Here is a 288,358-nt window from a genome sequence, read left to right on the forward strand (position 1 = left end):
TTGTTTCTTTGTTGATTTTCTGCTTAGATGATCTGTCCATTGCTGTGAGTGGGGTGTTAAAGTCCCCTACTATTATTGAATTATTATCAATGAGTTCCTTTATGTTTGTTATTGTTTTACATATTTGGCTGCTCCCAAGTTAGGTACATAAATATTTACAATTGTTAGATCTTCTTGTTGGATAGTCTTATTATGATATAGTGTCCTTCTTCATCTCTTGTTACAGTCTTTGGTTTAAAATCTAGTTCATCTGATATATGTATGGCTATTCTGGCTTTCTTTTGACATCTATTAGTATGATAGATGGTCCTCCATCCTCTCACTTTCAATCTACAGGTGTCTTTAGGTCTAAAATGAGTCTCTTGTAGGCACAGACAGTGACTTTCTGTCCAACATATATAACATGTCTTCTAGGGTTTGTCACCAAGATTCAATAGCCATAGGGACTGGAGGACCATAAATATTTAACAATAGGATCTCATGGTGGGAAAAGGGCAGGGAAAAGACCCTGGTTTATAGTATTTATCAATTTCTGTGGTATAAATACTCCCCTGAGGTCCATTTCAAGCTACCATCATGGCATTGCTGAAAGCCAGGTTGAGAGAGACAGGAGCACAGTCAGCTCTGGTGAGCCCCATCAGCCATTCAGCTGCTAGGGAAGCACCAGTGTGAATCATAGGAGCAGCTTTCCTTCCCAGTCAAAGACCACGACACCAAACCCCAAGAAGAAACAGGACCAAAACATTTCCAAACTACAGGCCCAAAGTTTATTTGTTCAATTGACAATATTTCCTCAAAGGAACTAAAATTATGGAGAAATATTAAAGGAAAATAAAATATCCTTCTGACATTTGGCAACACGTACAGTTAACAAATGTAGGACATTTTTCTGTCCAGAAACTGACAGAAAAAATATTACTGGGCAAACTCCAGCAACCATAATTTTTTTAAAAGATTTTTTATTTATTTATTCATGAGAGACAGAGAGAGAGACAGGCAGAGACACAGGCAGAGGGAGATGCAGGCTCCATGCAGGGAGCCTGACACGAGACTCGATCCCGGGTCTCCAGGATCAGGCCCCGGGCTGAAGGTGGCACTAAACCGCTGAGCCACCCAGGCTGCCCAGCCATCATTTTTTTAATAGAATTTTTGTTTGGTTTGTTCAGGTTTGGTTTAAAATAACTTCAAACAGTGTTATAGCACATGAAGTCAGAAAAGAAGGAGAACTTACTGGAAATACCCCAATCTAAGTGAGGCCAGTGTGGAAGGATCCTCTGCCTTATGTGTGTAGTTTTGCTTGAGGAATGAAGGGTCATCAGAAGTTTTGGGAATGACTACCTGGAGTGAGCAGACACAAACACCCACCTTCCTGAGAAACTGCCAAGTCCTTCTGCAAGGACAGTTCTGTGCCATTATTCTGCAAAATCCTCATCAAACAACTTCTTTCCATTCCTCTACTTTAGCTCAGTTGCTTGCCTCTCTCATTTTTATTAGGTTTTCTGAATGCAAACCTGAGATGACTCCCAATGCAAACAGAGAAGCTTCTGTTACAGTCCATTTGAAAAACTGCCCACTGGAATAGAGAAAGAGAAAACACATTTTCGTATTTATCCAAAAGCAATGGAGCCTCAAACAATAAGTTAAGATTATAATATTCTTGAGGGAGACAAAATTCTCAATTCCAATATAAACTGTACAATTGGTTATCTCTATACCATTAAGGAAGTGTCCCAGCCGAATGAACTAAATACACTCCGGATGACCGAGATCCTTTACAGAATAGCAATCAGAACAAAGGCAAAAGAGATAAAAATAGAACACCTCCCCCTGACAGCAACCCCAAGCAGAAAGCTATAAACCTATTAGGAGTGTGGGTTTAACATCTCATCCTCAGGAGTTTATTAATGAAGCCGTGTGACTATGAGAGCCTGGATTTATGAGGCTTCATGACTCCTACCTAGCCACCAAGACTCAGAAAGGTGAACTTTCAGCCACATTATCACTGCAGGTGTGTGCAGGAGTAGGGACCAAACCCTTGTCCTCCTAGCTTCACAATAAATTCTCCTCCTACCAAAGTAGGAGGGTGTGGGGAGGCCACATAACTAAAGCATTCTTTCCACAGCACCTCTTTAAAAAATAAAATTCCCCTTGTGTCTTTGAAAGATACGAGCATTCCATTTTGTGCCCTCTCTAGAAACTTATATGTTGAGTGAACTGCGGTGCACCTGTTCTTTGGGGTAACTGGGAGAAGAGAGGTAGAGGAAGATGCTGCCTTGTGTTCACTAGAAGGCTGAGGCATGAGGGTCCTGGAGTTGACTCTTTCTTCTAACATCTCAGAGTCTGAGATCCTAGGCAAGTTACTTAACCTCTCTGAATCTCAGTCGTCCTCATCTAAAAAATGGGGATGGTAATAATAAGTATCATTGCATGTAATAGGCATCACCCCGTTAAAAGTATTTAGTGAGATAAACCAGGCACGCAATAAAGACTTGGAGGTTGTTGTCAGCTATCATTTCTGCTATTTGTTGATCCTAAAATGCACATTTCCCCACATTTTAACATTTCTTCAGTTCATCTGGCAGTCTACAGCATCCTAGCATTGTGTCAAATTTTAATGGCACATCTTACAATCAATGGAGTCTTGCTTTGATGAAATATGGCATTGTAATTATCAGTACTGTTATCACCAGAGATTTGACCATAAAATAATAATGAGACTGCTTCCACGAGCTGTGGACAATAAGCAGCCTTATTATTTTATAATAGCACGGCAGATTTCCCAGCTAGAAGACTCTCCTGGGGGCCGCTGTACAATGGCTAAGATGGATGAATGTTGCCTTCGAGCAGTAACAGACTTTCAATAGATCTGTCTGACTTTAAGCAAGCCCAAGATATGAAAATCCACATTTCCATTGAAAAACTAATTAGAAGGTAATACCGTAAAATAGAAGTATACTAAAAGCGCCCATTTGGGCAGTGTTTCTCAGCCTTTTTTTCCCAAACCCCCAATGAGCCTTTTAAGACTTTTTTTTTTTTTTTTGAGAGGGAGAGAGAGAGAGAGAGAATGAGAGAACAAGCCAAGGGAGAAGCACACTCCCCACTGAGCAGGGAACCCACAGCGGGACTCGATCCCAGGACGCTGAGATCATAACCTGACCCAAAAGCAGACATTTAACTGACTGAGGTACCTCTTTTAAGTCATATTAAGACATTTTTGTCCATATATCTCCCCCAGTGAAATTTTAATGTTAAGGACACACTGTATATCTATGTATGATTTATATGTATATCCATGCTTTACACATAAAAAGCTATATAAACAATGTATAAAGGAATATGATTTTTATGTTCTCTTGAGTACAATATTGCCCCTTTGAGAATGCATGCTTTAGAGACAGATCTTAAAGGACATTTGAAATTCCATATGATGGGAAATTTTTACTCACACTCAATGTTTCAATGATGTGTCAGCTACAGAAAAGAAGAAACACAAGGTAGCCTGTTTGATAAAATGTCCACAGGGGAGTGTCTGGAGTGTCTACTCCATCTTCATTACAGGCCAATGTCTCTCTAGATGTTTTTCATACCTTGTTACCCAAGCAACACACCAGGCAGGTGGCACACATATGAGCCATATTGACTTGATAATTGAAGAAAACTTGCCTCCAAGTTAAGTAGATTTTTTTTAAATGTGAGTGAGTGTTTATCTTTCCCATGACTAATAGGCATGGATGGTAAGTAGTTGGTTCAAATAACAGTTACTGGAATTATTTCTACAATAGCTCTCAGTATTTTTTTTCCTATCCCACACTGTTATTTCCCTAGTAGCTAAAATCAGCACGCCGGTCAATAATTTTCCTGGATATCTTCTACTGGTTAGCCCCAAGGGCAGGATTCTCTGCATTGCTAATCGCCTTGCCCCTGGGCCAGCTGAAGTTTCCTGAACCCCAGAAGAAGGACACCTGATGTGGCACCAAATAACTACTTTCTGCTTCCCATTTCCTGCTTCTCACTGCCTGTTTCCCACTTCCTGCTTCCTGCCTCCCATTTCCTGCTTCCTGTTTTAGTTTTGGCCCAAAGTCTAAAGCAGCAAGAGTGATGGACTCCTGGCACCTCTGCCTCAGAGTAGATGGGAAACCCAAGCAGAGGCTTGGACAGAAGTTGGACAGGTTCACAAAAATGAGCTCTGCAGAGCTGGAAATCTTTACCCAGAGGGAGGGGAAAATAGAGGCTAAAAGAAGGTCATTTAGGGGAGCTTCAGGTTCTGTGATGACAACAAAGTGAGGGAGCCCATGGGGGAAAGCCAGCAAGGAAGCAGCCAGCTCACAGGACAGAACTCAAGGAAACAGTGAACTCTAGTTCTAGGCCACAGCAGAGGGAGCCCAGCTGCCTAGCCCAGCTTGGGGACACATGTGCCAAAGCCTGGAAGCAGCAGCAATGGACCACAAGTGATCCTGACCCCCATCCAGGGGCCACTCAGGAATAGCCTGGGAGGTTCTTTTGAGGACTGCTCCAACCCAGGGTGAGATTTCAGAGGGACCTGAGGCTGGGCTCTGAGCAGCACCCACACCCTCACACCACTGCCCAGGAGATAGGTTGTTCAGTCTGCTAATGCCTGTTTAAAGAGGCCAAGGCCTTCAACTCCACAAATGAGATTGTTTGTCTAAAATATGGAAGGAAGGAAGGAAGGAAGGAAGGAAGGAAGGAAGGAAGGAAGGAAGGAAGGAAGGAAGGAAATGGAAGGAAGAAGGAGAAGAACCTGTAAGATTTTCCCCCTCAGTTAGAGCTCCATGCTCAATATGAATAGAGTTGGGGTATTCAGTGTGACCATCAGCCCCTTCTCACTGAGCCTCAAGAAAACAAGGACCTGGTAAGAGCCATCTCTCCTCCCAGAGTCTAGGATCCTCTTGCCCCTTGGAACCACAGTGTTTGTTCTGCTACAGATCCCATCCCTGGCTGCCTCTAAGCCTCTCTCAGGGCTCCTCGCTCCCCATGCAGTGGCCTGTTGGAGCCCCTGATCAGTGAGCCAGCTTGGGGGCCCCAGGAATAAGAACTGTAGAGGCTCCAGGAAAATGCATCGTCTTCATTTCTGGGTATAGAGTCCTAGGCGTAGTACCCTTGACCCCAATTTTTCCATCTGACCATAAACCAGTGATGGCACTCTCTTCTTATTTGGATAAGTGGAGGAGACCAGGGATGAGGAGGGCTGGCAGGGGAAAAGAGGGCCTCGCTGAGGAGATGAAGGGCAGAGCGACAAGAAAAAAGACTGCTCTTTAGGTGAACACCAAATGGGCACAGAGTTCTGGCCTACACTATGTGCTTAGCCAGTATTCTGACCCTCTTCACAGAAAGGACAAGCCAGTGTGTCATCGGCTTGATGAGACACTGTACAAGTAGCTGGGAGATTTTCATTCACTGTGAGCATGATAAGCCAATGTGTGAAGCAGGACCATGTCCAAACCCAGTTCCAGTCTACACTCTTGAAGGTGCTCATCAGCAAACTGGAGAGGTCCAAGGAGACACAACCACCATGGTCAGAGGACTCAGGGTGTGTCACCCAGGAAAGAACAAGGGTGTGTGTATACCCTGAAAAAGGCAATACTTAAAAGGGTCTAGAAACCTACAAGCTTCTGACAAACAGGAAGAACACAGTCACTCAGCTCCCCAAAACGGGCAAAGAAATTAGACCAAGAGCACAGGGAAGCAAATACTAGCTAAAAGCAAAGGGATTTGTGCAACAGTTAGACGTCTGACAACTACTATATAGCAGGAAAAAAGCATGGTGTTTGGACTCATTCCTCCTCTGCCATGTACTCGTGGTGAGGCCTTGAGCAAGGTAGCTAGTTTCTGTAAGCCTCGGTTTTATTGTCTCCAAATTGAGAGACATAACAATGTCTTCAAAGTTTGCTGTGAAGGTTAAAATTAAATAGTACATATAAAACAGCACAGACAGTAAAGTACCCCAAAACATTAGCTCTGATCATTTTAGCATCCTGGACATAGTCCATATGACATAGTCATCTATTATGTAAAGGGGTGCTGTTATGAGTCAAGTTGTGTCTCCTTGAAAAGGCATGTTGGAGCCTCCACTATCTCAGGGTAGGATTTTATTTGGAGACAGGGTCTTTACAGAAGTAATCCAGTTAAACTAAGGTCATAAGGGTGGGCCCCAATCCAATAAACTTATTGGACATGGACACACATTAATGGAAGATGGGCATGCAGAGCAGAGCGCAGGGAGAAGATGGCCTTTGACCTGCCAAGAAGAGCAGCCTAGAGCAGACTCTCCCTTCCAGCCACAGAAGGGACCGACCCTGCTGACAGCTTAATCTTGGACTTCTTGTCTCCAGAACTGGGAGACAATAAATTTCCATGGTTTAAGTCTGTAGTTCTTTGTTATGGGGCCCCAGCAAACTGAAACAGGTCCCCACTCATCAAACATGGGGGTTAAGGGTGGACATGACTGGATTACCATCTAATAAGTACAGACTCCTGGGCACCCCCACCGGATACTCTGATTCAATTCAGTCGAGCCAGGACCTCAAATCTGTATTTTGCAAAACAGCCCCCAAGGTGTAGCAAGTGGATGCTTGTTTAGAGCCTCTGGCTGGACAAGCTTCAAAGTATTCTTCAGCTCTGTTTGCCATCCACGTGAAGCAAAACATGAGAAGGAAAGATGTGCACGCACAGATGTGTATCCATGCCTGTGTCGTTCTAAGCATATGTCCATATTCAGAAAGGATCCTCGTTTCAAGAGTCCACAAATGTAAATGGGAAAAGGTAAAGAATACAAGTCGAATTGATTTGCCTTTGCCCAAATTGGCTTCCACCCAGACCTAAGTGGCCCCGGCAGTCATCCTGCCCCCACTGCCCTCATGACTCCAGCTGACAGCCTCCGAGCAACCCCCGGAGCAGCTGTCACCCGAGTGGCCACGGAGGCCCCAGGGCAGCAGGCCAAGAGGAGCAGCTGGGGGCTCGCCTCGAAGGCTCCCCCACCAGAGCCCTGGGCTTCTGGGGGGCTCCGGAGCACCAGGGCTGCCCCACAGCACGCATATAGATCAAAGTGCGGATTCTTACCATGTCCAGACTTGTACTTGTGATATGCCATAGTCCAATTTATAGAGAACCAGCAGCTCAATACAAAGTGAGCATTTTCTGGCATCGGGTTTTATGTAAATATTGGCCAGTTTGGATATCTTGATATCATTTTCCCACATGAGCTATGGTATCAGGTCTGTGCATAAAAATAGGTGGAGGGTAGCCCAGGTGGCTCAGCGGTTTAGCACCACCTTCAGCCCCGGGCCTGATCCTGGAGACCCTGGATAGAGGCCCACGTCTGGCTCCCTGCATGGAGCCTGCTTCTCCCTCTGCCTGTGTCTCTGCCTCTCTCTCTCTCTCCCTCTCTCTCTCTGTTTCTCTTATGAATAAATAAAATCTTAAAAAAAAAAATAGGTGGAGATCCACCTGCCACGTCCAGCCTGGCCCCAGAGCTGTAGGCTAACCTATGTGAGGACACAGGCTAATATGCGGGGACATCTGAGCTCGTGTAAGATAACAGTACTCTTGGAAAGAGCACGAATTTACCTGTTGTACTGTACGGCTGGAGGATTTTCTGGGATGTGTCCTGCATGACCCACCACCCCCACCAGCATGTATGCAGGCAGCCTAAAGAATGTTGTTTGTGAGATTCGCACTGCATAAGTGACCTTGGGAGCCAGTTAATTGACGTTAGCGGATCTCCAGGTCAGATTTAGCCCTTCTGGTCTGGACGCCAAGAGCTGTAAATCTCACCTCGATCCCCTCGGGCCCCAGGCTGGGTTGGCATCTCAGGGTGGAATCCAGGAGAAGAGGCAAACACACCTAGCCCAGGCTCCTTGAAGATGGAAAGACATGATAACATAGAAACGGAGCTCGCTCCAAACCGCACGTAGGCAAACAGGTTAACTTCAGACTCTCATTTGCCCTATTAAAAAAGATCCATATGGAGATAGTCAGTTGGAAGGGCCACCTGAGGGGAGGGCACTCCCCCCAGACCTCTCAATGGAGACTCCAGCTGGCCTGTCTCCACAGGGTTGCCCCAGCTGATGAGGTTGGATGCCATCAGCACCTGGTCTGCTGGAACGCAGGCTTATTCTCCTTTACTGCTTGCCCTCATCTATGTGGAAAAGATTTCCCTTTTCTTCTGTTTCTAGATTAGATTTTTATAATATCAATAAAGTGTTTTCCCCCTTCAAAACTGTATGACTGCCATGAATCTTTTCTTCTGTGTAATATCATCTAATTTCTTTTTTTTTTTTTTTAGAGATTTTAGTTATTTATTCATGAGAGACAGGGAGAGAGGCAGAGACACAGGCAGAGGGAGAAGCAGGCTCCCTGCAGGGAGTCTGATGCAGGGCTTGATTCCAGGACCCCGGGATCATGCCCTGAGCTGGAGGCAGACGCTCAACCACTGAGCCACTCAAGTGCCCCAATATCTTCTAATTTCATTTAACTTAAATAAAGCAGACTGAAAAAGTTTTATCAGCCTGAAAGTTATATCATCCCCTAATTCAGCTCCGGTTTTTTTCCCCTGTGTAATAGTTACCTATAGCTGCATAACAAATTACCTCCAAATTTAGTGGCTTAAATCAAAAAACATTTATTATCTCACCAACTCTGTGGGTAGGAATCCAAGGTGGCTCAGCTTAGTGTCTGAGGCTCAGAGTCTCTCAGGAGGTTACAGACAAACTGTTGGACAGGGCTGGGTCTCATCTGAGGTGGGGGCCATAAATTAGCTTCCAGTTTACTCATGTGGTTGTTGACAGGGCCCAGTCTTTTGCCCATGGGGCTCCTCACAGGACTGCTTCACAGGTTGGCTTTCTCAAGGTAACTAAACTAGGGAAGCAAGAAAGAGACAGGAGTCATGGTTTTTTTATGACTTAATCTCAGGAACAACATCCTTCACTTCCACCATACTCCATCCAGTAGAAGCCAGTCATTAGATCCAGCCCACAGTCAAGGAAAGTGTCTTATACTAGGACATGATAGCAAGGAGGAGGGGATGGGGACCCAATTCTGACTCAAAGAAGAATTTCAACACAGCCCCTCAGATACCTTCTTCCTACACTCTACTGGTAAACTGTTCTTTACAGCTCATTTCATCATATCACAGAGAGGAAAGATGGTGCTCCCTGGAAGGATCTACCTATGTCATGTTTCTATACACATACAAAATAAAGTCTTAAAAATAAATAACGGAAAATCCTAAAGTGCTCCATTATCAAAATATTTACTAAGCAGCAAATCTCTCTGTTTTGACTTCTTTTTCCTGCACTCTATAGGGTTGACAAATTTACTGCAAGGATCAGACAGTAAATATTTTGGGCTTAGAAGGCCTTATGACCTCTGTCACAACCAGTCAACCTTGCCTTCATAGCACAAAGCATATTGGGCAATATGTAAGAAAACAGGCATGGCTGTGTTCCAATAAAACTTTATTTATACAACAGACATCAGGCAAAATTTTACTCACAGCTTGTAGTTCGACAACTGTGCAGTAGGAAATAGCCTGTATTCTATTTGAGAATAAAACAGAAATTATCAATAAAAATACAGTAGAACTATCATGTTACTATTTCTGATAAAAGCATTTAGGTGACACATCAATAAAATGCTTCATCATAAACATATGCAAATAATATTGAGTCCATAGGGACAGTCACTATCCAAGTAGAGAACATATGACCTGTGAACTCTCCTGTCATCTAGTATATTAGAAGCTGTGCAACTGTTGAGTCAATGGGGTGACAGTGGAAGGCCTGAAAGGAACTGAAATGTTTCTTTTGCCATCCTTATGATGAACTTCCACCTAATCACCTAGGATAACACTTCCATTCATTTCCTTTGTTTAATGACACAACAAAAGAACATTGGGCTGACTGTGAAAATCCCATCTGTTGGGAGGATAGAGATAATGTAAATGAAAGGAAAAGCTCATAAAAATAATTTTTTTTATTTTTTTTTTTATTTATGATAGTCACAGAGAGAGAGAGAGAGAGGCAGAGACACAGGCAGAGGGAGAAGCAGGCTCCATGCACCGGGAGCCCGACGTGGGATTCGATCCCGGGTCTCCAGGATTGCGCCCTGGGCCAAAGGCAGGCGCCAAACCGCTGCGCCACCCAGGGATCCCTCATAAAAATAATTTCTGAACCTGAAGTGAAGGTAGAAGAAGAGCCTTCCTCATGACCATTTTTCTAGTCTGAGCATCTGGAAGCCAGAGCCAAACCAGCCATAAGTTCAAGGGAGTTGGATGAAATTTTTTCTCCCATAACTGATCCAAGTTCCTGGAGAAATTCCAATGGGCTTAGCACTCCCAACACTTACCTTCTATTTCATTGTTGTCACTGCATTTCAGAAATCCCAAGCATCTAAACTCGATGTGTCCCAGGTTCAGAGTTTTGTCCTCCTCAGAGGAGGGCAAGAGTGGGCAAGAGTCAGCAGCACCACCAGGTATTCCAGGAAGAAGGGCAGCCATCTGCACACCCTTCTTATGCCTTACACAGCAGTCTGTAAGTCCAACTCATCCGTGGCCCCCTGGGACGGTATGGAGAGTTGTGTGCCATCACCATGCACTGCTATGTATAATTATATGGCATCCTCTCCTCACAGTGATGAAAAATTAATTTAAAGAGATTTAATTTTAAAAGGAACATTGATGTGATGTTCATAAATCAATGAGCTAAATATTAGGTCTCCCAAGTGTTATAAAATCAGTTAATGCTCCTTTGTGCAGTGAACATCACTCTTAATCATCAATGCCATTAGATATGACTTCTCTTAAAATGCCTCAGCCAATGCATCTCAACATGCAATGCTCACTTTCTAAGCAATCGCATGAAAAAATAAAGAGAGATCAGGAATTTGAAAACTACTGCTGGGCTTTGTGTGTTCTTCCCTAACATTATAGGGGAAAATTATATGTTCAGTGATTCTCAAACTTTAGCTCAAATCAGAATCCCCTGGAAGGCTCATGAAAGCACAGATTGCTGGGCCCCACCCAAGTTTCCAATTGAGTAGATTTAGGGTGGGGTGAGAACTTGCCCTTTTTCACAGGGTTTCAGGTGATGCCGATGCTTCTGGAACGGGGACCACAGGTAGGGAACGACTCCTCTAGAGAAAGAGTCTGCCAACTTTCTGAAAGGGCCAAATAATAAATATTTAGGCTTTGCAGACCAGACTATATCTGTTGCAGCTACTCAACTCTGCCACTATAGCAGGAAAACAGCCATAGACAATACACAGATGAATGCAGGGGGTTTGTTTCAGTAAAACTTTATTTACAAAAACAAATGGTGGGCTGGAGTTGGTCTGTTGGCCACAGTTTGCCCATCCCTGCTACAGAGTGTGAAGGACTCCCACCACCAGACCTGCCCTAGCTCCCAAGGCATAAGCAATGCCTGAAAGAGATAAAGGGTATACCAAGACACTCTCTCCCCGCCCCATGTTTCTTCCTAAAGGATCTTACCTGCAGAGGAACAGAGAACCAGGAATGACATGACACCTGAATTTTTGTCTTTTAAAATGTGTTCCAAGGAACTCTATGAACTATTTGTTCAGAAACAACCAAGGATATTAATATGGCAAAACTTCAGAAACAGGCATTGTTCAGCATTTCAGTCTGTTTTAGAGGAGAATATTGGAAGCCAACATCTGTTGCTTATCACTATGCACCATTTCAGTCTCCAATAGACTACAAATGTAAGCTCTAAGAAAGCTGAGACCTTATCTTCAATTTCTAGAAAAGTGCCTGGCCTCGGGTAGGCTCTCAAAAATATTTGTTGAATTAAATAAATCCTATGAGATCAATAAATCCCTTCTTAGTCCTGAGATTTCTAAATCAACCCTCAGAGCCTGGTAGCCAACTGTGCCTCCCTCCTCCTGCCCTGACACCCCTGGAATGCTAGGAACAGGACAGGAACTCCAGGAGGGATATGTCTTCCAGGATCATGAGTAGATGATAAGGACAGGGCTCCTTTCTATCTCTCAGCTACTACAACAGACCCAGTTTGCTACCTAGAGTCTCAAGGAACCCTCGTTTCTCCCACCATCTCAATGAAAGTTGGAGAAGTTGTAATAAACCCCAGGGAGTCTAGGATAAAAGCAGAGAGCCTCGGGAAGTGGATGGAGAGAGCCTGTAGTGAACATTGGGTCTGATGTGATGAGAGATATTTTAGTATCAGAAGTAAACAGCAAGGTGGAATAGGGGAAGGGGTGGCAGATGTAGAGGGAGAAAGGGATGGGGAACAAGACTTCCCACTGTGTAAAGGATCCACTAGAAGCACTATTTTTTTTATGTGCAATTTGTAAGTGTGCAAGAAGGAAACACTAGACCTCAAGGACTGAGAATCTTCTGACAAGCGAGAGAATTTATGTAAGATATATATTCTATATTGGTGAGTCAAACTGATACAAGGCCAGTGAGGTCATTTTGCATTACTACATTTTGCATACTATTAAGTCATTAATAGTAGTTAATACACTATTCTCAGCAAAGGGTAGGTTTAAAATCTGATGCAATTCTTGGTGTTACAGAAGGTATGGGATTAAAGGGCAACAGTCACAATGAATAAACAATGGATAACAGGAGTGTCCCTATCTCTTGACATCAAATCCCAGAAAAACCTGTCAGAGAGGATCAGTAACATTTTATGATAGATAACAGGGCACAGCCAAACTTAATGTTACTTAAGGTCTTTCCAGTCTGAGTAGTCAATTAATAGGGCTCCTCATTTAGCTTGCTGGGCTGGAAATGTTCTATCCCCTTCACCTTATTTATCAACACCCAGAAAGGTCTTGTAAAACATAGACCTGAATTAAAGTAGTTTGAGACCTAAGGATGTTTCATATTCTCTGAATCAGATCTCAAATGGAGATGGAGAATGAAACAATTATAGCTGAGTTTATTAGCCAAGGTCCTCCAGAGAAATAGAATCAATAGTATGTCTCTCTGTCTCTCCATAGATAGATGATAGATGGACAATTAGATAGATGATAGATGATAGATAGATGATAGATAGATAGATAGATAGATAGATACCAACGGAAACAGAAAGACAGTAGGTAAGAGAAATTTATTTTAAGGAATATGACATGTAATTATGGGGGCTGGCAAGTCTAAAATCTGCTGGGTGGGCCAGCAGGCCAGAGACCCAGGAATGAGTTAGAGTTTGAGTTTGAAGGTAATCTGCCAGCAAAATTCTCTCTTCCTCCTGGAAGGTCAACCTTTTTTCCATTAAAGCCTTCCCATAGTTGGATGAGGCCCATCTACATCATGAAGGGTAATCTGATTTACTCAGATTTTACTGAGTTAAATGTTAGTCTCATCTAAAAAACACATTCAGAAAAACATCTAAAATCATGTTTGAGCAAACATCTGAACACTGTGGCCTCGCCAAGTCAACACATAAAATGCATCACCACACGATTTCAACCTCTGGCAGCATCCAGAACAGAACGTCTGGGGGTCTAGGGGTTTCCAGAGCTTCTCTGCTTTGCCTGCCTCCTGACGCCATTGGTGCCCTCTCCTTAATCCCACCAGCTCGGCTGCATCCTGCAGATGTGCCAATAAATATTCAGACTAGGTGTCTCTTTCTGAAAAGAATAAAAGAGAAGAGAGGAAGGGAGAACAGAGGGGAGGAAGGGAGAATAACACCCTTAGGAGAAGCAATAAATAGGCCAAACCCACCCAAGCCCAGTCCAACATGTTATTCTCTGCTATTTGTGGACTTGATGTCACCTCAAGCCTCCACCTTTTCCATGGACCCTGCAAGGAATAGCCTAAGAGTAGCTTTTCTTTACTCAAAACACTCTGTGGTCCTTTGTTAGGAAGACGAAGAGTCATGTTGTAAGTCTCAAGAGACTTACTGAAGCTTGTATATTTTCTTTTATCTTTTCCATGGCCAAAGGCAGTTTATTAATTTACATCAGTATAAAGCTCTGAATGGTGCTCCAGAGTATCCCTCCAAGTCTGAGGGACAGACCTGAGATTTGTTCTTTCCTGGCTTAATTGCAACTCTACTTCACAAGCTCAGACCTTTTCCTAAAAATTGAGCAAGAACAGAGCTGACTTTTTTGCAAACCTAGTGAGAACCAAGATGCCTGCTGAAATCATTATTTACAGTCTCCTCTGGGCTGCAAAGTCACATACTGATACTTCAGCCCAAATGAAAGAATTAATCAATTTTGTTAAATCACTTCACTGAGAAGAAAGATGGTTTAAAAAGAAACCCAGGTAATTTCAGCAGGGAAAATAGGCTTTAAGTTTAAGTTAGGGAAATTATCTGCCATCTTTAACCTCAGAATAGTGAGAGAATGAGAGAGAATAAGACTCAATCCATCTCACTAGTGAGAGAAAAAGAGGGAAACAGAGAGAGAGAAGTGCCCAAAGGTATCGTCTAGAATCATGGCTTGTATCTGCTTATGGATACATGCTCATTCACTGAAGGTCATAATGCAAATAATTTGGCCCCCATTCATTCTGATTCCTAATAAAGAGCTGAAATTACCAATAAATTAACTTAAATCTATAAAATAACTATACTTAATATCCTTTCTATCTGCAAGGTAATCCAGGTTAACATAACCTACAATAAATCATAATATTGATAGAATGTGCCCTTGAAATTATGTGATGAAAATAGCACTTCACTTCTATGTCTTCCTTTTTTTTAAGATTTTATTTATTTATTCATGAGAGACACAGAGAGAGAGGTAGAGACACAGGCAGAGGGAGAAGCAGGCTCCATGCAGGAAGCCCGATGTGGGACTCGATCCCAGGTCTCCAGGATCAGGCCCTGGGCTGAAGGCAGTGCTAAACCGATGAGCCACCCGGGCTGCCCACTTCTATGTCTTCTTTCCACAAGCCCATAACCCCTATCTATCAATGAGGGAAACATTAGACAAACATAAACTGAGGGACATGTACTAAATAAAGTAGTTAAAAAGAATCCTTATCTATTTTTTGTCTGGAAGCCAGATGTCCTACATGGTGGACTCCAAATACTGACAGCATTATTGAGAAGTGATGACATGCTTTGTCCTTCTGATGCTGCTCTATTATTTAAGTTTTCTAAAGTCCATTTTATTTTTAAAATACGTTCATAAAAAGTGCTTCTTACATGAAAGTAGCCCAAACATCTACTGTGTAGTAGTCAAAACATCTGTGCCTATTGAGAGAAGGCATAATACACAACTTTGGAAGGGAAAGAAATGGCCAGCAGCTTCTTTTCTGAGACCTTTTGCCATCTCTCATTTAATCAGTGAATTGTTTTTTCTATTTGTGTGAGAAATGCCATTCGAATTTTGACAGGGATTGCACTGAATCTGTAGATAGCTTTGGGTGGTGGGGACATTTCAATTGTATTAATTCTTCCAATCCATGAATATGGGCTATGATTTCATTTGTTTTTGCCTTTAATTTCTCTATCAAAGTCTTGTAGTTTTCATTGTACAGATCTTTTGCTTCTTTTGTTTGACTTATTCCTAAGTCTTTTATTGTTTCTGATGCTGTTGTGAATGGGATGGTTCATGATGGCATTGTGTTATGTGAGAAAAGTCAGACAGAGAAAGACAAGTACTGTATGATATCATTTCAATGTGGAATCCTAAAAGACAGAATCATAAAACCAGACAGTAGATTGGTGGTTACTAAGAGCTGGGGGTTGGAGGAACTGGGGAGATGTTTAAGAGAATAAACTTGCAACTAGTAGAAAAGTAAGTTCTGGAGATCTAATGCATAACACAGTGATGACAGTCAATAATACCACACTCTAAATTTCCAAGTTGCAAAGAAACTAGGCCTTAATTGTTCCCACCACACAGAAAAATAACAATTATGTGAGCTGATAGAGATGTTAGCTCATGCTAAGGCAGTAATCATTCTGCAATACATAAGGGCGTCAAATCAACATTGTACTCGTACAATGTTATATGCCTCCGTTTTTTAAAAAGCTTGTAAAAACAGCTTTTTTGAAAATTGGCATCAGTAAGACTATCAAAACTCTCAGATTGCTCAAAACTGCTTTTTTGAAGGCAAGCAGCACAGCAGGAGGGCTTTGTCAATCTGGAAACAGCTGTGGTAAAAGAAGGAAGCCCAGAAAGTGGAGGCTACAGCTGTCATCCAGGAAGACAACCCGACGGCACCCTCTCATCAGACCTGACTGGCCCATGGCCCAGCACCTGGGAATCAGCCCCGAAGAGGGAGCCTCTGAGTGTCCACCTGCTGACCTGGACCACCACTGGGGGATGCCAGATGGCATTGCAGCCCAAGCCTATTGTAAGGCTGACATCCCCACTAATGACAGTGTGGTGGTTGTTTTTTGAACCCAAATTTTTAAAAATTCTTAATCTTAAATCAATATGTGTCTAAAGAATGATCTCAAAATAGCAGTCTTCAAAATGTGGTCGAGGGACTTCTGGGTTCCCTCTAGAGGGTCTGTGAGGTCAAAACTACTTTTCTTATGATACTTAAATGCTTTTTGCTTTTTTCCACTTTCATTCCCTCTTGAGTGTACAAGAGGGTGTTCCAGAGGCTGTAAGATGTGATACTGTAGGAGACAAACACAAGAAGCAGAGGTGAGAATCCCCTTATCTTCTCTTCAGCCAGACCTTAATCCAGAACCTCCTGGTCCTCCATCACCTTTCCATACTCATGCCAGACCGGACAAATCACTGTTTTGGACTCATGGACCCCTGCCTCCCCCCTCCAAGCTTCTCCTCTGCTATTCCTCCAGGTGCTATGTCCTCCTTCTGCCTCCCGTCGACCACGAGGGCATGCTGCTCCACCTGTAAAACTTGATTCCATGTCCCTTATCCCCTGAAACCCGTTCATTGTCACCATTCCTACCCATTCTCAAACCAGTGGGAACCTCTTATTGTGTCAGAATATCCATCATGTTCTGTCTTGTGTATTACATACAAGAGACACAATTGTCCTGTCTGGTACACACGTACGTATCTTGAATATTCATCATGTTCCGTCGTGTTTACTTTCCTGTTTCTCTAAAATCTCTAACAAGTAGTATGCTTTTGTAATTGTATTTCACTCCTTAAAGTTAACCAAGCATCCTCAATATGCCATCACATACACCTCTTGTAAACATTCTAGAGGGGTGCATTATGACTCCCATTTTTAAGGGGAGGAAGAGGATGGTACTTCCCCAATGTCACACACCCACGTGATCAGCCTGGGTCTCCAACCAGACCAGCACTCTCTCATTTGTAGATTCTCCTGCCCAGACTGATCCCACGTTGGGAAATGTGAGCACGGGCTCACGGCTGAAAGGCTGAAGGAGCCCTTCTACATCCTGTCTTTCACTTAAACCTTCTAAAAATGACATACACACCCCTGAAGAAAGTTTCAAATTTTTTTAATAGGAAAAGGGTAAAATAATGTCCTATAACCACCGAATCCTGGATAGATTAAAAAAAAAAAAAGCTAAGCAAAATATGTTGTTCTTCAATTTCAGAAAGCCTCCTTATTCTTGATGCCTTTGTCATGTTTATTTTTTATACTTATAGCAACTCATATACCCTTGTAAGAATTTTATATAAGGAGATAAATGCTAAGACTAATATTGAATAACTATTTGAATCCCTGAGCAAGATTTGTATTATCGCCTCCACTATGGAACTATAATTGGAGTATGTGGAAGTAGCTTTGCACAAGGTCAAATAACAACTCCGTGAAACAGCCAGAAACAATACTATCCCTGCCCCCACCCCCATTTCTCTCTGCTGAAACACACTTTTCATAAACAACCTCCACAGCATTTGCAGTTTCGTGGGGGATCAGCGTTCGTGGCTGTAGCCCACTCATCTTTTTTGCAGTTTCTATTTCTCACTTCCAAATACAGATAAGAAGAATGTGTTGCCAAGATTCAGGCTGGTTATTTTTTCCTCAAATATCCTTAGCTAAAGGGGAGCTTCCTATGAGACTAAAATTGACCTCCATGTCCTTTATTAGCTGTTGAATTACTTTTGAAAAATGCCCTAAAGTGCTTCTCGATTACCCTGTGACTGACTGACAGGTTGAAGCCCAGTAAAATCCCAAAGGATTCCGCGCACGCTCGTGTGTATGTGTGTGTGTGTGTGTGTGTGTGTGTGTGTAGACATGCAATATTCTTTTATTTTATTTGACTCTAGGATATGCACATTCTCTTCACGTACTGTGCAAGTTTGTGTGGATGTCACTTAAATTATCATTAAATTAATATAATTTAAAACCTCTATAATATAAGAAGAAATATCTTGGATGTTACAAAGTCAAGAATGCTGCTCTTCCTTTCTGCACAATATCAAGAATGGAAGAGAAATTCTGTGGAGTGAGTCAGAATATAAAAATTCTCATCCGTCAGACAAACAGCACAAGAAGACAGAATGTATGGGCCAGTCTGGAATAAGGAAACAACGTTCATCAAACTGATTGAGAGGTGGAGCTATTTCAACACACCGTAGGACAATTCACGTATTTCACGTATTGAGTGCTAATGAAAACTCTCTTCGTAGCAGGAGCACTACGCTCTCCAATATGTTGCGGTTGACAGAGCAGGACGGTGGCAAGCACAGGGTTCTCTCGGGCCTTCCCATACCAGCCACCTGCCCATCCCTGTGCTTGGCCTTTCACGGGCTGGGTTTCTCCTTCAATGAGGACAGAGAAGCCCTTGGGTCTCAGGATCTTGTGGACAGTTAACGTGACGACGCAGAGGGACCCCACTTGCGCCAGGCGGCACTTAATCCTGAACTCACATCGGCCCTGGCGGGGGTTAGTGGTCACATCTCTGATGTACCGTGCAGATAAGGAAACAGGCTTAGAGAGTGTCAGTGATGTAGCTCACGGTACAACATACACACGTGGAGGAGGGAATCTGCACTTTCTCTCCTCTTCCAATACTTTTTCTGGTGCTTACAGCATTCACATTCAGAAGGCTCTTACATTCAGCACCATTTTTTCCAGCACCATTTGGGATTGGACAAGTCTACTTAGAGAAGAAGGAGAAACAGCTCACAAAAACTCTATTTAGAAGGCAGCCTACGGTGGGAGAAAAATGGGATTGGGGCTGCAGAAAGCCAGCTTCTGCTCCCAGCATGCACTCGAGAGTTGTGTCCCAATCCTTTCTTCTCCATTTTGCTTACTTTTCTTTTTCTTGGTTAAATAAATGAAAGTGACTTTCTCTCAGAATTATAGTGAGCTTCAAATAAGACTAGTCACTCAGCAATTCTAATAATATCTGGGAGTGCATGGCCACATGGAAACCTTCCAATAGGCGGTGCCTGGCATTTATTTTCAGCATCTGGGACTGATGAGGCTGGACACACCCTCGCATACACATACACACGCACATAAAACCACACGCACTTACACACATGCATACACAAACATGCACAGTAGAAGTAAATGTTAGAAAGGGTAAGTGGTTATCTGCATTGATGGTACCTACATATTAGGTATATTTTCATTCTCTGTGTAGTCTTTACTTGCTGCTCTTCATTTAGGTAACAGTTCTGAGAAATTAAATGTATCCATCCATGCTCTGGAGTTATGGGGAAGAATATCCACTGAATGCTTTTTAATGCACCCACTTTGGTTTTGGATGCTGCACATGCAGTGGGCAAAATGAACAAGGTCTATCCCTTCGTAGGACTAACATTCAACCAATGTTATAGTCAGAGGAGACAGACAGTTAACATTCTGGAAGATGGATGAGGAATTTTGGATGAGGATGAAGTGCTGTGAACACAAAGGGTTAAGAGTCAAGTACCTGGGCTGGATTCTTCAGATCCGGTGGACAAGTGAGGCCCTATGGAAAAGCTGATTCTGGATCAGGAGTTAGTCATGCAGGAATCTGGGAGAGCTGGTTCCAGGTGGAGAGAACAGCTAATGGTAAAGCCCAAAGGAAAGAACTGGTTTGTCACACTACAGGAGTATCAGCAAGGCCAGAGTGATCAGAGGGGCTATGAGAGGTGAGCTTCTAGAGGCAGGCATGGCCCCCATCATGTAGGGCCTGCGAGGTCATGTGTGTTGGGGGTTGCATTTGGCTGGATATAAAGACACCAACCCCGGGCACTTGATCTAATAGGGGTTTGTTTTCCACACAACAAGATAGTCTGGAAGTGGGGTCCATTGCTCTGCAGAGCCTCCATAGAACCTCAAATCCCACATGCCTCTGATCTTTATGCCACCCTTAACATATGGCATGCATACCTTTTATTGCCTCGTGGTTGCAATGATTGCTTTGCCTTCCACCTTCTGTCTAAATTCAAGGCAGCATGAATAATGAAGTCAACAAGAGGAAGGGAAGTCTTCATATCAAGCATGCAAAAAAATTTTTAAGATTTGATTTATTTATTTAATTTGAGAGCGGGGGGGCGGGCAGAGGGAGAGAGATAATCTCAACCAGGAGCCTGAAATGGGGTTCAATCCCATGACCCTGAGATCATGACCTGAGCCAAAATCAAGAGTCAGATACCCAACTAACTGAGCCACCCAGGCACCCCTCAATCATGCAAAATTTTGCCAGAAAGCTCCCAACAAACTCTCACTTACATTCTAGTGGCAGAACCTGCCCCACCCTTGGGTGCAAGGGAGGCTGGGAAACACAGGTAGTCTTTCTCAAGCCAAGTTGTTTACACAACCACATCTTCTTCAGTAGCAATGCTATTGATTAGACAGGTACCCCACACTGTAGTTTGGATGCTATTCTAGGTGAGAGGGTACTACAGGGTAGGTAGATTAATCAGAATTCTGCTTTGAACATGCAAAACTAGACATGACTATTACACCACAGGGTTCCAATCAGTGTAGTCCCAGAATAGGCCTTAGGAAAAGATATGGATCCTCTGAGGCCTCAGGGCAGCCCAGTGGGACCACCAACGCCCTTGGGTAGCTTGACTCCCTCCTCAGAAGCCTCCTTCTTTTACCCTAGGACTCCCTAGGAATGCCACATGTCACAGGATAGAAAATATCATCACTTTTAACATGCAATTTTAGCTACCACTGAAGGCAAAAATGCTGCCAATTAAACTATAACAATGTTTTCTAACCTGGAAATTTTATTTTATACTTCTTAGAAATGGTTTAGACTTATTAAGACATGAGTTTTTAACAATATATCACTCACACACATACATAAAAAGGAAAATATTCATACAATTAATTGGTTAGGTATCCTTAAAGGTTCTTTCCATTCAGAATCCAAATTAATAGTGTCTATAGATTTTCTCACTGTTCCATTAAGTGTGTTAGTGATGCAGCATCTCTTACCAAGAGTGCTTGGCTAACTCTGGAAAACTGTGTGGAGGTTCCTCAAAGAGTTAAAAATAGACCTGCCCTACGACCCAGCAATTGCACTGTTAGGGATTTACCCCAAAGATTCAGATGCAATGAAACTCCGGGACACCTGCACCCCGATGTTTCTAGCAGCCATGTCCACAATAGCCAAACTGTGGAAGGAGCCTCGGTGCCCATCGAAAGATGAATAGATAAAGAAGATGTGGTTTATGTATACAATGGAATATTACTCAGCCATTAGAAACGACAAATACCCACCATTTGCTTCAACGTGGATGGAACTGGAGGGTATCATGCTGAGTGAAGTAAGTCAATCAGAGAAGGACAAACAGTGTATGTTCTCATTCATTTGGGGAATATGAATAATAGTGAAAGGGAATATAAGGGAAGGGAGAAGAAATGTGTGGGAAATATCAGAAAGGGACACAGAACATAAAGACTTCTAACTCTGGGAAATGAACTAGGGGTGGTGGAGGGGGAGGAGGGCGGGGGTTGGGGGTGAATGGGTGACGGGCACTGAGGGGGACACTTGACGGGATGAGCACTGGGTGTTATTCTGTATGTTGGTAAATTGAACACCAATAAAAATTAATTTATTAAAAAAAAAGAGTGCTTGGCTATTTATTTTGGATTTTCTTATAAGCTGCTGACACCTGTCTCCAAGTTTTGATGTGAAAGAATGTAAGGGAATGACAACTGTATCATGACCACCATCTGGCCAACAGCTATCTTGCTATTAATGCTGTTGAAAAATGGGGGAGAAAGCCCTGGATCAATGGGTAGAACGTGCATTTCTACGTGTGCTGTGCTGCAGAGTTGGGCAGTACTGCATTAGACATCTAGAGGTCAAGGAGGCAGTCTGAAGCTTAGTGGAGGGCCAGGGGTAGAGAAATGGGTTTGCAGATTTGGTATCCGTAAGCATATGGATGACAGTCATACCCATGGGCCTGCATGTGACCACTGAAGCCAAGTCCAGATAGAGAAGAAGGCTGGTGTTGAGCCTCAGAATACTCAAATGTCTGTAAATATAGAAGAGGAGCCAACTACACCTAACAGAGTTAGCAGCCAAGCACCCAGCCAGAGCACTGAATGTCAAGGCAGTGAAGCTAAGGATGGGGATGGTCCGCTGGGTCAAGTGCTACTGAAAGATCAAGTGAGATCAAAGTGGAAGAGTGACCCCTGGACCGGGCAGCATGGAGGTCATAAGTAACCTTGGAAAAGAACCTTCCCTGTTTGGGGGCAGCCTCTGTGCTGCTGGAGAACCACTAGACGGACTGGACTGGGCTGAGGGATAAGGGAGGGTGAGGTGTTCAACCCCTTTGATCACGTGCATCGTCAAAGGTCGATGCACAGCCAAGGGACGCGGCACTACGTCCTTTACCGGAGGCCCTGGGCATCCGTGAACGCTAACTCGGCAAGGCGGGATGGATGGTGCACAAGGGGGACACCTGCACTGGACACTGCAACTGCAAAGCGCTTGAGAAGGCGGGAAGGCTGCGAACCGGGGCACGAGCGTGCAGCATCCTCTGCGGACAGATGGTCGCCACAAGAAGACAGCACACGGGGGCGGGGCACAGACCAAGAGCCCAGGTCCCTGACCTCGCAGGGCTTTCTCGTGGGGGGGCGGGGGCACTGCCATCTGCAGCGTCTTTTGACGAATCCCTGCCATCCTCGGGCTCCTGGTCGGTCCCACCTGGGGTCTCACTTCCGCACGCGATCAGTCGCTCCACGCGGGAGCCGCAGGAGGGCACGTGCCAGCCGGGCCGGTCCCCCCGGGGCGCGCCGCCGTCACCGTCCACCTGACGGCCGGGCTGAGGGCTGAGCGCGGCCGGGTCGGCGCCACCCTCCGGCTGGGCCCTTCCAGCCCCCGCCGGCAGCAGCAGCAGCCGCAGCAGCCGCAGCAGCCGCAGCAGCCCCGCCTCCCTCCTCCTCCCGCACCCCCGGCCACGGCCTCCAACGTGGCGCTGCCGACTGCGCATGCTCAGCCCACGGCGCGCGCGGGGCCGGGGGGCGGGGCCGCGCGCAGTGACGACAACGCGCAGCCGCGGGAGGCCAGGACGCGCCACGTCAGCGCGAGCGGCCGCGCCCCCTCCCGGCGGCCGCCGCCCCCGCCTCCCCGCGCGGCCCCGCCGGCCCCCGCGCGCTCCCGCTCCCGCTCCGGCTCCGGCTCCGGCTCCCGCTCGCGCGCACCTCCCGCCGGCCCGCGAGCCCGCTCTCGTCGCCGTCGCCGTCGCCGTCCCCGCCCGTCGGATACGCGGTCTCATCATGTCTTCGCCTCCCGAGGGGAAGCAGGAGACGAAAGCCGGACACCCGCCCGCCGGTACTGACTCGTTCCCACTGTCTGTGCCCCCCGCGGGGCGCGGAGGGGCGCGGGGGCGGGGGCGGGCGCGGGGGCGGGGGCGGGGGCGGGGGGCGGGAAGGGGCGCGGGGGCCTGCGACGACCTCGGCCGCGCCGCGCGGACCCGGGCCGGCAGGGGCTGGCGCAGCCGCAGGACCCGACTGAAGTCGCCTGCGTGCGCGGCGTCTCCGCAAAGTCCGCGCCCAGGACCTAACTTAGAATGTGCGGGTGTCTTAGGAGAACAAGCAGCCAGGACGGTCACAGTCCGTGTTTCTGGTGTCGTGCTGATGACTGATTGTAGCCTGACAGCATTTCCTATCCACAGAAGAACCAAAGGAGCGGAAATGATTTTTATCATTAATCACTCAGTATGGCTCTCTCCCCTCGCCCAACTTTCTCTCTCATCCGACTTTTTCGTAAGTGCTTTTTTTCCCCTGTGGGCTTTTTTTTTTTTTTTTTCTCTTTCCTTCAAATCCCAAACTTCTGAGCCAAGGAAGTTAAATCGAGAAAAGAGTCATCTTTCTTAAAAAAAAAAAAAGAAAATAATAATAATAATAATAATAATAATGCGCTTTATATTCCTGCTGCCTCCTTCCTGAGCACAGTTCCCGTCTGTTGCTTCGACTCTGGCCCGCCCGGCCGAGGTCTGTTTCTCTTCTGCCTTACAGTGACAGTCGATCCATACGGAAGGACCCTGGGAGGCACAGAGGCTGCCCGCTGCAGAAATCAAGTCACAGCGGCGTGTGGGCTTCTTTCGGGGTCCTCATTGCACGAGTTAATGTTAGAGTCAGTCTGCCAGGAGCAGAAGCCTTATGGAACCATGGCTGCTTCTGGTGGCCCGTGTGCCCAGGCTTGTGGGAGAGCCCTGTGACCTGCCGTCCCCACTCTAGGGCTCTAATTCTCTCCCTCGACGGGAGAGAAAACAGCAGTTTTTAAGTAAGCTTCATTCCAGAGTAGGTAGTATTTTGCTCTAGTGAAAGATGCTCTCAACAACAAGGAAACTAATTGGCGCCAGGAAAGAGTGAGTAATGGCTAAGTGGTGTGTGAGGCATAAAGAGGCTTGGGATCTCAGAAGATAGCTCCACCATAAGGGAAAATATGCTTTGGGGCCCTTTGCAAAATTGCATTAGTTCCCAAAAAGAGAGAGGGAGTACCTCAAAGGGATTGCTTTGAAAGGTAACTCTGACCTTTAGTTGCTCCTGCTATAGATCACATCCAGCTGCCCGCTGACCTGGGCAGTTGCTCAGGAAAGGACAACTCCAGTGGCGCTCACGGCCTTGGACTACATGGCAGCAGTCGGTCCACGACTCCCCCTGGCCCCTGGCCCCGGCTACTGAGTGGCCTTGAAGTGTATCTGTTGGAGTGATGCCAAATCAAAGTAGCCCTAATTAAATTGCCTGGAAAGACATGTCCGTACCGAGATTTTTAATTTTTTTTTCGTTTTATTTATTTATGATAGGCACACAGTGAGAGAGAGAGGCAGAGACACAGGCAGAGGGAGAAGCAGGCTCCATACACTGGGAGCCCGACGTGGGACTCGATCCCGGGTCTCCAGGATCGCGCCCTGGGCCAAAGGCAGGCGCTAAACCGCTGCGCCACCCAGGGATTCCCCCGTACTGAGATTTTTAAGATCAGAGACTCGACTATGCATATTAACTTCCCAGGCGTCATAAAGGACTCTGATTTTCTTTGAATTGTAAATATCTAGGATTTGTGAATTACAAATTAAATAGTTTTTTGATACCTTGAGGAGCAAGGAAGCAACTTACCTGTGCTGGTGAGCAGTGAGCTTGAATTCTAGGTGTTGAGGCCCATCACTTCCCTGGGGCTCAGTTTTCCTGTTCTTTCAAATGGGAGGTTTGGGCTTGCTGATCTTCCTCAGGGAAAGGTCCAGGACAGGGCCACCTTTGCTGCTGTCCCTCTTCAGTTCGTTTTTTCCATCTGTCAGGACTAGAGCCAGAGGGCACTTGATCCCACAGGTAAGCCCTTCAGTGAGTTCAGGACAGGTCCTTTGGGGCCCCAGTCAAGCAAGAGCTATGTAGGGATATGTCACTGTTATTCTGCATTTTCTAAGACTAGACACACATGGCCAGAGGTGGAGGAAGGGCCTGGCATCCTGGCCCAGGGGTACAGGTTAGAAAGCTGCTTAAAGTATTTCGCTTCCCAGCAGTACCCCTCCGTGCACTCCCCAGTATTATAGAGGTCCCTGCAGGAAAGCTCAGAGAGCTGGTGCTTACTCCGGCATGGCCAGAGAGTAGGCAGTTCTGCAAAGTAGATCATATTAAAAAATAAGCCAAAAAAAACCACCCACTATAATAAAGAATAATCATCAAAGGTGGCCAAGAGCACAGTTCATAAATCAAAATAACAGCCTTAAAACTTCAGGAACCCTTTCATTAAGTGCTTAAGTTGGGTAACAAAGACTCGTGCTTAAATCCTCAATCGGAAACAATAAAATTCTCTCCTATAACTATCTTCATGTTCTTTTGTGTTTTCTCATTATTGCTTTCTGAGCCAGGTACCCTTCTGTGCGTTCCCATGGCATCCCGTTTCCTTATTATCACACTTAACCTCCACTTATCTGCCTCTCTTCTCCTTGCTTCTGCGCTGAGTCTTTTTTTTTTTTCTTTGAGAGAAAGAGCACAAACAGGGGAGACGTAGAGGGAGAAGCAGACTTCCTGCTGAACAGGGAGCCCGATGTGGGGCTCGATCCCCGGACCCCAGGATCCTAACCTGAGCCAAAGGCAGATGCTTAACCGACTGAGCTACCCAGGTTGCCCCAGTCTTCTTATTTATTTATTTGTGTTTGTTTGTCTGAAAGTGGGAGAGTCAGCGCATGTGGGTCTGATGGTGGGGTGGTAGGAGCAGAAGGAAGGGACAAGTAGATGGTGCTCATTGTGGAGTCCAACATAGGGCTCCATCTCACCACCCTGAGATCATGACCTGAGCCAAAACCAAGAGTCAGACGCTCAAACAACTGAGCCACCCAGGTGCCTTATTTCTGGGCTGAGTCTTCATGACCGTTATCCCCAGTGGCTGACACAATGTCCTGCACAAAATAATAATAGCTCCTGAGTGAGCTTCCCCAAGCCTCTTAAAACCTCTCACATCCCCCAGAGCATGCAGGACCTGCAGTGTCCCTCTCCGTCTGAGCCCTGCATCTTAGCAGTGGAAATAGTAACTGCCGTGTGCTGAGTGTTACAGTGTGCCCGTGTTTCCCTCTACCCTTATAAATTCATGGCCGATTAACAAGGGAAAAGCAAATAGAAGTTCAGTAACACGTGTGCCTCCTGTATTGGTGGGAGAGACGGAGGAAAATTGAGTAACTCCCTGACGTGGCTTGAGCCACCAGCTTGAGCTAAAGACACTGGAGGCCCTGCCTCACCCTGCAGGGCACTGTCATCCAGGCCCTCTGTAAAAGTAATGAAGTCTTAATGATTTGAGACTTCTCCATTTCTCTCAGCTACAAAGTATCTGCGGAGAAATGGGTTGAAACAGCATGTTTTATGAGCATTATTGGAAATACAAATTAGCAAAGTTAGAATTAGCGAGCCAGGTTCTGTTCCATCAAATAGCAGGACCAGTACGCCACGGCAGCAAGGAGAACTAATTATGAGCCACACTATTACTCATCTCTGCCTGTCTTTGGGAGTTGGTGGCAGTGATGTGGATAAAATCTCTCTGTTAAATACATTTTGCTGGCCCCGTTCCCCTCCATTTCCCAGGGTAGCCAAAACCATATGTCAGTAAAGTTCTCATAAATCTAATATGTGGTAACTTTGAGCGTTACTAATTTTACATATGGTTTTCTTTGAAAAGTAGACTTCCCATCCCTTCTCAAATTGAGTCAAATGGAAATATAAACACGATTGTATTTTTCTAAAGTGAAACGGAAAATAGAGTCCTTTTTTTAGTAACTTCAAGATAATTCAGTTCTCTGTTACGTTAGTCATTCAAATATGAGTTAAGGATGCATTAAAAGGTTGTGGGTAATAATTCTCCCTAAATTGTCTCCTGCAGGAAGCTTTCCAGATTACCTAGGCCACTCTCTTGCCTGCAGTGGACAACTAGTGTGTCTTTTTATTGTGTTAACCATACAGTTACAGATTTGCTAAGCACACCTCCAGTGCCCTCAACCTAATCACTGATTAATGCTTGAAGAATACAGGAAAGGGGTCTGCTTTTGCTCCCAACATGCCAAGAAAAAAGAGAAAAAAAGACACTTCAAGTCACTCATTTTTTTCAAAAACTCCCAGTGAGGGTAGAACGCAGCATTTCTGAAATACGGTTTAGATTTCCCTCCATTGTTCCATACTTGGTTTCATTCTCTTGTGTGTGCTCTTTCCATTCTACACAATGCCCATGCATTCTTACGTGGTTTGGGGGATGCATTCCCCTTCCCAACTTCAGAAATCTTTTCATTTATATAGGGAATACTCACTGTTGTATCAAGGTCTGTATCAGTTACAGTTACATCAAAAGGATTAAGTATTAGTTACAGTAACATTAATGAGTCCAATAGGGCTCACTGATGTCACAGACAACCCAGAATCTCAGCAGCTGGGCTGAACAAATCAAGGTTTGTTTCCCTTCCAGGTAGCCATCCTACAAGGCTCCCCCATCACATGGCCTGTGTAGATCATGGTGTGAGGGCTTATGGTGACACCTGTGACTTACATGTGTCACTACATCACTTTCCTATGGCTGCTGTTAGTAAAGCATAATAAACTTAGAGCCTTAAAATAACACTTCACTGTTTCATCATTTGGAAGGGGAGAAGTCTAAGATGGGTCTTACCAGGCTGAAATCAAAGTGTCTGCAAGGCTGGTTTCTTCTGGGAGCATTCTGGGGAGAGTCCTTTTTTTTTTTTTTTTTTTTTTTTCCGTTTCCAGAATAATCTTTTTTTTTTTTTTTAAGATTTTTATTTATTTATTCATGAGAAACACAGACGGGGGAGAGACATAGGCATAGGGAGAAGCAGGCTCCCTGCAGGGAGCCTGATGAGGGACTCCATCCCAGGACCCTGGGATCATGCCCTGAGCCAAAGGCAGACCCTCAACCGTGAAACCACCCAGGTGCCCCTAGAATAATCTTATTTTAAGGTCAGCTGAATAGCAACCTTAACTCCCCCTTGCCAGGTAATATAAGACATTCATAGGTTCCGGAGACTAGGGCGCGGACATCTTTGTTGGGGTGTGGGGATGGATGATGCTGCCTACTTAGTCTCTATTCCCCATACTTAGCCAAGCCCCAGGTAAATGGCCCCAACCCAACTGCAGGGGAGGCTAGGATTGGGAGTGGTGGACACTCAGATTTTTCTGCTGTGCCTCTGGGCATGGATCCTACTTCTCCCCGTACTTTCTGAAACTGGCTTCCCTAAACTGAAGCATCCCCACCCGGCTGCCCACACCCCCTTCTCAGCTTTGGCCCAGTCTGTCCAGCATGTTCGCTCTCCTGGCCTGGTCACCCAGCACTTGGTTATTTGGGTCACAGCCCAGTCACAGAACGGACACTGTGGAAGGCAGGCCAGCCTGTGCAGCTCAGACCCAGAGCCCCATGGCCCCAGCCACCACACCATGTCCCTGAACGTCAAGTCCACCTGTGGAAAGCCACTGGATTGTCCTGGGGAGCTTAAGGGCCTTCCCACCTCAGTCCACAGTTCTAAGTACAGAAGAGCCATTTGCCTTCGTTCTTCCTCAGCTTCTTGATAAAACCATCAGGGGCACAAATTCAGGAATTGATCAGGGGCTCATTTTTTACTCCCCAACTGCCCGTGGACTTGGAAGCCCCTGTCACAACTGCACACATCTTGGGGGCAGGTGCTCCTCGGGGGTAGGTCAGCTGGTGGTGCCTCTCCTGCTTTCATCCCCTGTGTCCCCCATAATCCAACCCCACCTCAGACCCATGAGCCCCCAGGAACTCAAGTGTCTTTACCTGCCAGCCGGTTCTCCCTCCCTGCTCCTGGAGAGCTGTGTCTCCTAGCTACCATGGGCTGTGCTTCTTAGCCCTGACCCCCCAGGCCCCAGGGCAGGGGGCAGGCTCCCCCTTCCACCTCGCTCTCCTGCTCTGCCTGAGATGATTGGGTTGACTCCTAACCTACAGCTCTGGTTGGCTTCTGGTTTGGTCTCTTTTGTTCTCTACCTGAACAGTTTGTGGACCCCTGCATCGCTTTTTCAGTGGCTTAGCTTTCCTGCCAGTAACCTTTCAGCCATTCTTCTCGGGTAAGAACAAAGGTGGCATACACTTGCCAGTCGTGTTGGGGCACCCGAGTCGCTGCTTCGGGACAGTTGTGCTAGACGGGCTGAGTCGCAAACAGCCCTCGGGGAGAGCCTTCTCACCCCTGCCCAGCTTGCAGCTCTGGATCGTGCTAGCCTGCTACTGAGCCCGGACAGAGAACAGCCAGGCACCCTGACACCCCAGGGGATGCCCCAACCACAGGTGACATCACTTGCCTCCTCAATACTACTTACCCGGCGCAGTCTGACCACGGAGGACGCTTCCTCCCTTCCCTCTACCCCCCAGGCAGGAAGTGCTCTGCAAAGAGCTTTGAATGTCAAACTCTTTTTCTTCCCTCCCATGGATGGCATGGGTGGTGTAGTAACCAGAGCCTGCCCTAGGTGGTCACTTTGTGTCTCTCCGAGGGGCTACTGATGCTCTGTTTCCTGGAAGGTCCAAGTAAAGACAGGCCTGCAGGAGGTGATTAAGGGGACGGGCTGCCAGGGTCAGATCCAGCTCCCGGCCCACTGGCTTCCCCCTCTTCACCCCTCAGGATCCACTCCATAGAGCTACTGTAAAGTAGGATATCTTGTGGCCAGTGATGAGAAAGGTGCCTGTATATAGTGATGGTGAAGAAGAGCAAAGTTGAAGAATTACGCAGGATCTGTCTCCAGAAGCTTGCATACTTAGATAGTCCTAGGGATGACGACAGTCCTAGGGATGGGGAGCTGACCACATCAGTGGAGCACTGCAGTAGACAGCACTTTACAGGTGTCTCACTCCCCTCATTCCCTTAAGTCTGAACTGTCCTGAGAGACATCACAGCACCAAGGACACAGACTAAGGAGGTCTAAGTAGTAGATGCTAATTGTTAACATCCATCGAAGAAGAGTAGCTAACAGTTCAGCATTTGCCAGGCCCTGTGGCAGGTGTTTCACACATTCTTTTAGTCCTCAGCGAACCCCACCTGGGGAGAGCACTGTCACCCCCTCACAGAGGAAGCACCTCGAGGCACAGAGAGTCCCAGCAACTTGCCTAGACATACACACACATACGAACACACACACACACACACACACACACACACACACACACACACACACGCTCACACAGGTGGGCGGAGCTAGGATTTGCACCCAAGGATTTGTCTCCAGGGTCCACGGCCCCATTGTCTGCACAGCACTTCTGCTAAGCAAGATTTGGTATTCTTTTCAGTTTGAAGCTCTCCTTTGAGTAACAACCACTACACCAAAAGTCTGAGTTTTTTCCAATGTCTCATAAAAAACTTCCATTTGCAAAGAATTCTGCAGAGATTTCTGCCAAAATAATTCTGCCTTTGTATTTTCACAAATGAGGAGTTCTAGTGACAGTGGTAAAACAATCACCGTAAATATGTGCCATCATACATTTTGGCAGTATTGCAAGTTCAAATGAACCTGTCTCAGTGTTGAGTTATTACTATTATTGCCACTTTTTATTACTGCATTAATCACCACACACACTGTGAGGGATTGATGAAGTTAATTGTTTTTATAAACTGAATTAAATGAAGTGCTAATGGGAGGTGACTGAGCCCTGATATGTGTACTTCAACAGAGCAGTGGCCAGGCTTCAGCTTGACCATTTCAAATGACACCTTGACCATCATCGTTGGTTTTCTTTGTAGTTAGCTGCACAGTCCTTTTTCCTTCAGTCCCTTTGTAGAACATATCTATTGAGTTACAGTTTTAAGGTTGTATGTCTGCCAAGCTAAGATGATTCAGACATCATTTTTTAAATGGGTATTAGTCTGCTTGGACTGCTGTAACAAAATCGCACAACCCAGGGAGGCCTAAGCTACAGGAATTTATGTTCTTGCAGTTCTGGAGGCTAGAGGTCTAAGATCAGGGTGCCTACAGGCCTGGTTTCTCCTAAGGCTTCTCTCAGCTTACAGACGGCCACTGCTTTGTTGTGCCCTCATGTGACCTCTCTGTGGCCCCATCCCTTGTGTCTCCTCCTCTCCTTAGAAGGACACCCATCCTATTGGATCAGGATACCTGAACAGCCTCATTTTAACTTCATCCCGTCTTTAAAGGCCCTGTCTGCAAATACAGTCACATTCTGAGGTTATGGGGGCCAGGGCTTCAACCTGTGAGCTCAGGAAATACAACTTGGCCCATCCCAGCATCTTTAACCAATTTCTAATGAGCGTGAACTAAGGGAAAGCTAGATGGGGAGGAAATGAATTTAAAAGAAAAACAAAAACATGTTAGGGGAACAATTCTTCCAGCCTTTTCCTTTGGCCAAAAACATAACTCTCCAATCTTACATTTCAATAGAGTAGAAAATTATCTGAACATATTACAGAATTTGATTTCCATTTCTATTTCTTAAGGTTGGACAGACTACCCAACGTGGAATATCTTGATAAGTCACCTGCAATGGTGTTTCTGTTTTCTTTCTTTTTAAAAAAATCTGAGCACAAAGCAAGGGAAATCCCTCAGAACCACACCCGAAAAAGAAAATGAAATTCAGAACAGTTAGCATGAGTCTTGAGCCCACGTGAGGCAGAAGGTGACCTGCTTTGCCTTAAAGACACTAGCATTTGGGTTAGGGTTCACCCCACTGGCCTCATTTAACCCAAAACCCCAACATACAGGCTCAGAGGCCAAACCCGTGGAGCAAGGGTAGAGCGATGTGCCCAGCCACACAGTGGGATGACAAGAAACTGATCTCTTTCAACTTGGGCAGAGGGAGAAAAAAATCTCCCTAAGAATTTATAAATGCAGACGTGGGCTATGAGTTCAAATTTATACTGTTCGGCAATTCCTGTTCTAAGAAATTGGACGTAAAAAGGATTTCCAGGTGCCTGTATTCCTGGTTTGACAGAAGTGTGTACAGCATCTTTCCAAAGGGAGGCAGCCTACACCCCAGGCCCCAGAGGATCCCCACAGACAGAACCTTACCGAAGAAAAGCTCATAATCTCCAATCACCGGAACGAGAGGGAGACTTGGCAGATAGAAACAAACATCAGGATTAGACTCCCAAGGCCCTCGGATCATAAAATAATTGAATGTACAATTACAAAATAAGTATGCCTAAAGTGATTACATATAGAAAAGAATTAGAAACATGAGGAATGACTAAGACCCTATCAAATAAAGACTGGGTGAATTTGGGGGTGGAAATAAAAGCTCTACAGGTGGAAAATTAAAATGATTGAAATAAAAATCAATGGATGGGATAAAAAAAAAAGCAGATATTTGAAAGAATTACCAAACAGGATTATATTTCCTTCTTTTCAAAGCAGAACTTCCCCTTGAAAAGAATTAGTGGTGGCAGTAGATGCATGGATATACAGAGTCCTTTATCTTATCTGGCCTCTGCTTTCCATTTTTCCAGCAGACTGCTGCTGGGGACTGGTGGCCATGAAGCCAGAACTGTCAGCTTCCTAAAGCCCCACAAACTTTCCCTGGGAAATTGAAAACTAATAACCTCGAAGTGTGTGAGCCTGAGGGTGTTTTTCACGTTCTCCTTCCTCTCGCATCCTAAGGAGACTTGTCCTGGACTTTTCTTAATTCATTGGGATCCAATCAAATTCGTCACGCCAGCGAACATGACCTGACAAGTTGACTGTCTGTGTGATCAGAGCTGTGCCATGGCACCTGGGTGGTAGCTGACCTGAGGAGGGGGAATGTGGCACTGAGAGCCCCACGCCACAAACCTGGGAGCCGGTGACCACAGTTCACGTGGCTCTGCTTTCTTTCAGTACTCACCTGTGCCAGGAAGCTGCCAGCACCTCTGTCTTCGTCCCGTTCCGGGCTGCTGTAACAGAGTACCACAGACTGGTGGCTTATAAATGACAGAAATTGGTCACAGTTCTGGAGGCTGGAAATCCAAGATCAAGGCACCAGCAGACGGGCCCCTAGTGAGGGCTCCCTGCCTGGTTCATAGACAGCCATCTTTTCACTGTCTCCTCACATGGGGGAGAGGACAAGGCACCTCTGGGGGGCTGGGGCTGGGCCTGAGGAAGGGTCTCTTTTACAAGGGCCCAAATCCCATTCAGGAGGACTCTAACCTCATGACCTCATCACCTTCCAAAGGCCCCATCTCCAAATACCATCATAAAGGGGAAAGGTTTCAGCAGCTTCTCTTATTTAAAGATCTTAGGATGCAGCTCTTACCCCTTTCTGCAGATGAAGCAGCAAGGCTTAGAGTGGCTAAATAGTCCAAAACCCTGTAGCTCAGGATGTGCAGTAGCTTGCTGACCCCAATGCCCGTGACAGCACATGAGGCTGGCTCTTTGGATATAAGGCCAGCATTTCTAAACTCTATTCTGTGGACCACTATAGGCCTAAAGGATGATAACCAGCATTCCTGGGATGGGGGGGCAGTTCTGGGAGCAAATAAATTTGAGAAAGATGGTACACTCTATACGCCCTCCTAGAGCTTACAAAGCATGCTAGAGGCCAAGAAAATCTCTTGAGGAAACGCATTTAGTTTGTTCAACCTGGCATTTCCCACACTAACAGATCATAGAATCCCCATTTTGGAGGGTTTTTTGGTTTGTTTTCTTACAAAGCAGTATTAATGTATTCACCATTGAGGAAACACAAATCAAATGACAATAAAATAGCATTTCACTTCTACTACAATGGCTGTACTTTAAAAGTTAAACATATATTCTTTTTTTTAATTTTTATTTATTTATTTATGATAGTCACAGAGAGAGAGAGAGAGGCAGAGACACAGGCAGAGGGAGAAGCAGGCTCCATGCACCGGGAGCCCAACGTGGGATTTGATCCCGGGTCTCCAGGATCGCGCCCTGGGCCAAAGGCAGGTGCCAAACCGCTGCGCCACCCAGGGATCCCTAAAAGTTAAACAATAGCAAGCATTGACAAGCATGTGGAGAAATTGGAATGCTCGGACTGGTTGGAATGTAAAATGGTGCCGTGGCTTTGGTAATGCCATTTGGCAGCTCCTCAAAAGGATATACACAGAGTTATTGTGTAGGTGTACACTCAAGGAAAAGAGGGCATACGTCCATGTATCCACACAAAAATGTGTACCAGGTTGTTTACAGTGGCATGATTCATAATACTCAAAAAGTGAGAAAAAGCTATGTGTCCATCCATAAATGAAGGGATAAATAAAATGAGGTCTGTCTGTGCTGTAGAATGTCATTCAGCCATAAAAAGGAATGAAGGACTGCCACAGGCTGCCACATGGGTAGACCTTGGAAACTTCACCCTGAGTGAAAGAAGCTGGTCAAGTACACAGAACAAGCAAACCGGAAGGAGTGGTTGCTGTGAGCTGGGGGTGGGGAGATTGGGGGGCAACCATTAATAGGGATGGGGTTTTGGTTTGGGGTAATGGCAGTGTGCACAGATTGACTGTGGTGATGCTTGTACAACTCTGAGTACATTCAAAACCATTGCAATTGGAACACCTGGCTGGCTCAGTGGTTGAGCATCTGCCTTCAGCCCAGGGCGTGACACTAGGGCTCTGGGATCAAGTCCCGCGTTGGGCTCCCTGCATGGAGCCTGCTTCTCCCTCTGCCTGTGTCTCTGCCTCTCTGTGTGTGTGTCTCTCATGAATAAATAAATACAATCTTAAAAAAAAACATTGTATGTGAATTACATGTCAACAAGACCATTTTTAGAAGTTAACGTGTGCTAGTACTGAAGCTTCACAACACATTTTGGGAAAGGCTGCCACAGACATGACTGGCTGCCGCCAGTGTGGGCTCTGTGACTGTTCCGTGTCACCCAGGGCTGGATAGACCCATCAAAAGTATCATCAGTGTTTGAGCAAATGTCACAGAACAGGAATTAGGTGCGACCCTGTTGCATCAAGAGCATGCACAGAAGCTAAAGCAAGCAGCCACTCTCTCCCCGTGGGTGATACTCTGCTTGTACCTCTGCTCTTACGAAGTCCCTGTAAGAAACCAACAGAGCAAGCGAGAGCCTTGGAAGGTTTCTAAGTGGGTCTGGAGCGAGAGATGGTGTTGCCTGGCACGGCGTGCTGAATGTCCCACCAGGGCACCAGCCGCTGTGGCTAATCCATGTGGCCACCGGGTGATGTGGCCCACCTGGTGGCTGTGGGGCAGCCGAAAGCTTCGTGTGGGTTCCCCTGGGCCCTTCCACTGCCAGGCTGATCACTCCCCACTTTGTTCTCATTTTAGTGAAAGCTGGCGGGATGCGCATCGTGCAGAAACACCCGCATTCGGGAGACACCAAAGAAGAGAGAGACAAGGACGACCAGGAATGGGAAAGCCCCAGGTGAGAATGCTGGCAACTCTCGCGGTTGGCAGACGACCATTACTCAGTCAAACATGAACGTTTGTTCTCCGCTCTGCACTCCTGATAAGCCCTCGCCATGGGGCCGCCCCGCACGGTGTTTTTTTCCGCTCGTGATCAGTGAGGCTCTGTCCCCAGACGGGAGGGACATCTGGAGTTCGCCTGTCCCAACTCGGTCTTACCATATGCTGTCAATCCATGTGCACTGCCCTCGACTTTCATGACCATATTGACATCATCTTGAGTCCTTCGAAAATGCCATTCTAGATCAATCTCTGGGGTGGGCCTGACATCTGTGCAGCCAAGATAGTGATCTACGATTTAAAACCATCCGTGAACATCTGGACTTTCCCATTCTGCAGCCAAATCTAAACCAGCAAGGTCCCATCCTTCTGAATGCCCAGGGGTCCTTAAATGACATCTCTGCCCCCAGCTCCCCAGGTCCCCAACGGCTCCTTTGTCTGTGGTGTCCCCAGCTCTGTTTACTACCTGTTTTCCTCAGAGTTTCTCACGTTGGGTTGGGCTCCAGAACCTCCATACAAACCCGTTTCCTTCTACTCTGTCATGCTTAAACCTGTGCCACAAATGCATACACCTCTGTCTGAGCCTGTCCACATGGAAGAAAGTACACACTGAGCTTTCTGCCTCACGCCCCGTCCCCAGAGAGGGTCTCCACCAGAGCGGAAGCCCAGTGTGGGAAGGGTGTGGGAAATCGCTAGCCTGTGTTTCTGTGGACAAGGTGCATGATTTTGTTTCAGCCCAATAGTCCTGAGTAGTAAGTGGCATCCTCCTCAATTTTTACATGGGAAACGAGTCCTTAGAGGCTTTGCACCTGCTCATGCCATACATCTTGTAGGTTAATGGATCAGGAATTTAAAACTGGTCGAAGAGGGTCCCAAAGGCCCAGGCTTCCAAAAGAGTAGCTCCCGAGAGCATACATCCCCCCTAAAGGACGTGCGTGTTCTTGGTAACCCCACATGTCCCTGTGCATATGTGCCATACTGAGTCTTTTCTGCAGAACCTTGTAGGGTATAAGTTACAGTGCAATCACCTGAGAGGCAAACAAAATTGGGGACAAAGTTTCTGAGTGATTATTGCCCATTTAAAATCATGAAATCAAAAATAAATAAATAAATAAATAATAAATAAAAATGAAATCATGAGATCAGGAATATGGAGGTTCAGCCTAAGTTCTGTTTTTGTTCTTTTGTTTTTTAAAGAAGGCAGCAGTTTAAAGAAAATTCTAGAATTACCTTTCTCACTGGTTGTTTTCACAAGGCTGTGTTTGGAACATAACTCTCCTAGAAGTCCACAGTCCTGTGTCTGAAAACCTTGGGGGGCCCAGTTTATTTCAGAATGGAGACATTTTGGGGGTTTTATGAGAATAAAACAGCACACATTCCATACAGCACTCGAGCATCATATCCTAATCTGTATATGATTTTCACACCAAGGGAGATAAGCTCTTTAAATTTACAGGCCTAGGTCACTTCAGGTTGACTTTTGCCTCCATGCAGGTTATAAGGAAACTTACAGTTTTTAGAAAATTCTGGAACTTAGTATCAAATACAAGAGTGTGTGGGCCTGTGTCATTCCTTCCACTGGGGAACCTGGGAGGTCTCATCTTCAGATCCAGTTGTTCCATAGGGAGAAAGAGGATGAGAGAGGGAAAGCCTTGCCTAGGGAGGTAAGGGAGCACTCTTCTGTGTAAGTATAAGTGGAATAAGGTACAAATAGCTATTTCCCTGTGAAACACAGTGTCAGTATGGTGAGAGCAGATAATTTATTAGCCTGTTTAGAAATAAAGACAAAACAGCCCACTCGTTTTCTTTCTATTGATTTTTTTTCATGAGGCGAAATACAGCATTTATTGAAGATGTGCAATTTAAATAAATATGCCAGAGGATGAATGATTGCGAGACAAAGGAGCAAGCACCCTAGTACTCTAGATTTTAGCATCTTACTCATCTCAAAGATTTGTTCTCTGAGGAACTAAGAATTTTGAAGCAGGCTGACTGCAGAGTAGGGTTTGTATAACACATGAGCACAGTTTTCTTTTTTTCCCTGCAGCCAAATTGCTATAATGTGTTCCTTATGAGTGTGTTAGCTCCTGTCCTCTTGACTTCAGCTTTGCTCTTGACCACTGTGGGTTAAACCACTTGACACACTATTGACAGATGGGGTAGGCCTCTGAAGACTCTGAAGCTGTTGACAAATACTGCTAGCACGTCTCCCCCCAAAGCTCTACACCAGGCCTGGTACTCTGTGTAAGACATTACTCCTACCCCTCGTCCTTCTGGTAGGCTGACTGAGTAATCCTAACTAATTGTTCTCGCCAATGTTCTAGAGTGCAGTACATGTGGCCCTGTGCTCAGAGCTCTGTCCATATTAATTCCTTGGATCCTTGTACCTCCATTTATTGTCCTCCCTATTTCAGAATTGGTTATTGATTATTATCCCCATTCCAGATTACTGCTCCCTCTTCAACAGCTCAGAAAGGTTAAGTCACTTTTCCAAGGTCACATAGCAAATGAGTGGTAGAGCCAGCATGCCAGCAGAGCCCAGAGTCCTCACTATTAGCCCCGACACTGTGCTTACCGATGGAGTACTTATTTTGTACTGGGCATTCACATCATGTTTAAAGCTCACACCACCTCTAGGTTGGTGTTACTGTGCCCATTATAGAGATGAAGAAACCAAAGCTTAGGGAGGTTTTCTGGCCCAAAGATATGTAGCCTGCTGGTGGCCAGACCAGGATTCAGCCCTGATTCTGTCTTGACTTGGACACTCCTCTTGTCTCTAATATGCTACAGAAACCCCCAAAGTGACACACAATACGCAGAATATATTGACAGGCATAGAATGTAAATCCAGGTCTCTCTACCAAATAAACTTGTTGATTATGGATTGCCCATACCCTTTTCCATATTCCTAAAGTCTGTGAACCCACCCATGCAGCTTTGCTGTCAATAGATGGTATGATTATCAGATCATATTATAAGGTTTCAGAGGACTGTGCTGTCTTTACATATAAAAAGACCTGTTTATTTGCAGAATCTGTCAAACATTTAATTATTCTCTTGGAAATGTCATGGCATGTGACTTCAACATCCACATTACCCTAATCCGAAAGTTTTATTATTTTTCATGTTTTGATCCAAGTGTTCTCTGGATATGAAAATAAGGGAAGAGTCTCAGATGCCAAATTCCTCCTTAGATCTGCATTTGCAAAACTCTGCCTTCCTTCCCAGATTTTTATAACTGTCTTTACGTTTACTGACTCCTCTCTAGTGGCTTCCTTCCTCATTAATCTGAAAATCAAATACTGATTACAGAGAAAATGAACAACTGGAGCATTATTATATAACAAAACAAAAGAACACAACTTTTACTTGGAATTACTTTTTTCTTGCAAATATTTATGCTACTTAATTTTCCAGAGATTTACAAATAATTTCCCATGCTGCCCAGTTGTTTTGAGCTGCTACATATTTAAAAGGAGAAAGAAAAAGAAGTAGAAGAAATTTGAAAATATTACCCAAGAATTCCTGTCAAGCTGAGCACTAGTTCCCTGTGGCTCTTCATCTCCAAGAAGAGGAATAGGCTTCAGCTACTAGATGCCAACTCAGAACCGAGCCAATTAAGGAAAGCCATGGTTTTCCTCAAAGCCTTGTGTCAAGTGTATTGAGATGAAGTGCTCACTCTTGTTACATGAAGGAGAAATTGCAAACACAAGTGGACTTGGGAAGCCAGTAGGATTCATGAAGAAAACAGGTTAGTGTGGAAAATGCACTGAGGTCCCACCTATTTAAAAGGCTACGTGACAGGAAGGGTAAACTAGAAATGCAATGGTTGGGGTGTGGGCTGGGAGTGGTGGGGAAGCAGTGGAAGGAAGAGGGAGATAGGGATGGAGGGCCCAGGATTTAGAGCAAGCAACCCTTCTTGAGCATGGCTGTCTTTGCAGCTCTGGCTTAGAACCTCACATAGCCAAAAGATAAGCAACCAATTCAAATTATCCAGCATGTGGGAGAGATCCAAAATGGAATCCAAACAGTAACAGATGAAGGCCTTACTGCCCCACCTTCCACCTCTTCTCCATCTGCATCCCAGAGACAGCATCCCTTCCCCATCACCTTAATTATAATACAAATGATTACTGTAGCCCATTGGAAGGACTGGGGAAGAAAACACCTTACCCAAGTAACTTCGGAAAATACTATATTGACCGGATACTCCAAGGCTAAAGACAAAAAAACACACACAAACAAAACTGTCCAAAAACACTATACTCCAGTTAGTAGATGTGTTTCTTACACGGGTTTGGGTTAGCAATTCTGGGATTGCTTTGTGTGTATACTAGGATTGAACAAATATGTAAATGTGCAGTGGGGAATGAGAGCCCAGTTTCTCGCTATCAGAAGAGAGGTTGCAGCTAGAAAGGAGGAAGGCTGAAACAAGCTTTGCGGTGTTGTATCAGAATTGGAGGTATTTTATGAACTCAGTTTTAAATTATGGATGGATGGATGGTAGGTACACATAGACGCGTACATAGGTGCAGAAATAAAGGCAGATGAGTTGGGCTGGCGCACGTACCTATACTTCCTTGCTGTGTTCTCTGAGAGAGCCTGACCACTCATGAGGACTGACACCCGTGTAACCATGAGCATCCCTGGGGCGCAGATCTTTGTTTCTAAACACTTTTCTCCCCTTGAGGGAACCAGGGATCCTTGGAGAGGTGGTAAATTCCAGAGCAGGGCAGGAAAAGTTTGGAGTGCCAGACGTGAGGAAGTGTGCTCTAAAGGATGGGCCTGTCAGAACGACAAAGGAGCCAACCTGAAGAAGCTCCTAATGGCCAAAACTGGAGCAACTTGCAACAAAAGTATAGTATTGGATTATAACCCATAGAATAAAATAAACATCTATGAGTGCATCCTGATAGAAGTAATTGGATATATGAATGAGGAGAAGGGACAGCTCTTTACAGAAGAATTTTAATTAATAATTGTATAAAAGAGGGAAACAGAGAGGTGTCCGGGTGCCTCAGTCGGTTTAGGGTCGGCCTTCGGTTCAAGTTGTGATCGAGCCCCATGTTGGGCTCCCTGCTCAGCAGGAAGTCTGCTTCTCCCTTTGCCCTTTCCCCTCCCTCTACTCATTCTACTTCTCACTCTCTCTCTCTCTCTCTCTCAAGTAAAATCTTTAAAAAAGAGAGATGGGGCACCTGGATGGTTCAGTGGTTGAGCATCTGCCTTCAGCTCAGGTCATGATCCCACGGTCCTGGGATCGAGACCCACATTGGACTCCCTGTGAGGAGCCTGCTTCTCCCTCTGCCTGTGTCTCTGCCTCTCTCTATGTCTCTCAAATAAATAAGTAAAATCTTAAAAGAGAGAGAGAGAGAGAGAGAGAAATAGAATATCACCAATAGGCAAACAGCTCAGTAACTGTTACAGACAAGATCCACTGATAGATACCATAAAGAGTGAGTGAGTCTAGGAGAAACAGCATTTGCATTGTCTCCAAGCATCTCCACCAGTGAATGTATCAATTACAAAACATGTCCTCCATGAAAAGGACACTTGTTTGCAGTATAAAAGTTGAAATAAGAAAGCAGAGCACTATCTTGATCAACCTCATATGGGAACCTGCACATCGGTGACCAATTTTTCACTGCTCTGTCCATGTCTGTGGGCCACCACGGGAGTGCAGTGGGTCCCTGTTTCTCATCAGGATTCCACCTGCCACTGTTAGCATTCACCAATAACCCTTGCCTAAAACAGCTACTACTGTAAGGATGCCATGTTACTACAGGGCCGCCGTAACAAATACCACAAACTGAGTGGCTCGAATAACTCAAATGTAGCACCTCACAATTCTGGAGGTTGGAAGTTCAAGATCAAATATCACCAAGGTTGGTTCCCTCTGAAACTGTGAAGGAAGATTATGTTCCATGCTCCATCCTGGCTTCTGGTAGTTTGCTGGCGATCTTAGGCGTTCCTTGGCTAGTAGGTGCCCTACCTCAATGGTGCTTTCCCTGTGTCCGTCATCTTCCCCCTGTGTGTGTCCATCTCTGTGTCCAAGATTCCTGATGTCTGTCATTGATAAAGGGCCCATCCTAATGGCTTCATTTTAACTCAATTACTTCTATAAAGACCCTATTTAGTAGAAAGGTCAATTGTGAGGTACCGAGGGGGTTAGGATTTTACTTATCCTTTTTGGGAGAAACCAATTCAGTCCCTAACAGATGCCAGATGGCAATCTGTGGCCATTTTAATGGGTCTCTCATTTGAAGTGAATTTTTAAGAAATAAAAATTTAAAACTCTGAAGTTAAGAGATGGCACAGCCTACGTACCTGGGAATTTTTTTCTAAGCCATTATCTGTACACTTGAACTTTAGTTTCACCGTGTGATGAACCAATTTCAACATCATCCTCACTTTCCAATATCATCTTTTCTATCCAGACTAGTTGCCAGCTGCCTTTTAGAAGAGATGTATCTTTTTCCCTGAGATATGTGGGGCTGGGGTGCTGAGTACCCACCAGCTATACAGATGCCTGTTCTGTTGCGGGTGCCCCATGTTGCTGGGTGGGGGTCATGACGGGCAGCCACAGCTGGCTCGGGAGCTGGGATGCAGCAGCCACAGACCCCTGCCTTGAGCTAAAGGCAAAGTGTTGATGTGGTGGGACATGAAATGACATGCAATATTCATGGGACGGGGCTAAGTGGTTGTCACCTGCTTATGGCCTGAGATGCCTCCTTCAGGGAGAAGCAGTCCTGAAGGCACCATGAGAGCCTAGAATAGAAAGCCTGAGAGGCACAATGTCACAGTGAATAGCCCTGCCACCTTGGTAAGGAAAATGGGGGAGACTCTAGATACCGTTGGTCATCTCTCACTGTCAGGTTTGCCCACATGAGACTCGTAGATTGATGTTCTCGTTCTGTAGGCAGCACGGGGCACTGATGAACGGTCTGTATACCAGCAAGGAAATGATGACAGTAATTGTTCTGCCCGTGGCAGCTTGGGCAGCAGAAAGCTAACAGCACGGGGGCGGGTCCCCACATTCCTGCGTGGTTCCCCGAGTCAGCTGGTAGCATGTAAGGTGGCATCCATGAGAGGCTGTTGGCGGGGCAGGGTCTGTCTGCGTTCACAGAGTCCACTGCTGTCCTGATGGCAGCCCCTCTTCCCTCCCTCCGGAAGACTCTGATGAGCCCACTCTCACAACCCCCAGGTTGGAGCAGACAGGACCTGTGTGCACCGGCCGCCGCCCATAAGAAGCAGGTGTTCGCTTCTTAGGACTGCCACAGCTATGTTCCACAAACTGAGTGCTTTAAACAACAGGAACATTCTCTCACCATTGGAGAGGCCAGAAGTTGGAGATGCAGGTGTCAACAGGGCCATGCCCCCTCTGAAGCTCTAGGAAAGGATGTATTCCAGACCTTTCTCCCAGCACCTGGTAGGTCCTTAGCTGCTGACAGCATGACTGTGATCTTTAGGTAGCCTTCCCTAGCTTCCAGGTCAGCATGCACCGTTGCTCAAGTTGAGCACTGCAGCAATATGCCTGCCCGCCTGGGTAGATGCTCTGTACCAGGGATGCGGGCCACAAACTTTGATCACACAACCCATCAGTTTAAAAACTGTTTTGTACCTGCATCCCCTGTAGGTGTATATTCATTTTTTAATTCTACAGGGGTACTATGTTACTGTTATATAAGCTCTAAACTGGATCCAAAGTGGATATTCATGTATTAGATAAAGATAAGATAAGCAGTATTTCCAGTGTCTCGCTCATCATTGTGACTTTGTGTTAGCATTAGCTAATATCTCAAGGTCCAAATACCCTTGACGTGAGCTTTCTCATTAATGATTCAGGATGTAAATCTAAATTTCTAATGGCCTTCTTGGTGATGTCGGGTTTTGTGGGGGAGGGCAGCATCTTGTCACATCTGATTAGGTGGTTGGTGTTTGTAATGTGGCTCACAAGACACACTTGGAGGAGAGGTGTGAGCTCTTCTCTGTGATTGCTGTTCACTTGGGCTTGTGTGGGTAGGAGCTTCAGCCTCTGGAGTTCTTCCGTGGGGATCTTTTTAAACCGTCATGTTAAGTCCATTTCATAAAAGTTAGTTAAATGCATTCCTAATACATTTGAGCACAGTTCTGGGTGTGTGGATATATCAAGGATGAGACTAGAGAATTGAATTTGTTACCCCCGTTAACTGGTGTCACGTATATTGGAAGACACCAGAAGCAGCTGAAGAGGCTCAGGGCACATTGGAGGTGACCCTGCTCCTTTCCCCGGAGCCCTGAGGACCACGAGGCCCCGTGACACATGATCTGCTTGCAGACAAACGGAAGAGCCACGTAGTAAAGAGTGGCAGAGCTTAATTCATTTCATTTGGGGTTTTTTCCAGAAAAAAGTAAACATAAATAGAATAGATGTGCATGTTTGTCTCATTTTCCTGATAACACAGAGGCCCCATTAAGCACCAAGCACGGCCTTTGTCACTAGTTATGAGGGGTGGCTCCATTACCAGTTTTCCTTTTATGTCTAGTATAAATTAAACATTTCCTCCAAAACCTGTGGCTTCGTGTATGTTAAGGAGATTGATAGGAAGGCAGCTATGGACATTAAGAAGCTTTTCCCAGAATCGCCCGACAAACGCAGAGCGTGATGTGTGTGACCCAGACTGTGTCCTAGAACTCACGGGCATTAGCATCGCCAGGAACTCAGTCTCTGAGTCCTCTTTTCACGTAGATAGGCACCAGCGGAACACTTGAGTCTGTTGGGTAGTGAATCAAAGGCTCGCTGCTCCGCCGAGAGATGGAGCATATGGGCACCCATATGTCACGGGAGCTTGGCTGCACCCCTTCAGTTTGGGGATGGGAAGGAAAGTGCTGAAGGCCTGCTTTCCTCCAGTGCCGGCCTGGTGCTGCTGGTCATTGGCTTGTAGGCAGTGCTTGCACAGCGTCTGGCTCTCTAACGGATGCAGAAACCAGGTGTGATGGATTAGCTTGTGAGCGCCCCGTTCCGGCTCCCTCTCCCTCCACAGGCCTCCAGCCTCCTTATAAGACTGTCACGCTCCCCTCCATGCTGGGAGAGCTCTTTTTATCAGATGGAAGGAAGCAAGCAAGGAAATGGAGCTATCAATTTTCCCCTCCAGACACTGCTGTGTGCATCTGCAGTGGAATCAGCCTCGTGGAACGGATGACTCTTTTGTTTTTATGGTGTTACTCAAAGGGTTGAACTATTTATCAGGAGTGTTTTCTTATTACATAAACATACAAACTGAATTTAAATCAACTCTCCAGTGCTTGGATTTTATAGAATGAAATATGTAATAATAACTTCATGGAATAATGCTACATATAAGAATAACTACATAGAAACAAGAGCACTTTATTGAGTTTATTACATTACAATTATCATGCCTAAAATTTTTAAACATTCTACTTAAATAAACTCTGTTGACTTCAACTGTCTCAAATCCATAGCACTCAGAAAATACTTTGGTGAATCAGTAACAAACAGCTTAGACTTTGATTCTTGAAAAGCAAAATAGTTAATTAACTTTATTAACTCGACTACTTCTTATTTCCCAACTAGAGAAAGAGGTCAATGAGTAAGGTTAGTGTGGAGGAATAAAATTCTTTATTCTTACAGGCATCTTCTGTTGGCCCCTTAGCTCTCTCTAGGAAGGATATTTACTTTGGTTTTGGGCTGTATACAGTCTCGAAGGCAGGGCTGCAGGCATTAATATAAAATGAATGTGGACTAGAGGCATTGGGGATGGTGTTATAACTAAGAAATTCTCATAGAATCATCAGATTTAGAGCTGGACATGACCTGATAGGAGTCTCTTTTTAGGAGAAAGAAGAGCTTTGCCTGAAGGCCTCTAACAAACTCATTGACCAGAACTGGGTCACACTCCTCTCCCTAACTCATTGCTGAGATGGTCTCAAGATGGAGAGTTTGTGGCAGTGTGGATTTTGAGAAGACAAGTACCCTAGGTCATGTGGGCCAGGCAGAGGCCAGTCCAGGAAGTCCCCCAGAGCCACAGGACAAGCAAGTGCCCCAGGTCTACAGAGAAGAGGCAGGAAGTCAAGGGAGGCCAGCAGAGGCTGAGGTTCTGACCTCAGCCTAGAGCCTGGAGAAGAAGGTTCAGAGACCACAGCATAGGCGGCAGTGTCCTAGGCCAACAAGGCTGGTGGAGGTCAGAGCCTAGGCCCAGGGTCCAAGTGAGAACTAGCACTTGGCCAGTCCAAGGGCTGTCATATAACCCCCTCTTAAAGCCACACTCAGTCCCCAGAACTTGTCTTTGAACTTGGAAGTTGGCACAAGTAGTGGCCATACACACTGAAAATAAAACCTGAGGCGTTTGTAAGACCAAATCTTAAAGGTTATCCCTATAGGCACCATCAGAACTAACCAAAGGTCATTGGTTAAGTTCCTGGAATTGCACTGTCCCCCATTCTTCTTGTAGATTTTTATGAGACAGAGTTTTTGTGCCCCACTGATTTCTGAAAACAGTGGCCATGATTTCCCAGTGCATACCCATGCAAGTAGTCCACTTTCCTGTGGGGGACCATTCATTTATTCACTCGATATCTGTGCTACTGTGTGCCAGGTGCCCAGGTGCCCTTCCAGGTTTTCTGAGTGTAATGACAATGGGATCTAGAGCATCTTCGGACAGTCTAACTAAATTTAGAGAAGTAATTGCTGTTTTCTTTTTTGGAGGGTGTTGTGGGGGGTAGAAAATGAAAGGAAGGACAGCTAAGATGACAGAGTAGAAATATGAAGTTCTGATGTGGGCGCCTACTTTCCAAGATGGCAGTTGAGTATAAAGTTTAAGTTTGGTTCTAGAAGTACTAATTCATTCCATTTATTTAACAAAATCCCTTCCTCCAAAATAGCTTGACCTCTGCAGCAGAGGTTAGCTTTCAACACACATGGATTCAGTAGGAAGTAGACTTGATGAAATGGTTCTGAGCTTCGAAACCTACCTCCTATGCAGGGAAAGGATGGTTGCTCTCCTGCAATGTTGGATAAGTTCTGCAGGTTGACAGAAAAACTAGGACAATTAACAACATGAATGTTGTTAATTAACATACTGTTCAGTTCACATGGAAGAGTTGCTATGCTTTGAGCCTAGAAGCACATACAGAAATGTGATAGGCAGAAATGTGGGGAATCTGGAGAGTGGTGTAAATGAGCATTTTGAAAAAAGTAAAGGAAGCGATGATATTACTGATGCTGGAAGGAGGGCTGGGCTGGCTCTCCACACACACACACACACACACACACACACACATCCTGCCTCTTCATCTCTGCATCATTTCCCTCTCTTCACTCACTTTGGCGTAAGGGCTCCGTATAGAGGTGCATCTGTCCAAGCTGGCTTCAAGGTGTGCTGTGGTGCACTTGTCCTGTGCTATGGACCATGCCCCAAACTCCTGTCTTTGGGCAAGATGTGTTCCTCCTGAATTGCCACTACCTTGAACGTAGGACTGTGGTGATAATACCCATTCACCTGGACTTAGCTGACAGGTCAGGTTTCTAAAAAACATTCCTAGATCAGTAAGATTATACATCAGTATCACTATTTTAATTTCTTCACCCCAGAATCTACCACTCTGTACATCATCTCTTTGTATCTCATTTCCCCCGAAGCTCTGAAAAATAAGACAAAACAAATAGAGCATTAGTTCACCAAAGCTTTTCATTGTCTTTTTTGCCTATCCCTTGGGATAAGTCTAAATTATTCCCCCAGCATTTTAAGTGTGTGGGAGGGAGAGATTTCTGGACTCCTATTCCGTCGCATTGGTCTGTGTAATGTTTTATGTCAGTGCCATACTGTTTTGATTACAGCAGCTTGTAATATAGTTTGAAATCAGGAAGTGTGTCAGACTTGATCTGATTTCACTGATCATCCCTTGATCAGAAATGATGTCTCCAGCTTTGCTCTTCTTTCTTGGGATTACTTTGGCTATTGGGGGTCTTTGTGGGTCCATACTAAATTTAGGATTATTTTTCTATTTCTGTGAAAATTGTCATTGGAATTTTGATAAGGATGGCATTGAATCTGTGGACTGCTCTGAGTCATTTGGACATTTTAACAGTATTAATTCTTCTAATCCATGAACACAGACTATCTTTCCATTTATTTGCATCTTCTTTAATTTCTTTCATCAACTTTTTATAGTTTTCATTGTATAGATCTTTTAACTCCTTGGTTAAATTTATCCCTCAGTATTGTATTATTTTTGATACTATTGGAAATGGGATTTTTTTTAATTTCTTTTTCAGCTAGATTGTTCGTATCATATCGATGTCTATGTACTGATTTTCTATCCTGCAATTTTACTGAATTTGTTTATTAGTTCTAATAGTTTTTGGTGGAGCCTCTAGGATTTCCTACAATCATATTATCTATAAATAGTTTTACTTCTTCCTTTGTGGCTTATATGCCTGTTATTTCGGTTTCATGACTAATTGCTCTGGCTAGGACTTCCAGTACTGTTGAATAGGCGTTTTGAGAGTGGACATCCTTGTCTTGCTTCTGATCTTAGTGAGAAAGCTTTGAATCTTTCATCATTGAGCATTTTGTTAGGTGTAAAGTTGTCCCAGAGGTCTGTGTCTTATGCATGTGTGTGCATGCTCATACATGCACGTGCATGTGTGCACACACACACACATACACACACACTGTGGCAGGCTAACTGATTAACTGACAGGTAAGATAAAACCTCTCACCCTTCACAATTCCTGATTTATCAGGGGGATGGAAGGAAGAAGCATGTAAAGTGATGTGATTGCCCAGTGGTGCTCAGCTAAGCAGCAGTGGCAGAGGCTGAGTAGCAATCAGCAGAATCCTGGTCTCCTAAGTCCCCAGCCAACACCTTTCCCGTCCCATAGCCTGAGTGACCAAGGAGTGAGCAGAGCCTCCCAAATTCCCAGTGTGCTTGCAAATCACCTGGGAAGGCAGACTCTGCATCAGCACGTCTGGGGTGGGGTTTGAGATTCCATTTCTTGCAGGCTCCCAGAGAATGTGGTGCTGCTTGTTCTTATCACACTTTGAGTCATGAGACTCCATGCCTGGCTCTGTAATGCTAATAAAGTCTATATGCTTTTCAGAAATGTGTAAACACTCTATAAAATGTTATATGAATAATTTACCCTTTAGCTATTATAAATAATTATAGCTTCCTAATTGACCATTGTATTTATAAGTACCCTAGAGAGAAGAAGGGAGGCAGTATAAGGGAGAACTACCTATAGGACTTTTTTATGGGACTTTAATCCATTTGGAAAGTGTCTGTCATTCCGCCCGTTGAGTTTATGGTCTGTCTCATCCTAATTGGGCCTTGGGAAATAAGAAATTCAGAAGATGGCCCCCACTACCAAACAAGCACTTCAGCATTATTCATAAAGTCTAACAGCCAAATCACAACAAATACAAGCCTCTGTGAGACCAGGCGCCATATATACTTACTTTTACTTTGTCCTCACCGCCTACAAAGGGAGACAGTGGCCCCTCATTTTATGGATGAGGAGATTTGCTGAGAGACTGATGACATGCCTGAGATTATTCTAAGAGGAACTGAGACAAGGATGATTTGAATCCAGATCTCTGATTCCAAAGACTTGCCACTCTGCTGCCCACTGCTTATATTCTGGCAACCAGCCCTCTTTTTCCAAAAAGTTTGGGAGAAATTATTGAAAAGAAATCCTAAAATTTTACTTTGGATTTTAAAGTTCAGAGATGTATTTGTAGCACTAAAGACCATATTGCTAGATACTGGTTTCCATCCAAGCTCCTTTAAGATGGAAGAGTTTCTGTCATTTTTTTTTTCTACCCCAATTGTCAACTCAAGCTTTGCACTCATACAAGTTCAGTGCTGGAGTGGGCCCAGCTCCCTTGAGGGCGTCCCCCACACCCTCGGCCTGCATCATGGTGGCTACTGCTCCAATAGGTGCTGAGATCTCTGTGTCAGGAGCCATCCACCTTGGAACCTCCCAGCCCAGTGTGGGGGAAGCGCAGAGGATGAAGACTGGGTCCTTCTTGATTTCAGAATCCATAGATTGGAGATTCCTAAGGTCAGCAAAGACAGGAAATCAGACCAGAAAAGTACAAATAAGAGGAAGTTGGTATCAACGTAAAACTGATGACTCACAGATAGGTTCACTATGACTTTAAGTGGAAAAACAAAATAAAAAAGTCTTCAATGGGAAGGGTGGTGCCACATGGGCTGAAAACAAATACTGCTGAAGAATGAAAGAGTCTGTTTCTATTTTGCCAGAGGTCCCAAATATGATTATTGATAGAAACGAATGCACACCCTTTCCAGCTCTGGCCAGGCTAAGCCTGTGAGGTGGATTTCCTTGAGAAATGCCTGTGTTGCCTCTGTTGGATCAGGGGGAGCCTGAAGCCGAGAGACGAGGGGGAAGGAGGCCCAGGGCAGCAAGTCTCCATTGCCCCTGCAGCATCTTCTGGGCATTCAGAATTCAAGATTCTGTGCCAGTACATCTGTGGTCCCTGGATGGGAGGTATCAGAAACCCAATCCTGGGGGCGAGCACAGGGGCTCCTCCCTCTGAGTCACTGAGCCGACATCGCTTACGGGACAACAGAACAGAAAGAGAAATGTTTCCACTTGAAGCTTGGGTTTGATCCAACTCAGACTGGGCTTTTTATCTGATGGTTTTTTATCTGTTGGTCTTCATAGCTTTCTTTTTTAACCCTAGGCCATATTTATGACTATGAAACCAAGCAGTTTAGGGACATGGAGTTCTTAGGTTCAGACTTCCATGGTCTGGGCATGAAGCAGCTTTGCCTGGAAAAGTCTCATGCTGGGGATGGAACCAGGGCTTCCTGAGTCCTGGCCTGTGGCTCCTGGGTGGTCCCAGGTATGACACTAACCTTCGGGGCCTGCCTCTTCGTCTGTAGCAGGATATTTATGTAGATAAACATTTCTCTAATGGGACATAATGAGGAAAAATGAATTTCTGTAGGCTTTGAAAATAACAAAAAGCACATGTGAATTAATAACAGTTATGCACTTATGAAGTTTCTATGACGTGGCTGGGACTTCGCTGGACTCTGGAGGAGATGAGAAAGCAAAAGTCAGTCCTCGAGGAATGGCGGGGGGAGAATGTGTCCTCAGTGAGGCCATCTGCATTCCACTGGGGGTAGAGTAGATCCTGGGTAGGTAATGAGTCATTTCAGACTAAAATAAGATTAAAGGTGCTGTACCTGTAAATCTTTTTAAAGTTTTTACTAGGAATTATTGTATGACATTTTTAAGGCAACACAAGGAAATGGACTGCCTGAGTGCTACAGTTCATCAAACAAATCTCTTGGGTTTTCTTTTGTGTTCTACGGTTGTTTTCTGCACCCAAACAATGCATCATTTGTATTTCAGTATTTGTTTCAATAATCTTCTAAATGAACACTGTGAAAATGCACTCATCCGAGATAACACACAGTCCCGACTAACATGCAGAGCAAGAGGGATGAGTCTCCTTTTCATATATCCTTGGGAGCTGTGGCGACTGACACTGAAGGTGTCACAGTATAATGAGGATGAAGATAATGGCATATAATAAAACATATAGCCAACTCAGACCAAGATTTTTAATGAGGCAGGAGCTTGGTTTCACACATTTATTCTTTAGCTTTAGTATCTGGCCCAGAGCCTGCCATATAATCTCTCCTTGTGAAGTGCTATGTGTTAATTAGGGACTGTACCATGCTGTCTTTTTCTTTACTAAAACTGTTCAAGAACTGCTTTGTTTTATTTCTTGCCTGGGTATTCTTAATGATTATTCCTATATGTACCTCCATTCGTCATTGTTAGTTCTTCCCAAGAGTCCTCGCGTGAGGACAACCCAGAGGAGCCGAGCATCATCTCCAACGTTCTGTGGCCACTGAGCTGTTCTTACGAAACGCTAGGGTGCCGAGGAGGACCCAGTTAGGAGCCCTGGGCTAGGCCAGCTACACCACAGCTAGCTGAGCGAGCTTTGCAACCCAGATTGAATCTTTAGGAGACGAGATACATGCATGTGTAGAAGGGCGATTGAATTCTTTTCCATGGTTTCTAACATTTTTGTCTTCTGTTTTAATCTAATGGGCTATTAATTCTGTATCTCCCCTCTCCTCTCAGCTTAAGAGTTTGTGACCATAATTGCTGTTTTCAAATGACCGAATGTCTGGCTTTCTTTCTCTTGTAAACTGCTTACTCTTTCGAGGGGACCATGGCAACAGAGGCTGGCAAGGCCGCAGGTATGTATGGTGTATCTGTCTGTTTCTTTGGCATTGATGTTTTATCAAGGGACATGTCTCTGAAGGATGGCCATGCCTTCTAATGGCCAGGACTTTGCAGCCCCAATGGCCAGAAGCATAAAGATGTGTAAAGAGGATTTTTTGGTACATTGATCACTGAATGTCTTGCCATGCAGCTTCTGTGATGGATACTCGGTTCTGTGGGCTCCTTCCTAACCACAATCTAAAGGGTAGTGGGGAGTGGTAATTGTAAAAGTCGCCATCAGCATTAGCTGTTGGGTGATGGCTGTAAGCAGAGTACTACTGTCAGGGGCTAAGCCTCATCCAGTAGACGTTGACATCTTCCCAGTGGGTCTCCTTAGAGTCAGTGGTGTGTCCCCATGGCACCTGGGCCTGGTGGGGTGTGGCAGACAGCAGCTGCCCCCCCCAAACACACACACACTGCCGCAGCAGGGATCAGGTTGACTGAGCTGCTTGTGGGAGGGATGGAGGAGAAAAAATTTCTTCTTGCTAGCCAGGGACGTACGGACTTCAGAGTTTACTGGGCACAATTGATGTGTTCCTCAAAAGTTCCTCATAAATCACAATTTCTCTTAATTAGATTTTATTTCCCAATTGACATGATTTCAGAGCTTATTCAAGCCTGTTTTCCCCAACTCTCCATTTATGGCCCTAAATTTCTCCTGCTTCCCAACTCCTGTTGTCTCTGAAAACTGTGAACGACCAGTAAGCACTGTGGGACACCACACTTCCTAAAATTGGCCACGGCTGTCAGCCAGAGGGGCACGGTCACTGCGGGGTGGGCGCTGAGTCAAGTAGTATGGAAATTACTGAGAGCGACCCTGGTCGATCCTTGCATCCTCTGCTGGAGAAATTAGAAACAGTATTCACCTTGCTGAATACAGGCATGCTGTATCATCAAGAGGATTCATGTCAGGTCCAATTTGAGATCATCACAGTAATTGTTACATGTGACAAACTGACATGTGAAGTGATAAATACCTCAGTGCAGCCTCCCTGTTAAAATTCCATGGTGAGTTTTCATGGCCAGGGGGCTGGGATGATGGGCAGGGCGGGAGAGCTTCCTTCATACTGCAGCCTGCCCAGCTTCTCGGCATGCCCTGTTTCCCTAGAAACCTTCATTAACCCATTTACTTCCTGACGGTTGTATAAATTCTTACCATTTTTCTTCTGCCCCTCCCCGGATGAACTCTGGGGAATTGCTTTCCAAGGGTACTCCATCTAGAAGTGACCCAGCAGCCCTTTTATAAGCACATGTGCTGTGTTCTCAAGAGCTGAGTGTGAAACAGCCCACAAGTCCAGCAAACAACTGCCTGAATTTCTCAAGGTCAGAAACTGTTGCTGTGGACAACGGTTCGGGCTTTTACCCCAGGCCCCCACGCAGGAGAGTGGGACAGGTGCGGACTCGGCTGCCCAAGCGACACCTGCAGGAATGTGGGGGCGTTAGCAGCGCATGGGCTGGGAAGCTGGCTCTTGATGTATTCAGAGCCACTCCTGTTCCTTCCTGAATGCTCTGTCCTGTTAGACGCAGCAGCATCCCTGTGCGGAGCAAGCCCAGGACACCAGGCAGGCTGCGGTGTCTTCAACTTCTGCAGCATTTGCCACTGAGATGTCCCATCTCTAACAGCAGCTCAGCATCCATGCTTATCATTCCCTTCACTGTGGTTCAGGCTGAGGCTAGATTTCAGGGAGTCCCAGCAGGGGGACCCTGGGCCCCCTAATGGGAGACCCAAGAGACTGCATGTCTGTGCATCTGTTCCTTCATGCTCCAAACCCTTTTGAATTTGCTCCTTTGCATTTTTCCCAATTTTGTTTTTGTTTACTCATATTATGGGTTTCCTTGCCATAAGTAGATTCAGTTATCAAAATATCATCTAAAATTATGATACAGTTATTTCTTTAGAAATCTGATGGCAAGATTTCATGATAGGTCTAATGGCCACTGTCGCTTTGAGGTAGGAACAAATGGAATAGTATCTTACCATACCTGCGGTGACAGTAATGTGACATGAAAGTCACAGGTGCTGCCGACGCCATGGGGGCTCGTTGCCTGAACTCGTAAGGAAGGGAAATGTGAAATGTCAGTTTGGCATTGGTGAGAATGAGGTACAGGGCGAGTGGGTTGGTTTTCCTCTCGCCTGCTTGGTGGATGTGCTGATTTCTATTTCGGCCACTTGGGTTAAGAACCTCATCCTGAGCCTCTTAGAGCCAAGTTTTGTCAACACAGATATGTCTAAACTCATATGTCAGCTTTGCATCAGACGGCTTTCCAGGGATCTGGATGTCGGTGTGATGCTCACAGATCCAAACCCCACCTGTGCCTTCGCTGTGAAAGAACTCACAGCTTCGTTGAAGCGATCCGGCTGCAAGTCTGCATTGCCGCCAGTCCTATGGCCCTCTTTCTTCTCACGCCTAGTGAGAACACGCACGAACAGACCGAGGAAATTTCACGTCCCCTGATGAACGTTCCCTGACGCTCAGCCCTCAGACCTCCGTGCTGGTCTGTTCCCGCCCCACCCTCGCTAGGCTACCCATTGGATGGCTCGCCCAGCTGGGCTGCCTGTTCCGAGCTGCCCACTGGTGACCCGGCCCTGGGTGGCAGCGGGCTTCAGCTCACCTCTGCGGTTGGCTGGAGCACAGGGAGCTCGGGTGGGGACAGAAAATGGGTTTCACTCCCAACCCCAACTTTGTGACCTGCTGCTTGTGTGATTGTGGGGAAAGCACTTAAGTTCTGTTTTGTTTTTTTTTAAGATTTTATTTATTTATTCATGAGAGACATCGGTAGAGGGAGAAGCAGGCTTCCTGCAGGGAGCCCAGTGCAGGACTCAATCCCAGGACCCCGGGGTCACAAACTGAGCCCAAGGCAGACACTCAACCACTGAGCCACCCAGGGGTCCCCAAGCACTTAGATTCTTAGAGCCTGGGCTCCTTTGATATAAAATGGGGATAAAAGTGATGAGCCCTCACAGAGTGAAAAGACACCAACTCTGCATGACACAAGGCACCTTATGAATGATGGCTATTGATTGATCATTCGAAAAGCCAAGGGCTTTTTCAGCCAAGACTTCAAGGCTCATTTATAGACCTGTCGCTTGCCTGGCTCTGGTCGACAGCCCCCAGCAGTCTCGTGGGCCCCACTCTTTGTAGCCTCACCCAGTCTCACTGCATCTGACGCTCCTTGCAGACCTCTCTTCCCACGTGTTTCCCTAAGTCCAGGGAATCCTGAGCCGAGTAGGCCACATCTATGGACTCACCCAAACTGTACTGGTCCTTCAAGAGCCACGCAAGCCCCTTTTCCACAAAGCTCTCCCTCACTGCTGCACCCCCGGGGACTGCCCCCACCTGACTTCTTTGCACCTGAGCCCTGGGTAGCTCTGCAGCAGTCTGCTCAGGCTGACACCGTGTTGCAGGCTCAGGACTCAAACAACAGAAATGGATCATGTCACAGTTCTGGAGGCCCAAGTCTGAGAGGAGGGTATGTGTGGGCAGGGTTGATTTCTCCTGAGGCGCCTCTCCTTGGCTTGTGGATGGCTGGCTTCCCCGTGTCCTCACGTGGTCTTCCTTCCTGTGTGCAGATGTCTGTGTCCAAGTTCCCTCTTCTTATAAAATCGCCAGTCATCGTGGATAAGGACCCACCCTCATGACCTCATTTTAACCAGAGGATCTCCTGAAAGACTCTGTCCCCAAATATGGTCCTACCGTGAGGCCCGGGGGTTCAGACTGGAGGACACCACGCTGTGTACAGTCCCCCTCAGCACGCGGTCACCACCCGCCGAGGCCCCGGCTGCCCTTGCTCTGGGCTGCCCCGAGGCGGTCTTCTCGCTGAGGGAGCAGCGCCCTAGGTCACCCTCACATCCCCATGGTGCTCAAGGCCTCGGCCCGAGGACAGCGGCACGAGGAGGCTGTGAATGGGTACTTCCCCCTAAATCAGGCCCCTGGGTTGATCGGGAAGACAGGGCACGACACTTGCAGGACGGGGCAGAGAAGCCCCATGGCGAAGTGGGAGAGAAGGCGCCGGAGGGCTGCCGAGGATTTTAAATGCTGAAGAGTAAGAAAGAGAGGCCAGCGTAGCTCTCCGAGCTTGAACGGCGCTCAAGAAGGCCAGGCCCACCTCCCAGAGCACCGGCCTCTAAGGAAGAGCAAAGCTTCAGGCCCGGGGCGGAGGCCATGCGGCCAGCCCACTGGGAGCTGCCGGCGTTGTCCGCCACCCGTCCTAGGTCCCCCGCCCTCGCCCTTCTCCTCTGGCGAACGAGCACGTAAGCCTTCGCACTCCCGCATTCCAGAACCTGGAGTGTGTACCCCTGGCAGGGTTTATGTCGTGTTGGACAGTTTCAAATACTTCAAGAGGTGAGGTTTTACATTAACTCATGTTTAAATTAAGGCTCTCAATTGTTATTTTATTAGCTACGTTGCATTTTTCCTCCCTTCCTTCCTCACTGGACATGCTCCCAGGGTCAGCTCATTGGCACTCACAGTTTTTCTGACTGCATCAATGGCGAAGCCCTCCAGCCCTCGCCACCAACCCTGGTTCAGACTGGTATGGCCAGCTGCCACCTGTCTGGGTGTCCAAGACAAACTAAATTCCACGTGCCTCCCCCTTTGCACCTGCTTCTCTTTAGCCCCACCTTGTACCTTAAAGCCCGAGGTGGTGGCTTTCTTGTAGCCATCCCCACCCCCAGCATGAACACACACAGTATGCTATGCACACCTCCAGTCCTCTGCCCACAGCACTCTCCATGCTCATGAGCAAGAGTCTGGATGATTCTAGAGAAAGATCACACAACCTAGCTAACTTGACTCACTCCAGATTTCATGGTGGAGCTCTGTGCAGTTCACTTTCCACTTCCTGAGATGACCATTGTCCTTAGCCCATCTCTGCCCCACAATCACCATCTGAACCCCCAAGAGGATGAGGGCTCCCCGAGAAGATCCAGGCCTGCGCCACCTGTGCGTTCCTCCATCCTGGGCACTGGTGCAGAGGAGCACTCTGGGAACCACCCCTCCGTCTTCAGCAGGCTGACTCCTGCCCACCCTTGCGCCTGGTGTGGGGCGCCCCTGCTCCAACTCCTTAAAGCCACAAAGTGTTGAAGTTGCGTTTTTTAAAATCTCTCCTTTCTCTCCTTAGACTACTCTGTGTGTGCTGGGCTCGGAGTGGGCTGGAGCAAAGCCCTGAGGCAGGCAGTTCCCTGGGAGTGACTCAGCCTGGGACAGGTTGAATGGGTGCAGAAAGGTAGCTGAGTCTGGATTCTAAGCCTGGGGCTAGGCTGAACCTGGGCATTTTCCCCAGGGCCACGCCACAGGCTGAGTGGGAGGGCACCATCTGCCTGTGCCTCTGATGGGCCAGGGGCAGAGCTCTCCAGCTGTGAAGGGCTCCCCATCACCTCCAAAAGACAGTGCACATCCCTCAGTCAGGGTGTCCCCAATGTGATTTCCCTCAGTCATGCTCCCTAGACCTGCACCTCCCACTGCACCTGACCACTAGGTTGTGGTCTTGCCTCCCTCCCCCTTCTCACTCCCAGGAGCATCCCCCCACCACTAGGCTTTAAGACCGGATGTAAAAGTCAGCTTGATTTCACCAAGAACTTTCTGTCACTTGTGACCCCCTTAGCAGACATCTGTGACTCAGCATTCTGTGTCATGGCTGTGAGGACAAGTTTCCCGGGAGCTCTTGGAGCCTTGAACGGAGTTCAGGATGAGGGGTGGAGTTAAACCTGGTTCTGCCAGGGTCATCTGTGGCTTTGGCCAAATAGCTGTGATGTCCTGAGCCTCAGTTTCTCATCTTGGAGATGGGGCAGCAATACCTTGTTCAGGGAATTTTTCAGAAGATTTAATGTCATAGAGGCTGGTTAAGGCTTCCAGGTGGTGCTGGCCAGTAGCAGCACTCAGGAAATAGCAACTTGCTGTGCTCCACCTAAGTCCTTAGGACTGAATTCTTCTAGATGGGCTTGGTGGGGGCAGGGTAGTTTTTTCAATATGTGTGAGAATACAGATTAAAAACTCTTTCCTTGTTTGTCTGGATTGACTCAGCATATGGTAGTTAGTTTTCCTAATTGTTTCTGAAGGTGGAAGTGAGCAAGACTCCGGGGCTGCCCCTCCGCACCTTAGAGCACAGCCTGGTTCTCAGCCTTGAGTCACACCAGCATCTCCTGGGGTGGTGGGGGGGGAGACACAGCTTGCCAGCATGGCCCCCCAAGTTTCTGATTGGGTAGGTCCAGATAGGACCCAGAACATGCATTTCCAACCAACTCCCAGATGAACTGCTGCTGCTGTATAGAGACCACACTTTCAGCCATTGCCCTAAAAAATACAAGCAAAACATCTATACATTGCTTAGAGATGACCACTCTTCTCTTTTGAGAGCCTCCCCTGGGACATGTTACAAGTAGCTAAATGTCCACTTATTTTGCATTCCCCACATTTTCAATGCCAGTGTGAGCTGTGGGAGTGCTCTTCGTGTAGCATTTCTCTCTTTAAAAAAAAAAAAGAGATTTTATTTATTTATTCGAGATAGAGAGCAAAAGAGAAAGCACGATCGGGGTGAGGGACAGAGGGAGAAACAGATTCTCCAGGAGCCTGATGTGGGGCTCAATCCCAGGACCCCAGGATCATGGCCTAAGCCAAAGGCAGATGCATAACCTACTGAGCCACCCAGGGGCCTTTTGTGTAGCATTTCCCACACCCTGCAGTCCATAGAGAAGTCAGACAAGCATCCTCCTGTGATCCCTGGTTGGGAACTTCCATAGATTCCACCTGGACCTATGACCTGGCCAGAGAGAGCCACACGACCCCACGTGCAACCATGTGCACAACGCAGTGGAAAGTCTATGAAGACAGCTGGACAATGGGGTAGGATAGGAAACCTCCCGTGGTGGGATTTCTTCAATACATTACCTATTTACCCCTTCCTCTCCACCAGTACATTCCATTTGGGTCTTGAACCTTGAAAGACAGTTATGCTGTCTTAAGTAAGCTGTTGTGGGATCTCATGAAATTGAGCTTTTGTCACCTGGCTGACGTAATTTGCCTGACTTTTCATAGGAATGTGTGTACACATTCTGAATAGCAAACCTAAGAAAACTAATAAACTCATGTAGTAGAACTTCACTAATCTGTGTTAATTCTAGTGAATGGTAGTGTGATAGACTTTTTTTAATTTCCAAATTATAAAATATTTATTTAAAAAATAGGGTATTGTTACTTTCGTGATCATGCTGTAACTTGGACTCGACTAGTTAATGTTACCAGTAAATTCTCATAGAGGAGACATGATTTAATGCATAAGTAAGACTTATTTGTATTGGATATAACAATTATTTGTGTATAAATTTTCATTGTAGGATGTTTGGGGTTTCTTCCCAATACCTCATTTTCTTAAGGGGTTAATATTCTTCCTACCATCTTGTTTATGTTGCCTGTTTGTCCAGTCTTTCTTCTAATGAACACAAACTTCAAATTAGTGAAACCAACTAAGTAAGGTTTTACTCTATTGGAAAAGCCACTCATGCTAACACACACAAGCAGTGCGCCCCCCACCAGGCCCTGCATGTATGGTCTGAGGACATACGACCGTGGTCAGAGCCTTAGGTGTTTGTCTCTAAACCCTATTCTGTAGCTGACCTGTAGCATTAGCACTAGGCAACTAGGGTTGCCTACATGACCCTACCGTGGCCTTCACACATTGATTATGATTTCAGGGAAAAATGGAAGCATGGGAGGGTTTATCTTTTAATGCATTTGTCAGAGAAAACTGTGTTTTCCAAACTATGGGTTGTGACCCATGGGTGGCTCACAAAGTCAGTTCAGTGGGTGGAGACCAGCATTTTTTTTTTAATGGAATAGGATCAAGCAGGAAATATCAGAGTGTGTTCCAGGCTGTGAGGGTCAGACTGTGTCTTATGTATGTGTGTCTGTCCATGTACCAGGTCACAGCGTTAAAAGACCCAAGTTTTAACTGTGGGTCATGGTCAAGCAATTCCAAATACAGGAAAAGATTAACTGAAGGTGAAACTTGTCCCCCTCGATGTCATACTGGCCCCTGCACCCCACATCCTCTCTGGGCTTTGGCAGTGCCATGCCCCTGTGAAACACCAAGTTTGTACCATCTCTGGCATTCCTTCTCACTGTTGAAGGTTGATTCATGCTTCGGTGTAGTGTCCAGCTCTTAGGACCAGAGAAAACAGAGCCACCCCCAATCCACCCCCACCCCTGACTCATCTAAGTGCTCTTCTTTCAGAGCTCAGCCAAAACATCACACTCTTCCAAACCAACCCCCCTGCTGTTCATACTCCTCTAGCACCTTGTCCTTCACGGTACCAACTCTTTGCCTGAATGTAAATGTAGGCCTTTGATCAGTTTCCCATTCCCTCTTCCACACTGGCCGCCAGCTCCCTCAGACATGGGGATCAGAGGCAGATCACTGCCTTCTCTTTGAAGCCCTCTATGACTTCTCCAAGTAGGTTTTGGACTTAGTCTACCCTTAGTGTCTTGCATTTATGGGAATCCTGATCAGGAAAAGAGAAATCATTTGGCAAAGGTTATATGGTTAAGGGAAGATGGGATGGTTTGCATTGTTCCAGAAGAAGGACCAGAATACTCTATGGGAATTCAAGTTTCCCGGCACACTGACCTCTCAGTGGTTTCCTCCACACTTGTTCTATGACCTACAGTGTAGGATTGATGTGGACACAACTGTGGCCTCTGAGGTGCAATAACATAAATTTTAAATTTGGGTAAGTATTTCATGCCCTAGCTGCCGCTCTCAACCTAGTAAAAGTGTGTGCTTGGTAAAATTCTGTTGTAATTTTGTCTCAAAAACTATTCAAAGAAAAATCTTCATAGAAAAAGTGTTTCTTGTCTGCCTACTCATTGATTAGTAAAGTTAGTCTCAACCAGCCTGTCTCATTTTCCTATAAGCCCAGCAACCTTTGGGTTAATTCACACAATTGTGCCATAACCATAAAAGGCCTTAAAGTGGTTTAAGGTTTGGACTTTAAAGAGCTCCAGCTGCCATTAGGAACCCAGGCTATGAGCTCGGATCCTGGCTCCCCCTCTTCTTCACTGTGTCACCTTAGGCAGCTTACTAACCCTCCCTGTGCCTTGGCTTCCTCACCTGTCAATTGTGAGTAATGGTAGCACTTACCTGAGCAGGCTGTCGTAAAGATTACATGAGTCAAGGTGTCAGCGGTCTATAGTAGTTCCTGGCATAGAATAAGAGAGAAATATTAGCTCTCATTAGTAGTATTCCGTTAAGATTCTTAATCTGTTATTTTACAGTCAAAAACCTAGAACTAAAAGTAATCCTAACACTCTGTAAGTAGATAGAATATTTAAGGCCCAGTATGTTTAGAAGCATGCCTTTGCCTCTCCTCACTGTGTCATGCCTTCCACATAGAAGGTCTGACAGGAGGCAGGTGGTCAGCGTGCTCCCAGGCGCTGCAGCCCAGTTGGGCTTTAGGGCATCTCTCCAGTGTTGCCCTGTTTGATAGAATTGCTGATGCTGAGCTAAGTTCAAACTCCCAATCCAGGGTTTGGAGACTACTGTGGCTACTTTCTCATCCCACCTAACAATGCATGTTTGAGGAGTGCTTTGTTTCTAGGGATCTCACATGATTCCAAGGGCAGTGATTCTCCAAACAAATGTCACTTTGTGAGGGCTCATGAAACTATCTTCCACCAAGGACACTTGGCACAGCTCTCCCACCTGACCAAAGATTTCAGAACTTCTAGAATTTCATAACACATACATATATTAAATAACTGCAGAAGGAAATCAGAGTCCGAAGATATCACTTCACCTTACTTTAAAGTTTGCCCTCGTGAAAAGTTGTACTGAGTCAAAAAGGAAAATTGGAAGAGAGCAGAAAGCATCTTAGACCGAAGTTGTGTTCCTCTTACTTCATTAAAAATGCCCACTGTCCACCAGGTTTTGAACCAACAGTGCATCGGCCCTGGAGGGGACACCCGTGTGCCACCACAAATGACCAGGCACCAGGCGTCAGAGCCAGATACATAGCCCGGCTCTCAGACAGCAGCTGTGCGCGCTTAGGCCCATCCATCAAGCGACCTCGCAGCCCAAGGCCCAGAGGGAGCTGGCGATGGTGGAGAAAGAAAAAGAGGAGGATGGAGAAATGGATTCCTTCAACAGGGTCAGGGTGGGTTATCTTTCAGCCTTTGAGGTAGAACACTTCACAGATGGATACACTGCTCTCAACTCTGCGTAAAGTCATAAATTCAGCAGCAGAATGTGCCTTCAATCGGTGTCCCAGAGTATGTCAATGCTGACGGGAGCTCTGCCCCCAGAGGGTTCCAGATTTGAAAGCATCTGGGAAAAGTGGGTTCAATGAAGTTAATCAGGTTTCCTTACATTGTCACTTGGCCCTAGTATCTGAAGGGCTTTTAAATTCCCAAGAAGAGGATACAGGAACAGCGTGACCAGAACCCAGTTAACCAAGGTCATGCAAATCATGGTGCAGGACTGGAGATGGGCTGGTCGGAGGTGGGGCCACAGTCCTGAGGGTCGTGCCTGAGGCAGGTGGCAGGAGAACAGTTTGCCGGAGAATCTGAGGATCCGGGTTCTCCTCCCAGCCCCCTGACCACGCAGGGACGTGGCCACCTCTGCCACTCTGCCACTCCGCCACTCCTTCATGTAAAAGGAGAACGGTGCTACCCTTGTGCTGCCCCCTGCACACCCTACGGTGATGAGCCCTGGAATGTGGGCCAAACAGGCTCTAAAACCCGCAGATGGCCTGCAGAGGTGGGGGGGGGCGTTAGGGCACCGTTCCGTCCACCAGGACAGGCTCTCTGCTTGTGTTTGTTTGCTTCTGCCTTGCCAAAGGTTTCGCTTACATGCATGAGTCATATTTACTCTGTATAGATAAACATAGAGAGCAGACCACAGCTTCTGCGGGTCCCAGAGTAATGCCTGGGATACTTTTTGCCCCTTGACAGCTATGCTGTCTTGTTTGTTCCAAACCCGTTTTCTTTCTTGGTGCTAGAAGGAGCGGTAGCCAGAGCTGTATAGGAAGCCGTAACTGGAAGGTGCCCAGGTGTCCCCAGGACAAGCGAAATGCACAGCCCAGAGGCCTCAGGAAACTGCAAAGTTTTCATATCTTCATCCTCAAACTCATACAGTGGCAAAAATTCAAGTGATAGGAAGCTATTTATAGTCCTCACTTACCCTACTTGGTATAGTATCCATACATTTTGCTGTAGAAGATGTTAGTGGGTTTAAATGTGGGGTGTTGCCCCAGACCACTCTGGAAGTCTTTCCTATACCTGATCTCTACAATATGTTGTCTTTATAAACTTTGAAAAAAATCTGAATTCTGAAACCTGTCTGGCCCCACGGGTTCCAGGTAAAAGGTCAGGGGCTATCATGGAAACTGAGGCACAAAAGCACATATGAAGATGAATGGCACCCACGCTGGTGGAGGGTTTGAGGAGCAGACTGTGCTGTTGCTGGGTCAAGGTGACAGGGTGCCACACTCAAGCATGCTCATCATTATTGTGGCCCCTGGCAAGATGCCTCCCCCCTCCCTCCTGTTACTTCCCTCTTGAAGCCTTAGACAAGGCAGTGCCTGGCCCTGGACCAGGTGGTGGGGACCCAGCTCTCTCCTCCATCAGGGCTCTTTGAGAGGCCGCCAGGAAGAAGGCTCCCTGGGACCCCCTCACCCAGGCTGTTCAGTAAAGAAGCAGTTGGCACACACCCCAGGAAGCTAGCTACCGCCAGAAGCCATCAGTATTTCACGAGCCTTAGAAATCCTGTTGTACCAGTCCATTATAAATTATTGAATTAACACTGCATATTTATAGCAACATCTTAATAGTTTAATAATTTACTCCTCCCTTATGGATCCTTTGGTATATCTCTTTTAATTGTTGGGGAAAAGAGTCCTTTTAGAGCTGACTTCACTGGGCTCCTCTCTCAGTGATGCTTCCAGAATTCTAAAACAGAATCCAACACAACTGTTCCTAAGCGTAAGGTACCTGACACACAGTAAATTGACCTGTCTACCTGGAAGCCGGTGCTTACCTCCCTTTGCCTGCACCCCAGGGCTGCCACACTGCAGAAACCAGCCAGCCAGTCTCCTGTCAGCCCTGAGAGTCAGGTCACTGACCCTTAGTGTCCTACACTTGGGTTACATAGATTATGAGACAGTAAAGGGACCTAAGCATCATTAATATTGTTTCTAAGGGGGGGTGATCTTTCTAGGTCCAAATAAGTGACTGCTCTGCTTTTGGAGCCCTCTCCTGTGTGAGATGTGAGCTGCGGTCCTAAAGCATGTCATTCCCCACAGAACTCGTCAGTGCTTGGTATTAATAGGACAGGCCATTGTCCTAATGTAAACCTGCGAATTGGGATGGCTGTGGGGAAGGGAAAAGCTTCAAAATGAAGACCTGGGTCCTCCAGGCATTTCAGAATCCAGCTGAAGAAGCAAAGCCTGCTAGACAGTCGTATTACAGGGAAGGATGGGGGCTGTGCATCTTTATCTTCTCCAAGCTCCTGATAAAATGCTTTGGATATTATAGTCCCTTTTGCGTGGAGTTGGGTTTTTGTCGTGGGTGAAGTCACACTTCGTAAAAGAGATGCTGGTTTCTTTCCAAGGCTGGCTGCTATTTTAAAAATATTTATTTATTTACTTATTTGACAGAGCGAGAGCACACAGCAGGGGGAGGGAGAAGGAGAAGCAGACTCCCTGCTGAGCAGGGAGCCCCATGAGGGGCTCGATTCCAGGACCCCGGGATCATGACCTGAGCCCAAGACAGAACTTGACAGCCTGAGCCATCTAGGTGCTCCACGGTTGGCTGCTTTTGAGCCTGGGCCTCCATCTGGTGACCTCCACATTTTGAACCATTCTAGATTTTTAGGGAAGTATGGCAAGAGTCCTGCAAAGAAATTCAGCACTGTTGGCAGCTGCCAAGAATCGCCATATAGAAAGGAGGGAGGGGTATGTTAAAGGTCATAATTCAGACTCTCAAAAACAGTCTTAAGGAGGAACATACCCTTCCTTCTCCTTTTTCTGCCCCTTATCCTTTAAGATTCAACTGATGGTCACATCACCATTCTCAAGTTTGACGTCAGATGATCTGAAGAAGTGCCTCTTGGCCTGAGCTCTTTCTTAATGGGGAGAAAACTGTGGACAAGTTCAAGATCATCAGTCTGGCAGTCACCGGAGGAATAGCCCACTTGCTCAGGAACCCCAGGTTCCCTACCCATCACCAGCTGGCCTGGCGCAGCAGGTTGGTAGGTAACAAACCTGGTCGGATCTCTAATCGCTCCTTTGCAAGCCTTTGATGCTCTCCGCACACAAGGAGTTACGTGCGTTTCCAAGACGTGAGCAACAAACAGCCGCAGTGAATCCCCCACGTTAATTTGCCCTCGCCATCACTACAGACCAAGCTAGTGTGTTTGTGTGGCCTTAACGGAATCTGTTACGGCTCCGTGTGCACCAGACACTGCTGGTGCTACAGAGCACCAAAGCCAACCACCGTCCTCGACCTGGAAGGGGAGCTAGATGTGCGAGAGCCACGCTGCATGGATAAGTGGGAAGCTTTTGTGGGAACACAGCTGGGAGATAACCTGTTTCAGCAGGTGGATCAGGGAAGGCAATGAAACATGATGTGCGAGCAGGCCTTTAGGTGGTGCTTACCAGGTGGCTCGGTGTTAAAGTCCGGCAGAGCAGATGCCAGCATCTCTTCCACACACAGTGAAACTCCCAAAAGTCTCAGGAATGTTGAGGATCATTCTAGAATTCTGTGTCTTAGCTTGTAGTGACCGTGCGACATGTTCAGTATGTTTCTGAGGGTTAAAGGTAGCGCTGCTAGTAGTTACACCAAGACCGAAGCCGAGCAGCCAGCCAGGCCCAGGAGTCAGGGACGCATGAGCATCCCAGGGATAACCAGCTGAGTCTCCCTCCCCTCTACTGGTCAAGGAGAGGCAGCAGGAGGTTAGCTGCCTTTTTTTTTTTTTTTTTCTAGAAGAGGATAGGAAGGCAAACATCATGCCATCTGCCTTTGTATCATTTCTGAAGACTGCATTGCAGAAAATGTTTGTACTTATGTCACCCAAAGTGGTTTAGGACTCTCACAGCCGTCTGCACCATAAAAATGCCGTCTTTTCCTTTCTACTCAGATCAGCACTTTTTTGAGGCAAATGCTGACGAAAAGCAACAAATTACATCTTGAGCTTGAGAAGAACTCCCCTTTAGGGTTCTTTGTACCTGATAGAACTTACTTCTTTCAGATAGGGTTCCACGTTACTGCTCCTCTTCCCTCTGCCTCTGCCCTTGTGAAATAAGCAGAAAGGATGTAAATGATTTTGATGCAAATGATTCTGATCTGGATGCTTCATCCATGTTCATGTAACTCATTTGAAAAACTGCACTTTTGTTTCCTTGAGAAAGCTTCAAGGTGAGTGGATGCTTCGGGTCCCTGCCATGCCCTCACTTGCCCCAGGCAGGCTCCCTGCTCCACATAGGTGTCACCTTTCCTTGGGGTCCTTCCCTCTGATTTCCAGTGTGACAGCTTGATTATCAAATGCTTACCTGAGGCTATGAAACAGTACAAACACAGAGGATTTACACTCTATACTCCAGCAGCCACATAGATTCTGGAATAGTACTGCTTTCAAATATTCTCTCCCGCTGTCCTCACAAAGGATTTCCATTTGCCAGGCAGTATGTTCTGGTTTTGGATAATAAAATGCAAAGCAGTCAGGTTACCTTACCTATAGCATGTGGCCGAGAAAAACAAGGGCCCTGGTTCATTGACAAGTAGGCCAAGTCTGTCTTGAGTTCCAGTCTACCATGGAGAGCCCAGATGCAGTTAGCCTCCAGGAGGGCAGGCCCCCATCTGTGTCTTCAGTACCCAGCCCCATGGCTGGGGCCAGTGGTTGCTCAGAAAATGTTTATTCGATGCAAGGGCCCAGGCACGATGATAGAATGCAGAGATCCACATTGCACAGACCCGCCTTGTCCCTGGTGTCTGCACTGTCTTGGCCTTCAGCTGTGTCATAACTGTGCTCCCCAGCCAGAACCTACTCTTCAACTGAAATGTCCACCTCTCCCAACCCTAACAAAGGACAAAGAGAAAAAGATCCCATCTTCCTTTTCCCAGCCTTGTTTGCCTTACATTCTAGATCATTTACATTTATTATGATTGGCCACTGTTACTGACCTGGAAGTTCTTACACTCCTCTGAACTCTAACCATGCTGTTCCTGTACTTTGCCTCACTCCCCCAGAATAAGTGGCCTTAGGTGTGGATTTATTTGCCCAACCATGGTGGAGGAAGGCAGGCTCTGGTATAAGGCTCTGTTCAGGCATGCCATCTCAAAGGGTGGATTATAAAATATAAGTTCTCCTTTGATTCCCTTACGCTTAGCCCTTACCCCTCAAAGCACATCACATCCAGTCTGCTGAAAGGATAACCAAGGTGTCTCATTGTGGACCTCAGTGTTTGTGGCTGTGGCCACAGGATGGTCTCTCCTTGGTCCCCAGGTCACTACTTGTTCAGTCCTCTCCCCATCTGGCCACATCCACATCATGGTCCTCGAGCACTGCCTTGGGTTGCCAGGAGTCATCCTCCAGACACCAGGATGTGCTTCTCCACTCCTGCTTTTACACTAGGAAAGCTGTTACCCTGCACACCCTTTCCTTCTATAACATGGCCTAGAAAAATCTGCTTCAGTTTACATACTAACCTAATAATGGTTCTCTCCTTGAGTCACACTTTATATGTACTGCATGCCTATCACGTGGAGCTCACTTGATCTTCCCTAAATTCCCATGAACTCCAGAGGGGGTAGTTAGCTCCTTATTTCAGATAAGGAAACTGAGTCTCAAGTGTCTGCTGCCACCTGGCTGTCAGTTTGAATGTGTGTTTTCTGGCTGCTGGCCCAGTTCTCTTTCAGCCCCTTGGAGCTGCCTCACCATCCAGTTATCTGCTTGATTTTTCAATACAAGGCATGTTGAATGCTTCACTGGTGGTGAGAGCAGGTTATCTGGCTGTCTCCATGGAAGGAAAGGAAGCAAAGGCCCAAAGGGAGCATTTGGAAGGTGGAGGTGGTAACGAGAGCTTTGGCCATGGGGTCCCAGGTGGCATGTGTTGGAGGCTTGCTTTGTCTTATGCCCCCGTCCTTCCCTTGGCCACCTGAAGTCCTTACTCACCAAGTTCAGGGAGATTCTCCGATTCCCCACAAGTCCCCAGGAGCAGCCCTAGGGACTTGGTATCCTTGACAGAGGATCAGCCCATGGAAGTTCTTCCTGTCTGTAAGGACAAGGACATGCTCTGTTTTCTTATGGTTGCCACAGACACTGGCCACATTGAAACACGGACAGCCTGTTTCTGGAGAATCACGATGACCTGTTTTCCGCTTGAGCTTCTGGCAGACCTCACAGGAGCATCCTGTTGGGCTCTTGATGACATTCAGGAGGCCCCTGGGTCCAGATCCCTGCTGCTTTTCATCCATACCCAGCCCCTAATGGATGATGAGGGAGCGCCAGGCACTCGTTAGCGGAGAAGAGATGGTAAGGAGGAGCGGGGGCGAGCAGGCCTGTGTCCCTCCAGCTACTGAGCAGCAGGAAGCAGAAACGCACCAGATATAACTCAAACACTGCCTAATTCTGAGGCACGCTTGGTACTCTCTGACATAGAACTGTTGAATGAGAAAACAAGTGATACCAGCAGATAAACCACAATAAACCTTGGGGCCCTAAACATATTCATTTACCCAGGGAGCGACTGGTCGCCAAGACCAGAGCATAATGACAGTTCAATGTCAGGGAGTCCATGAAGACTTCAGTAAGTGCCTGGAGTGCTTTTCTCACAACCGGAAGTGACTTTGTTGTTAGTCTGTACCAGGCCTGTCCCTGTCTGCTCCTGTGCTGTTGGGATGTTCTGGGGGATCTGCTCTAAACAGGGTGGGGTTCTTGGATTGAATTCAAGTCATCCCAACTCTAACGGGTTTGGAAGAGTAAGCCGAATCAGAGATGGGTTTGGGTTCCTGTCCACTTCACTTTGCTCCTCTTTTTCTGTTAAGTCCTGAAAACGCATGGGAGTGTGCTGTGACATGAGGAGGGTCCAAGAGCTAGTGTTTGCTGGCAGGCAGCAGCTGAATTTGCAAATCCGGAGACCTTTGAAGGCAGCAGCTTATCGTGTCCACCAGGCCGGCTGGGCTGGGACTGCTGCTATCAGCTCACCAGATCCCTCCCTGCCAGGAGTTTGGAGGGTGGATTAAGGATATAATTACAGGCGAATCCAGCAACAGAGAAATCCAAAAGCTCTTGTCCATCATGCCATGTACTTGACTTTAACCTAAGCCGTGTTGAGTCCCCCCAGCCATATTTTGACTTTTGCTAGATACAAAGCTCCCATGGCTGAAAGTCTCCTGAGAGCAAGTGAAAGCTGGCATCTCTCCTCTTTTATTGTTGGGTTCTCCACAAAAAAACAAAAACAAACAAAAAATATCTGAGTGCTGGCTGGCCCCATTTCATTTCAGCTACCTGTACATCTGGAGATGGAAGTAGACCCAGGCCAGATGAGTTTTGAGTGTCTGTATTTGATTTAATGTGTACTTCATTCTAATGGAAATTCTGTAAGCAGTTGTCAGATTTTTTTTCTACTTACACAAACTCCCACTTAAAGCTCTAACAGCTCTAGAAAATACATACTTCATACTTTAAACCACAGACACCCTCCTCCCAAACTCATATCATTGTAAACATGACCCATGACCCTAAAATAGCCAACTGGATCTGATTTCAAAATACAGACAATAAATACTTTCCTTTTGGCACCCACCAACTCAGCAGTAACTACTCACTGACATTCTCTATGATTGAACTTCCAAAGTATGACCCCAGGACATGGATGTGTTCAGAATCAAAGATACGATGGTTTTAAGTATAAATGTTACTTACTGAAATGAAGTAGCATTTAAAATTTTTAAGACATATATGGTAGTTACACAAATTGTCTGATAATTAAACAAATTAAGCCAGAGAAAACAGCATTTCTCTGTTATAAAGAGCACAGTGCAGAGTAAGTACTTAGGAACAGGCACTTCCCAGGCGGTACTAGGAGCCTTTCCAACCATTACCAAATATTTCTTGATTTAGCATATTTAGGGGCGGCCCACCTACAGCAAACATCTTCCAACAATGTAGCTTTAGAGCTAACCAACAGGCAAGCTTTTTTCCCCAGCATCTCCTACATTACTACATACGTGGTAAAATACAGGTTTTTTTTTTTAATTGCAAAACTTAGCCCTTGCCTTTAATAATAATCTACATTCTTCCTAAAAGGAGGTATCTTCCCTGGAACATTTAGTGACATCAAGGAAGCAGTCCTCCCCCCATGCTGTTTGAATAATACAGGATGCTGGGAGTTGAGGTGGGCAGGGGCTCAAATTCTTTGGCACTGGAACGTCTTCTCTCCATAAAAACCCTCTAGTCCTACCCCCATGGCACTATATGGGCTCAAAACAAGGAATGAGAAAATAAGGTTCAAAGAAGCTCTAAGAAACACTGGAATTGTTATCACAAAGGGAGGGAGGGAGAGAGAAAAAATAATTTTTAAATTATAATTTAGAAGACAAAAGAGCAACTTGTGGGCTGTCTTTATATAGGAAATTAATTCAGTATCTGTTACCGCTAAGTGCAGTTTTGTCAGTGGAGACAGCATCTAAGCACAGTGGATACGTTATTCCACTTAAACGACCAACTCTTCTATGAAGTAGGTGTTCCCATTAGACAGATGGACACTGAGGCTCAGAGAACCTACTCATCTCCTGTGAGATTTGAAACCAGAGCCATTAGTCTCCAGAGCCCAGGTCCTCAAACACTCCAGTACACCCTTTGCTCTGTGCTGCCGACCTTACCCGAGCTCTCAGCAGAGGCATGGCACAATGAGGCGGGTTTTCTAAACTGTGCAGGTGTCAGGCACCTAGCCTCACCTGCCCACACCCAGCAGGAAGTGTGGTCGGGGTTCCTCTCACCCGATGTGCTCACCCCTCTATTGTGATGAACGCAGAGGTGATCTCTGGCGGGGACGACCCCTGCATATTAAGTCTGTAAGATACTCACTGCACTTCTCTTCCCTGCATCCGGTGAAGAGCGACAAGGAGGTAAGGACAAAGGGAAGAGGACGGGAAGGCCCTAAGTCCCACGAGGAGATCTCCGTACGGAAAGAGCACTAAGCTTAGCTTTCTGGAAATAAGTGTCTAGAGGGAAAGTGACATTTCCAGGCCCTGGTTAAACAGTCAGTAGCTCTCGCCCTGGGTCTTGATGTCTGTGGAGCCCACCGTTCACGTGTAAGCCACGCTTGCCCTGCACACTCGGGACTTGGATGTCAGCCTCCTCTAATGCTGGGGGGTGAAGTGCTGGCATCTGGGTCGGCATGCAGTCGAGCATGTGTGGGTGGGGTGCCAGCTAGCAGAGCCTTTTGAGAAGCCCTCTCACATGGAGACCTGGGCCCCCACTTGTCCCAAGGACGGACTCCGAAGGACAGGCCTGGCGAAGGTTCTGTCCCAAAGTCAGGACACTCGCTCAGGGGTTCTGAACAAGGCAGGAGAGAGCAGGAGAGATTTGTAAGAGATCTTTTTTTAAGATTTTATTTATTCATGAGACTCACAGAGAACAAGGCAGAGACAGAGGCAGAAGGAAAAGGAGATTGGGACTCCATCCCAGGACCCTGGGAAGGCAGACCCTCAACCCCTGAGCCACCCAAGGGTCCCTGCACAGGCCTTTTAAAAAAAAGATTTTACAAAGTCCACTTACCAAATCCAAAAGGAACTGGGCTCCTGGTTATTTTCTCTCAGGTTTAGAATTTTAGCTAAAGCATTGGAATTGTTCTATTTTTACCTTTGTCAGGCTCACAGGACAACTACGTATGCCATAGGGACAGGGGCACACACCTGTCCTTAGGTGCCAGCAGCCCCTGCCTCCCAGGGACATGCAGCCCCCAGCCTTCCTGTGCATAGAGGAGCCTCTCAGGCTTTGAGGCCCCACCGCCAGCAGCTCAAAGGGCCGGCAGCGCCATCTAGTGGGAATATTCTGGGCCCCTGAACAAGTGGGAAGGAAGCAGGTCTGTGAAGGACATAACAAAGAAACGTCTGGGTGCTGTCACGTGGGCTGTTTCCTCTGGTCACCAGCCACGCTAATTACTGTTTTGGTGCCTCGAAAATTAACAACCCAAATAAATTAACACCAAGCCAGAAAGGTATTTCAAGAAAGAAGTGACTAAGAAGGACTTGCTTTCCGTATATTTACTAGGAAATGTATATCCATCAGCCCAGGTGGGGATATATTTTTCTGTAAACTCCATGAAAAAAGTCCACGCCTTTAGAGCAAAGTCCAAAGACAGTAGCAGAATCTGCTTCCAGGTTGCCTGAAGAGCGCTGCCCTTTCACCGGGAGGGCCCGGGGAGACCAGCTGCCTCAGGGGTTCCTCACAGGCTGGGCCACACCCCAGCCACCCCCTCCGCGTTGTGGGAGAAGAGCAAAAGAGGCTCCCCATTGACCTCACTCACTTTACTGACAAAAGCAAATCGAATCACACCCCTTCTCTCTGCTGACTGGTGCCCCAGCACCATGTGCTTCCCGTCATCCCTGTGGGCCTCCGAGTAGACCTCACCTTGTCAGGGTCTGTGTTGACCTCCCCCCCCCCCCCGCAACGAAGGCACCCCGTCCAGTGCACTCTTGGAGTTGTGTCACCCCCTGAGCGGCAGCCATGCTCCCTGGGCCCACGGGGGCTCAGTCAGTGCAACTCCCGGGAGGCAGCCCCTCTGCACGAGGGTGCATGGTGTTTCCATGTGTGGGGCTGCATTTGGAGAACCCCACCTCTTCCCCGTTCTAACCACACATGACACCCTTGAAAGCCTTTGTGGTCTGGGAGCAGCTTGATGCTCCTTGTGAGCAGGCCACAGGTTGAGGCCTCATGGAACTGTTGGCTGCTCACTGAAAAACGAAATCGAGAGTCTGACACAGCCTTCTGGGCCTGAGTGTGTGGGGGAGCACCATCCCCTGACTCACCAGGCAACTCTGACCATCAGGGAGATTTCGGGGGGAAATCCCCATCTGAGCATACACATGCTCTCTTACCAGGAAGGGAGGTAAAATAACCCCCTCCCAGGGCCTGATAGTAGCCTTTTCTGGATGGTGCTGTGCTTCTGCTGACCACTGCCAGTGTCCCAGCCAGGCCTCCTTCCATCCTCGCTTCCTGTACTGTGACAGGCACTGTGGGCAGAGGAGGGGCTGGTGGCCTCAGAACTGAGCACTTGGAACCCCTTACTACTCAGCCTGGTGCCTCAGAGCACACCAGCCTCCGCCATAAGCTCTGGTGGCCCCATCACGGTCCTTGGCTGCCTCATCATTGCCATTCATTTCTTCCTGTCTTGAGTGGACTGAGAAGCTGTCTGAACCGTGTCAAAATAGAAATCAGATAGAGTGAGGGCCAAGTCAAGTCCATGGGTTCTGTGAGGTCTGATTGGTTTATCACAGATTGTTTTGTTCACTTGGGCCACATTTGTGTCCCAGATAAACAGGGTATTTATTATTCCACATGGCTGGGGGATCTGGAGATCAAACAAAACTGAACTAGGTATGAATTGGCAGTGGAAACGAAAAGCAGGGTGCATAAGGGTGGAGACGTGTCATCTCAACACTGACAGTTATGGAGTGTTTGAACAGTGTGTGCATGTACAGTCACCTGAGGAGGTAGGGTCCACTGCCATCCCATTTTACAGAGGAAGAAACTAAGCCTCAGAACCATCAAACACCATCCCCCCAACCCGTCATTGGCAGAGCCAGGGCTCGAACATGGACATCCAGGTTCAGAACCCGGGCTTGGCGGGCCCTTTCTGCCACTTTTCTTCCTGGCCTCCTCCTTGGACCATGTCAGCTGTGTTTTGGCTTGATAGATAGTTTGGAATCTTCACTGGGCTTTGTTTCTGAAGCGCGAGAACCGAGGTGTGCACAAGGGTAGAACCAGTGACCCAGCAAAGAGCAACAAGCTGAGAACTCAGGGGCCCACTCCCTCCTGCTCTGCCTGTGGCACTACCAACAAATTTCAGCCTCTTGCATCCACCATAGCTTCATCCGTAAAATAAAGATGACGCCTGCGGAGGAGAATCATGTGAGCTAATTTACATGGAAGTGCTCTGTACTCTAGTGAAGTGCTAGAGACATAAATGATAGATTTTAAGAAAAAAAATCCATTAGCAGCTCAAAAAGTAAATACTAAGGCAGATTTGAACACATTCTAATCTGTCTGGTTGAATGAGGAATTCTGTGATTACATTTACATTACTTACCTTTAAAATCTACATCTAAATCATAGATAGAAGACACAATCTGAACATAGAGGCCACGAAATGACCCTCTTCTCAGCCCTGAAATGAGGGAATTGGGCTAGTGCCCTGGCCTGCCCTTGTTCCAAGTGAGCTCTGGGCACTTACATCCTGTGCAAACTTCAGGCAATTACTTAACCTCTCTGAGTTCCCATTCCTTCAGTTATAAAGTGGACATGATAGTCCCTACCTCTCAAGTTTGAGAGGGTTGGATACAGTAATTCTGGGTAAAGCGCTTAACTCAGTGCCTAGCCCGTGGTAAGTGGTCAGTAAATAGGAGCTGTTATCACCTGAGATCATTCCTGTCCCTTTAGAAAAATTAAGAAAAAAGCAATCCATTAAAGGCTGCATGACCCCATCTCTGTATAAACACCTCCTTCTGATATTTTCAGAGTGCATTTACATGAAGAGGAGAAAGTATTTGCAGAGGATAACATACTGTATGTCCTTGAACCCAGATCAAAAGCATTCATGTGAAATGCTTCTGTTAAATAGAACTCTCCAGTAATGCCTTTGCTGCCATGTTGACTACTTGCGGTGGGATCAGTGAAGTGACTGGACCCCTAGTCCTACTGATCAGTCTGTGTGTGTGTGTGTGTGTATGTGTGTCCATCCCACAGTGCTCCTACACGGCAACTAGGCAACTCTGATCTGTGTCAGAGCGCTGGGGAAGGCATAGGCCAACCGCACTGACCTCCACCTCGCAATCATAGAAGCCTATTTTTGGAGGAGGGTTGAACAGATCTCCCCTGGAGTTAAGGGAGGAAGAGGAAGGATCCCGTATAACGAGCTTGGAAAGCAGGGTTGGTGCAGGGCAACGGGTACAAACTCGTGCTGACCATGTTGCCTATCAATAACAGTCCTGGGAAGGTTAGCATTTTGGTTCTTGCCATTGAGGCCAGAATCATTTCCCCAGGGTGCACTGCTCCCTGTAGCTTTGAGCAAGAGTAGTCTGCCCTGGACCAGGTCAACATCCTGCAGAGGCCTGGGCTGCTGGGGTCTATGTGGGGTGTAGATGCTGTTCTGGGCAAGACTCTAGAGACTACACTGGAATAGAGGTGGGGGGACCCCAGAAAGGGAAGGAATTTTCAATCATGTCTTGTAACCTGGGAAAGGGGTGTCTCAGCGGGCCTGTGATCCTTGAACATCAAAGGCCTGTCGCACAAGAGAGAAGACGCTTTGTCTTGGGATGGAGCCGCTGGGCAAAATGCCAGGGCTGGGGACAGTGCAGAGGCCATCCCGAGGGCCCTGGAGCTTCTTGTCACAGAGGCCCCAAGACACAGGCCAGAGCACGGTCCATATGGAGGGAAGCTGGACTTGCAGCCCTAAAGCACAGGGCAGCCGAGCTACACCTTGCAGAGCTGGGCAGGAAACGGTGCATCGCCCAGGACTTGTGCTGACTGTCCAGGTTATGAGGTCTTAGGACACAAAAGAAAGAATGTAAAGTAATCTTGATAGCTTTTCTGTTGGCCTAGTTCAGATATGTTGAGTTGAATTAAATACATTGACATTTATTTCAGTAATTGCTGTTTTAGATTTTAGGAGAGTTTTAAACATATGAATTGTTTTCACAGCCCTAGAGACTTTTATTTAAAAATGAGACCAGTGAGGCGCGTGGGCGGCAAGAGTCAGTTGAACGTCCGATTCTTGGTTTTGGCTCAGGTCATGATCTTAGGGTCATGGTTTCGAGTCCTAAATCGGGCTCCATGCTCAGCAGGCCTTTTGCTTGAGATTCTTTCCCTCTGCCTCTACTCCCACACTCTCTTCTTTCTCTGTCTCTGTCTCTAAAATAAATAAATAAATCTTTAAAAAATAAAATAAAGATGAGACCAGCAAACCCGCTCCTGAGGGCCATCTGCATTCCACAGGGTCACTCATTCTCTAAACTTTCCTGGCATTTTATCCTGCCTGTCAGGAATCCCAAGAAGACATAAACCTTGTTCATTAAGGAACCTTGTAAAATAAATAATAAGCAAATGTAGTTCAGGACAGATGACACTGTGACACTGTGATGTGGTCCTGAACAGGTGAGCCCTGGAAACCTCCCTGCTTCAGATATTTGGCAGCTGTTCAGACCAGGTGTGAAGAAGCGGCGGTTCTGCTGATGTGTAAGAAGCCGTTACTGGGGTGCTAATCCCCACTAATTCCGCCTTGCTTGCAGTTCCTTTCAGTTTAGATAAGTGTGGTTTTTAGAAACTGGAAAAGCCTGAGGATGTGGGGAGGGCAGGAATGATATTTTTCACTGTCTCTGTTTCCTGAGAGAAAGTAATGTTGCATCTTCAAAACAACATCTGTCAGAATGATTTTCATCAGATTAAATAAATCCTCAAAGCTGCGATCACAGTTTATAGAATCTTGGAAATGTAGGTTATGCTTTGCATGGAGCCCTAATGGAGTTTAAAATATGTGTGTTTTTGCAAACACAGCTTTGTAAGCAGACTCTTTACCGGGGTTTCTCGTTTGTGAATTTTTGTTGAAGCTACCATATCTCAAGGAGTTTTAGGAAGTGCTTTTATGAGATAAACGTAATAAACAATCATTTACCAGTTTGAGATGCTATTAATTGTAGGTGGAAAAAGACAAGGAGCTGGGTACCCTTTGGCCAAGCCTGATGAAAACCTGCACCGTAACACAGGCTGTACCAAAAAGCTACATGAAAATCCATGTCTCTGTGAGGTGGCACCCAAGAGGTCAGCCTTCTGTCCTCTTGTCACTGGTGGCTGCCATATGTCCTTACAGTTGATTATAGCCCTTTTGGCTTCAGAGGGGAGAAGAACATTTGGGGGGGGGAGATTGATGTCATAAAGACCTTGGATGAATGATCAATGCACATTGATATGTATTATCCCCTGCTGCAAGGAAGCTTATTTTTTTTAAGATTTTATTTATTTATTTGAGAGGAGAGGAAGTGTGCACATGTGTGCCCATGAGCTGGAAGTGTGGAGAGAGGGGCAGAGGGAGAGGAAGAAACAGACTCCCCGCTGAGTAGGGAGCCCAATGAAGGGCTTGATTCCAGAACCCAGGGATCATGACCTGAACTGAAGACAGACACTTAACCGACGGAGCCACCCAGGGGCCCCAAGGAATCTTATTCTTAAAATTAGTAGCTAAGTCTAAACAACAGCTAGGTACCACGTTTCACACATTAAGATGCCTACTACCAAAACAAAACAAAACCAAAAAACCCAGAAAGTAATAGTGATTGGCAATGTGCAGAAATTGGAACTTGTGCTTTGCTGATGAGAATCTTGAATGGTGGAGCTTCCGTGGAAAACCACTTGGTAGTTCCTCAAAGTTGAACACAGAATTATCATAGGATCCAGAAGTTCCACTTGTGAGTGTATACACGAAAGACTTGAAAACAGGGACTCAAACAGATCCTATTACACCAGTGTTCACTGCATCATTAATCAGAGCAGCCAAAAGGTGGAAACAACACAAGTGTCCATCAGTGCTGAATGGATAAACAGAATATGGCCTACCCATATAAAGACATACAATTCAGCCTGAAAAAGAAGGAAATTCTGATATGTGCTACAACCTGGGTGAACCTTAGGCTAAGGGACATAAGCAAGACATAAAAGGACAAATACTGTGTGAATCCACTCATATGCGGTACCCAGAGTGGTTCAGTTCTTAGGACAGAAAGTATAGCAGCAGTTGCCAGGGGCAGGGGATGAGGCTGGATGAGGGGCTTGGGGGAGGGGCCATGGAAGGCGCTGGGCATGGGGCTGGGACTGGGGGTTGCTCTGTAATATTCTCCTAAGGATGCTGAAAAAGCTCTGCAAATGCATGGTCATGATGGCCGCGTAACATTGTGCACGTATTATGCCACTCCATTGTACAGCTGTATAATTAGAAATGGCTAGAATGGTGGGGCTCCTGGGTGGCATAGTCTGTTAGGCTATTGACTCTCAGTTATGGCTCAAGTCATGGTCTCAGAGTCATGAGATCAAGCCCCACATCGGGCTCCGCGCTCAATGCAGAGTCTGCTTGAGATTCTCTCTCCCTCTCCCTCTGCCCCTCCAGCTTGTGCTCTTTCTCTCTAAAATAAGTAAATTTTTAAAATCTTTTAAATAAATAAATAAGGCTAAAATGGTCAATTATTTTTTGAATTAGTTGCTCAGTTAGCTAGGGTTTTAAAGCAAACCTGGCAGGGAGGGGAGAGTGCACTCCAATTTTAAGAACATCCTCTACCTGGAGCTGACAGGAGCTAACACAGACTCAGTTCTCCTCTACAAGCTTGCGCATACCACACAATCCTTGAATGTTTTCTGGTTTTGGCTTTTTTTTAACATTTTTTTCCTCCAAATTTTTATTTAAGTTCCAGTTCACATATAGTGTAACATTGGTTTCAGGTGCAGAATTCAGTGATTCATCACTTACATATAATACCCAGTGCTCATCCCAAGTGCCCTCGTAACCCATCCCCCCAGCAACCCTGTTTGTTCCCTATCATTGAAAGTCTCTTATGGTTTGCTTCTTTCTCTCTCTTCTTTTTTTCCTTTCCCTTACGTTCACCTGTTTTGTTTCCTAAATTCCAGTTATGAGTGAAATCATATGGTATTTGTCTTTCTCTGACTTATTTCACTTAGCATAATACCCTCTAGCTCTATCCACATCATTGTAAATGGCAATATTTAATTCTTTTTTTGTGGCCAAGTAATCTTCTGTTTTGTATATATACCATATTTTCCTTATCCATTCATCAATCAATGGACACTTGGGTTCTCTCCATAGTTCAGCTATTGTTGATAAAACTGCTGCTGTAAACATCGGGGTGCATGAGTAAATTCCTAGTACTGCAATTGCTGGGTCATAGGGTAGCTCTATTTTTAGGTTTTTGAGGAACCTCCACACTGCTTTCCAGAGTGGATGCACCAGCTTGCATTCCCACCAACAGAGTGAGAGGGTTCCCCTTTCTCCACATCCTCACCAACATCTGTTGTCTCCTGTGTTGTTAATTTTAGCCATTCTGAGAGTCATGAGATGCTATCTCATTGTGGTTTTGATTTGTATTTCCCTGCTGATGAGTCATGTTCAGTATCTTTTCATGTGTCTCTTAGCCATCTGGATGTCTTCTTTGGAAAAATGGTTATTTGTGTCTTCTGCCCATTTCTTAACTGGATTATTTGGGTTTGGGATGTTAAGTTTAATAAGTTCTTTTAAATAAGATTTTGGATAATAACCTTTTATCTGATATGTCATTTGCAAATATCTTCTTCCATTCCATAGGCTGCTTTTTAATTGTGTTGATTGTTTCCTTCTCGGTGCAGAAGTTTTTATCTTGATGAAGTCTCAATGGTTCATTTTTGCTTTGGTTTCCCTTGCCCCCATTGATATGTCTAGTAAGAACTTGCGATGGCCAGAGTCAGAGAGGTTGCTGTCTGTGTTCTGCCCTAGGATTTTGATGGTTTCTTGTCTCATGTTTAGGTCCTTCATTAATTTTTAACTTGTTTTGTATATGGTGTAAGAAAGTGGTCCAGTTTCATTCTTCTGCGTGTGTGACTGTCCAGTTTTCCCAGCACCATTTGTTGAAGAGACTGTCTTTTGTCCAATGGATATTCTTTCCTGCTTTGTCAAAGATGAGTTGACCAAATAGTTGTGGCTGTATTTCTTGGTTTCCTATTCTGTTCCATTGATCTATGTGTCTGCTTTTGTGCCAGTGCCATACTGTTTTGATGACTGCAGTTTTGTAATAGAGCTTGAAGTCCAGAATCGTGATGCCTCCAGCTTTGCTTTTGCTTTATCAGGATTGCTTTGCTATTCAGGGTCTTTTGTGGTTCCATACAAATTTTAGGATTATTTGTTCCAGCTCTCTGAGAAATGCTGGTGGTATTTTGATAGGGATTATGTTAAACGTGTAGATTCCTTCAGGTAGTATAGACATTTTGGCATAAGTGTTTGTCCTTCCAGTTCATGAGGATGGAATGTTTTCCCATTTCTTTGTGTCACCTTCAGTTTCTTTCATCAGTGTTCTATAGTTTTCAGAGTACGGATCTTCTACTCCTTTGGTTAGGTTTATTCCTAGGTATCTTACCGTTTTGGAGCAATTATAAGTAGAATCGATTCCTTGATTTCCTTCTCTGCTGCTTCATTCTTGGTATATAGAAATGCAACAGATTTCTATTCATTGACTTTATATTCTGTAACTTTGCTAATTCATGTATTAGTTCTAGCAATTTTTTTGTGGAATCTTTCAAGTTCTCTACATAGAGTATCATGTCATCTACAAATAGTGCAAGTTTGACTTCTTCCTTGCTGATTTGGATACCTTTTATTTATTTTTATTGTCTGATTACTGAGGCTAAGACTTCCAGTACTCTGTTAAATAGTAATGATGACATCTTTGTCTTGTTCCTGACTGTAGAGAAAAAGCTCTCAATTTTTCCCCATTCAGTATGATACTAGTTGTGGATCTTTCATATAGGGCCTTTATGACTTTCAGGTATGTTCCCTCTATCCCTACTTTGTTGAGTTGATAAAAATATCAAGAATGGATATGAAATAAGTCAATCAGAGAAAGACAGTTCTATGATTTCACTCGTGTGGAATTTAAGAAACAAAACAGAAGAGCGTAGGGGAAGGGAAGGAAAAATAATACAAATGAAATCAGAGAGAGAGATAAACCATAAGAGACCCTTAATAGTAGGAAACAAACTGAGGGTTCCTGGAGGCGAGAGGGATGGGGGGATGGAGTAACTGGGTGATAGGCATCAAGGAGGGTGGGTGATGGGCATCAAGGAGGGCAGGTGATGGGATGAGCACTGGGTGTTATATGCAACTGATGAATCACTAAACACTACATTTGAAACTAATATTACATTATATATTAATTCATTGAATTTAAATTTAAGAATAATTTTAAAAAGTTTTTAAATGTTTACATTAAAAAAAGAATGGATGTTGTATTTTGTCAAATGCTCTTTCTGCATCTATTGAGAGGATCGTATGGCTCTTATCCTTTTTTTTATTAATGTGACATATCACATTGATTGATTTGTGGATATTGAACCACCCCAGGAGCCCAGGAATAAACCCCACTTGATTTGAATGTCTTTTAAAAATTAGAAGGTACAATCTTAAAGTAAGAACTCTCCCGAAATGTGTTGGATCTACAGGACTTTTTCTTTCTTGCTTTCAGTGCCATATTTCTTGCCAGCACCAGCAGATGGAGGCACTGAAGAACAGGGATATGGGGTAAAGTCTTTGAGATCCTCGCTGTTGCTTCCATCCCCCGGCGTAATTGGATGGCATATGCACTGTTTTGGTTGGGTCCCAAATGCCTGCTCTGACTTGAAGCCAGCGTACTGTCCCTACTCCTTGACCCAGAATCAGCCCTCTCCTGTGTGCAAAGGGCAACTGTGTCCCTTTGACCAGGGATGAGTTACAAACACCTTTTCTGGAAGCAGGAATGGGGTCTGCTGTGGCCAAGACACAGGGTTAATGTGGCCTCGGTGGCTTTCTGTGCTGCACCCCCTGTCCTTGCACAGATCCCTCAATACCCCAGAGGGCCCACTGTGTTAGAACTGCCCGTGAGGAGTCCAGGTCTGTAACCATCAGTAGATTTATGATATGGATAGGCATTGATAAGGCACTGTGTACTTTTTAAGACAACACCAAAAAGTAAGGTTTGATAAGAGGTTCTTTGAACTTTTAATCCTTAATTATTTAGTATTTATTTATTTTTCAGTATTTAGATTAATATTAAATTTTAATATTTACTTCTATCATTTGTATTATTTACCATTTCTGTATTCCATTTCAAAGAGACCATGAGATATATGTACACCATGCATGTATCTGCAGGATATGCTCCAGGAGCTTTGTCATCTGTTCCCTCTGCTCACCCCTAACCAAGAGGTAGTTCATGAATTCCAGTAGACTGTTTCAGAAATCCCATTTCAAGGCTAAATAGCCACTTTGGACAGAACACACATGCCATAAGACTCCTGGTTTACAGAGCTACCAACCAGCACCCAGATCTCCGCCACCCATCACCCCAACTGTTATCAGAGCATATTTCCTAACTCTGAGCCCTTTTCACTGACACACTTTTCCATTAGGAGCAGAATCCAATGAGCAGTTAAAACCCAACAGCTTAATTAACACATGTCAAAGTGTAGGTGCCTCAGGAAGATGGGGGTCAGCGAGGAGAGTGCCATTTTGCAGCACTATCCTTAGGGAGATCCTTAGGTTCTGCACACAGTCCTTGGGCACCCCTTAGAGAATGAGCTGGACTGGGAAGGAGCACCCTTATCTTGGGGTCCCCTTTAGCTCACAAGGTCTCCATGCTTGTGTGCTGAGGTGTTTGTGAGAGGCTCATCTGGAGGGGAGCCTCTGGGAGTCAGATTCCAGTGGAGGGGATCAGCATTTCTGATGCTGGGGCTGGATCAGGGTTGTTAATGATGTGGGGTAATCTAATCTAATCACCATTTGCACACATTTCCCAAGAGATTCTCAAAGCAGGTCTGGAACTGATGCTCGTGTTCAACGTGGGAGACACCCAGGGTCTAACGTGATGGAAATAGCCAGACTTTGAAGGGTCACCTCTAAAGAAGAGGAGGCCATGACTAAAAGCATGGGTCCCCGTGATGGGACTCCTAGGGTCTAGAGACCCTTCCTCCATGCACAGAAGGGAGTGGGTACTGCCAACAGTCTCCTGATAACCAGATTCCCAGAGTCCGGGGCAGGGGCTGCCATCCAGTGGGAGATGGGTGTTCCAGAGAACAGCAGGAAGGGCACTGGGGACTAAGGGGTTCAGGACACAGGGATCCACAGCAGGCTGGCACTCTGCTACCCCCCACCTGCTGTGGGCCACCTCCTTTCTCCAGAACCAGATGCTGCATCTCCAGGAGTGAAATCTGTGGATATGGCTGTAGTTTTCTTACAGTAGAGGTCTATACATAAATGTGCATTTGTATATTTTATACATAGTAATATAGTAATTTTAACTTTTTTTTGCTTGCCTGCTTTTCAACAATGAATGCTTACGTACATGTATATAGAAAGACAGGGAGGGAAAGAGAACATGTGTATATTATATATATTTATAATGGCTCAAGCTCCCTGAGCCACCTTGTGGGGTTACGTTGGGCAGAGAGCCTCTGAACTGTGTATTTATTCTGACTAGGTTCACTGTGTGGGTGGCTTTCTCATCAAGTGCTTGCTAGGACAGGGTTGTCTTCACTGCCTTTCAGAGCCTTCACTCAGGTTACAAAACCAAAAACAAAGGGGAGATGATCCAAGCAATCCTGCACTCTGGGTACAAAACCATGGCCTTGCCTCCCTGGAAGGTGATGCTACATCATCAGTTGACAGAACAGAGCCATTCCTACTTCAGGCTTTTCCTAGATTTTTAAAGGAACATCCAAAATGTGGAAAAGTTTTGTGGTACCATTTCCATATTTCTTTGTAAAACAAATATGAACGTTAGAATCCGGAACATAGCTCCCAAGATTTGGATGCAGAGCCCTTAGCCATGAATACCCTGGGAGCCCAGCCTGTGGGTGGTCAGGATGTACTTGGATTCCAAACAAATATACTTGAACTGAACTTACTCATCTCTGGCTGAGTATTGATCTTGTAGACGAATCATATTTGTAATAAAAGAAAAAAAACCAACCCAGTTAACCACTCAACAAAAATGAAAATAAAATCAGTCATATAAGAGAGGACATTTCTGTGCTGCTTAGTAAGACTTGAAGTTTCTTAATCTCATGGAGTAACAAATCACTTGGGGGAATTTGGGGTATTTTTGCTAAAGTGTTTGGGATATAAACAGTGAACTTCCTGAGTAGTGGATTCTTGCCTGCAGCAAAACAAAGCTGAGGTGAGTGGTTTTCTTCCCACGATGTGACCAACAGCAGAGCAGAGAGGCAGAGCAGGTGGGAGGCGGGCTGGGCAGCTCGCAGGATGGAGTCCCCGTCTGCCCAGCAAGACTGCCCTTGAGCAAAACTGTCCCTCTCCTGGAGCTCCCCTCTCTTGCTCTCGCCCAGCCTGGCGGGCCCTGTATTCACCTGTTGCTCTGAGGTCGCCTTATCTCTGATGGAGGGGTTTCAGAGGCGTGTGTACCGCGTACTCCCTGCAACTGGGTTCCAGTGTTCTTAAACCATGACACGTGCAGCCATTTTTAAGAATGCACTGGAGAGTGTGCGCTCACACCGGAGAAGGTGCGCTCAGGGGAGAGGGTGGGCTCACACCGGAGAGGGTGTGCTCAGGGGAGAGGGTGCGCCCGCACAGGAGAGGGTGCTCTCACATGGAAGTATGTTCAGCATATCCTAAATGCAGAAAACAGTAGGACTCTTCTGCAAGAATCCCGAAGTTTAACAGGAAAACAAGCGTGTCTATTCATGGACAGAAAGGCTGGACGGATAGCTGTGTGTTAATTGATCATTTCCATGCGGTAGAATGACAACGGCCTTGAACACATTTGCACTTGTCTGCTTTTCAGCGATGGACATGTGTCATCTCCCACCGCCCCAGTAGTGTTGCCAGGTGGGGGAGCTCAATAGGATTTAAGATGTGAGGAAGTGACAATAGCTTCACAAGGACCCTGCATTTTTAATACTTGGGTCTGGTAAGGGCCAGGAGCTTTGCTCTGGGATCTCCCCGCTAGAAGCTGCCAGAGGCCTGGCCGGGCAGAAGAGTCCCTCCTTGGTGGCAGTCTCCAAGGTCAGCCCGGGGTGACCCTGCTTCCTCCTGCCTCGGGAAGCTCCTGTGTCCATAGTCTCAGGAAACAGAAACCACTGGACTGGCCACAACCTCCACTTGAGGAGGATCCTCCCCCGGGCCCAAAACACAGGGAAGGCCCAGGAGGCCCCTGCTGCGTGCTGGTGCCTGCCCCTGCCCGGACTCCCCCGAAGGACCCCAGCAGGGCCCGGGGAGAAATAACTCCGAGGAGGAGGTTCGCTGCTCTGGCCTGTCCCCGTCCCTGGCCATGGCGCTCCCCAACCCACTCCTGCCCCTCTCCGTGACTGTTCCCTGACATCGCTTCCTGCCTGCCCTCTTGTCTTGCAGCCCCCCCAAGCCGACCGTGTTCATCTCAGGAGTGATCGCCCGGGTAAGAGTCGCGCTGTCACCCTTGGACGCAGTCGTACCCTGCCTTTGCCCACTCCATCCGTGTGTCGGGTCTGGGGCCCCTGGGAGTGTTGTGTCTGTGGGGCACGCCCCGGGAGCTGGTGCCGCCTGCCCCTCCCCTTCATCGTGCCCCCCCTTTAGATTCACCCAGGGTTCCGACAGCTGCCCCGGGCCCTGTGTTTCTGGGGGACCTGTGAGCTGAGCATGTTTTTTCATCTTTAAATGGTCAAAAACCCAAAAAGGAATTGAATGCCGGGAGGCATGAGAAGGAGGTGACATTGCTATCCCGGGGTCCACGGAGACAGCCTGGGCAGCACCCGCCCCCCGCCTGCCCCACGGGCTGTGGCTGCTCTCCTGCCCGGGGCCGGGGGCGCGGCCCAGCGAGCCCCGAGGGTGACCGTCTGGCCTGCAGCAGAAAATGGGGGCTGAGCCCTGCACTAAAGTCATGGGGTTTTGACACACCCTTTACCTTTCAAGAACCCCTCTTCTGGTGAGACCCAACTTTTTTTTTTTTTAAGATTTGTTTATTTTAGAGAGAGAGAGAACAAGCAGGAGGGGCAGGGGTGGAGATAGCCCAAGCAGACTCCCCGTGGAGCACGGAGCCTGACTCGGGGCTCGATCACACACCCTGAGATCATGACCTGAGCCAAAACCAGGGTCACATGCTCAGCTGACTGCGTCACCCAACATTTTTTTTAACGACCCACTAGCAACCTGGCATCAGAGGGATGGCCTAGCACCACCACCCACGGTCCTGCGGCTCACCAGCCACGAGCCTGGACACGTGCCGTTGCTCAGAGAAGCTCAGCACAGCGCCCCAGGGCCCCTGGACACACAAGTGGGACACCTACCATGTGAGGGAAAACTAAACGCTGACCCAGGTCCAAAGTCACCCCCTGCCGGTTGGCTCAGCCAGACCACGCTGTGGCTCTGGCCTGCTCGCCGTGGCCTGGGCCCCAGCCACCTCAGCACATGCCCTGTTGGCACAGGAAGGCAAGTCCTCCCTGACAAGTGGCCGGGTACCTTCTTTGAGGCCCAGGGGGGTGAATCCAGCTTCATCTCATGGGCTTCTAGCCCTGCCCCAAGTGTGTCCTCCTCAGCCAGTGCCCCTGTGAAGCGGCTGTGGCAGCAAATCTGAATTTAAGACACTGGCTTTGGTTCTGCGTGGCCCCTAGTTGGAAAGGCCACGAGGATAGTTCTAGCAGAGGAAAGCTATCCAGAGCCAGCTTAGTTCTGAGGGATTCGTATGGTGACCCGAGCTCATGGTGTGGGGGCAGACTCTGAGCATCCCCACCTCCTGGGGCTTGTGGGCCGCAGGACCCCCCTCCGCAGCCCACAGAGCATCAGGACCCCCACAGTCCCAGGAGACATCCCACAACCTGCCAACAGGTTGCCTGTTTTGTCGCCCAACCTGCAGGGAAGCCAGTAGACAGGGCATTGGGGACCCTGCCCTCATGTCACTGGGCTGTACGGGGTTGACGAGCCAGTGCATTCTGTATCTCAACAGGGCGACAAAGACTTCCCACCAGCAGCCGCCCAGGTGGCTCACCAGAAGCCCCACGCCTCCATTGACAAGCATCCTTCGCCGAGAACCCAGCACATCCAGCAGCCTCGCAAGTGAACAGCGAGGACCGGCGCCTCTACCACCAGTGCCTCAATTTCCCCACCTTTCCTATTTCCCCGGCAAAGATTTTCTTCAAGACACTGCTCCACTGGGAAATCTAAGACAAAGTCAAGCGCCCCTTCTTTTGCCTTAAATTTCCATATCTGAAACTAAGAAGGATCTGACCCCCACCTTGTGTCCAGGTGGTCCTGGTTGGTGGCATTTGAGGATCTTTGTATCCCTGCAAGTGCCATAAGCAGAACTCACCAAGGCCTGATGAGTCAAGTGACGTTTCCAGAGCTCAGCTTTACTTCTGTGTCAGCAGTCATCAAAGGCCCTACCTGTGGTCTTAAAAACAAGCGGGCACACATTTGGGAGGACGGGATTAAGGCTGGTGGGAAAGTCACCCATTTCCTGCTTTTTAGTAACAGGACAACACGTCTTAACAGCAGGAGGGCAAGAGGGGCATTGATTACGGAGTGGGTTTCAGGAAGGCAGGGTAGGGAAGGGTTTTGGTGCAAGTGGCACCAGCGTCCCTGAATTCCTCTCCCTGTGTGACGGGGGCTCACTGCCCAGGGAGGCCCAGGTGCTCCTGGGAAAAGCCAAAGAGAAGCTCCCATCTTTAAATTGGCTCTATAATCACAGGAGCCATATTCTGGAAAATTAGAAATCTAGGCAGTCTGCCTGCAGGGAGCTCCTCCAGAAGGACATCTGCCTCCTGAACCAGAGAGCCTCCACCAGGGACACCGGGCAAACCTGCGTTTCTCGTAATCCTCTCTAGAGCTGCTTTGAGTTCTAGACGTGATCAATGACCCGGTGGAGGAACCAGCTTTCCTGGTTCTGGGACACTATAGCAAGCACACTGCATGCATGCAAAGACGGATGAAAACCTGCCCCGTTGTCTCCCCAGAGAAAAGCAGAAACACCACATTCCATTTGAGCTAGAAAACACCTGTCAGTCCAGCTGAATTCCTTCTGCCCAAGCGCAGGTTTGCCTGGGCCCGCGTTCACCGGGGCGCATCCGATTGTCCTCTGCTTTCGGCACGTCCTTCCGGCGTGGAGCTGCCTAGACTGCTCCCTGGCTCATGGCTCTAGAGCGCTTTATTTTTCTGAAAAGCCAACGGGCTGGTGTGCTCAGAGGCTGCAGATGCTCCTGGAGCAGGTACGGCCCCGACGCGCCACGCACCGGCGGTCATACTCGCGGCAGGTGGCAGTGGCGCTTTGAGCGCCATGCACACACCGCCAGCCTCGCTGACGTCCTTATCAGGTCTGCGGCTGCCAACCTGCAAAAGTGACGCAGACCTAATGAGACCCACCTCTCACCCTTCCCCGAGGGAGAAGCAGCACGGCTGCATGTTGCAGAGGCAGTGTTGGGTTTCCCTTCTCACTGATTTGCTGGGGGGCAGGGTCTACCCCTCAAGGCACCTGGTAGACGCTGAGATGTTGGTGTAACATCTCACCAACTCTGGCTTGCAGAGTTGCAGACCTGGGGGGGCAGGGTGGGCAGGGGGCAGCGTGCCCTGGAGCGCAGCGAGCCAGCAGCCACCCCGCTACCTCCTGAACTAGGTCAGGCCTGTGCCACCACCGTACCCTCCGCTACAGAAGTTCAGATGCATCCTTGATACTTTTTAGTTTTGCAGCCTGGAGCGCCATGCTGTTTCCCAAGGTACATTTTCCATGTCCTTCTAGCTGCTTCTGGCATGTATCCCTGGGCCCTAAATCATCACATGCAAAATATTTTCTTGAATGAGTTCATCAGTTGTTAACCTCAAGGATAATAATGATTGTAATAAAGCTCTTGCATTTCCTTCTCATGGTTGTATTTTCTTACATTTCAGACATTTTTCTTGTACATTTTACAGGGGTTCCCAGATGGATTCAGTAGAATCACGAACATGCATGTGTGATGGTTATTTTCACAAATTGTTGCCCAGACACAAAGTTAAACTGTTGGACACCTGACACCTTGAGTCTGATCATCTACTTTAAAATGTCTTAAAATGGAAAAGCTTAATGCCACTGATGAGAACATATTACTTGTGCCTAGCAGCTGGCCCTATGCTACCTAGAGCCTCCAGGACAGACTTAGAAGGAATTAGTAGTAAGCGCAGGGGTGGCTGTGAGCAGCTTTTGATGAAAAAGACATTTGCCTTGATCCAAAGCTCTGCGGGAACCCTATGGGTAGGAGGAGAGATGAGCACAACAGTCAGACCTCGAGATCCAGGCGGAACACAGACTTGGATGGGAGAGTCCTCTGCGGATCCCCCCACACAGGGCCTCCCCGGTCAGCGGAGGACCTGGGTGTCACCTGGGGGCGACAAGCCAGAGTCTGCATCTCCCAACAAGTCTGGCCATTCCTTAGCCCTGGTGTCCCCTCTGGGGCCATTGAGACCTACAAGGGGTCTCACACATTTAGTGTCGCTGGGTGTAGAGTCTGTCTCTAAATAAATGCAGGTGGACAGAAATGCCAAACACATGCCAGCCAGCGTGGAAAAGAACTGCCCCCGATGGCTTTATTAACATTGTTGTCACCTGCATTTTCCCCACATTGTTGCTGTAACAAAGTACCACAAAGTGGCTGGCTTAAAACTATGAAAATATATTATTTCATGGTTCTAGGGTCTAAAAGCTTGGAATCAGGATATCAGCAGGACCCAGCTCCCTAGGAAGGCTCTAGATGATGCTCATGCCCTTCTGATGGCTACCTGCATTCCTGGGTATTTATTGCTGGTTGAAGCATAAGTCCAATCCCTGGGCATTGTCACATGGACATCTTTGTGTGCATCTGTGTCCACATTCCCTTCTTCTAAGGACACTGTCATTGGATTAGTGCTAACCCTAATCCAGTATGACCTCATGTTAAGGAACTAGATCTGCAAAGACCCTATTTCCAAATAAGGCCACGTTCACAGATCCTGGGGATTAGGACTTGACATGTCATTTGAGGAAACAATTCAACCCCGAGTATCCACTGTGCACTGAAAAGCTAGGAATCTCCCTCCCTGCTCATACTGTTTGACTCACTGTTCATTCCACAAAATTGCTTTTCTGAATAAACTTAGCTGTAAGAATGCTTTATCCGCTGCAGGTTACTAGCCGGGGAGCAACCAAAGCGTGCCTGCAGGAGGCAGGGGGAGAAGTGCAGGAGAGGCATGTGCATGCTTGGTGCCTCCAGCCACGGTGTCTGTCTGTCTGCTGGTCCTAGCAGCTTGTGAGGCTGCAGCTCTTGGCTGCACATGTCCTCGTCCAGGGGCGCGTGTTTCTAGATCCCACGTCTTCTCTAGTAAGAGTTTTCCGTTGGTGAGGACCATCCCACTTTACAGATGGGAAGACTGACACACAGTGCCCGGTGGCAAAAGTCGCTGTCAGCAAACATTTGTCTAAAGGAGATAGACAAATAGCCAATGAGCACATGTAAAGATGCTCAGTATCATTAGTCACCAGGGAAATGCAAAGCAAAATCACTTCACACCCACTAAGATGGCTAAAATCCAAAAATCAAATAATAACACGTGTTGGCAAGGATGTGGAGGAACCAGAACCCGCGTGCTGTGCCATCGGGAGCGCAACATGGTTGCAGCCACAGAGAAATGAAAGCACACATCTACACACTCACCCACAAACACTTAGAGCGGCGTTACTCATCACAGCCAACAACATTGCCAACGGTTTAGATGTCCATGGATGGAAGGACAGACCAACAAACCCAAGAGCCTAGCTGGCGGGAGAGGAAGTTTGAGGGAGGGGGTGGCCTTCAGCGCGAGCCAACCAGAGCCCCTTGCACCTGCTCGAGGGGGGCGGGGGGCGGGGGACGGAGAGATGAGCACCGGTGGCCCAGGCGCTGGAGCACGGGGCGGGGGCGGGGGCGGGAAGCTGCCCTGGGTGGGGGGACGGGAGCTCAGGGCAGGATCCGGGCGACCCGGGTCACACCCCAGGACGCCGGCGGCCGCGTGCCGCCCGCGCCGGGTCGGGGCTCGGCCTGCACCAGCCTGACCCCGCCTGCCGTCTGCGGAGCTGGAGCCGGCAGCAAAGAAGACGCGGGGTGCTCGACACTGGGGGCCTGCGAAAGCAAAGAATGGTTGGAAAGAAGGGGCAAGACGCACCGAGGGAGCAGAGAGGTCTCGGGTGGAACTCCCCCGCCCTCTCTTAGGGCTTCGCCAGCCCCGCTGCGGGGAGTCGGGCCGCGGGGTGCGCGGCCACCCTGAGTGCTGGCGCCCTCTCCCAGCCCCGACCTCTCCCAGCCCCGCGGAGCACCCTGCGTCGGGAGACCCGGCCTTGCTGCCGGCGGTGCGGCTACGCAGGGCAAATTCAGTAAGACGCCCCCCGCCGGCCGCCCGGGAGGGCAGACACCGCCCAGGGGCCCTTGGGGTCGCAGGGCCCGAGGAACTCAGGGCAGCCCGGCCCCAGCGGCAGAGGCCCAGGGGCGAGGAGGCGAGGAGATGAGGTGGGCCGGAGGGGGCAGCCTGGAGCTGGGAGCCCGGGGTCAGGCCTTGGACGCGAAGTCCTCGGGAGACACGGAACCGCGGGGCGCCTGGGTGCTGGCGCTTCGGATGGGCACCGGGTGAGTGGAGGCAGAAGCACAAACCCCAGAGGAAGAAGGTGTGTGATGAGGACCAAGGCCGACGAAGGAACCCCCGGGGACCAGAAGCTCCGCTAAGCTGCTGCCCTTTGAAAGGGGAGGGCAGGGCGGCAGGGCTGGGCTGCCCGGGGCAGCTGAGCCTTCCCGGAGGCTGGACCCTGAGCAGACAGGCCCAGACAGGCCCAGACAGGCCCGGGGCGGGGAGGCGGTGACGGACCTGCGGCAGGTGCGGGGCACTGGGGGGGGCACAGCCTGCATCTGCCCAAGCCAGCTCTTCAGAGAGCATCACTGCGCCTCAGCTCTCCACCTGTATGCAGGGAAAGGGGTCTTGCCCGGATGAAAAAAAATCATGGATATTAACTTCCTGGTTAATATAGACACCAGTTTCAAAAGAACAGAGCTCCCAGCACAGGCAGGTGGCTCTGGTAAGGTACAGAGACTTGGGATTGCAGAGAAGGAGGCCTGGATCAGTGCCTGTCCAGGCTGTGCCCAGGAACAACAGCATGGAATTAGAGACGAGGCTGGAGAGGCCCAGCCAGTGATGAGTGGAGCAGGAATGGGCGGATCCTTAGGAAGTTGAGGACCCCAGGGCACCCCTAGGGCAGATGTACCCAGAGGTCAGCAGGCTTGCCTTTGCCCTGGTTCCTGCGTGCTGTGTGCACTGTGCGCTGCCTGGGGATAGACTGAGACCCCGTCTCCAGGCCGGATCAACTGGGAGGCCCACTACTACCCTGGCCTGGTCTGGGGAGACTGGCTCCCCACTCTCAACACATCCTCCCCCTGTGCCATCTGCTCCCTGGGTCCAGGGAGAAAGACAAGGACCATATTACAGCCTCTCCTGGCCCTCAGGTCCACACCTACGACATCCATGCCCACTTCAGGGAACCACCTCGGTTCCATGCTTCCAACCAGGGTCAGCGCCTGGTGGGGCGACACTGGCCGTCCTCGGAGCCCAGAGCAAGTGTGGGCCCTCCTGGGTGCACCCTCCCACTTAGTACCTGCAGGGCCTGGCCAGCTGGCTCTGCTCCTCTGGGCCTCAGCTTTCTCACTGCCAAAAGGAACCTTCCTTAACGTCTCTGGTGGGGCTGTGTGCGTGTCAGAGGCGAGCACTCAGGTGATCTTCATTATCCCCATTACAGTCATGGTTATTCATTTATGACACAAGACCAGAGACACCAGGAGCTTCTATCCATTGAAAGTGAAACCCGGGCAGCGGCAGAGGAACAGAGCAAAGGCGGGGCGGGGGGGGGGGGCGGCCCTGGGGCTTTCAAGCACACTCACACCACGACCTCAAAGGCTGACTCCAGCGCACACAAGCACATGCCCAAGAGTGGACGGTACCGCTCCCCGTCCTTGGTCCTATGCTTCCACCAGCCAGGTATGGGCACAGAGAGCCAGGGTGTGCACGGGAGTGTACAGAGCTCCAGAGGGTGGCAGGCCCATGGCTTCCACAGAACCAGCCAGAAACAGTGGGAAGCTCTGGAGACAGTGAATTGAGCGCCAGCCAGTGGAGGTCACTGCCCGACCCAGGTTGGGGGCATATGCACCACACTCGGGCGCCCCGAGAAAGGGCAGGGTTGGAGGGAGGACCTGGAGGGAGAGGAAAGACATTGCCAGGCACAGCAGGTTTTTAATTAATGAATTCTTTTTAGAACATCTGTCTCCTGCCTTGGTGGCCGGTGGTGTTCTTCTGCTGTCCTGCAGCTTTTTCTAACTTCACAGCTGCCATGCTGGTTAAGTGTTTCTTTTTACAAACCCCAAAGTAAACTTATTTTCCCCAAGACTTGGCATCCTGCTGAGCTCTGCAGTATAAAAACAAAAACAAAACACAACCCTAAATAAATAAATAAATAAATAAATAAATAAATAAATAAATAAAACCCTGGCATTTCGTAACCATCCCAGGTGGTGTCTACAGCCATATGCTCCCAAGGATAGAGAAGGTGAGTGGGTGTGGTCATTAACTGTGAAAGTGGGAGTATTTGAAGTTTCCTCAATATTTGTATTAACCAGGGGCACCCAGGTGGCTCAGCGGTTGAGCATCTGGCTTCGGCCGAGGGCATGTTCCCAGGGTCCTGGGATTGAGTCCCGCATCGGGGCGCCCGCTGGGAGCCTGCTTCTCCCTCTGCCTGTGTCTCTGCCTCTCTCTGTGTGTCTCTCATGAATGAATAAATAAAATCTTAAAAAAAAATAGTTGTATTAGCCAGACTTCTCCAGAGAAACAGAACCGACAGGAGATGATAGTAGATGATGATAGGTATAGATAGATGATCGCTAACTAGAGAAATAGATAAAGAGATTTATTATAAAGAATTGGCTCAAAAAAAAAAAAAAAGAATTGGCTCCCCTGCTTATGGAGGCTGGCAAGTCCAAAATCTGCAGGGTGAGCCAGCAGGTGCGAGACCCAGAGAAGAGCCAATGCAGCTCAAGTCCAAAAGCCGTCTGCTGGCAGAAATCCCTCTTGCTGGGGGAGGTCAGTCTTTTGCTTTGCTCCTTGCAGGCCTTTACATGACTGGAGGAGGCCCACCCACATCATAAAGGGCACCTGCTCCCCTCAAAGTCCACTGATTTAAATGTGAATCTCAACCAAAGCCTCACAAAAACATCCAGGATAATGTTCAACCAAATATCTAGGCCCTGTGGTCCAGCCAAGAGGACACAGAAAATGAAGCATCCTAACCTTTCATCACTGCTCACTTTTCTCAGGTTCTTCAAAGCATCGTGAACCTGTTTTCACTTTGTCCACACTGAAGCATCTGTACACCTTGCAACATTCTGTCAAACATATATGCTCTTCCAAACAGACTTTCTAAAATTCAATTAAGGGCATTCATGACAGGAGAAAATCATCTCTCCCTCACCCTCCCCATTAATCCTAAATATTATTATAAATCTAATTGCCATGCTTTAAAAAAAATCCAATTTGTCGACTGAAAAAGACCCAACATGATCTGATATAATGAACTGATATAATGAGGAAGATTTGGGACTTTACTCAGAAGCCCTGGATGAGTGATTTGATTACCTTTCAGCTCTGTCATTTTGAGGTGCTGCAGGTCACCTAAAAGAGAAAGTCCAACATTTTGTCACACGAGGGCTCAGTTTCCATGCAAATTACCAGAAACCTATTTGTGTTATTCTTTAGAGATGCATGGAGATCATGGAATGTATTTGGAGTACTAATGATGTCTTCATTATCTCTAGGGCAGTGGTTTTCACCTGGGGGCGATTTTACCCCCAGAGAACCTTGGGCAATGTCTGGACACATTTTTAGTTGCCCCAACTGGGGACTGGGAATGGGACAAGAGGTACTAGTGGTAGCATCTAGCGAGTAGAGGCCAGGCATATGACCAAAGGTCCTACAATGCACTGAGAACAGCCCCAACAACAAAGAATTCTCCAGATCCCAAAGTCAACAATACCAAGGTTGAGTAGCCCTAATGGAGTTCCTGTTCTAGAACTCCATGACTGCTAACAATGCAATTACATAACTAAAGGCAAATTTCCCTCATCCCAGAATCTTGAAAAAAATAATAATAAATGTGTTTCAGTGACAAGGGCACATTTGGTGCAAGCAGCTAAAGTAGCTCGAGCTTGTGTATGCATTTCAGTCCTTGGAGCAGCAAATAGCAAATTGCCCTGATGCAGAACTGCTCTTGGATGCAATGGGACATTTTAGATAAAGCCAGCCTTCCCTTCAGGGAGAGCACGCGGTGCTTCTACAGCACGAGCAAACCCCGTGTCTGCCACAGAAGGACTAAAGGCCAGCTGTGACCTCCCGGAGAGGTGGCCACCTCTGACCCACCACTCCACACACAACCTGAGTGACAGACGTGGGACGTTGACATCCTTTCTACCCCTCCGACATGAGGATGTCCAATGAGTTGGCTCGACATTTAGCAGCAGCATGTGCAACTGGACCACATCATCAGGCATCTAGAAAACACATTTCAGAGCATGAGATGGGACAAAAGTCTGTACAAGTCACGTGCTTTATCACAAAATTCTCCACCTTGATGCCAACGATGCCTCGGCCTCTGTACATCACTTGGCTAGAAACTTTCCCAGCTCAGTCACTTCTAGAAACACTACCTGCCAGGGTGTCATCATCAACCGGGGAAGCCCTATGTGACTCACCGGAGTCATCTGGCACAAAGGAGTAGCACTTCCAGTTAGGTTCAGATTCATTCTAATTCTGGTCACTAGATTCACCAAACATCAGAGGCGGTGTCAGGCCAGAGCCAAAAGGCAGTCCACGCGCATGCGGTCCCAGATCTCCCGTGCCCACAACAGCAGAGCGCGGTGGGTGAGGACCATCCTCGCCGTGGGACGGATGCAAGGAGCCCACATCCTGGCACAGGCCACCTCTCAGACTGGTGTAGACTGGGCCTGAGAGAGGAGATGTGTAGTAGAAAAACCTCTGAACAAAAATTACAACCAAAACAAACAAGCAACCTAAGCAACGGGCTTTGGAGTCAGATTTCCTTTAGAGCATGATTGGGAAACCCCCTCAAAGGCATATAATGTCACATCATATACATCTCCCAGCCCTAGGATGACGCTAATCCCATCATGCCAGTGCCATTAAGATAACTAATAAAGTCCTTTATAGGTTTGTTGTTTGACTTTCATAGCCAATGCTTTCTTCCTGCCTTAAAATGAATGTTGTTTCCAACTTAATAGGTTATTTTACTATCCTCATAGAGGCTCTTACCATATTAAAAGGATCCCCCAAAAAAGATTTCCTATGAGGCAACAACAAAACCAAAGGATTATCACTTTACAAGCACAAAGTACTGTGACATCTAAGAAAGAGAAGCAGCATTAGCGTGATAAACAAGTGTTTTCTTTGAAGACAATTAGGTAATCTGAACATAATAGGAAAAGGATCAATGAGCACTTATAAATTAATGCTTTATTTCAACTATATAAACTTAACCAGTTTATATAGATTATTATAAATCTAATTGCCATGCTTTAAAAAAAAATCCAATTACACTATTTTCCACGAATTCCAAAGGCATCCAAGTAGCTATGTTCTCCACCCCACCCTCACCACCAGCATCTTCATCATCACTGCCACCATCTTCCTCCTCCTCACATTTATTGAGTGCTTACTACATGCTAGGCGCTCACAGCAACTCCACCTGGTAGACTTACTTTCACTATTACATACACGCAACAACTGCAGCCCGGTGTGGTAAACAACTTACCCGCATAGCTAGCAAGTGGCAAAGCTAAGATTGGTCTGGCACCAAGCTCTAGGCTTTCCACCGCTAATCATGAAAGAGCAGAACATTCCACTGTCATTTCCACACTCGATTGATCCGTCTGTCAACCCAGACCATCTCCGGGTCCTCTGTCTCTCCACAGAAGAAAGCTCCGATGCTCCTCTGCCAACCAACAGAAGTCCTCCCAGGGGCAGGAGGTCCCAAGAGTTGGAGGAACAGCAAGATCCTCTGGTTGCCAAACATCTAGATTGGAGCCTGAGAGATGCCAAGGTCCTGCTCCCAGGATGGGTAGCCCTAGGAGAAAGATGAACCCCATTTGAAGGCCTTTACTGGGCCAGATCATGAAAAAGAGGAAATCATGAAAGACTAGACTTAAGTCCTACTTCGAAGTCCGGAGATCCAAGTCTAAGTTCTAGACGTTGTCTCCTCCGGCAGTAATGAAACGCTCCTACGCACATGCTGCAAGTGCTCATCTCCAGTGGGGCTGGAGCAGCAAACTGGAAGGGAAAGTTCTGTGAGGAGAGCAAGTCTACAATGGCGAGGATTCCCCAAAATTAGGAGGAGGACAGGGCCTCCTCCTGCTTGTGCCCCAGAAAAGGGTTGAGAGCAGAAAATACAAATAAAACATTGACTTTCTTCGGCTTTGGTGCAGGGATGCCAGTCTCCCCCATGCCTACACCCCTTCCTCTTTGGAATAGAGCCCTATTATCCAGTACAAGCAATGCCCCCACTTCCACGGCTCCATTTTCCAACCTGATGGGTATGTGTGGCTGCAGGACAAAGTTCGTGAATGGGATACAAGTGAGTGTTAACTTAAGGGAGGTGAATCATCCAGAATATTGGCTTCTTGTTGCCCTTTACCCCTTTCTCCTATGTGGAAAGTGGGGTAATGACTTGTACTCCAGCAGCCAGCTTGGATTATGAGGCAACCAGGGGTATGGAGCTCCTGCCAAGGATGACAGAGCAGAGGCAAGAAAGAGCCTGGATCCCTGATGACAGTGGCACCACCATGCCCGCCCCAGCCTGCTGCTCTAGTCTTTGCCTGGAAAAGGACAAACCTTGACGTATTTTTAGCCACTCTTTTTTGGCCATAACAGAAAAGCTTAGAGCACAGACTCTGAAGCTGGACCTTGATTAAATCTCAGCACCTCTACTCACTAGCACTGAGGTCTTACATAGGTCTCTTGACCTCTCTGTATCTGAATTTCCCCACGTGCAAAATGAGGCTAATAATAGTTTCTATGTTACAGGGTCATTATGTGCCTGGCACACAGTAGCAGGTAAGCTTTTGTAGTGATATAAATCATAATGTCAGTGATTATGACAATCACCATGTCATACCAATGACAATGACAATGACTGTTATGAGTTTTCGCTCATATGCAGCTAACCTAATTTTGTTTGATACAAATGCTCGGGCAGCCCCGGTGGCTCAGCGGTTTAGCGCTGCCTTCGGCCCGGGGTGTGATCCTGGAGATCCAGGATCCAGTCCCGCATCGGGCTCCCTGCATGGAGCCTGCTTCTCCCTCTGCCTGTGTCTCTGCCTATCTCTCTCTCTCTCTCTGTCTCTATGAATAAATAAAATCTTAAAAAAAAAAAAAACCTATCTAAAAAAAAAAAAAAAGATACAAATGCTCACAGTGGCCAAGCAAGAGTGGGCTTTCCTTGGAACAAAAGAGGAGACGTGGCTCCTTAACCTCCTTCAGCAGCTACTCCAGGGAGCCATGAGGTCAGAAAATCAAGGCCAGTTTCCAGGAAGCAACCCCGGTAACCCTGGTAAATAACTTGGTCAGCCAACTACCAGGTTCAGTTTTGCTAAATTGGCAGATGAGTTTTAGGCAATAGAGAGGACGTCAAGGTTGTGTGAGGGAAGAAGGGAGGAGACACCATCCAGAGAACATGGGGTAAGGATGAGGTCCCCACGGGAACAGATGCCTAACCAGAGAGAGTTGGTAAGGTTGTCCGGGATGACACTGCATGCAACTGACCCACCCTCCATCTCCTCTGAAACCTACAGTGAGACCTCCAGGCTTCTCATGAGTTCCTATCCTGAGTTCCTAAAGCATCGCTGCCCATAACTTCCTTAAGAAAGCAGCATAATATCTATCTGCTCATAGTAAAGAGAAGGTCACAGTAATTAAGTACTTTGTTGGCCATATTCTCCAATCTCTTGGGCAGTGCCAGGCCCCACCATCCTGAGTTCTAACCCTGGCGTGGGCCAGAGCCAGGACCTCTGGGTGCTGGTGGAGGGATGGCACTCTGAGCATGACAGTGTGACAAGGCTCTCAGCACCTCAGGGAAGGCCCACTTGCCTCTTTGCCTGTTTTTCTAAGTTGTAGGCGGCTGGGTGGTCAGAGGGCAGGTCAACAGCAACCATCCAGTTCAGGCATCCCTGTCCTCCCAGAAGACCTGAGGATGGGCCTCTTAGCCAGGCTCCACTGTGGGCTCTGGGAAGAAAAGATGCACTTCTCCTGGGAGCCACCCTTCTTCCTTTCACCTGTGGTTAGAAAGATCTTGACCCAGATGGTCTGGGATGCTGCTCTTGGCACTGAGGCAAGCACAGATCGTAGACTGCTACACCATGACTGACAGCTCAGCCCTAGGAGCAAGGAGCTGGGACCTCTCCACTTGCTCGGAGGCCCTGCGTGATCCAAGGTAGTTCACCAGAGCAGGGGCTTACACAGGGCCTGGGGCTGAAGAGCTCTGACCAGATTCCGTCTGGGAGAAGACCTCCTAATGGAGCATGTTAGAATTCAGAAGGTCCTTAAAACATGTCTGTCCTCATCCCCACTGTGAGCCATTATTCTGCTGACCTACCTTCCATCCGGAATCACAAGGGCTCTTGAGAGACCTTCCTGATGACTCGGAGGTCATGGAGGCAGAGAAGAGATGGAGAGCCCCTGAGACGGCCAACCAAGGTGGCCAGCACAGCGTCTATGCTCCAAGCAGCCCCCAGGACTCCGTCCAAGACTGGCAACAGGCAGGGTGGGCAGCGTCCGTTCAGAGACTCATTCCTTAAGGAAATGACGAACCCTGCCAGGGTCACAGAGAGAACAGTAGCAAAGCCGGGCCCGGGCCCCTATCTGTCTCCAAAGACCTTCCCCCACACAGCCTAGAATATGTATGTTGTCATCTCGCTTAATTAAGCAAGCCAAGCATCTTCTTCCCTGTATGCTTTGCTGGGAGAGAAGCCAGGCTGAATCCAATAAGCAGGGTATTTTCCACGTTGCTGTTTCTAGCGAGCTGATTTAGCTGGTCTCCACGGCCACTTAATATTGTCTTTGTCAAACAGCAGTCCGCTCAGCAACGTGGCCTAATCGGCAGCATTCCCGAGAGGCATTTGGGTGCCGGACGGCCACCACCGCCCCCTCGCCAGCGGTTAGCAGCTGGGGCAAGTCAGCTCCTGCCGGGCAGATGAGGCAAGGCCAGGCGAGGCAGCTGGCGGCTGCCCCAGGTGTGCGTGGGGCCTCCTCCGCCTTCTCACCTCCAGGACCAGGGCCCAGGCCCTGTGAACGCCCTGCAGAGATGCACACAGAGATGCCGCTCAGAAGACCGCGCTGCCCATTTGGCGAGGGATCCACGGGTGGAGGAGGCTCAAGCTCAGCCCTCAAGCCCAGGACAGGACCACAGAGGGAAGGGAGGCCCTTATGTCCTGCCTCCGTGGGATGGACGGACTTTGGTCTGGGGGACGCCAAGAGCATTGGGAGCAGGTGCCCGCGGTGACCATACTCCCAGGGGCTGGGACAAAAAGGACGAGCAGACCGTGGATGTGGCCTCTGTGCAGCCAAGGAGCTTTCAGAGCCACTGGCGAGTGAGCAGGTGTGCGTGGGAGCTGGTGCGGGGCAGGGCGGGCCTCAGCTCTACTCCCTCCCTGGGAGCCTGGTCTGACGTCAGCAGATGGCCCTGTGACCGCCCCCAGGTTTAGTGCGGACCACAGCAGAGAGAAGCCGAAACAACTTGTAAGTGGCTGCGAGCTCTGTGCCAGTCTTCTTAAAGATCTAGGTACGGGGACCCCGGGGGGCCCAGTGTTGAGCATCTGCCTCCGGCTCAGGGCGTGACCCCGGGGTTCCGGGATCGAGTCCCGCATCGGGCTCCCCGCAGGGAGCCTGCTTCTCCCTCTGCCTGTGTCTCTGCCTCTCTCTGTGTCTCTCATGAACAAATAAAATCTTAAAAAAAAAATCTTGCTACAATTTCTATGTCATATAAACTCTTCATGAAAACCTTACGCAGGGATCCCTGGGTGGCGCAGCGGTTTGGCACCTGCCTTTGGCCCAGGGCGCGATCCTGGAGACCCGGGATCGAATCCCACATCGGGCTCCCGGTGCATAGAGCCTGCTTCTCCCTCTGCCTGTGTCTCTGCCTCTCTCTCTCTCTCTGTGTGTGACTATCATAAATAAAATTTAAAAAAAAAATGAAAACCTTACGCACCAGGAAAATCTCCACTTTAAAAACGAGGGCGCTGAAGCAGGAGCTTAGCTAACGTGCCCAGAGCCCTGCAGCCAGAAGGGGGCAGAGTGGAACCAGGGTCCGTGCTGGCCTGGCTCCTCCGTGCTGCCTCCCAGGGGACCAGGGGCCGGCTGGGACTCTGCCCGCGGCCTACACTCCAGGGCCTTGGTCGGGAGTCAGAAGTCAGCGTCCAGCTCGCCAGTCTGCAGGTGCTGCCGGGGGAACTACCATGGGCCAAGCCCCGTTCCAGATGCTGGAAGATAGTGGGGAGCCACGAAGACGTGGCCCCTCCACCTGTGGCCCCTCCGCCCGTGGCTTCTTGCCTTCAGGGGTAGAGCAAGGAGAAGGGGCTGGTGACACCGGAGGCCAACAAGGTGGAGGAGCCGGAAAGTGAGGGTTAGGAGGGGGTCCCACCGGGGTGCAGTTTGGGGGAGGGCAGCATTCCCAGCCTGGGGTGCGAATTGTGTCCCCCAACAAGATCTGTTGGAATCCTAACCCAGGTGCCTGTGAACTTGCCCTCATTTAGAAATAAGATCATTGCACATATAATTAAGACCAAGTCACACAGGATTGGGATGGGTGCTGATGCAGTGACTCATGGCCGCATGAAAGAGGAACATGTGGACACAGACTCAGACGGAAGCTGGCCGTGGGGTGCTGGAGGCAGAGGCAGGAAGAGGAAGGATCCCCCAGAGGCTGGTGGGGCCCGGCTCTGCTGACTCCTGGCCTCCGCCCCATGAGGAAATACATTTCTGCATTTTGAAGCCATGCAAGTCAGCTGTCATTGTCGCAGCGACCACAGGAAGCTGATACAGGTGGGAGCACCAGGTATTACTGACAATTTCCCAAGTGCTGCTGATGCGGCTGGTCCCAGAACCCCGGGCCCCTGAAGAGCCACTGGTTCATGTGACAGTGGAGGCTAACCCACGGGCCCGGGGAGAACGTGAGTGTTGTTGCAGCATCTCCAGGGTACCTGGCCTGATTGTGGGACTGGGGTGGTCTGGAGAGTTCCAGAGACAGGTGGAGCCTCGGCACCTGCACAGCACTGGGAGGGAAGGTGAGGAAATGCTTTACCCATCGGACCCCAGAGAGGGCATCATGTACTTCAAACAAGGGAGGAGGACGAGACGTGCCCCTGGAGGGGCCATCCCAGTGGGGTTTGGTCAGGAAGGATTGCAAGTCTGCACCTGGCAATGACCGCTCAGGACAGTTAGTAGGTAAAAGCTGGTATCCCCTCCCCAGGAGGCGGCCCACGGACAGGGGGTGATGGGGCGGGGGGATGGCTTGGGCCTCCCAGCCAAGGGACTCCTCTGCCAGGGAGTAAAGACACTTGGCAACCTTTTCCACTGCAAGAGAACTTCCCCATCACACTCTTGAACCCTCCTGTCTGTCCCTGGTGACCCAGAGAGGGGCACCCAGGGCCAGCTTCTCATGTAGGCTCTTGGGACTAATCCTTTTTCAATAAGAGCCAAAGAAAAGTTGAAATCCTACCTTTGCAATTCATTTCTCGATTTTGTTTTTTAAATAATGCTTTTGAAATATCAAAGTGGATTAGGGTTTGATTTGTCTATGTTATTTATTTTTAGCCAGGAAAATTAACATTTTGTTAGGTTTTGTTAGGTTTCTTTAAAGTGAGAGCAATAATGAGCTTGGGCAGGATAACAGGTCTCAAGGCAGGCGGTTAGGCTGGGCAGGGGTGGTCACCCCCCACTCCCCCACCCCTGACCTGGCTGACCCTGATGCAGGGTCAGTGACCTCTGGGAGTGGAGGCTGCTGGCCAGCAGTGATTTATGTGAGCCATTTGCACATCAAAGTTTGTTTTGTCAGCAGACTGGAGGCTTTCAGCCACCTTTCCTGCCCCTGGGTGCAAACCAGCCAGGACATCAAGGGAGATGGCAGGACTGACCCTGGGGAGCCAGCAACCAGGGCTGCACGCAGGCAGAGCCCTGAGGTCCTCCGGAGGCTGATGTTCCCCATCACTTGTGGAGACACTCCTCCTGAGGCCGGCGGACAGGGTGGGCAGCGAGGGAATGCACCTGCCGGAGGCCACCCCCCGCCCCCCGCCCTGCCCCGTACCTTAGCTTCATGGGCGAAAGCTGGAGCTTCACCAGGCTCCAAATAGATGCAGTGAGGGAAATAACGGGGATGAGACCACGTCCCCCCTCATCCTCTCACTTTTCACGTCCTGGTTTTCACTTTTCTTAAGGACTATCCCTTGTATGCATTCCTATTTACTAATATTTCTCCCCAACACATATACACGTTTTTCACAAACAATAAATATGACTATCTCCGATCACGATCATGGTCTAGAAATTTTTATTTAAAATTTGACTTCCTGGGACACCTGGGTGGCTCAGTTGTTGAGGGTCTGCCTTCAAGGGCATGATCCTGGAGTCCCGGGATGGAGTCCCACATCGGGCTCCCTGCATGGAGCCTGCTTCTCCCTCTGCCTGTGTCTCTGCCTCTCTCTCTGGGTCTCTCATGAATAAGTAAATAAAATATTTTTTAAAAATTTGTCTTCCAAAAAAAAATTTTGTCTTCCTATTCAAGGTCCTTCCTTAATAATTGTGATTTTTGGTGGGTAGAATTATGATCATCTAACATGGCAGACTTCAGACTTCCTAAAGGCAGAGCTGAATTTCCCAAATAAATAGGAGCCATTTTCAGTGTCATCAAAAATAGCCGAGGGGCACCTAGCGGGCTCAGTTGGTGGAACATGCGCCACCTGATCGCAGAGCCATGAGTTCGAGCCCCACATTGGGGATAGAGATTATTTAAAATAATAAATAAAAATCTTTTTTAAAAACCCACAAATGTAAATATAAGAAAAATTACGTTTGAGTATATCATAATTTCACATTTTTATACAAGACACCTTAAAGATATGCGATAAAATGGGAGAGAAAACCCCGCAATATGTCTCAAAGAACTATGATCTGAAATTTATAGCAGAATCCTACAAATGGGCAAACCTGACACAAAAACACTAAACTAAAAAACTTATCAAACAGGAGATTAAAATGGTCGAAAGACACACAAAAAGATGCTCCACCTCACCAATAAGTGGAGAAATGAAAATTAAAATGAGACGCAGCTCTCCACCCATCAGTCCGGCGACGGTGAGGAAGCCAGCGGGGCAGCAGGTGCGGCCGCGGGGGGCCAGGGCTCCCTCGGGAGCCTCGGCGGGGAACAGGGCCCTTCTTCACGCTTGTGCACAGCGGTGCAGGGCAGGCCAAGGCCCTCGTACTCCTCGGGGGGGAAGAACCGGGGAACCACGATAACCCAAGACGGGGAAACGCCTCAGACGCCGGGGTGCCTGCACCCAGAACACCGGGGGGGACCCACCTGAACAACGGGGCCCAACGTGCTCTCCCCGAAACAGGAGTGAAAGAGACCGTGCGCACGACGGGACCTCGTCTGTGTCAAACACGAAGGGAAGAAAACACTTAAAACACATTTCGAGAAGGATGCCCCAGGGGAGGGTCAGTCGCTTTTCATCCGAGACTCTTTTACGGCTTTCGGCTTATTTTTCTGTGTTTGTACATCCCTTTTTTAGCCATTAAAAGAATAATTTTTTTTTTGATGAGGTACCTTATATTGGCTAACTGAACTTAAATTTAAAAAAAGAGAAAAAGAAAATTAATTTCAGAGTTCTCTGAAAAGCTTTTCAAGGACATATTTTAAAATAGAGAAATTCCAGAACATTTACATTGTACCAGTGAGGTAAAGACAAAAACAAAACTGGATTTTTGTTTTGACCCATGTTATGTAAATACATGGAAACAAGGCTGCAGGATGCCCACCGCTGATGGGCACCCTGAGGACTGCAACGGGATCATTTTAACATAAGTGAAAATATCCCTGGATAAATCATTAATTTAAAAAAAAAAAACCTTACCGGGCAGCCCCGGTGGCTCAGCGGTTTAGTGTCGCCTTCGGCCCAGGGCGTGATCCTGGAGTCCCAGGATCGAGTCCCACGTCGGGCTCCCTGCATGGGGCCTGCTTCTCCCTCTGCCTGTGTCTCTGCCTCTCTCTGTGTGTCTCTCATGAATAAATAAATAAAATCTTTAAAAAAAAGAAAAAAACCTTACCATCCAAAAGTAAAGTGAAAATGTATCAGAAGAAGTGCCCATCGATTTCAAGCAAAGTAAATGATAATAAAAATGCTGACCTGAGTCACAAAAATGAGGGACCTGAGTGGCCAGGGGTTGAACGAACGTCTGCCTTCAGCTCAGGTCATGATCCCAGGGTCCCGGGATCGAGTCCCACATCAGGCTCCGTGTGAGGAGCCTGCTTCTCCCTCTACCTATGTCTCTGCCTCTCTCTCTGTGTTTCTCATGAATAAATATAATCTTTTAAAAATAAATAAATAAATAAACAAACAAACAAACAAACTGGCAAATTTGTCTCATTTTCTCATTAATACACACTTTGGTTTATTCCAATACCACACCGTTGTACCACAAGAATGTTGATTTCACAAGTGATGTTTAATCCTGTAGCCACAATCCCCTCCCCGATATTTTTACAATATTTTTCTATATTTTTAAAATATTACAGAAATTGTTAGTTGAAAGGGACAGACACATTCTTTCTGCTGAATAAGGTATCATATTTAACTTAAAGATTATTAACCTTCTGGATGTTCTGGATAGAGGAATTTGAAGCTGCTGGGAGTCACATGTAACCCTGAGGTCTAAATAGGAAAATATCTTTTATAAACTGTAACAAATCTCACCTTGAAATAAAAACCTATGAAATGTACACAATTCCATCCAGAGTCAACATTGTTACAATATCCATTTTCAGAATGGACAATGACAACAGCTTTACATTCAGAAAACACAGCCTATATACCAAGATGGTGTAACTTGCCACCTGGCACCCCGTGTGCGAGAAGTCTGTTCAGCCCTTAGGCTGTCACAGAGTTGCCCTTATTAAAAATACACGTCCTCAGATGCCCAACAAGCCAGGCAGAACAATGGTTTGAAGGAAGCGAATGCCAATGGGACTTTTTCTGTGCATCTGACCGGAGGCATATCATTGACATTCCCGGGGATGTCCCCATGGCTCAGAGGGTTGCCGGGAACGTCTCCAGGTTTATAGGATCCTTACATAGTTTTCATCCAGTTCTCTAGAGTTGTGCAGTTCCAAACCAGCTTCTAGAACATCTGCTCAAAAACTGGCATTAAAGTGCTTCAATGCAACCTCCCAAAACATTATAAAGTGTCAGGTCAACTCAGGTCACTGCTCTACCTGGAATGACTAGCTTCATTTTTGTTTCTGGCCTACATTTCCTTTTAACACAATACAAAGGTGTAACACAGGGATGAGCCTATCTCTCTTAAAAACCCAACTGTGTTAGCTTCAGTTAGACTACCTAAGACTCGGGCAGACTGGCGAAAGTCCTAGCGCTTCCTCAGGGTAAGATGGTGCTGACTCTACAGCTAACCTGGCACCGAGTACCAAGAAATCCAGCGTGGCCACCGCTGAATGCCTGGTGGAGCTCCCCGAGGAGTCTTCTCTGGCTTCGGCCTCTCAATGACGGAGGATGTCATCAAAGGCCGAGAGGTGACCTGGATTCGGCTACTGGATCTCGCCAAGGAGCTCCTGCACAAGCCGTCGGGGCCAACACTGCCCCACAGTAAGATCTGGGTTACGATGGGCGGGCTGTGCTATGTGTCCCATTGAACAAAGTGCTCCCCGTGAGTCTGGGGCAGTCCAACCCTCCTGAACACACTATCGAAGCAGGTCACACCTGACATTCCCTGGGAGCCACAGCAGGGGTCACCTTGGCGAGCACAAAACCGTCTTCCTTCTGTTCATCTGTGTTTGCGAGCACACGTGTGTGTTTGTGTGTGTGTGTGTGTGTGTGCGTGCGCGCGTGCACACCCTCACTTTAGCACGCTGACCGCTTTAGCATGGCTTGCAGCCAACGGCCAGCAGAGCACTGCAGTGGCTGTGCCTTTCACAGAAGCCTTGCTTCAGGCTGGGTCACAGTGAGTTAACTGTGTGCACAGCACAGCAGCCATTCAACCGGGTCACTCGAAAATTAGCTAAATCAGTTCAGGTAGTGGTGAGTTTTGTGTTTCTCTCTTTTTTTCCCCCCCAAAAAACCTCCAGAAGAATTTTTTTAAGCCACTTATTTTAAATGTTAGTGAAGAAACATGTGAACCCAAGGTCCCAGAAATGAGCAGCTGACTCCAGAGTGTCACTCCAAAGTGACACAGACGAATTAAGCAAGTTCTAAACGCATCAAGGTGTGAAACAGGGAACACGGCAATCTGCCTCCGGGGAAGAACAGTTTTGTTCTAAGTTCTTTGTGGGCAGCAGCACCCTCGCTGTGACAGTCATCCTCCCGAGTCCAGCTGCCGCCTTAAACGGGACTGTCGTAGTGCAGACGCCGGCGGTGATGGACCCGCCACCTTCCCTGCCCTCCAGGGCAGGAGAAGCCACAGCCCGGTCCACTTGTTACCTGCACGGGCCGGAGAGCATCCTGGGCAAATACCCAGGGAGCGTCGTGTTAGCGTTTCCCCCAAAGGCAGTAAAAGAGAACAAGTGCAAATGTTTTATCACCTACAAGCCCACGTAGACCTTACAGCAGTAGGTGGTGGCTCTCCAGGCCACGGGGGACAGGAGGAGACAAGGGGAGCGGGCGGGCTCTCCTGGCACACCTGGGGAGAGGCACACCCCGGGAGAGGCGCACCTTACAGCAGGCCTGGAACTCCTTGCGCAGAGCGAACTGGTTCATTAGGAAAAGATGGTCTTCTCTCGGACTGTAGTGGGAACGAGAGGGCGGAGGAGCAGGGTTCTTGCCAGAGGCTGCAAGAACAGCCTCATCTTGGCCCCTTTACTGAACTCTCAGGGTTCATTAACTCTCTTTTCATAACTTGGTACCTCTGATTCTTCCCCAAGGATAGCCAGCTTTGCATCCATTTCAGGACTGGGGCTTGGCCCACCTGGTGCAATTCCGTTTACACAGCTGCCTGGCCTCCCCTCAGGCGCTGGGCCCCCGGAGGCCTGCTCACCCCCAGCAGCTCGGAAGGAGGTGGGCAGACGCAGCCTGCAATGGGCCGTGCTCCGGCTGACCTCACGATCCCTCTGTCCTCTGCTGAATGGGCCCCTCGGGCCCCTTGGGTCTCCATTCACGTCGCTGAGGTATCCAGTGCTGCCACTGGGAGGAGCCGCAGGGACTCAGGAAGGTCCTAGTGTTCTGGGCTGTGTTCTCCAGCGTGGCCAAGACATGGAGACTTCATACACTGAGCCCTGAGGTCCCTGCAGACGAACCCAGCTGTTCTCCGCCCTCCTTCCAGCTGTGAGCCTGGCACTGGGCTGCCTACAGAACACTGGATTCACAGAAGTCAGGCCAAGAAACTGGCACTGGCACCCTGCACACCCCAGTAGCAGACAGGGGGGAGCCAGTTCTGGAGGTAAAATCGGTGAGTCGCCCATCTGTGTTCTCACGGCCACTTCACACAAAGACTGAAGTGTTTTAAATACGAGGGTTCACATCCACAGGAGGTATCGGTAGGTGCTGAGGTGACCACATGTCCACTCCAGAGCCATTTTAGCTGCCAAAGTCCCAGGTCTCCAATAACCAGAAAATCTCAACTGAGGGAGATCACGGGCCTCTCCCTGGAAGACAACACCACTGACATCATCTCAGAAATATTTCTTCTGTCTAGTGTAATCATAATTCACTCGAACAGTTTAATAAAAGTATTAAAATATACTTCATCTTTTCTTCTAACTACATTTATATATAAATCCCTGAGAAGGTACCTGTCAACTTGTAATTCACTATTTACAGTTAATAAACATCAGGGGTGCAAGGAGACACCGGCTTGTCCTCCTCTGTATAGCAGAGTGTCTGTCATCTGGCAGGAGAGCAAACTAGGTCTCCCTCCCTTGGACAGGGGTAAGGGGGTGGGGGGCTCAGTCAGTTGAGCATCCAATTCTTAATTTTGGCTCAGGTCATGATCTCATGGGTTATGGGATCAAGCTCTGCATTGGGTCTCCTTGCTCAGCAAGGAGTCCACTTGAAAGATTCTCTCTCAAAATAAATAAATCTTAAAACAACAACAACAAAAAGGCATGTGGGGCTGTGCCGAAATCCTAAACTCTCTGCACAGAAACTGGGGAAATCTGTCCTTCATTCACTGGGTAGGTGGAGGTCACTACATGATAACTCAACTGCCTCTCATGATCGCCTTCCTTTTCTGCCCTTTTTAGACCTCAGAGTGGTGGTGCCAAGGAGGATCAGGGCATTTAGCCAAAACTGGAGAAGAAAACAAGCAAAGGAAGGAGAGGCAAGCAAGGAAGAGAGAAGGTGAAGGGAGTGGCAAGGAATGAATGTGCCCACAGAGCAGAAGGAGGTCATTGCCCATCATCGCCCCTGCCCCCAACCAACACTAGAAGCAAGGCAGCAAAAGGTGACCCCTCAGTGAGAAAATACAGCCAGCCACTCAAAGCAGTGAAAATACACAAACCAGAAAATGATCTCAACAGATGCTGGATCAGACTGTGAGGGAGATGAGGGGTGTTTCTCTTCACCTCATCTCTTCCAAGGAGACTCGGCCAATCCCAACTCTTGGAGCTGCAGCTACCCTTAGTATCAGTGATGCTAAAAGTGGTTCCAGACCTCTATGCCATTCTGAAAAAAGGGAAAGGCTCACTAAAATCTGACTTTGAGAGCTGCATTATCATCACGCCTACCCATCAGGCTGGTGCTGTCCAGTAGCCTGATGATTGAAGTTTCTGGAGAGAGGAGCATGAGGCCCCAGAGAGCGCAATGCTTCATGGTGCCAAGAGGGAGGCACCAGAGAGAGGCCGGCGCCACCGTGCCCACATCATGAGAGAGGTGCTCATCACGACACAGCCAGGGAGCACAATTTGACATGTGAATCCAGGGTTATGAGAAAAAGCTTCCAAATCAGTCGCTACTATTTTAGATCTATGGCTTCCAAGCAGGATAATTTTTAAATAAAGTGCCGTCAGTAGTGCATATGTGACAGATACTCTGCAACCCACATGGCCAGAGATTCATTAGAATTTCTCAGTGCTTTGGAGATAAAAAGTCTGGACAAAAACTCCCACTGAGCTCAGGGCCCAGGGCAAATCACATCCGTGCTCTGCCCAAGTCCCCATATCTTGAAAATTCTACAAAGCCAGCATGAGGATAAACTGAACATCACAGGCAGTCATCAAAGGAAAAAATACAAGTAATTCCACACCAGGAGCTCTTTGGAATTGAGTCTGGAGGAGGGAGCAGCCCTCCTCCGGACTCACTCCAGTAGAATTTGCCTAAAACAAGTTTGCTTAATATTCAGTTCTAATCTGTTTGTTTAGTCCTCTCCCCCTTTCCAGTGATTTGTATCACCCTGATGGCTTATTCTTTTGCATCTTTTTTACGTTTTAAGGATATCTGAATTCAATTTACCTAAGAGCACAGAGGACTTAATTTTGTAATTCTAGTAAAATTCTATTACATTTGCCCCCATTTTATTAAATAATAGATTTTTCGCATATCTATTTTTTAATATGTTAAAGGCTTTGCATCCAGTTTATCTAAAGTCCCTTGCTTAAAATATTTAGTTCTAGCAATAAATACATGGTTCTCTATGCATGGTTTCGTGCTTTGACAACAGGTTTTTCTTCATTATTATTACCGTATAAGTAAGAGAGCTTTCAAATAAGATACAAAGGAAATCTGATTCCCCTGACTTACTTCATCATTTTTCTGGAAAAGTAAATGCCTCCATCAAGTAGAAACAAATATTCAGAAGAGGTTAATCAAATCAATAAGAACATACAATGCTCACACACACCTATGGTGAGAAGGAAAGACAAATGGCAAGAAAGGGGAGACTTCCACAAATTCTGTATGAAATCATAGAGATATCACAAATAATTATTGCTGGAAACAGTATGTTAAAGGGTCTTCAGGCAAACATGTTAAAACTGTCTTAAATACAAACAGCCCCATCACCAGTAAAATGCTGCAAATGGGATCATGATTAAAAATACAAAATTATTCAGACCCTTCGATAAATTGGTCTTAAAATTTTCTCAAGTGAGGTTCTAGAGATAGGCTTTTGGGGCAAATTTGCCCACTAGGTGTACGGATTGCCAGGGGAACCGGTTTTAGGCTCGTGGACCTGCGCCCTCCCCCATTCACCGTGCAGCCGGAACCGACGGCGCGCGTCTGGGCCCCGTGCGAGCCTGGCCCGGGGCTGCGGGGGCTGCGGGGCCGCGGGGACAGGGGGACACGGGGCCGCGAGCCAGCAGGGAGGCCAGCCGCACCCTCCCCCGCGCAGCCCCGCCGACCCCCGGGAGCCCGCCGCTCACGTCCTCTTCCTCCAGGACGGCGCCCGCTTCTCCTTCTGCGCCGCCGCCTCCCGCTGCTTCTCCGCCTCCTCCGCCCGCCTCTTCTCCTCCTTGGCCTCCTTGTACCGCCACTTGGGCAGCTGCAGGTGCGCGCTGTCCTTGGTGCTGCCCCTCGCGGCCGCCCGCTCGGGCTGGAAGGTGGGCGCGGGCGCCTTGCTGATGCGCACCCGGGGGATGACCACGCCGGGCCGCACGCTGCTCCTCCTCAGCAGCTGCAGGGGCAGGAGGCTGGCCCTCCGCGGGGCGCCCGGCTGCTGCGGGGACGCGAGGCCGGCTCTCGGGGCTCCCTCTCTGGAGACGCCCACGGCCCGCGAGGTCCGGAACGGCGGCTCGGAGCCCTCTATCTTGTCACCCTCCTGGGCGCGCGTGTCCCGGCTCCCCCGCGCCTCCAGGATTTCCTGCACCGCCAGGCGCCTCTTCCCCACGCAGGGGGCGTCCTCGGGGCACACGGTCTGGCAGACGATGGCCACGGCGGGGCTGTAGAGGCTCGTGGTCATCCTGACCATGTGGTCCAGGACGCCCCCATCCTCCGGGCCCTGGCGTGAGCGCGAGGTCAGCGTGGAGCGCACAAGCTCGGCAAGCCTCTGCAAGCAGCTTTTGGAGCCCGACGGCTTCAGAACCGCCTCCGCGGGCAGCGGCAGCTCTGGCTTGTACCTTTCCCCGAACTGCTCCGGGCAGGGTCGCTCCAGCAGCCTCTGGATGAGGCGGACCGCCTCCAACCGTCCGGTGTAAGCCGCCCACTCCTGGGGCGCCATCCCGCGGCGCGGGTCCCTGGCATGGACGTCTGCCCCTGAAAAATATGCAAACACAAACGGCAATGGGAGAGAATGCGCCAAGAACAACCCGGCCAACGGCAGGAAAGGAAAGACTGAAATGGATCAAAGGCAGAAGCTGGGAAACTTAGTAACTGACCACCTGGAGCTGTGGCACCTGGATGACCCTGCCTCTGCCCCTGAACTGCGAGCACCATTAGACACAGCCCACCTTGAAGAGCTCCAGCTAGTGGCTTACTTTTCCTAAACAAAACTGCCTGAACCCAGCCCCTAAATCGCACGATTTTTAAAGAAATAAGACTTCATGGCTTTCCAGCAATGGAGAGATGACTAGACAGCCAAGGTGCTTCCTGAACACTTCAATGATGTTACTAGAATGTTCCAGAATACTAAAAGGAATAATCGCTTGCAAAGTGCTTGGCATCCCATTTCTTTATCACCTCACATTTTCCAGGAAATGTGCAGTCCCTCACTTCTTATACTGTGTGGTTGGTAGGTCCTAGATCTATCCTCTTCACCAAACTGTGGGCTTCTCCACCACAGAGTCCACCTCTTACTCGTTTTGGTTTCCTTGACACATCTTGTCCTGGCTGGTGGAGGCGTGCATTTAATAAAGATATGTTACAGACGGTGGTAGTCACAGTGGCCAAGGGACCTACCTGAGGCCTCCAAGCTGGTAAAAGTGAACGTCTCAGCCCCATGCACTTCCTGCCACCCCACAGGGAGGGCTGCTTCCTCTATGACAGTTTTCTGCGTCAACGTGGCCAGACTACAATACCCAGGGATTTAAACTCAAATCTAGGTGGACTGTGAAGGTATTTTGTAGGTGCAGTTAGCATTCACAGTCAGTTGACAGAGTAAAGGAGATTGCCCTCAACAATTTGGGTGGGCCTCATCCAATCAGTTGAAGGCCTTAAGAACAACAGCTACAGTTCTCTGGAGAAAAAAGAACTCGGCCTCAAGACTGCACCATTAACTCCTGTCCAAGTTTCCAGGATGGCCTGCGCCCACTAATTTTGGGCTCTCCAACCCACAAAATCATGTGAGCCAATTCTTTAAAAATAAATCTCTTCATGTGTACCTCTTATTGGTTCTGTGTCCCTAGAGAACCCTGACTCCTACATCCTCAGTCACTTCCTTAATAAATCTCACCCATACCACCCACTGCCCCCTCCTAATACTGCAAATTTAAACTTCAACTCAACTTGATGAAATGTTCATAAATTTCAGCATGGTCGTATAAGAGAAATTAATAAGGAATTGCTGTTCAATTAATCTTGGTCCAAATCCCAGCCCCGTACACAGTTAAAAATCATTCAGGATTTCAGGTCACATTAGTCATACTTTCTCTGGCAAAGCAATGTGGAGAACTAGGGCAATTATCTAGTCTGTGAACTCCCCAGGGACCAGGACTGGCAGAGGCTTCTGCATTTATATCCCATACAGACCCAGGTGGCTGACGTGCAGCGGTGGCTCAGTGCAGAACAGAGGCGAGGAGGGCTCAGTGGCCCCCCTGCCCCAGCACCCCTCCAGCGACCCCCCACCCCAGCCTGGGCAGACCCAGCTCACCTGAGATTGCCTCATCATGCTCTTCATTCAGGGGCATATTAAAAAATAGGCATATTAGAAGAGTGGTAATTATTTGGAACTGGAGATCGGGATGGAACTCATTAGCCCGAGTACAATTTATAAACTGACAAAAATGAAAAGGGGGCAGTAAAAATGTCGCCACAAAAAATAGATGACACATTAAACCTTAATTAATTGCATGTCACTTAAAAAGGTACAAACTGCAAAATTAAAATCTTAATGAACATGGCTTGAGAGAGACATTTTTCAAAAGCTAATGGAAAACTAAAGGAACAGCTGTCCAAAGTGTAGCACACACACTTCTTCCTGTTGCTTTCGTGCCTTTTCAAAATGATCTTGCAACCCACACACGTTTGGCAGAATGGCAGCGCAGCCTAAGGGTAGGAGTTGTGCCATCATTTCGGCATTCACTTCCTTTTCTTTTTTTTTTTTTTAAGATTATTTATTCATGAGAGACAGAGAGAGGCAGAGACACAGAGGGAGAAGCAGGCTCCATGCAGGGAGCCCGACATGGGACTCGATCCCGGGTCTCCAGGATCACATCCTGGACTGAAGGCAGGCACTAAACCGCTGAGCCACCCAGGGATCCCATGAGGATTCACTTCCTTCGGCAATCGGTCTGGGTAATATTCATGGCCCGGGGGGAGTGACTAAATCATGGAAGGCTGGCACCGGTGACCAACACTCGATACACAAGCCTTTTAGAAAACAGAGAATTCTGATGGGCCGGCATCTCCATCTTCTCCTCATGAACTTCTGGCATCCTGTTCTCACCCCCTACCCAGTGCTGTTTTGCCCAGAGCTCCAGGCAGCAGCCTGAAGTCGGGCTCCCGCCCATGCATCCACTTGCCGCCACGCCATTGAGTGCTGTGAGCTGTCTACACAAAGTCCTCTAGTTTATTCCAGGCAGCAACATACTCAGTTCTAGGCAATGCATCATGCCTGGTGTAAACCTGGGTTTTGCCACTTAGGTACTATTGATGTTTAGGGCAGATCATTATTTGGTGTGGGGGCTGTCCTGTGCATTGTTACGACTTGTAACGGCACCCCCATCTCTGTCCAGTAAGTGCCAGCAGCATTCCACAGTTGTGACAGCCAAATACATCCCCAGACATTACCGGCTGTTTCTAGGGGGCAGCCCCCACCCCTAGTGGGGAATTACTGGTCTACCCAGTAACTGCAATCCTGTTCCCCCTTTTTCTTAGCCTCCCTTACAGCTGGACAGTGAGCCCCAAAAAGAAGGCTTTTGTGCCCTGATAAAAGTGACCACTATGGTTGGAGGTGCTGCCGCTGCCTATCTGAAGCCCACAGTTCTGGTGACCAAGTCGTGGTGGGGAGGACGGGTGATGGGGGTACTGGGTCAACGCATAAAGGAACCTAGTTCTGTGATGTCCTCACGGAGCCCAAGGCCAGCACTGCACTGTGACAGCCCACCTCAAGACTTTCGGTGAGGTGAGAAAAACGTGCTTGTTTTCTTTCAGCCACGGGCAAGGCAGGATGTCTGACTGGAAGCAGAAAGCACTCTAAGCAGGTGCTAAAGGAAGACAAGCTACCTTCCATCATTCATCCTAGAAGCTTCCCCTAGAGTCGTGGCCAGGTGCACAGGACCGGCGCAGGCAGCCAGAGCCCGGGCCGTGTTGCTTCCTGGCCGGCTTCTCTGCCAGCCCCCCACGTTATCTACCCTTCTAAGCCCCGCTCTGGTCCCCCTCCCACCAGGAGACCTTTCTGGTCATATGCGACCCCTGCATGTCCCCTCCTGTGCCATCCTGGCCTGTATCTGGAGTACTCAGGGTATAAGCGATACGGTAAATCAGAATGCGGGGTCTCAGGAGAGGCCTAATTTGGGGGCGGGGAGGATGGACACCTGCTTCCAGCCTGGTCCACCCCGGAAGCCGTTTCCAAAGAGATCTTGTACTTGGTCTTTCAGAGGGTCTCACAGCAGGGCCGACTCCCGGTTACCCAAGGGCTCCCTTCCCCATCCTTCACGCAGCTTCCTGGCTTACCGTTCAGAAAACCTAGTTGCCCTCAAGTCCTTCTCTCAAGGTTTGCTTTTGTGCCAAGCTAAATACCCAAGCGAAGACACTGCCCTTGGTGACACGGAATGCCTGACTTTTAGCCCTTTCTCTGCATAATAATTTGAAACTATTCCAACTTGGCAAATTCTCAGGTCACAGGAAAACCATATTTTCCTTATAAACAGAAAGAAACCTCTGCAGTGATACCGTTATCACTTAGCTTCGGGAGCACACCGTCGGGGCTTGCCTGGGACAAGAATGACCACAGGACCAACCAACAACAGCAGTGCCTCTCCCCCATTAAACCAGCCTCCCACCCCTTCCGAGGTGTCTGCTTTGTTGCCCGAAATCACAGGAAGAGTCGAGCATCTTATTTGCCTACGTCTGCTTCCCAAATGCCGCAGCAATCAGACCACGCTTCAGGTATAAAAGCCAGCTCTCTTAAGCAAGTCTGGAGCCTGCCAGCCTCCACTGAGCTCTGCTTCTCTTCAGAGAAAATCAAATCCTCGTTATGGCTTCTCGGAGCCACTTATTTAAATAGACCTGTCACTTCAAGGCATTAATATTCCGTTGAATTAACAAGAATCCACAGCCCCACTTGCGATTCTTATCAGCAGAACTGACATTATTCCTGGAGAAGCCAAAAACCAAAGAGCCAACAAATCAGCTTTTCAGACCCTGGTTACATTTTTATTAAAATCCAAAGTATTGATAATTCTCACATTATTTCGTTCTGCCTGACAAGGTAAGAGATAAGAGCTGGTATGTGTCTGTATGTTATGAACCACTGGAAAATCTAAACAGTTTAGGGGGGGCATCCAATTCCCTGATCCATCATTTCTAAAAGGAAATGGTTCGTACTGAATGGAATGAAATTGCAACTCAGAAATTCAACTCAGGTGCAGAAATACACTCAGGTACAGGAGAATGCTTGCACTTGAAAAAATGAGGATGAGATACCCATTTCTACCTTAGCCATTCACACATTACAGCGCTTTGTGCCTTTTGCTTTTGAATTGATCACAAGATGACCATTCTGTGATTAGCTCTCAAGGGACTTTCCACAGCTGCACACAAATGCCCTTGATGTTGAAACGTTAATCCAAAGAAGTACGCCGGCACTAGTATCTTTAGAGGCTTTAATTTTTCTTTTTTCTTTTTTTTTTTTTTAGATTTTATTTATTTTTTTATTTACGAGAGACACACAGAGAGAGGCAGAGACACAGGCAGAGAGAGAAGCAGGCTCCATGCAGGGAGCCCGAAGTGGGACTCGATCCCGGGACCCCAGGATCACGACTTGAGCCAAAGGCAGATGCTCAACCACTGAGCCACCGAGGTGTCCCAAGGCTTTAATTTTACTAAATATTAATACATTAAATGGAAACAAGAAGATTTTAAAATACTCGTGCAAATTTTTTAAATATCCCCACAAGTCTCCTTATTGTTATCCACCCAATCCAGGAGAGACTTCTATCACACCTTTTTTTTTTTTCCTTTTAAAATGTAACGTGCATTTTTTTTTTTAAGTTAAACATAATATGCAGGGCACCTGGGTGGCTCAGTGGTTGAGCATCTGCCTTCAGCTCAGGTCGTGATCCCGGGGTCCTGGGATCAAGTCCCACATCAGGCTCCCTGCGAGGAGCCTGCTTCTCCTTCTACCTGTGTCTCTGCCTCTCTCTCTGTGTGTCTCTCATGAATAAATAAATAAAATCTTAAAAAAGAAAAAAGTAAAATAAATAAAGAAGGAAAAATAAAGAAAAAAGAAAAAAGTAACATGCACATCTACTTATGTAAAAGGAAAATGTATTTTCCTGGGAAAAAGAAGTATGCGCTACCTTAGTAACAGAAAATTTAAATCTTCTAGAAATTAAACAACCAAAATCTTAGAGGGCCACTCAGAAACTCCCTGAAAAAGGTGTCAGATTTTTACATTAAGAGGAATATAGAAAAAGCTGGAAGGAGGAATTGCATATTAGAGGGAAAAGCTTCTCTTTTCATTTTTTCTATCCTTTCCCATTTAATCACATCAGTGGTTCTTAACAGGAGAGGACTTCACCTCCCCAGCCCCAACCCAGGGACATTTGGCAATGTCCAGAGACATTTTTCATTGTCACGACTTGGGGTGCTAAAGTCACCTAGTGGGCAGAGGCCAGGGATGCTGCTAAACATCCTACAGTTCCCAGGACAACACCCCACCACCACCACAAAGAATTACCTGACACCAGATGTCAACAGTGGCAGGGCTCAGAAACCCGAGCATACAGGCCTATCACCCTCAGCAGGCAAGTTTGTTTCACTGCAAGGGTACTTGTCAAGGGGAAAGCCATACCACTGCTTCTCATTCATGTAACAAATAATTACTGAGCACACAAATTCACCAGTAACAATAATGACAACCAGCACTGACTCCGTGCCAGACGTGCACCCAACACTAGTCCACTGGGGAGCTCATTCAGTCCCCATCCAGCCTTCCCACAGTGTCATCCACTCGCTGCACAGAAGAGGAAACTGAGGCTCAGAGCATCAGGCGACTGGCCCCCATATGGAGGGGATAAGTGAAAGGGGCTGGAGTCTGAAACCAGGGGTCCTGGCTTCCAAGTTAACTCCGCTGACCACAGGTCTGCACTCGTATGGACTGTTCTAGACTTGGATGCGGCTGGGCTCGGGGGAGGGAAAGAAAGGATGGTACCTCAAACCTAACACCAAATTCATTATCTGTAATGGAGGGGGAAGAGAACAATGTGGCACCACACTGGACGCCCGGCCCATCTCTCAAGAGACCCCAGAGATGTTTCTGCCATCTTCTAAACACTTAGCAAATGTCAGAAACTTCCACCAGCCCCGGGAAAGAAGCAGAATGACAGCAAAACCCCTGCATTACCCAGAGTGATCGGAAAGGCAATCGACCCCAAAACAAAAGGTTTGTAATTCAAGTGAAGTCATCAGGAAAAATGCAGTGACAAAGTGGCTGACATCATAAATTCTTGGTTAAAATGTAAATTACTAGGAAAAGAAGAAAAGTGAGGACGGCAAACCCTAAGAGAGACTCTTAATCACAGAGAACCCGCTGAGGGTGGCGGGAGGGAGGTGGGTGGGTGTGGGCTGGAGGGGGGTGGGCATTAAGGAGAGCACGCGTTGCGATGAGTGCTGGGTGTCCTACATAAGCGATGAATCGCTAAATTCTACTCCTGAGGCTAATAGTACACTACATGTTAGCTAACTAGAATTTAAGACTTGAAACATTAAGATCAATCAATCATAGTTGGAGGGGAGTAATTTACTAGAAACCTACACTCAATTAGAACTAGCTCCAGAAGTAGTAAAAGCAGATAAAGCTTCCCCCAAACAAAAGAGCATCAAAAACACGGTTTAATTAGGAGGAACCACCTCTTGTTGCTAAACAACAGGCAAGGCCTCAACTGAAATTGTTATCTTGCCTTTCAAAAAAATGAAACTGTCACAGCGTCAAAAGCACAATCCATGCCATTAAATCTAATTATGCTTTTTTTTATTTTCATGAAAGTTTTCATCTTTGAGGCCTGTCATCACTTACTGAAGTCATTTTTTTTCCAGCATCCCCTACAACATACAGATTAAAGTGGGAGAGGGAAAAAAAAATCCAAGCAAGCTGTGAATCCTATAACCCCCATGTAATCCCAAGGGAAATGACAGGCTGAGGACACTGTATCCAGGCCAGGATGGGGACCTGAGGTCAGGAGCGAAGAGGTGAGGCGCAGAGACCACAAGACACTGGGGACACAGGACAAGCACATGTGGGAGCCCGGATGCGACCCTGGGAGCGAAAGGGAACAGCACCAGAAGCACAGGTGAAATCTGAGTAGAGCCTGGAGTTCAGTTAATAGTAATTAACATACCAGTGTCGACCCCTCGGTAAGACGTTAACACGCATGGGGTTGAGCAAGGGCCGTGTGGGACTCTGTATTATTTTTGTCACTTTCCATACATCTAAATTATTGCAAAATAAAGGTTTACTCTAAAAAAAAAAAGAAAGAAAGAAAGACAGCAGCAAATTGTGTAAACAGAACTACCAGCCTAGGCTGATGCCCAGCAGAACGCTGCCGCGCCCTCAGAGATCGTCATGGGAGGGCAAAGGCCACCTGTGCGGGAGCTCGTGGGGCCAGGTGGGATCGGCTGAACCCGGTGCCGAGAACAATGACAACATGAAGCAAAGTAATGAAATGACATCATGTTGTCACAGCACCTCACACTGATCAGATCACTCGATGCTAACTCTGCACCTGACCCTTTGTGGTGCATGATACACATCTTCTTGTGTATTTCTCCAACTAACCGAGCGCGGCAGTGTTAAAGATGAGCAGGGACTGCACTCTAGAGGACAGCAGCTGGAGAGCGGCTGCAGGGACTCCAGCTCGGGGGTGCCTGACCTCTGCACAGCCCTGGAGAGCTCGCAAGGCAGGGTCACGGTTCATCCTGGGGGGTGGGAAGGAATGACTCCCATTGCACAGATGGAAACAGGAGGCTCAGAGAAGGAAGTGCCCCCTCCAACACGACCAGGTCAGAAAGGGCAAGGACGGGGTGCCTGTTGATCCAAAGCTACAGCCTGAGAACTTTCCATTCTGCTACATGGCACTGACAAAGGAAACTGCTGCGTCCTACATCAGCAGGTGACTCCAAACACCAGCAAGTGGGGATCTAGGATGGCTACTGGGTCTGCCCCACCATCCCAGGGCCCACCCTCAGTGGACAGGCTTGCACTCAGAGCCAAGGCCAGAACACACATTTCTAAAGAACAAATATAGGCAAGAGGAAGCTAAGGGTGAGGGAAGAGTTTATCAGAGAGCAAGGAGGGGTTTCTTGCAGGGTGATCCGGACTGTGACCTCCCACCCTAGCTCGAAGGGCTTGCTTTCCTTGGTTTTAGCTCAGATGAGGATGGCCACACACCCCATAGAAACTATTCTTTGTTGCATCCACTAGGCTCTGTCTCTATGGAACTGATTCACCTCAATACAAGTTCTTCAAAGGAGCAAAATTAGCATTTGCCGAGACCCTCGGGACCTCACAGGACAGGCAGAGACATACCTGCTAGCATCAGGGCTCGGATGCACTCCGTCCGGCCCTGCATGGCAGCTTTCATCAGGGCCGTGAACCCAAACACGTTCCTCCTTTCAAGGTCAAGACCAGGAAAATAGTTCAACAAGTAGTTGGTGATGGTGACGTGCCCTACAAAGAGAATTACACACGTTTATTGACCACATTCCACCCAGAGCAGACATGCCAGGAAGCCTTCCCAGAGGAAGATCACGTGGTCGACCTCCAGGACCAGCCCGTTGCGGGGGGGGGGGGGGGGCTGCCCCTCAGACACAAGAACCAATTTTCCTGGAGCCAGCAAGACACAGGGCGCCACCCTAGTTCATTCTGGTTCTCTTCGGCCCGCCCGCTTGGGAGCTCAGCTGTCTGTCAAAGTGGTGAGAGGGACCGTGGGGAGCCAGCACGCTGTGGAGGTGGCATGGGGAAACAGCTGAGCTAGCCTCCGGGACACCGGTGACCAGCGGGGAGGTCCTGGACGCGGTCGGCACCCCGGGAGATGCCAATCCAAACAGATGCACAACTAAAAATGAACCTTGGAGCCATTTCTCGGGGCTCCCTGGGAGAAGGTCATCTACACAACAAGAGGATACACCAATTCATGCTGTCACCTGCTGTTACCACTCAGAGGGGTCCATCTGTCTGTCTCTATCTCTCTCTCTCACACAAACACATGTGCAGAGGCAGGGAATGTGGGCAACGCTGCTACCCAAACCCTCAGCCATAACCCAAGCAGGTAAGAACATTCATTTGATAATACAGATTCTCCCCCTTTTCACCTTGCACTTCCAAAAAGATCTGAATGGGGACACTTGGGTGGCTCAGTGGTTGAGCATCTGCCTTCAGCTCAGGGCGTGATCCCGGGGTCCTGGGATTGAGTCCCACATCGGGGTCCCCACAGGGAGCCTGCTTCTCCCTCTGCCTGTGTCTCTGCTTCTCTGTGTGTCTCTCATGAATAAATAAATAAAATCTTTAAAAAAACAAAAACAAAAGGACCTGATTTTCTGTTCATGCCCAGACGGGTTCTTAAAAAGCCCACAAATTGTTAGATAAGGGTGAATAAGGGGAACATCATGTAAAAAGCATTATTCCCAGGATTCTCTAGGCTCACCCACAGAAAATCAAAATAGACTGAGGGAGTTCTTCAAAGAGAACCATCAGGGCCACGTAAAGAGGTTCTCAGGTCAAATGAACATGCTGCCCAATGCCCACTGGCTATGCTGAAGTCCTAGTGTGAAATGCACTCCCTTCCTCTTCAATCACCTAGAGCAGGGCCCCAACCTTGGCACTACCGACCTTTGGGGCCAGGTCATTCCTGTTACAGGAACGTTCTGTGCACTGATGCTGTCCTGGCAGCTGCATCCCTGGGGCTCTACCCACTAGACGCCAGTAGTGACCACATCTCTCCTTCTCCCCAGGTATGACAACCAAAAATGTGTCCTGCCATTGCTAGATATCCCCTGTGTTGGAAAACTCACCTGGTCCTAGAGGCTCAGACTTCACTGTTTCAGGATCAAATGCACCCAGGTGGGAGACGGCTCTCTTCCCCTGGGGCCCCTGCATCCCCATGTCCTTCTCTGAGCTGCCATCCCCGCCCTGGTCCCGGCCAACGTTGGCTAACCATCTGTGGAGAGTGCGAGGAGCCTGCAGGAGCCCCTCTCCTGTGCACTGGTGGAGGGGGGGCTGGGGATCCAGCCCTCTGAAATCCCCCTCCTTCCCAGTGCACACATGGTCCTGGGGAAGGCCTCGTGTCAGGCTGCAGGCGGGGGTCTCGTGGACACTCCAGGGCTCTCTGTCATTAACTGAGCATCACTTCCTCCCCCCAAGGGAGGCCTCGGCGCTATTGAAATGCCAGACCCATGGCCCCTTCCCTGGCTGACCCCAGGACAGTTAGTGCACGAGCTCTGGGACATCGTGGCAGAGGAGGTGAGGCCTCACGGCTGCCTGCTTTCCACAAAAACTGGAGTGTGGACTCTTCTAGAACCCATTGTTGTCTGCTGACCGTGGACCTCAGCCCATCTCCTGAAGTCATGGCAAAAATTAAAAACTGAGCCATGAAGCTTTCTGAGACAGAAACACTGACTAGCATGACCTTGCCGGAAACAAGCTACAAACAAATGGGTGTGACCTGCTAGCTCTGTGACTCATGGATTCCAACCCACAGCTGGTGCTTTTTGACTCCTTTGCTCACAAGGCCCTCTATTCATGCCATCGAAGGTGTTGGGGCGGGGATGATGCTGGCGGTCAGGTGCCCAGAGCAGCTTAATTGCTCTTAACTGTGGGGGGAGGAGGGTCCTTTGATCTCAGGTTCCTCACCCAGCTAAACGCTTTGCAGCACCTGTCAGATTTATTTTTTTTTATTTTTTTTATTGGAGTTCAATTTGCCAACATATAGCATAACACCCAGTGCTCATCCCACCAAGTGCCCATCACCCAGTGCCCATCACCCAGATTTAGAGTGAAACAAACTGCAATTTGTTTAGAGTCGTTTCTTTTAAAATGTGAAAGCATGTCTGTCGTAAATTCCAGCAGGATATCCTCTGCACCATTATATCCTAAACACTTTGAACAGGCAGGGAGAGGAAAAATGGAAAAATCACAAAGCAAACCACCCATTATACAGAACGGCTCTGCTTATTATGTTGGGCTCAGAAGAACCAACATGCAGCCAACTTGTTCTGACTACAGGCACGAGCTTTCAGTGATCCGTGAGATCCATCCTGCCTCCCCACTGGCTTTCTTAGGACAGCAGAATAATACCTCTTATCCCACAGAGGGCCCTGTTCACTGAAATCATGGGTGGACAAGATGCCTCTAAGTATACACAGGCATTAACCTCTCTCTTCTGTGAAAAACAGGACAACAGGTCCAAAATGGAGTCGCTTATGCTAAGGCCTCAGTCACCAAACCAAGGCTTAATTAGTTTTGCCTCTCCCAGAGACAGAATCTTAAACCAATCAATCAGGAATTGCCTGATCAACACTAGTGATCCTGATCATCTGCCCGATAGACCCCTGCCCTTCCCCAAAGGAAAGTGACCTGGCAATAACCAACCCACTTTTCTGCCCTAAATAGCTCCCTTATTCTTCCTCCCTCCTCCCCTTCCTTCCTCATCTGACTACAAAAATCTCTTACTTTATACAACTCCTTGGAGCACCTTTGTATCTGCTAGATGGGACACTACCCAATTTGAATCAACTTTTGCTCAAACTCAACATTTTTAATTTGCTGCAGTTTTTCTTTTAACATTTCTTTAAAACCATGACAATTCAACAAGAGGAGCTTTCCTTTTCTTTAGTAAGACAGAGACATATTTCATAGATAGGCAGAGAGACAGAGAAGACAGGCTAACACACAGTCTTCCCTACAGAACATGCACCATACTGAAACTTTGTTTTAGCCCAGTCCAACCTTCTGGCATAGGATTTGATGAATGAAGTCTTCCAATAAAGCCCTTTCAAAGGGTGGGCTCACCACAGACACCCCCAAATGCACCCCCCATGAGCCTGCCTAAGGGAAGAGCACAAGTGACACAGGGGTTAAGTGAATTCTCAATAAATTAGCTTCAGTGGCATGATTAAATGCCAATGTAGACAGAGAACTTAGGACTTAGAAGAGCTGACTGTGAGAACACCTAAGTTCAAGTCCCAGACTGTCACTTAAAATCCGGGTAGCCCTGGGAAGGTGCATCAACTTCACTGAGTTTCCACTTCTGGAAAATGGGAAATAATATCAACCTCACCCCTATGAGATTTACAGAAGACAATGTGTGTAACAAGTGCCTTGCAGAAAAAATTCCAAATAATTCCTGCAGATACTACACTCTCAGGGAGGACGAAGATAACAACCCACTCCTTAACTCATGGGCTATGCATTGTGGCTTCTTTCCAAAGAGGAGACTATCGCGGGCAGGGAGGAGACAGTGGAGAAACCTGACAAACACGACCTCAGCCAAGTGACCAAGGTGAGCACCAGTGGCGTTAAGTCATGTCGACAGCTGTACTGCCAAAGTCTCTTTGCTTGACCAAACTTTAGTCAGGCTCCTGAACCTTCTCCTAGGCCCATCTGGGTACTTCCTTGGAAAATCAAGTTTCAGCAAGAACTCTGCTCAGTTTGACCAGCACCCCACCCTCCATATCTGATCGTGGTCCTCATTCTCTACACCTCCCCAGGGAGATGACGGGTCACCTTGACCTGCCTTCAGCACAAACCCCATTAGTTCAGTTTAGCCACAACTTCCGTTACCCCTGAGTAATTTCCCACCCGCTGACCCCCACCCTGCTCCTTGGCTATAAACTCCCACTAGCCTGTGCCATATTCAGAGTTGAGCCAACAGCTCTCCCCCAACCCAAAATCTCATTGTGGTGGTCCCAGCGCCTATTACAGTGGTCCTGAATGAAGTCTACTTTACTATCTTTATAAGTGTCACTGCATTTGGGGGGGGGGGGAGCCTGGGTGGCTCAGCAGGTGAGTGTCTGCCTTCAGCTCAGGGTACAATCCCAGGGTCCTGGGATCAAGTCCCACATCAGCCTCCCCCCATGGAGCCTGCTTCTCCCTCTGCCTATGTCTCTGCCTCTCTCTGTCTCTCATGAACAAATAAAAAAAAATCTTTAAAAAAATAAGTGTCACTGCATTTGTTCTTTTAATGGTGCCCTTGATAAGATGTGATGAGAATGGTGTTTCTTCCTTGGTCTTCCCCACCTCCCCCGACTTACAACTCTAGTCTAATCATGAGCACACATGAAGCACACCCAAACTGAGACACATTCCACTAACTCCCTGACCAGTACTCCTCACACTGTCGAGACCATAAAAACAAGGAAAGTGGGAGAAACCATTGCAGCCAAGAGGAACCTGCTTTTACAGCTGGATGTAATGTGGGCCCCCAAATAGGATCCTGGAACAGAAGAAGGGATTAGAGAAACACTGAGAAAATCTGAGTAAAGAATGGACGAGTTTATGATAATAAAGCATCAATACTGGTTCATTCATTGTGTCAAATATATCCCACTAATGTAGGATCCCAACAACAGGAGATGCTGGGTACAAGTAGATGAGACTCTCTGTACCTTCTTTGCAGCTCTTCTGTGAGTCTAACTATTCTAAAATCAAAAATGTTTATTTTTTTAAAAGGGGATCTATGGGGCACCTGGGTGGCTCAGTTGATTAAACGTCTGTCTCTGGCTCAGGTCATGATCCTGAGGTCCTGGGATTGAGCCCTGTATCCTGCTTCTCCCTCTCCTGCTGCTCACCTTGCTTGTGCTCTCTCACTCACACACTCTCTCTCAAATAAATAAAACCTTTTTAAAAATAATAAAAAATAAAAAAATAAAGGAAAACCTAGCATAGGGCCACTTGACAAAAATACAATGTAGGAACAATAATTCTGGGTGGGCAGCTGGCTGTGATCCTGTCCCCACTATACCCAGGACTTCCCCTGGTGGTGGGCACACAGTGAACCCCGTGAGGGCAGGCAGGCAGTGGAAGGGGTGGCTGACATTGTGCGCTCCTAAAGAAGTAAATGGACAGGACTTGATGACCCAACAACAGAAACTAAAAAGCCCAAGATGACTTCTGGTATCACCCCACCAACAACTTTTCAGCTCTCTATATGGTTGGCCAATGTCTTGTTTGCTGAGTGACCATCTGAGGGTGGGAATCCATGATGCCTGCGGTGCCCATAGACAGGCAAGCTTGCCTGGATCCTCCACCCATAGCCCACCTACACTCTGACTCTCTCCCAAACCCCAGATGGAAAATTTTTAATTTGCTCACTGCTTTTTTTTTTTTTAATATAGGACTTCATGAATCCGTGTGGCATCCTTGCAATGAGGCCATGCTAATCTCTGTATTGTTCTGATTTAGCATATGGCTGCCTAAGCAAGCACAAACTTTTCCACTCTTAAGTCACCTACCTCCCCCAGCTAACACCATTGTCAGGAGATGACACATCTTCTACCTAACAGAAACTACAAAAAAGGGAACCCCCTTAACATTCCCTCGTTTCCCCACAAATTTCCCCACATCCTTAAGCAGTCTTTCCTTCCCTCCTTAGGATAAAGGAAGGGTGACTCTTCTACTTATAAATAGCAATCTCTCCTCCCCTTGCAGTGCTTTAAAAACACTCTTCACCCACTTCCATGGAGTATCTGTACTACCGATGACCTCTTCTCTTCAACTTCTCCCTCCTTGCAAATCCACTCTCATCAGATTGCAGCAATGGCCCAAGTTTTTCACCTTGCCCTTCCATCACGTTGGCCAATGGGACATTTAAAGGCATGATGCAAGCAGAAGCTTGGAATGCACTTACTTGGCTAGATTCCCATCATGCTTCTCATGAAGGGAGTCTAGCCATCTTCATGAGAAAAACATGCCCAGGCTTGCCTGATTGTCCCAGGAAGAGGATAAGAAACATGTGGAGCAGAGCTGGCCCAGCTGAAGTCCACAAGCAGCCCCCAGAACAGGGTCCAGCTCATTCACAAATTTGTGAGCAAAGGCAGTCTAGATTATCCGATCCCCAGCCATTCAATGATGTGTGAACAATAAACGTATCTTAAACTGGAGTTTGGGGCTGCTTGTTATACAACAATATCTAACTGGATATGCATGCACAAGGGTATCCCATCTTAAAAAAATAATTATGTATAATTAGGCTGCTCTAACAAACTACCATAGACTGGGGAGCTTAAATAACATATTTATTTCTCATAGTTCTGGAGGCTGGGGAGTCCAACATCAAGATGCCAGCAGACCCAGGGTCTGGTCAGATCTGCTTCCTGATTATCATAGACTGCTGTCTTCTGGTTGGGTCCCTATATGGCAGAAGCAGGGAGGGAACTTTCTGGAGTCTCTTTTCTAAGAGCACTAATTCTATTCCTAAAGCCTCCACCATCATGACCTCATCCCCTCCCAAAAGCCCATCTCCTAATACCATCATCTTGGGGGTCAGGATTTAACACAAGTTTGGAAGGAACATAAACATCCAGTCCATCGTAATGACTGATAATGATCCTATGGACCTGTCTCCCAACTCTAGCCCTGACCCTTAGTCATCCAACTTCTCAGTTCAACTTCCAGAGTCATCCACTCTTGCTCTTGCTACTTACACTCCCCCAATCCTCCTGAAAGTGACTTCCATCAGTCCCCAGTGACCATATTGTAGGGGAACCCAATGAGTCAATTTTCCTCTAATTTGACCCCAGTGTTTACCCCTTGTCTATTCCATCCTTTTTGAAACACTCTTTTCAAGGATATCCAGACTGTTCACTCTTCTGATCTTCCTCCTATCTCTCTGGCCACTCTGTCTCAATTTCCTTAATGAGCTTCTCTGTTCTCTCCTTCCTGAAATGCTGCTGTGCTGCAGATGCATGACGAAGCCCTCCTCTTATCCATACACTCTTCCTTGGTGACCTATCCATTCTCCCAGATGCAGTAATCACCCTAGAACTCTTATCTCTGTCTCTCTTCCTGACTTTCCTATTTTAATATCTTTTGAATGGATATTTCATCTTGAGTGTCCCACAAACAAATCAAACCCAAAACGTATTTCTTCTAAACCTGCTCCTCTCTCCAAAGTTCCATATTCAGTGATAAACATCACTAATAGAATAGGTTCCCAAGCCAGAGATCTAGGCTTTGTCTTCAGCCCTCCCTCACATTTGCCCCATCCAAACTATCATGCAACTCTGCCAACCTCCATCTTTTATCTTTTTATTTTTCATCTCCATCTTTTTTTTAAGATTTTATTTATTCATGAGAGACAGAGAGAGAGAGAGGCAGAGATACAGGCAGAGGGAGAAGCAGGCTTCATGCAGGGAGCCCAATGTGGGACTCGATCCTGGGTCTCCAGGATCACACCCTGGGCTGAAGGCAGGCGCTAAACTGCTGAGCCAGCCAGGCTGCCCAATCTCCATCTTTTAAATGCCTTGCAAGTCTACACTTGTTGCTCCATCCCCATATCTACATCCTGATCCGGTCCACCACATCCTCACTGGGCTACAGCCCCTTTCCTAACCATCCTCCCTGGTTCCATTTCTGCCCTCCCAACAACTCTCCACACTACCAACATGGTAACTCCAAGAAGAAACTCTTCTGACCAACACTACTACTTAAAGCACATAATGGTTTCTACTTCTTAGATCAAGTCCCAACTCTTTTTTTTTTAATATTTTTTTTCTTTATTTATGATAGTCAAACAGAGAGAGAGAAAGAGGCAGAGACACAGACAGAGGGAGAAGCAGGTTCCATGCACCGGGAGCCCGACGTGGGATTTGATCCTGGGTCTCCAGGAACGCGCCCTAGGCCAAAGGCAGGCGCCAAACCTCTGCGCCACCCAGGGATTCCAGTCCCAACTCTTTTAATAAACTAGCTCATTTTAATCTAGCCCTACTCCCTGAAAGGTAGAAGATGCCACCCCAAATTATGCTACTTTGACATAGATTATTTTGAACTGAGGGTGGACACAAGAAAAGCTCCCTGCCCTCTTCCATTTGCCTAGAAGCAGGGCAGAAATTTCCAAAGGAGTCTCTCCTTCCCTCTATACCAAGACGGACAAAAGTTAATCACCAAGGCACCTGCAGATCCTCTCAGCCTGGAGATGGCACTAGAGAAATCTACATAACAAACCTTCCAGTCTTTACCTACTATTAGTCAACCTTCCCACCGAGTGGCATCTCTGGAAGCCAAAAACTACTTTCCTCTGTCCTGTCATTTCTCCAGGACAGGAGATCCCATATAAGCTGGAGTTCTAAGTCACTCTTTGAGTTACTCACTTTTCCCTGGGTGTTTCCCATGTATACATGAGGTATACATGTCTATAAACTTGTTTTTCTTTTGTTACCCTGCTACTTGATGAGTCATCTATTCCAACGGAGGCTCTTCCTTGGTCCCCCAGGCCTGGATTAGGCAACTGAACCATAATATCCCATGTTCACATTCCCATGTGGCTGTAGATTACCACCACTACAACCCTCAGGACCTTACTCATACATCCAAAACTTCCAACCGACTGCAAACTCAATGCATATTCGGTAAATGATAAGATTCAGGGATCACTACTTCTGACTTGGAAAAAATACACTTATCCAGAAGGTTGTCAATTATCAAGCTATAACCCACATTACCTAAAAATTACATGGACATCATAAGTATTAATTGTTAATTCACTCGACATTTTATTGGATACCAATCTTACGTTAAGAATCTCACTTACTCTTTTATTCAAGGGAAGGAAACAGACAAAACACCCATGTTCTTCTAAAACTGAGAAAATGTTACAGAATTTGAGGGGCCTAAAGATTTGACTGGTTCAATTCCAGGTACTTGAAATGTACTTTTCCAAACTAGGCCAGTAGAGGGAACCGTTGACTTTGGAAATGTCACATCAGACTACAGCGCTGGAGTCCATAGGTGCTCCCCAAGGGTGGAGTGTGTGACTGGGAGGGGGGAGACAGATATAGGGGAGGGTGGGAGGGCCCTACAGACAGGCTTCCCCTTGGTCTTCGAGAGAGGCAGGTGTCTGAATGAACAGCAGGGTAAGCTGTTGGGGGAGGGACACTGCAGCAGCCAGTGAGAAGGGCTTAGAAAACTGGAGATTACAGGAATAGGTAAGGCAACTCTAGGAAAGCCCAGAGACTCGCCAAGCTCGAATTTCTTAATTGAAACACTAGAAATCAAGAAAAAGGAAAACACTTCAAAAAATAAAAATAAAAATCAGAATGAAGTCAGGCTAAAATCATGATCACGTGAGGTAATAACAAATAATAAAATAAAGAGGCATTTAGGGGGAAACTGGGTGGCTCAGTTGGTTAAGTATCCAACTCCTGGTTTCAGCTCAGGTCACGATCTCAGGGTGGTGGGCTGGACACCCATGTCCAGATCCTCACTAGCACAGGAGTCTACTTGAGATGTTCTCTCTCTTCTTCTTCCCCTTCCCCACCCATACTCTCTAAATGAATAAATGAATGAATGAAATCTTAAAGAAAAAAGAAAGAAGCATTTATTCTTGGCTTTAAGGAGGCCCTCCCCAAATCTGGTTCATGAGCCAAGCCATGCACAGGCAGTCTGAGGCACACCACCCCCCACCCAACCCCCCGACCTTCCTACCCACCCACCCACCCGCAGCCTCAGTGCCAGTCTGTCCTCTGCAGTGAGCAGCATGCATAATGCCAGGCTGGCCCTCCCTGCATTTCCTTCAGGATTATAAAAATAAGCTCAAGGAATAACAAGTTTCAAGGATGCACCAGAGGTTACTTGTACCCAACCAACCTTATCACCAGTTTAAAAAGACACCTGCTATTCTTTCACTTTGCCACACTCCTGCCCTTCTGCTAAAGAGGAACAAGTGGAGAAGTAAGCACACAACTCCACCCCTGAGACTTACTCATTTCCTTGGTTATCTTTCTTTATATTTTGCTTTTGTTGGGGGAAGTAGGATAGAAGTTGGAACTGCAGCGAGAAAGAGCTTCTCTCTTTTTTTCTTTAAGATTTCATTCATTCATTCATTCATTCATTTAGAGAGTATGGGTGGGGAAGGGGAAGAAGAGGTGACTTTATTTTAGAGTTCATGCCTCTCCCTACTGTTTCAGGAAAGACGCTGTTTGGGTTTTTAAGCTAGAGATGGTCGTGTCCCATTTTAATCCGATTCCAAAACCAGTTTTATTTATATGATGGTTTCTTAATTCCAAAAGAGGTCTAGTAATATGTGCTTACAGTAAAACAAAACACAAAAAACAAAAACCAACCACAGAAGTATTCCTTTTTTTTTAAGTCGCAGTCTACTCTCCCACGTCCTCTGTCTCTCAAATCTCCCGCTGTGCAGCCACCCACACTTCCAGACCTCTCTCCCTTCAAGCACACACGTGTGTGCCTGTGCTTTTTATGTACATGTGCATGGATAATTCTGTAGAGCTTTTCACTCGAATTTTTTTCACTTAGTAGGAGATCTTTTCACATAGACCCGTGGACATGAGATTTACCTTGTTCTTCCTACAGCACATTCTGGAGTGTGATTGTGTGTCGCTGGCCGCATCCTCTGTGTCCTGTAACTGTGAGGCGATTCAGTAAGCTGTGACTCATCCACTCGGTACAGAATCCTCTTTTAAAGCAAATATTTGTTCAGCAATTACTTCATGTCCAAGGGCTACCACGGGGAGCCAAGGCACACAGCTCCTGCCTTCCAGGGGTTTCCGAACTAGCCGGTGCAGGCAGCGCTGCAGTGAGTGGCGGGGGGTGCATTTCTGAGCAGGGTGTTTTGAGCAGCAGGTGTTCTCAGAGGGCTGGAGGGATGAATTGTAGGGGCTCTGTCCCTGGAGGAGGCCGGCAGAGTTAGGGGCGGGATCCCAGGCAGGGGGCTGCCCCTCAGCACACCTGCCACCCTCAGCTAGCAGCCTGTGGGGTGGGAGGTGGGCTGGGGCGCAGGGGAGAGCACCCCCGTGTCTCCTTCTGCCCCGGCTCCAACTGAGCCACACCAGACACCTGAGGGCTGAGAACAGGCCGGTGCTGGGTCGAGGCCAGCCTTGGGCAGAGAAGGAAGAGGAAGCAATGTGCAGATAGATTCTTAGAACTCAATTGCTTCATCAGGACATGCATGTTTACATAGCTGCTGCCAAGGGGCCTTTAGGGAAAAAAAAACACACGTATTTACGCCTTCCACCAAGTTCCCAAGGGTATTCCTGCCAACCCTGGAAAAGATCAGTTCTTAGTGCTTGCCAGTCCTTGGATTACAGTTTGCAATTGTTTCCCTGATTCTCATTGGAGGCCAGGATCTGTTATGTTCTGGGTGCATTGACTGGATACCCAGTGAAACAGGGCTTCGGAGAAGAAACTCTTCTTTTGCAACATGACATGTCTGAAGGCCACAGTTAGGGGGTTGCTTCATTGAATCGCCCCATGACACCAGGATGGGGGGCCAGCTTCTCAGAAGTGCTGGTCACCTTTTCCTCGTGATGCCAAGACTATACTATAGCACATGGAGGCCTCGGGAGGGAGGAGTGAATCTGTCTGTGTGTCCTGTTCTCTAGGGCAGGAAGACATTTCCAGAAGCCTCCAACAGAGTTTCATTTATAATTCACTGCCAGGGTTATGTCACACGCCCTGTGCCAAAACAAGTTGCTGGCAAGGGTGACAGAATGACCCCAAATGACTTGGTCTAGTCAACATCAGCCCCAGCAGGATCTGTGTGGTTAAGGGAAACTTTCAAGCAACCACAGGTTTATATTATTTGATATCACACCTGCACTGAAAGTCCTGGCTTTCTTTTCTACGGCATTCACTCAGCATTTATGAGTATGAATTAGGGTACAAATGCTTGGATCTGTCGCGTGTTCTCTAAAAAGTCTAACCTCTTCAGATACTTAATGTGTGATAAAAATTCAACCGAATCTGTATAAGTCCTTTACAATGGAGAGAATGTATGAAAAGAAATCCCTCAAATAATCCCTAGGTCTCGTTTAGCCAGCAGTTCCAACTTCTATCCTACCTCCCCCAACAAAAGCAAAATATAAAGAAAGATAACCAAGGAAATGAGTAAGTCTCAGGGGTGGAGTTGTGTGTTTACTTCTCCACTTGTTCCTCCTTTAGCAGAAGGGCAGGAGTGTGGCAAAGTGAAAGAATAGCAGGTGTCTTTTTAAACTGGTGATAAGGTTGGTTGGGTACAAGTAACCTCTGGTGCATCCTTGAAACTTGTTATTCCTTGAGCTTATTTTTATAATCCTGAAGGAAACGCAGGGAGGGCCAGCCTGGCATTATGCATGCTGCTCACTGCAGAGGACAGACTGGCACTGAGGCTGCGGGTGGGGTGGGGTGGGTAGGAAGGTCGGGGGGTTGGGTGGGGGGTGGTGTGCCTCAGACTGCCCGTGCATGGCTTGGCTCATGAACCGGATTTGGGGAGGGCCTCCTTAAAGCCAAGAATAAATGCTTCTTTCTTTTTTCTTTAAGATTTCATTCATTCATTTATTCATTTAGAGAGTATGGGTGGGGAAGGGGAAGAGGAGGTGACTTTATTTTAGAGTTCATGCCTCTCCCTACTGTTTCAGGAACACCTCGACTGCTTGCCTTTATTCCAGCTTTAATGATGGCTCTGTGTCCCTCTGATGTCTGTCCGGGCTGTGTGGCCTCCCCAGCCTTGAATGCCCACCAAGGGCCACCCCGGCCACCCCTTGGTATGGGAGCCAACACCCAGTTCTCAGCCTGGGATCCCCAGACCAGCAACTCTGCGGGAACCCCTTGAGAGGCACATTCTCAGGCCCCTCCCCAATCAGTTTCAATCTAAAACTCAGGGGGTAGAGCTGGGCAATCCCTGTTCTAACCAAATCTGCATCAAAACACAGATTAGGCACCCCCCCCCCATGGGGGGAGGCTCCAGGCTGAGAAGCAGGCTGCGCTCTAAAGTATGGTGCTCACAGGGAGTGGGGCAGCCCGGGATGGCCTGTCACAACCTTTAGAAACAAATTAGGGAAAAATCTCTTCCTCCCAGTGAGGCAATTAAGACAAACAAGGAAATGCTCTTTAACCAGATTTTTTTAAGGTGAAAAAAAAAAAAAAAAAAAACAAGAAAAAAAAAAAAAACACCACCTCACCCCTCCTCACCCATATCCCCAGACAATTCAGTTCTAAAGCAGGCCTAGGGTGGGTGTCCCAGGGATCAGAGCCCAGGTGCAGGGAGTGGGTGCCAGGCAGAGAAGAGGGTGGGCCCGGGACCCAGCCAGCAGCATACATAGCTTGAGCAAACCAGTAAACAAGGTAATGATCTAGACACCAGTAGGAAGAGAAAACTTAATGAGAAAGGAGGGACATCTGGGTGGCTCAGCAGTTGAGCATCTGCCTTTGGCTCAGGGTGACCCCAGGGTCCTGGGATTGAGCCCCACATCAGGCTCCCTTTAGGGAGCCTGCTTCTCCCTCTGCCTCTCTCTGGGTCTCTCATGAATAAGCAAATAAAATCTTTTTTTTTTAATTATTTATTTATTTATGATAGGCACACAGTGAGAGAGAGAGAGAGAGGCAGAGACATAGGCAGAGGAAGAAGCAGGCTCCATGCACCGGGAGCCCGACGTGGGATTCGATCCCGGGTCTCCAGGATCACGCCCTGGGCCAAAGGCAGGCACTAAACCGCTGCGCCACCCAGGGATCCCCCGCAAATAAAATCTTTAAAAAAAAAAAAAAAAAAGAAAAGCAAGAAAGGGAAATATAGTTCTTTATGAAGATGGAAGAGAACCCATGTACCCATCAAATTAACAACGGTTACCTCCAGGTGACAGAACTAGTGAGAAACTAGGAGATTTTCACCCTGAACTTCACTGGCTTTCTGTGTTTAACCTGAGCTGCTTATGTGGTTTTCTCCCGAACACTGTGTATTTTATCGTATCATCAACTTAGTAGACCATCAGCGGTGCCAAGTAGAGAAAGCACCCAGAGCAGCTATCGTCCTGTGCAACCCAGTCTGGTCACAGCCCCAACACCTCCCCGTCACACCCTTACATGTGGGGCCCAGAAAATTAAATACATGCCAGCTTTGGCAATCCTCACGATCTAACCAAGCTATAATCTCACTCTTGCGGGAGGAGAGGCTCCCCCAGGGACCATCGCCTCCCTTGAGGTCACAGTTGTGGGGGCATGAACACAGGTGTCTTGTCCCCTTCTCTGCTTCGCACAGGTGACCACAGAGCAGAGAGAAGGCAGTGGCACTGCCAGAAACCACAGGAGGCCTACTGGCGGTGGACGCGGGTGCAAGCTGTAGGGGAGGTCAGGCCGGACATCAAGACCTTGGGGAAGTTCAGCCGCGGCCCCAATGCGCAGGGCAGGAGCAGAAGGAAAGGTGGGCTGTGGACCATACTGAACCGCCAATGCCATTTCCTGCACCCCAGCACAGGAGGCAGCAGAGCCACCAGGCCAATGTGGGGGCCACCCTCTACGGACACAGGCTGTGCTGCTCCCCTCCCACACAACTCGGACGTGAGATGACAGGGATGAAGCAGGGATGGGAGAAGCCACTGGGTTGCCCTTAGATTTTTCTTATTCATGAGAGATACAGAGAGAGGCAGGGACACAGGCAGAGGGAGAAGCAGGCTCCCCACAGTAGCCTGATGCAGGACTCGATCCCAGGACCCCAGGATCACACCCTGAGCCAAAGGCAGATGCTCAACCTCTGAGCCTCCCAGGTGTCCCTCGCTGGGCTGCCCTTAGCTCCAAATTTCTCCATCTGCACTGCTGGCCCCAGGTCCTGAGCCTGGAAGGGACGTGAGCTTCTCCCTTTGCTGGGCCTCTCTCTGCCCCTGAGAGGACCTGTGTCATCTGTGACTTATAATACATCAATCCAGGAAAAGCACAGCCCCTGCGTAAAGGATGAGTGTGATGGAATGAATGGTTGTATCACCAGATTCCTCTGTTGGGCTCCCAACCCCCAAAGCGACTGAGTTTGGAAATAGGGCCTTTGTGGAAGGGATTAAGATTAACTATGGCCACAAGGTTGGAGCCCTGCTGCAAGAGAACAGGTGTCCTTAGAAGAGGAGATACCAGAGACAGATCTCTCTCTCTCTCTCTCTCTCTCTCTCTCTCTCTCTCTCTCTCTACCACATGAGGACACAGAAGAGGCGCCCCGTGCATGCCAAGAGGAGAGCTCTCACCAGGACCCAAATCCCCTATCACCCCAATCTTGGGCTCCCAGCTTCCAGAACAGTAAGAAACAAGCTTCTGTTGTTTAATCCCCCTGGATGTGGGATTTTTGTTATAGAAGCTGAAACAGACTGAGACTTGAGGGATGCTCAAAAAGAATAAAGTAAATGTAATACAACAAATAGAACAGAAACAAAATAATGAAATAATATACAGGATTTGCCCAAATCTTAGAGTAACACAATGGGGGGTGGTGGAGATGAGACAGAAAGTCGTGGCATGAGGACCAAGTTATTCTATGCCTAAGAGCAAATCTCAGCAAAAAAGAACAAAATAGGGCAGATAGTGTTTCAAAGAGATTAACAGCAATTTCCTGAAAATATACCTAATATAAGTCAAAACAAATGCAGAGAGAAGGAGCTGAGATCTATATATAGCTGGGGCAGGGGGCTGTTTTCAATGTCAAGGACAAGCAGGGAGATATTTACAAGTCTCAGCAAGATCAGGGTATATCAACAAAGATACAAAAGCAGGCTGGAATCAGACTATTCCCCTGCAACACTCAATGGAAAAAAAGGCAAAGGACAAGTCGTTATTCCTATTATTTTCAGATAGGTAAGAATTCAGAAGGTACCCCCTGGGTGTTACACCACAGCCATTACCCTTAACACACGAAGACTCTTACAAATCAGTAAGAAAGGAAATCTCGTCTTACTGCACATTCTCCTAGCGCTCAGGTGTAGTCTGTGCCATGCCCCCCCCCAGCTACCCCTGAACCCTCTGGTCTGTACCCCGACGGGCACTGGAGTTTGGACCTCCATGCCCTCCGCTTGCTGCTGAGGCCCCTTATGTAGATGTCTCACATCTCAAACAGCCTGAGCACCAAACAGAGCCAATGCTTCTCCATCTATTACTTTACATAAACCCCTTTGCAATTCATCATCCCCTGTCCAGACGCTAGAAGCCCTCCCGGATGCCGCCTCTCCTCCACCATCCACAGCACACCACTTTCTGCCAGCTGGTTCTTGCTCCTTCTCTGCCTCTGGGCCCTTGGAGACTATCCAGGCTCCATCATCCCACAGCCAGCCTCGTGGCACTGAATGCATTCCCTCGCATTGCATCTAGACCCTTAATGAGCTGGTCCCTGCTCCCTGTGGGGCCACCTCTCACCTCTCCTAGCCGAATGCAATCTTACTGCCACATCACCAGAGGCGTGCTGAGCTCCCTCTTGGCACCTGGGTGCCTCGGCTGCAACAGCCTCCCTCTGACTTCTTTGGCACTCAGGTCAAGTCCACCTCTGCCACAACCCCCTCTTCCATGAGCCCTGTCCTAAACCACACAGCTAGTTGTGATCCCCAGCACACCCTCCATCAGAGCTCCATCAGATGCCTACTGAGCTGGAGAATTAGTTCAAGGTAGAAGCGCCCATCACTTGGGCATCCCCAGTTCCCAGGCCGGTGGGAGGCGATGAATGGGGAGCCCATGATCGCTGAATGCCATGCGATATACTCTTACACTCTTGCACTTCAGGACACTATGAACCTCAGCTTTCAAAGCCTGGAGTGCCTCTGTTGGCAAAGGTCTGCACTCTAAAAGCTGCTGAGGCCAACGCACTGGCAAAATTGAGGGAGTTCTCCATTTACCCATATTGACCGAAAAGCAGTGTGTATGGACTACTGCCCATTTCATCACGGGAAGATGCTGGCTAGGCTGGGCTCCCTGGGTTCCCTGGATCAGTCACCTGTGCCGGCTTTGACCTAGGAGCCCGTGATGCAAAACGGGACAAGAAGGTCTCTCTTTGGTGGCGGCAGCAGATGGTTTGGGGCATTTTCTCCAGCTTTGCAGCCTTGAGTGGATACCCAACAGCTCCCAATGATATCGTGAGGTGTCCTGCATTCCACTAATAAGCAAACGCCTTTTCTTCCCAACTCAGCCAGAAGCAGCTTCTTCACAGCTCAGAGCCTGAATGATCCAACAAATTCATCTTGGCAGCCAAGAATTTTCAAAGTGGTCAAGTAACAAACCCACTAAGTACCACGAGTACAAACAGAGTGTGGTCCTGAAGGCACAAGCACAGCTTTGTGTTTGTCTCCAAAAATGTCCGAAAACAATCCTAGAAGAGGACAGCCGCAATGCACTCAGCAGGGGGAGCAGAAGTGCCACTTCTTGCAATGACCGTCCTGGGCTGAAGCACACGTACTGGGATGTACACCTGCCAGGCTCTCTCCCTAATGGTCCCGTCGTGTTACACGGATACACCCTCAGCAAGCAGCACCTGGCTTTTCCTTACACCTATAGGTCAAGTGTAAATATGCCTGATACACTATCACTAGTGAGCGAGAGTAGTGAGTTCACCAGCATCTCTCCGTTCCCCATCTCCACCACTGCCTCTAGGTGAAGGGATGACAAGGCTGGGTTTCTGGTGCAACTTCACATTCCAAGACTTTGGACGCAGCAGGGCAAGAGGTGCCCCACGGTGAGCTCTGTGCAAACAAACTCTGCATCGTCCCAAAGGCACAACAAAAATGTGTCCAAGGATGGATCAGCCTCTCCTTGTACCTCTTAATGTAGTAGGACAGATTTCTGGACCATTCCCGTCCTAAGGTTTATCTCCCGAGCTGAGTTCACGTGCAGCACGCCCCCCTCCGCCACCCCTCACCTCTTGGCAGCTGCTCCCCAGCCAAGGAGGGAAGGAAACGTGGGTCTTACCTGCCTGAGCGGCTGTGATTAGAGCTGTGTTCCCCTCCTTGTCCTGCCAGTTGACGTCAACGTGAGGGCACTCGGCTAAGACCACAACAGTGTCCACAAAGCCGTGGTAGCAGGCGACAATGAGGCCAGTCTAGAAGTGAAGAGGGAAGCGGTCAGAGGGGGCTGAGCCCGAGTATCACTGCTGCACCCCCTGTGCACACATGGTCTCCCAGGGGAGGGAGCCTGGGCCAGCAGCCAGGTGAACACAGAGAACCCCGAGTCCCGGTTCTGGCTGGCAGTTTAGAACCAGCCAGCCATGTGTCCTCTCAACTGTTCCATGCTGACCATGAGAGAGGAAGGATGCCTGGGAAACCTCAGGAAGCAAGGTCCCTGCCCCGTACGCTTTGCCTTCTAACAGGAGGAAAAACGGCAAACTGCAGACCTGCCAGATGAGTCCTGACCATGGATTGGTAAGGGGGCTAGGGTAAGGGAGGCTGTGAGTGCAGGGGCGGCGTGGCTCAGTGTCATATAGGGTGCTCGGGTGGGCTACCTGGGAAGGGGACACTGGACAAAGATGGCAAGGAGGCGAGGAAGGGCCAAGGGCCATGGGGGGAGCATCCAGCTGGGAAGCCCGTGGGCCGGAGCCCTGTGAGCCAGAAGGAGGAGGTCAAGGGGGCATCAGAACCCCAGAGGTCACAGCACAAATCCTGAGACAGGTGGCATTTTGAGCAGTCACTTGTCAAGTATCTTCAAGTCTAGCAGCTGGATGGAAATAGACTCCAGGACACAGGCCTGGAAGTGGGGAGACCCGTTGGGAGTGGTGGTATAATAAAAAATATGTATATCTGGTCTTTGTCCCAGGTTCCTGGCACTCAGCTCTGAAAACCCTCAGAAATCACCAATTCTTACATGCCAGTGAGATGCTTCACTTGGGTGGGGGACAATGCTGGTACCTTCAGGATGGAGGCCAGTCTCTGGAAAGACCGACTACCATGGAAGTAGGTTAGATCTTGCTTCTCTGCACACTCCCAACCCCACCTCCAGGGAGGGGAACGGGCCTGGAGATTGAGTTCAATCACCAATGGCCAATGACTGAATAACCTAGAGCAAATCATGCCTACTTACTGAAAACTTCATAAAAACCCCAAAACAGTGGGGCCTGAGGGGCTTCTGGGTTGGTGAACACACTGAAGTGCTTAGGAGGGTGGTGCCCCCTGGGAAAAGGCAACACAAGCGCCAAACCCCTGTCTCATACCTTGCCCTGAGCATCTCTTCCATTTGGCTGTTCCTGGCTTTTATCCTCTATAATAAACCAATGATAGTAAGTAAAGCGCTTTCCTGAGTTCTGTTATTCTAGCGAATTATCAAACTTGAAGGGGGGGGTGGGAACCCCCAAATTTGTAGCCAGTTGGTCAGAAGGTAACCCCTGAATTGGGACCTGGAGTCTGAAATAGAGGAGGTCTGGTGGGACTGGCCCTACACCTCTGGGGTCTCTGCTAACTCTGGATAGTGAGGGTCAGAATTAATTGAATCACTAGAGACCCTGGTGGTGGCCAGAGAAGTGGAGAATTGGTAAGGGAAAACCACTAGTGTCAGAAAAAAAAACATCACAGGGGACTCCTGCAGAGGCTGGCCAGGGGACGATGGCAGTCATCCATGAGCCAGGAAGCAAGCCCTCACCAGGACCCCAGATTTCTAGGCTCCAGAATGGTGAGAAACGAATTTCTGCTATTTGATCGGCCACCACTTTCATTTTGCTATAGCAGCCGCGCTAAATACTTTGCAACAGGGGCGCCGGGGCGGCTCAGTCATGCAGTGTCTGTCTTGGGCTCAGATCATGGTCCTGGTCTGATAGAGCCCCCCATCAGGCTCCCTGCTCAGCAGGGAACCTGCTTCTCCCTCTTCCCTCCGCTCATGCCCTCTCTGTCAAATAAATAAATAAATAAAATTGTTAATAAAATAAAAGACAGGAGAGCAGGAGTGAGCCCAGGCCGACTCTACTTATTAAGCGGCTACGGCTTTCAATGTCTCCGATCCGATCCCGAGGGTTCACTGCCCCCACCACCCGCCTTCTCCCACCCAGCGTGTCTGCTCACTGCTGCACGAGTGGTCCAGAAAATTGGTGACTCCACTTGGTAAGCACCAAAATCTCATTTTTTGAATTCTTTGGATGGAGGTAGTTCTCAAGTATCTGACAATTTCCTGACTTATAAGCAAGGCATGCTGAACACAATGCAGCTTCTTCCTTTTTACATCATTACACAAGAAGCTCATCTTTATTACAGGAAAAAAAATCCAATAACGGAGAAGGAAAAAACTTATCTAGACACACACAATCTCACAAACACAAGACGTACACACATGTGCACACACACACGGACGTCTTTTCTATACCAAAATAGGATTGTTTGCTATATGTTTTGATGAGGAATAGATCAGCAACATCTTTTCACATCAATGGAAACACTTTTGTGTCAACATTTCCAGCAAATGTGGAACATTATATTCTACTACGACAGAATCATAGTTATCTGATGAATCCCCACTTTGGACGCGGAGATTGATTCCCATTTTTCTGTATTCTGAGTAAAACTGGCAGTGAAAATCCCTAGAATCATGGCTTCATGAATCTCTTTCCTTAGGATCTCAGGAGACATTCTTAGAAGCAGTATTTCTGCATTAAAGGAAAGAGATATTCTGAAAGCTTTGAACACATATTGAAAACTGGCCCTTCAAAAATATCCCAAAGGGTACCCACTTTTGCCAATCTGGACATCCAATCTTTACTTAAGGGCTCTGGGTTAAAAGGACAAATTTAATAAAGGAGAATTTCAATAAAGCGATGCTCTTGTGAGCTCCTGAGCACCTGGCTCTTGATTCTGCTCTTTTGGGATCATGCTCACCTCCATTCCTTGCTACCACAACCACTGAGAGGGCCCATGTTCTGGAACCACAGCCCCTACTGGCCACCAAGGTAAGACTTCCCAAGTGTGCAGCACACCACTGCTGACAGTAGTCTTAGAAATCTTGAGAGAAAGAAAGAAAGAAAGAAAGAAAGAAAGAAAGAAAGAAAGAAAGAAAGAAAGAAAGAAATCTTAGCACAACCTCAGATCAGAAATGATGATTACCAGGGGGAAAAAATAGAAACCTAAATTTTGAGGGCTCAGGATAAAATGATATCGGATGCAGAATTGATACCTGTCATCTCCCAACACAGACTGATTTACGTTACTATTAAAAACAATTACCTTCAGAAAAAGAAAAATTACCTTTGTTCCCTACCCTCTAAGGGGCTCCCTCCAAAAGTCTAACATTTCCATGTGTAAAACTAGTGTTTAACTAGTGTTAACTCTATGGTAGCTGGAGCATCTTGGTGCCCCCGACAGGACGGTAGGAGGTACAATCTTTGGCACCCTCAGACCATGGTATCCCAAGACAAACCGCAACAAAAGACTTGTCACGAAGGCAAATAAATATTAACCACTCGCTAAACTGACAGAAGCTCACTTGCAGATGGTCGCTGAGGCCACACATAGGCTGTTTTTTTTTCTTAATTTCAAGCAAAATGTCCATGAGAATAAAATAATATTCTTAAGAAAAAATAAGGAGCACTTGGGTGGTTCCGTTGATTAAGTGTCTGCCTTCAGCTCAGGTCATGAGCCTGGGGTCCTGGAATCGAGCCCTATGTCAGTAAGGAGCCTGCTTCTCCCTCTCCTTCAGTAGCTCCCCTGATTGTATTTCCTCTCTCTTTTTCTCTCCTCCGTGTCAAATAAATAAAGAAAATCTTTAAAAAAAAATAAACTATCTATTTGGACATCAGCTAGAAATTCAAGTCCCTCAAAACATGAGCTTAATTTCTAAGTCTACACACCATAGAAACATTGGCACAACACAACAAAAAAAAAAAATGAGTTGAGATATTTCTGTTTAAGAACTGCAAGTCTGCACATCAAAAAAAAAAAAAATATATATATATATATACACACACACACACAAACCAAAACCCCATTCCTTGCAAAGAGAAAGGAGGATCTAACACCAGGATTTTAGTAACATCATTTATTATATATTGACAGATGAAAGATGGAGGCAGGAGAAAGAAAGGTCATTAGCGTGCGCACACACACGCACACACAAGAAAATGCACAGGAAACATCTAGATGAATTATACCAAAGTATCAATGCCCTCTGCAAAAGGAAAGAAAGTAGGGTAAACGTGATGGTTAATTTTATGTGTCATAATTTTATGTTGTACCCAGATGTTTGGTCAAACATTACTCTAGATGTTTCTGTGAAGGTGTTTTTTGTTTTGTTTTGTTTTATAAGACTAAGATTTGAATCAGTATACTGAGCAAAGCAGATTGCTCTCCATGACGTGGGTGGGCCTCCTTCAATCAGCTGAAAGCCTGAAGAGAACAAAGACAGGCCTCCCCTGTGCAGGCAGGAATTGTGCCAAGGGAAGGCCTTGGACTTGAACCACAGCTCTTCTCTGGGTCTCCAGCCTGCCAGCCCACCCTGCTGATCTTGGATTCGCCAAGCCTCCGCAATTGTGTGAACCAATTCCTCAACAGCAAAAATCTGTGTGTATATCTGTGTGTATATATAGCTGCTATATGGTTACATACAGACATGTGTCTACATGTGTGTGCATCCAGTAAAAATATACGGAGATATATGGACATAGATAATATAGATGTCCACAGAGGCACACACAGACTCGACTGGTCTGTTTTTCTGGGGACTCCTGATTAAGACAAGGCAGGGAAGAAAGGAACACTTTGAAGGAACTGCTTTTTATTCTGTGTGTTTCCATACAGTTCATGTTCTTTAAAACAAAGTTGTATTTGTGAGAAACTTACATGATTTTTAAGGCACAATGAAAAAACAAGTACAGGTAATGATGTCTACATTCATGATGTTCTCATTAGGAAACACAGTTTTCTAACAACCACTGTAAACAGTGGAGAAGAGAACCCAACTGTGAGGGGGGAGGAGGGGCAGCTGGCGGGAGACAACAGGAGCTGACAAATAGCCAAGCAAAGAGACCCAGACACCAAGAAGGACATACAGACCCCGCGGCCATGTGGTACAAAAATACAGTAATTATCCTGATTATCCAGAAGAAAATGGAGATTACCCATGTTCTAAAATAAGAAAAAAAAAATACCATAGTTTTTAGTACAATTTTTTAAAGTTTGGTACCAGGAGAAGAAGCTTGAGTTACTCCAAAATCCATTTCTAGGCAATATCTTTCTCTGTTCTCCACAATAATACCACTGACTTTATGCAGCTTTGTGAAAGAACTTAAGAATCTCAGTCCTATAAAATATATGGTACTTTGGGCGTGCCTGGGTGGCTCAGTGGGTTAAGCTTCTGCCTTCAGCTCAGGTCACAATTCAGGATCCTGGGATCGAGCCAGTGTTGGGCTCCCTGCTCAGCAGGGAGTCTGCGTCTCCCTCTCCCTCTGCCCGTTTGTGCTCTTTCTCTAGATCTCTCTCAAACAAATAAATAAAAATCTTTTTAAAAATAAAATAAAATGTATGGTATTTCTAAAAGGTGCCATGAGTTACTGCTAGCATGGGTGTGATTTGTTGGGCCAAGTGTGTCTGGCATAGATTCATTAATCTTATTTATGATTAATAAGCACCATGGAGAGAAGGTAAATCCCAGGATGAGAATCTGATCTATTTTGATCATTGCCAAGTCCCCAGCTCCAAGAACAGTGCTGAGCTGTTATATATTTATTGAACAAATAAAAGAATACTAGGATTTTTAGTAAACAGTTTCTTTCCAGATGGTCAATGGATTTGACCTTTGCACTATCACATTTTGATGGCAAAGGTGTGGCCAGGACCCTCTGGACAGCAGGTGATGTTCACCATCAGCCTTCCACCACCCCCAGCTTGGCCCTGACGCCTACAGACATTGCTCCTGCCCATTTGAAGGCAAAAAAATCCAGCAACTACGATCACACAAACATTGCCTGAGCTTGCAGGCTTTAAATAATTCTCACCAAACTATCACTTTGTGAAATGTTGCTTCTGTGTTCTTCACCTCATAAAACATTTGCAGCTTCTATGAGGAGACATTTTACTCTGAGAAATGTTTCTGGTCCCCTGAGACATGCTCACAGTTGGGATGGCTGGTTAGGTCAAGGGAGCAGTGGGGGAATGGTCAGGAAAACCCATAAACTTGGGAGAAGGGTTGTTTGCAAGTCTGGATGTCTGTCAGACGTTTTAGAAAACACATTCTAGGCTGGCCTTCTAGAACTAAAATCACAGCAAAGATTTCCTTTCTTAACTTTTAAGATGATGTGAATTAAAATCAGGGGCCTGAGAAAAGAATATTCCAGTGCAGGGTGGAGGTGGAAATCCAGGATAAAAATAAACCAGACCATTGGCTGCAGCAAAGACAATGGCATGAGAAGGGTGAGGTCCCTGCGAGGGGCGGGTTCCTGGCTCAGCATCACACAATGGTGCAAGGACTCCCAGCCAGGTGCAAGCACTAGACTGACTCAGATTTTCCACTCTGACGGTCTTCTGAAAACACCTCCTTACCAACTAATGAAGCTATTCTCCCAATGAGATTCCAAAGGAAGGGGTATTCTATAAAAGTCTTCCCCTACAGGCACTAAGAAGGGTGCTTGATGGGATGAGCACTGGGTGTTATGCTATATGTTGGCAAATTGAGTATAAATTAAAAAATAAAAATTAAAACAAAAACAAACATCTTCCCTTAAGGAAAAAGGTGAGTAATGAAGCTACAAGCCCAGCTCCACAGACAGGAATGCTTTGCAGGGGCCCTACGTGGACGGCGTAGGAGAGGTCGGTGCACCTGCAAGGTAGGAAGCCCTTAACACGAACCACCTGGTAGAGAAGCTCGACTGCTCCTCTCAATTCTTCTTTAAACTAAGAAACGGCTGTCGCTCGAGCCAAACCCTTCCCAACTGTCTGAGGAGAGTTGAATGAACTCCACCGCAAAGCCCGGGCAGCAAACTTCCTCTCAGAAGTGTCTCCCTAGGAATTCGTGCCATTTCTATGATAGGGTATCTGTTTTGCTCTAAAGACACACACTTATGAGACTGCCTAGGTGTGATTTTTTTTTTTTTTTTTAGCATCTTGATCCAAATTACTTCCTGTAATGTGTTATCAGAAGTCTGGGGGATAAAGGGAGGCGCAGGTCGGGAGCAGAGGGGTTGGGGTGACCACCTGGCCAGCAGGCAGGTCCCAAGGGCACCTCCCACTGGAGGGCATGGCCCCAGGACCTCTCACAAGCCAGCTCACAGGAAGGAGTCCCATGGAACATTCCATGGCCAGCTCGTGCAACACAGACTTCCTGAGGGCCTGCTTGTGCCAAGCACACGTCAATGCTGGTGGGGACTCCAGCGAACCAGACAGAAACCAGCATAGCCCCTGATAATGTGCTTCCGCTCAGGCGGCCCCTACTCCAGCAGCTCTCCCCAGGACGGACGCAGGAGTGTTAACTGTAAACCAATTCCAAATACTGAGAAGAGTAAAACAGAAAGCAAGCAATATAACAAACACCCTCGTCACACTGACTACATTAGCAAAGGCTAACGTCCTGTCATAATAGCTTCACACTTCTGTAAGAAGTCGATGTTCCAGAAAGAGCTGATCCCTTCTGTATCCCTCCTCCCCAGGGGCAACCAGCTGTGCACCGACAGGTACCCTGACTTGGCTTTTGAATTTTTATTATCCATGCATGGATCCATAAACAATCCATTAAACATACAGTGTTAGTTTATATTTTAAATATTTACGAAAAATAGTATTTCCGTGTACATATAAGCCCACAACCTGATTTACTCAGTGCTAGATGTCAGATAAGCCCAAATATCAGGCAAGCACATGCGTCCCTCATTAGTCATCTATACCCCCAAACTGAGAGACATCAAATTTAAACTGGTGCCAAAGTCCCATAAGTATAAATATGGAGCACTGAGTTAAAACCTTGGTCTGTATCTCCTGATGCACCTGAGTTAGAGCCACCTGGGAATCAACATCTAAAAATCAGGGCTTCTCGACCACAGCACCATTTGCATTCAGGGCCCTATGGCTCTCTACCGTGAGAGGTGATCCCATGTATTGTAGGATGTTTAACCGCATCCTGGGCCACTACTCACTAAACACCGGGAGCATCCATTATCCCACATTAATGACAACCAAAAATGTCTCCAGACATGGTCAACGGTCCCCCACCACCACCCCCAGGTGAGAACTGCCTAGAAGTGGACCAGGCGGGGGTAGGATCTGTCAAAATGCTTTCCCAAGTGTTTGCAATTTCTTACAAGGCCACCACTGGTATACACAAGCCACAACCTTCTTCATTCCAACCAATATTCATTACTGTTGAGTAATCCTGCTTCTTTTCTTTCACCAATTGGATGGGAAGTCCTTGTTATTATTCTCAGCCTGCATTCCCAATCAACAGATTGAAGATCTTCCATGTTTATTGGCCACTCATTTTTCCTCTCCAGTGAATGACTGATTCATATTCTTTGCCCATTTCCTGCTGGCTTCTTTTCCTTATTGATCAGTTTGAGTTCTTTACGTATTCAAAGTCAGCACTATACAACAGGAGCCACAAATTTAAGCCACATACTTAATTTTAAGTGTTCTGGTGGCCACATTAGGAAAAGCTGAAAGAATCAGGTGAAATTCATTTTAACGATGTATGTTATTTAATCCAACATAACCCAAATATGATTATAACACATGATTGACATTAAAAAATTTAATGAGATGTTAATGAGGCAGTGAGTGCTGAGAGGGTGCTCTGAGTCATGCTGAAATGCTGAAACCTCCACATGTGAGCTTTTGCGGCATCTCCTGGAAAGGGGCAAAGGAAATTGCCATTGAGAGTTGTTGATTCAATAATGTGAAGTTATAAATAAGAAGATGAATTCACTGAGAGTCTAGCAGAAAAACAGGTGGTTGAAATCTCACCATCTAGGGTGTTTTGCTGTCCCAAGTAACCTTTAGCATTCCCCCAAAAAATCCTCATACACATTCCCATCATCCCCTTCTCCTATCTTCCGCTTACATAGGACACACACCCGCACACATGTGGGTTGACGGTCCATGATGGGCCTGGTAAGGTACACAACAGAACTTTTTTTAAAAAAAGCAAATGGGGAGGGGGTGCCTGGGTGGCTCATTCAGTCAAGCATCTGACTCTTGGTTTTGGCCCAGGTCATGATCACAGGGTTGTGGGATCGAGCCCTGAGTTGGGCTCTGCACTGGGCATGCAGCCTGCTTAAGAGTCTCTCTCTCCCTCTCCCTACCTACCCACTCTAAAAAAAATCAAGGGCCATCCAGTTGTGGGAGTCACTAGAGCTGCGCCTACACGGCCTAGTTCTCTTGCCAGAACTGCTTGGTAGACCTGCATTTACCCACAGTTCTAAAAGTTCAGAGTGACTGATCTGCTTTAGGTAATAAAGTGTAAGTGAGATGGCATTTGTCACTTCCAGACAGGAAGTTTTAGGAGACAGTACATGGTGTGCCACATTCCTTTTTTTTCTGCGTTGACTATCCTTTAAACCCAAGAGATGGAATGTCTCTACTCAGACTGGGTCTGGGTGAGCGCTTGGAGAGTAGAGCCCCCCTCGCACCTCCAGACAACCCACAAGAGCATGAATGAGCAAGAAGTGAATCTTTTTATTTTAAGTCCCAGCGACTTGGGGGCTGTTCCTCATCACAGCACACACACCATATCCAAACACAACCTACAGACACACACATATATAAATAACATGTGCAACTGTATGCTTATACGTGTCAGTCGTTTTACTATTTATTCTTTTCCTTGGGGAGAAACACCCTTTATTTTAAGATTAGGTCCTTGCTCCTTGATTGGGCATAAAATGTATTTTCACTTACAATAGGATGGAGACAAGAGTTTATGATTATATTTTTCTTTCTTAGCTTGCAAAACAAAAACTTGATAACTATGGCATGACACATGTTCCAAAAACACCCACACCAGGCAGTCCTCCAGCCGGGTAACCACTGCTCCAGGCCACCCAGAAAGGGTATCCGAGCACCGGAGCGTGTTGCCCCCTGTGGCTCCTGACCTCTAACATGGCCACATGGCGTCTCCATGGTTGGGTTCTGGCCAGTGCCAACCTCCACCACCAGTCCTGACGCGGCTCCGTGCCACCAAGCCTCTGCCCCTGGCGTGGCCTCTACCTGGAGCACCATCCTCCCCCGACCACCCCCGCCACATCGCCCAGTGCCAGGCACGCGTCTGACCCTCCTGCTCCTCTTGGGTTGGGCCCTCTGCACCCATCTGCTGGTGCTCTCCTCAGCCTAGGAGCACCTCTTGCTGGAAGGTAGGACCCAATGGAGAAGCACCCCATCTTTCTGACTCTGTTTCCCCAGTGCCTGACATCTACAAGACACTCGACAGGCATCTGGTGAATGAATGAAATGCCCCTGACGTGTTTCTGTACCTCCCAGCTCACCCAGGCTGCGTGTACTGTCTCCACCAAGGACCCGACACATGGTGACGAGCTTTGAGCTTTTTATCTTACTAACACATTCAAACGAGGAAATTCCGTGGGGTCCCCGGGAACCTCAAAGAACACAGTTGCCTTTAGTGTGGTCAATATCACCCTAGGCTGGTGCCACCCGATCTGGATCTGAATAACACAGCCGTGAAAGCAACAAGCCAATGCAAAGAAATGGAAAGCAGGCTCAAGAGTCCTACCCACGAGGAAGGTCACGATGTCCTTCAAGGACATTAACGGTACATCAAGAGATCTGCATAAAGAACTGTAATTGCAAAAGCCTGAGAACAACCCAAATCCACATCAAGAGATGATGGGCTAATTAAACCCAGGCCGTGGGACGCTCTGTCACCCCCACAGGAACGGGGTTGGAATGCAGGTGCTGAGACGGGAAGCTCTTCAGGCGACATATTAGCAAAACAACCATAACCACAGGTCAGAACGGGGCATGTGATACAACCTCTTTTGGGGTGAACTCCTCAAACGTGTGCATAGCTCCGGGAATGTCTATGTTCATAAGTGATCTTTCATTTCTCCTGAAAGGAGATGTAAGAAACCTAACTAGCCATCTTGAAGACACATATTGTAAGTGAGGGGACTTAGAGGTTTTATTAAAAGCTTTAGATTTGTTTCAAAGTCTTTTCAAGGCATACACATTTTTAAGTATACAAACAGAATAATTCTGGCAATGGAGTTATAGGTTATCTTTATATTTTAATTCATGTATTCCTGCATCATTTAAAGAGATGCCTAATAAGTTGTTTTAAATAAATAAAAATGAACATTACTATGGATAAGATGGAAAAAATATATCAGGAAAATTCTTTTAGAGGCAGGCCTCACCTAGTAGCCTCTGGGTTAGGAATAGACAAATTCAAAGTTGTAATTCAAAACAATTTCCCTTTAGACTAAATTTTGCAAACAATGTGAATTTTATCATCACTGCAAACCTCTTGTGTGGATTTATAACTTTAGAATGTTAGTCACTTTAGGAAATGACTGTGTTCCACCCTAGGGTCTCTTTAAACCCAACATATATATAGGTAGGTAGATAGAGATATATTACATACAGTATATACATTATATATTATATGTGTATCAGGCTTGTCTTATTTTCCCAGTAATGGCAGTGGTTTTCGGTCATCTTACATTCAGTGAGATAAACCAGGCCTGGTCACCAAGAGATGCTCCGCAGACAGACACTATCAATAGTAAGGACATGTTCCTCTCATCATTAATCCCAAATTTTTACAACAGATACACAAAGCTCAAAACAAAACTTTAAAGAGAAAAAAAAAAAATAAAGAGAGAGAAGGGGAATCCCTGGATGGCTCAGTGGTTTAGCGCCTGCCTTCGGCCCGGGGCATGATCCTGGAGACCCAGGATTGAGTCCCACATCAGGCTCCCTGCATGGAGCCTGCTTCTCCCTCTGCCTGTGTCTCTGCCTCTCATGAATAAATAAATAAAATCCAAAAAAGAGAGAGAGAGAGAGAGAGAGAAAGAGAGAGAGAGAAGAACTAGAAGAACAAAATAAAGAAAACAGAATGGGAAAGAAACCATCCTGCCAGTGAGAAAGGGCTGGAAAAGGGTGTGCTACAACCTCACCACCCAAATCCAAATCCGGTCCCCATCAGGCCCTCAGACCACAGCCCAGCCAAGGCTTGGCAGGTACCTCAGGTGAGACCTTAAGTCAGACCAGCCAAGCTGCTCCTGAATCCAGAAACTGGGGGAGGATATGAATGCTAATTTTCTTTCGGGCCACTATACTCTGAGGCCATGTTATGTGGCATTAGATAGACACCAGTGAGTCATAAGAGTAACTACTACTGGATGGGCAGCCCCAGGGGGCCCAGCGGTTTAGCACCACCTTCAGCCCAGGGCGTGATCCTGGAGACCCGGGATCGAGTCCCATGTCGGGCTCCCTGCACGGAGCCTGCTTCTCCCTCTGCCTCTCTCTCTGTATCTCTCATGAATAAATAAATAAAATCTTTTTTAAATAAATAAATAAATAAATAAATAAATAAATAAATAAATAAATAAATCTTTTTTTAAAAAAAGAGGAACTACTGACATACACATTCATATGCTTCTGCACCCCACACATATTAGCAACTCCTGTTTCCATCTTAAGAACCAGATTCTTGGACTAAGGTTGAATGTATGTTTATGCAAAGAAATACATAATTAAATAAAGTGTACTAGGATTTCATTAATAACCATTAAAATCTATTAAATATTATGCTAGGTACAAGGCAATATAATTAATGCCACAAACCAACTAAGAAAATTTCCCTGCTGGGCTTAAAGTCAGAACTCACCATATTAGAAGATATGAGCACAAGGCTATTTTTTTCCTTTTTTCAAAAATTTTCTCCTTTTGAGATTAGAAAAGAGTTAAAGAACATTGTTCTATTATAAAATCTTACATGTTATCAAGCATTAGTAAAAATGAGGTATTTGAAGAACGCTAGTCATGAAGAAAAGGCTTAAATCGTAATATAAAATGAAAAACATATACTTCAATGAATAGATTTACAAAATTATCAACACATTAAAAAAAAACACTAGGGGGCGTCTGGGTGGTTTAGTTGGTTAAGCCTTGGCCTTGGGCTCCCTCATGATCCCAGGGTGCTGTATCAAGCCCCTTATCGAGCTCCCTGCTCAGCGGGACATCTGCTTCTCCCCTCCACTCCTGCTCTCTTTCTCTCAAATGAATAAATAAAACCTTAAAAAAAACTAGAAAGAAATGCACCAAATTTTCAGTGGTGATTGATTCTAGAAGATGACATTATAGGTGGCTTCTTTGTATTTTTCTGTAGTAAAAAGCCCTGTTTTTACTACAATGAACACTTCTATTTACTAATCAGAAAGTTAAAAATTTTTAAGGAAGAAAAAATTCTGATAAGACTTCCCAGTGTCCTGCTTGTTCAACTTCGTAAATTCATAGATTGGGAGGAACCAGTATCAAAAAAGAGAGAGCTGGTGCCTGTCCTTTTCTGGAAAGAGCTGAAAAAGGTAGAAACAGATTTACAATCAAGCAAGCAATCCACAAACAAAAAATGAATTGGCCCTTCCAGGAGCCATGGGTTACCGTCAGCTTCATTTCTTGCAAAAACGCTCCATAAAGTTTCAAAAGAGGAATCCAAATTGCCCATGACACCAGCCTCAAAGAATCGACACGCTTGTTGGATATCCAGCCCGTCTGCCAAGTGTTGCTCACGCCAAAGCTCTGCCCAGCCGGTCCACCCGAGCGTCTCAGACAACAGTGTGCTCTACTCATGATAAATAAACTCTACATGGATTTTTTTTAAGGCAAATTTTTTTCACAAATACTGAGTCTGTAGTACACAGATACTGGTTTTGTGTGACACTGAGTGTGGCATAACACAATACCGTCCAAACCAATCAATGGAGAATAAACTACTGGGCTCATTAGTCCCCCAGGTGACCTACTTACTGTGTTCTCACGGGTTCGCCTTCGGCCCTGGCCACTCAGAGAAGGCTCCCTGGACCCGCAAGCCGCAGGAGCATCCCCGAGAGTTTGACAGGATTCCAGAACCCTGTCCACCGCAGGCCCCTCCCACCCAGACCCAGTGAATCAGAGCGCACATTCCAGAAGCCTCCAGCTGGTCTCTCAGACAAAAAAATGCAAGTTGCTGGCAGAAGCCGGGTGCAGCTCAGATGGACGGATGGTGGCTGCACAGCGCCCAGGAGCCCCCCACTGCTGGGGTGCCCGAAATACAGCTCGGCTTGCTTTTCCCAGGAATTTTTATTTCGATTGACTATTTTCATTTTATTTTACTTTCCTCTTAATGTTTATTATTTTTTAATTCCGTTTGATTTGATTTTGATTTTTGATTTTGCCTGACTGCACTAGCCCTGGCCCAGGTGCCTCCGCCCGCCCCCCCAACACCACCTCATCGGGCCTGTCTGCCACCTGCTCCTACATCCTGCATCCCCAGTCATCCCTGGTTGAAGGCTGCAATGGAAGGGTCACGGGGTGAGAAGGCGACATGGCAAGACTCCACGGTTTGTATTTGTCTTAGAGATCTGGGGGTGGGGGCCCTGCAGTGGCGCAGGAAAACAGATCCAGCGGGAAGCGGCTCCCGGGGCAGGCGGTCACACTGCTTTCAGAAGGCTCTTTCGGCCACCCCTGGGTATTTGGCCACCAGCAGGCAAGCCGGTACTAACGAGCTCCAAGGCCTGGCTGGGTGTCGAGAAGGCAAAGGTGAACTTGAAATCAGACAGTCCTTGCCCTGGGGAATTCAGTCTGGGGAAGCAGACAGGAAAGTAAACAACTGCGACAAGGCCTGCCCAGAGGACCACAGGAGGACAAGGGACGAAGTCATTTGGGAGAGGAGGCTGGCACCCACCCAGCAGAGCCAAACAACAGCAAGAGGCCCAGTGGAGCCAGGGAAGAGGGGGCCCGCGGCCCGCGTGTTGGGCGAAGGTGTGCAAGGGCCTGGCGCTGAGAGCTCCCAGGGAATCCGGGCGATCGTGAAGCGTCGGCGAGGAGGGCTAAGGAGCCGGAGTTGTGTCTGAAGCCTGGGAGAACCAACCCAGGTCTGAGGCAGGACGCATTGTGATCAGATATTCCTCCTCAACGCCTGTCTCCAGGGCACCGGGGTTGGCTCAGTGGCTGAGCATCTGCCTTCAGCTCAGGGCGTGACCCCGGGGTCCTGGGATCGAGTCCCACGTCGGGCTCCCTGCATGGAGCCTGCTTTTCCCTCTGCCTGGGTCTCTGCCTCTCTGTGTGTATCTCATGAATAAATAAACAAAATCTTTTTTAAAAATAAAATTAAATAAAAAAAAAAAAACAAAAGCCTGCCTCCAGGAGTGCCTGGGTGGCTCAGTTGGTTAAGTGTCTGACTTTGGCTTAGGTCATGATCTCAGTGTCCTGGGATCAAGTCCTGTGGGGAGCCTGCTGCCCTCTCTCCCTCTGCCCCTCCCCCTGCTTGTTCTTTCTCTTTCTCAAACAAATAAACTCTTTATTTAAAAAAAAAAAAACTGCTTCTGGTGGCAGGTAGAAGTCATTTTCTTCTATTTTCAAAATATTCATTAAATATGTGCCCCCCCCCCTTTTTTAACCGATGTGGCAACTCCTTTATGATTTAAGGTATAATTGAAACTGACAGCTGTGTGTCTGATTCCTACCGTCAGGGCTGACGGCTTCAACGAACATGCGGGATGTCTCTTCTCCAGGTGCTCGTTAATATCTTCTAACTTAACTTTTTTTAATGTAAAAAATTTAAATTAGAACCTTTTCCAAATGTGAAGGTTCTTGATATCATTAGTCATCGGGGAAATGCAAATTAAACCCACATTGAGACACTGCCATACACCCACCAGAACGGCTAAAATTAAAAAAAGACAATACCAAATGCTGGTGAGGGTGTGGATCTCTCGTGTTCCCAGCAGGTGGGGGTGTCAAGGGGAACAACCATATTTGAAAACTGGCAGTTTCTAATAGAATTCACCACACGCCCACCTTATGACCCAGCAAATTCCACTCACGGGAAGAAACTCATAAGAAATAAAGTCTAAAAAAAAAAAAGAAAGAAAGAAAGAAAGTCTATATTCATTTAAAGATGTGTATAAAAACACTTAGGAGGGTTTTATTCATAACAGCCAAAAACTGCAAACAACGCAAATATCCATCATCAAAAGACTGGCTGGTTGAGGAAGCCTTGCTATCCACAAGCTTAGGAATACTACTCAGCAGCCAAAAAGAACAGAATCCTGGTACATGCAACAACCCCAAAAAGTCTCAAACACACTGCACCGAAAGAAATAAGCCAGACGTAAAAAAGCACACGCTGTTTGACTCCATTTAATGAAACCCAAGGATGAGCAAAATTAATCTATAGTGATGAAAAACAGTAAAGGGGATTGTTGGAAGGAGTAGGAGAGAACTTTCTAAGGTAATGGAAATGTCCTATATCTCAAACTGCACAATATTTAAACGTGTATACTCATTTGTCAAAATTCACTGAGCTGTACCCTGAAGAGCTCTGCCTTTCTCTGTGTGCAAATTACACCTCAGTGAAGTAAGACAGACGGAAACCAACTTAGCCAAAGATATACAAACGGCCAAACCCACAATGAGATCTCATTACACATCTGCTACGATGTCTATCATCAAGAAAAACAAAAAACAAGCGTTGGCGAGGATGTGGGGAAACTGGACTGTGGGCACCACTGGTAGGAATGTAAAATAGTGTGACCGCCGTAGAAAAGTTTGGACGCTCCTGAGAAAGCTAGATATAGAATGGCCTTATCAGGACGCCTGGGTGGCTCAGTCAGTTGGGCAGCCGACTCTCAATTTCGGCTCAGGTCATGATTTCAGGATTGCTGGATGGAGCCCTGTGTGTTGGGCTCTGCACTCAGTGGGAAGTCTGCTTGAGGATTCTCTCTCTCCCTCTTCTTCTGCCTCTGCCCCTGCTCTCTCTCTCTAGCTCTCTAAAAGAAATACATAAATCTTTAAAAGGGAGAGAGAGAGAGAGAGAGAGAGAGAGAGAGAGAGAGAGAGAGAGAGACTGGCCATTTGACCCAGCAATTCCACTCCTAGGTATGTACCCAGAGGAATTTAAGGCAGGGATTCAAACAGACATTTGTACACTTGTGCGCACAGCAACATCACGTACAAGAGCTGAAGGTTACAGGCAACCCAAGTATCCATGAGCATGGATGAACAAGATGTGGTCTCAGACGACAGGAGGTTATGTCTTTAAATCAAGGAGTGAAATTCTAAGCACCTGCTACAGCACCATGGACCGTGAAGGCATCATGCTGGGTGCAGGAAGCCAGACACAAGAAGACAAACATAGGATTCCGCCATGTGACATATCTACAATAGGCCAACTCAGAGACAGAAAGTAGGTTAGAGGTTCCCAGAACTCAGGGGAGGAGGAATGGAGAGTTACTGCTTCACGGTTACAGGGTTTCTGTCCGGAGTGATAAAAACAGACGATAGTGACCGTTGCACAACAGCGTGAGCGTAAGTCATGCCACTCAATTGTACACTGGTTATAATGCTTAAAAAGGAAGTTTTATGTTATGTATATATTCACCACACTAAAAAAAAAAAGAAGTCATAATGGAGTGTACCCCAAACTGTTTAGATCTATACCTTGAATGGACAAAGTGTATGATATATATTGAATTATATCTCAGTGAATCTGTGAAAAATGAAAAAAAAAAAAAAAAGCAAAGCAACTTAGTGATATATGCGTGAAACGGGCAGACCTCAGAATCATTATGTCACATGAAAGAAGCCAGGCACCACCGCACACAGTGTGATACCACCCATCCCAGCACTGACAAAACTAATCCATGATGATAGAAATCGGAGTGGTGTGTGCCTCTGATGGGGTGGGGGGGGGGGGTTGCTGAGCAGAAACTAGAGGAAATTCTATCTTGAGCTGGGGGACAAAGCCCAGGTGCACGAGTTTGTCAAAAATCATCCAGCTGTTCATTTAGAATCACTATATGCAAATTATACCTCAATAAACTACTATTATGACAAAATATGGTTTAGAAGCAAAAAGGCAGTGACGCCTGGGTGGCTCAGTGGTTGAGCATCTGCCTTTGACCCAGGGCATGATCCCGGGGTCCTGGGATCAAGTCCTGCATCAGGCTCCCCACATGGAGACTGCTTCTCCCTCTGCCTGTGTCTCTGCCTCTCTCTGTGTGTCTCTCATGAATAAATAAATAAAATCTTTAATAAATAAATAAAAGCAACAAGGCATGGATGGTGCCGTGAAGGGCGTGGGGAAGAGCAGGCCCAGAGGTGGGAAAGCAAGCTGACCCTCCCATCAGGAGGTCTCCCGGAAGGAGCCAGCAGCACTGAATCAGGGACAGGCATGGCGGGTGCTGAGGGAACAGAGCCAGAGGTGGTCAGACAGGCGAACCAGCACGTGACGTTGGGCATGAGGTAAGAAGAGGTGACTGGCTTGACTTGGGCTTCTAAGAAAATATCAAAGTCACCAGCCAAGGAAAACAGCACTGCAAGAAAATCCAGTGCTCCTAGTAAACAAATGAAGGGCCAGGGATCTAAAACCAACCACAGGAAGAGTCTCACATCCACACAAGACAGATTCTGCTGGAATCAGGGACTCACGTGAGAGCACAGTTCAGTCATTTTGTTGTTTTGTTTTGTTCTGGCTGGCTACAGTTTGCCTAGCTTATGCCAAAAACAATATATCCTCCAGGCACACGCAAGACAGGATGTCCTCAAGCTTTTCCCTGAGTCAGGGAACGCCATTCCTTTGGTCTGACTAAAGTGTTAGAAGGGCCTTCCTCTGCTGTCCACACATCACACCTGCCTGTCCACTGAGACAAAGGACAGAGATTTCTAGAGTCATAATCATCCCGATGGTGGTGATCAGTTGGGGTACCCAGTCGGGGTGCAGGGACGAGCCCAGAAAAGTGGCCTCATGAGCAATGACGACCCCTTGAGGATTCGTTTCTTTCCTGGAGGGGGGCGTTCAGGGCCTCCCCTTGCCACACCCTGCCCCCCATCCCCAGGTCCCTCCTCTGAGAAAGGCCCCTCACTCAGGCCTGAGCCACGACCCTCTCTCCCTCATCTACCTGTGACCACCGGACGTGGGTTGGACTGTGCCCCTCCTGCAAAGGTATGTCCAAGTCCTCACCCCTGGAACCTGTGAATGTGACCTTATCTGGAAAGAGTCTTCGCAGGTATAATCAAGTTAAGGATCCTGAGAGGTGTCTGAGGGTCTCAGTCAGTGAAGCACCTGCCTTTGGCTCAGGTCGTGACCCCAGGGTCCTGGGATCAAGCCCCTATTGGGCTCCCTGCTCAGCGGGGAGCCTGTTTCTCCCTCTGCTCCTCCCCCTGCGCGTGCTCTCTCTCTCTCTCTCTCTCTCTCTCTCTCTCTCTCTCTAATAAATAAATAAAATATATTCTTTTAAAAAGTTAAGGGTCTTGAGATGAGGTAGTCCTGGAGATGAGACTGAGATACAGGGAAGCCATGTGAAATCGGAGACGGCAAGCAGAGCGGTGTAGACACACCAGCGTCTGGGGCCATCAGAGCCTGGAAGAGGCCAGACCACCCCCCGGCGGCCCAGGGTCTTCACAGAGAGCACGAACCTGCCGGCCCCTCGATTTGGGATTTCCAGCCTCTGGAACTGTGAGAGGGAAGATCTGTTGTGGAAGCTGCCAACTTCGTGCTAATTTGCTTCCAGAGCCCTAACCCACATGTCCACACTCCACCGCCGCATTCGCCCTGTGTCCCCTGAGCCTCTCCTCCACCTGACCTTCCCCCTCCCCTCCTGCTCAGCACACCACCTTTGGATAAGGCCCTCACTGGCCCCCAACGGCAGCAAAAGCCCCCATCAGGTCACCTGCTTCCTGGCCTGACTCCCCTCCACCTTCCACACTCAAGTGTTCTCTGTGCTTACAAGCGTCCAGTCCTGTAACCGCCAGCTGCCCTCAGGCTGGCCTCTGTCCCCGTCCCAGGCCTGGGCAGGCACCATGCCAGTGACACCTGTTACAGTAGAAGTACTGAGGCGGTGCATTTGCAAAAATCAGATTCAATCATGCTGTGCACAGAAATACTCAAGATGCCTGGTCACTTGTTTAGCTTTTCTTCTCCAGCCACTGGCAACCTCAACTTTTAGTACATGGCAAAATATGGCTGATTAGGGAAATGAGTGGGATAAATACTCTGCAAATAGAGCCCTAAGACATCAATGCTGTGCCTCAAAAAGAAACAACCCATCTGGGCAACTAACACTATCAGAGAGCATCCCTTATCAGCAACAGGGGAGCCCTCACTCACCTAGGCTTCCAGTTAGTTCCTGCAACACAGTTCTGAGCAGGGTCCACCTGCCTGCACCCACAGGAATATTGGGAATGCAGGGTATTTCTAAGCCCACAGGGAGATGGGGCCAAAGTTCATGCCACTGCTTGTACCACAGCTATTTCCAATCCCTTCTGCTTGCAGCTCTATAGAGTTCTGTGTAACTCTTAGTATTCCCAAAACCAGCCCTCATAGACTAATCGAATGCTCCAAACGTCCACCTGCAAAATGCTGTTGTCATTGTTTTAATAGACTATTTTTTCTAGCAGTTTCAGGTTCACAGTAGAACTGAATGCAAGGCAGAGAGGCTCCCCTACCTGCAAAGTTTTAGTACCTGAAATGACGTCCAGAACAAAGTAGGGCCAATGCTACTATATTCCAACTTCAACAGTGAAGCAATAAAAGCTAAGACCAGTCTTTTTTGTTTAAAGAGCTTAATGGGTTAATTAGCTAAAGCTTTGCAAAAATGAAAAGGAAACATAGAGTAAATATATGCCATAAAACTTAAAAATACGTTATTGCATAGAGAAGGGAAGGTGGTCTAGTACCCTAGCTGATTCTTCAACTAACAGCTATCTTGTAAGAGGACTATCAATGTTAATTGTTTTCAACTGCTGGACTCCAACCATGGGTAAAATGGAGATATACAGAGGCATAATTACAGATGAGAGAAAGTGCTATTAATCTCATCAGTGGAAACATAATGAGGACAGGAGAGGTGGGCGTGGGGAGAGGAAGTTAAGGGTAAGGTTAGGAACATCCTTCCCAACACAGGAGTCCAGAATACTGACTAAAACTATGGCAAAGCAATCAAGGTTGAAATAAAAGATATTATAGAGTGCAGTGCAGGTGCCTGACAATTAACTTTTTCAATTCTAAGTGCCTAACATTACACTTTTGATTCCGAGGAATCCACTTTAAGACATCCATCTTGAGTCAACACAGGGCCAGTTATTCAACTAGATAAGGAGCCAGGCTGCCCCGCCCCTGATGTTACCCTTTTTAGAAAGCCCTGGGTGACCTAGATAACTCTAGATTGCCAGACTGTTCACCTACCCCTCCTGCACCATAATTCCACTTCGTGTTTTAAATTCACCAATAAAGAATGAACCCCCAAAACCCTAGGTCCCACCTCAACCCCAACAAATGCAGAACAGCAGGCCTATCAGGGTTCCCCCCTTACCCCCCACACACAGCTGCCTCCCCCTCCTCCTGGTCCTTGCCACCCGTCTTCCTCCCTTCCCTCCTTCTGACCCTCCCTCCCTTCCTCCCTGCACTCAATCCCAGGTTTCAGAGTTTCCTGATTTTAAGTTCCTGCTCAGGGGAACTTGCAATCATAGTAAGAACCACAAGGACTGCTCCAGAACAACATTGGCTCTGACTGGGGAAATGCCCAGGTGAGAGCCCCAGGCTTTTGTAGTTGGTAGTATCACCACTGATAGGCTGAGAACACAAAACAATAAGGCATTAGAACAATAAACATGAAAAACTATGAGTAGTGAGTGTGTCTGATTGGAGAGAGGGGGGCATCCATCTGTCATTGCAGGGAGTCATTAGCATTGTTCCGAATGGATAAATCGAAACACCCATTATGAGCAAGCTGTCCATCAGCGGGGAGGTGACCACCAGAAGATATGGGAATGAGTCAAAACAACCCCTTCTGGAAAGCAGACAAACAAGAAAAGGTCTGAGGTGCATCCACAAGCCCACCAGCAAGAATATCTTCTAGGATATAACAAAAGACTTTAACAAAAATGGGTGAAGGGGGTAAAAGATATAAACTTCCAATTACAAATTTTTTTTTTTTTTTTTTATTTATGATAGTCACAGAGAGAGAGAGAGAGAGAGAGAGAGAGAGAGAGGCGCAGAGACACAGGCAGAGGGAGAAGCAGGCTCCAGGCACCGGGAGCCCGACGTGGGATTCGATCCCGGGTCTCCAGGATCGCGCCCTGGGCCAAAGGCAGGCGCCAAACCGCTGCGCCACCCAGGGATCCCAACTTCCAATTACAAATTAAACAAGCCAGGGGAATGTCATGTCCAGCACAGTGACAATAGTTAACAATTCCGTGTTGCATATTCAAAAATTGCTATTTGTTAATAGTAGATTTTAAACGTTCTCATCACAAGAAAAAAAGCTGTAACTCTGTGTGGTGGTGGATGTTAACCAGAGTTACTGCGGTGATCACTTTGCAATATATATAAATATCAAATCATTACATTATACACCTGAAGCGAATGTACTATTACATGTCAATGCTACCTCAATTAAAAAAAAAAAAGAGTACTAACAAGAATTAAAAAGTACATTAATGGGAAAAAATACAACAGATGGCACAGAATAAGACCACTGTCATTAAACTTTGAGGCTGTTAAAGGGATAATATAGAAAATGGATGGGTTATTTAACCAACATTGCTGAGAACATTGATTATTAAGCAGGCAAAGTATACACACATATACCATATATCAAAAGGACTAAAAAATTAAGGGCAAAAAACATATCTATTCATACATACATACATACTCACATTCTAAAATAGTTAAAATAGTTAATGTCATTGATCCCAAGCAAGGGACTTGAAAGCATAATAGCTACGTATAAAATAACAAAAATATAAATTCACTTTATGTGAAAACATAATCATTTACCTTTTAAAAATCATTAAAAAATAATAAAATAAATAAAAAATCAGAAGCAAAATTAAATAGAAATTTAAAAACAATGACCAAAACTAATGACATATACAGGATTATTTAAATATACAGAAATGTATTAAATATCAGCATTACATAATGGATAAAGAAAAATCAGAAGAAAACAAAGAATCAACAAATATGTGTGAAATACATATAATCTCACTAGTAAGCAAAGTGGTGAAAATTAAAATATTAATGAGACACCATGTACTTAACAAAAAAGATTATATTTCAGTTATTCACAGAAGACAGATTACTCAGTTAATGGTGTTGGATAAATGCCCTAGCCATATGGGGAAATATAAGATTGGACCTTTACCTCAAGCCTTATGCCAAAATGAATCATTAAATATACGATCGAAAAAACACTGGAAGAAAATTTAGATGACGATTTCTATAAACTTGGCTTTAAAAAAGCATTTTGAAGCATAATAGCAAAGCCAGAAACCATACAGAAAAAGACAGATAAATCTGAGTATACAAGAATCTACACCTCTTCAGCAAAAAAAACAGTATAAACAAAGTAAAAAGAGGAGTAATAGGCACTTTCAACTTCAGCTATGAAAAGCTCAATTCAATCACATCTACTGTGCCACTGAGAGCACAAGTAAAATTGCATTTTTTTTTTTTAAATCTATTTGGAAGCATCCGACTTCCAAAACAAGCAGGACTTGCAGGCTCTATATCCCAGAAAGAATGCAAAAGCCCTGAGACAAGGTTCCATTCTCACTCTCTTCCCCTCACAGTATTTGCTAATTCATAAGCCTGAGAGACCCAGAAACCAAGCAGCGAGCAGTAGCTGCAGATTAGAGGCATTAGGCAAAGTCTATCACAGTCTTGGGGGTTAAGGAGACAAAACTGGAGTTCATGGCCTGCCAAGGAAGCCAGGCCTGTCAAACATGCCACATTTTCTGTAGCAAGCCCAAAGGGCTAGCCGCGGGAGTGGGGCAAGCCAGAAATAGACCAGACCTCACAAAGACCACAACCGAGCCTGCTTTCATCCGCCCACTCTGTCTGCCAGAAGCAAATTAAATCCTCTCTGGAGGAAGATAACACCATTTAAAGCTACTTCAATTTTTCACATACAGCGTCTACCATTAAAAAAAAAAAAAAAAAAAAAAGAAAGAAATTACCAAACATATCAGGAGAAAAAGAAACCAGAAAAAATATCTCCAGGACATACTGATATTGGCGTGATCAGCCTTTACACTAACTGTGATTATACACGTAAGAGAGAATAATGACAAATGGGAAGTTTTAGCAGAGAACTAGAATCTGTTTTTTAAAAAGCATCAATTTAAAATCAAGTTAAAATTTTGGAAATCAAATATAGAATAACTGAAACTAAGAATTTAAAAATGAGTTAAGGTGTGCTTGGGGGGCTCAGTTAGCATCTGCCTTCGGCTCAGGTCATGACCTCATCTGGGTCCTGGGATCAAGCCCCACAGCATGGAGCTCCAGCTCCCGGCTCAGCGGGGAGTTTGCTCCTACCTCTCCCTCTGCTCCTCCCCACAGCTAATGCTCACACTCACATTTTCTCTCTCTCAAATAAATCTTTTAAAATAAACAAACAAATAAAAAGGAGTTAAGAAGCAGATTAGGATACACCGAACTGGAAGATGAGTGAACCAAAAATGCCCAGATAGGAAAAAAAGGATGGAAAGATAAGAAAAAACCACATAAGAGTCCCATGGAGCACGGTGGAAAAGGTATAACGTACGTGATGCTGGTGTCACATGCTGGGAAGGAAAAAAGAATGAGACAAAACAATATTTGACAAGACAGCAGCAGAGAATGTCCCTGAACTGACAAGACATCAAGCCATAAATTCAAGAAGTTCTACAAACTCTGAAGAAGGTTTAAAAAATAAATACAAACTGGAAAAAGAATGTGGAACATATGCTAGACAAAGAATAACTTTGGCGGATTTTAAAAATTCTTAGAACTCAAGAAGAAAACAGACTAATCCAAACAAATGGGTAAAGTATAGATATGAAGAAGATCATGTTATATGAAACTTGTTCCCACCTCACTCATCATCAGAGACGCGCATGTCAAAGTCAGGCATATCATTTTTTTTACCATGAGTTAGGAAAGATTAAAAAGAGGGTAATAACTAGCATTGCAAAGTATGAAAGGAAAGGTAACTTTCCTATCTTGCTAATGATATGATGAGCATAAAGAAGTTCCCTCTTTCTAGAGGGCAATTTATTATTGTGTATCACATCAGTCAGGATAGGCTACATTGTATGACAGTAACAAGCAATCTCCAAATTCCAATGGCTTGTGACAGATGTCTGCTTGCTCACAGGACACATCCGCCGTCAGTGGGCGACACTGTCTTCCCTTTAGGACACGAGTTGATGCAGGAGGCTCTATCAGGGATATTTCCAAGCCTCACTGAGAAGGAAACCCAAACCCCATGGGTCTTAACATTGATGGCCAAAGGTTACACTGATTTGGTCAGAGCAAGGGGAATGAGCAAATGTAATGCTACAGAGAGAGAAGTCTGCTCGCACTCCAGGGAGAGGCAGAATTTTTCATGAAAATTAAATGACCCACCATGCACATCCAAACTCAAGACCTAACAATGTCCTTAAAAAATAAATAAATAAATAAATAAATAAATAAATAAATAATCTCGATTTGTAAATGTGTATGTAAACTGCTGTATTGCTTATAAAGGACAAACTAGAAATAATCTCGGTGTCCATCAGGAAGTCATAAACTAAATAAAGGAAAATATACAGAAAACAGAATATATTGCAGTCATTAAAAATAGTAATGAGTATTTGCTGACATGGAAAGATGTCCTCAATAAGCTGCCAAGGAAAAAAGCAGATTATATGTACCACATTATATTAAATGACTGTGAGGTCATACCTAAAACATTTCATTATCTCTACATCAGAGATTTTCATCTTTGGCATTTTGCCTTTCTATGTTACCTAAATATCTTACAAAATGAATGCAGGACTTTAATCTTTCAAAGACCAACAAACCCATTTCAATACTTTTAATAATTCGGGATCCCTGGGTGGCGCAGCGATTTGGCGCCTGCCTTTGGCCCAGGGCGCGATCCTGGCAACCCGGAATCGAATCGAATCCCACGTCGGGCTCCCAATGCATGGAGCCTGCTTCTCCCTCTGCCTGTGTCTCTGCCTCTCTCTCTCTCGCTGTGACTATCATAAATAAATAAATAAATAAATTTAAAAAAAATACTTTTAATAATTCATGTGCAATGTCACGAGGATCCAGCAACAGGCAATTTCATAGGACTGCTGGTGGAAGGAAAAATCAGTAGTCTTCCTAGATAGCAAGATGCCTTTAAAAGGCCCATACTCTTAAAACAGATAATCTACCTCCTAAAACTTGATCTAAAAAGAAATGTTCCGAGCGCCAATACAAGATATACCAAGACATCTATTCATGAGAGCATTAGTATAAATAACAAAAATCTACAAAAAATGAAAATGCTCAACAAATGATTAAACAGTGATGTATGTAGGAACAGGTTTTAAAAATCAAGATTCTGAAGTACTTTTAACAGAAATGAGCTCAGAAGATGCTTCTAAGTGACAAAAGCAGAATCCAAGACTGTATTTATAGGATAAACCTTAGAGATAGATAAAAAGACGGACAGATCATGTCAAACTTTAACTTCATTATCTCCTCCTATCAGCGGTATTCATTTATATCTTCTTCATACTTGGTTCTTTCTTGCTTTGTTTTTGTTTTCATTTTCCACACCTAAATATTTATATTGGAAGCAGAAAAAAAAATCCAACAAATATTACTGCCATATGTCAGAGTAAAGGAGTAAGGATCAGAGGGCGGTGTGATCATTCACAGGGAAAGCCAAACTCTATCCAGAAGGATTGTCACAAATCACTAAAATCAGAAACATTACACCACAATGAAAACTTCAGGCTTCCAACTTCATTGCACCTTGAAATTCAGCAAGCAAAATGTTCTCCCAACCTCTTAGCACATAACTGCCACTGAGAACCAGGAAACACGTGAATAAGCTCCCGGTAAACGTAAATGTAATTGTAAAAGACCCACATTTGCACTAGAAAGAGCTTTCCCCATTTGAATCTGCTCTGACGTTAGGAGACCTACAGCAATTTCTTAAATTACACATTAAGATGATGCACAAAAAATTTAGCATGAAAACTGAGGATAACCACTCTGCTGGCCTAAATGTTGTTAGAAACCGTATAGAGAGAAGAAAGCAGCAAGCACGCACGCGTGTGCAATGAGTTACAGGGACCCCCACCCCACCCCTAGGCATGGATGCATGCTCAGTGTTACAGGGACCCCCACTCCACCCCCAGGCACAGATGGCACGCGCACTGGGTTACAGGGACCCCCACTCCACCTCCAGGCACAGATGCACGCGCACTGAGTTACAGGGACCCCACTCCCCCAGCACGATGCACGCACCTGAGTTACAGGGACCCCACTCCACCTCCAGGCACGGATGCACGCACACTGAGTTACAGAGACCGCATGCACACTGTATTTTCACAGTGCATCAGATGTATATGCTGACTTGCAGACCAACTAAAAAGCTCCTGGCTGTGGCACCAACACCACCCTTTCTTTCTCTTTCATATATAGGGCTGCATTATTTCTTGCTGTCACAACTGGAAGAAATACTACCTGGTACTAGGTGTAGCTGATGGAGAAACTCTCAAGACCCTCATTAATGCAGAATTCGCAGTCTTCATCTGTTCCTTCCTTGGACGCAGAGCTCCAGGGCTTGTGCTTCTCCAGGCTTCCAGTCTCCTGAAGAGGGCCTGGCGTGGAAAAGCCTCAGGTCTGGGGTTGGGTGGACGATTGATGGCTCAATCAATGGAGGATCGATCCAGGTGAGGAAGGAGAGAAGGGGCCATGGCAGTGAAGCCGAGGTCCAGCCCTCCACTCACCCCAGAACCATGGCTCTGCTTTATATATGTCCCACTTGGTGCCCCCAGCCCCAGGTGGAAGCCTATCAAACACCAGAGCCCCGGACCTCTTCATGGGAGGGCACCTAGCACACCTTCTGGCAGCGAGCTTCTGGGCAGCCAGGCCATAGAGGCTGACAGAGGAAACCACAAGCACCCCAGAAGTGCTTTCCAGTTCTCAGGTTTCTCTTGGGGTCTCTCTTCCCAAGAGTGAAGCCTGGCACTCCACAGACTCTCATCATCCCATTTGTAAGCTTCCTACATCAAAGGGAAATATCCACCCAGACTTGAAGTCTGACCTAAACAGCTGAAGTTTAAGGACAGAGATGAGCAGCCCAAATACAGACTTGTCAACCAAGGACCACATTTGGGGACCCTGGCTCCCAACCCACTATGTATCCATAGAATACCTGATCTAGTTATAGGACTGTTAAAAGGCGCTAAAATCCAGTTAAGTATGATGTACCAGCCACGCTCACCACAAGCAGTCCTGAAGGGTGTCTGGCCCCCGACACTGTAGCCACCCCATCCACTGGAAGGAGCACCCCAGGACATTATTCAAACTTTCACTTCTGAGTGGAACTGGGTCTTTATCTTTTTTTTTTTAATAATAAATTTATTTTTTATTGGTGTTCAATTTGCCAACATACAGAATAACACCCTGGGCCTTTATCCTGCCTCTAACTCTCACTGCCCAAGGCTGGCCTTCTCTCATCAAGTGATCTCCCCAGTCCCTCTGACCTCTCCTGCTAGCTCCCCTCTTCATTCTGCTCTTAGCCTTCTGGCTTCCTGGCAGTTCCAGAACATTCCAGGGGTTCCCACCCCACAGCCCATGGTTCTTGCCACTGCATCTGGACTGCTCCTCCTCTAGACAACAGCACAGCAAGACTTTCACTTCTTTCATGCTTTTATTCAAAGGTTCTCTCCTCAGCCTGGAGGGCAAGTTTCAGATCAGCCCCACGCTATGCATTCACACCTTGCTTGCTACCGTTTCTCCTCAGCATCCATCTCATGCTAGGGGTTTTATGCCTTTTACTTAATTGTCTTGTTTATTGTTTCTCTCCCCCAAAAGTATATGAGCTCCATTCAAGTAGGGATTTCACTCTGTTCAGCTCTCCGGTCCCTAGAACACTGCCCACTGCAAGGTACACCTGTTCAATAAATATTTGCTAAATCAATGAACCCATTAAAATGAAAAGAAGGTAACTTCAAAACTCAAGAACCAAAATCACGAAGCATATTTCATGCAAATAGTGTTTTAGTATTTTTTAAAGAAAGAACTGCAGCCCAGTGTTCGCTTGAAGTGTTATTAGTTAATAAATATGTTATGATTTTGAAATCAAAACCAAATGCAGTTTACTTGATAGAATGCACATCACAAAGTCTTGCCAGGCATGAAATGGGTCATCTCTGGCTCCTCGTTGGCTTCACTATCAATTAAATTTCCAAGAGCATGTGGTGGCCGCCTCCAGACATCCTCCTTAGCACCGGATAAAGCTGGAGCGAACATCACAAAAGGCAAACTCTGTGAAATTTGAGTGGATGCGTCATGCCTCTTGCAGCTCATCTCCTCATATTACGTTTTTAAAAGCACAACTTGTCCTATTATGAGTATTTTCCAAGGGGAAAATGAAGTATAACGTTCAGAGTCGAACAACAAATACTCCAACGAAGAGTCTAAGATGTGTTTACAGTGCTGACGGCTGCAGCTACAGGCTTTTCTCAATTTATGGAATAGGAGCATCTCGCAGGAGCTGCTAAACACAATTTTCCAATGAAGCAGTGTAAATTTCAAAACACCTGACAAAACATTTGGTGAGTAAGAGGCAGAAGAGAGCAACCAGGCATGCCAAATACTATAGATTCTACTATGACCTCAGGAATTTCTCTGCACAAAAAGACACCCACGCTCACAACTCAAAACAATTTTGCTACCTTTATTCTCTATTTCAGTGAGCATCAACTTGGGAGTGATTTTGTTCCCTGAGGGTCATGTGTCAATGTCTGGAGACATTTTTGGTTGTCACAACTGGGGGGGATGGGTGCTACTGGCGTCTAGTGGGCTGAGGCCAGGGATGCCACTCAGCATCCTATAGGGCACAGGACAATCCCCACAACAAAGTATTACCTGGCCCCAACTGTCAGTAATGCCAAGGTAGAGAAGCCTCAACATAATAAAGGCCATTTGTGAAAAGCCCACAGGTAACTTCCTCATCAAGGGGGAAAAACGGAAAGCTTTCCTCTAAGGTCAGGAATGAGACAAGGATGTCCACTCTTACCATTTCTACTCAGCGCAGTACTGGAAGTACTAGCAAGAGCGATCAGACAAGAAAAAGAAATAAAATGCATCCAAATCAGAAAGAAGTAAGATTATCTCTGCAGATAACATAATCCTATACATAGAAAGCCCTAAAAACTCCACAGAAAACTGTTAGAACTAATAAATGAGTTGGGAAAGCTGCCGGATACAAAATCAACATGCAAAAAATGAGTCACATTTCTCTACCCCAATCAAGATCTATCTGAAAAGGAAATCAAGAAAACAATCCCATTTATGATAGCATCAAAAAAAGTAAAATGCACAGGAATAAATTTAAGCAAGGACATGAAAGATCCATATGTTTAAAACTATAAAACACTGATGAAAGAAATGGAAGAAACTACAAATAAATAGGTATCTTGTGTTCATGGATTAATATTGTTAAAATAGTCAACTACCCAAAGCAATATACAGATTTGGTGCTATCCCTATTAAAATTCCAAAGGCATTTTTAACAGAAATAGAAAAAAAAGTTCTAAAATTTGTTTGGAACTTTAAAAGACCCCAAATAGCAGAAGCAATCTTGAGAAAGAAGACGATGCTGAAGGCATCACACTCCCTGATTTCAAATATTACAAACTTACCGTAATGAAGACGGGATAGTATCAGCACAAAAGCAGAGACACTCAGATCAACAGAACAGAGCCTAGAAAAAAAATTGAAGTATGGAAAGTCAAGTGATTTTTTTTAAGGATTTTATTCATTTATTCTTGAGAGACACAAAGAGAGAGAGGGGCAGAGGCACAGGCAGAGGAAGAAGCAGGCTCCATGCAGGGAGCCCGATGTGAGACTAGATCCCATATCCCGGGATCACGCCCTGAGCCAAAGGCAGACACTCAAACTCTGAGCCACCCAGGCGTCTCAGTCAACTGATTTTTGACAAGGGCACCCTGAACATACATACTGGGGAAAAGACCATCTCTTCAGTAAATGAAATTGGGGAAACTGGATATCCACATGCAAAAGAATGACATTGGATCCTTATCTTACACCATCCACAAAAATCAACAGAGTGGACAAAAAACTGAAATGTGTGACCTGAAACTGTGGCTTTAAAATATTTCAAAATCCAGGTATCTAGCTGACAGCCAGACACAGCTTCCCAATTTTATCCAATAGGAAGGTACAAACCACCTACTATGTGCACCAAACTCTGCCAGACTGAAGAGGACAGAAACTGAACGATGTTGATGCTCTCTCCTTCCTGGAGCTTAGAGAAGCACTGGCCAAGCAATATCAAACAAAGCCAAAAGAAAAGAGTTTTATAAACAAGTTGCAAACTGTGCCAAGAATCCAGAGAGAAGCCACCTGGAGAGGAGGAGGTGCTGGAGAAAGATCCCAGCGAGGGTAACATCTGAGACTGCCCTGAGGTAGGGAGAAGGGTAGAGTATGGGTCCAGGGACAATAAGGATCTACGTCAGGGCGTGGAGCTGGCACAGCACATGGGGGGGGGGGGGTAACAAGTCACCCGGCTCAGTCACCTCGGCTCAGTCATCTCGCTGACACAAAGGGAAGCAGTAGAAAATCAGGAATTCGGAGCATTCTTGTAGGAAGACCTGAAGGAAGAGCTTCCGAAGATGTTGCCACTGTACTAAAAGCCACATGTACAAACATAAATCCAGAAGTGTCAGCAGAACAGAGTGGAAAGTGGCAAGATGCGGGGGAGGAGGGGGAAACCGGAGAGGAAGTATGGCATCTATTTCAGGGGGACGTCACAAAGCCCCAAATTAGAGCAGCAGTGTGATCCCAAAGAAGAGTGGCAGGCCATCACAGGCCGGTCCAGTATGTAGAAGTGACTAGATGCAGGAGATGGAGGAGGATGGGCCTACTCCAGGACTGCAGTTATGGGCAAGTAGCCGCGTGGAGACAACCAGGGCCGGCTACGGAATCTGCAGCCCCCTTGCAGAATGAAAATGCTGGGCCCTCGTTCAAAAATCATTTAAGAATTTCCAGACAGCCACAGCAAAGCGTTACACCAAACAGGGCGCCTTTTAAAGCACGAGGCCCTGGGTACTGCACAGGTGGCACACCCACGGGCCCGCCCTGGAGGCAGCAGCAACAATGCCAAATGGTGGAGGGCGGGGATGAGCTGTGCTTCAAACACGTAAAGCAGGAGATGCTGGGAGAAGGCTGGCACAAGAAATCCTGCAGATGATCTGAATGCAAGTGCGACTCCTGGGAGAGCTGTCCGGGGCTGAGGGCTGGCAGCAGAACAGGCCTCGGGGGCTCTACCAGCAGGCAATGTTCCTCAGGCGACACGTGAGTCAGGGCTCTCAAGGGATGGAGAGACGACCAGCAGGAGATATAGACACTCAGAGATGTATCTTAAGGAACCGGTCAGACAAGCCTGAGAGCTGGCAGGCTGCAAACTCAGGCAGGAGCTCATGCTAGTCTTGAGGCAAAATTCTCCTGCTCCAAGAAACTTCAGTTTTTGTTCCTAAGGCCTTCGGCTGATTGGACTAGGCCCACCCACATTAGTGCTGGGGAATCTCCTTAGAAGTCCCCGTAGCTGGCAGGGCACAAGAAACCCATGGGGTCCAAGGAGGTGATGACCCCAACTGTGCAGCACTTCACCAGGCCTCAAAGGATTAGGAGTCCCGAGGTCAGGCCACTGTCAGGATGCAGCCAACCGCTGACAGCAGGGGCACTCAGCTGAGGGGAGAGGAAGGGGCTGGAACCCAGCGCCTGGCACAGGCCTGCCAGCTCTCACCTTCCTCCCGGAAGGGATGTCATTTTCCATCGCTGACAACAGTGCCCAAAATGCTGGAGAGGGCGGGGCAGTCCTGCCAAGGCCAGGGGCAGTTTCAGCAGATGGGCTGGAAGAAAAAAAATAACTGGAGAGGATGAGGCGGGGCCTTTGACAACATCTGACAACAGAGCCAGAGGGAGAGCTGCAAAGCCAGAAGGGTGGAGTCCTGAGTGAGCAGGGGCGGAACAGACCCCACGGCCACAGCCGGGCCTTGGGCACCGGCCACAGACCGGCCCGCCCCATATGCCTTTGGCTGGGGCCGCATAGGACGGCAGGGGCCTGTCAGGGCCAACCTGCCGCCAGTGGGTCTGGGCTTGTTTGGTTGGAATTTTATCCCCTTGTTTCTGAAGAGGGTTCCAAATGTGATGTAACAAGAAGGAAAAGAATTAGCAGAGAGGACAAGATGGGAGAGGCCATGCCCACAGCAACGGATAGGAGCCCGGGACTTAGGGGGAGGGTCCAAACCCACTCAGGGCAGGGCCTCGTGTTCAGAGGAGAGGGCTCTGCTGAGGGGCGGGGCCTCGCCCTCAGGGGCGGGCCCTGGTGCTCGGGGGCGGGGCCTCGTGCTCAGAGGTGAGGGGTGGACGCTGCACAGCAGTGTGCTCGTCACCTTTACTGAGCGCTTCTCCTGACCCCTGTCCCAAGACAGGTCAAGGGCAAAATCAGCCTGGCCAGCCTCCCAGCTATTCCTGAGTCAGGAGCAGGAAAGGGGGGGCCAAGTGTGGGGGGACAAGCCTGAGGAAAGCTACCTCCCTCTCCTCTTCAAAACACAGAGCCAGGATGCACCTGAGCAGAAGAGAAAGCCTCTCAGGTTGAACTGAAACACTGACCAGAAGAGGTACGTGCCACCCATCAGTGGTTCTCAAAAGTGAGCGTCAGAACCCTCTGCGGGGTTCGGGGAACACAGAGGGCCGACCCCAGCCCAGAATTTCAGATTCAAGAAGTCTGGAGTGAGTCCCCAGGTGCCGCTGACCACACTTGGAGGACCTCAGTGGCAGGTCAGCAAGACGGAGGAGGGATGACCAAGAGGTGAGTTTGGCTTGATGCGCAGTGCGAAACGGGTCATGTGCTGGGCTTGCCTCACTTGTGTGAAAACCTTAACTCCGAAGGATGCCTGGGTGGCTCAGTGGTTGAGCATCTGTCATCTGCTCAGGTCATGATCCCATGTCCTGGCTGTGTGTCTCTCGTAAATAAATACATACAATCTTTAAAAAAAATTTTAATTCCTATCATACATTGGAACTTATAGGAAACTTAAGGTAAGACATTTGAAGGTAGAATGGGCACATGTCACTCGGTCTATGGGTGCGGCACTTCCCGTAGTGAAGTGAATGTTGAATACTAAGATGTTATTCATCCACTCGTGAGACAGAGAGAGGCAGAGACACAGCCAGAGGGAGAAGCAGGTTCCTCACAGGAAGCCTAATGTGGGACTCGATCCTGGAACCCTGGGATCACGCTGAGCCGAAGGCAGATGCTCAACCACTGAGCCACCCAGGGGTTGAGTGTCCCTGAATGTTCTTTATTGAGTAAAAGGTCAAGATATGTGGTCATAAAGTGGCAAGGATCTAGTTCTTCTTTCCTAAAACTTTCATAAATAATGTAAATGGCTAAAGTAGATGAGTGGTTGCCGAGGGCTGGAGGGGCCGATTGGATAGGGGGGTCACAGCTGGATGGCACAAGGTTTATCTCCGAGGTGATGCCTGCATACATCTGGGAATGTCCCCAAAACCACAGAATTGTCCACTGTAAGTAGGAGAACTGTGTGGTATGTGAATTATGTATCAATGCAGCTGTTGTTAAAACACTCTTTTCTTCCCTTTTTCCTTCAAATTACTTCCTTTTATTTTGCATTTTGGGGATTCCCCATCACTTAGAACTTTAAGGGCTTAAATTAGCTTTCTTTTTAAAAAAATGTTTTCTATTCCTGGACATTCTATGATGACTTAATTATCTAATTTTACTCATGTAAACATTTTTTTTTTAAAAGTCGTAGATTAACAGAATTCTATCCTTTCGGAGATGGAGATCATCTACAGGTGAACCCATCCAACTCGCCAGGTGGACAACCCTAGGGTTTTTTGAGTGGATGCCATACATGTGTGGTTCCATTCACATATTAGAGAAATAAACTATACAGCTCTCCTGCAAGTGGAAACATATTTTAAATGCATTTTTAAAAATCTCTTCAGCATTTGATGTATTAGGAAGTGGGGCCTTTTGGGTGTGATTAGGTCATGAGGGTAGAGTCCTGTGATGAAATGGGTGCCTGATAAGAGAGCCCTTCCCCCTTCCCCCATGTGAGGGCAGTAAGAAACCGCCTGCTCAGAGCCCGGGCAGCCGGGGAGCAGGACCCACCCGGCACCCCTCCCACAGCACCTGATGTCGGACTCCAGCACCGGGAGGGAGCGATAAATGCTGCTGTGAGCCACGCAGTCTGCAAATTTCTGTCACAGCCACCCAAATGGAATAAAACCCGATTTACAGCAAACATTCAGGAATGAGGCACTCCTCTGAAAAATGAGCTTTTTTCCTTTTTACAAAAATTTTTTTCTTAAGCACACATGTTGCTGATAAGGAAACAGCCTCTATGTATTAGCTAAAACTCCTATGTCAGAAGCAAGCCATTTGCAAATTGGCAGTAAATGTAAACTGCCAGATGCAAACAAATGAGTTTTTAGTTATTTTCAAAGGGCTCCTCCACTGAATTAACATTAGGAAACCTCTACAAATAAGTCAATAGCACCTTAAGTATTGGGGGACCAAGTAAACTTATTAGTAGAATCACTATGAGACACCGCTTGTAACAAATGAAATGTTTTGTTTTGTTTTTTTAATAATTAGATACACTTGTACCTCATTCTAAAACCAATAGATTTAGGGGCGCCTGGGTGGCTCAGTGGTTGAGCGTCTGCCTTCAGCTCAGGGCGTGATCTCCAGTCCTGGGATCGAGTCCCACAGGCTCCCTGTGAGGACCCTGCTTCTCCCTCTGCCTGTGTCTCTGCCTCTCTCTGTGTGTCTCCCATGAATAAATAAATAAAATCTTTCAAAAAAAACTGAAAAGAAAACCAATGGATTTAGATCTGTTTACACCAAGGAAAATTTTGAACTCACCACAGAGTTCATGGTGCATTTTAAGTTAACTGAATTTTTCAGAGAAATGTAATTATCCTACTTTTCACATATGGCAATGGAGATCCAACCCTCCTCTCCAGGACCCCCGCCTCTCCAGGGCCCTTCCTGATCAGGGGTTCCCTTGCCTCCCAAAAGTACCCTCAAGAAGATACTCCTGTCCCGTGTCCCACCTGCGTGACAGCTCTCTGGCATAATTAAAAAAAAAAAAAAAGTCTTGGGGCTCCTGGTTGGCTCCATTAGTAGAGCATGCAACTCTTGATCTGGGGCCATGAGTTCAAGCCCCACACTGGGCAAAGCTTATTTAAAAACAAAGCAGTCTAAGCAACTAAATTTAGGCAAATGCTTCCCTCCCAGTGATAATCCTCCCCCACTCCAAAATATAAATTAACACCACAGCTTTCCTCCAAAGTAAGAATTCCAGATACTGCTAAAGGAGGAAATCTGTAGTCCAGCAGGTCTTTTAGCTTCTCTTCATTTAGTCCGTGGCCCCAACACATGAGTGCCTTCTTCACAGGTAGGGTGACCAACCAACTCAACCTGCCAGGGCACAGGGCTGTCCCAGGATGCAAGGCTTTCAGTGCCACCGTGGGAAAATCCTGGGCAGAACGAAGTCAGCTGATAACCCTATAGGGCCGTCATGAGCCTGCTCAAAGCAGCCTCCCCACCCATCACGGTGCACGGAGGCCAAGCCAGGAGACCTCAGAGGTGGCCTGGACCAGCCCAGCCTTCAACAAAGGAGAATGTGCTAGTGTCAAGATGCACCAGAGTTGCTCTTACCCCTGCTCCTAGGTCCCTTCCCACTGTGGATGGAACAGGTCCCCCAAAGATCTGGACCTCCCAAAGCATGACCGTCATGAGGAGATGCCTCTCCCAGTACCAAAAGGCCTCCACAGTGCAGCATCCTGGCTTCAGAGCCTCCTCAACTAAGTTCAGGGTAGCCTGGCACTGCTCTAGATGGAATTCATCCCCTGGAGCCCCATCCATTATCTAACATGGAAGAAAAAAGGCCTAACTCACTGTATGGGCAACCCTGGCCCAGGAACGAGTCACTGCTGCTGCGTTTAGCACATGACTAGTGTTCCTCATGTTTCCATTTATTATGATTTTGTGATTTTTTTAAGTGGGTTCCATGCCCAGTGTATGGAAGCCACACAGACTGACCCTCCTGACAGGAGTGGGCAGGGCCAGGCCCCCTTTTGGAAGGCCCAGCTCAACAAGGTCACGGAAAAGTGGAAATGTAAGGAAACTCTGGGAACCCACTACAGCGGTTTGCTTACAGAACATTGCGACAGCGTCTGTGGAAGTCCCACAATGGACCAGGGCTAGGGCTCCAGGGCTCTCTGCACTAATTCGTACTCAAGGAAAATAATGAAGAAAGCAACAGGCTTGTCATGATGCCCAGCACATGCACATCTTTCCCCTCTTTGAAATAACCTACTTCCGCACTGTTCCTGAGTCTGGATCCTTCCCTTTCTGCTCCAAACACCGGACTAGTCCAACTCCACTTCCTGTGGTGGTGTCTCAGACTCCACCCCACCCAGGTTCAAGGTGCTCCCAAGATGCACAGAGATGTGGCTCCAGCCCCCCTCCCCCCTCCCATCTACCCCTCCACCTTGCTTCATTTGCACCCATGGCACCAAGTGCCAATTTCATTCAGTATAAGCACTCAACAGGAGCTCTACCCTCAACAAATTCATGTGCTTCCACCTTTTCCCTTGTGTAAAATTGTCGAAACACAAGTACTGGAAACCATCTTGTGATTAACTCACCATAGACACAATAGTTCCATTTACTGAGTGCCTATGATGCGGCCCCCTGTATATATAAGCTACAATGTATTCTCCCTAGAGTCACTAGGAAATATTGTTATCCTCATAATGAGCATTCCCCTTTTATAGATGGGGATCTAGAGGAAACTCAGGATCAAAAGATCATGCAACTGGTCCAGGATCATGTAGCTAACCTGAGCCTACCATCTTTAGCCACCAAACTCACTTCCTGCTCTAAAAAAGGTCCTAGAGCTCTTCAAATAAGCATACATGCTAATCACCTCAAGAACTGTGTAAGGTGCAGATTCTGGTCCAGGAGGTCTAGGGATGGGCCCGGGATCCTGTATCTGGGCAAAGCTCTCAGGTGATGCCAGTGCATGGTAGCAATGGTTCAAACACCTAATATTCCCAATGAGTGGCATTCCCACATAGTACCCAGGCCTGATCCTGCTTTAGTTTCTAAAAGTTGATCTATTCATGTTGGTTAGGCTACCAATAAAAGGTAATTCATGCCTTCATTAATTTTCCAATTTTTTTATGGTGGCAAAATAGGTAAAATATTTCCATCTTAACCATTTTTAAGAGTTGCCTTCCTTTGTTATTATACTCATGATTTTTAAATAGCAACAAACCTACAGAAAGCTACCTGCTTCAGCTTTCAACCCCAATGTCAACATCTTACATAATTACAGGGCCAGAGCTCCACCATGAAATGGGCATTGTTCCAATCCAGAGCCTGTTCAGGTGTACAGTGGGGGAAGTGGTCCTCTTTCATTTCAATCCAAGTGTAGACCACCACAGTTTAGACACAGGGCTGGCCATCACCACAGGCCCCCTCCTGCTGCCCCATTAGAGGGGTACCCACTCCTCTCCCTGAAACCCAACCCAGGCAACCTATAACCTGTTCTCCATTGCTACAACTGCATTATTACAAGAATGTTACACCAATGGAATCATACAGCATCTAATCCTTTGAGATGGACTTTTTTCATTTGGCCTAATTCCCCCATCTTCCTTTATATATAAACCAACTTCATGCACCTTCCTTTGTCTCAGAAAATGGGCCACAGGAAACTTATTTAATAGCCTGTGTTAGGCAGTTCTCATAAGCACGGCTCCTGCCTCTTCACCAGCCTCATCTCCACACCTCCTGCCCATGCCTCTCTCAGCTGGAATGGCCCTTGATCAGCTGATGTCGTATCTAATCCAAGAGTCACTTAAATCCCAGAAACAGAAGCCAGAGAGAAATGCTTGACTCCATATCCCATCACTTGCCGACTTTGTGTTGAATTTATTCAGAGCTGACATAAATATGTCTTGAGAAGCATGCATCTGTTTTTGTTACTTTGAAATTGCTCTCAATCCCACGACTCCAATCCAATTTTGCCACTGAGCCAACTGTCACTCGGGATTTCACATGTACCCTAATTTCCTATCTCTGACTTGGTAGAAATAAGTAAAATTCACCTTCAACTGTCTTTCAAATTTAAGAACACTACTTGAAAATAGTCTCTTTTATGTACACTCACACTGAATGACTTCAAGGATTCTTAACATCCTACTTCATCCTAAAATCTGACCTCATAAGAACACATAGGTACACACATGCACACACTCACAAGCACACACACATACCATAACGATACCATCATTCCCATTCCCATTTTTTAGCCTGTCTAAAAAATTACTTCCCAACTGTCTTGAATGAAACATATTTTCTTTGTTCACATATTTTAACAACTTCACTACAACGTTCTTATTTTTAATTAAAAGGAGTTACATATTATTTTATGTGTGGAACTGTTTGACTTAATATGGAGAAATCATAGACTATTACATGGTTATAATTTAGAATTACTGGGATGCCTGGGTGGCTCAGCAGTTGGGCATCTGCCTTCGGCCCAGGGCGTGATCCCAGGGTCCGGGATCGAGTCCCGCATCAGGCTCCCTGCAGAGAGCCTGCTTCTCCCTCTGCCTGTGTCTCTGCCTCTCTCTCTCTGTGCCTCTCATAAATAAATAAATAAAATCTTTTTTAAAAAAATTTAGAATTACTGGCCCAATAGTAGGCTGTGAAGCCAGTCTCAAGAAATTTCAAAGAAGTTATCATAGAGGTCATAATCTCTGAATAAGGTTTTAAAAGTCTGTTTAATAAAGCTTAAAAAATATTTTTAAATGTTAAATATAATTCGAAATAACTTCTAGATCAAAAAAAAAAAAAGAAAGAAAGAAAAGAATCCCTACTGTAAATCATAACAGAACGAGAAGTTTTGCCCAACTTGTGGGCAAAGCAAAACTGATACTTCAAGAGAAAATTATAGACAGAATAAACCTGAAGGTAGAAAATAATTTTTTAAAAAGCAGAAACAGGTGGGCACCTGGGTGGTTCAGTGGTTGAGTATCTGCCTTTGGCTCAGGTCATGATCCTGGGGTCCTGGGATCAAGTTCCACATCAAGCTGCCCACAGGGAGCCTGCTTCTCCTTTTGCCTTTATCTCTGCCTCTCTCTGTCTCTCATTAATTAAAAAAAAAAAAAGGTAGAAACTGATGAAATAGTGTAGAAATAGATCCAGAGCAAAAGTTGACTCTCCGAAGGGATTGATTGGATAGATTTTTTTTTTTATATCTGTCACAAAAGAGAAACAGTACAAACTCAAAAATACAGAAAAACATGATATAAGACAATTATAACAAACATTTTGAGAACTCTATAAAACTTCAGACTACTGACATTTAAAACTTAGAAAAAAAATAGGACACTTCTTTGAAAAAATAGACGTTACCATAATGGACAGAGGAAGAAGAGAAAATCCGAATTACCCTATAACCATTAAAGAGTTACTGACCTAAAGATCTGATAGGATGACTTGGATTTTGTAATTTACAATTAGTTAAATAGTACTTAGAGTATTTCCTATGTCATAGCCACATGTGCCAGAAGTTGTCACGCAAAATCACTTTGAGTTAATTTGCCAATTATATAGATACAAATGTCAGATGAATAAATGATATTCTAAGAGTTCATATACCCTGTTATTATTTTAGATTTCTGTAACACCTCTCTCTCAGTCTTCCTTTATAAGATGGAAAAGAAATCAGGTGTTCAAAATCACCCAGCCACCGCCTCATTTCTCATGTACATCCGGGAGGAGGCAAGGGTAGAAAGCTCAAAAGCCCCTTGGAGAAACCCACAAGGGTTCAAAGGAGCAGCAAGAGCAGCTTCAGGGTCATTCTAGAACCTGGCTCTCCTGATGTACTAGATGCCCTCGCCTCTGAGCCTCACTGTGTTCAACTACAAAAAGGTGGAGACAGGGGATCCCTGGGTGGCGCAGCAGTTTGGCGCCTGCCTTTGGCCCAGGGCGCGATCCTGGAGACCCGGGATCGAATCCCACGTCGGGCTCCCGGTGCATGGAGCCTGCTTCTCTCTCTGCCTGTGTCTCTGCCTCTCTCTCTTTCTCTGTGTGACTATCATAAATAAATAAAAATTTAAAAAATCCATATTTAAAAAAAAAAAAAAAGGTGGAGACAAATAACCTCTAAAATCCCTTCCAGCTCTAAAATCCCATGACAGTGGGAGTGCCTGGGTGACTCGGATGGCTGGGCATGCGACTCTTGGTTTTGGCCCAGGTCCTGATCTCAGCATCCTGAGATGAGCCCTGAGTCAGGCCCCGCACTCAGCAGGGAGTCTGCTTTCTGCTTGAGGCTTCTCTGTCTCCTGCTCCCTCTGCGCCTCCTCTCCATGCTCTCTCTCTCTCTCTCTCCCTAAAAATAAGAAATCTTTAAAATCCCATGACAGGGTCTTTCTAAATTTCTGAAATCGTCATCCACACAAACACAAAGAGCGGCATTAAAAACCACCGTTTCTGTGAAAATTACAACAGGCCTTTGGAAATGGATGGCTTCCTGATGCTGGATGGTTAGGATGTGGGGACTCTTACTACCCTCTACTTGGGTACCCATCTGAAATGTTCCTTCGTAAAACTAAATTTAAAATAAACAAATATATTGGTGAATAATATCCTTTACAAACAGAAGCAAGTTTGCCCTTAAGAGGGAATATCGGGGCTTGGCCTTGTGATTTCCTTCAGCAGAAGTGACCTGGAACCTTGTGCCCTCTGCTTGTTCTCTCCTTGATACCCTTTATCCTGGCCCCGAGAGCAAGACAAGGCCAGCCTGCTGGAGGATGAGAAACCACACGGGGCAGTCACCCCAGACAAGACCTTCCTGGTCCTGCCATCTGCAGCTGACTCCAGCTGAACGCAAGGGCAGCCAAGATCAGCTGAGCGGGCCATCCTGAGCAAAATGTTTACTGTCCTACGCACCCTTGAGATTTCAGTTACTTGTTATTTGGCATAGTTGTGGCCACAAAGAACTGACACACCTGTATCAGCAACACCTGGGGGGGCACCTGAGCCTTCAGCTCAGGTCATGATCCCTGGGTCCTGGGATCGAGCCCTGCTTTGGTCTCCCTGCCAGGGAAACTGCTTCTCCCTCTCCCTCTGCCCCTCCCTCCCGCTTTGCGCACTCTCTCTCTCAAATAAATAAAATCTTTTAAAAAACACACACACAGGATACTCTTAATGATACTATAATGATGGATACATGTCCCTACACATCTGTCCAAACTCACAGAATGTACAACACACCAAGAGTAAACCCTAGTGTAAACCATGGACTTCGGTGGGTAATGTGTCCGCGTAATTCATGAGTTGTAACAAACGCACAACTCTGCTTGCAGGTACTTGTGATGGGGGAGCCTGAGCGTGTGTTGGGGGCAGGAGGTAAAGGAGAAATCTCTGTACCTTCCCCTCAATTTGGCTATGAATCTAAAACCATTCTTAAAAAATTAAGTTCTTAAAAAAAACAAAGATACAAAAAAACACATGGGCCTCTACTGCTGCTGGGCCCAGAGCAAAGCCCTCATCCCCCCCACCCCCACCCTCCCACTGGCACCGTCCATGGGGAGGAAAGCAGCAGACACCTGCCAGCCTGCCTGCCGCATGCCCACTTCAGTCCACTGCTTCTCTGCTCCTGCCCCCTTGGGCTCCAGCCTAATCTGCTCATTCTCCCTTCCTTACCCCCCACACATCAGAAATAACACACTAACACACATCCCCAAACAGCAAAGCCAGGCTCCCTCTCTACAGGCCCCCCAGCCCCCCACCCAACTGGATGACCCTCAAATTGATCAGAAATAGCCCCATTCTAAGCACAAGTACTGAGCCCTGGTAAAGGCAGAGGGCTGGGTGTGAATGCCAAACAACCTGATTCTCATTTGGGGGAAAAGGTGGTTCCAAAGTTTATAAATCCCCCTGTGGCATTCGGAAAACAAAAACATAAATCAAACACAAGTTTTTTTCTCGTGTATGTGTGTGTGTGTGTGTCAAGATAAAGGTCCTGGTCACTGCTGCGAACCTATAAAACACTGCGGCCCTCAAGAGTGAAGGGAGATAGCCCCACACGCTGGGTGTGTGATGTGGGCTTTGCGGACCTAGAGAGCAAATGAGGGGAGGGGCCTTTGGAGAGCCCCTAGAATTCAAATGTGCACGAGAAGAATGACATCAAGAAAGGAGGGCAATATTTTAAATTTGGCATAATTGGGCCTAATTTGGTTCAAGAGCTGTCTGACATTCGAACTGCCTTTCTACAATGATGAAAGCAGCACAAAGCCATCCTTGTGGTGTCAGTGCCGTCTCCAGAGCTGTCACGGCCATAAAGGTGAACCTCAAGAGATAATAAGAGGAAGAACAGAATTAAGAAGAAGAATTATGGCAGCCTTCACTGTCGCCAAGTCGGAGCGAACGAAACAACCATAAATCTAAATGACAGCAAGAGCACATTTTGAATGTTACTGGAGAATTATTTGACAAATATTTACATGTTGCATATTAAATTATGCAATCCTTTTAGAGCAATAAATATTTTAGAATAAAATTGTATGCTGAGCCACATCCAAGATACTACACATCTCAGGAGCCAGGAAAGAACACATTTTCTTAAAACAAGACACATCTGATCCTTAGTTACCCAAACCGAATGAAACATCTGTCAGCTCCAGCAGAACTGCCTTCTTAACTGACCAGAGATTAGCTCAACAAATGTACCCAGAATTCCCTTCAAAGCCTTTAGAGACATTTTTCTTTGAGGAAGCTGGCTGTGGGCAGCTTGTGAGCTACACGTTCTGTTGTTCAAGCAAGTACCCCTCTACTCCACCAAACTTCTCTCTAGGGCTTTCTGTGAGGTTTTTACGGTCACTAATTGTGATTAAGCTTATAGATCAGGACCAAAGGTCTCATGCCTCAGGGCCTTTGCACTTGCTACTCCCTCTACCAGGAATGTTTTCCCCCACATCATCTTCTCTACATCTTAGTCAAATGTCAACGGCTCTCTCAAATGACCACTCCTCGTTCCCTGAACCCCTGGATAGTGCTTACCTGGCTCCAGGTGCTGCTGGCTAGACTGGGGTAGGACAAAAGCCCTCCCTGAGGTGTGCCTGAGGCAAGAACCTGAAGGCAGCGAGTTAGCCAGTCATGTGACCATCTGCAGAGGCACACCTAAGCCCCAAGGTTGAACACAGTCACACTGAACAAAACCAGTTCCCTTCTCAAATTCCTGTTTCTTAGGTCCTCTGGGCTGGCCTCTTACTATCAGGCATGGGTTGGCCTATCCAGCTTTGGCTCCCATATTGCCCCCTTTCTGGACCACAGCACAACCAACCATACTGTGCCCCCACCCCACGACCACGCTCTTGGCTCAGTCGACAGACCAGAACTTCCTCCCCTCCAGAGCCCCCCAAGTCTTTCCTCACTAGGCTCCGAGGACTGTCAGAGCTGCTTACACCTGCTCCACATCTCTCTAGGCTGCCTTCTGGGCTCTAAGTACTGGGTAGTCTTTCCCTCTAAGCAGCAGATACTCTGAGTTCTCTCCTCAAATAAAAGGTTGACTCTCAAAAGCAAGGACTGTCGGATTTCTCTTCCAGGCTCCTACAGTACCTAGCCATTGCCTTGCACACAGTATGTCTGCAAGAAATCCTTCTGCAGTGACTCGCTACCCCATTTGCCATTGGCCATGCGTTTGCCCTTGACAACATTTTATTCACAGTTTCTATAGGAAGAGGGAGGCTGTTTGGTCAACAGAATCTAGGAGCCACTGGGAAAAATAGAAGCTCTGGCCTCTGGCACATAAGGCAAGACTTAAAAAAAAAATTTCTTGGGATCCCTGGGTGGCGCAGCGGTTTAGCGCCTGCCTTTGTCCCAGGGCGCGATCCTGGAGACCAGGGATGGAATCCCACGTCGGGCTCCCGGTGCATGGAGCCTGCTTCTCCCTCTGCCTGTGTCTCTGCCTCTCTCTATCTGTGTGACTGTCATAAATAAATAAAAAATTTTTTAAAAAAATTTTCTTTTAATCAAAAAAATAATAATAATAAGGCAAGACTTGCTCCTGATCAGAAGACACAAGAGCCCACAGGTCTTGAAGTTTTTTGGCCATGTACCATTTCTCCATCATGATTTGGTGGGGAGCAGGGAGGAGGACATTCAACGTGGAGAAACAGAGAGAGACTGTACTCAAAGGCAAAAGCAGAGAGAAAAAGAGCTTTGCCTGGCAGAAAAAAGTGCTGGAGGAGGTGTTCTTTGGGGCCCGGAGGCTAGTAAAACAGGACAAGATGGTAAACGAGGGCTGTCCATGTGCCCCGTGCACTAAGGGGGGCTTCTTGTCCACCCTGGGAGGTACAACTAGGAAACCAAGGCAGAGAGGCTGGATCCTGTTCTGTACAGTTCCACTGCCCTCCTCAGACTATATGCTGACGGAGTGGCTTTCAAAGGTAGCCCAGACCCCCTGGCCATGGTCTGCTTACATCCTTCTCAGATGGCTAGAATGCAGCTGTCCCCAAACTTTTTTTTTTTTTTTTTTTGCCCCCAAAAGAAAAACATAATAAAGCTGGGCCCAGTGGAGCCTCAAAGTGGCCCCACCTCTGCCCACCCTAGCCTGCTGGAGACCCCAGGCTGCCCAGGACATGGGACCTACCCTGCCCCCATACACCGTGTTTGATCTTTGTGGGGCTTCCTTAAAAGCAGTCCCTGCCACTCGCTTCAGGCCAGGGAGGTCTACAAACAGGGGTGTGTGAACACTCACCTAGTAAAGCCAAAGTAGAGCTGCAGAGGCAGCCCCAGCAGCCCACCCACAGCGAGGGCCCCGGGAAGGGGGGTGCAGGCTCTGCCGGCAGCAGGGTTCAGGGGCCTCTGGGCCAGCGGGCCCCACGCGGTACACCAGGCACAGTCGCATCCCGCTTTTAGACGCTGTGTCAGGTTAGCCGCCCAAGTGCGACCCTGGCAGAAACTGACTAGAAGCTCCTCCACGACTAAAGCCCAGCCCAAACCACAGGAACCCAAACCACCGGCTCCCCCGATAACCCGAAGGTACGGGCTCACCGATCCCAAGTAAAACCGCGGAATTTTCGCGTCAGCCACGGGCTGGGGAGCAAAAGCACCGCGGTCCGGACAAGCCCGTGCAAGGCCCTGGGGACCCGTGCGAGGCCGAGGCCGAGGCCGAGGCGAGACCCCACGGGGCCGGAGGTGACACGCCGCGGGGGCGCGGCCGCGGAGCTCCCAGCACGGCTACCCCGCACGTGGCCGCGGTCATCCCTGCGGTCTGTCCCCCAGGTGTTTGGGAGGTGGTTCTGGGAACCAGGCATTCCGGTCTTCGAAAGCCAACTTTTTCCTTCCCTTTCAAATGCTTCCTGCTACCATCCCTGAAGCTTGAAATGCCTCCCGGGAGCCCGGGCATCCCTCCGCCCCAGCCTCGCCTGCCCTGCCCTGCCCTGCCCTGCCCTGCCTGCCGGGGCGGGGCGGGGCTGGGGTTCGGCGCCTCCAGCGCCCTCCCAGGCCCGGCCCCCAGGGACCCCCGGCCGCAGGGGCTCGGGGCGGAGGGAGAGCCTGCTCGCGGGCGCCACGCGGGTCACCAGGCGCCGCGGAGTTGGGGGTTGCGGGGGCGGGGGCGGGGGCAGGGGCGGGGGGCCCGGGAGGAAAGTCCCACTCCCGGGGACCCGGAGGAGCCCGGCGCTGTCCGCGCGTGGAGGGGCAAGGGCAAGGGCCGTGTGAGGGGGCGGGGGGCGGCTGCGAGGGCTCCGGACCCGGCGCTTCCCCGGCAGGCGGGGAGGGTAACGGACCCGGAGACGGGGCCCCCACCCGGATCCGAGCGCGGGCCCCCGGGCGGGGGCGGGGGGGCTGCAAGGACAGGAGGGCCCCGGGGGCGGGCAACCAAGAGGTGGTGAGGGCACCGCGACCTCGCGCAGCGCCGCCCCGGGCTCCGGCTCCGGGCCGCGGCGTTGTCCCGGCGGGGCCGATCGGACCGAGGGCGGCGGGGAGGCCGAGGGGACCCGCACCCCACGCGGACGCCACCTTACCCGGCCGTTGCGGTCGGTCTCCTGCGCCTCCTCCACGCTCGGCCCCCGCCGCACCAGCGCCCTCAGCAGCCCCACGTCGTTGGCGCAGGCGGCGCGCAGGAGGGTCGCCTCCTCCGGGACGCCCTCTGGGACGCTCTCGGCGCTCGCGGTGCCGTATTCCTCCTCGCCTCCCAGGGGGTAGAAGGAGTCGTCCGAGGCGATGCTGCGGGTGTCGGGCAGGCACGAGAAGTCCTCGTACTCCTCGTAGTCCGCAGGGTCCTCCCCGGCCGGAGCGTCCCGGGGTGGGGGCGGCGTCTGCGGAGACACGCGGCGCGCCCCGCCGCCCTCCGGCCCGGGCCCGGCCAGCAACACCATCCCGGCGGCCGGGGCGCGGGCCGGGACACCGAGGCCACCGCGCCTCCCTCGGCCCCGCTGCCCCCGAACAGCCGCGCTCGGCGCGCTCCAGCCCGGCGGGAACGAGCGCCGGCAGCCGCGCTCCCCGACTCGAAGTCGCCGGAGGCTGGAGGAAGCCCCCGGGGGTGGGAGGAGCCGCGGGGGCTTTCCGGGCGCGGCGGGCGGGCGGGCGCGGGCGGGGACCGGGCGGGGACGAGGGCGGGGCGGCCGCGCGGGAGGAGCCGCGCCCCGGGTTCCCCGCCCCGCGCCGGGCCCGGCAAATTCGGCGCCGAGCGGGGGCTTCTGGGCGCCGCGGGCCAGCGCGCCCGCCGCGGGCTCGGGAGCCGGAGAGCCCGGGCGCCGGGGTCCCGGCCGCGGGGGGAATTTTTCTCGGCAGCGGAGCCACCGAGCTCGTTTTTCCACCTCCCCAGGAGACCGGGCTCCGGGGCCAGCTCCCCTCTAAGCTTAGGACCGGGGGAGTCGCCGCGGGCCCGGGGCACGGAGGACGAGGGGCTGCGCGGGACGCAGAGTCCGCCCCCGAGCCCCGAGCCTCCGCGGGGGGCCGCCCGCTGAGCCCCGCGCTCACCCGGAGCCCTCGCCGCCGCTTGCAGTTCGCTCCTAGAAGAGCCACCCCAGGCCCGCGTCCCGGGGGCTCGGGGAGGAGCATTTGGGGACAACGGAAGGCTCCAGGCCAGAGCTTGCGGGGTTCCCTCCTCCCCTCTCCTGGCCGACGTCCCCGCGCCTGGATCTGCGGAGCCAAGACCGAGAGGCGCGTGAGGCCGCGACCGGGCACGGACTCCGGGGCTGGCTGCCAAACGCAGAGCGGGGCCGCAGGACACGGCCGCGGTCCAGTCCCAGCGCCCCGCCGCCGGGGCCGGCCTCTCCCGGTGTGTCCGGGGCGGGGGGTGAGGTGCGGCGGGGGGCCCCTGACCTCGGGGAAGGGAGTGTGTGCGGGGGGCCGCACCCTCGTGGAGACGCCGTGCGTGGAGGCGCCGCGGTGAGCCTGGGCTGGAGAAGCGGCCCCGCCTGGGTCGAGGGGCCGAAGCGGATACCACGAGGGACACGAACACCCACACCCCCCTCTGCCTGTCTCCCCCCGTCCCTTCCCACCGCTGTTGAGAGCGTGCGTGGGCCAGCCCGTGCAAGGCGCTCGGGACCCAAAGGTGGCCACCACCGGGCGGACGAAATCACTGGGCACTAGCTTGATCCCTGGCCTGGGAGGACAAAGCTCGGTGGGGAACAGTCAAAAATACCTGGGTGGGGGGTGGAGGACGGAGCAGGGTTGACCAGCGAGGCCCAGGGAGACCCTAGTGTTGTGCTGCGGGGGCGATCACCCCCCTGGCCGTCACCGGGGGCCTGGGGTGCGCGGGTGCCGGCTCAGAACCTGCCCTCCGCGGGGCCCAGGGGGGAGGCGGGGGGCACGGCGATTTCTGGTGAAGACACAACCATGCCTGAGCGTTCCCTGGGCTAGTAGTGAACTCTGGTGCACTGGCTTCCTCCTGCCCTGGGGCTTTCTTCCTGAAGCCCAAAATACCCGAATCGAGATCTGCTTCTGTTTCTCGTTACTGACCAAATTTACATAAATTCCCACTGGGAATTTCCTGGCTTTCAAGGTTGGCGTTGGTTTTAGCCTTTCCAGAGGCCTGTTAGAAGAAGTCAGGGGATTTACAAGTCGAAGTGCCCCCTGAGAGCAGGGCTGGGTGTGGGAGCCCTCTCCCCACCGAGTGTGGTGGCAGCACCAGGTGGCATTAAAGAAGGAACGCCAGACAGCTAGGACACTGTCCCTGCAGGGTGGAGCCGGGTCCTTGGAGGGGCTGCAGCCCTAGATCTGAGCACCACGCACCCTTTTCCAGCCACTCCCCCTGGTCCTCATCACCCAATTACTAAGCAACTGAATGCAGGCCCTATTTTCTGAGTTCACCACTTCCTCCCTTTCTTTCTTAGAAATTTAGATCTAAATAGCACTGGAATGGGGTTTTCCCTGGAAAGATAAACGTCTGGAGCCGTTTGCTCCAAATAAGGACTAGCTGGCCATTTGTGAGTGACCAGACCCCAAGTCCAAGTTAATCATTTTCCCCTTTTAGAAATGCGCCCCTTTGAACACAAAGACAATAGATTCTCAATGTTGCTACAAGAACACAAAATGAGGTATGTGTGTTAATTTATATGTACAAAATCTGCATAGAAAGGACAAAAGAGGGCAGCCCTGGTGGCTCAGCGGTTTAGCGGTTTAGCGCAGCCTGGGCGTGATCCTGAAGACCTGGGATTGAGTCTCACATCGGGCTCCCTGCATGGAGCCTGCTTCTCCCTCTGCCTCTCTCTCTCTCTCTCTCTCTCATGAATAAATAAATAAAAACTTTAAAAAAAAAAAGAAAGAACAAGGTAGTTTATCCAAACTGCCAACACATAAGTCAACATTTCAAGAAATTGTATTGTCTCCAAGACTTCAGTTTCCATTAACTATTTTAATTTGTGAGGTTTTTAAAAGTTTTATATGGAGATCAATTACACAATTTGTTGATTTAGTTGAATTTGTCTTTGGATCAGAAAAAAAATACACTAAGTTATATTTCTGTAACAGTCCACCTAATCTTAACACCTACAACAGGAGCATATCTCAAAATTATAAACAGTGTATTTAAAGACCGAAACCTGAATGAATGCACCTGTTGTGGCATCCTACCCCCAACTTTGTTTGGAAGGCAGAATGGTGGAGGATGGAGCAAATCCAAGTCCATTCCACTGTTCATAACTGGGTTTGAGGGGGTATGGAATGGGAGAGTGGCTTGTAAACCTTTGCAGTCTACCTGGAATTTAGCACACAGTAAGTATTAACATACCCTGTTATTAAAATTAAGGTATTCCCTAAGTCTTGATGATATAAACTGCTCTGAAGGACCTGATTCTGCAAATAGGTTGCCATTTGCAGAGAGAACTAGTCCTTGTGAGGTAAATGAGAAATGCTTTTTATTTTTTCGTAGGAAAGGCAGTGTGGCCCGGGGTGGAGAGTGGATTGGGGTATCAGACAAACCTGGCTTCTTATTATGGTTCTACCGCTGTTGAGTTGTAACCCAGTGGTTCTAGATTTTTGAATGTCTATTGCTGTGGGTATACTCAAGTATACTGTGGGTATATAACCGCAAGTCAGAAAAAAATAAAAACAAACCAAAAAAAGCCAAATGAAAGAAAAACCCTAGCTGTAGGAAAAACATTAATTGTGCTGCCTTTTACCAACGATTCATGCCAGAATCTAGAGAAATTGCATACACATCAAGAAGAAAAAGCAGCTTGTTTACTGATTTGTAAGCCCTCTTGTCTCCCGGCAGTAGCAATAAAACTCATTAAAATGAAAATAGCTGTTTGCTTGCCTTTAGGGCTTCAGAGAGGCTGTTTGCTGGCCTGGGTCTTGCTTTCTGGGGGTCTGGACTGAGTGAAGGCCACTGCCAAAAGGAAATTAAGGTCCGTGTGGTTGGTGTCAAAGGAAGAAGACCAGGTGTCCGGGGCAGTCTGGGGCCCCTGGGCTAGTCTTCACAGAGGCTGAGAAACTCCACTGCCTGGCTCCCACCTTCCCCTCAGAATTCAACCCCAAGACCAGAGTTTGGAGAAGCGCTCTTGAGGTGTGCAGCCAGCTCCTGCAGCGCGCCCCCGCAGCCCCGCCCGCTGCCTGAGAAGTAGAAGCGAGCAGAGATGGACACCTTTCAGTCACTCGTTTAAAAAAAAAAAAATAGTTTCAGTAAACCAAAATTATTTGATTTGGAGTTTTTGCAAATTTCCCTGGGTTGATGACAATGAGTGGAAGCACCCTAGAGTGTCCTGAACTCCATCTATAGAGTTATGAGACCAGCTTACCCTTCTGATCTGCTTAGAAATATAAAGAAAAGTCTCTGTGTGTATTTCTGGATCTCCTTATTAAAGAGATTAGCTGCTGTTGGCCCTAACGCAGTTCAGTTGACAGACACAGGCTCCCTCTCACTGCCATCTGAATGCATCTCACCATTTAACAACTTCATTTGCTTCAGAGAGGATCTCTGCCCTTGCTGTTCAATACTTGGAAGAAGTCCGTGCACCTGTGCACCTACTGCCGATTCTTCTGCGTTTTTCCTGCTCCTGATGGGAATTGGCAGGAACAGGGTATAGCCCCAGGCCAAAGGCCTTGGGTCCCCATCTGAACAAAGTTGTTTAAGACTGAGGTTGAGATTCTGAAGGCCAATTCAGACTGAGGTTGAGATTCTGAAGGCCAATTCGGGGAGTCAAATGCGATGTCAAAAGTTGGTTGTTAATCAACTTACACAACGGAAGGCTTCTCTGTGACTGCCCTGGTCTCCCACCCTGAGTGGAAGGACAAAGGCCACCCCTTCTCCCATCACCGCTCCATTGTTTATGCCTCTCTTCTTAGCTCGAGGGGCCCTGTTTTCCAGTGATTTTTGCAGAACCCTCTTCCTTCTCATAACCCGGGAGTTCACCAAATTCAAAGGCCAGGTCTTAATTTTCTTGATGCCCAGCATTCAAGAGGGGATCTCACCATCTTGGGTGATGCTCTTTAACCCCTGGTACCTGACTGAGCAGGCGGGGCTGCTAGACCAGACCCAGGTGTCTCTGGGGACCTTCTGGAGTTATTTATAGAAGACCAAGCATGGGAGCATGAACTTGCTTTAGCCACTTGCACTTCCAAGTCTTTGTGTCTTCAGAAATTAACAAAGCAGTGCACCACCCTAGGCAGGAAGACTTAGGACTCTGGGGGATATCCAGGTTCTATACTGGCTTCCAACCTGACCTTCCTTGGTTCCCTGTAAAGCAGGGTGGGGTTTTTTTTTGTTTTGTTTTATTTATTTATTTATTTATTTATTTATTTATTTATTTATTTATTTATGATAGTCTCACACACACACAGAGAGAGAGAGAGGCAGAAACACAGGCAGAGGGAGAAGAGGGCTCCACGCACCGGGAGCCCGACGTGGGATTCGATCCCGGGTCTCCAGGATCGCGCCCTGAGCCAAAGGCAGGCGCCAAACCACTGCGCCACCCAGGGATCCCTAAAGCAGGGTTAATATGCAGTGGTGTTAACTACCCTGCACAGGAGGCTTGGGGGCTCCCTCAGTGCTGGCGGTGCTGCTCCTAGAGGCGCATCTTGTGAAACAGGACGACCACGAGGCATGGCATGAGGCTCTGGCCTGGACCCCCACGTGCTTGACAGGGAGGCCTCTGAGCTGTGCCTCCCTGCCACCCTCCCTCATTCAGCGTAAATTCCATAGTCAAAGCAAAAACTAAACCAGAATTTTTTTTTTATTACCATCGTGAATCATACATTTTGGTTTACTTACACCTATCATTTGGCCTAATATCATTAGGGTGGCTTTCGGGTCAAAGTGTACCCATGGGGACAAAGCTAAGGGCAGAGAGGATGAATATGAACAAATGAAACAGAAAATGTCAACCCCCCGCAGTATTAGTTGACTAGGGCTGCTGCAACAGAACATCACAGATTGGGGGCGCTTAATCAGTAGACGTGCACGCTCTAACAATTCTGGAGGCTGGAAAGTGAGAAACCGAGGTGTCAGGAGGGCTGCTTTCTTCTGAGCACTGTCAGAATCAGTATCATGGCTGTCCCCAGCTTCTAGTGATTTGCTGGCAATCTTCAGAGTTGCTTGGCATGCAGGAGCACCCACCCCATCTCCACCCCTGTCTTCACATGGTGTTCTGTGTGTCTGTGTCTCTGTGACCAAATCACCCCCTCTGCCCTTTTTAAGAACACCAGTCAGGGATACCTGGGCAGCTCAGTTGGTTGAGCATCCCATTCTTGGTTTCGGCTCAGGTCATGATCTCTTGGGCCATGGGATCAAGCCCCACCTTGCCCGCCAGCTCTACACTCAACAGGGAGTCTGCTTCAAGATTCTTTCCCTCTGCTCCTCCCCCTGCTCACATTCTTGCTCTCTCTCTCAAATAAATAAATCTTAAAAAAAAAAAAAAAGTCCTACTGGGTTAGGGTCCACCCTAAAAACCTCACCTTAACTAAATACATCCGCAACAACCTAATTTCCAAATAAGGTCACCTTCGGAGGTCCTGGGGTTAGAACTACTATGAATTTAGGGGGAACCCAATCCAACCCATAACACTTGCCCTTGGAGTGCTTCCATTCTGCTGGGGAGCTAGATAATAAACAACATAAATGCATGAAATACATAGTATGTTAAATAGTATGAAGTGCCAAGGAAACCCTAAAGCAGAGAAAGAAAATGGGAGGAGTCCAGGGGTTACAACTGGAATGAGAGAGCTAGAGAAGCTACCCCTGAGGAGGGGGCTATGGAATGAAGACCTAAAGGAAGTTGCAGTGCGAGCTCTGCCGGCCATGGGGTCCTGATCCGTCCCTGCCTCCCATCTTCATACTCATACCCATCCCCCTCCTAGTAGTGTCTCCTAATCCCGGTCCTACCTGCCCCAGGAGGGAGAGTCCCTGGTCCTCCCCCTGCCCCAACTCTAGCTCCAGCAATGCAGGTTTCCCAGAGAGCCAGACCTACCACCCTGTCTCCCAGTGCCCACAGGGCCTCCTCAAGTCTTCCCCCCCACCTGCCCTCCAGCCCAACCCACCACCTCCCCAAAGTCTTCACCTCCTGCCCCACACTGAAAGTGAAACCAACCTCCTGGAGCGAGTACACTGTACCCACCTTCACCTTTGCTGAGATTTGTCTGCCTCTCTGACCTTTATCACTTCTCAGCCTCCAATGGAAGAGATCCCCTCCCCTAGAGCCAGACCCAGAGCCCTCCCCCAGGGGACTCTTAATACCCCCCACCCCAGGGTCCTCACATCATCAAGTGGCACCTGTTCTCAGGCATCAACAACCCCAGTCAGATCTGCATTGTAACACAGGCTCTGCTTCTCCCCACCTGCCTTGCCTTCACAACCAAAGCTTCTGGAAGAGAAATCTTCAACAGGCCCCAGGGTTCATGTTTTAGTGACTAAGAAAAAAAAAACAAACATGTTTTTGAAAATGACAAAAGTTGCACGTGCTTTTTGGAAAAGCCCCAAATACTCTGAGTCCCCGAAGTGTGAAGACAATGTGTCCCCTCTCTGTTTCCATTGTTACTCATTGGATGTCCGTCACCTGTTTCTTCCTCTCCCCTTCTTCCCCAAGGGGCCCATGGGGGCTTCTTTTCTATTAAACTCAATGGGCATTTCCATCTCTGACCCAGATTCATGTCACCACAAGGCCTGCTCTCTGCCTGAATGGTGGCCACCTAGAGGAGACACAGACTGGGTCACCTGGGTTCAGTCTGGCTGCCCATCCTGTAGTCCCTGCAGGTCCCCAGGGCAGAGCTGGGGAGCGGGGATCCCCCTTACTCCATGCCCCCAGGACCTCGCCCTGTGGCTCCAGAGAGGGGGAGACAGTGGGACTTGTGCCCTCAGGGCTGCAGAGGAGCAAGACTGGCTGAAGGATTCTGAACTAAAATTTGGAGGTTCAAGAACAGAGACCGTTCTGGCGCATGGTATCCTACAACAGTGGTCCAGACTATGCTCCAGAAACATTTGTGGGTGAACACATGGAGGAGACAGCTGCGCAATCCCACCCTTCACAGGATCCTAAATCTAAAGCCACCAGACAACACCCCCCTCCCCCCCGAGCCAGAGGCTCCTACCCTGGCACAGAGTTTGCAGGAAAGATATCTGCTCCTTCGCGGCCTGGATTGCAGCGGGGCCCCAGTTACTACTTCCTGCTGGTGCACCTCTTTGCACTTGACTACAACTGCCTCCCGTCCCGTGGCTGGAAAGGTGTAGGTGTTCTCCACAATTCACCAGAACACTTTGGTATTTTATTCTTGGACCAAAAATATCCCCAGTTTACGACGATGAAATCCCAAAGTTCAATTCTTCCCTCTCCTAATCTGGAGTTATTTCAGTCAACTGGTTTACTGAGAGAAGCAGATGCACAATGAGTGTCTCAATATGCACATTTTATCACAGATTTCCTCCGCGGGATCCTTCCCCCTCCAGTGACTCAGGCCCATATTCGCTATGGTGGCAGCTGGTTCCTGAGTCCCCTTCACCAGGTAGTGAGGAACTCTCAGGGATAGGCTCTGCTTTGAGACCTGGCTTCTGGTTTCTTCTTTATCACCACAGACCTGCTGTCCCTCGGTCATCTTCATTGATGGTATTTGTCAGTTAAGCACTGATTTAACAGGAGGGATAGAAAAGCATTCCAGCTTGGTCCTGCTCTGAAAAGCCACAGCTAGTGTAGATGAGGACCCCACAGAGAGCAGGCCCTGAATAACAAACACCCTTGAATTTAGGTAGCCCTGCTAGGAGGCTGCCTCTGTCGAGGGGAGCAGCTAGGCCAGTGTCTGTATGACACACACCGGAGCATGCTGGTTGGATGGTGGCTGCTTTTGCTGGCTGGTTGAACGTGTTGGCTGAGGAACCGGTCATTATAACCCTCATTCAAACCTGACAACACGTGTGTGCCGGGTGAGAGGTTCAGCACAGTTATCCACATCACTGTTATCATATATGGCCAAGGGGCTCCGGTGGTCCCCATTCTCCCTGGCAGGCCATGTCCCCCAACACATACTACAGAGGACACAGTGTCACAGCTCTTCTGATGTCACATGATTCTCTGGTCTGTGTTGCAAACACTTTGTCACCACTCACCATGCCAGTCTCCCCCATGCCTGGAGCCCCAGATCCTGGGCTTCTCTAGGTGGTCAGGGGCATGACCCCATTTCTGAACTATATCCATCTATTTTTTTAGACTTTATTTATTTATTTGAGATAGAGAGAGTGAGAGAGAAATCATAAGCAGAGGGGAAGGGTAAAGGGAGAAGCAGACTCCCCACTGAGTAGGGAGCCCCATGCAGGACTCGATCCCAGGACCCTGGGATCATGACCTGAGCCAGAGACAGATGCTTAACTGACTGAGCCACCCAGGGACCCAATATATCAGTCAGTTTTTTAAAATGTTTTCCCTACATCCTCCAAATATCTCATACTAAACTGTTTCTTTTTCCCCCAAACCAGCACTGTTAGGGCTCTTTGCTTTAGCATCCCCTTAGCATCCCGACTGTAGCCCAGTCTGCTCAAAGAGTCCTAAAAATGTAGGTGAGGTTCCCAGAGCCACTCACCCATATTTGGTCCAGTCTGCGTTTTTGCTATCTGGATGCCTACCACTTCCTCCTCACTCCAGCCCCACTTGACGGTAGCAGACAGCCTGACTCTCCAGCATCAGGGTCCTCAGATTCTTGGCTCTGTGACCATCCTCCCCTTCCGATCCCATCCCTCTGGCTTCCCCCACACCAAAGGGGGAAGCGTTAAAGTCATGGCCATACCGCCCCCTGGATGACACCACTGAAGGTCCCTTGGGCATCTTGGGACTCTACCTGGGCCAGACTGATCTCACACTCTTCTCTCACAAATTGGCTCTTCTTTCTGCCTCCTTAAAGTTAAATGATACCACCACTTGCCCAGGAACCCAAGCCAGAGACTAGATCCTTTTGCTCATCACACTCCCCCAAGATCTCGGAGCACCACTACTTCTCTCCATCCCCATCCATTCCCACTGCCACACCAGGCATCTCCTCAGGATGCCTGTCTGTGGTTTTGCCTCCATATCCCCAGCCTGACACTGCCCATGGCACATGGTGGCATATGGCACAACTGTTAGGCTTAAAGTTGAGCACGAACTGGTTGGTCCCAGTGAGCAACAACCTTGTGACTCGGTCATTCGCTCTTGGGTATGCATCCAGCACAAACGTACATGCGTCCAATAAGACATGGCCTGGGGCATTCACAGAAGTTCATTCATCAAGGTAAAGAGGAGGAAGGAGGAGAAGCAAGAGACAAGAACTAGAGGAGGAGAATACAAATGTTCACCAACAAGAGATTGGATAAATTTGCGATGGTACCCTCATACAATGGGACACCATAATGCCACATCAACGGATAAACTATCCTACTCTCAGCAACAGGAATAAATGTCACCCACATAATGTTGACCAAAAGAAGCCAAACACAAAAGAACATATACTGTATGATTCTAATTATAGAAAGTTAAACACAGGGCAAAACTAATTTTTAAACGCACACACACACACACAGAGAGACCCAAAATGGTGTCACTTAAGCCAAGTGACCAAATCTGGACTTAATACCTAAGCTACTTGCAATGTCAGCCTCCCCTAGAAATGTAGTCTGCCCGGGTCAGTCAGGAATTGTCTGATAAGCACCCATGAGCTAATCTCTGTTCCTGGCCCCCACCCATCACAAGGCTGATGAGCTCATCTGCATAATAAGACCCTCTGCCCTGCCCCTTAAGGTAAGGTGATCTCACCTGAACAAATTCTTTTCTTTTCCTAATAACTTTCTATAAAAACCTTCCATTTTGTACGACCCCTTGGAGCTCTCCTCACTTGCTAGATGAAGTGCCACCTGATCCATGAATCATTTCATAAAATCAATTAGATCTTCAAATTTACCTCACTTAATTTCATTTTTTGAACACTAAGCTCTTTTGTTGGAAATCTGAATAATGTTTACCTTAGGAGAGGAGGTGGAACAGTCATTGGGAAGGGGTCAAGGAGGTGTGGGTGACGCTTGGCATGTCGTGTCCTAGTCATTGTCCTGAGAGATGGTTGCACAGATGGGTTTGCTTTGAGATAATTCATCAATCTACACCTTTACAATTTTTCCCAACATACACCACACTTAAATAAATTTCTTAAAAACTCTCTAGCTTGAGCGAGTTATTTAACAACTCTAGGACTGAACATCCCTTTCTATGGATAATAACACCTGCCTTACAAGGTTGAGGAAAATGTTACATGGAGGAGGGTTAACGTGGAAACTATGAATAAGCATTCAATTAATATTAGCTCTTCTTACTCATTAGCACTCAGTAAACCTTCCAGGAGGGAAAGATAAACCAAGAGCCCAGGTCTCTTCCACCCCCAAAATTATTTTAAGCCCTCTAGCTGGAGGCCCTGTCCCTACAAAAGAAAGCCCTCGGGAGGAGAGTCCATCCCCTCCAACTTTGAGCTGAGAATGGAATTCCTGCCTCCTCCCCACCCAGTGGTGCCTCTCCCGGATCCAGATCCCCTCAGGATCTGGAATTTGGGACTGTTTCTAGCTTTACTCACAGTTTAAACATTTCTCACTGGCTCAGGAGCTTAATCATTATTAACATCATTGATTACCCCAAATTCCACACAGCCAGATCCCGACTGGAATGCCCATCCAGTGTGTCCCTCAGACCTACTGCTGCACATTAGAACCCAAAGAATGACATTGGTAATGAAAAATGTGCCCAGTAGCTCCCAGTCTCCAACTAGCCTACCAGAATACACACTAGTCTTCAAGATCAGCCTGCCCTAGGGGACGTGACTAACATAATTCTCAGGTAAGGAAAGACAGGAGCTTTCCTTGACAAGTAGAAGTCTTTCGGCTAATGTTTAACCTCTTTGTGCTTTAGTTTCTCTGTCTGTAGAGATGGGAATAGTAATAGTGCATTCTTCACAGTTTTGTTAATGAGGATTAAATGAGCTAATTTATGTAAATGCTTAAAACAGAGCCTGGCACATAACAAGCATTACATAAGTGTTAGAATTGGCATTACTGTTGTTCTTTAGAACACAAGCACATTGTTTCTTCAGTTTAACTGTCCTGAAGGATGAGCCCTGGTCTTCCTCTGCTCAAACTAGCCTCCAGTTATACCAGATTCCAGAAAAAAAGCCATAAGAGAAGCAGGGGAGAGTACTAGACACCCGAGACCCAAGTGTAATTCTGGAAGATTACAGAGTGAAGCAGTCAACAGGATAAACAGGTTGCGCAGGACATCATCATGATACTCTCCAAACCCCCAGTGCCACAAGGTGCCACAAAGCCAACGCACTGGGGGCCTCTTGGGCCGTCTCCAGGAAGCCTCTGGCCGCTGCTCAGCCTCCCAGCAGCTGTGGCAGCAATTCCTCTTCCTTGAGCCGGTCCTCCTTAAGGCAACAACTAGTAGCCCTTTTACACCTAAGGCCCCTCTCCAGCTGTGCGGTGAAACATAGTCACCTCCACTCTGCCTGCCTTCCCTCCTCGTGGCCTGGGACAGGCAACAACAAGCATGGGAAAGTTTCCAGAAGTGTCCGGACTACTGCAACCACAGGCCTGATCTGGAGTCGTTAGCTCCCTTCCACCATGATGTGTGGAAGCCCCTTTGGACTTTCACCCTCGGCGTTCTGTGGGGTAACTCGGCCTCCTGGAACCTCCCTCTACCGCCTGCCTATCCCTTCCTGGGGCAGGCCTAGTCTTTCCTGCCAGAGGGGCTACTCCCCAATCCTGAAGATAGAAGAGCCACCCAAGGTACAACCATGGATATTCCCTGGTCTCAGTGAGTATTTACATCTTTGAAACCTTCCAAACCTGAAATCCATTGATCTGACTTCAACCCTTGTGAGTGAATGCCGTGAAATATTGAGAATCTAACTTTAAGTGGCTCACGGTTTTCTCTTCAGTCAGAATCAGTTCTTAGCAAGTACAGTGTCACTTCTGGTTGTCCTTGAAAGTCAACACATACTTCCCCACCAACCTGTGGGAGTCCACCAGACCTGGCCTGTAGTTAAATGAGATAGTATTTTAAAAAAAAGATTTTATTTATTTATTCATGAGAGACACACAGAGAGAGAAGCAGAGACACAGACAGAGGGAGAAGCAGGCTCCTTGCAGGGAGCCCAATGCAGGAGTCGATCCTGGGACCCAGGATCATGACCTGAGCCAAAGGCAGAAGTCAACCACTGAGCCACCCAGACGTCCCTAAATGAGATAGTATTATGCATCTTTTTTCTAGCTCTTTCCACTTAAAAATATGTTGTAGATATCTTTACATGCTGTTATGGGTTGACTCTAGCCCCCAAGGAGATATAATGCAGTCCTAACTCCAGGATGTGACCTTATTTGGAAATAGGGTCATTGCAGGTATAATTAGTTGTTGTGGGGTTTTGTTAAAATTATATCTTTAAGTAATCTCTACACCCAACATGGGACTCAAACTTACAACCCAAAGATCAAGAGGCATGTGCTCTTCTGACTGAGCCACCATGTGCCCCGGATATAGTTAGTTAAAAGGTGAGGTCATGCTGGAACAGGGTGGACCTTAATCCAATACAACTGGTGTCCTTTTAAGACGAGAAGGGAAACACACAAGGAGGCCTTATGAAGCCAGAGGTGGGATGTCTGGCAAGCACCAGAAGCTGGAAGAGGTGAGGAAGGATCCTCTCCAGGTTTTGGAGATAGCATGGCCCTACTGACACCCTGATTTCAGATATCTGGCCTCCAGAAGTGTGAGGCAATAAATTTTTGTTCTTTTTAGCTACCGGGTTTGTGGTACTTTGTTAAAACAGCCACAGCAAAATGGCACACATGCTAATAAATACTAGTCTATAAATTTCTTTATTTTTTTAAGATTCATTTATTTATGGGCGAGAGAGAGAGAGGGGGGGGGGTGGGGGGCAAGGGGAGAGGCAGAGGGGAAGAGAGAGAGAATCTCAAGCAGACTAGGTGTTAAGCACAGAGCCCAAGTCCCTGGACCCCAAGACCATGAACTGAGAAGAAAACAAGAATCAGATGTTCAACCAACTGAGCCATGCAGGTGCCCCTAACCTATAGATTTCTGTTTTTCTTTTTTTAAAATTTTCTTTCTTTTTTTTAATATTTTATGTATTTATTCATAGAGACACACACAGAGAGAGAGGGGCAGAGATACAGGCAGAGGGAGAAGCAGGCTCCATGCAGGGAGCCTGACATGGGACTCGATCCAGAGTCTCCAGGATCACACCCTGGGCTGCAGGCGGCGCTAAACCACTGCACCACCAGGGCTGCCCAGATTTCTGTTTTTCTTTTAAAGATTTTATTCATTTATTCATGAGAGACATTGAGAGAGGCAGAGACACAAGCAGAGGGAGAAGCAGGCTCCATGCAGGGAGCCCTATGTGGGACTTGATCCCAGGACCCTGGGATCAGGACCAGAGCTGAAGGCAGATGTTCAACCGCTGAGCCACCCAGGTGCCCCTAACCTACAGATTTCTTAATGGTTATATAGCATTGGATTACACAGTCACACCGTGATTTACTTAAACAATCCAATGTTGACGAGCCCTTAATTTGTTTCTAGTGGGAAAGTGCAATGCCCATCCTTGTATAGATATATCTTTAAATCCTTAAGGTCATTACTAAAAGTGGAACTATTTATGTACTTTGCAACACCTTTGAAAATTTGAACTAAATCACCTACCGAAGAAGGGAATAGAAATATTTATACATAGAAAAGATGTTAAGCAAATCAATTGCCCATTTCCAGAAAATAAGATAAAAAAGAAAGGCTTTATCTGAAAACTTTCCCAATTCATAACAGATGACTTTCTAGCTATCTGCATGCTGCTATGACATAAGAAGCAACTGTAGGGGGAAAAAATGTTTTCGACACTTGAATTCAGCAGCAAAAGAAGAGAAGACTGGAAAAAGCAGGAATAGAATCTCAATCACACTACTGGAAATCATATTGAATTGTGGTTAAATTGGATCAGCAAGCATTGTCTTTTATGTATTTTTTAATATTTTATTTATTTATAAAAAGAGACAGAGAGAGAGAGAGGCAGAGACACAGGCAGAGGGAGAAGGCTCCCTGCAGGGAACCCGATGCAGGGCTCAATCCCAGGACCCCAGGATCATGCGCTGAGCCAAAGGCACATGTCAATCACTGAGCCATCCAGGCGTCCAAGTGTTGTCTGTTTAAAAGGCAGGAGATGGTGAAGGTGTTCGGGAAGGACGGGGGTCAGTTACTCCCTGAGAGTGCACTCACACCAGAGCTGCAGACTACGTAGCCTTCTGATGGGGAAAGGCGGGCTGGGTTCTTGAGGAAGTGACCCCATCAGGTGTTCAGGCCCTGGGTGAGGGGTTCAACCACTTGGTGTGCAGCATAGAGAAACGAAGAAGACATCTCCTGGGAGGCTGAGCAAGTGTTGAGGGAAAGACAGAGATGGTTCAAGGTTGTCTGGACCTACTTCAGTGGTTTGCTCAGGGCTGACTCAAGGCCCATGAAGGGGAAGGGAATTCCCTTGTGCATTCTTTTTCCTTCCAGTCATTCTAGATCATTTTATTAAAAAGTAAAATAATGACTCTCATACAGATACAAAAATGAACGCTTGTTAAAGATTGTATTCCATGAATGAAGAAACCAGGCAGATGCTCCAACCTGTTTTAAAAGAGAATCTGAAGAGCACTGGATGCATTTATAGACCAGAATATGGAAACTAAGGTGCAAATCAAGGCTATGCTGGTTTTTCCAAGGTCAGAGGGAGAGAAGTCAGTAGAACCTCTCCTGAACAGGACAGAATTGGGTGGTGTTGCTCTCAGTTATTGCACAGGGCTGAAGAGAATCCCCCCGCAAAATTCGTGTCCACCCAGAACCTGTGAATGGGACTTTATTAGGAAGTAGGGTCTTTGAAAAGGTCCTCAAGTTATGATGAGGTCATCCTGGGTGAAGGTGGACCTGAAATCCATTTGGGCACAGAAACTCAGACACAGGGAGAAGGCCATGTGAGGACAGAGGCCATTTTGGACTGACGCACCCACCAAGCCACAGAGCACCAAATACTACCAGCAAGTGCCTGAAGCTGCAAGAGGTGAGGAAGGATTCTCTCCCGGAGTCTTCTTTTCTTTCTTTTCTTTTCTTTTCTTTTCTTTTCTTTTCTTTTCTTTTCTTTTCTTTTCTTTTCTTTAGATTTTATTTATTTGAGAGAGAGCAAAAGGGAGAGTGAGCATGAGTCAGGGGAGAGGGAGAGAGAGAAGCAAACTCCCCACTGAGCAGGGAGCCCAGCGCAAGGCTCGATCCCTGGGTCCTGAGATCATGACCTGAGCCAAAGGCAGATACTTGAGGACTGAGTCCCCCGGGCACCCCTCTCCTGGAGCCTTTAGAGAGAACACAGCCCTGCGGACCTCTTGATTTCAGATGGCTGGCCTCCAGACCTGGGGGAAGGGAAATCTAACATGATGTGGGAAGCCAATATTCAGTGAGAACCTACACGTTGTCTGCCCACATGGACTTTTCATGTTGTTTGAGTGCAACCTCATGTTGTCTTTGAGCAATTTGATGTCTCAGTGACTTGTGGGTGACTGTGTTAGCTTCCTGGGGCTGTCATAACCAAGTGCCGCGAACTGAGTGGCTTAGAGCAACAGATAGATATGTATATTCTCAAAGTATCCAAACATGAAATCAAAGATGGGCTAGTGTTTATCTACATGAGGCCACATATGTCCTAAGTCACTTGATCCCTATAATTCTTTTTTTTTTTTTTAAGAATTTATTATTTTATTTACTCATGAGAGACACAGAGCGAGCGAGAGGCAGAGGGAGAAGCAGGCTCCACGCAGGGAGCCCCGACACGGGACTCGATCCCGGGTCTCCAGGATCAGGCCCTGGCCTGCAGGCGGCGTTAAACTGCTGAGCCACCGGGGCTGCCCTTGATCCCTATAATTCAATTTACAGAGGACCTTGCTGAGCTACAATTTATAACATTTTGCTTAATGGAGCTACGATTCCATATTCCAAATAAATGACTGACAAACGGCATTTTTAAAAAAGATTTTATTTATTTATTCATGAGACACAGAGAGAGAGAGAGAGAGAGAGAGAGAGAGAGAGGCAGAGACACAGGCAGAGGGAGAAGCAGGCTCCATGCAGAGAACCTGACATGGGACTCGATCCCAGGTCTCCAGGATCAGGCCCTGGGCTGAAGGCGGCGCTAAACCGCTGAGCCACCTGGGCTGCCCCAAACGGCACTTTAATACACATCTTTGTTCATAACGTGAGGACTGCCTATTTTAATGTTTCGTCTCATGTGCACTTAAGCAAGTCAGTGTAGTTGAGATGCACAAAACAGTTCTGGCTTCTCTGAGATTCATTGACGGGTCATTTCATGTTAACCACTTTGCATGGGGTATTTGGTAGGACAGGATGTCAGAATATGGATGGCAGGAGAGAAGCCTATTAAGTTTCCTAATCTAAAGTTATACTTGGAAAATTAAAAATGCATATTTATGTTATATACAAACTACGGAGAATAAATAACAAGCCTCCTGAACGACGGGGGTAAGCAGAAAGCAAAGCGAGAAAGCCTTTAGAGGCAACTCATGTGTTAATATAACGTGTGTGCTCACCTGGTCTATCAAATTGGATGCATTCTGCTGTTTCCTGCCACACAGTATATGAGCTTTCTGTTTAAATACAAATATACAGGGATCCCTGGGTGGCGCAGCGGTTTGGCGCCTGCCTTTGGCCCAGGGCGTGATCCTGGAGACCTGGGATCGAATCCCACGTTGGGCTCCCTGCATGGAGCCTGCTTCTCCCTCTGCCTGTGTCTCTGCCTCTCTCTCTCTCTCTCTCTCTGTGTGTGTGTGTGTGTGTGTGTGACTATCATGAATAAATAAATAAAATCTTAAAAAAAAAACAAATATACATATATCTTAAAAATAACATTGGATTATGTAATTATAATGCTGTACTGTAATAAAGTGTAAAAATAGACACGGGGTCCGTCTTCTGTCTATACAGGTTGGCACTTGTCCTGACCCTCTAAGGATGACATTAGACCATTGTTGAGAGAGGACTAAAATCTTACCTCCAGTGCAGTTAGAGGCGGTGGGCTCAGGCCCAGGACAGGACTGGGAAACAAAGGTGGTCTCAGCACCGTGGGTGTCAGACACGTCTGGTGTCTGCACCACGCAGCACACCACAATCTTCTTCATTCTCCAAGTGCAAGACCAGGTGTTTGTGTCAAAACCTTGCATTTTCATTCCCCCCTCCCCTTTTTTTTCCTTTGGGTAGCTGAAGATGGCATCACAAGTGTTTGACAATGTCATATAAAGATTCACACAAAAGGATGGAGTATTTTTTTCCCAGTATGTCAGAGTTCCATAAATGTTGTATAATTATGTCAGGAATTCTTGATTTATTTATTTGTTAAAGATTTTATTCACTTATTTGACGGGGGGCGGGGGGAGAGCGAGCACAAGCAGGGAGAGCAGAAGAGGGAGAAGCAGACTCCCCACTGAGCAGGGAGCCCGATGTGGGGCTCAATCCTGGGGCCCCGGGATCGTGACCTGAGCCGACGGCAGATGCTCAACCGACTGAGCCACCCAGGCACCCAGAAATTCTTGATTTAAATGAAATTTTAGTCAAAATATTTTAAGAGGACTTTCTGTGTGTTTACATGCTTGCTTTTGCTGCAACAGAAAATTTTCTGCTGTAGGTAAGACTGGACAGAACTAGAACATAATACCAGGAACCTATGAAGTGCTGAAGGCTTTGTGTGATTCAGCTTTTTCCATCCCCCAAACTGAAGCGACAGCAGCAGCAATGAAACCAGCCTTTCGTGATGGAGAAAATCCCGTGGACATTTGCATCCCGATACCTGCCAAAGTTTTCTTTGGAGAAGAGTCTAAGAAAAAGAAATCCGATTGTTGTTCAAGCCAGTCCAATTTTTCGATCAAATAATGATTAGCTGAATCTGCTTGGGACATCAAACTTCAGGATTTGCAAAAGACTGCTTTTGTGCCCTTCTTTTCCCTATTACTTGTGATGAATAAGCCAGTTGAGGAAATAGAGCTTCATAGTCTGCTCAGGCGCCACGGCTCAAGACACTGCTGGAAAAGAAATGTGGTCTGCTCAGGCCTTAGTGAAAGCCAATGATATTTTTGAAGCAGAATGAAAATTCTTCCAAGTAAATTGGCTAAATAGGAAAAAAGTATTAATGGGGCTCTGCCCTGGTGGTGCTCCAGAAATGCTGGGCTTTGCAGATACTGAGTGAAAATCAAAGAAAAACACTCTCATTTCTGGAACACACTGTCATGCCTCATCAGCAGTACCTTTCAGCGCACTGTCCAGGAATTGATAAGAAAACCTCAACTTACAGTAATCAATTATATGAAAAGCGGTGCGTCAGCCCCCAGATGATTCACTCGGAGCTTCGTGAAGATCTGAATGCCAATCTGCTCCACGGAAGTTTGTTGATTGCCAACGTGAAATACACATTTTCACTTGCTGCAAGAGGCAGGTGTCCTATTTTTGAAATACTAAAGAAAAGATATACAGCTGTAAACTTCTTTAAATGATATCTTTCAGCAAAGCTTATCATATTTGACAACTATATTTGGAAGTTTGAACATAAACTTCCCCTTATTAAGACATATGTGCCCAAATCAAGCCATAGGTGCTGAGAATCTTTGCTAAAATTGTCTATTTGTACTTTTTTTAAACTGAAAACTTTCAAAGACAAAGTAATTGAAAAGAATTCCATGAATTTCAAAAAGTGAATTTGTATCTAGTCTGTGTATTGGCGGAATTTAGGGACTATTTCCTTGAGGTCATAACTGAAAAGTCTCATTTCAGAGGTTATCAATAAACTCCCTTTTCCCCTAATCATCCACCTGTGCCAAAAAAAAAAAAAAAAAAAACACGTCCAAGAAGAAATTTTGAAATTCGAGTTTCTACCAAAGATAACTTCTAGAAATTCACTGTAGAGCAGTGGTCCCTGTAGGGGGTCTGCTGGGAGCATCTGTTGACATTTCCCTCTTCCTAAGGGTAACCAGATTTCCATTTGGGTGCACCCCCTCTTCCCTGGGGAAGCCCAGAGTTTGGGGGGAAGACGATACCACATCCCCATTCCAGGAGCTGGGCTGCTGCTGACTTCTGCACATCAGTGCCCCCACAATGCCTGTCACATCATTGGTCCAGGGGTGATCCTGTCGTGGGAACTGCCCAGTCATGAGACCCTCACACTTGGGAGCTCCTCAGACAGACCCACTCTGTCTCCCCCTGGTTGTTAAGGGAGGAGGTGGCTTTGACCTCCACAAGGGGAACACGCCTCACAATAAAACTATACAAAAGGAATAATAGCAAGACGACAACCTGGTTTCTACATCACGTAACTGAGCCTTCCGTCAACCTTCTGGGAAATCTGCCCACCTCCGGCTTTCGTTATGGGAACCAGTGAATCCCCCTGTGTCATTTAAACTGGATTTCTAGTTAGTTGCTGCATCAAGTATCTTTGTTGAACCGAATTTGGGGCCAGGTGATTAGTCAAAAAACCCTAAAATGCGGGCAGCCCCGGTGGCCTGGCGCTGCCTGCAGCCCAGGGTGTGATCCTGGAGACCCAGGATCGAGTCCCACGTCGGGCTCCCTGCATGGAGCCTGCTTCTCCCTCTGCCTGTATCTGTGCCTCTCTCTCTCTCTCTCTCTCTATGTCTGTCATGAATAAATAAATAAAATCTAAAAAAAACCCCAAAACCCTAAAATGCTGAAGTGCCTGGAGAAGGGGGGGGTAGGGAATGCCATTAGCACAGTTTTGAAACTGGCAATTCTTGCTACGTGTTTGTCAAACAGTTAATTAAACTGTCTTCAATTACATCTTAGAAACAGGCCATGTGTCTACCAAGATAGTATTAGGGTCTTGGTGAAAAATGTTATGGAATGGGGATCCCTGGGTGGCTCAGTGGTTTGGCGCCTGCCTTTGGCCCAGGGCGTGATTCGGGAGTCCCGGGATCAGGTCCCACGTCAGGCTCCCAGCATGGAGCCTGCTTCTCCCTCCTCCTGTGTCTCTGCCTCTCTCTCTCTATGTCTATCATAAATAAATAAATCTTTAAAAAAAAAAAGAAAAATGTTATAGAATGTGTGAGCCAATTCTTGTGATCTTTGGCAAGATTTATTTATTTAGTTAGTTAGTTATGATTTTATTTATTTATTTATTCATGAGAGACAGAGAGAGAGAGAGAGGCAGAGACACACACAGGCAGAGGGAGAAGCAGGCTCCTTGCAGGGAGCTGGACCTGGGACTTGATCCCCCATCTCCAGGATTCGCCCCTGGGCCAAAGGCGGCACCAAACCCCTGAGCCACCAGGGCTGCCCTCTTTGGCAAGATTTAAAACAAAAAACAAAACCCCAAAACAATGGCTTGGGTTAAAAGGTGGCCCAAGTGCAATGGGAGCATTGGGCCACCAGGATCCCTGCAAATCACAACAGGGTCTTAACTGATAAAATCACCTTGGAGATTTTCTAGGTAAAATATCTCTCCTCAAACTGAGGGAGAAGGCATTCTTATAGTTACCCACAGATTCTTGATTACACCTCACCTCAGACTTTGAGAACCACAGCACAACAGGCTGATGTTGAGGCGTGGTGACCAGCTCCAATCTCCTCTTTAAGAGGGATAAATACAAACCCCGAGCTCACTCCATGTTTCTGTGAGCTGATGATATTTTTAAATGTATCCTTAAAGAAAAAATTATTTTCTGCTGTTGTTACCATTGCAATGATTTGGTTTCAATCATGTTATTTGTTTTGAAATTTCAAATAACAAAGGAAAGGGTATGGTTTGGTCTGTAGGTTTTGTCTTGTTTTTTTTTGTCAAAATGGGGATAGATTTTGAAGTATGAGAATACCCTGCCAGAGAATCTGAAAGCAGAGAAACTAAAGCTGCTTGGGTGTATTGTCAAAAGGAGCCCAACCAAAAATAATTGAAAGATCATAGAAAGTAATGTTTGACATAGGAAGGAAGGAGGAATTTTATTTAAAAAAAATCGCTTCAACTGCTATAGAACTTGTCTATTTTGAAAGGCAAGAGTAATTGAACTGATTTCCACTTATATCCACCTTTCTGCCAAAATTTCAAAGCATGTTTTTTCTAATGATGATAATATGTGTTCCTTTCCTTTCTGTAGCTACAGGGATCTCAGAGCATTTTGAAAATATTATCTCATTAGCCCCGATTCTGTCCCCAGATACTTCATACACATTATCCTGCCTTTCTTTCTCTTTCTTTTTTTTTTTTTATCCTGCCTTTCTAAAATGATTTTACCCAAAATGGAAGATGACACCAGATCTCTTGCAGCTTGCTCTTTTTTTCAATGTTGTATGTAAATACGGGTCTGCATGGACTGGTCTAGGCTTTCAGTTGCAAACTACAGATTTCGCACTGCAGCTAACTTAGCAGAAAATGGCCTTAGTAAAAGATATTGAATGGCTCCCCAGAATGGAGACTAGAGATTCTGGCTCTCAGGCTGGCCATCCCAAATCTCATGCCTCAGGTGTGGTGGTGATGTTTTTTAAAGAAATGTTATGTTTTTAGAACAGTTTTTAATTTACAGAATATTGAGTGGGGTAGTACAGAGAGTTCCTATATGCCCTGCTCTGAGCTTCCCCTATTACTAATAGCAATCATTAGTGCGGTACATTTGCTATAAATAATGAAGCAGTATTGATACATTATTATTAACTGAAATCTATAGATTATTCAGATTTCTTCAGTTTTCACCAAATATTCATTTTCTGTCACAGGGTCCCATCCAGGATTCCACATAGCATCTAGTTGTCATGTCTCCTTAGGCTCCTCTTGGCTGTGACAGTTTCTCAGACTTACCTTGTTTTTGATGACCTTGACAGTTCTGAGTTCTGTCAGGAATGCTGTAGAATGCTTTTCCATCAGAATTTGCCTGGTGTTTTTCTCATGAATAGATGAAGATGATGGGTTTTGGGAGAAAGGCCATAGAAGTAAATTCCATCACTCACCTATGAAGGGCTCACATTATCACCAGGACTTATCACTGCTGGTGTTGCCCTGACTATTTGGCCAATATGGCATTGGCCAGGTTTATTTTCAATGTAATGTTACCCTTCCCCTACTTCCGATGTGCACTGATGGGCTTTTATTGGGTCTATTTCCAGAGTAACAGATCAGAGACCTGCCAGAGATGATGTGCCAGTGGTCACTAACACAACCTCAGAGACTCCTGGTCGCCATCATCCCCTGCTGCCTCCTTCACGTGCTTCTCCTGATGGAAGGTTGGCATCGTATCTCTACCACCCATGCATCCTCCATGGCCTCCCTGCACCGCTCTGCACACAGTGGCCATGTGATCAATTTTTACAGACTTGGAACAGAAATGGATTTCACCTGATAGTCAATAAAATGGCTCCTGGGATGCTGGTAGGCAAGGGAGGGTAAGGTCTGCAGAGCAGAGGGTGGCCTGGCTGGGAATCACCCACCCACAGGAGTGGCCGGGCCCTGAGGCTCTGATCATGGCCCTGTGCCATTATGAATTTCATTTATTTATTTATTTATTTATTTATTTATTTATTTATTTATTTAGATTTTATTTATTTACATGAGAGAGAGAGAGAGAGTGTGCGAGAGAGCAGGAGCAGGGGGAGGGGCAGATGGGGAGGGAGAAGCAGGCTCCCTGATGAGCGTGGAGCCCAACACAGGGCTCAGCCCCACAACTCGACCCCAGGATGTCCAAGATCATGACCTGAACCAAAGTCAGATGCTTGACCAACTGAGTCAGTCAGATGCCCCCTGTTAAGAATTTTAATATCCAGGATCCCTGGGTGGGCAGCGGTTTGGCGCCTGCCTTTGGCCCAGGGCGCGATCCTGGAGACCCGGGATCGAATCCCACGTCAGGCTCCCGGTGCATGGAGCCTGCTTCTCCCTCTGCCTGTGTCTCTGCCTCTCTCTCTCTCTCTGTGACTATCGTAAATAAAAAAAAAAAAAAAAAAAAGAATTTTAAGATCCTACGTGGCAGAGCCTGATGCAGTTACATGGGTTTTCTTTTTCCCTCAAGAAGCGGAGGGTCTCCCGGTCCCTCAAGTTAGGGGATGGACTTTATTGTCACAAAGGTAACAGGATCCAGAATCTCCGGAAGGTCCAAGCCATGACGTGTGTGGGCCAGGCTTTGGCAACACTGGGAGTGTACGTCCCAAAGGTCCGAGGCGAGGTGACCTGGATCGTGCTGGCCACCACGATCTGGTCTTTGTATGGCCGTCCGCAGCGCTGGCTTCCTTACTTGAGACCCCACATCCTTTCCCTGACTCATCTTAGTTTTCCACTCACAGAACTCTGATGAGCTCATGACTGCCCATGGCCTCTGCTCCACCTACAGAAGATGACTTCAGCTTTACCTTTTGCTCCTATTTGATGAATTCTAGAAACCAGGAAGCCGATGGGCCCAGTCCTTTCCTTATTGGGCAAGATGCTCTGTACCAGTCCATCTTGTAGGCTGCCATGTGGATTTCTCTTGAGCCGGCAGTCCACCCATCCCTGGCCAGCTCAGCTGAGGCCCAGAAGGTAGCCTGCAGGGCCTGGGAGGGGGGAAGTTCCCCCAGAAGGGGCTGTGCATGCCCAGCAGCGTTTCCATGTCAACCCAAGGACATGAAACAAGGCTTGCCTAATTTGCAGCTGAAACCTGGTCAGTCAGGTTTCAGAATGGTGTAGAGAAATCGAGATGGTGACCTCCAACCAGCATGATGGGACACGATGAGGACCTGCCTGGAAATGCTTCGACTCCACTCATGTCCTCACTCAACTTCCCAGTGCAAAAGGTAACTCGGTTCAACCTTCTTCCCCAGACAACGCTTCCTCAAAATCACCTTAAGCTAATCAACAGCCTCCTTCTCTGGACTGGTTGTGGTCTATCCTTAAATGAGTTGTCATCTGTGTCCCTAGGTGTAAGGGGAAGGGGAACAGAGAGTGACCCAAAGCTAATGTTTACAGCGACTCCTGGAAAGTGGCACCGCATAAAAAGTAATAAGTAATTAGATAACAGGCAGTGCAGTTGTGGTTTGTGCCTCTGCCTCAGCCTTCCATCATCCCCCTTCCCTGCCAGAAGTCCCACAGGCGTGGGAGGCGTGGGGACTTTCTATTCCTTTCTACCTTGCACAGCATGTTCTTCTACCAAGTGATTTATTCTGGGCTTAGAAGCAGGGCTTAACTGCGGGTGTGGTGGTGGCTCAGTGTGCCCGCCACCTGCTCCCTCGTGGGAGAACTAACAGCCTGGAAGCTCTCTCCCAGGTGGAGGTGGGAAGAGCAGAGCTCCTGACCCTGACAAGGGGCGTCCGTGGTGTCCGCACACATGGCCCCTCCATGTTCTCACACACACACACATGCATGCACACACTTGGGCGCACAGATGAGCACCTCTCCCCTAGGATCTTCTCTGCAAGGCCACAGGTCAGCCAGTGCTTTCTGCTCTGTGACACTCCTTCTGGAATCTTCTCACGGCCATCACCTGGTCTGAGCCCCTCTGGGCTGGACTTCTAGTGTTTGGGCTCTTCCCCTGAAACCTTCTACCTCCTGAATGATGGAGCATAATGAAGAATAAAAGGAAGGGTCAGAAATAGAGACTGATATAAGGCACCATCTCAGCTCTTCAGCTGGACCCCAGAGTTCTCTCCAACTTAGCCCAGCTCACAGCACTGGCTTCCCCTTGCTGGGCCCCCTCCCCTCCCCTCCTCTTCTTTTCTTTCTCCTCCCCTCCCCTCTCTCCCTGTTGCTGCTCCAGCCAAACATCCTGAGTCACAGGCATCTGAACACATTCCTTCCACCTGGTATTTTCTCTTTCTAGGCTTTGGCACCCACACTGTCCTCTCAGCCCAGCTTAGGGCCCAGCAGGGCCGTGAAGGGGGCAGAAGAGGCTGAGCTCAGTGGCCCAAGCTTTCCTGCAAATGATGGTAGGGTACCTAGGACGGCTGTCCTGTAGCTGGGCAGGGGAGCTGGGGGCAGGTACTACAATCCCCGGGAAGTGTGAGTCCTCACCAAGAGCAGCCCCCAGGACCCCACGCCTCTGCCTCCGTGTGCCCCGCTGGCTTCCAGACCTCTGGGAGAGCCTGAGAGGGGCCTTCTCTGAGAGGACAGATTCGGGTTCACCCCACGGCCGACCATCCCCCAGGCTGAGGGCAGCAGGGACGTGGCCTGCAGTGCCCAGGACCTGGAATCCTGTCCAGAAGCGGTTTGCCTCCCTGCGTCATCCTGGGCTGCAGCCCCACCACCCTGCACCCATGGAGCCTGTGAGTTGAGCAGGCCCCACAGACTGGCTGCATCACATACACAGTTGCTTTAAAAAGACCAAGGAGACAGGGATAGAGGTACTGTGTGCCTTTTGCTTAGCTTGGGCTGACACGTGATGTCCTTCATGAGCGGTAATGAGACCTCTTCCTTCTGGATGCCACCATCCCCACTGGCTGAGGGGCCTTTTCCAGGGGGACAGGGGCCTGCTCGGTCACAGTGACGGTTCTAGGTCCTATTCAAGCTGGACAGGTCATGTTCCAGATGAAGAGACAGTAGATATTTCAGGAATTTTACTTAGTGAGACCTGATCTAAGTTTGGAAGGGGATTTCATGTTTCAGGGACTTTTTTTGTTTGTTTGTTGAATAATACCAGTATACCGGTCACGGGTAAGTCCTGTAAAACACATTTCAGTAGGCTGACATGAATCAAAAATTATTTAAGATCCTTACCAGGTTGTGACTAATTGTCAAACCAGGCAGTTCTTCCAATTGAAGACGAGATAAGCTAAGAACTATATTTGCAAACATTATGGCAGACTTTCCTTTCCTTAAAGCCTGGAAAGTAAAAATAAAATAAAATTTGGGATATTAAGAAAATTTTTAAACTTGAAAATAACACTACGGAAACTACGGGATGGGTGGGTGCAATGAGAATGCTGCACAGGCCCCAGGGCCTCGGGGTGGGCAATGCTCTGAGAGCAGCTGGGCTCAGGAGGGCTCCAGGCTGGAGCAGAAGACAGATGGAGTCGAAAGGGCCTGGGGTTGGCGGGGAGAAGACCTCCTCCAAAAGGGCGTAGTTATTCAGGGGGTTTCAGAGGTGCTGGGTCTGTTCTGTGTCTTGATTATGGTGGTGGTTATACATCGGACAAAGATCATAGACCCGTGTATGATATAAATCATACAACACTACCAGTTGTTTTATAGTATATAATTATTCTACTATATTTAAATGTGTATTATATAATTTCTAAATTATACGGTATATAAATACATAAATGATACTATATAATTATTGCACTATGTGCAATACTCTACTATGATATTATATAATCCTATAAATTACACTGTATAGGGATCCCTGGGTGGCTCAGCAGTTTGGCGCCTGCCTTGGGCTCAGGGCATGACCTCAGGGTCCTGGGATCCAGTCCCACATCAGGCTCCCCGCAGGGAGCCTGCTTCTCGCCCTGCCTATGTCTCTGCCTCTCTCCCTGTGTGTCTCTCATGAATAAGTAAATAAAATCTTAAAAAAAAAGTACACCATATAAAGTAGACGCGATGTTGTACTTCAGTGAACCGGCTTTAGAAAGAGAAGAGTCCAAGGCAGAGGGTTGACTGTCCCAGGGCTGGCGCCTTTTTTGAGAGGGGAACACCTCCTGCGCACAACAATGGGGTGAGCCCTGACTTCGCCTCTGGATAGCCCGACACCTCTTTGTCCCCTGAGGGGAGCAGAAGGAAGCATCTCCCTGGTCCTGCATTGCGGTTCTGTGGCCTTCTGTCCCCACCCTGTGATGGGGACCTTCCCAGGCCAGTGTCCCAAGGAGCGGGTGGCCTCACGTGTCCCCTGGACGGGGCAGAGCCGTCCCAAGGCTCTGCTTCTGCTGCATCACATCCGTTCTGTGAGCAAAGCCTCTGCTTCCCATGAGGATGGGGAGGCTTAATCATTTCAGGGTCCAGGGGCACCCTGTGCCCCTGCTTCCCAAGCCCTGTCTCTGTTTCGCTCTGTCCCGGGGGCTTTTCAGAACTTCTATCGATAGCGGCACAGCAGATGTTCTGCCTCCAAATGAACGGTCTGGAGTTTGCCACTGAGAAGATGGGGGCCTCTTCCCAGCCAGGGAGCTTTGGGTGGGGGGGTGGAGCGGCGAGGCTTATGCCCTGAGTGGCTTCACATGGACCAGAAGAACAGGTTTGGGGCAAATCTTAAAAACAAAAAGAAAAACAATGACTTTACATATTTTCTGCCACCAGAGAAGAGCTGAAATCAGTTCACTCAAGGCTCCCAGCTTCTACATAATTTGCTTTCTGGAGACGTTCCCTTCAGGATGTGTGTGTGTGCATGTGTGTGCATGTGCGTGTGCGTGTGCGTTCATAGAGCTGCGTTTCAAAGTTACTCTCTTGCTGACTCGCTCTCTGTTGGAGGAAGATGAGACTAGAAGTCCCTCTTCCCAGCCAGTTCCAAGACTCCGGGTTCCTGCTGTGCCGATCCTCTAGATCGTCTGCGTGCAGAGTAAGGGAAGCGAGGTGGCCCAGGCCGGGCCCCCGGCAGCAGGCAGGAAAGATTCTGGGTATGTGCATCCCCGGCAAGGATTCAGGGTAATTTCCAGTGTAATCTGAGGGGTCCCAGAAAGACCTTCCTGACTCACTCCCCTGAATGAATGAGTGCTTTTCTGAAATGCAGAGTCACCCGAAGGCAGGGCCATCCTGAGTCCCTCCCAGGCGCTGCCTCTGTCACCAGCTGCCCTCCACTGCAGGAGCGCTGGGCCCCCCACCCCAGGACCACCAGGCGGTCCCCTCCTGCAGTCTTGCCCTCTGTGCCTTGATGCCTAGAAGGACGGGCGCGTCTCCTGAAAGGTGCTGACCCCGTTTTGAGGGGCCTGAACCGGTCTCTGCAGTCCCCTCTGCACCCCAAGCTCAGGACAGAGGCATGGGGGGGCGTGCAGGGGGCTTGGATAGGAAGCTGGAAATGAGGACGCACAAAAGAAGAAACTAGTGAGGAAAGCAGACTAATTCCTCTGACTTCATCATTTTTGTGTAGGAAGTTTCTAAAATGGCTTACTTTTATAAAAAACTAAACAGATCCCAAAGCCTCTGCTTTTTATAGACCATCAGTCCCTGGTTCCAAATTAGCAACCCTTAATCTGCCACCGGTCTAGTTCTGAAGTGACTATTAAGCTGCTGGGCTAGGACTTTCCGGGGGTGCTTGGTGCTCAGATCATCCCTGCTGAGCTGGAGGAAGGGACTGGGGTGGTGGCAGGAGCTTGGGGGCTGCTGGTGAGCCTGGGAGAGGCAAGCGTCCGCCAGCCAGGGAGTGACACTGCCACCCCCCCACCCCCGCAGCCTTGGCCTCTTCCTCCTGCCTCCCACCCCCCACCCCGGGTGCCACCTGCTGAGCCAGCAGCTGCTTCTCCCACTCAGACATCCTCTTTCACCTCTTTTTTTTTTTTCCTCTTTCACCTCTAATCTTGCACTCTGTCCCTTCGCTGAGGGAGGATTCCTTTCTCACACAAATCACAAACGTGAAGAAAGGGGAAAGGTTCCCAGGAAGCTGTCCGGAGCTCCCGCACGTTCCTGACACTGTTTTGCCCCTTTGAGGGCAGCCTTGAGCTGGGGCTGCTGCTCCCCGACACCACTCTGAGTGCTGGCCTGCTGGCAGAGGAGGAGCCACCCAGCTGGGGACCTTTCTTGGCTCCGCCCAGTGTGTTCATTTGGGGGGGGGCACTGTAACCAAGGGCCACAAACTGGCTCACCTAAAAAAAGGGAAGTTCTGTTAGTTCTGGAGGCCAGAAGTCCAAAACGAGGGTGTCGGCAGGCCTGATCCTATCTGGGGGCTCTAGGAAACAATCTGTTGCCTGCGTCTCTCCCAGGCACTAGAGGCTGCCAGCAATTCTTGGGGTTCCTTGGCTTGCAGCTGCATTACCCCAATCTCTATGGCCAACATCACATGGCCATCTTCTTTCTCATAAAGACCTTGGTCACCTTGGTTTAGGGGCCCATCTTGCTCCGGCAGGACCTTGAATGATCTCATCTTAATTCCATTTCCAAAGACTATTTCCAAATGAGATTTCATTCCAGGGTTCCAGGTGGACATGACTCGGGCAAGGCGGAGGGCGGGGGCAAGGGGCACTCTTCAACCTGACACATGCAACAGTGATGCCCACAGCCCCAGACGAAAGGTGGCTGGTTTTCTCTCTCTGTATCTAAGCAGGATGTGCCCAGAGAACATCAACCCTTTGGATCCAAAGGAATGCAGGTGTCACGAGCCACTTACTGGGAGGTGACAATGTCCAGGACCTCAGCAGCTAGGAGGCCCCTCCATCCAGGCAGCCCTCCACAGGCCCTCCCCTCTGGCTGAGTTTCCTTAGCCTCCTTCCAAGAGATGGTGTTTTCACCTTCAGCACTCCTCCCACCTTTAAATTAAAACAAGTTAGTACATTTGTGTGCTAATTGTGCCAACCTTGGGCAAATCCTCAAACCTACGCCTATTGCCCATAGTCCCACCACTTGGCATGTTGGTGAACTTCATTTTAGCCACATATATATTTAAAAATTATTTTTTGAACCTCAGATGTATTTCCAGGTACAGATGTACCTGGATGCATCACACAGTGTCACCTGCACATGCATTCCTCTTTCTACTGATTTATTTTGTCCTGTATTTCAAAATATAGTAGGTTGGCAGTGATGGTTGACATTTGTCTTTTGTGCTACTCGTTGCTCCCAGTGTTTAATACATATATTCATTTCCATCTCACAATAACCCTGGCAGTGGTTTGCTGGAGCCAACCAACCCCTCTTCACCTCAACTGGCTTATGAGGGTGACAGTTAAGTCCTCAAGAATTTTGTGTATCAGTTGTTAAACCATCCAGAGCTTGAAATTGGCCATGCTGGGAGCACAGGTCCTCCCACTTTTTGAAAATTTGTGTTGTGAAAGACCTCACTTCACGGTCATGGTGTCTCCCCTGCCAAGTAAGGGGCCCCTGGGTGGCTCAGTTGGTCAAGCGTCTGTCTTGAGCATCTGCCTTCAGTTCAGGTCATGATACTGGAGTTCCAGGATGGAGCCCTGCATCCTGCTCAGCAGGGAGTCTCCTTCTTCCCCTTCCCCTACGCCTGTTCATGCTCTCACTCTCACTCTCAAAAACTAAAACTAAAACAAACAACAATAAAAAAAAAAAACTCACTTTGCTTTTATCCTTTTACGAATGATGGCCTACATTCATACCTGTTTTCACTAACTGAAATAAATCTAAAGAGGAGGGATTCCTGGGTGGCTCAGCGGTTTAGCGCCTGCCTTCAGCCCAGGGCATGATCCTGGGGTCCTGGGATGGAGTCCCACAACGGGCTTCCTGTATGGAGCCTGCTTCTCCCTCTGCCTCTCTATCTCTCTGTCTCTCATGAATGAAAAATTAAATCTTAAAAAAAAAAAAAAATCTAAAGAGGATTTTTACCTTCAGGAGAGAAGGTGAAAAGCAGCAAGAGCGTCCAGCATTGGTTTCACCGCAGAGATGAGCAAGGGTACGAAGCAGCGTCACTGGGGCAGGGACAGTGGCCCCATCCGGCTCCTCCCGCTGGAACCAGGCTCAGTGTCCCAGCCTCCAGAGCTTTGAGCTGTGTCTGGAGCATCTGGACTTTATCTCCATGTACTTGGTGCATCTGTTAGCAGTGTGCCCTAAGGTATCAGAAAAGCCTAAGAGAGGTTATTTTTAGGGGGGTCTGGGGTGGCTCAAAAAATTTCACATCAATTAATGGTAATTACTCCCTTGTTTTGCATTTTGGCTTACAGATGTTTGCATAGGAACACTTTACTTTTGCATAGTGGGGGCAATTCGTATCTGTTCCCGAATAAGTCAGCAACGCCACAAACTGGGGGGGGGGGTGCTTTGTATCAGGAGACCCTTTACTATCACACCCTGCCTAGGGGTTGGCACTCTTGTCGTTCCCCTTTTATACATGAAGAAACCAAGATGAGGAGAGAATCTAGCTACATGCTCAAGGTCACACAGCTGGCAAATGGCAACTTTGACTTTGAGCCCCGATGTGAACCCAGAAAGTATGCCAGGCTCCCGAGTCTCAAGACACTACAGCTGCAGCTTGAACCCTGGTGTTCTCCACCATCACAGCAACTTTCATAGGCATTAAAAAGTTGAGAATTTGATTCGCGATGGCTGCATGATAGGCCGTTATGTGCGCATATGGTGAGTTATTAAACGATCCCCCGTGTGGAACAGTGACGCGTTCTCAGTGTTTCTATCCCGTAAAAATGCCCCAACCAGCCTCTTCCTTGCGGTGCACATCCGGGGATCCGTTCTCAAGGACCCCCTTCATCTACAGGTGCCAGGGATCAGGAGGGGAGGGCTCCGAACCACTGGGCCCCTGTGAGACCCACACCCTCTCTCGGAGCAGCCAGGGACCTTTCAGTGGTCTTCTCTCCAGTGGTAAATTCAGGCTCTGCTAGGAGAGTGACAGGTGACAAAACCTCTGACATTTATTGTGACATCTCCCGCATGACTGGCTCCCACACACACTCCCACCCATACCATCACCCATGTGTACATATTCACAAGCAAGCACACAACACTCATTCTCTCCCACATGCTCATCACTCACTCACTCACATGTGCACACAAATGCACACAAACATAAACATGCCAACACACATTCACAAACAGTCACAAATATAGGCACACTCACATACCATTCTCATCTGCTAAATACACATCCACACAGCATATGCACACATTCACACTTATACACTTACCTACACTCACACGGTCCCACATACTCATATCCATACTCACAAGTATACACACATATGCAAACGTATACTCGCACCTATGTGTACACCATCACACACACACTTTCACATAGACACACACATACTTGTATATGCTGGCATGTGCACATAGGCATGCACCCCACTGGGGTGCGTGCCTCTCCCCTGCTGCTGGGGGCATGCTGGAAATCTTTTTTTTTTTTTTCCATGCTGGAAATCTTTGACGTTCCATGGCTCGTGGGCTCTTCACCCTAACCCCTATCCTCGTCTTTGTGTGCCCAACTCCCTGTGCATGTGTCTGTGTCCAAATCTTCCCTTTCTGAAGGACACCTCTTAGGGGCCAGGGGCTGCCCTCATGAAGTCATCTTAACTAAGTACATCTGCAGCAACTCTGTTTCCAAGGAAAGTCCATTAGAGGTACTGGGACTCAGGATTTCTACACATGAATTGAGGCAGGAGGAGAGGACACAATTCAGCCTATGACGTGGAGCGAGGTAATCTCCACCCCCTTCCTCCGAGCATGCCATCTGGGAGGGTGACATCAGAGGACATCAGCATAGACGTGCTGTCGCCTAACTGTGCGCTAACTGTCCTACAGACACCCTCGATCCACTCGCTTGGTTGCGGTACGGCATTCAGGACTTTTTTGGGTAGAAACGAGGCTAATTGAACAGACTGTGTGGGCACAGGATATTTGCCTACAATACATGAGACACGGACCCTGAGCTCTCTTTTCACACAGGTGGCAGGAGGGGGGCTGCACGAGCTGTCCCCCCGGAACTCCATCACGGTTCTGCTGTGTCCTCGTAAGAAGAGAGGAGAATTAAACAGATGGACTCTTCAGACTGTTTCTTATGAACACTGCATTGGTTTAATCATGACAGAAACTTCGCATCTATTAATGTCTCTTTCAGCAATTTCTAACTCACATTCTCCCTAAATATTCCAGAGAGCAACCCAGCATTTTCCTTCAGCTAATGCATCGGAGGAGGAAATCAGGAACCTCTAAAGTTATGAATTTTGCCCCCATCTCCCCCCTCCAAGGAAACAGTATACTTCTCAGGTGGGGACTGGGCTCTTTTCGGATAGATTTCTATCAAGAAAGTGTGACTCAAGACTACTCATGCGTCGGGCGTGCTTGAGGTCTGCTCTACCAGCTGTGTGACTTGGAGCAAATTACTTAACCTCTCTGAGATTCATGTTCAAATGCATAAAAGAGAAAGAGTAAGACCTCTTCGTCTAAGAGGGTGTGGGAACTCAGCGCCGTGATGTAGGTGGAGCCTCTGGTACAGCGTGGGCTGTAAGCAGGTGTGTGCTTAGCACAGGCTCCTTTCTCGTCTCCCCTGAGCAGGGGTCTTACCAGCATCTGATCCCCTCCCCCGCCACCCACTAAAGATTATGGCCTCTCAGACACATGAGTCATTTGCAGATTCAAACTATTAATATACAATTGCTTTAGTGCACTTTACATAAAACTCTAAAAATTATGTTACAACTATTGATTCCAAGATTCTGTCAAGACAAGAACGATCGGCCTCAGTGTCCCACCCTGCCTGCCTGCCCGCCTGCCGCACAGCGGTGCAGGCCATGTGTTTGATGCGCACAGGGGTGGCTGATGTGTTAGGTCAGCCTGCATCTGCTGCTGGGAGCAGAGAGCCTGGCTGCCATAGCAAATGGCCTTGTGGTTCCTGTAGGCTAGGAAGCCCAGAAGTCTGAGCTTGCTGGCCTCACTGTCACTGCTAAGCAATGGCACCAGGGACCCAGGCTCATCAAGTTGCCTTTTCATCCTCAATCTTGTTTCCTCTTGGTTTCAAAAGGGCTGCTGCAGCCCCAGACATCATGTGTACCTTCAAGACAGCAAGAAGGGAGACGAGGGGAGGCTGTGGCCATGTCTATGCCTTTCATCAGGAAAGCTAGAAATTTTGCAGACGCCGGGTGACTTCTGTTTTCATTCAGTGGGCCTCTGGCTGCAAGAGGAATGCATTTATCTGGGTTGAATGGTGGTTCTTTGCTACCAAGGCAGAGGATCGGGATGGATGTCGGGTGGACTGCTAAATGGGCCTGTCTTATAAACTCCAGATGACCCAAGTATAGCCACTTTGGAGAGAGGCTGGAAATAGTCAGATGGGGAGCCCCTCTGGGGCTACAGGGATGAGAGCTGGTCCTGCAGAGGAGGCTCTTTCACTTGGGGGGCCCTGTTACTTTTGTGAGGAGGGAAAGGAAAGGAAATGGGTAACAGTCCACAGACAGACTCCTTCCTGCAGCTTGGACATCTTACAGAACGAGCAGCTTGACGCCTGTCAGGGGACATTGCCTTCATCGTTCTGGCCTATTCAGCTTTGTGTTTAGACAGCACTTGTGGCAATAAATGAATACGACTGGCTTTTAAAACAAACACGCCTCTCCCTCTGCCTGTGTCTCTGCCTCTCTTTCTCTCTGTGTGTGGCTCAGCAGTTTAGCGCCTGCCATTGGCCCAGGGCGCGATCCTGGAGTCCCGGGATCGAGTCCCACATCGGGCTCCCGGTGCATGGAGCCTGCTTCTCCCTCTGCCTGTGTCTCTGCCTCTCTTTCTCTCTGTGTGTCTATCATGAATAAATAAATAAAATCTTTTTTAAAAAATAAATAAAACAAACACGCTTACATTTGCCCCTCTAAATGAAGGTCATGGTGGGTCATCCCGGGAAAAAATACTTTTAAAGAGTACAGCTGTCTTTGCCCGAGATTCAGGTTAAGAGTCACAAAGAAAAACCAGTTTCATTGTTTAATGGCAGCCCTCAGTTTTCACCAAAAATGCCTTATTTATTCAAACTTGATCATTCACCTTGCTCCCCAGACTCAGCTCTGAATGACTCAGCTTTTTCTAGCGTTCAGATCTGCCCTGAGAGTTTGAAGGTTTTCTTTTTTTATCCCACTTTTTTAAGTTTTTTTTTTTTTAAGATTTCATTTATTTATTCATGAGACACACACACACAGAGAAAGAGAGAGAGAGGCAGAGACACAGGCAGAGGGAGAAGCAGGCTCCATGCAAGGAGCCCAATGTGGGACTCGATCCTGGGTCTCCAGGATCACACCCCAGGCTGCAGGCAGCGCTAAACCGCTGCGCCACCGGGGCTGCCCAAGTTTGAAGGTTTTCAAGTTGTTTTCAATGGGAATATATTCAAAACAAGTTGCCACAAGGTTTGAAAGCCGTTCACGTTTTTTAGGGACACTGAAATATGCATCTCGCCTCTCAAGGTGACTCCTTTTGGGGACCTGGGCATCCGGGAGGTGGTGAAGATGCAGCTGCATCATCCAGATATGTCCTCCCCTCTGTGGACAAGGCGGTAGCGTCTGCCCGAGGCCGGTCACCCTGGGGAGACCCGCACTTTCATAGGAGGAGCCTGCAGAGCATGAGTCGGTGCCTGCAGGCGCAAAAGAATTCCCGCGGGAAACTAGAAAGAAGCAGGCATCCCCCTGAAACACTGAGATGGAAAATGATAAGCTCCCCCACTTAGCTGGACAGGTGGACGGACAGAGCACGACAGTCGAGCAGGGGTCGGGGGCTCCCAGCGCATGGGGCCAATCAATGACCAGGGAAGGCCACCCACGATAGGGTCCCCAAGAGCTGTGCCTGCCACTCAAGTGCCATTTTCAGGGGCACAAATTGTCTCTGTACTCCACAACCACATCCTAAGGTCCTCACAGCCCTGGCCCATGGCTGGACTGCCAATTAATGACAATAAGGAGGCCCAGGTGGCAGATGCCAGCCGGGACCGGCAGGTCCAGTTGCCAAAGGTGGGTGGGCAGCACTCACAGGTCCCTTCTTCAGATCTTTTTCCTCCTTTTTGTAAAATCCAGGTACCAAACAAGCACGCGCCTTGCATGGGTGACGTTGGAAAGCACAGCTGCTCCAGGCTGGGAGATTTAAATTAGAACAATTTTAATTAGGGCCTCATAACTGCCAGTGCCTTTTTATTCGGTTTTTCATTCACGCTCTTCCCACAAAAATTTATTAAGTACTCACTATGTGCCAACTACTGGCACCGTGACACTTAACCATTTGGGAGCCAAAGTGATTACAGCATCAATCTCCTTTTCTGGCCAGGCCTGAGAGCAGCGGCTGGAATCCTCTACAGGAAAACTATCATGTTATTGTCTTTAACAAAGGCAGATGGCACCTACGGGTTTGTGGGCTCAATAGTTTATCATAAGTAGCACTTTCATCAAAGTCATTTCAAGGTGTTTGAAATTATTATATCAGCCCCCCCTGGGTTCAACCTTTCACGTGCCTGGATACCGCCTGCTGGGTGTCCAATGCAGGCAGCGATCAGCAGATGCTACGGGGAACTGGCCACAGGAAGCTGCTATTTGGTAGCCAGGAAAAGTGGAGCTAGCTCGCTCACCAGGGAGAGAGAGACTGAAAGAAAAATTAACCCAAGAACTGAGTCACGTATCCATGTACATCTGCCTACAGAGAACTGGATTGGATCCCTCCATCTTGGAGGACACGGAAGATGGTTGTCCTGGCGTGAGCTGAGGACCTGCAAGACACCCCATTTAGGAAGCACAAAGGTACCCATCCTTCCTCCCACGCCCCTCCCATGTCCCCTTCACCACTGCCAGGGCTCTTTCTCGGAGGGACTTCTGATCCCCATGCCTGCCACGGCCTTGCATAAAATCCTTAACTCCCAAACCTCTGCATGCCACCACGGTCATGCCTTGGAGTCCTCCCCTGGCTACCCTGCTTCACTTCTCCAGAGGCATTCTCCCTTCCTATCTTGGGGTCACCACCCCCACATGTACACAAACATCACACATGCACACACACAACACATACACATCACATACATACATGCACATGTGCACGCACAATGCATATGCATGTGCACATGTGCACACATATCCACGTGCTCAACGCATACTTGTGACACACGCAGATACACATGTGCACATATCCACATGTACACACACACACATACACATATGCATATACACACCAGTAAAACACCAACCCTCCTGCCCAGGCCAGGCTCCCTTCCTCTCCAACTTTTTGCCTGATTCTCTCCTGCTTCACTGTATTCTCGATTCCACCAGTATGGTTTTCCCCAGGACCCTCCAGCATCTTCCAGTAGGAAGGTGGCATTTTCTTATGCCCCAAGTTGCCAGCTCACAGACAATGAGACACATAACCCGAGACAAAGAAATAGGCCTGTCCTCCAAGTATAAATGCCCTCTGGGTCAGAACTAAATCCTCCAGTGATTAAATGCAGGCCCAAGGCCTGTGCAAATTGTAAACGTTGCCAGCACTTAGAGTGCTTCCAGCAAGCCAGGTGCTATTCATCCATTAATATATTTAATTCTCATAACAACTCACTCCTGATTGCTATTATTATCTCCACTGTGCAGATGAACTGAGAGGCACAGAGAGGTTAAGTAACTTTCCCAAGGTCACAGAGCTGGTGAGTGGCAGAGACTGGGTTTGAACCCAGGCAGCTCTGGAGTTGGTCTCTTAACCAGAGCCTAGGGTCCCCATGCCCGGGGCACCATTAGTCAAGAGTCCTCACAACCCTGGATACACCTCGTTACTCCAGTTACCCGTGCTAAATAGCAATCATCCCAGATTTAATGGCATCAAACAAGAGCCTTTTTATCATGCATAGAGATTCTGTGGGTCAAGAGTTTGCGTGGGATGGAACAGGGCTGGAGGGAAGCCTCAGAAAGGAAGACGCAAGAGGCTGGGGGCTGGGGTCACCTGGAGGCTCCTCGGCTATCAGCGTCTGGGCTGGGGTGACCCGGGTCTGCGATGGTGCTGGAGCACCCGCATGGATCTTGGGCTTCTCACAACATGTGCCTGAGACCTGAGCAGGAGCACCCCCGGAGGGAATATTCTAAGAGCTCCAGGCAGAAGCCTGAGGACCTGTCCTGACCTAACCTCAGACAGAAGTGATGAGTCCTGTGAGTGACAAGTGAACCACCGGCAGCCCAGTTTCCAGGGACTGGGAAGAAAGAGACCTCACTTCTTGACAGGGGAGTGACAAGGTCACATTGCAGAAGAGCACGAGAGATGGGACGAAACACCCACACCTGCGTGGCCCTGGCCCGCCTGCCCCAGAAACTTCTTTGTCTCAATGTTAGTGACCTTGAGTCTCGAGGCCTTAACTTCTGGCTTTGGTCATCTTGGTGTTTCTGTGAATGAGAACACACCATTGGTGGGTAACGGATGAACATTCTGGGTAGGCTAGTTTACCTAAAATTGTGATCTAAGTAGACAAGGCCCAACTGTTCCTGACAGTGGCTTCTGTTTTGTGTTGCGCTGGAGTCTTCCGTGGTAGCTGGGTGGTAGAAGACAGGAGCACTACTTTTCATCAGTGCTGCTCATTTCTGACCTAAATCCACTCGCCAGTTCTGTTGCTTGGGAGCTTGTTAAAGAACATGGGTGCCGGGGCCTGTCCATGGAGTCTGGTTGAGCTGTCCGGGGCCGGGCAGCATTGGTATTTTGTACGGGGTCCCCAAGTAATGCTGTTGTACCCCTGATTTAGAGGACTCCTGTGTGAGCTGAAGACCTTTGTGACTATCGGGTTAGACCACCTTCCCATCTCCAGGCACCAGGTACGTGTGTGATGCCTTCACCAGCTCCCGAACGTGACATACCCTTTATATAGAATTTGGGCATTTGGGTTGTCACTTGCCCATTGGCCAAAGCCAAGTAGTTATTTGTGCTGAGAAATTATGGGGCAGATGCAACTTGCTTAGCTACTGTGCTCCTGTGTAGTGGCCGGTAGATGCAGAACCAAAATGCAAACTCATTGTGTGGTTATAATTCTTCATAATAACTCAGAAAAAAGGGCCAAGAATATTTCCCCAAAGGACTACTTACCTTTAAATGACCCTCCAGAGGGAGACAGAAGGAGGCACCCTCTAACTTCTCTCTGCCTGGCCTAGGGCAGTGTGGGCGGGGCAACTCGACTTCACAAATGATGCTCAGAATCTGTTTGGCAGCAATCTGTTTTTTTTGTTTTTTTGTTTTCTTTAGTGGGAATGCACAAAAGCTTGAGCTGGTACATTTAAATATTTTAAATACTCATAAAATGCCAACCGGCTGAACCAATCTTTTTTTCCCATTAGGTGTGAGATGCACGAATGCCATGTAAGCAATTGATTCATAACTGAGCAATAAGCCCATGACAAAGGCAGCTACTGGGCAAGTGGAGAGGAGGCCATGACTGCCATATTATTGCAAAACTGCTGGCTTATTTCCCAGAGTGATAAGAACATGATTAACATTTCCTTAGAGCTGCTTTGTATAGGAGACCCAACCGATGCTCCCAAAGGGCAAGATCAAAAAGAATGAGGTATGTGTTGAAGTGCTAGGGTGGCCACCTCAACTTTGGCCAAGAACTCAGATCTTGGTTGCTGCTATCACTGGCTGTATGGCCTCGGGCAAGTTATTTAAACCTCTCCTGTGCATAATAAGAGATAATAGTGATACACCCTGGGGTTGTCATGAGGATTGGGAGTTACTATTTCAGGTGTTTCTTGACATAGAGTAAGCTCATGAAGCATTATCCATCACTCCACCATTTTGAAATAGTCATTGCCACTACATGGGTTTCTTGGGGGAGTGAGCTTGCACACTGCCTCCAATTTAGTGATAACTGGTAGCATTGCTGCAAAGCTTTGAAGGCTTCCCCCACCTCACTTCCAACACACGTGTGCGTGTGGGCGCACACACACACACAGAGGATTCTTCTGGTGGCCTCCTCACTCCTACAGGATCCTGCACACAGTAGACACCCAACCTCTGCCCTTTGGCTTGAGATAATCGGCCTTGATCCCCTGGGACAGAAAGGAGTAGCTTAGAAAGGTCACAGTTGGCTTCACTGAGGACACAGGCACAGTTTCCAGGTCCTTGGATTCTTCTAGCTCACTTAGTCCCAGAAGTTATTTTCTCCTCCTCCTCATATTCTTCCAGGAAATGATGCTCTCCTCTTCCAGCTAAGGCTCCAGGCCTCAGGGACTCTAAGATCAGTGCCAAGCCTACATTCTTTCCATTTGCAACTGCCCTGGCAACTGGGGGCTGTACTGCCTCCTAGGGGCTGGGAGTGATTTTGCCCCCAAAGTTTTTATGGCAGAGATCCTTCTGTTTTTCTAATTTTACATTATAAATATTTATTTTTAAATAATATTTGTATATATTTTATAATATCTTAGTTTTAATTTCTTGTTTTTAAATAATAGCAAACTTACAGAAGAGTTGCAAGAATAGTATGAAAAATTCTCACAGACCCTTCACTCAGATCCACCCATTGTTAACATTTTGCCCTAGTGGCCACACCATCCCTCTTTCTCTAGGTAAGAATACACATTACTTTTTCCCGGGTCATTGCAGGCATCATGCCTCTTTACCCTGAAATATTCCACATCTTGTCTCCTAAGAATAAGTACATTCTCTCGTGTAACTGTGGTGCATTATCTGAGCCAGGAAATTCGTTATTGGTAGAGTTTTATTATCTAATTATCAAGTGCCCCAATGATGTCTCGGTAGGATTTTCTTTCAGTCTAGGGTCCAAACCAAAAGCACACATCCTATTTGGTTGCCCATTCTCTTCAGGCTCCTTTAATCTGACATCTTTTGTTAGATATTTTTTGCTTTTTTTTTTTTTTTTGCCTTGCATAACAATGATATTTTGAAGGGGACACATAAGTAGCTACCAAAGAGTTATGAGAATAGTATTTAAAGCTCTCGTATACTCTTCACCCAGATTTTCTGAATTTGGGTTTATCCGAGGTTTCCTCATTACTAGACTTAGATTATGCATTTTTGGTAAGAATATATAGTGAAGTGCCCCTCTCATTGCTTCCCATAAAGAGGCACTTGATGTGAATTTTTTCTATTTATTTTTTTAAAAATTTATTTATTTATTTATTCAGAGAGAGAGAGAGAGAGAGAGAGAGAGAGAGAGAGAGAGAGGCAGAGACACAGGCAGAGGGAGAAGCAGGCTCCATGCAGGGAGCCCGACATGGGACTTGATCCCGGGTCTCCAGGATCACACCCCAGGCTGCAGGTGGCGCTAAACCGCTGCACCACCAGGCTGTCCAATTTTTTCTGTTTATTGATAATGTTGACTTGAGTCATGTCTATTCATGTGATCTTGTATATACAAGTCCTTTGCCCATGTTTAATTTGAGTTGCCTTGTTGAATTTTAATAGTTATTTCTATATTCTGGATATTAAACTATTCTATGTTACATGGCTTCCAAATATTTCCTCCTATTTTGTGGGTTATCTTTTCACTGTCTTGATGATATCCTTTTTCATTGTAGTGAAGTGCAATTTATCTACTTTTTTTCCTTGTGCTTTTGGTATCATGCCTAAGAAACCATTACCAAATTCAATAATCATGAAGGTTTTCCTGTATAAAACTTTTAAATGTTTTATAGTTTTACCTCTTACATTTAGATCTGTGACTCATTTTAAGTTGATTTCTGTATAAACGTGAGATAAGAGTCAAAATTCATTCTTCTTCATGTGGCTATCCAGTTGTCCCAGCATGGGGACACCATTCGGGGGGGGGGGGGACACCACCATAACAAATGTGGATCACCATTTGTTAAAAAGACATTCTTTCTCCCACTGAATGCTCTTGCCATTCTTTTTTTTTTTAAGATTTTATTTATTTATTCATGAGAGACACACAGAGACAGGCAGAGATATAGGCAGAGGGAGAAGCAGGCTTATATGGGACTCGATCCCAAGACTCCAGGATCACAACCTGAATCAAAGGCAGATGCTCAACCACTGAGCCACCCAGGTGTTCCTGTTCTTGGCATTCTTGCTGAAAATCAATTGACCATAGAAACATAGGTTTATTTCTGGACTCTCAATTCTACTGTATTGGTCGATATGCTTATCCTGTGCAACTACCATGCTGTCTTGATTACTATTGCTTTGTTGCATGCTTTGAAAGAGGGAAGTGTGAGTCTTCCTACTTTGACCTTCTTTTTAAAGATTGTTTAGGCTATTCTGAATTAGCCATTAATTTTTTTAAAAAGACCTTATTTTTTTAAGTACTCTCTATAGACAGTGTGAACTTACAACTCCAAGATCAACAGTTGCATGCTCTTCTGATTGAGCCAACCAGGCACCCCTGAATGAACCATTAATTCTTAAAATACTTTGTTTATTTATTTGACAGAAAGAGAGAGGGAGCACAAACAGAGGAGTGAGGGAGAAGCAGACTCCTGCTGAGCAGGGCCCCCAACACAGGCTCAATCCCAGGACCCTGGGATCATGACCTGAGCTGAAGGCAAACGCTTAACTGACTGAGCCACCCAGGTGCCCTAAACCATTAACTTTTGATTCAAATAAATGGTGGAACTTTCTTTCAATAGCAAGTGTATGTGTAATTATTCAATTATCTTATTTTTAATTGTTTCATTTGTATTTGTGTCTATGATTGTGCTCATCAGTTTATATATATATATAAGTCTTCAAGATGAGTACATGGATACATGATAGATAGATAGATAGATAGATAGATAGATAGATAGATAGATAATAGATAGATAAATAGATAAAAAGAGAAAGAATGGATTTGCAATGTGCTTCTGGACTGTGAAACAGAATGTACACATGGAGGAGGATTTGCAGGGTCAGAGGATAACTTTGACCCAAAGCCCTTGCCTGGCCAAGCCAGAAATAAGTAACAGAGGTCTAGGGAAGACCTTATGGCTTTTGCTCCAGGTAGGTATGTTAACCTGAGTCTACAAATTCCAGGAATTCCAAAAAGCAATCAACCCTGAAGTCTGCTCTCCAGGGACCTTCAGCCTACCAACTCCCCTCTGCCCAGACATCATGCTTTCCTGTCACGTGTTTTCTGGGTGGGTAGACCCTGGGGCCTTGAGTTGATGAGGAACCCTTCCCAAGGGGATTATAACTGGAGCTCCTGGTTTGCCTGTAACTACTCTCACCTTTGTTTCTCCCAGCCCACATTCAAACACGGAGGGGGTCGGGTGTGCGGAGAGCTGGATCTCAGGGCTGGGTAGCATCCAGCAGAAGAGGAAGTGGGCTTTCACTGCTTCCTTTTGTGTGTTGAGGGCCCACATCTCTCGAAGTTTGGTGATTTGTTAGAAAGACTGAAAGACTCCATAGTAGGTTGTATTCAGGGCTAAGATTTATTACAGCAAAGGATGCAGAGAGCAAGGAGCAGGAAAAGATATGCATTTGGGGAGCCCAGAGAAGTCCAGCAGTCCCCTACCATGCCCCCTTATCCGAGCCCACTCAACGTGCTTTTCCCCTGCAGAGAACTCAGGGAAGTTCATGTGTGGAAGGCTCTGTCCTGGGGGAAACCCAGGGGCCAAGGTGTTTATGGGGGTTGTCAGATTGACTTATCCTGCTATCAATCACCCAAGGCAACTGAAACTCAAGACTCCCCACAATGCAACCAGGCATACATCATCAATCTTAACATTTGTGAGGGCATCCCAATTAGCTGGTCGGGCCCGCTCCATTGCTCTAGGTGTACACAACAAAATCATCAATCACCTACATCACAAACCTTCTGAATGCCACATTCCCAAGGATTGGCCGAGGATTAATCATGGCTCCAGGTTTCCCTGGAAATATGCAAGGAGCCAGCAACCAGGTCCTCTGTGCTGGCTCTTTCCCCACATTTTAACATTGTCCAAGTGGTCATCAGCTTACAGGTACAGATGCATCTATGCAGCCTCAGAAAACTGTTTACTGGCCACAAGACACCATCTCCATGGCCCTGGTCAACGTGAAATAGGAGAATAAGGCAATATAAGCACACATGTGGCCAGGTTTTCGAATCTCTAACTTGTATGTGTCCTTGAGAAAATCACATCACATCTCCAAACCTGCTATGGTCTTCTGCATCTCATCCAAGAGAATGTGAGATCGCTATGGTAGGGGATGTACGATGTGAGTTCTTAGTCTTCCTGATCATCACACTTGTTTAACATCTGTTTTTCCTGCTTTGGCTCCTCATATCTGAGAGGATCTGTAAATCTATAATCTCCACTTACGGATTGATTCAATAAATCAGCACCAACCCCCTGAGGCCATTGGCTGATCTTTTTTAGAGATTTATCCTGCTAAACTTATCCTACTTGGCACTTTCTACCTACACAAAAATCTCTATTTCCTTTCGGACAAATCTCTAAGCCCAGTCTGTCCCATTTTTTGTTAATATATTATTATATGGAAGACAATTCATTTACTGGCAAGGGTACGTTAGTCAGCTAAGATTTACTGGGAGTTTCCAGTAATAATAATTCCCATCCAGCAAATATTTATTGGATGCATACTCTGTGCAAGGCACTGCATCCGAGCAGGGATACAGGAGATGCCACAAATAAGAGACACTGGAGCTCTGCTCATGAAGTTTCCACCTATCTGCAAAGTGGGGTGACCAAGTGTTCACCACTGAGGGGGTCCCTGTGATGCAGTATATTCAGTGCTAAATTTGGGAAAACTGTGAACAAATGAGACAGGTTGGCCACCCTATTTAGCAGATAACTGGTTATCCTATTGCTGAGGCAGATACTTCACAGTTAATTATTCACTGGAATTGTCACTGGCTCTAGCAGAGTGCTGTATACTCAGCAACACCCACTCAACCCATGCTGCTGCCTCTGCCCCCAGAGAATCCTTGGGACCGACACTGCCTTCCAGGGCCACCAGAGCCTGGGACCCCAAGGCCTGCCGCTGTTGGAGCCGAAGTCAGAGCCTCAATATGCCAAAGATGGGTGATAGTCTAGAACAACCCCTCAAGCTCTCCACTGAGGTCACGGTTGCATGGGTGCTGCCCTGACTCCCTCCAAAGTCTGGAAAGATCTCACTGGACCTTCTCTAATACCCAATAGTGGAAACCCCCTTTCACGGTGGGTGTCTTGCTGCCCTCAGCTCTACAGACTCACAGAGAAGTTACGAAGTTAAGCACCAGGCTTAGGCATAAGGCTCTCTTCCCCAGGCGGTGTTCCTTGCCCCAGAACTGACCACCCTGCCAGGCCCCACAGACACGGCCCTCCCAGGGGTGTGTGTGTGCCATGCCTGCCCACTCACCCACTTCCACCCTGACCCTCCTCACGTGACTAGCCCTGGGCTTTATACTTTCTCATATTTTGCAAATTTCCTATAAATGGACTTGCAGGTTTTATAATCATAGGAAAATTGTTTTATTTTGTTTGTTTGTTTGTTTGTTTTCCTTTTTGGAGAGAAAGAGAGAGCAAGATAGCAGGGTGGGGGAGGTGGGCAGAAGGACAGAGGCAGAGAGAGAATCCCAAGCAGACTTCATGCCCGGTGAGGAGCCAAACCCAACCCTAAGATCATGACCCAAGCTAAAATCAAGAATCAGACACTTGGGCAGCCCCAGTTGGCACAGCGGTTTGGCGCCGCCTGCAGCCCAGGGTGTGATCCTGGAGACTGGGGATCGAGTCCTGCGTCGGGCTCCCTGCATGGAGCCTGCTTCTCCCTCTGCCTGTGTGTGTGTGTGTGTGTGTGTGTGTGTGTGTGTGTCGCTCATGAATAAATAAATAAAATCTTTTTTTAAAAATTATTTATTTATTTATTCATAAGAGACAGAGAGACAAAGAGAGGCAGAGACACAAGCAGAGGGAGAAGCAGGCTCTACATAGGGAGCCCGATGTGGGACTCGATCCCAGGTCTCCAGGTTCATATCCTGGGCTGAAGGTGGTGCTAAACCACTGAGCCACCTGGGCTTCCCCTAAATAAATAAAATCTTAAAAAAAAAAAGTCAGACGCTCAACCAACGGAGCCACCCAGGTGCCCCCTAAACAATTTTCTTTTTCTTTCTTTCTTTTTTCTTTTTTTACAATTTTCTTTTAAATAAGCAAAAAAGAGATTCTTATTTTGCCAAAATGTACACCAGTGTTCTATTTCTGTCCCTAGTGTGGCCACGGCCATAAAGAAGAAGTAAGTTGTCTACCCAATTCATTATCTTGAACTATTTATCTCCTTTAAGACGAGCTGTTTCCTTTATTTATTTTTATTTATTTATTTTTATCATCTGAGGTTGTGTCCTAGCTGACTTTTCCTGACGTGGGCTGTGCTGAGTCGTGCAATCTGCTTACTGCATGTCTCCACAGCTGTGCTCACCCAGGCGCCCTGCTTACACCGGCTTTTCCTCGTTAATCCCCAAGTTTAGGATAGAAAACAAGGCTGCTCTGATTTCATTAGGCCAGCAGATTGTTTTTGCAAATCACCTAGACGGTGTCTTAAAGGTGCTGGTTAAAATGAATGTTGTTCGACATGTTGAAATGACTCCCCATGAAGAAAGTGTGATATGGTTCTGATTTACCAAGTTCCAGAAAAGGGAATCTGAAGGCAACAATGGCAAACACTGATGTTGACAACGTGTCCCTAAGACTTCGCTATTTCATTCGTTCGATAATCATGTGAGATGTATTGTGTGTCCCACTGTCTGCCCCCTGTTGGAGATGCAGAGAAGATGACAATATGGTCTTTATATTAATATAATGAATGCTTTGGGCTGAGACCTGACAGATGGCCTGTATAACCCATAAAGGGCATAGAGTGTAGATGAGCCATCTATAGATGGGCCCCAGAGATACTGGGGACAAAGCAGAAATTCTCTCCAGGGATTATCTTGGCTCCCATGTGGTGTTCACTTCCTCCTACCCCTGGTCATGCTCTGCCAGCAGCAAGGACCTGGGGGGTTCACCACCAGAAGACAACTATAATCCACTGCCCCTGCACCCACCCACCCCCACCCCCTCCAAGCTCAGAAATTGAGCAAAACTCAATGGTTGAGTTTGCTCTGATTGGCCCAGCTGGGGTCCGGTGTCTGGCACTGACCAATCAGTGGTGTGGATGTGGGTGGAGTTTATAAGATCAAGTGGAGAGATCAGTAGGGTGGACCTTAATCCAGTATGACTGAGGTCCTTAGAAGAAGGGGAGAAGAGGCATACAAATGCATATGAAGATGAGAGACAGAGATTGGAGTGTGTGTCTGCAAGCCAAGGAATGCCAGTGATGTCAGAAGCCAGGAGAAAGGCAGGGAAAAGATCCTTCCCTCGAGACTTCAGAGGAAGCACAGCCCTGCTGACACCTCAGCTCTAGCATCCAGAATGGTGAATGAATAGATTTTTTGTTGTTTTAAGCCACCCAGTTTGTGGTCATTTAGTACAGCAGGCCTAGGACCTTAATACAATATACAACAAAACATTCCAAAAAGTTAAATATTTAAATGTTTAAAAATAAAGCATGAGAAGAATAAGGGAGAGTATATAGTTTGAGGAGAGGAAAGTCTTTTCTTCTAAAGACTAAAGCCTGAAATTTTGAAAGGAAAGACTAGCCAATTGACTACATAAAATTTACGTGTGTGTGTGTGTGTGTGTGTGTGTGTGTGTGTGTGTGTGTGTATGGTCACAAAAAAGACTAAAGTTAAAAGAGCCATATGTGACAAGGAGCTAATATGCACAATGCATAACAGCTTCCATAAATGAAAAAATATCAGTGGCCCAACATATACACAAACAAATTCAACTAGACAAAGTACAGAAGAATACCCAATGATAATGAAATGTGAGGAGAGCTTTGCTGCTTCCCTGATAAATAAGTGAAAATTAGGATAAAAACATATGATTTTTCCCAAATCATGCTGGCAAAGATGATAACACCTGGCGCTGACAGCAGCAGCTCCCCATGTTCCATCCAGAGGGATTTAGGGTACAAGGTTATCTCAGCCGACCCGGGTTGCTCAAACTCCAAGTGTGGCTCTTGATTCACTCCTGGGACACGACCTCTAAGGGAATCTTTCCTGATAACAGTGATTTTGTGTGTCTGAGAGTCAGGGCCACTCCAGATAGTTGATCCTCGCTGTGGGATTTATGGGGAGCACCTATTTGTGTCTGTCTGAGGCTATAGCAAATGTTGTATGAGGCTGCAGAGTTTGGGCATTTTGCCTCAGACCAAAGCACAGCCTGGAAGCCATTGGGAGCCACTTAGAAGTTACCTTCTTGTTATGGAGCGAATTGTGTCCTTTCAAAATTCATACACTGCAGCTCTAACCCACAATGTGATGGTTTGGAGATGGGGCCTGCAAGGAAGTAACTGAGATTAAATTAAGTCAAAGGGTAGACCCCTGGCCCAACAGGCTGGTGTCCTCGTAGAAAGACAAACAGACACCAGGGATGCAGATGCAGAGAAAAGGCCACGTGAGGCATGAGGACAGTAAGCAGGGGCCACTGCCCTCCAAGGGGACAGGCCTCTGGGGAGGCCAGCCCTCCCGGCACCTCGATTTTGGACTTCCGGCCTCAAGAACTGGGAGAAAATTAATTTCTATGGCTTAAGCCCCCAGGCTGTGCTATTCTGTTACCCAATCTACCTCTGAAATGGAGAGAGAGAGAGAGAGAGAGAGAGAGAGAGAGAGAGAGAGAGAGAGACTGTTCTCAGGGATTTACTCGGCCCATTGCTCCATTCTTGGTTCTTATTCTGCTCTCTGAGGATCCTGAGGAGCTGGCTTTGCAGCTGGTGTAGTAGGTGACATCGTGGCCACTGACGTCCCAGGGCAGAGCTGGTCACACAAGAAGGCAGTTTGTCCCGGAGCAGGGTTGTAGCAGAGCACTTCCAGCTCAGGCTCTTGCTCCCACGGAGGACAGATGAGGGGAGTGAGGGGACATCCCAGCCAGGAGGAGCATGTTACCCCAGGGAGCGGGCAGGGTGAGCCTGTCTCCTCATGACCTCAGCCCGACCTGGGCTCCTCCGGCCGCCCTGAGGAACCTGTCCACCCCCCCGGAGCTGAGCGTGGCCACACCACCCCCATTCTGGGCGCCCTGAGCTCTGGAGCCGGGGTCCTGCTGCAGCTGCCGTGTACCGGGGCACTGGAGCCTGCCAGTAAGTCTCCGGTCCCGCTGGGGTGGCGAGAGTATGCGGGAGCTTGGGTTCAGCACCTCTGCTCAGAGCTCCCGTAGGAGGCCCCCTGATCTCTCCTCCCCTGACCTAGCCTTCACTTCCACCTGCCCTCATTTCCAGGGTGTTCGGTTTGCCGTGATGAGGCAGGGAGGCAGCTCCTGCAGGCCGTTTCTGAAAGCCAGACAGGAGGCAGAGAGAGTGCTCCAGCAAGGCAGCTCCGATGCCATCACTGGTTCTGACCCTGTGTGAGTGTGTACGGTACATCAGTGTACAGCTCATCACCTTTTCATCCACGTTTATGTCGTGCCCACTCCGAGCCGAGCACCGTGCAAGATAACCCGTTGAGTTTTGCTAATGAAGCTCAGACAAGTCATGGATTCGATTAAAAAAACAAGTGTATTAGCATGAGGCATAGAGTGCCTTATGCAGTTAAGATGATCGAGAAAGACTATTTGTGTTTTGTGTGTTTTTGTTTGTTTGTTTTGTTTTGTTTTGGAGAAAGACTATTTGGAACTAGGGCAGTGGGGCCAGCCCGGGGGGCTCAGCGGTTTAGTGCCGCCTTCAGCCCAGGGCGTGATCCTGGAGGCCCGGGATCGAGTCCCACGTTGGGCTCCCTGCATGGAGCCTGCTTTTCCCTCTGCCTCTCTCTCTCTTTCTTCCTTTGTGTGTCTCTATGAATAAATAAATAAAATCTTAAAAAAGAAAAAAGAACAGGGCAGCGGGGGTGTCTCTGCTGGGGAAGCCCTCCTGCCCACCGACCATGGTCATGGTCAGAACCGCTGACAAGTGCTTCCCAAGGCTCCTTCTCACTTCCCCAGGCTCGGCTTTTGTTTTCAGAGCAAGTGTGACCCCTGCCCCTGGGACAGTGTGATGCAATCCTCTCTTTGCTTTCTGTTTATAATTTCTGTGAAACGAAGACGTAATTGCATCTCTCAGTTCGGTCTAATGACTTGTCAGAGGCCCTCAAAGGGAGTTCAACCCTGCTGTTCCCTCGTCTGGAGGGTCTCTCTGAAGCTGCATTTAAATTGTTGGCTTTTTCTTAGAGACAGTGTTGATTCCAGGGGCACAGGAGAGGACTGGGGGTTCCTGGATCTCCACTCTTTAAAAACTGTAACATCCAATTTATGGACACGCAGGCCCATCATTATCTTTCCCCCTGGAAACCACAGCTGAGGCTTCCCCTAAGGGCCAGATGTGAGGGGCCCTTCCTCCCAGGGCTCGTGGTTCCTCTGGTGCTGAAAATTTGGGAGGGCAGCCCTTGTCTCGATGGTCCTGGAGAGGGGGGTTCTCACTTCACACCCCCTGAAAGCGGCCTTGCAGCAGCTTGTTAGCCAGCCTCTCCCACGGCCTTCCAGCAGCTTGCCCATCTGCTTATATTTAAGGATTCTTTAAAGCATTCAAAACAAAAATCATGATAAAGAAATGGAATTTCGGGACGCCTCAGGGGCTCAGTGGTTGAGCGTCTGCAGCTCAGGTCATGACCCGAGGGTCCTGGGATCGAGTCCCACATCGGGATCCCCACGGGGAGTCTGCTTCTCCCTCTGCCTGTGTGTCTCTGCCTCTCTCTGTGTGTCTCTCACGAATAAACAAAAAATCTTAAAAAAAAAAAAGAAATGGAAATATGTTTAATACTGTGTGCCAAGCACTGCACAGGCATTTCCTTGTACATCAGTCCACTTGGGCATGTTACTTGACCACCCTGTGCCTCCACTTCCTCCTCCATACAGACATGCCTGATGGTCCTGGGACTTAATCAGAGGAACCTCGTAGAGAAGGACAGGAGATGCTCAGAACGAGGTCCAGGATGGGAAGTGCCTGAGAAATGTGAGTAGCTATTTTCTCCTCCTCCTCCTTGTCATCAAGGTAGCTATTTAGCCCATTTTACAGATGAGAAAATGGAGGCCAGGGGGATGAAGTAAGCCTCACCAGTCCTTCCTTGTTGGGGGGGAAGTGGTTCAGCGGTGATCCAAACCAGCCCAGCTCCTCCTCCACATCACACCATCTCTCCTGCCGGGATGCACAAAGCGTTTGTGAAAACTAGAACATCATCATTACCTCCCTGGTGTCTGTTTATCATCTACTTTCAAGTTCAGTAGCTTTCCAATGGTCCTGACCGCAGCTCTTGGTAAGAAATGCCCAGAACAGATACATATATATAACCGGGAAATCAAAGTTCCCGGAAACATACTTTCTCTTACTATGTTCTATTGTTCTGTGTACCCTGCTATTTCTCTATTTGGTACTATTTTATTTCATTTTTAAGAGCTGGCTTCAACGTGGCCTCGTATGGCTGTTTGAAAACCACCAGCCAGATAAGCGAGAGCTGTGGTCCTGAGCGTCCCCTCCAGGTTGCCTGGGCCTCGGGTCCCCCAGCATCAGCCCCTCCTGCCCGCCTCACGGTCTCAAGAGGCAGGGTTGCAAAGCCCCTGGCGAGAACAGGAGGCAGGTGTCACCCGAAGCTCATGAAGCCCACCTGCAGGGCCGGCACGGGAACCTGCCAGTCTGGACCAGCCAGATTTGCTCAGGCCGTGTCCAAGAATTTACCCAGTCAGGCTCACCATTTATTTTGTATTTTTTTTTAAGATTTTATTTATTTATTCATGAGACACACAGAGAGAGAGGCAGAGACACAGGCAGAGGGAAAAGCAGGCTCCATGCGGGGAGCCCGATGTGGGACTCGATCCCAGGACCCCAGGGTAATGATTTGAGCCGAAGGCAGGTGCTCAACTGCTGAGCCACCCAGGCTCACCCTTTAAAGGGCAGATGCTGCTCTGGTGTTTGCATCTTGGTGTTCAAGGGACACGTACTACAGAGCGGGGAGACCGGGATGTCCCAGGGGAGGCCAACCCGTTCTTAGCGGACAGACGGAAGAGCGGAAGAGCGAGGGGAGGAGGAAGCTAAAGGAATATTCCTGCAGGGATGGGCCTGTCCTGGATTGATCGGCCAGGCCAGGCTGTGTGCTTCCCTCAGCCCTGTCTTCTTGCGGCCCCCAGTGCCCTCCACTTGCCAGCCGCCTGTGCTCTTCAGCGTGGCCTGTGCCTGCAGAACGCACGTGGACGTGACGGGCCACACTGCCGACCCCGCTGGTGCACGAGCCCATGCATGGGTCCGCACTCCTCTCCACCGAGGCATGGCACAGACAAGCTCAGAGACCTTGGAAGCCTACGGAAGGCCCTGGGGTCCCCGAATCACTGCTGAGGTGAACACCACCTGCTCATCAGAAGCTCCTCCTCAGTTTCACGGGAATGAGGCACAAACTTGGATTATGTAAAGCTGCTAAGCCACAGAGATTATCCTCATACACAAATGTTCTCTGAATATCTAAACTATTGAAGTTCAAGGCGGTGGAGCAAGAGACTCTCAAATGTGATACATTTAATGAGGCAAAAAAATTTACTCCGAGGATGCCTAGAGGCTCAGTGGCTGAGCGGCTGCTTTCAGCTCAGGTCATGATCTGGGGTCCCGGGATCAAATCCTGCGTCGGGCTCCCCGCATGGAGCCTGCTTCTCCCTCTGCCTGTGTCTCTGCCTCTCTCTCTGTGTCTCTCATGAATAAATAAATAAAATCTCAAAAAAAAAATTTACTTCGAAACAGGAGATCCTCTGTGTCCCGGGTTCAATAGCGTATCCCCAAAGCTCATCCCCAGTCAGAGCCTCAGGATGGAACCTTATTTGGAAACAGGGTCTTTGCAGCTGTAACAGGTTAGGTGGCAGTCATCCTGGGCACGGGCGGGTCCTGCCTCTTAATACGACGGCGTCTGTATGAAGGGAGAGGTCTGGACACGGGGTCAAGACCCATAGACGCCGGGCCACGTGCCACCAGAGGCAGCACCTGGAGGGATGTAGCCCTAAGTCAAGGACGCTGAGGACTGGCGGTGGCCACCAGAGTGAGAAGAGGGGAGGGAGGGTCTCTGGGGGGACGCCGCACCCCCAGCACCGCTGCAGAATACGCGTCTGCTGTTTCACGCACCCCCATCCCAAGTTTGCGCTGTTGCGTCTCGGCAGCCACAGGAAGCTCATATACTCCACAATCAGAGCCTTGTGTCATTTTAAGAAATTGCTCTATTTTTAGCCCCATCCTGGGTCATGTGTTCCAGGGAGAGCGCATCCGAAATCTGTGCCTCCAGCTGGAGGATGTGCGCGCAGCCCCAGGGAAGACCCCACCTCCTCGCAGCCCCCCCCCAAAAAAATCCCTGAGGCTGGACTTGCAGGGAGGCTTGCAGGGCAGGCAAGCTCTCCGCCAAGGAGACACACTGATTCTTCGGGCTTCTAGCCCAGGCCTAGAGGCACCTGAGGAGCTTGGCCCACCCTTCACAGGGGCCTGTGCCTCAGACAGTGGCTGCAGGGCCCACGGTCGCGGTTAGGCAGGTGTGACAGAAAACCTCTGGGAGAGGTGCTTGTGCTGGAGCCACAGTGTGGGAGAGGCCGGATGCAGAGAGAGGTGTGCGAGGGGGCGGCCTGGCGTAGGGATGGAGGGGAGCGGGGAGCTGCAGGGGTCAGTCCAGCCTGGAAGGAGGGCAGGGAGGCCGGGGAGGGACCGAGGAGGAGCACCAAGGCGATCACACGTTCTCCTCCGCTGCTCTGTGCTATGGCTGCTCCCAGAACCCCACCCAACAGGTGGGTGTCCTTCTCTCACCCTGAGGCCACCCATTTATTGAGGTCAGCTAGCTTTTCTTTATCACCCTAGTTGTGTCTTACCTTCACTACAAGTTTTCAGAAATATCACAAATCATGCATTCGATGGCCTCCTGAATCAAATTCTATTTACTTTTTAAAAATATTGTATTTATTTGGAGAGAGAAGAGAGAGAGCATGAGGGATGGGGAGGCAGAAGCAGAAGGAAAGAATCTCAAGTGGACTCTGTGCTGAGAGCTGAGCCCAACGTGGGGCTTGATCCCACCACCCTGAGATCATGACCTGAGATGAAATCAAGAGTGGGATGCCCAACCGACTGAGCCACCCAGGCTCCCCATTAAAAGGCAAAATATATCCTTTTTTTAAAATTTTTATTTATTTATGATAGTCACAGAGAGAGGCAGAGACACAAGCAGGCTCCATGCACCGGGAGCCCGATGTGGGATTCGATCCCGGGTCTCCAGGATCGTGCCCTGGGCCAAAGGCAGGCACCAAACTGCTGCGCCACCCAGGGATCCCAAGGCAAAATATATCCTAAGCACGATAGCTAATCAGGCTACCTGAAGGAACACTAACTTGGGACACCTGGGTAGCTTAGTGGTTGAGCATCTGCCTTCGGCTCAGGGCATGACCCTGGGGTCCTGGGATCGAGTCCTGCATTGGGCTCCCTGCAGGGAGCCTGCTTCTCCCTCTGCTTGTGTCTCTGCCTCTCTCTCTCTCTCTCATGAATAAATAAATAAAATCTTAAAAAAAAAGGAATGCTAACTTGATGAGCATTCTTTACTAAACAGACATTTTTCTAAAAGTGAATAATCAGCCCGTGAACTATTTGCTAGGGCTACTGTAGTAAAGTACTGTAGTCAGTGGCTTGAAGAACTGAAGTTGATTGTCTCCTAGCTATCAAGTCTGGAAGTCCACGATCCAGGGGTCAGCAGAGTTCGTCTTCCCCAATGACTGTGAGACAGAATATGTACCAGGTCTCTCCTCTGGCTCCGGGAGGTTTGCTGCCCATCTTTGGCTTGTAGATACTTTACCCCAATCTACATATGACACACTTCCAGTGTGTGTATCTTTGTCCAAATTTCTACTTTTTATTAGACACCAATCAGATTAGGATCTGCTCTATTCCAGTATGACCTCATATTAACTAATGACATCTCTAATTACTTTTTTTTCTTTCTTTCTTTAGAGATTTTATTTATTTGAGAGAGAGAGAGAGAGCACATGCACAAGCAGGGGAAGAGGCAGAGGGAGAAGCTGACTCCCCGCTGAACAGGGAGCCCAACTCGGGGCTCAATGCCAGGACCCCCAGGACTGAGACCTAAGAAAAAGCAGATGCTTAACTGACTGAGCCACCCTCAAACAGGCATCTCTCAAACAGTGGGATTCTACTCAGAAATAAAAAGGATAGACTCCAGCCTCACACAACAGACAGATCGAGTGAATGTTCAATTCAGGCACCAAAGCCAAACAAAATAAAAAAATGTAGGAAGGAAAGAGCAGAAACAAGGATAACGAAGATATAAAAATAGGCCAGGAGCAAGAAGCATGTTTCACCTGCTCTTTGATTTAAAAAGCTCCATTAACCGGGAGCCTGCATGTATGGTGAGTCAAGACACACGGGTGGGGAAGCTCAGTGGAAAATCTTGGATCATTCCCATTGGAAGAACACTCAGGAATTTAGTCCAGCCCAGGGAAACAAATGTGAGGCTCCTTTGCCTTGTTCAGGATGGGCTGCTTTCAGCCTTGTGGCGAGACCATAAAATTAGAGAAAGGCATTAACTAAGGGGAATTGCTGTTTCCTCTCTTTTGAGACCACAAAAACTGGTGCAGAATGAAGCTAGCTGTTGGGTCACCATCGGTGGCCCTGACGTGAGCTGATAGAGGCACAGGACTCTAACATCTCCCCATTGGGTGCCCTCAACCTTCCCAGGCTGGATGTGACTTTTGGAAATGGCCAGAAGATGTTCAGAATCAAGTCAGGTGAGTGATCTGGGTGACCAAAACCAGTTCCCTATTCGGAGGCAAATCCAAGATGTGGCCACCAGTGTGACAGTCTTGGTTTCCCCGTGTGAGTTGTCATCTGTTTTTTTTTTTTCTATCTATCTATCTATCTATCTATCTATCTATCTATCTAGATTCTATTTATTCATGAGAGACACACAGAGAGAGGCAGAGACACAGGCAGAGGGAGTAGTAGTCTCCCTGCAGGGAGCCCGATGCGGGACTGGATCCCAGGATCCTGGGATCATGCCCTGAGCTGAAGGCAGACGCTCAACCGCCGAGTCACTCAGGCGTCCCCTGTCATCTGGTTCTAAAGGCATTTCCCTACAAAAGTCCCAACGCTGTTTGAGAAGAGCAAGAACACAAGGAAAGCTTGGACTTTCTGCAGGTGCCTTTTCTCAAGCGCTAAAGAAGTTCTGTCAAAAATCAGATCCCTGAGGACCTGGGTGGCTCAGCCAGCGGTTAAGTGTCTGTCTCTGGCCCAGGGCATGATCCTAGAGTCCCAGGATCGAGTTCCATGTTGGGCTCCCTGCATGGAGCCTGCTTCTCCCTCTGCCCGTGTCTCTGCCTCTCTCTGTGTCTCATGAATAAATAAATAAAATATTTTTTTAAAAATCAGATGCCTACTTTCATGCTCCCTTTATTGGACTCCCACTCTCAGCTGGGTTCACTAATGGTCATCATCTGTTGTCAGACACAGGACAAGGGTGGTGCTGTGGATGCCAAGGAGTGTCAGCCCTTAGGGACTGGCCATGGAACGTGGAGAAGGCGGGCAAGAACAGGGTAGACCCGTATTCGCCTCCCATGGCCACCATCACCAAGTACCACAGACCAGGTGGCTCAAGCAACAGAAATTGTCAAAAGTTCTGGAGGCCAGAAGTGCAAGATCAAGGATTCCCTTGCTTCTCATCCATCTTCTAGTGCTTGGCCAGCGATCCTCAGCATTCCATGGCTTGTAGGACTTCAATCTCTGCCTCTGACATCACAGGCATTTCCCTGATGTGTCCCTGTCTTCCTGCAGGACGTCAATCCTACTGGATTCAGGCCCACCTGACTCCAGGAGGACTTCATCTCAACTAATGAACCTGCAATGACCCAGTTTTCAAATAAGGTCACAGTCTGAGGTCCTGAGAGCTAGGGCTTCACCGTATCTTTTCGGGGGGACAAAATTCAATCCACAACACCACTTTTGTCATGCCTGGGATAGAGTTAATTAGGCCCATTCCCCCACCCAACCTGTGCTCCTCAGGTACTATTTGTACCTATACCCCATTCCCTTCAAACAAATGGCTTCTTGGAGATCCAATCTGTTGTGCCCCAGAAGATCTCAAAATAAAATTTTTGTGCTTTTTTCTTCCCTTTGTTTCTGACAGGTGCCCACACACCAAACAGGCTCCTTACTGCAGGAGCACAAAAGATAGGACTTTGAACAGATAAGGCTTTTAATTCCCACACTAGGCTCTTGAGATCCAGGCAGGAAGGTAGGAGGGCTTTGCAGCAGGTTTGAGTCCTAATGAAATAGAAGGGGAGGGAAATCCATGGCTCCATCCACTGAAGCCTAGGGAAAGTCCTGGTGGTGGGGAAGGATGGGGGGTCTGGGTTGCTGGGTAGGAGAAAGAAGGAAGACGACTGAGTGTGGACAGCCTAACACTGCCTGGCCAGAGTCTGGTGGGAGCCAGGGGAAGCTGAGCCCAGGGCACAGACCTTCCTTGTGTGGGTGTCATTCCTCAGGGTCATGGATCAGTCTCTTACTCTGCCCTTTGACGTCAGTTATTGAGGCTGCCTGTGGCTTATCTCTGGAACATTCTCCATGTCCTGAGTCTTCACTGCCCCATTGTCAACAGTGTGAAGGTGCACCTTAGCTCTGCAGAGATGGTGGTGGGGAGGCAGAGAGGAGGGCAGGGCTCTGTGGACACCATGGAGGCTGCATCCAGGTTCCTGGCTCCTGCAAAAAAGGACCTACACAAACTGAGTGGCTTAAAACAACAAAAAAAATATTCTCTAATCATTCTGGAGGCCAGAAATCTGAAATGAAGGCTTTATTTCAACCAGAGGCTCTGGGGGAGAACCCCTTTCCTGCATCCTCCAACCGGGGGCAGGGGCTGCCCACATTACTTGGCTTGTGGCTGCATCACTCTGACCTCTACCTCCCTGGTCACAAGGCCCCCTCCTCTTCTACATCAGCCTCTTTCTGCCTTCCTCTTATAAGGATTCACGTGATTGCATTCAGTGCCCGATGAATGAGGGCCAGGACCTAATAGCCAGGATAATTCAACCTCCAGCTCCTTAATTTAGCTGTATGTGCAAGAACTTTACCACCTGAAGAAGCACTTATAGGTTCCTGAGCTCAAAGTCTGGTATCTTTGGGCATCATTAGTACTCTACAACAGTGAGGATAGGAGTGGGGCACCCATCTGCATTGCCAGGCGCACCGAGGGGGACCCCACTGAGGTCCTCAGGCTCTAATGCAAGGGTGAGAGCGGATCCCCCGCTTCCCTTCTGCTCTCCTCAAATCTCCATGTGTCCCCGGGCGCTCTGGTGGTCCACTCCCACCAGAGCTGGCTCACGCACGGCGGCTCCGGCACTTCCCCCTGCAGCCGGCTGAGGAGGCAGGAGGGAAGCGGCGGATCTGGCCCTGCGGGCGGCTTCCCAACACTCATTCGGTTCCAGTGACGCCACACGCCACGTGCTCGCGGCTCCAGTGGGGCGTGGGGAGCGTGGCCTCAGCGTCGCCTGGGAGCTCGCTGGAAAAGCCGAATCGCAGGCCCTGCCGCCGATCTCCCGGATCAGGCTGCAGCGAGAGCAGCTCTGGCCTAACACGGCTCGCTCGGCGGAGCTTCCCCTCCGGCGGGAGGGCGTGGCTCCGGGGCGAGTGGTTTGGAAGCGACATACTCATTTAGGTTACTCATCTTCCAAAAAACCTATTTTGCATTTCAGACAACCTTCTGAAACGTGGCTGGGGTTGCTGGGGGGGGAGGGGCAGGTGCGCACGAGCTACGCCCTGGGACCGCCGCTTCCGGGAGCCGTAGGCGCAGCCTCCCGCGGCCGCCCGCCCCGCAGGCTCCAAACCCGGCCCACGCGGCCTCCCCGCGACGACCGCCGGCTGTTGGTCCCACCGCATTTCATCCCTTCCCAGCAGAGAAGCTCCCGGAGTGGCCGCCGGCCACGCGCCTGCTCCCACCGCCACCGCCACCGCCTCCGCAGCTCCAGGTCACGTGGTAGTCACGCGACTCGGCCCCGCCTGCGTCCTGTTCTCCTGGGACGTGATTGGGCCAGCGTCGGTCACGTGACTGAAGGCACGCCAATCAGCGTCCTTCCCCGGGGCTGTGCGTGCTGAAGCGGGGGAATCGGGTCTGGCGGGGGGTTCAGGGTCCCCGCGCTGGCCTGGGTGTCCTCCGAGCCCCCCCGCCCCGCCCCGCCCCCCCGCAGCCGGCACACACGCCCCGCCCCCCGGCGCCGGCTCCGGACGCACCCTGCGCTCCGGGCCCCGCCCCGTGGAGAGCACCCTCCGCCGCGGGGCACTCGGGGCGATCCTAGGGCGGCCTAGATGGGAGCCGCGGCGGAAGACGGAGTCCTGCCCCCCGCGCGGCCCTGACATTCCTTTTTCTGCCTTAGGCTAGTTTGGATCCGGTTTCTGCCCTTCGCAACTGCCAAAGTGCTGACTACCGCCTCCCCGTACCCGCCGGGAAGCTCCCGTCTGCCGGCGGGACCGTGTACCCAGCTCCCCCGCCTCCCCCGGGACCCCCAAAGGTGCTGGCGCCCGCTGGGAGGTTCCAGCGCGTCGTTTCCTCCAGGGCTTCAGGGTCCGCACCCGCCGCAGCAGCTTCCCCGCCTGCCCCCACTGCCCTCGTGGGGACGTTTCCCCTCCCGAGGCTGTGAGCATCCGGAGGGACACGCAGCCTTGTAGCCCGGGGCCCAGTGGAGCTCGCAGTCCTAGAGCATGTCGCACGTAGGGCGGCGGGAACATCCAGACCCCACGCGTGGGTCTTAGACGCCATGTGGGTGGGAGACCCGGTGGCTCAGTGTTTGAGCGTCTGCCGTGGCGGTGGTGGCGATCCCCGGGCTCCCGGGCTCCAGTCCCGCGTCGGGCTCCCCCGTGGAGCCGCTTCTCCCTCTGCGTCTGTCTCTGCCTCTCTCTCCCCCTCTGTGTCTCGTGAGTAAATAAATAAAATCTTTTTATTTATTTTTTTAAATTTTTTTTATTTATTTATGATAGTCACAGAGAGAGAGAGAGGCAGAGACACAGGCAGAGGGAGAAGCAGGCTCCATGCACCGGGAGCCCGACGTGGGACTCGATCCCGGGTCTCCAGGATTGCGCCCTGGGCCAACGGCAGGCGCCAAACCGCTGCGCCACCCAGGGATCCCTAAAATCTTTTTAGAAATAAACTCCGTGTGGGTGAACATGTGTGTCTGTGACCGTTCATGACGGCCAGAAAGACCATAGGCTGCCTCCGTCTGTCCCTCCCCTTAAGGGGCAACCCCAGCTCCCGCTCCGTGGGCTGGAGGCCTGCAGGTGCCAGTGAGGCCCTGAGGACCGTGTCCGGGGCCCGCTAAACATCTCTGAGGACTTGCTTATATCAGGTACATCTTCTCTACTACCCCCACTTCCTCTTCCTCCTCTCACCTTCTCCCCATCCTCTTCTGTCATTCTTCCCACTCAAGGGTGACTGGCTACCACGGGTACCTGCCGCGTCTGGGGCGGGGGGGAGGGGGGCGGTGCTTGGGGCTGGTGGGTTGGCCGCTGAGATATGCTGAGATGCTCCCTGAAGTAGAAAAAATATCTACCCCTGTGACTCCATTTATCCATCCTGTTGGCTTCATTCCATCCCCATCACACCACCCCCAATGTAGAGCGTATTTGCAGCCAGGTGACCCAGAGCAAACGTCTTTATCCTCTGGACATAATCCCAGGCTTATCCCCTGGTGGCAGATGCTGGGTGGCTGCGCTGTCACAAGGAGCTCCCCTGGCCCCTGAGTAAGAGCCTTGGAAAGGTAAAAGGACACATTTGCTTCTGCACAGTATCTTTTTGCTCTGATTACTATACTCTCCCCAGATTCACCCAGGAAATTTTAACATTTGAGTGGTCAATGCTGACCGTTTACTCTCTGAGAGGCCAAGTGAGGCACTAAATTGTCGCCTAAGCGGACAGCCCTGGACCCCCAAGACAAGACACTGGGCCGGGAGCAGGCCCTCCTGGCGGACCCCCGAGGTCAGCAGCAGGCCGCACCACTGGAGCGGTGCTTCTTCACCGCTGGATCAGTCTGCTAAGTCCCACCACACTGAGTGTTTGAAGCGACGCCTAGTTGTCACTCGTGGGTGAAAGACCTGAGGTCAGGAGGGACACAGGCAGAGATGTGGAGTCCTGCCAGGTCATGTGCTTCTGTTGTTTCTCCTGTTTGTATCCCTGTCTGCTTCTCTTAGTAGCAACACCCCAATTTTCTTTCGGGAGGCCCCCGCCCCTGCCTCAGTCGGAGGGTGTGAGTGGGTCCCAGGTCTGGCCACTCAGAAGGCCCCACTTCCCCGCTGCTCTGATCAGTCTGGATGGGCAGGTTCCCAAAGCCAGGCCACAGGGAGGCTCCTGAGCGTCCCCAAATCAGTCTGAGCCAAGAGATGGAGAAAGGGAAGGTTTTTGGTTACTTTCTCTGAATGACAGATCCAGCCACTCTGAAGCTGAGGCTCCCTGGCTGTTTCAGGTAGGGGGACCCATCACTGCTCTTTTCTGCACACCTGGTGAGGCTGGGATTCCTGACCCCGCAACGGGATCCCGACATTCCTTCCCATTCCCTGCCATCCTGGCTGGCAGTCCTGTACCAGTCCCCTGGGGCCGCCCTGGCAAATGACCAGTCCTGGAGAGGTGTCAGCAGGCCGTGCTTCCTCTGAAGGCCAGGGAGGATCCTTCCTGCCTTTCCAGCTCCCGGTGGCTCCCCAGCGTCCCATCTCTGCCCCCACCTTCCTGTGCCTTCTCTCCCTTCTCCCCTGTGTGTCTCTTTCTGTCTTTTCCTCTCTTATTAGGATGTGAATGTAAGTGGAGATCCAGGGGTGCCTGGGTGGCTCAGTCAGTTGAGCATTGGCCTTCAGCTCAGGTTGAGGTCCTGGGGTCCTGGGATCGAGCCCCATGCCAGGGGAAGCCTGCTTCTCCCTCTCCTCCCTGCTCCTGTGCTTTCTCACTATCTCTGTTGCTATCTTTGTCTCTCTCAAATATATAAATAAAATCATAAAGAAATATATAAATCGAGATCTATCTGATGACCTCTGCACAGACTCTATTTCCAAATAAGGTCCCAGTCACAGGTTTCAGGTGGACTTAAATTTGAAGGGGAAACTACCCAGACTACTGCAATGCCCCATTCCTTCCTATTTTGCCCCCGTCCTGCTCCCAGGACCCGCAACTTTGTTCCACATCCTGGAAGGGCCCTGGCACTCACGCTGCTTTGGTTCAGGATTCAGATCCTCCCAAAAATCTGAAGATCTCTCATTCCATGGTCTCCCATATGCCACTTAAAATTTTCCAGAATTGATCCTGGCGACCCGGGATCAGGTCCCACATCAGGCTCCCTGCAGGGAGCCTGCTTCTCCCTCTGCTTGTGTCTCTGTCTCTCTCATGAATAAATAAATAAATAAAATCTTTAAAAAATATTCCAGAATTTATGGGAAAGAAATGTATGCAATATTGATGATATAAAAAGTCCATGAAATGACACTAGTTTCCCCCCCCCCCTTTGGAGCAGGTCTTTAATATGCTAGAAAGGCCTTGATATGAGGAACTATTTATGGCAAATAACAGAAGCATTTGAAAATGTCTATCTTTCGAGAGTTTTTGTTTGGTTTGATTTGTTTTTATTCCTAATTGTGGCCAAATACCATAACATAAAATGTACAATTTTAACCACTTTTAAGTACACAGTTCATTCCGTGGCATTAGGTCCATTCACCCCGTTGTGTAACCATCCCCACTATCCACCTTCAGAAATTTCTGTCATCCCAAACCCATATTCTATATCTGTGACACAAAAATTCCCCATGTTCCCCAAGTGGAGCCCAAAATTGCAGATTTAGAAGACAAAATGTTTTGGCAACTGAGTTTTTTTTGGACCGAACAGTTGAAAACTCAGCTTGCCATTAGTTTACCCCAGGATGAGTAGCAGTATTTCCAGCGTCTGCCTGCTTGTCCCCTTCAGCCACACCCTCATCCCTGCACCCCCGCAGGGCCTGGCGACCCCCTTCACTGCTCAGAGTCTCCGCTTCTTTGTTCTTAAAGCCAGAGGTGGGCCTGATTGGCTTGAAACCCATGCTGTTGGCTCTAGGGAGGGTGTGGGGCTCTATTCTGAGGGCTCAGAACTGACAGTTCACTAAGTCTTTCTTGGAGGAGGGACCAGAAGTGTGACAAATAGGATTAACTCCAAAACACATTTCCCCATCCGTGGGCAGGGGTGTCTCACAAGGTGCTTCCAGCAGGCACTACATTTTCCAGCAGCCCCATGCAAGCATGGCCCCGTGGACTAGGAACAGAGTCCTGTGGGTACCTCCTGTGCTAAGGCAGGGACGAAGTGGGGTCCCCCCTCCTCCCCCCCTCCTTTCACTTGCCCTAGAGGAGCCTGAGGCCTGGAAGAGCAGGAGGACAGGAAGCCTCAGTGAAGATGGTAAATATTTGCAGAAATGTTGCCATTTCGGCGACAGCTACTGCATGAAAGCCACCGCAGACAACATGAGAGTGGGCATGTGTGTGTGTCGATAAAACTCTATTTACAAAAGCAGGCGATGGGCTGGGTTTGGTCTCCTGGCTAGAGACAGCAGGGGTTGGTGCCTCGCCCTCGACTCAGCAGCGTGCGTGCTGCTCATTCTGCTCATCTGGAGCCTCAGAGCAGCTGCGCTGCTGACGGGAAACAAGTGGCTGCGGGTGTTACAGGAAGGATGAAACAGCAACCGCTTATTTCTTTCCCAGATTTGGGGGCTGACCACCATGCCTGACGTGGGAGACCACGGTGCACCTGGCAGGCAGGCCCCTCACCAGCGCCCTCTGAGGGGATGGCCAGTAAGGTGTGCATGAGGCATGAACCAGGTGGGGGGGCATGGCAGGTGACACGCAGGTGACACCCCCCCTCCCCAGGCAGATGGGACTCTGACAGTGCCTGGAGGAGGCCCGTTAGGCAGAGGCCGCTGGGGAAGACTCCTGCAGGACAGAGGTGGGAGCAGAGGCTCCCAGGGTGTGTGGAGAGGCCTGCTGCATGGAGGGGTGCAGAGGGGTGTCCTGGGGGACAGAGAGGGCAGGAGGCCGGAGGGCTGGCCAGAGCCACCAGGAGCCGGGCAAAAGAGGTCTTTAAACCACCACCAGGCCACCTGCCCTGTAAGAATGGCTTGCACCCACTAGTTTACGACTCCAGAGTGAATCACAATCTTCTGGAGGGGGTTTAAACCCAGGTCTCGAGCCACATCTCGAGTCTGATTCCGTAGGTCTGGGGTGAGCCCAGGAATTTGCACTTTGGATGTATTCCTAGAAGCTGATGCTGTAGACCCCAGGAATCTGAGAATCCCCGGGTTTTGGAAGAGCTCACACATCCCCATCACCCTCTCTGTCCCGTCACCTGTTAGATCCCCTGCTCTGGACAAGCCGGCTCTGAAATCCTCCGAGTCTCACATGCACCTGTGTCCCTTCTTGTCTTCCTTGGTGGGGATGCAAGCGCCCTGGGACAGACACCTTGTCTGTCTGGTTGAGGACAGTGTTTCCACCGCCGAGAAATTACACGGCATACAGCAGGCGCCCAGTGGGCGATTCCCAATGTTCCCGATGAGAAATGAGCAGAACAAGGGGGAGCACGAGCTGGTGGGGGCGGCGGTGGGCACGGCCCGCAGCGCTGAGGCCCGCGCAGGTCTCTGGGGTCGCGCATTTCTGCACATCTTGTGAGGAGAGGAACACACTGCCACTTTGTTCCGATCTCTCAAGGATGTTTGTAGGGCAGACCTCCCTGGAGGAGCACAGAGGTAGTGCTTCCCTGCAGGGGACACGGTGGGTGGGGTTATCGTCCAGTAAAATGAAGATACTGTCACCCCTGGGGGGCGGGCAGAGGCTGGGTGCGAACTGCCGTTTATAAAGCACGCATGTTCCCTGAGCTCAGGGCTCGCCAGTGGCGCAAATCCATTGCCTGGCAGTGTCCAAGGGGAGCCAGTGCAAACGCTAAGCTTGTAGTAGCCACGTCTTATGTTTTCAGGATCCTGACATTTTGGTGTCTGGGCCCTTGCTGAGCCTGGGTGGCCACCTCTCCCTGGGACAGCCAATCCCTAAATGTAGTTAGTGACTCTTCAGGAGGGCACTTTTGAAAGATAAACCAACCAATCCGGAGCCTGCACCCTGACCACCTCTTTTATGGGGCTGTCACTCCAGGCCACCATCCCCCTGTCTGTCACCCCAGGGCTGGGTACCAGATGACTAGGGACAGCCCTTATGGCCAGAGCCCATGGAAGTTGCTCAAAGTAGCCAGTCCTAAGCCTGCTTCCCTGCCTTGCTTGCTCCTCCCCATAGAAACCACAGCCAAGGCTCTTGTCACAGTTACTCCTGGTGCCCTCTTGCGAGAGAGACACCTGGTGCTTCCCCAGGTGGCCCCATGGGGGCACGCCTCCTCCTCTGGGGAAATGCGTGTAGCAACCTCTATTTCCCATCTGTTGGCCTTATTATCCCTCAAGTTTTCTACTAATACACAATATTTGAAAGCAAAACTTGCACTGCTTGTTCTGCTGTAAAAAGCCCCCCGTCCCTGCCCCGGGAGCCACGTGTCACCAGGCAGCGTCCATGACACCCAAGGACAGGCTACCGCGTGGGAGCAGGCCAAATCTCAGAGCGCTCACAGTCTGACAAGACCCAGGCCCCAGGTTGCGGTAGGTTTCGTGGGAGCTGTGGGGTTCGAAGAAAGTAATGGAAGATCTGGAAGCAATGAAGACGCCCCCCCCCCCCACGCCCCCAGTCAAATTGGGCGTGGGAGAAAGCAGATCCTCCTGAGAGAGCTGAATGCTGGGGAGCCCGCCTTCTGGCTTTTCCAAAAGGGGGAGGGAGTGTGAGGTCAGGAGGGAACACCAGGCCTGTGGAGTCTAGAGCAAGTCCTCCGGGGATCTAATGCCCACCCCCTCCGGTGCTGGTGCAAAGGTGGACAGATTCAGGGTCTGCAGGCTCCCAGGGGATGCCCACGCTGCTGGCCCTGGGCCGTGCTGGGAGCAGGGGCCTGGGGGTGCTCTCAGCGCAAGGCTTGCACTTACCCATGTGTTCGGAGGATGCAACAGAGGCTCCCTTAGGCCCGGCCTACGCCACCCTGGCTCTTATCAAGCCCCATTGCCCCGTCCACCTTAACACACATGGTCCACATCCCAAAGTCTGCATTAATTCAGCAGCCCAAATGAGGTGCTGGTGGCTATGACTGCCAGGCATCTTAGGAAATTTCTGGAAAAGAAGCTGGTGTTCTCAGAATGGCCCTGATCTGTGTTGGGGCGCCTGGGTGGCTCAGGTCATGATGCCAGGGTTCTGGGGTCCAGCCCCTCATCGGGGTCCCTGCTCAGGGCAAGTCTGCTTCTCCTTCTCCACCTGCTCATGCTCTCTCTAATAAATAAGTAAATACATATAATATATTAAAAGCAAAGGAGGTGGGCGGCCCCAGTGGCGCAGCGGTTTAGTGCCGCCTGCAGCCCAGGGTGTGATCCTGGAGACCTGGGATCGAGTCCCACATCAGGCGCCCTGCATGGAGCCTGCTTCTCCCTCTGCCTGTGTCTCTGCCTGTGTCTCTGCCTGTGTGTGTGTGTGTGTGTGTGTGTGTGTGTGTCGCTCATGAATAAATAAATAAAATCTTAAAAAAAAAACAAAGGGGGTGCAGGCAGACTGGGGCGATGTCACCACGAGCCAAGGACGCCAAGGATCACTAGGGGCCACCAGACACTGGAAGACACGAAGGAAGAGCCTTCCCTGGAGCCCTGGCAGGGAGCCAGCCCTGAAGACGCCCTGGTTTGCGCTGCCTGCCTCCAGAGCTGGGACACTACACTTCTGTTGTGGGGAGCACACCCCTCTGCCCCCGCAGCACGTGGCACTTTGAAGCCAACACAGAGGGGACCCAGGCCCCCGGGCCAGTGAGGGCCGCAGCGGGAGCTCCCAGGGGCCGCAGAACACTCAGCGGCAACAAGCAGGCACCTGGAGAAGGCTGGGGTCCCTCTGCTGCCATGTGACACAGGGCAGGAAGCACAGGCTGCGGGACCATCCATGTTCCCTGCTGGCCCCGTGGGGGGCAGCCCGGCTCCCCACCCATCTGCTCGCACCCGTGGTAGGAGCAGCGCCCTCTCACCAAACTGATGGCAGGTCCAGGTGAGGACAGGCTGTGGGGTGTGTCCTCTGAGTGCTCGCTGCCTGGACGGGAAATTGCAGAGACAATGAGGCCCCGGGGTCCTTGCCTCCCAACCTTCTGCCCCATACGCCCTCCCTTCATTTCCCCATTTTGGGATGCTCCTGCGAGCGCCTTGAATGCTAACCCCAATCCTTCCTGCCCGTCCACCAACAGGTCTCAGCACCGATCCTCATCGGCAGCGTGACCCTGTCCCGCCTTGTCATAGGGATGCTTCACCTTCTCCTTCCACCCAGTGCGAATGACAGTAGGAGTGTCTTCCTCCCCGGGGAAGGCAGCGGGTCTTCAGGGAACAGGGCCCGGGAGGCTCTTTCAAGAGCACCCGGTACCTTCAGGCTCTGGACGTGATTCCCAGTCTTAAGAGCATCAAGGTTAATGGCAAAAACCAGGGGCCAGCAAACACCCTGCGAGCCAAGAGTGGGTTTTATGTTTTTAAACAGTTGAATAAAAAAATAAAAGAGCAGAAAGATTTTGTGACATGTGAAAATGGTCTGAAATTCAAAGTCCCGTGTCCATAAGTAAAGTCTAATGGGAAGCCAGCCACGCTTGCTCGCTTCCACGTGGTCTGTGGCTGCTTTGGCCCTTCAGCCGCAGCAGAGAAGCTGGGACAGACCCCACGACCCGCGGAGCCCAAAATGTGTGCTAGCCGATGCTTTACCAGAAAGGTTGGTGGCACAGACTCTGGAGCCGAATGGTCTAGATTCAAATCCTAGATCTACTGCTTACCAGCTGCATGAATGGGGGCAAATTCCCTCTCTCTCTCTCTCTCTCTCTCTCTCTCTCTGCCTGCATTTCCATATCTCTCAAATGGACATAATAGCCCTGATGTCAAAGTATCTTTGTGAGGATTAGAGGAAGTATCACTTTTAAGGTCTTACAACAGTGCCCAGCACACCTAAGTACTGAGGATAGGTGACATTCTTTTCAGTCTCCCCAGATCCTTAAACACCAGCGTCCTACATACAGCAGAGTCAAGTGTCTAAGAATTCTTAAGCCCCCCTTCTACTTGACACACAAGGGTTCTTTAAACAATCATTTCCTTCACTTTTCATCATTGCTCCCTATCCAAACAGATCCAGGAAGCCTTAGCTCAGACTTCTCAAATCCCAGATGGGTTCTAATTTGTTATGTCAGAGGAAAAAATCTGTCTTCCCCAGCAGGTGCACAGGGAGGCTTTGTTAGTCACAGGCGCCACCTCCTTACTCTTCAGCATTAAAAGACGTTTTTGCAAACTCTATGAATCTTGACTGTAAAGCAAAAGCATAATGATGAAGAATGGATTTCCCACAAGGACAAGGAGGTTTTCGTTCCTTGACTGTGGTTGGCTGGGGTGACACATGGAGGAGTCTGGGAGAGCTGGCATGTGGACAGTGGACATCGATAGTGTCCCCCACCTCCTCCTACTTGTTCCACATGATTGAGTTGCGGTTGGGTTCCTGAACACTCTGCTGGAGATTCCACTGGTCAACCTCTTGCATGCTTGGGCATGGTCCCGTGACTAGATGCACACCCACTGGAATGGAGGTGACAGGCACCACTGGTGCTTCTGGCTCTTAAGGCATCAAGCCTGTCTCCACCACGCCGTCCACCTTCCTGTGAACCACACAGATAACAGCGACACCCTGAGTGATGGCCAGACAAAAAAATGGACAGAACCTGGGTCCCTGAGTGACTGTGTGGAGCTAAGCAGCCTGTCTCCTTGGACCCTTTGTGAGAGAGTGAACATCCGTGTTGAGTCACTGTCACAGGAGTTTAGCTTTTACCCTCACACAAAGGCCCTGCAGCCCACCACCTGTGGGTGACAGGTGAAGATGCTCATGGATTGGGCAATCCCCACCCCCACCCACATCCCATACTTAGCTGCAGAACAAGATCTAGAACCATTCTCTTACTTCAGAGCCTTGTGCTCTGCCACTTAGCATGGTCATGTTTATTTTTTGAAGACGGGGCTGTGTCACCTCAGGTCTCTGAAATAACCCACCTGATACTTAGCACAGGGAGCCACCTGCTGCTGGAGAACAGTCTGGGTCCAATAAGGAGAGGGAACCACGTAGTACTTCAAAAAGGGGAAAGTGTCAGATAAGGATCAGTAACTGTAACAGGATGGGGGTATGAGGAATTGGCTGGTAAGAAGTAGAGAACACTAAAGAGGAGATGAATACCAGTTCTAATAAGGAGCAGCCATGCCCTAAGGACTGGGATGGTGCACTTGGGGAAGAGGCTCCCAGGGCTGAGATCCAAATGTCCATGGAAAGGTCCTGGCCATGGCTGATGGGATGGCAGAGAAGTGCCCATGGCACCATGGTAGCAGAACTTGCCAGAAATCTGCCCTCTAGGGTGTCGGGCCTTAGGGAAGAAGCTGCTGGCATAAAAAGGAGAGTGGGCTTGCGATTGTCACAGATTTCTAGAACACATTTATGTAGGCACAAGATCAACTTTTGCTCATCTTTCTTCTATTTTCCTTAAAGACTTTCAACCTTTTTTTTAAGAGAGAGAGAGAGAGAGAGAGTGTGTGTGTGTGTGTGTGTGTGTGTGTGTGTGTGTGTGAGTGAGCAGGAGGAGGGGCTGAGGGAGAGGAGAGGGAGAGAGAGAATCTCAAGCCAACTCTTTGATGAGCATGGAGCCTGATATGGGGCTCAATCCCATGACCCTGAGATCTCAACCTGAGCTGAAATCAAGAGTCAAACACTATCAACTAAGCTCCTAAACTTTTTTTTTTTTTAACAAATGTGCAATTCATTTTAAAATACCACTTAAATATAGGCACCCAGTTTTAATGTTGGGTCATTAAAACCCCCCCACAAAATCAAGGCTCGGGCTCAGATACATATATTCATTTACAATTTGGAAGAAACTGGTCAGGAACTGTAATTGTTTTCTATTGCTGCAGAACACATCACCACAAACTTCAGCGCCTAAAGCGGCCAACATTTGTTATGTGTAGTTTGTGTGGCCCCTTTGCACACAGCTGGCAAGAAGGCAGGTAATGGGGTGTATGAGTCTCCTCGGGCTGCTGTACAAATTACCACACACTGGGGGACTGACAACAACTCCAGTTTACTCTGTCCTCCTGCTGAGGCCAGAGATCCTAAATGGAGTGTTGGCTGGGCTGCACTCCATCCGAAGGCTCTAGTGGTTTATCTTCCCATAGATCGCCTCCAATTCACTTCTCCACACCTCCTGCCTTGCAGAAAGTGGTTGCTTTTCTATTTGTAGAGTTGCAGTTATTCTCTTCTTAGATTTCTGGTTGAGTTTGCAGGGTTCAGAATGATTTAGTAGCTATCTAGCTGTGCTCCTGGGACCAGACCAAACTATGGTCTCCTACTCCTCCGCTATCTTGGACTCCCTTTGTGCCTTCTGAAGGCTCTAGTGGATGATCCTTTCTTGCTTCTTCCACCTCTCATGATTCCAGGTGTTTCTTGGCTTATGGCTGCCTTATTTCAAGCTCTGCTTCTGTCCTCACATCCCCTTCTCCCCTGTGTTTGTGTCTCAAATCCTCCTCCATCTTTCTCTTATAGAGACAACAGTATTTGGATTTAGGGTCCACCCTAAACCTAGGGTGATCCCATGTCAAGATTTCCAACTTAATTACATCTGCAAAGGCCCTTTCTTTAATCAAGCCACATTTGTAGGTTCCATGGTCAAGGCTTAGACATATCTTTCTGGTGCCACTATTCAATTGATTTCTATAGATTTAGAAATCCGGTTACATCTATTGCAAAAACCAGATATTTCCCTTCATTTTGCTTGAGCATGTTAGGGCCTGGAGCATGAATGGGGGTGGGGGGGGAATAAGCTGAGGTGTTACTCCCATCAGAGAGGAGAGGGCGAGGACCCTAACCCCTCAGGCCACCCTGCCTGGTGTACACAGGCCTTGCATAATCCCCTCTCCTTGAGGACCTGGTGTGTATTTGCTTGATGTAGATGAAACTGCCATTTGGAGATGAAGAATGAAGTCTCTCGGCAACTTCTGTGTTTCAATGGAACGTAAGTGTTGTGGAATTGCTAGCTGCTATCATCACAGACAGCTCTGGGCACCTACATCCCTATGACTCCTCAACCAGAGGAGGGGAAAGGGGTGCTTCCTTCCAGCTCCAGCATGAAAAGCTCAGAAACAGCAATTCTTGTTAACAATTGGTGATTGGATGGATTGAATATTCAATAAGTGCACAAGGGAGAAATCAAACAGATCAGGTCACACAACAGAAAGTAGGAAACCTCTCAGAAGTTTCTACCGGTTTCCATTATGTGCTCATCATTCCAGAAATCCTTTTTGTGTCTATCAGCATGCATATGGAAATACAGAGATATAGATAGGAGTGCCCTTCACCAATTTTTCATGCAAATGATGAGTGCCGGGTGTTTCTGTCTTCATCCTGAGCATTACTCCTCCTCACGCCAGTGGAGATATCTGACCTCATGTCATGAGGCTTCCTTTCCTCTGGTTTCTGGTTCTTCTTGGCCAACATGAGGCCCTGGCAGAGGATCAGAGTGGAGGGGGTGTAAATGAGATAGGAGTGTTAGTTCCCTGGCTGCCTCTCTGGGAGGCCCCTGGGTGTTGGTTGCTCCCCTACCAGCTCCACAGCTCCTGCCTGGGGTCCTCTCTCCAGCTCATGGCCTCTCTAAACCCTGTGACAGCTTCCCCCTACCCTTGCAGGCCTTCAGCCATAAAGTCCCTCCTGTGGCTGCCCCAGGGCCCTGCGCCCACCCTCATGGGTTCTCGTCCCCCTTCCCCATGCATTGGTAAGTCTTCTGTGAAATCATGTCCTAACAGGAGGCCCACTCCACACTTGGGTCCTCATCTGGAAAATGTGGGTAATGTTAGCACCTGCCTCCTGCAGTTGGTGTGAGAATCCAATGAGCTATAAAACCCATAGGACAGCCCCAGACCTTACCAGGTGCTGGAAAATGCACTTTTCATCTCAACCAGGTGTTGTTATCCCAACCCAGGTGTCCCTGAGGCCCCACTGGACAGCCGGGCCGGGGTACTCACAACATGAAGTTCACTCTACTTCATGTTGGATCCAAGCATGACACTGGGGGTTTGGATAGTGACTAAGTAGCCCCTGTGCCCAGAAGGGAGCCATTCTCTATCCCAGGTCTATGTCGGCTCCATGTGAGCAGAGGAAAGTTTGAGACCTGCTCCACTCGGGGGGGTTACACACCAGCCATCCACGCGGCTCCTGGGAAGGACTCAACCAGGAAAGATGGAGCCTTAATGTATCAACGTCCATCTGGTTTCCTTTCCCTGTGGCTCTTGTGATCTCATGGAGAGCTGTAGCACCAGGGAAATGGAGCAGATACAAGACATGTTGATGTGGAGGGAGTCAGGCGGTCAGAAGTGTGAGGTTAGGTCAGTGTGCTTCAGCCGTGGGGAAGGTGGACCAGGGTGTAACACCTTTTCTAGGAGATTGAACCAAACTAAGAAGCCAAGGGCACCCTGGTTTCTTAGTTTGGTTCAATCTCCTAGAAAAGGGTGTTAATTACACTTCTGTACCCACCTCAGGTGGTTCCAGAGAGAAGGTGCTTTGGTAACCAAGGGGAACTAATTCTGCATAAGAGAATTCTCCCTAGGGAGTGTCTGACCACTTTCATTCTTTATACACCAAGACAAAGAGCTTCAAGCCTACAAGTGTTTCAAAGACCTTTGGTTTAAGGTTTAAGGTTTAAGACTTGAAAAAAATTATAGAACTCAAATTTTGGAAATAACAATATGAAACTCAATAAATGATTACTTTAGATATTCCTTCTTCATTAATTATGAAACTGAGTATACATACTAATCTCCCTACATTTGAAAACCATTTGTAAAGCTAGATTTTCTCATGTTATAAGAATTCATAAGTAGGCCCGTGATTGCCAGGAAATAATAGCTAATTGTAAGTTAAACGAGCAACTTGCAGCTAAATCATTTTCAGAACAAATTCATGGCCCTGCCCAAATGCCTCAGAACTCATCATGCCAGGTGATTGCAGATTCCAGAATTGTCTCTACCTCCGCCTTTTCTCTTTCTTGCACACCATGAGCACCAAACAGCAAAAACTGCTTTCTTTAAAGATGAAAAAATACAGAGAGTTAGGTTGAAGACCGAATCATTCTGGTTGCAGCTGCAGGGACATGGCTCCTAAGTCATAAGGTCAAATCACCATCAGCCCGTGTGTATCTTGTGGCCTTTCCCATCCTGCTTCCCGCCCGCCCTGACCCCGCCCCAGTCCCCTGCAATGAAGGGAAAGCAGCTATTGCAAACCCACACCTCACAAATGCCAGGTATTTTTTTCTTTTTCAAAGGCTCACTCTCCATCCTTGTAAAGTCTGTTTTTTAAGTGACTCTAATTGGAATAATCTCTTTTGGCTCCCTTGGTGTTGAATCCAGATGAGACCATCTGGATGGTTCCAAACCTCTAAGGATCCTCTCAGGGACCCCACCCATCTCCCTGCCTTGGAGGAGTGTTCTTTGCAGGTCTCCCTCCCTCTAGAGCTCTTTTGTTCAAACATTCCAGTCACTTGAATAGTTTATTTTACCCAACATATTAATTAATGATACTTGCAACAAGCTTGTGGTTATTAATTAAACCATGTGAGTGAGCCCCCCAAAGACAGTTAGCAGTCTGATTGAAAGCCAAACTTCCTATGGCTGTTTTTAAAAAGAAATAACTACAGGGTATGAAGAAGAAAGGCGATTCAGCTGCGGGACAGGAAGAGTCCAAATGGGCAAGGGAACAGGAAAAGTGTTCTCTTTAATGAGATGAGGCCCTCTGGCCGAGTATTAGCAATCTAGCTGTTGAGGAGCAGACGATCCAGTTTTGGCACGCAGCATGGTAGCTTAATTAGGCACTAGAACAAGTGTTGGAGGCTCTCCGGGAAAAATGATACAGAAAAGTGCCTCCCCTCCCTTACACGCTCTGTTAGTTATAAAATTAGTTTATTTTCCACCTTCTGTCTGGGCACTTGGGAGCCCGCTGGTGGTAGTCGACTTGGAGGGAGAGCTTCTGGGGCTGAGAATGACGCAGAGGAACACCCCATTGCATGTTGCGGGAGGGACAGGAACAGAGCCTCAAGATCTTGGGCTGGGGTCACATCTAACCCGCTATGTTCAGAGTCCCTGCTGGGACGGCTGGTGGGCCAGCATTTTAGGGGACGGGATTGGGGTGGACAACCACTTCCAACTCTACTGACCCAGAGGCCACTCTAAAGAATATTCTGGAAACCCAGCTTGAATTTGACTGTTCAGATGTGCATTTACCCCCCTCTGCCAGAAACAGAACTTGCATTTTGGTCATCCCCTGAGATAATATGTATGCTCAGGTGGCATCAACTAGACAAAGGCAAGTTCATGTTTCTGTGCCCAGTTCTCTTTGTTTGAACTTTAGGTCCCTCGTGGGGCATCACATCAGACCAAGGTAACTCTGAGGAGCTGGACATTTGTTGGAGGGAATGCTATTTCCAGTTTTATGACAAGATCATTCTCAAGACCCACTTTTGTGGGGTACCTGGGTGGCTGTCGTTAAGCATCTGACTCTTGGTTTCAGCTCAGATCATGATCTCAAGGTCGTGGGATCCAACCCTGTGTCCAGCTCTGTGCTGAGCAGAGTCTGCTTCTGATTCTCTCTCCCTCTCCCTCTGCCCCTCCTCCACTCGCACATGCACGTGCTCTAATAAAATCTTAAAAAAAAAAAAAGACCTACTTTTGTGATGAAGGACAAACAGTTCACCAACTGTTCACCGACAGGGGCTGGTGTGCTCACGGCCATGTTGTAGCAGGTGTAACACCCAGATGCACGCACCGCCTCCCCCACTGGCAACATGCAGCGGCAGAGGGGCAGTCATGATGGCCGAAGGACCCTGTAGCCTACCTGAGCGCTCACTCTTGGTGCTGGACGTTCTGGGGGTTTGGACAAATGCCTAACTATGTATCCATCATTATGGTTCACACAGAGTATGTCCACTGCCCTAAACACTCTCTGGGCTCTATTCATAGCCAAAACCCATCCCTGGCAGCCATCTTTTACTGTCTCCATAGTTTGCCTTTTCCAGAATCACAGAGTAAGTAGCTTCTCAGACTGGCTTCTCTCACCTGCTAATACGCATTTAGACTTCCTCTGTGTCTTATTCTGGCTTGACAGCTATTTCTTTTAGAGCTGAATAATATGCCAGGGTCTGGATGCCCCAGAATTTATCCACTCACCTACTTCATTCCCTTAACACCTTATTTTTTGATAGAGTGAACAAGTATCATAAATTACATTTTTGAGTTCAGACGTCCACATTAGCAGGTTTATTTATGATCATATTCATCTATTCTCAGTCTCATAAAACTCTGTTCAAATTTCCCTTCTTGACCTAAGCCAGCGTGACGGGTCAGCAACTTGAAGTTCTTCTGGTAAATGTCAGTGGCCTCCAGTGATGATAGGACACTGGGGCTCTATGTCCCTTCCCTATAACCTCCTGACAAGACCATTAAAATGAAAGTTTCACTCCAAATTCTACCAAATGGACAGTTGTTAGAAGCAGGCCCCAAAGTCATCAGGTCCCCACTCTGTCGTTGGTCCTCTAGATAGATATGTTGTGTGATCAGCTCTCTCCAGGGCTGACTCAGTGACATCGGTGGCTGACATTCCAGCTGGGCCTGAGAGAGGGTCCTGTGGGAAAGAACTAGGATGAGGCAGTTCCTGGCTCTCAGGTAGTGATTACACAGGACGGGGCTCTCTCCTCTCTGAAGCAAATTCTTTCTCATAGCTTTGGGTTTTCACAAGTGTTGGAACACAGATAACTTTTATTAGCATGGTGGCCAATCTACAGAGAACCAACAAGCCAAACCATTGCTAAGTTCTCAGAAAAATTACCTAAATTACCTAATTACCTCCTGCCATTTCATTTTGAAGACTTTATATAAAGAAACCAAATAAAGGATCTGGGATGCTTATTTCTGTTCCATGGACCAAGTACTGGCCTAAATTGTCTATTTCAGAGGCGCATGGGTGGCTGTGTCAGTTAAGGGTCCAACTCTTGACTTTGGCTCAGGTCATGATCTCAGGGCCCTGGGATCGAGCCCTGAGTTGGGCTCCATGCTCAGCAAGGAGTCTGCTTGAGATTCTCTGTCTCCCCCTGCTGCTCTCTCTCTCAAATAAATAACATCTTAAATAAATAGACAGGTAAATAGACTACTCTGTTTCCTGGGCCATCATGCTCTTCCAGCTAGCAGGAGTGCCCCAGGCCCACCTCTCCCAGAACAGATCCAGCTTCAGCAGATGACACTCTTCCTAGGGTGCCTTAGGTGTGGTTTTCGGCAAGCAAACATCAGCATTCCTGCTGGTCAGGAGGTTCCAAAGAGGAAAAAGAGCAGCTGGTCTTAAACGGCCCATCAGCCCTCCCCCAGGCTGTAGCATCTAAAGAGATTGTTTTCCTGCTATGAATCCTCTACATGGTGGACAACAATCGGGAGGTAGATCCCCAGCACACCTGACCACATGGACTTCCACTATGAGAAAAACTCACATCGCACCCGTATGTGGTTAAAGACAAGCTGTATTTGGTGTCAAGCTTTTAAAAAGCACTATTTGACATTAAAAAGTATTCTCCTCTGTATTAATGGCCTCTGTCTTCTGAATTTTCTTCTCGAGGCTTCCTAAACTTTCCTTGTCAGAACGAAGAAATCTGAAAGTCCTATCATGCCATTCTTTCTCGATTCTCTAGATTGAAACAGATAAAGGCACTTATTAGTCATTTCTCAGAGCACACAATACAATTTTTAGGAAATGCAATATAATTTAAAAGTTTTACCTAGAAATTTTTTTTTTACCTAGAAAAATTGATGATTTCTGGTCTCTAATCAGTAATTCTTACCTCCAAAATTAAAGCATTCCATTTTCTTTTACAAAAATGGGCATTTATTTCGAGGTAAAAAAATCAGTACCATATTTATAGGTTCTTCCTGACTGACCACTCAAATTTTAGTCACTACTGAAACAAAAGTATCCTTCTATTGGAAACGTTGGTCCAGGAAAACCAAAGGACTGTCTTGAATCTAGGAAACTTTGGCATTGCCAACAGCGTATTCTGGATTCTTCTTTTTTATCTATAGATTCTTCTTTTGTTTAAGAGATGGGGAACAATTGTACATTTGTCCTGCCAACATCCATGGGTATAAAAATACTGAACTTGAACAATGTTCACTCTCTATGTCAGTGGGGGGATGAGAACTGTCTCGAGGGCTCATATTTGGAACAGGAATTAGTGGTTCTAAACCGTAGTTTACCATAAACAGCAAGTGCCTCTCACAGCCCCGGGGGAATCACGGGGCCGAAGTGTCCCAGAGACCAGACTGCTGGAGGATGATGCCCGGCCCCAGGCCCTGGCTGTCCTGGGCGGGAGGACACCTCTGCAAGTGCGCTTGCTGTCCTCGTCGCGCTGACGGGAAACAGAGGGCCATGGGAGTGTATTTCCTGGTTACGGAAGGGCCATTCACCAAGCAATGGAAGAAACATGAACACTGAGTGGGATTTTCTTTGCACTTGCCTTGTGAACTCATTCTTCATTTCAGGCTGCCACTAACGGCTGCAGAACAAATCTGGCCATGAACGCAGGATGCCAGATCCTCCTGGAAACAGGAAGGGGCCACTCCAACCTTCCAGGGGCTTCCCACACCTCCCGGGCTAGGTCCCTGCAAAGCCACCCCTGCGTCAGCCCCCAGGGCTTCTCCTCGGCCCGGGACCCTGCTTGGGCTGCCCAGCCTGGCCTGTCACCCACGGGCAGACCCTTAGCTCATCGGTGCCTGCACGACCAAGCGACAGTGCAGGGCAATGTCCAGCACCCTTCAGTTGGGACGCATGGGTGGGTGTGAAACACTCTTGGATGAGCAATGAGTGAACGCGTGCATGAAAGCATGAGTGAATCCCGGCATGAATAATTACCAAATAGGCAGGAATCACTCCCACTGGGGAGAGAGGCCTCTTGGCATGTTCACAAAGATGGGTGGGGAGAGGGTGGGAGAGGAAAGTGAGCCGCTGCTCCCAAACGGGGTTACGTGGGGGCATCCGAGCTTTTCCCAGGAGCCCTGAGGGGGCTGTCCCTGGCCAGGGCCACAGCAGCAGGTTATGCACAGGCCTCCCAGCCGGCCCTCCTCTTTTCTCCTCAGCCACTCCTCTAGGGGCTGAGCCATCTCTGCTCGCTCCCGGGCTGCAGGCTGAGCTGGGGAGCTGGAGCCCCCTCTGAAGTCACCATTATCAAGGTCACAAGGTAAGGGACAGCTCCACGGTGGCCACAGTGCCCATCCGACCCTCGCCACCCCCTCGGCCTTCCCAGGCGCCCTCTCTGCCAGGGTCCTCCTCTTCTTCCTGCTCCCTCCTCCCCCGCTCCAAGCCCGGAGCTCCAGCTTCTGCTGCCAGTGCTCCCCTCATCCTGCCACATGGTCGCCCCCCCCCCCGGGATTCCAGCCCGGACCCGGGCTCGCTGGACACCCCCACCACGCCAGGCCACTCCACAGGCCCACCAGCTCACGAGGCCTGCCCCCCACCCCCTGGCCCGGGATGACAGCAGCTCCCACTTGGAGCCCACGCCCCAAGCCCAGCTAGCCCCCCAACCTGGGCAGCCCTTCCTGGCTGGCTCTTGTTGGCACCTCTGCAGAAGCCTCCTTTGTCTGGGTGCCTCCAGGGGTCTTCCCACCAGAACCCACCACCCACTCCCACTGCCGGACAACCGCACTCCCTGAGCCTCTCCACCTCCACCACCTGCAGGGGGCAGGCAGCCCCAGGGTCTCGTCCCCCAACATGGTCCCTGAGCATGGGAGAGATCGCTGTAAGGGGACTTCCCAGAGGGACACCGAGGGCGGGGAAGCTGCCTTATGGGGAGCACCCTCTAGGAGAGGCCTCTCTGAGTAGGGCTGTGGGGCAGCCATGCAAAGGGGCTGGAATGCTCCAAAAGAACAAGCACTGGGGCCCCAAGTGTGTTTGGGGGGCAGGGGGCATGGCCTGCGTGAAAGGCACAGAGACCCGCGTGGCTGGCGCGCAGTGAGCAGAGGATGCATGAGTGCTACCTGGAGGAGCGACACCAGGCAGCGGGGCCCAGACTCTGTCCGGCCCAGAGGCCATGAGGACCAGGGTGGGAAGCTTCTGGGAGGTGACTCGACAGGTGGCTGTAGAGGCTGGAGCCAGGGGCAGCAGGCACGGGGACACAGGGATGGATAGAGGGATGCGGGGGCGGGGGAGCAGGAGTCATCCAGGGTCATCCACACCTCTGTGCCGACCTCTCTGTCCTGAGCTCATGGGGGATGGCAACGCGGTTTACAGAAGGGGGAAACTGAGAATGGAAACATCTGGGAAGGAAGGTGGATTTCTGTGGGGACACTTCCAGCCTGGCGTGTGGGCCAGACGTCCCACTGGAAAGCAGGCGGTTTGACCTCTGAGTCTGGAGCTGGGAAGCAAGGCCAGCTCGGTGACAGGACCAGGGAGCCTGCCAAGGGCTGAGACTCCCAGAGGGGTGGAGGGAGGGAGGGAGACAGGGGTGCACCGGGCTGGGGTGGGGGTGGGGTGTCTCGGAAAGCCCACATGGCTTTGGGATGCTGCAAGATGGGCAGGATCCCAGGAAGAACAGAAGGGGGCACGTTGGATACACATTCAGAGAACAAAGGCTAGGAGTCCCAGCCTCCACCTGTGGGGTCATTGAGAGGCGCCTTCGCCTTCTTCTCTGTCACCTCTAACTTGCTGCAACGTCAAACCAGCTGATACACTGGACTTAAGAGTCGAGAGAAATTCTGGGTAAACTTTTTGTAGAGACAGGTTGCATTTCTCTGACATCTGAAGAGAACCGGACTTTAGTCCACCACTGGCCTGAATCACTCTTGAAGAAAAGTTGCCTCCTGTGGCCTAGCTGCCTTCAGCACCTCCTAGGGACACCTCAGGGACACCCCAGGGACACCTCAGGGACCCCAGGGACACCTTAGGGACAACCAGGGACACCCCAGGGACACATCAGGGACACCGGAGACACCCCAGGGACACATCAGGGACAGCCAGGGACACCAGGGACACACCAGGGATACCTTAGGAAAACCAGGGACACCAGGGACACACCAGGGATACCTCAGGAAAACTAGGGACACCAGGGACACATCAGGGATACCTCAGGGAAACCAGAGACACCTCAGGGACACATCAGGGACACCCCAGGGACATCCCTGGGACACATCAGGGACACACCAGGGATACCTCAGGGACTACCAGGGATAACCAGGGACACTTTAGGGACATCTCAGGGACACGTCAGGGACACCCCAGGGACATGTCAGGGACACCCCAGGGACACATCAGGGACAGGCCAGGGACACGTGAGGGACACATCAGGGACACCCCAGGGACATCCCAGGGACACGTCAGGGGCACCCCAGGGACAACCAGGGACACCTAGGGACACCCCAGGGACACCTCAAGGACATCTGGGGTGCAGTGTATGTGGCTCTCTCCCAGCAGAGACAGGATCACCCAATACAAAGGTACTGGAGAAATGAGAGAGGAAAGACCTTCTCTAGAATCAACACACCCCAAGCCCAGAGAGTGCTGATACTCACAGAGTGTCCTTTAAAGTCGCAAGGTAGGACTCCGTGTCCACTTCATGTACGTCCGAGTCTATTCTGGACAAGTAACGGTAAACATAGGAGAAAGTCTCAAACGGGATGCGCGCAGGCCCGCCCTCAGGGTCGGTGGTGAGGATCTCGCACAGGTGCTTCATCGAACTGTTCAGTGACTAGAAACACCACAAACCAGGTGGGGAAACAGTTACTACCTGGAATCACTAAAATGAAAGCACAAGACAGCAGTGGAATAGACGCTTGAGTGTATTTTACAGAAATTCTCCAAAAAGTATGCTCTCCGTCTAAATTAGGAACTAGGTGAATTTATAATTGCTATTGGTGAAGAAGTAAAAAGGAAAGGTTTGATCAAGATGCATTTGGCCTGAAAAGAATTCTAATCCACAGATTTTATTTTATATTAAAATGGAGGCCCCTGGGTGGCTCAGTTGGTTAAGCGTCTGCCTTCGGCTCAGGTCATGATCCCAGGATCCTGGGATTGAGTCCTACATCAGGCTCTCTGCTCAGTGAGGAGTCTGCTTCTCCCTCTTCCTCCACCCCTCCTCCCTGTCAAGTTCTCTCTCGCTTTCTCTCTCTCTCTCTCAAATAAATAAATAAAATCTTTTTAAGATGGGAATGAGGAAGCATCACTCTCCTTAAAGGTGGGCCCTAAGCCACGGAATGCTCCAGCCCCTTCAGCACCACAACACACGTGGGGACAGACAGAACTAACAGTCACCAAGCAGAGGGGCCACCTGTGGAGGGCAGGTTCTAGGGCCTCGCCTGCTGTCCTAATGCCCCCCTGTGATCAGGCTCTGAGCAGGCTGCACACAGGGCTGGCCCTGCTCTGGGCCTTGACTCTGTTCCAGAAAGAACCAGCCCTTTCTCCCGTGTGCGCTGTGCACCTGGTTCATGCTCCTTCCATCTGGGTTGGTCATTCCACCCGACCCTGGCTTTTGGCCCAAACGCTGGTCCCTGGAGAAGCCGCCCCCATCCTACAGGGTGCACGCTTGGGGCATGCTGGCCCTCCCTCGCGCCAGGAGGGCATAAGGAGCCACTGCCGACATCAAGTGGAGGATGGTGTCACTTTAGCACTAGATTGTACCCAACCCCCGGTGATCTCACAAGAGCCCCCTAGAGCGGCAAGGACCAGGCCAGTAGCTTGAAATGAGGCACGGTGGAAGCATGTGCTCCTCATTTGGGGGCTCAGGCTGCAAGTGAGGACCCTTTGCCTCTGCTGAGAGCAGGCTGCTAACATTTAGGGGCCGCACTGAGGAGGAAAGAGCGAGAACAACACAGGGGGACAGGCACCTACGTGGGGAGAGTCACACACAGACCTGCTTGACAGGGATCCTGACATCCTTAGGGACACACGCCTGGCTGGGGCCACATTTCCTATCTCAACGTGTCTGTGGGTCCAGCATCTGGGCACTGCTACGCTGGGCTGTCCAAGGCTCCAATTGCGGTGCCACCGGCTTGGCCTCATCCAGAGGCTTGCCTGGGGATGGACCTGCTTCCCCGGCCCACACCCTGGCTGACTGGCATCCTTGCGGGGCTGGCCCTCTGTAGACCCCTGATGCGGCCACGCACTTCCTCCAGGCTCCAGCTTGGCCAGCGTCTCGGGAACGTCAGGGAATCCCTCCTGCTTCCGGCAGGGGCAGGGAAAGCACGAAAGGACTCTAATGAAGTCCAGGGGCCCAGAGAATCTGGGGGGCCAGGCCCAGGTAACCCAGCAGGCCTGCACCCCAGTGCCGGAAGAGCCCCAGGGCTGGGGGTCTGGGGGGCTCCAGGCACAGACGGCACAGGCGGGCAGCGAGGAGGCCTGAGCAGCCCCGAGCTCCCCAGCACCCCAGCCGGGCCTTGGCGCACCCAGAAAGCCACTCACCACGCCACCCGGACCCAGGCCATGGCCCGGTCTCACCCTGGGGCAAAATGATGCTCTGACGGGAGAGGTGGCCGAGTCCTGCTGGGCGGGCGCTTTCTCTGCGGCCACAGCCGCGCCCACCCCGCAGGGCCGTCCCTGCCAGGACTCGGGGAAAACAAAGCTGCCCGTTTTACAATCCATGCTCCTTGCTTGCAACTTTCCAGAGACACGTCGATATGTCAGCTTCGCCTTTATGTCGTGGCGGGCGGCAGAGGCTGAGGAAGGAAGGTGCGGAAGGAAGCAGCTGGCGCGCAGCCGGCACAGGAGGCCTGTGAACGCGCCGCACACGCTTCCAGGCCGAGGTACTTACGGGAAGCGGACATGCAACCGGCCCGGTGTCACTGCCTCCTGCAAAGGCACGGTGACGTTACCCGTGTGAACGTGGCTGACAACGGGATGCGTGGCAATTTTTATATCCAAGAGGATTCCTAGAGCAACTTGCCTGGCTCTGTCCCTGGGGGTCTGTCTCCTGGGCACAGACTCCTGGGCCCAGGGGCTTGTGGGCCGACACCCCCTCCTGGGCATGCGCTGCCCTTGGTTCCTGCCAAGCACAGTCCAAGCCCCAGCTGGTGACATCAAGGCAGAGATGTGGGAGGAAAACAGGCCTGCAGCGCCTGTCTCCTGAGCATGTGGGCAGTGCCAGTGCTGTGGGGTCTGTTTCAGAATTTTTGGGGCTCTTATGAGGACACCCAGAGCCACCTCGCACCTCCCCAGATTCCCTTTTAGCTCACCAGGAAGTGGCTATCTGCACGACACACGGAGGGACCCCTCCTTTGCCCAGGAGAAGAGGGGACCTCACTCTGAGTGTGGCCTGACCTGAGGGTGCTCGGGAGATGGAGCTCAGTGCTTCAAGCAGCACTTGAAGCTTGGTCCCACCCCCCAAATTCCACTTTTAAAAAGCTAGAGGTGGGGGCACCTGGGTGGCTCAGTGGATGAGCATTTGCCTTTGGCTCAGGTCGTGATCCTGGGGTCCTGGGATCGAGTCCCACATTGGGCTCCCTGCATGGAGCCTGCTTTTCCCTCTGCCTCTCTGTGTATCATGAATAAATAAAATCTTTTTTTTTTTTTTTAAAGCTGGAGGTCCTTTTCACTTACTTCCTCCCCCTCACGGTTTTTTTCTCATCTAAAGTACAGCTCAGATCGTGGACTCATGGCAGGTGAGGCTGGCAGACAGGTGTTCTCCTGCTGGCCGGGTCGCAGTCGTCTAGAGGAGAATGGAGCACCCCCGTGTGAGCCCAGTGACAGGCCAGTGGAGGCATGGGGGTCAAGTGCACCCGCCTCTCCTCTCTTCTCCCTGGGGGGGGCACCCAGCAGTGGGGTGACTGGTGCTGGGGGGGGGGTGGCGTCCAGGGGCCCAAGAGCAGCTCCCCTGCCTCACGGGGCAGCTATCAAGCAAGCCTGTGACTTGGGGCTCCCACCCATGCAGGGCGATTGGTGCCTTTTCCGGAGCCACAGGGTGAAAGGAATATTGGAGATATACCTGAGATGGGCTTAGAGACCTAGCTGGGAAATCTGAGTGGAGAGCAGGAGGGGTGAGCCGGGTGCTGCCTCTCCCACTGGGCTGCCAGGGCGCCCGGATGATGGTCCAAGATGCCCAGTCCTACACGGGGAAGCACAGCTGTGCTTGGGTGATGGTCTGGGGATTCCCTGGAGAGTGCCACTGGGAGGCTGACATTGAGCGCCTTTCTGAGTAAGAATCCTTCCAGGATCTCAAATGACATCACCGGTAATCCCCAGTGTACTCTCTGGGGCAGGAATCTGCAGGCTCTCTTCTCCCTCGGCATCCGGCCCAGGGGTGGTGCGCTCTTGAGGCCCTCCCTCCTGGGCGCCTCGGAGCCTGGGGTCCGCGTGCAAATCCTGCTCAGCCGCTTCTGGGGCAACTCACTGAGCCGGCAAGGTTCCCAGAACAGGCCCTTCCTGGAGGGCTGCCCGGAGGATCAAGGACCACACAGCCCATGGCGAGGACATTCGATGTGCAGCCCATTCCTAAGTCGTGTGCGTGGACAAACACGGCGCAGCACATGTGCGTATTTGCCTCTGCACATGGGGAGATGTTCTTATGAGGAACCAGATTCAGTGCTTCTTGGGGCCTCACAGAGTCGGGCTGCGGGCTTGTCGTCATGGACCTTCTCAGTCAGGTGCAGGGGGGATGGGGCACTTCCTTCTCAGTTTTTTTAATATAATAAAAAAAGATCTTCACACTTAAAAAACAGAGAAATCTGATCCACGGTTTTAATGCTTAGGATTGTTGCAGGGGCTGCAGCAATGTGAAGGGTCACGACAGACCACACCATCATCCTGCCAGGCCAGTATCGGGCAGCGCTGGAGAACACAGCCCTCCCCACACCCCCTGCCCGGCCAGCCCACGGCGCCCGCCCCCCACCGGCTCCAGGGGTCTGCACACCTGCCTACTGTGCACTCAACAAACATTGGGAAGGAAGGGAGGGAGGAGGAGGGAAGGACGACCCCGAAATGTAAGCAGAGGCTCTGGTCTCTGTAGAGACCTTAAGCTCGGTTCGTCTGACCAGTGATTTGGAGGAGAAGTCTAAGAGCTCAGAGAATGTGTCTGCCAGCAGCCCGCAGAGGCCGGGGATGAAGGAAGCAGAAATAGAGTCTGTTGTATTGACAGAGGAGCAACTAGATTCCAATTCAACAAATGTGGAGGGGCACCTAGGTGGCTCCGTCGGTGAAGCGTCTGCCTTCAGCTCAGGTTGTGATCTCAGGGTCCTGGGATCGAGCCCCACATTGGGCTCCCTGCTCAGTGAAAAGCAGCTTGAGGTTTTCTCTCCCCCTTCGCCCCTCCCTCTTAAGAAAAAAACAAAGATGGATGCTAAAATGCCAAACCACACCAAAACTGTCACCTCGTCACCTCCAAGTCACAGCTCTGTGTGGTTGTTGTACTTCCCAGCTATCCCAGCCAACGTGGGCACACAGTGGCTTCTCCCCATCGGGCCTGGTCGCCCCAGAGCTGTGTGCACTAGGGGCAGGAGTGGCTGGCCAGGAAAGCTGACACCTCCATCCTTCCCCCACCTCTCCGCTTACCCTTCCCCCAATACATACGTGGTCAGTGAACCAGAGGGGACCCTCCCCGCCTGCCTCGCCTCAGAGTCCACCGCCCACAGCAAACACTGTTGAGGTAGCATAGCGAGGGGACAGGCCGGGACCCCACACTGCCCAGCTAGGATGAGAAAGAGAGGAGAAAGGAGAGGCCCTGTGTGATGGCTTCCCTGTCCCTTCCCCTCTGCTCAGTTCCAGGAGGTGACAAATGTCTCCACCTAGTGTCCCACATGGCACATGGACAAGAGACCCCATCTCTTGCTCCAGGCTTGGTTTTCAACCCAGGGCTTACTTTTCATGATTGGGGGGAGTTAAAATTACAGAGATGGATCCCCAAAATACGAAATGTCCTTTCTCACCACTGTTAGAACCTAAATTTCACAGCTATGTTTAAAGGCACAAACCACAATTTCTAATATTAGATATTAATTTTATATTATGAAAACCTTGCTTCCAGAGTTCCAGATGAACAGAGCAACGTGGAATCATTTTCAGTAGGCACATCTGTCTTTGTCCTCCCCACCTACCAGCCCACGCCCCCTGCTACATCTGAGCCCCTCGTAGCTGCAGGAGGGTCCCCGGCACCCATTAGCCCAGGGGGGTGACCTCTCTAGGGCTGGCCAACACCCTGCTTTGGGCCCTTGTGCAGCAACCAGCCCACACCAGGTTCTACTGGGATCTCAGACTCTCTTGCTGGGGCCACTAATAGAACCAGTAAATGGTGGTCTATTCAGAGAGTACATATTACACATCAGGCCACGAATGACCCTCAGTGGTCTGTGATGATGCAGATGGGGAGAGTCAGAAATCTAATTGGGAATGAATACAAGTTCCAGAAGATTACTAATAGCAATGACCTCTTCATAAAGTTAAGACCAATGAAAATTAAATAATGTATTTCTTGGGGGTGTGTACGTGGCCCACAGGAAGCAGATCAGCGGCAGTGGCTGCAGGGGGAGGGATGGAGGAAGAGCACAGGCACCTGGGGCAGTGGTCACGGGGGGGGGGGGGGGGGGGTCATGCGCTCCTCACACAAAGTGACTTCTAAGACTTAGAGTCAGAGATGAGTGTGCACCATGAAGCGAGGACTGTGAATGATCCAGTTACGCTCCAAGCAGCCCAAAGACAAGGCGGGGGGTAAAATGACTGCACTGCCTACCTCTGCAGCAAGGGGAGCCAGGGCTCCTTCCAAAATCCCTTCAAAAAAACAAAACAAAACAAAACAAAACAAAACAAAACAAAACCCTTCTTCATGGGCAGCCCAGGTGGCTCAGCAGTTTAGCACAGCCTTCGGCCCAGGGCGTGATCCTGGAGCCCCGGGATCGAGAGTCCCACGTCAGGGTCCCTGCATGGAGCCTGCTTCTTCCTCTGCCTGTGTCTCTGCCTCTCTCTCTCTCTCTCATAAATAAATAAAATCTTTGGGGGGGGGGGAAGCCCTTCTTCGTGAGTATAGAGTGGTTACGCTCCCTTCCCTGGCGCCTGGCTCCCGTGTCTCACAGAGACTCGGACCTGGAGCTGAAGACAGAGCTTCCAGATCCCCAGAGAAGTCCTGCCGAATCCGCACGCTCCAGTCCCTCCCTGCCCAGCCCTCCTTGGGTAGCAGCCCCCTGTTCCGTGGGGACTGGAGGGTCCTCTGTGTCTTCTTTCCCAAGGGTCACACTCAACATCATCAAGGTGGCACCGTATCTGTTAGCCGCTAACCACATATTTTAACTCAACTATAAAATAATTTTATGCCTCTTCCCATAGATGAGGAAAACATGGTATTATCTGTTTACCAAATGATGTGTAGCTCAATAAAAAGTCATGGATGCATTCTCTTCTAGCACCTACATGCATTCTCATGGTATCCTTATATTTTATCTACTGTTAACAATTTTTAAATGGAAGTATTCCTAAGCCTTTAACTTCTGCAAATTAAAATAACTGTAAGTCTAAAAATACAACAGGCACCTGAAAAAGAATCGCTTCTCTCAGACAAAATTACTAAAGTTATGAAAGTGTTTCCTTCGGTTACTGAAACACCTACCTTATTTTTAACCAGGCCTATGATTACACGGGATTATTCATATGCTACTCATAGGTACGTACCCCACCAAGCATGCTACATCCAAGCGCTAAAAATTTTATCCACTCGATCTTGTCTTCGCAAGGATCCAACTGCAACAGAGCCCTGAAGTTCTCTATTGGCAGGCACAAATTTTTCCATTTCTGCTCAAGATCTGCTAATTCCACATACTGCTTGTGGCTACACTGTATAGAAAACACAGTGGGACAAAATTTATAAGCTTTTAAGTTTGTATTTTTCTTTAAGTTTTAAAAACTTGTGAAATAATATAATGCTTATGAATACCGACACGTGTCCAAGTACTCAACTACATGCAGGGAAAAAGATGAACTCTGGACTCACAACACGGTTACCCTGAGAGAGCAAGGTGGGAAGGGGTGCGGTGGGAGGGCCTGGCCAGGAAGGGGTGGCAGGAAGGGGCAGCAGGGGATGTTTTACTTCTTAGAAGTCAAAAGGCCTGTGATGCAAATATGGCATAATGTCATGACTGAGCAAAAGGAGCATACACGCATTGCATTGGGTAGATGGTTCTCTGCTGTCTGCGCGAAACACTTCACAACAAAAAATGAACTTCAATAAATAAAATAAAAGCATTTAAAATCCAGCCCACTAAACTTGTTAATAGTTAAATGGAAGAAATCTTAAAAATGAAAATAAATGCCTTCCTTCCATTATTTGAAACAATCTGTGAAAATGGGTCACCACTGCGATCTGCTAATGGCAGCGTGCTACGTGAAAAGCTTTGAGCAATTTCAGCATATTTTTTCCCAAGTTACTCCTTCCAATGATCATTTGTGTTCCCTTAAGATAGACAACCATGGAATAATCCTATTTTTCGAAGTCAGTGTGTCCTGCACAGAAGCACTGTACGTCAAAATGTATAACGGGGAAAAAACCACTTTAAAGATCAAGGTTAGAATGCCTGGTTGCTCAGCAGTTGAGCAACTGCCTTTGGCTCAGGTCGTGATCCCAGGATCCTGGGATCGAGTCCCCCATTGGGCTCCCTGCAGGGAGCCTGCTTCTCCCCCTGCCTGTCTCTGCCTCTCTGTGTCTCTCATGAATGAACAAAATCTTAAAAAAAAAAATAAGATCAAGGCTCTACCAACGACGACACTTTTAGCAACACAACCCAATCGTTAGGAAGGCCCCACCTGGCTGGGTGACAGACTCCCTATTAACTTGAGTCTCTACAAGCAAGGTGGCAGGAGAGGGCTGGCCAGGAGGGGCCTCGCCCACGGCCAGGCTCTCTGCAACACCGCACACCAGACGCCAAAGGGCAGTGTGTCCTTCACATGAAGGTGCCGGCAGATTGTTTCTTGAGCACGTATACAATTTTTATTTTATTTACTTATTCATGAGAGACACAGAGAGGCAGAGACACAGGTGGAGGGAGAAGCAGGCTCCCTGCGAGGAGCCCAATGTGGGACTCGATCCCAGGACCCTGGGGTCACGCCCTGGGCTGAAGGCAGACACTCAACACTGAGCCACTCAGGAGTCCTAATCATACTTCAAGAAGAGCCTCATGGCCCCCATTTCCAGAGTGGAACTTTCCTGTGTATGGTCCAGCACCAACTAAGTGTTTTAATTTGGTATTTAAAAGAAGTTCTATTTCACCTGCCTACAATCTAACCATGAATCTGTTTGGGGTTCTTTCCACTGGAGGAAAGCCCCTGAATACAGCAAATCCCTTCCTTGAATGAATCTTGCAGGTTTGTGCAAGGAGAGCAGGCCTAGCAGAGGTGACCCTGCGCATCTGTCACCGTCCGTGCAGCCGCCACGCTTTAACCGTGAAGCTCAGAGCAAACTGAGACCCTCTCCTACCTGCTTGTGCAGGACTTTCAGGAGTCCTTGAGTCAGGCCTGTGTCTGTTTTCTGCGTGGCCATGGGCATCTCGATTCTGTCCTTGACAGGAAGTGGGTCTCCTCTGGACAACGCTGAAAAATACCTAACGGCGACAGATATCTCTGACTGCTCATCCACCCCACAAGACCCTGTGGTTCAGGCAAGCTTCTCACACAAGCCCTGAGGGTGACCGTGCCCGGGGCAACCCCAGGTACACTAGCGTCTGAGGGCTGGGCTTCCGGGCTGGTTCCTCCACTCAGTTCTCCAACTTAACCTCTAGGCGTGCCTCAGTTTCTCTGTCTGCAAAGTTGATAATGGGATTCCCTGTCACTGGGCTCATAGGAGCAGTGAGCTCAAGTTGCAACTGGCCATCGGGGGCTCCCAAAACACACGCAGTTCTTACTAAGCGCATGCCAGGAGGGGACCAGGAAGGCTGGTGGGAAGGCAACGACCCAACTGAAACGTCATGGTCCAGTCATTCTACTTTGACAGTTGGCGTTGGGTCTTCCCTTTGCTTGGCCGTGCTGCTTTCCAAGGGGGTTGACTTCAGCCATCTCTGCTCAAGTCTACAGGCCCGGGACCAGGGAGGTCACCTGTCTGCTCCACCCCTCCCCCACCCTTCACTTTTCCTGTTTTTGTTTTTTGTTTTTGTTTTTTTAGTGATTTTCTTTAGTATTTTTTCCCCTGAATTGTTCCTTTCTGGGATGATGCTGATATTGGCGCTTCTACTGGGGGCCAGTGGGGGTTTGGAAGCAGTTTAGGGCAACAAGTTAGGAGTGGGTGCACACGGGCCTCCCGCTGGTGGGGGGGGGGATGGGGGGAGGGGGGCAGGCATGTCACGCCTGCTGAAGCCTAGTCATCTGCCACTCTGATGACTAACACAAGAAAAAGAAACAATATACTCTGGGAAATGAACAGTAAGTCATCCACCAGGGCCACAGGTCAGAGTAGAAAAAATAGGAGTGATTAGAAACATCTGATCGCGTAACAAAGACAGCTGTAGCTACATGGGTATTTGCTGGGCTCAATGAAATGTTACATGCATCCCCTTTACTCCCTCCACCCATATTTAGTGGACTTAACGGTTGGAGGGGGAGTCAAAACAAGGGCGGCAATGTGGGAGCAAAGGCAGACAGGAAGATCTAAGGTGATGGAGGGGCGCGGGGGCGGGGGGGGGGGGGGAGGAGGCACCGGGGCTCAGTTTTGCCATATTGTTCCTCACTAGGGTTTTCACCTACTCCGAGGACTTTATTCCTCCTCCTCCTCACCGACCAAACCCATCACCCAGCTCACACCCTCTAGAGCAGTGCTTCCCAACAGTCCTCCCACCCACTGCCCCGGGCAACATCTGGAGACCTCTGTGGTTGTCACAAGAGGGGGTGGGTGGTGCTACTGGCCTCTAGCGGGTATAGGTCAGGATGCTGCTCAGGGTCCTACTGCCCAGACACCCGCATACCCCCACACTCCCCAGCCATTATCCTGTCATGGGCTCAACAGGGCCAAGGCTGAGAGTCTGCATGAGGATCAAGCCCCCCTGGTGCTAGTCCCTGGAGGCACATGCGAGCAGAAAGCAGCCTCTAGCACTGGACTAATTCTCACCCCCCCATCACCCTGTGCGGGGCACCCTGCGTGGGGCACCCTGTGTGGGGCACTGGTGACAGAACACAGCCGGTCCCCTGGTGGCCGCGTCACAGCTGGGGGCCAGGCTGACTGACCTGTGCACCTGAAAGCCTCACTTGTGCATCTTCCCCAGCAGGTACCCACCTGTGAATCCTGGTTCTCTGCTTTGTTTTTAGCATTTTTGTTTTTCTTTTTTTATATTGTCTAACCTTTTTTTTTTAATTTTATAAATTAATTTTTATTGGTGTTCAATTTACCAACATACAGAATAACATTTTTGTTTTTCTTTTTGTCACCTCTCCTTTGTTCGTATCTGTTCCTCTCCCCAGAATGCCCTAGCCTTGTCTTAACCTAGCCTTGTCTTAACCTCAAAGAGCAATTCGCCCTCTTCTGAGCAACCTCTTGCCCCAACAGATGCTGTGACAGCTGGGATTCATACAAGCCCATTTCACACGCACCACTTAGTGAATTACGCCTGCTTTTTCTCCTAAGCTCCAAAATTGTTGAGAGAAAATTAGTTGCATGGAACATCCAGAAAGTTCTCAATTATGCCTTTTAAATTAAAGTGAAGCTTAAATTAGAATAATTTAAAGTCCCAAGAAAAAAAGTGATTTAATCTCGGAATGTTCTGTTAAGTACAAATAAATGCTTGTGCGTCCTTTCATTGATGCTTGAATGACGGTTAAAACCAGAGGCCATGATTTTTTTGGGCAAGAACCTTGAGAGGATCTTGCAGAAGCAACTGACAGAAGTGCCTGTCACAAGGTGAAGCACTGGATTAATAAGTAGCCTTGTGTGGTGGGTTCACTAAGGACCCCTAATCCTGGAAGCTGTGCATCTTATTTTGCATGGTGACAGGAACTGTATAGATGTGAGAGAGGATTCTGAGGTAGAAAAGTTATCCTGCATTATCTTGATGGGTCCTAAATGCATCAGCTTTAAAGATGGAGGAAGGGGCCATGAGCCAAAGAACACAAAGAATGCAGCTCCAAAAGCGGGAAAAGGCAAGCAAGCAAGCGATTCGATTCTCCGTAGGGCCTCTGACAATCTGACTTTAGCTAGGTGAAACTCATTTTGGACTTTCAGCCTCCAGAACTATAAGACAATACATGCCTGTTGTTTAATCCATCAAAATCTGTGGTTATTTGTTATAGTGGCCAAAGAAAACTAACTCACCTTGGTTATTTACACCATTTAGAGGTCAGTGAAATCTGACATGCTAGTTACTAAAACATCTAATTTTTATTTTTTATTTTAAAAAAATTTTTTTTAAAATTTATTTATGATAGTCACAGAGAGAGAGAGAGAGAGAGAGAGAGAGAGGCAGAGACATAGGCAGAGGGAGAAGCAGGCTCCATGCACCGGGAGCCCGATGTGGGAATCGATCCCAGGTCTCCAGGATCGCGCCCTGGGCCAAAGGCAGGCGCCAAACCGCTGCGCCACCCAGGGATCCCAGACATCTAATTTTTAAAAAAGATTTTACTTATTTATTTGAGAGAGAGAGAGAGAGTGCATGAACAGGGGGAGGAGCAGAGACAAAGGGAGAAGCAGATTCTGCTGAACAAGCAGCACGACCTGGGGCTGGATCCCAGGCCCCTGAGATCATGACCTGCGCCAAAAGCACACGCTTAACTACTGAACTACTCAGGTGCCCCAAAACATTTAATTTTATAGTGGTTCTTGTAATCATAAAATTGAGTTTCTAAGTCTGTCTACTGAAGAGAGGCAAAGAGCTTTCCTTTCGAAACGGAATGGGTTTACTTTAAAGGTTCTAAGGTCTGTTAACTTTGTAACTTTGAAACTATGACCATTCCTGAAAATAGCTACAATGCTGCAAGAAAGGGTGAAGGCTTATTTGCCTTCTGGGAACTAAGTTGAGCTAAGTTTAACTTTATTGCAGCATTGGGATAAATACCCCAACAAGACCTCAGGGGCTTTGATCTAAGAAACTTAGCGCCCCCTGCAGCCCAGGGCATGATCCTGGAGACCCGGAATCGAGTCCCACGTCGGGCTCCCTGCATGAGCTTGCTTCTCCCTCTGCCTGTGTCTCCGCGCCTCCCCACCGCCCCCGAATAAACTAATTTCTAAAAAATCTTAAAACAAAACAAACAAAAAAACTCAACAGGGTGGGAGGATTCTCCAGAATGAGAAGCTTAGCCTTACAAGAAACCTTGTAAAAACCATTTCACAAATAAAGGGAGTGGAGTAGTCTGATTTTATCACACAGTGCAGAAACTTTTTACCGAAAGCAATTGCTTTTTAAGTTTCGGTCTGAGCAAGTACCAGTCTCCAACAATGGAGCTGTCATGCCTTTGCAGGAAAGGGAGCATTTGGCAGTGATTGCTGGGAAACTCAACCAACTGTGATGCTTCCTAGACAGGTCCTCAGGCGCAGACACCACCCGCGCGTCGCACCAGGGCTGCAGGTGGGAGGGCCGGGGGCACGACCCGGCTCGCAGACCGGCCGGCGGCCACCCGAGGCGCTTACCCCGCGGACCACTGCAGCACATCGGCGGGCTGGGTGCGGATCGCAGCCTTGGTGAACTGCTTCAGGATGTCCGGCAGCTCCGGCGGAATCTGGATCTGCTGCGCGCAGAACATGGTGTCGGGCAGCGGCATCGCTCTCCGCCGACCGGACCAGGCTGCGAAGAATCAAGATGTGCTGCGTGGAGGAGGGCGAACCCGTGAGCCTCGGGCTGCCCTGCCTCCCCCGGATTTGGAGCCCGGCGGGGGGACGGGGGCGGGGGCGGCCAAGAGGCCGGCTTCGCGAGGTCCGGGCGGCCGGCCGGGGGCCTCACCCGCTCCTCCTCGGGCTCCTCGGAAAGTGAGGACCAACCGCCCCTCCCCGCGACCGCCCGAAAGCGCCAGCCGGAGCGATTGTTTCGCGGAGTATCCAGGCAACCGGGACGCCCGCGGGCCCCGCCCCTCGGCTCGGCTCGGGGCAGGCACTGCGCTTGCGCAGTCTGGCTCTGGCCTTTTTTTTTTTTTTTTTTTTTTTTTTGCCTTTCGCTGAACATTTCACTTAGACCATTTGATCGATTTCCCATTGCGATGTGAAGGGAGAATTCACAAAGGACCCCGCCCTCCCCCCCCACCCACCCCCACTCTTTCCCTTGCTCTGGCTACGTGAGGCTTAAGGACTAGGGCGCTCGGTCGTCCTCGGAAGGACGGCGTCACAGCCCGGGGCCGGTCGGTGCAGGGAGCACGAGCGCCCCCGCGCGAAGGAACCTGCCCCCTGCCGTCCTCCCAGGTCTCGCTCATGCTGCACGATGCCCGCCTGCCCCACGTCCAAACCATCTGCACTGCGTCCAAACCGAGCCCGTCCGCCCTCCGGTCCACGCCAAGCCACCGTCTAACACCCTGTCCAAGCCGTCCAGGCTTTATTTTTTTTTTTCGTCCAGGCTTTAGACCTTCACTCGCGCCGTTCTCACTGCCCAGGCCTTCCGATTTAAGAGCCACTTCAAGAGTTTAGACAGTGGGAGATTTTCAGCTCAAGACAATGATTGAGGCTGACTGGGTCTAGAAGGACATAAACTGTCTTCGGATACATTAACTTTGGGTCAAAGGATAGGGGAACTACTCGGTTCTGGTGAATCCTGACCAGGGCAGCATAAAAGGTGTGAATCAGAGCTGTGGCTACCCACCTGCCTTCCCCTGCTCACTTCTAGCCAGAAAGATGGAGACCTAGACCCGGCTATTTCCAGGAGTCGTCAATGACAAACCCTTCCTCCTGCCCTAGAGGTATCACACCCATCCATTACTCCCCTACCAGGGGACACATTTCCAAATTAACGGCACTCTAGCAAAAACTGAAAAGTCACTATTTAGTGTTGATGCAAAATGGAAAAACAAGGAATCTACTACAATGATGACAGGGGTGTTAATTAGTACATTCTGGGGGCCATTTGGCACTGTATTTTGATGACTTAGCAATCTATAGATTTATCCTATAGAAATACTAGCCTGAGTATACAAATATGGACCAAAATGTTTAGTAAAGCACATAATAAAATTGGTAAACTAACTCTTTCAGAACATTTTAAATCATAATCTTAGCCACACAACAGAAAATAATTCAGCCAGAATTTTAAAATAAGATAGCTACTTAGGTATTGACATAAAAAGATGTTCACGAAATATGAAGTGAAAAAAAGCAACTGACAGAGCAGAGTCTGTGTCTACCTGTATTGTGATAACAGGAGTCTGTGAATATACATTTACCTGTTGCACATTCTGGGAGCAAACACTAAACTACTGACTGTGGTTACCTCTGGAGAATGGCACATGGCTTTCAGGTTTTGTTTTTACCATACACACATTATTTTGATTCTGATCCATCCATTCATTTACTCAAGTGTATTTACTGAATGCTAAGTATGTCCTAAGAACTGTTCTGAAATATAGTAATAATCCCAAAATAGTCTTTAAAAAATCTCTTGAGGGATCCCTGGGTGGCGCAGCGGTTTGGCGCCTGCCTTTGGCCCAGGGCGCGATCCTGGAGACCCGGGATCGAATCCCACATCGGGCTCCCGGTGCATGGAGCCTGCTTCTCCCTCTGCCTATGTCTCTGCCTCTCTCTCTCTCTCTCTCTCTCTGTGACTATCATAAATAAATAAATAAATAAATAAATAAATAAATAAATAAATAAATAAATAAATAAATAAATAAAAAATCTCTTGAGGCTTATAATCAAGTGGGGGGAAACATGCAAATATAAATGAGACAGGAAAACCATATGATTTGTTAATACATATGAGAGAGAAAACACAGCAGGAGAAGAGTCAGGAATGCCCCAGTACCTGCAATTTTAGAAAAGCCTAAGACAGTTCAATAAAGAAATGAAGAGCCTGGGGGAGGGCCTAGATGAAGAGCATTAAGGCATACCAAGCAGCAAGTGCAAAGGCCCTGAGGTTTGACCTGTTTTAGAAGCAAGGAAATTGCCTGGAGCACAGTCAGCATGGGGCACCGTAAGGCAGTTGTGAACTTAGGACTCTGAGTGTGATGGTTAGCTGTCTGAGTAGAGGACTACTGTGATCGTAGATCTGTACATGATCACTCTGGATCCTGTGTGGAAAATCAATGGAAGAAAGTCGAGAGAGCATGGGCAGAGGCCAGGAGCTCAGGAGAAACTTCAGTGACCCAGGCCAGAGGAAGATGATGGTGTTTTGCACCAGGATGGTAGAAGTAGAGGTGGTACAACATAGCCAAAACCCGACTCATTTTGAAGACTTGCTGTCCAACTTTATGTGAAGTGTGGGAGCAAAACAAGTGTCAAAAGTTATTACCATTTTTTATTTAGCAACATGAATCCACCCAATTGCTTACCCACAGAAACAGGTAAGTTTGAGAAAATAGATTTGGGGTAGGGGAATCCTGAGTTGTATTTTGGACCCGCTAAGTTGGGAGTTGTCTGGAAGAGTCCACAGAGACAGGTGCACAGAGGTGTCTGCAGTTCCAGGAAGGAAGATGAAATGAATAAGTATGTATGTGAGAGATCAGCATGTAGATGGCCTTTAAAACCACGAGTGAGAGCACCAAGTCAATGGGTGTAGGTAGAACAGAGGTCCCTGAAAGATAAAATAGGGTCAGTGAAGGAGTTTATAAAGGAGAATCCAGACAGGAGAAGAATGAGGGGAGTGCTGTGTCCTGACAACCAGGGAAATAGTTTCACCGGAGAAGGGAACCATTTCAGGTGAGAGCTGAGAATGAACCATGTAATTTAGTGTGGCCATTCTCAACCTTTACAAGAGCAATTCCAGTGGAAAAGTGGCACAAACACCTGATTGCAGCAGGGTTGGAAAAGAGGAGAGGAAAAATTGGAAATAACATAGGTTAACTGTTTCAAGGACTTTGCTGGAAAGGAACATAAAGCAGTTGAAGGAGTTAGTGGGTTCAAGATTTTTATGGAAGAAATGACCCCACAATGCTGACCATGAGGGAGGGAGAGGACTGCAGAGCAGTGCCTTGAGTAGGTGCCTACTGCCATCTATTGAGCCTGTGCCCGGTGGGCCTGGGGGCAGGTTCCACACTGCAGTCTGCATGCATGCTGGAGGGGATGGGCTCAGCCTGCACAGCCTGGTGAGCATATGGGCACAGGTGCAGCTGAGAGAGTAAATGTGATGGTGTGAACTTGTAAAGACTTGTTCTGATTGCTTGTCTTCTCAGTGAAATAGAAATTAAAAAGTCATCAGCCAAAAGTGAGAGAGGAGGCACTCTGCAGAAAGATAAGTATGAAATGATCCCTTAAGGAATATGTATTACTTTTTGAAACCAAGATGTAATTAACATGCAATGAACTGCACAAATTTAAAATGTACAATTTGTTAAGCTTTAACATATGTGTACATGTCAAACCAGAAACACAGGAGATAAGGAACACATCATCCCATGTCTTTATGCCCCTTTGAAATCCCTCCAAGTCCCTCCCCACTGATCTGTAGGTCTGCTTTCACTTGGCATTGAGACCTGTCCATGGTGTATCAAGTTAACTGCTTTTTTTACTGCTGAGCTGTATCTCATTGCATGGATGATCATTTATCTATTTACCTGCTGATGGGCGTGTGGATTGTTTCTAGCCTTGAGCTACTACAAATAAAGCTACTAGGAATGCTCATGAATGAGTCATCACATGGACTTACTTACTGCTTGGTCATTGACTAGAGTGCTAAGTACTTATGGTTAATGTTTTTCAGAACTGCCCAACTATTTCCCAAAGTAGTTAACACCACTTTACCTTCCTTCCAGGAGAGCGTGAGTTCCAGTTCCTCATATCCTCACCAACACATGGTATAGTATTTTTAACTTTAGTCATTCTAACAGATACATGGTGGTAACCAGTGGTTTTAATTTGTATTTTCTAATGGCTAGTTATGTTGAACAGCTAGCTTCTCATATGCCTATTTGCCATCTGTATATCCTCTTTAGTCGTGTCTAAATATTATTTTTAAAAAAGATTTATTTAAAAGCGAGATAGGGAGAGTGCGTGTTCAAGAGAGCAAAAGCGGGGGAGAGGGATAAGCAGACTCCCCGATGAGCAGGGAGCCTGATGAGAGGCTTGATTCCAGGACCCTGGGATGGTGACCTGAGCAAAAGCAGATGCTTAACCAACTGAGTCACGCAGGTGCCACTATTTTGCCCTTTTAAAATGGGCAAATGTAGCTTAAATTACTGAGTTTTGAGACTTATCTATTCTGAACGCATGTCTATTATCAGAAATGTTCTGCAAATAATTCCTGCCGTTCTGTGGCTTTTTTTGTTGTTGTTCTCTAAACAATATAGATCAAAGAGCAGACATTTTCAAGTTTGGTCATGTCCAGTTTATCAAGTTTTTCTTCTATGGATTGTGCTTTTGTGTTGTCTAATCTAAATCTTTGCTTCCCAAGACAACATTTTCCCCTTTGTTTTCTTCTAGAAGTTATATAGTTTTAGGTTTCATGTTTAGGAATATAATCCATTTTAGGACACCTGGGTGGCTCAGAGGTTGAAGGTCTGCTCAGGCCATGCATGTTCCAGGGATCCAGGATTGAGTCCCGCACCAGGCTCCCTGCAAGGAGCCTGCTTCTTCCTCTGCCTATGTCGCTGCCTCTCTGTTTCTCATGAATATATATAGTGTGTTTTTCTTTAAAGGAGTATAATCCATTTTGTTAATTTTTGCTTATGTTGAGATATGGACCAATTTTAATTTTGCATTTGGATGTCCAATTATTCCAGCACCATTGTGACTTTCATACCTTTGTCAAAATCAACTGTCCATATACATGTGGGCCTATTTCTGGACTCTATTCTGCTCCATTAGTTCAATGGATTTGTACAACCAGAAGAGATTGATACAACTGAGCAAAAAACAAAGGAGTTACTTTTGAAAGGGGTTCTTGGCATGAAGCTTCTTGGTCTAGAAGTTACTGAACAAGCACTGAGAAGCAGAAAGACATGGTACTGTTACATATGTAAAGAGTTTACAAATTTCAAGATAAGACCCTGTAAAGTGTGTAGAGTGGTGTGAAGGGGACCTCCTGCACTCAGGCTTCTGGCTATCACTGAGTGAAGTACACTGCAGGGGGCTTGGGGGGGTATGGGGTGTGGCGGAGGGGTCTGTCCATACAGCACAGTTAAGGAGTGCCCAGGGGGGACCCTTCTCTGTATTCCTCAGGGCATACTATTCAAACCTGGACTATAGCCTTTGCTCATTTTTCTGGCCTTTTCCATTTGAACTGGGCTCCTTGAAGGCAGACATCACACCCTGACTTACTACAGTGAGAGGAGAGGACACTAAACCAAAACACTGGGAGAAGGGGAGAGGGTTACCCCTCTCAGACCCTCAATCCACTTGTGATGTCAGTTTTATATTTGCAACAGAAGTGGATGTACACTGTGGGGGATGAGGGGGAACCGTTGGCCACTTTCTAAGATCTACCATGCAAGGTCCTTTGCTGTGAAACTTCAACTTCACAGATTACAGATGCCCTGTGGTTCAAATGGCATTCTGCCTACCACCAACTGCATTTAAAATGAGTAAGAAAGTACTTAAGAAGAAATCCTAAAGTTTTGAACTTAGAAACAAAAGGACCCATTCACATTGAGCACTGAGGAAGAAAAAAAGCTTCATCCACCTCTGTCCTTTGTCTGAAATTTACAAATACATAGAATGGACTTGGGTTTTACTGCATTCCAAGCATCCACTTAAACAGAAAACCTGTGAGGCTTTGGCATGTGGATCTTGTAGAGACAGGTGCGGGAGTGGGTGGCATCTCGTGTGCAGCGCAGGAAGAGGGCCTTCGGTATTCCCAGTGACGATAGTCTGTTAGGACGGTGAGGAGACAAATGGGACAGGATGTGTTCTCTGCAACCAGACTTTAAAATTTATACTTAGAACAGAATAGACAAACTATAATTACATGTACCTTCTTATGTAACTTACATAAAAAACTACGTAGATTTTTCTGCCTATGCAATTACCCTATGCACGTTTCTGTAATTCTGAAGCAATCTTGCAACAAAGCAAAAACACCAATAAAAAATAAATTTATTATAAAAATTAAAAAATAAAAAAAATAAAAGAAAAAAAACCAACCAAAAAAACTAGGCTACAACTAACATTCACTTTATTCAATTTTGTTCTCTTGACTCAGAAGGCAACAACCACATAAAAAACGGAGCATTTGTAGAATCTTTTGGCAGAAAATTGGCCTGGTTACCTAAGGTATTTGCTTGAATAGAAAAATTGATGTTCCAAATAACCAAATAGTTCTTGCATCCCTAGGCCTCACAGTCATGACACTTCCATTTACGGGACTACTTGACTCTCACGACAAAACAAGGCACTCCTACAAAGTAGATGGGAATGAAGACAGATACACACTGTCCTAACTTTATGTTATTTTCATGCCAAACGTATTGCTGGAGATTATCTGACTGAAACCCTTACTCATGATGGC

General features: G+C 48.2%; 3 protein-coding genes, 1 long non-coding RNA gene and 1 pseudogene across 4 annotated transcripts; 2 read left to right on the forward strand and 3 right to left on the reverse strand.

Annotated features, from left to right (window-relative positions):
* The first annotated feature begins 23,450 nt into the window (after window positions 1-23,450).
* Window positions 23,451-89,287, forward strand: DAP (death associated protein). The gene is made up of 4 exons (XM_055307880.1): window positions 23,451-23,645; window positions 36,044-36,140; window positions 85,813-85,855; window positions 87,380-89,287. The coding sequence occupies exons 1-4, from the start codon at window positions 23,591-23,593 to the stop codon at window positions 87,491-87,493; spliced, it is 309 nt and encodes a 102-aa protein (XP_055163855.1). The 5' UTR covers window positions 23,451-23,590; the 3' UTR covers window positions 87,494-89,287.
* LOC129498529 (uncharacterized) lies at window positions 23,765-25,412 on the forward strand. Its single transcript, XR_008662133.1, has 2 exons — window positions 23,765-24,079; window positions 25,123-25,412. It is a non-coding gene; the product is annotated as an uncharacterized LOC129498529 (long non-coding RNA).
* Window positions 89,288-106,153: 16,866 nt separating the features above from the next.
* On the reverse strand, window positions 106,154-187,765 carry ANKRD33B (ankyrin repeat domain 33B). Its single transcript, XM_055308493.1, has 4 exons — window positions 187,228-187,765; window positions 139,885-140,014; window positions 121,561-121,701; window positions 106,154-112,910 (listed from the first exon to the last, which is right to left on the reverse strand). The coding sequence occupies exons 1-4, from the start codon at window positions 187,579-187,581 to the stop codon at window positions 112,078-112,080; spliced, it is 1,458 nt and encodes a 485-aa protein (XP_055164468.1). The 5' UTR covers window positions 187,582-187,765; the 3' UTR covers window positions 106,154-112,077.
* On the reverse strand, window positions 127,353-127,452 carry LOC129499016 (U6 spliceosomal RNA; annotated as a pseudogene).
* A 76,672-nt stretch (window positions 187,766-264,437) lies between the features above and the next one.
* Window positions 264,438-281,758, reverse strand: ROPN1L (rhophilin associated tail protein 1 like). Its single transcript, XM_055308314.1, has 5 exons — window positions 281,413-281,758; window positions 277,285-277,408; window positions 275,487-275,648; window positions 268,415-268,590; window positions 264,438-264,542 (listed from the first exon to the last, which is right to left on the reverse strand). The coding sequence occupies exons 1-5, from the start codon at window positions 281,541-281,543 to the stop codon at window positions 264,479-264,481; spliced, it is 657 nt and encodes a 218-aa protein (XP_055164289.1). The 5' UTR covers window positions 281,544-281,758; the 3' UTR covers window positions 264,438-264,478.
* Between the last annotated feature and the right edge of the window lie 6,600 nt (window positions 281,759-288,358).

This window comes from Nyctereutes procyonoides, unplaced genomic scaffold (genome assembly GCF_905146905.1).
Source record: "Nyctereutes procyonoides isolate TBG_1078 unplaced genomic scaffold, NYPRO_anot_genome, whole genome shotgun sequence".
Taxonomy (NCBI): Eukaryota; Metazoa; Chordata; class Mammalia; order Carnivora; family Canidae; genus Nyctereutes; species Nyctereutes procyonoides.

What these genes read in the sequence shown, in the direction of transcription:
- DAP (XM_055307880.1), top strand. Translation starts at nt 23,591, where the DNA reads ATGTCTTCGCCTCCCGAGGGGAAGCAGGAGACGAAAGCCGGACACCCG. An exon ending in CAGGAATGGGAAAGCCCCAG is followed by an intron (nt 36,141 to 85,812) that starts GTGAGAATGCTG and finishes CTTGTCTTGCAG; the next exon opens with CCCCCCCAAGCCGACCGTGT. An exon ending in TCTCAGGAGTGATCGCCCGG is followed by an intron (nt 85,856 to 87,379) that starts GTAAGAGTCGCG and finishes GTATCTCAACAG; the next exon opens with GGCGACAAAGACTTCCCACC.
- ANKRD33B (XM_055308493.1), bottom strand. Translation starts at nt 187,581, where the DNA reads ATGGTGTTGCTGGCCGGGCCCGGGCCGGAGGGCGGCGGGGCGCGCCGC. An exon ending in AGACCGACCGCAACGGCCGG is followed by an intron (nt 140,015 to 187,227) that starts GTAAGGTGGCGT and finishes CTTCACTTCTAG; the next exon opens with ACTGGCCTCATTGTCGCCTG. An exon ending in AATCACAGCCGCTCAGGCAG is followed by an intron (nt 121,702 to 139,884) that starts GTAAGACCCACG and finishes TTCTCTTTGTAG; the next exon opens with GGCACGTCACCATCACCAAC.
- ROPN1L (XM_055308314.1), bottom strand. Translation starts at nt 281,543, where the DNA reads ATGCCGCTGCCCGACACCATGTTCTGCGCGCAGCAGATCCAGATTCCG. An exon ending in GTGCTGCAGTGGTCCGCGGG is followed by an intron (nt 277,409 to 281,412) that starts GTAAGCGCCTCG and finishes TGTCGCCGTTAG; the next exon opens with GTATTTTTCAGCGTTGTCCA. An exon ending in GATGTAGCATGCTTGGTGGG is followed by an intron (nt 268,591 to 275,486) that starts GTACGTACCTAT and finishes TGGTGTTTCTAG; the next exon opens with TCACTGAACAGTTCGATGAA.